Source organism: Hypanus sabinus, chromosome 2 (assembly GCF_030144855.1).
Source record: "Hypanus sabinus isolate sHypSab1 chromosome 2, sHypSab1.hap1, whole genome shotgun sequence".
Classification (NCBI taxonomy): domain Eukaryota; kingdom Metazoa; phylum Chordata; class Chondrichthyes; order Myliobatiformes; family Dasyatidae; genus Hypanus; species Hypanus sabinus.
Window position 1 is genome coordinate 51705348 of NC_082707.1, and position 243793 is coordinate 51949140.

Sequence of the window (243793 nt, forward strand, 5' to 3'; positions counted from 1 at the left end):
GACACATTCATTTACATTATAACAGATTTTTGACATTTAATGGTTGACTTACCATTCTCAATCAGTAAACCTGAAACACTGCAAGGGGTGCTTTTCACTTCAAAGTTTTCACGTGGTCACATTTTCAAACAGAAATTGCCCCCTTCCTCCTCCCTAAGCACCTGGCTCTCATTATTCCTCCATGGTTCCTCCATATCACTTCCAAATCTTCATTACCCTTGAAACATGGTGGCATGGAAACTCCAATGCCCTTGAACAAAAAATCCCACGTTGTTGCAAGAAAGCAGCAGCCATCACCCAGGACTCCCACCACCCTGGTCATGCTGCAGCCATCAGGAAGAAGGTATAGGAGCCTCAGGACTCACTCAGTTACTACCCTTCAACCATCAGGTTCATCCCATCACTATTCTCACTACCTATGGACTCACTTTCAAGAACTTTTCATCTCATGTTCTTGAGATTTATTTATTTATTTATTTGTTTGTTTGTTTATTATTTTTCTTTTGTACTTGCACTGTTCGTTCTTTTTTGCATACTGGTTGTCTGCCATGTTGGGTACAGTCTTTAATTGACTCTGTTAAAGTAATTGGATTTATTGATTATGCCAGCAAGAAAGCAAATCTCAGGGTTGTATGTGGTATCATATATGTACTTTGATAATAAATTTATTTTGAACTTAGAACATACAGTAGGCTCACCACTACTGTGGCGTACATGTTTGTGTGTGCCTAAGGAATGAAGATGTCGTATGGAATTAAAAAGTGTTGTACCAAAAACTGCTTCCAGTTGCAAGTTCAATAACATAAGTTCTTTTGATAGCTCTTCATTTGTTCTTTGCCTTTAGGATCTGATATAGGAAGATCAAGGTGAGCCACACCACTGTGGAAGATGTTCTAAGCCTAGGACTGATAAAATACTATAGTTATGAATAACCAGCGTGAAAAACATCATTTTGACCTTGTCTCAGCCTTATTAAAATCGTAGAACTACACACAAACTTCAATAGCATTTGCCAGGTCTTCTACCTGTTTGAGAGAACCAGATCACAGATGTTTCAGGATGGTAGCTTAGTCATAAAGAATCCATGAGCAAGAAGCAAGTAATACTAGGTCCTGTGTCACGGTGTTATCAACTGAGTTTGGTACAGTTGGAACTAAAATAGATCTCTACAATTTACCCCAAACTGCTTACACGTCGGTTATATTGCCACTCATCCTCCAGAGAAAACAATGTTAGCTTATCCAGTCGTATCTCGGGAGTTTGCTCATCTGCAGAAGAGGAGAAAAATGCCAAGGTCAGCTTGCAAAAGAAATGTATTTTCTCTGCGTCTTCAATTGACAAGAGACAATGGGAGACCATTTCAAAGCTGCCACACAGAGTATGAGTGTCCACTAGTCACTTCCAGTTTCTGTGAGGTTCTGTCATGAGTCTACTATTGATCGTAAAATATACAGTACACTATTCACACTATACAACCAGGTTTTAGAGCTTTGATCAAACTTCATTTTCATGCCACTCAAGCTCTTGACTGTACTATCTTCTGAAGGAGTTGGAAGTACTACTTTTATTTAAAACACATTAGACGTATTGTAGACAACAACACACACAAAATGCTGGTGGAACACAACAGGCCAGGCAGCATCTATAGGGCGAAGCGCTGTCGACGTTTTGGGCCGAGACACTTCGTCAGGACTAACCGAAAGGAAAGAACGTAGTGTAGAATTGACTTTCTTACACATCAGCAATTGTGAAAACCCAATACGATTGATGCTGGTGCAATGACATGATGTTATAATTCCTTCTTTAAGCAGTTACAACACTGTTCAATATGTCCCTTTCCCAGTGGTCAAACAGTTAAGATAGCCCTGCAAATTGTTTCTAATGCTTAAACAGTGGTCACATATTTAAGCTACGCCATTCAGCTTATTACAACAAATTAAAAATCTGAAAATATATTTAGTTAAAAACATGATTGAAATATCTATTTACTTAGAATTATCACATTAATGGACAAGTTGATCAAACTATACTTTTTTTTCAATAATGTCAGTTCAAGACATTCACCCTTAAGTAAGTGTTACAAAAACAGCTTATTATGAATTTCTTCAGTACAATATAATGGTGTTAAAACAGCATTGTTCATCACCTTGACACTTAACAAAATTTGTGAATTTCAATGCTCACAGAACGAGTCTGTGAAACGCCTCCCTTTTAAGTTTCAGCTTGTGATTTCTCTTAATTTATTGCAAATTGTCATAGCTGCTGGCAGTTAACTTTGCACTGTGAACTCCAAAGCCAGTTCTTAACTATATTACCACATTGCAAGCATCTGCATCACATCTGGTGTGGAGGGGCCACTGCACGGGCTCAGATAAAGCTGCAGAGAGTAACAAACTCAGCCGGCTTCGTCATGGGCACTGGCCTCCCAAGCATCAAGGACATTTTCAAAAGGTGCTGCCTTAAAAAGGCATCACCTTTCATTAAGGGCTCCCATCACCCAGAACGTGCCCTCTTCTCATTGCTACCATCAAGGAGGAGGGTACAGGAGCCCGGAGACACACAGTCAACATTTCAGGAACTACTTCTTTCCCTCCATCTTCAGATTTCTGAACGGACAGTGAACACTACCTCAAATTTTTTTTCTTTCTTTTGCTTTATTTTTGCACTACTTAATTTAATTTTTAAAATATACTTATTGTAATGTATAGTTTTTAAATGATTATGTATTTCAATGTGCTGCAGCTGCAAAACAACAAATTTCACATTTGCCAGTGACCTGATTCTGATTTTGATTCCCTGCAAGCTAGAGAGATAATTGAGAAGGGATCTAGTGCTTATCAAGTGATCTAGAGAGATATTGTTGCTGATGCATGTATGCTGACTATGGTGGGCAGGGTTTGCGAGAATGCTCCTGAATGCCAGGATAACTTAAACAGACAGGTAAAGGATAGTATTCAGAGGAGACATTCTCCTTGTTTAAGGTTTGGGTGCTCAGTGAAGGAGCTAGTGTACTAAAGACATAAATGGCAGCTAGGTGACCCAGCAGTGTTATAAAGGCTTTTCTAAAGAGTAATGCAATATGAATAGATCTCTGGGAAACCTTTAATGCAGGCATATGCCAATCTCTGCTGTGTACATAAGATCTTTGCTTCTTCAGTATGGAGTTCAGCTGATTTTTCTCATGCAGCAGTTAACATTCAAGATACATAACAGAGTTCAATCAAAGCAGCCTGGAATAACTCTGGCATTAACAAGTTGATACTGACTGTGTTCTTGACCTCCTTTGCCAAAGCTGTCACAGTACTGTAGGTTGTATTTGGAGTTGCAAGAAGTCACAGATTTCGCTTGGGATCTCAAATATAGTTTAATTTTGTCCCATTAAATAAACTGTTTCTTTGGAACTCAGTTGCTGAAAGCTGATTGCTCTGTAAATGAATAAGAACAGTCATTTTCCAAATCACTGAGGCTAAAAATCATGCTGGAGATAAATATGAGTTTTGTATTACTGTTGATGTCATAAGGTGGAATTTTATATTGCCAGAAAAAAAGGGACAATGGCAAACTAAAGTCATGCTTAAAAGGTCAGATGTTGAATCCTGAGACTTCAAAGATGGACACTAAATTATTCTTAGTCTGGATCAAACTGATTTTCAACTGCATAGCCTTTTGTTTTGCTTGGAGTTATATAAAAAAAAACAATTTCTAGTCCTATCGTACTTGGAGTAATCTTTTTTTTCCAAACCTTATCTCATGTTTAAGTAGCAAGTGATACGTGCACCTGATGCTGCTTTTCCAATTGTCTTCAATGATTCATTGTCATGCATTGAAAATAATAATGGGTTACATATTGATCAAAGTTGATAGCATTGTTCTTGGGACTCCCTAAAGGAAACTGTTAGTTTGTGTTTCTGCTAATGGTACCCAGACCAAAATATCTGTTCCTTTGTCTGAAGGAGAAAATTGATTTCTGTCGAGATTCTTTTCCTTGATCTCCACAAGCCATTCTATAAATTGCCCTTTTCTCATCCATAATTATGAGTATATTAACATAAACATTAATACATGCTTAAAGCCTATTTCTTATACAGGTCAAATCTGATTGTACAAATTACAGTTTTATTATTTGTATTTGTTGCATTATTTATTTATGGAATGTAACTGTTAAGACAGTATAAATGAATGATTTGTTTGTTTCTCTGTTATGTATCTGTTTTTGAAAGATTCAATAAAAAGATTGAAAAAGAAAGATTTGTTAATTTCTACTAATGGATAGAGGCCAGGACATAGGCCTTCAAGCAATGTATTCTATTCGTGGCTCTGTATGCAAACTAGTTAAGTTAACTTTGTTTAAACCTACCTATTGTAAGTATTGCCAAAGAAAGTGAATGAATGATTAACATTTTTAAAGCAATTGTTCTCACCCCACATTGATATGCTTGTATAGGTCCTCCCCAGGTTACAACAGGGAGTTTGCAAGTTGGTTAATGCAGCTGCCCAGCAATATACTCAAATAAAAACATAGGGCAATTAACCCAACCAATAAGACTTATCTGCACTATGCAGCTAAGCTGTCACACAGCAGAATAAACATGCAACCCTGCAGAAACCAGTAAATTCACCCCACTGTTCTCCCAAACAAACAACGTACATATGTATGGGCTGTCTCTAAATTGGGAAGACCTGTATCATTTCTTTTTTTTCGCAATATAAATTAATCAATGGTAAAAAATGCAACTCAAATATATGTATTTTCTACAGTTAAACTAATGAGTTTTTAATTGTTTTTTCTCTTGTAGCAGGTCTATTTTATGCAAAATAAGCTAGATTTTGTTGGCATAGGCTCATAGGCTCATTCCATGTATGTAATAGCTTCCGTCAGTGATCTAGCCTTGCCTGGTCTGAATGTGAAAGCCTGTCTGGTTGACCCAAAGGATAAACAGGGCAGTGGCAACGTTTCAAATGGAGCACCTTAGAAGATAATAAAAACTGGAATTCTGCATTCAGCCAGCAAGTGTAACTATATAAAAAAAAGAAATAGAGTTAAAGCTTTAAAAATTAGGCAAAATCAGCTAAAATCGCAAAAGAATTATAAAAATAAACTGATCATTAAACAATACAAAAAATGAAGACAAGTTGACCTTTATCATCCTACTCCCATGTTTTTAGAATTCCCATAAAATCGATGGGGTTGTCTGACAGGATTCTAGGCAGAGTGCATTGAAGAATGTGACACCAGCAATCACAGAGTGAGTTGGGACCTCTGCTTTTGACTGTGCACATGCCAAAGTCCTGAACCTGCTACATTTTAAAAGGGTTCCATTCCAATTTAACAAAAACATGCAAAACAAAATTGCAGAAGCATTTTTCACTTAAGGAATATTGCACAAAATGTATTATCCTTCAATATACTTAGTTTATGCCGAACCAAGTTAACCCAATTAACTCAGCCCTACACTTAGCAAGGGGAATGATATCAAGTATTTCATCATAATGAACTAATTTGCTTTTATTTGGTTCAGTGATTTAAAGCTACAGATGAAATAAAACATCTGTTTCTTTGTGACATTGTACATAAGGCAAACCAAACAGATAATTGTGTAACTCAATTTCCATCTTTTAGTTCATCATTTTTTTTTGGATTGATAAGAGATGAGCTCTTTGTCTAAATACAGATAACCAGGTTAAGTAATTTAACCACCATCTCTTTTTATACCAAGGAAATGAAAAGATGCAAGTTTTTTTTTTATTTTAAACCCAGACAGAGTTGTTTACTGGAGGGCTAGTCACTGGGTATATTTAAAGCAGAGGTTGATAAGTTCTCGATTAGTAAGGATGTCAAAAGTTATGGGATAAGGCAGGAGAATAGGGAGGGATAATAAATCAGCCATGATGGATTGCTGGAGCAGATACAATGGACTGAGTGGTCTAATTTGCTCCTGTGTCTTATGGTCTTGTGTTTATGGTCTCTTCCAGCAATTTATGGTTATGAATAACTGTTTACCTGAAAGAACTTGTCTTAATATTCTATTTAGTTCTCTCATAACTGGATAAAAATCTTCATTCGCTGGCTATCTAGAGTGTAGCTAAACTCATCACTGTACATAATGCCCCAACAAAATTGTTGGAAACATTCACTTGAGTACATTTCTTCCTTGCATTCACTCTTGCCACTTACTCTCCTTTTCCTCATTCAAATAACTCCAAAGATACCGTCAGCAACAGTCAGTGGCAAATGATTTCAAATGGGTATTGGGGTGCTGCTGGAACTAAAATGAAGTGTGCCAATGAAGCTCTCCAGAGCTAGAATCATACTGATTTAGATTCTGACTTGTAAGGTTGAATTTGTGGATTACTTAACATCTATTTTTATCATTTTCAATGTATTGTTGTAATTGTGACTTTGGATAATATTTGTAAAAAGAGTGATAATAGATTTGAAATTCAAGATTTTCCCCAGTATGATTAACAGCATATTGATAGGTCATCCTCAAGTATTAGTCTACTTTGCTTTCGAAAAATTTCTGTTTTTATTTCAGATACCTACCAGGTGTAGTAAGTTACTTATAAACTATTGGTCACCTGAGAATGAAATATAATCATCAGTGAGTGTTCTTGTTGCACTTAATTTAAAACATACTATTGTGTAATACATTATCAATACTTGTTTTGAAAATACAAACAAATATTACAAAATATTGTTGATGTGCCTTCATCTTCAGAGGTAAGTTACAGGATTACCATGATGCTGAACAAGCTTCCTACAGAAATCATTTATTACAAAATGTGTCTGACTCCGAATTACCTAATATAGCTGATGCAAGCTGGACCTAAATACAGAAAGAATCTTTAGAGGATGATTGTGATCAAACAGATGAGGTTTAATCATTAATCTTTATAAAGTAAGAGGGATCAGCACATACTGCTTATGCTATAAAAAGATCTCCAGCATGATATAAAAATTTGCAACTACTTGCAGGTTTTTGTATTTTCTATTATATTGTAATAGATTTACAGTATGATAAAATATTTTAAGTAGTATCGTGTCCCATTTTGCAACAAAAGGAATTTTAAACAAAATCGCAGAATGCGTGATCTGAAGGATGGTGATCTGTGGGCTGTGGGCTTGGCTACCATGGTGTTAGTAGTCAGGGTAGAAATACAAATCATTTAGAAAAATATCTTCTTTTTTCTCACTTCCCTTAAAATAGCATGCCGTGCTCATTTTGTACATCTAAGACATGCTACCTTGTCAGATCCCAACAATAGATCTAAAAGGCAATAACACAGCAAACACCAATCTAGGTTCTGGTATTTTGCAAACTGTAATGGCTGGTTTAAAGGTTCAACCCAGGAAATAGGTTACTCCTCACAACAAGAGGCATTCACTGTCCTTTGAAAGCATGCACCTATCTTGAGAGCTGTGGCACAAGTGTGCATGTGAACAATTGTAACATCATAGTCATAGTTGTACAGCACAGAAACAGGTCCATATGCCCATCTAGAACTTGCCAAACTATTATTCTGTCATATCCTAACAACCTGCACCTGGATCATAGCCCTCCCATCGATGCACTTATTCAACCTTCTTCAAGTGTTGAGATCAAACCCGCATCCACTTCTTCCACTGGCAGCTTGCTCCACACTGTCACCACTCTCTGAAGCACCCCTTCATGTTCCCTTTAAACATTTCACCTTTCACCCTTAACCCATGACCTCTAATTGTAGTCTTACCCAACTCCAGTGGAAAAAGCCTGCTTGCATTTATCTTATCAATATCTCTATCAAATCAAAAGGAGGAGAAAGCTAGAGGTCCTTGAGCCAGTCCCCATTAGGGAGAGTCAGTAAATTTAAATTCCTTGGCATTATTATTTCAGAGGATCTGTCCTGTGTCCAGCACACAAGTGCCATTACAAAGAAGGCACAGCAGCAACTCCACTTCCTTAGAATTTCATACAGATTCAGCATGCCATCAACAGTGCCTATAAAAAGTATTCACCACCCCACCCCCTTGGAAATTTTCATGCTTTATTGGTTTACAACATTGAATCGCTGTAGATTTAATTTGGCTTTTTTTGACACTGATCAACAGAAAAGAGACTTGTGTCAAAATGAAAACAGATCTCTAGAAAGTAATCTAAATTGATTACAAGCATACAGCACAAAATAATTGATTGCATAAGTATTCACCCCCTTCAAGTCAGTATTTAGTAGATGCACCTTCAGTTGCAATTACAGCCTTGAGTCTGTTTGGATAGTCTCTATAAGATTTTGCACATTTGGGCACTGCAATCTTTCCCCATCCTTCTTTACAAAACCGCTCAAGCTCTGTCAGATTGCCTAGGAATCGCAAGTGAGCAGCCCATTTCAAGTCCAGCCACAAATTCTCTATTAGATTGAGGTCTGGACTCTGACTTGTCCACTCTAGGACATTAACTTTTTTGTTTTTAAGTCATTCCTCTGTAGCTATGGCTTTATGCTTGGGGTCATTGTCTTGCTGGAAAACAAATTTTCTCCAAAGTTGCAGTTCTCTTGCAGGCTGCATCAGCTTTTCTTCCAGGGTTTCCCTGTATTTTGCTGCATTCATTTTACCCTCTACCTTCACAAGCCTTCTGTGGCCTGCTGGAGTGAAGCATCCCCATGCATGATGCAACCACCACCATTCTTCACAATAGGGATAATGTGTTTTTGATGATGTGTGGTGTTTGGTTTATGACAAACATAGCATTTAGTCTGATGGCCAAAATGCTCAATTTTTCTTTCATCTGACCATAGAACCTTCTTCTAGCTGATGTCAGAATCTCCCACTTGCCTTCATGCGAACTCTAGCTGGGGTTTCATGTGAGTTTATTTCAGTTTGTTACATATTTTTTTCTAATTCTTGATGATTGACTTAACTGTACTCCAAGGGCTATTCGGTGAATTGGAAATTTTCTTATATCCATCTCCTGAGTTATGCTTTTCAATAAACTTTTCACAGAGTTGCTTGGAGTGTTCTTTTGTTTTCAGGGTCAAGTTTTTGCAAGGATACTGACTCACCAGCAGTTGGATCTTCCAGATACAAGTGTATTTTAACTACAATCAATCGAAACATCATGACTGCACACAGTTCTCCAAAAACAGATCTCCATTTAACTAATTATTTGACTTCTAAAAGCAATTGGCTGCACCAGTGATGATTTGGTGTGTCATTTTAAAGGGGTTGAATACTTACGCAATCAATTGTTTTTATATTTGTAATTAATTTAGATAGTTTTGTACTAATCTGTTTTCACTTTGACATGAAAGAGTTTTTTTTCTGTTGATCAGTATCAAAAAAAGTCAAATTAAATCCATTGTGATTTAATGTTGTAAAACAATAAAACATAAAACTTCCATGGGGGGGGTTATGAATACTTTTTATAGGCACTGTGAAACTTCAAAAAATGGCTCTAGATGCACTGTGGAGAGTATCCTGACCATTACGCCCAGGTATGGAAATACCAATGCCCGGGTATGGAAAAAAAGTATTGGTTACAATCCAGTTCATCACAGGAAAAGCCTTCCCCATCACTGAGCACATCAACAAGGAATGCTATCACAAGAACATGGCATACATCACAATGACTTCCACCACCCAGACCGTGCTCTCTTCTCACTGTGCCAGAGGAAGGAGCTACAGGAGCCTTAGGTCCCACACCACCAGGATCCGGAACAGTTGTTACCCTTCAACCATCAGACCCCTGACCAGCATGGATCACTTCACTCAGCACAACACTGAACACAACCTATGGACTCACCTTCAAGAACTCTACAACTCATGTTCTCAATATTATTTATTTACTTTTTTGTATTTGCAGAATTTGTCTTCTTTTGCACTTAGGCTGTTTGTCAGTCTTTCTGTACAGTTTTACAATGATTCTATTGTATTTCTTTGTTCTATAGTTAATGCCTGCAAGAAAATCAATCTTGGTAGTATATGGTGACATATACACACTTTGGTAATAAACTTACTTTGAACTTTCAATCTCTCCTCATTCTCCTATGCTGCGGGAAATAAAGTCCAAGCTTATTCACAAACAAGAGAAAATCTCTGCAGATGCTGGAAATCTGAGCAACACACACACAATGCTGGTAGGAACAGCAGTCTTGCCAAAGAGTTTCAACCCAAAATGCCGTCTGTACACTTTTCCATAGATACTACCTGGCCTGCTGAGTTCCTCCAACATTTTGTGTGTGTTGCTGCAAACTTATTCAACCTTCCCCTATAACTCAGGTCTTGTTTTATATTTTGTTGGATCTTGCATACGGCCAATTCTCTGATGTCACACACCATTTCTTCTCCGAGAGACGTAGATAATGCCTATATTCAAGCAGCCTGGAGAAGGACATTAATGAGCAGATATCAAAATGTGTAGGGCACAGTCCTATCTGAACGTCTACTGGGGAAGTACAAGAACAAAGGAAGTTTGACTTTAGGTTTACTTAAGCTTTCCAGCATGGAATTGATCGGTAGTTCCATGTTAACATGCATGAACCCCATCAAAGTAAAAACACCTGAAGTTAAATTTTGACATTATGATTCCAGATTCACTATTGAAGTAGGTTTTGAAGTCCTTCAGAATATTGTTAGGCTCTGTGATCCATATCCAGGTAATCAATAAGGGCATAAGGAATGCATGCTGGAGTAGAATCTTATGACCTCTTGTACCTGATCTGCTAATCAGTAAGATTATTGGCCAAGATAGAATGGAATTGCAAAGGATGTTTCCTGTAGTGGGGAGACTAGGAACATAGCCTCAGAATAGAGGGATATCCATCTAGAACAGAGATGAAGAGGAATTTCTTTAGCCAGGGGTGGTGAATCTGTGGAATTTATTGCCACAGATGGCTGTAGAGGCCATGGCATTGGGTATATTTGAAGCAGAAGTTGATCGGTTCTTGATTTGTCAAGGTGACAGAGGTTATGTGGACAAGGCAGGAGAATGTGATGAGTGGGATAATAAATCAACATGATAGAATGGCGGAATAAAGTAGATGGGCTGAATGGCCTATTTCTGCTCTGATGTCTTATGATCTTATTATGGTTGCTCTGAATTTCAGCTCCACCCTCTTGCCTGAATACCATTTCAGCCCAGAAACCTCTCCAGCTTTGGGTTGAATGTGTTGCGATTCATTATCCCTGATGTTGTGAATTTGGTTCTAGATTCAGAATCCAGCATATCAACCTATGCCTCCATAAGATGGCCTCTCATCCTTCTAAATTCCATGTCTGTTATATTTTTTGTTCAGTCACAACTTTTCCATATGTCTTTGCAGGTTCTTGATAATGTTTCGCAATAAATTGTTGTTGTCTTTCTATCATCAGCAAACAATGCAATAAATTGAGTCTAATAGAATTAGCAAATAGTCTAATTCAAAGTTCAAAGTAAAATTTATTATCAGAGTATATGCATGTCACCACATACAACCCTGAGATTCTTTATTCTGTGGGCATAATTAGCAAATCTATAGAATAGTAACTGTAAACAGGATTAAAGGACAACAAACTGCAAATGCAAATATAAATAAATAGCAATAAATAATAAGAGCCCAAAATGACAAGATAAAGGGTCCCTAAATTGAGACTGTCGATTGTGAGAACACCGGAAATAGATTGAGTATAGTTATCCTCTTGTTATGTACTGTAAGCAGCTGATGCACCATACTGATTCCTGATGCACCCCACTATCTGCAGCTTGCCAATCCAAATCTATTGTCTCTCAGTTAACATTTATGATAAAGCTATTACATCACCTCAGTACAGGAGATCCTGTGTTGCACAATATGCCGTGTGGCACCATACGAACTGAGAGAAAAGCTGCGTCCTGAGGAAATTGCTGCAGCTTCCTGAAGCGTGGATCGACTGTTCTCTGTCTAGGTAACAGCATTGGGTCCCCAGCACTGCCACTCTGAATGTGCCCAGTAGCCAGCTGTCTGCAATCAATTTGCGGCATCTTGCCCATTTTTGCTGCAGACTTGTCTCCTATAAGCTCAGCTAAAAACTGACTGTCCTTTAATTAATATAGGATTTGTGTAAGCAGGTGGTTGAAGGTTACACAGAACTAGTGAGCCAAGGTGCATGGCCTACCCTTGGTATTCTGTTGTGATTCGTGTGTGTACCCACATTGTGTGTTAATTACCAATACAACAATCATTTTCATAGAGCAGGCAGTAGTGGTGCTTTGCATGACTATTGCTGTCAGCCCTGTGTGCTTCACGTAGTAGATGGAACGTTGCTTTATGTGTATTGAGTACAATGGCATACTAATTCCACTTCATGATTGATTTTGTGCCAGGATTCCATCCTGCAATACACAAACAAAAAGTTTGCATCCTTTACATTTAATCTAACAGCTGGAAAAGTATAGCTCCATCCTTGAAATTTGTTTTGGACTTGGAGAAGTTCTCACAGAAATATCAAACGTTTCTACATTACCAAGGAAAGGGTAATCTAGAAACATTTCCCGAGAATATTATAGCCTTCACTTTATTCCATTACTGTTACAGTAAGCTTCTCAACTTACCTGCTCATCGAAACCCATTCCCCCAGGAGAGCTGGGGATTGCCCTTGTAAGGAGCACTGTGGCCCCTCCAACTAGCTGCTGTTTAGCTGATGATGTCATGGCGCCGGTAGAGTGTAAATCTAGCAGATGGTTACCATGTGGTCCCTTTCCCTCTTAGGTTATCATGGCCCAGGCAGACAGTGGGGGTGTGCTGCAGTGCAGAGGGCCTGGGTGCACACTTCAGATAAGATATTGTAATCGAGTTTAGCTTGAAGAATTTACTCAATGTTTAGTGTCTCTTGTCTTGTAAATAAGCAGCTAACCAACTTACTGTTTTTGTGTATCTTCTGTCCCCACTAGCTGAACCCACAAACCTGATTTCCCACAGCAATTGGCACTGTAAGCAGGGTTCAGTGTTTAAACAGAAGGTGAGTATCTTTAGAAAATAAGAGAAGGAACCCCCTGCATGAGGGGTGCCCAGTCCTGGGGTGGACCAACAGCTGTGCTGGATTTGGAAGCCTTGCCTCCTGGCGGATTACGGGACGCCTGTGGACGGGTCAGACAAGTTGGACTCCCACGGAGTGAAATATCAAACAGCACATCGTGCCTGTATTTAATAAGGTAGGGTTCCCCAAGATGAAGGGGAGTAGGAAGGGTGTTTTCCGGCCGTTGGCAGCCTCAGTAAGACAGCAGCATGAGATAATCTCACAAAAGAGGAAAGAGGTGGAAAGTTTGAGGGATGAAATCGAATCAGTAAACCGATGATGTGTTACCATGGGAGAGGTTCCCCAGGCAACACAGATCCAGGCCAGAGATTTACAGCATAAGGGCACAGAGATGGCCAGTCGGCTAGTGCAGGCGCAACAGTTAGAGGCTACCGGCTGAGCTGATTGACAACCGGACCCCATAAAGATCTGAGCCTTGATGTTACAGGGAGGTGACCCCAACACGTGAATGTGGGATGAAGACTTTTGGTTAGATAGTGAGGATGGGGAAGAAAGACTGGATCAGAGCCTCGGGGTTACCTCTCTACATGAGCACCCTTTCCTCTCCGCAGCCAAGCAGTACAGGCCAGGCCAGTAGCTACTTGGTCCCAGACCCAGTAAGGGAGCAACAGGCCCATAGCCTCCCTGGAACATGAGGAAGAACAGCAAGCTGGAGTGAGAGAGACCTGGGGGTGGTAGCACAGTAGACCTCACTGAGATGACCACCTTCAAGGGTGTTCTCCACTAAGGAACTGATGGAGCTGAGAGACAGGTATAGGCAGAAGCCAGGGGAATCGCTGTCAATGTGGTTGCTGAAGATTTGGAATGGAGTGAGTCTATCTAACTGGAAGGTGGGTGTCCTAGGGGCCTGTCATCACGCAATGCAAACAACAGCACCCTGAAAGTGCCACCGCTTCCCACGGGGCTGAGGAATTGAGGCAGAGTGGTGGTGCTAGTGAAAGTCAGGCATCCCTCACTCTTTGAGTAGGACATGTAGCCCAGGGAAGAGTGGAGCACAGTGGAGGAAGGGACCAGAGCTTTGGTCATAGTGATCTGTCACGACTGTGACAACCTGTCAGAGGGTCATAGGAGAACCTCCACCGTGGTGGATGAAAACAGTGGCTCACGATCTAAAGGGAGTGGTGCTGCCCTTATTGGGATCAGCGATAGGGAGGTACATGCCACAATCAAATTATTGAAGGGATTAGAATACACGGGGAAAGGTTTCCTTAGTTGGATGTGCAAATTAAAGAACTGGCCTGGAGGTGGAGTGCCCCAAGTGACCCATAAGGAGATGTCAGGCAGTGGGTGGTCCCACATAAGGAGGGGATCACCATGATGAAGTGTGAATGGGTTGAGTTTGAAAAATGTTGTGAGAGGTGTGGCCACGCCTGAGTTCACTTGAGTGTGAGTGTGAGTACAGAGTCCATCGTGTGTTGGCTAAATCTGTATGGGAAAGGTCTTTGAATTAATCCTGTGCTTCAGTGGAAAAGGTGACTGATTGAAATATTCCACTACTCAGTGAAACAAATTTGCAGGAGCTCTTCCCTTTTAAGAGAGCTGTGCCTTTAAGTGTCTGTATAAATGTGTTAATGTGTCAGGGACCTCACCCAGTCATCTTTACTTTCACTTTGAATATTGGAAAATGTGCTAAAGTTTTCCTCTTTGGAAAAACTGCCTCAGTCCTGCCGAAGGGTCTTGGCCCAACTGTACTTTTCTTCCATAGATGCTGCCTGGTGTGCTGAGTTCCTCCAGCATTTTGTGTGTGTTGCTTGGATTTCCAGATTCTGCATTCTTCTCTTGTTTGCCTTTGTAGAAATTGTTTGTTCTGTTATTTGCAGTTACTTGCGGAAGCTCTGAAGGAAGAGAAGCACAGGCATGGATCAGATGAGTTTTTGGAGGAAGACGAGCCTGGCCCACTGTGGGAGCTGCACATCCCATAAGATACAGGAGCAGAATTAGGCCGTTTGGACGATTGAGTCTGCTCTGCCATTTCATCCTGGCTGATCTAATTTTCCTCACAGCCCCGATGTCCTGCCTTCACCCCATATCCCTTCATGCCCTGGCCAATCAAGAATCTATCAACCTCTGCCTTAAATATACATAAACACTTGGCCTCTACAGCTGCCCATGGCAAAGAATTCCACAGCTTCATCACTCCCTGGCTCTCTCCTCATCTCCATGCTGGAAGGATGCCCTTCTATTCTGAGACTCTGTCCTCTGGTCTAGACTCTCCCACCATAAAAAACAGCGTCTCCACATCCATTCCATCAGGCCTTTCACCATTCGATAGGTTTCAATCAGGTCACTCCTCATTCTTCTGAATTCTGGCGAATACAAGGCCAGAGCCAAAAAACACTCTTCGTGTGGCAAGCCGTTTAATTCTGGAATCATTTTCATGAACTTCCTTTGAACCCTCTCTAGTTTCAACACATCCTTTCTAAGATAAGGGACCCAAACCTGCTCACAATACTCCGTGAGAATCACCAGTGCTTTATAAAGTCTTAACGTTTCATCCTTGCTTTTATGTTCTGGTCATCGTGAAATGAATGCGAACGTTTCTCACCGCAGATTCAACCTGAAAATTAGCCTTCAGGGAATCCTGCACCAGGACTCCCAAGTCTCTTCCCACCTTTTTTTTTGTATTTTTTCTCCATTTAGAAAATAGTCATCCCTTTCATTCCTTCTTCCAAAGTGCAAGACCGTACACTTCCCGAAACTGTGTTCTATCTGCCATTTCTTTGCCTATTCTCCTAATCTAGGTAAGTTTCCTGCTACCCACAGGTGACAGGACTGATCAAGTGCATGAACAGGCTTTTGAAACAGCAGATTAAATGCACCTTTCAGGTGGCTGACTGTGCTGCTGCTGGCAGTAGACAACCTGAGCTCCAAGCCAGTGAACCCAGGACGTCCTCCGATGTACAGTACTGTCCCTTGTCAGATCCCCCCAAGGTGGAGTTAGAGGAAGAATCAGGAAATGTTTGGGTGCAGCGCCCACAGAGGCCACCAGAGGGAGAAAGTGGCACAGACTGGGGAATATGTGATGGGTGGCATTAGCTGGGGATAGTCTATCGAAATACCCCGTGACTAACCAGGAGGGAAGAAGTTTGTATCTCCCTACATTACAGAGTGGCAAAGTGGAGGATGACGGTGGTCAGTGTGAGATTCCGACGGACGGTGTACGAGTATGCGGACCACACCGAGAATTTGGACTGCTAGGTCTGCATGAGGGTGCCAGGACACGCTGCAGGAGGGGTGCCGATGATACCAATCCCCTTTAGAGATGAAAAACAGGACTGTTGGAGGAACTTGTCCATCTTCTTGGGCTTTGGCATTCTGTTTAGGGGAAAGCTGGGTGGGAGTAGGCCATCCCAGCCAATCTCACCCCATAGTATGGGAATGGACTTAAGGAACTTGAGTCTCAGTAGCCCCCAGGGAAGGGGAAGGAGCGTAGGAGCAGGCGGTACATTAAGCACAGCGATTGCGAGCGTCAGCAGTGTCCTGGGACAACTGTGTCGACACTGAATGGAGCTGTGGGGGTGGACACTCCCTGGACAGTAAATGGTACGTATTGGAAAAGTGGCTCCTGGGCCTACCTGTGGCTTCCTGCGGGGTGGTAGGGCAGCTGCTACCCGGGGTACGTGGTATGGTACGTACACCGTCTCAGTAGTCTGAATGAGGGTCAGCGTGGTGAGAGGCAGAAAGGTTTTGGACGAATACCCCTGTGTGGTACAGCCAGATACACAGGATGGAAGCGCCGGCCAGTGAGACAGCCACAGGGCTGAGGCACGGCGAGGATGCACTGACCAGCGTGTCAGCTGAAACGACGGATGTTCAGATGGTGCCCTTGCAAAATCGGGTTGTCTTGGACTGTCCACTCGCGGAGAAAGGTAGCACCTGGGAACGTTACTCACCTGGCTCATCACAGCCAGCGGTCAGCACATAAGATCAGTAAAGTAGGGGCCTGCTCCGTAACTACTACATCCCAGGGGGAAATTGGTGGGCTTTTGGGGCGTTCGGAGGGCAGTAGTCTGCTGTAATACACAGCATAGTAACTGATAGACTAGTAACTCTGTCACAAACAAGAGAAAATCTGCAGATGCTGGAAATGGTGATACGCTTTGTGTAGTTTAGTCAGTGATCCATAGGGTTATGCAAGCCTGCAGACTAAGTGTCATGGTGTTGTGACTTTTGAGGAGTGGAATGGTGCAGTAGGTCCTCTGAGAAACTTGTATAGATGTGTAGTGGGGAGTGTATTGGCTGGCTGCTTCATGACCTGGTATGGAAACAGCAATGCCTTTGAAGGGTAGTGAAGTCAGCATAGTATATCATGGGTAAAGCTCTTCCATTGAGCACATCTACATGAAACACTGTCATAGGAAAGCGGCATCCATCATCAGAGATCCCCATCACCCAGGCCATGATCTTCGCTTGCTGCTGCCATCAGGTAGAAGGTTCAAGAGCTTCAGGACTCACACCACCAGGTTCAAGAACAGTTTCTACTCCTCAGCCATCCGGCTCTTGAACAAAGGAGATCACTACACTCATTTGCCCCATCATTGAAACCTTTCCCACAACCAATGATCTCACTTTAATGACTCCTTATCTTTATCTCATACTCATTATTTACTACTATTTATTTACATCTGCATTTGCACAGTTTGTTGTCTTCTGCAATCTAGTTGATCTTTTTATAGTTACTATTCTATAGATTTGTTGAGTATGCCCACAGGAAAATGAACCTCAGGGTTGTATATGGTGACATATATGTGCTATGATAATAAATCTTACTTTGAACTTTGAAGGACGTTAAACGTAGATGAAATAGGTGTGAACATTGAGAATTGTGGATAGAGCTGCCATTTGGTGGTGGGGATGGTCTTGTGCAATGTTGGACCTGGATGCATACAGAGGATGCCATAAACACAAAAGATTCTGTAAGTGCTGAAGATCCTGAGCAACACACACAAAATGCTGGAGGAACTCAGTAGGTCAGGCAAGCATCAATGGAAATAAATTCAACATTTCAGGCCGAATCCCTTCATCAGGGTTGGAAATGAAGAAGGAAGAAGCCAGAGTAAGAAAGTTGAGGAGGGAAAGGAGTACAAACTAGAAGGTGATTGGTGAAGCCATGTGAGTGGGGGAGTGGGGATGAAGTAAGACACTGGGAGGTGATAGGTGGAAAAGGTAAAGGGCAAGAGAAGAAGGAATCTGATAAGAGAGGAAAGAGGAGCATGAGAGATAGAGAAGGAGGAGGAGCACTGGGAGAGGCAATAGGCAAGTGAGGAGAAGAGTTAATTGGAGAGTTAGAGTGAGAAATTGAAGAAGAGGGAAAGGAGAAGGGAAAAATTACCTGAAGTTGGAGAAATCAATGTTCATGTCATTGGGTTGGAGGCTACCCAGAGAGAATATGAAGTGTTGCTTCTCCGACCTGACTGTGGCCTCATCCTGGCAGTAGAGGAGGCCATAGACTGACATGTCTGATTGGGAAGTGGAATTAAAATGGCTGGCTACCAGGAGATCCTGCTTTTTACAGATGGAGCAACATCTGCTTGCAGTGCAACATTTGCTGCAGTGTTCAACAAAGCAGTCTCCCAACTTATGTCAGGTCCTAACAATGTAGAGGAGGCCACATAGAGAACACAGATAGAGTAGACATGTTGCCTCACCTGTAAGGATAATATAGGTCCCTGAATGGAGCTGAGAGAGGAGGTGAATGGGCAGGCACTTCTTCCACTTGAAGTGGGTGGAGCATTGGCTGGTCAGCAGAAAACAGAGTGGAAATAAAGGAATCATATTCTGGCTGGCTGCTGGTTACCAGTGGAGTTCCACAGGGGTCGGTGTTGGGACCGCTGCTTTTTACAATATATGACAATGATTTGGACTATGGTATTAATGGATCTGTGGCTAAATTTGCTGATTATACGAAGAAAGGTGGAGGAGCGGGTAGTGTTGAGGAAACAGAACCTGCAGAGAGACTTAAATAGTTTAGGGGAATGGGCAAAGAAGTGGCAAATGAAATACAATGTTGGAAAGTGTATGGTCATGCACATTGGTAGAAGAAATAACCGGGCAGACTATTATTTAGATAGGAAGAGAATTCAAAATGCAGACATGCAAAGGGACTTGGGAGTCCTTGTGCAAGATACCCTAAAGTTTGACCTCCAGGCTGAGTCAGTTGTGAAGAAGACAAATGCAATGTTGGCTTTCATTTCTAGAGGTCTAGAATATAAGAGCAGGGATGTGATGTTAAGGCTCTATAAGGCACTTGTGAGTCCACACTTGGAGTATTATGTGCAGTTTTGGGCTCCTTATCTTAGAAAGGATATAATGACAATGGAGAGGGTTCAGACAAGATTCACAAGAATGATTCCAGGAATGAAAGGGTTACCATATGAGAAATGTCTGGCAGCTCTTGGGCTATATTCTCTGGAGTTCAGCAGAATGAAGGAGGGATCTCAGAGAAACATTCTGAATGTTAAAAGGCCTGAACATTAGATATGGAAAAGCTATTTCCCATGGTAGGGGACTCTAGGACAAGATTTCAGGATTGAAGGATGTCCATTTAGAATTGAGGTGCGAAGAAATTACTTTAGTCAGCGGGTGGTAAATCTGTGGAATTTATAGCCACGTGCAGTTGTGGAGGCCAAGTCATTGGGGGTATTTAAGGCAGAGATAGATAGGTTCTTGATTAGCCAGGGCATTAAAGGGTATGGGGTGAAGGCAGGGGAGTGGGGATGACTGGAAGAATTGGATCAGCCCATGATTGAATGGCAGAGCAGACTTGATGGGCCAAATGGCCTACTTCTGCTACTATATCTTATCTTATGGTCTTATGAAGCGACAATGAGTTAGTGGGGAGGGACAAATGAACAAGGGAATTAGGGAAGGTGGGGAGGTAAAGATATCTGTAGTGGTACGGTCCTGTTGAAGATGGCTGAAATTGCAGAGAATAATATGTTTAATGCAGAGGTTCATGGGATGGTAGCCAAGAGCAAGAGGAACTCTATCGCTGTTAAGACAGCAGGAAGATGGGGTGAGGGCGCATATCCGGGAAATGGAAGAGATGTAGGTTGGGGCAGCATCAACGGTGAAGGTGGATATCTCTGTTGTCCTGGAAAGGAATGCATCATCCTAGGAAGAGATGCTGCGGAGACAAAGGAACCGAGAAACCAGAATGGCATTTTTACATGAGACAGGGTAGGAAGAAGTATAGTCAAGGTAGCTGTGTGAGTCAGTAGGTTTATAAAAGGTGTCAGTAGAAAGAGGAAGCAGAAGAGGACTTCAAAGCTTAGGTGTTCTTTGAGACAGTAATGATGGTGGAGTAGTCTTGCCTGGTTAACATAATATCCTGACAACTTGGAGGTACATGATAAAATAGACCAAATTCACCATGGTTTCTTTAAGATAAAATTTTGCTTGAAAAATATATTGGAATTCTTTGAGGAAATAACAGACAAGATTGACAAAGGAAAGTCAGTGGACGTTGTTTACATAGATTTTCTAAAGACCTTTGACAAGATGCTGCACGTGAGGCTGCTAAACAAGGTAAGAGCCCATAGTATTCCAGGAAAGATACTAGCGTGGACAAATGTTTGGCTGACTGACAGGATGCAAAGAGTGAGAATAAAGGGTGCCTTTTCTGGTTGGCTGTTGATGAAGAGTTGTGTTATGCAGGGGTCAATGTTGAGTTTGCTTCTTTTTCCATAATGCCAATGATTTGGATGATGGAATTGATAGTTTTATGACCAAGTTTGTGGATGATACAAAGATATACGGTGGGGTAGGGCATGTAATGTTGAGGAAGCAGGGAGTTTACCAAATGACTTAGACTCCCTAAAGGTCAACTTGTTGGTGGAGTTGGTGGTAGGAAAGCAAATGCATTAATTAAGAGAGATCTGGAATATAAGAGCAAGGATATAATGTAGAGGCTTTATAAAGCATTGGTCAGGCCACACTGGGAGTATTGTGAGCAGCTTGGAGCCTTTATCTAAGAAAATATGTGCCAACATTGGGGAAGGTCGAAGGGAGATTCACAAAAGGGCCAATGTATGGGGAGAATTTGATGCGTCTGGCCCTGTACTCACTGGAGTTTAGAAGAATAAGAGGGATTTCATTGACACCTATCAAATATTGAAAGGCATAGATGGAGTGGATGTGGAGAAGATTTTTTTTATAGTGGAGATGACTAGAACCGGCATCTAAACAGAAGGGCATCACTTTAGAACAGAGATGAACAGGAATTTTAGCCAGAGGTTGGTGAATCTGTGAAATTCATTGCCACAGATGACTGAGGCAGCTAATTCAATGGGTATATTTAAAGTGGAGTTTGATAGGTTCTTGGTTGATACAGGAGAAGGCAGGACAATGGGGCTGAAAGGGATAATAAATCAGTTATGATGGAATGGCAGAGCAAACTCAGTGGGCTGAACTGCCTTTAAACAGTGTATTCTGTTTGTGGCTATGTACGCAATCCAGTTAGTTTGCAATTCCCAGTCATTTACTGGGAAGGATAAGGTACCGAGTTTGATTCTTCCCTTTAATTATATTGATATTAATTAAAGTAATCTATATCAGTTCAATGTGTGAAATAAATAGGTGTTCAATATTTACCTATTTTTTAAATTGGTTATATCGATTTTAACCTTTTGTCTCTGAGGAAACAGTTGAAAAGGCTATTGACATTGCAAGCTGTCAGACACCATTTGAGTGATTCAGAGGGTGGAGCCCTCGGAGCCTCTGCTAGAGACCTTGTCATCACTTGCTTTGGAGGTCAACCATGAACGAGATGCCTCCACTTCAATTGTCTACGTGCATCCTTGAAGGGGTTTTGCTGCCACCGTGATGGCACTGGGTGTGCAAGTATAAGGCTGGAGTGGCTCATACATACTGCAGTACAGCATAGCTAGCAGACCCACTGCCTATATACCGGAGAGCCAGGTTCAAGCCTAACCTTGAGTGGCGTCTATATAGACTATGCACGTTCTCCCTGTAATTCAGTGATTTTAATCCAGGTACCTCTGTTTCTTCCACAACCTGTGGTATGTTAATTGGCCACTCAATGTAGGTGATAGCGAAGTTTGTGAGAAGTTGATGAGAATGTGGGGAACACAACAATGAGAGTAATGTAGAAGTAGCATAACTGGGACTGGATGGCTAGTGTGGGCCAAAGAGTCTGCTTCCAGACTGTGTATTTAACCAAACACAGGGAGCAATCACAAGCTGCTTTGCTCTCCCCCCACACTCCCATTTCTGTATCATGTTTTAAAAAGTGTTCACATGGAATTCAGACTTAGGAACATTCAAACAAAGGTATTCTTTCAAGCTTTGTTTTAATTCTTGTTTAATATACAACAAAAATCAAAACATTGCAGATGCTAGAAATCTTAAATGAACACAGAGAATGCTGCGAATACTCAGCAAGTCAGACAGCATTCGTCCAGAGAAAATACAAAAAAAACCTTCAGGATGTACTGAGTGCATTTCCAGGATTTTTAATTTTTGTTTAACCTGCAAATGTGGTATTTTAAATACGTTAATATAAATGTTGATTCCAACAGTGGAATAATGGTTTGGTATATTTTAATTTTGCCCATTTAACTATGGACATGAAATATTTTTAGGGATATTAGATTTTGAGTTTTTTCTTACAGTAGCTAATTTTAAAGTAAAACTTTCCAAGGCTCATTAATATATACAAGTTAGAACTTTTCCATTATTCCAAAGATTCTTTATAAAAGATTAAATATTAAATCAAATGTAATAATTCTAACAATTATAAATCTATGATAACATATATAGCATCTTAATTACATCATTATACAATAAAACATTTTTATGCAACAGAATTGTTCTGTTTCAAATGATAAAATATGGATAAAACTTCTGATCATTGAATTCACATTTAAATATTCATTCTGCGTTACTGTTCCAGCTTCTTGGACTTGCATTAAATCAATGGAAGTACATGTACAGAAGAGATTTCCGATCAGTTGCATTGATATACCACTAAAATATAATCAATTTAACCTGAGATGTACAGGGGTTTTAGTTCATATTTTGGTAGGAAGGGTGGTAGGGAGAGAATTTAAAGTGGATAATCACATGCCCAAATGCTTTGACTTTCATTTGAGCACTCTTGGGGCAAAGGGAGATGAGTTCTCAACTCATTTAATCTGTAAACCTTAAGTGGCACTTGAATTTTAATAGTTCAAGCATGAATGGAAAGACTGAAAGGCAGTTCATGAAGTTTGTTAAATAAGGACGTTATAACTGAGGTCAGTTTAATTGTTTTCAGTTGTGTTTCTCATTATGGTGCTTAGTCTCCCTGTAATCACAAATGTTTCCTCTGGATTCTCTGGTTTCCTCACACATCCCAAAACCATGCAAATGGTAGATCAATTGGCCATAGTAGAATTGTCACCAGTGTGTTGGTCAGCAGTAGAACTGGGATGAGTTGAGGAAAATGTGGGGAACGATCAATGAAATTAAAGAAAAAGGATCCTTGATAGTGCAGATGCAATGGGTTCAGGTGCCTGTTGCTGTGATGTTTGACTCTGTAAACTCAATAAAGGGTAGTTGCAAAACAAAGGGCACCTATATCACATTGGACTGATGACACCCAATGAAGTCTAAGAGTAGATAAATCAAAGCCATAACAACCAGCTATGTCATAGGACTAAAAGCTAGAACGTTCCAAAGGTGGTACTGGTGCCAGAACAGATTTGAGGTTTTCATTGATTCTTGCCAATTGGAATGTCCAAGTAGTTATGGTGTGTTGTACCTCAGCATCATTGTCCAGAAACAAGGACTGAGAGTGTAAGAGGAACAAATCAATTAGCTTCTATCAGCAATAGATCAATCCAACAAAGTGGGAAAAAAGTGGTGCAGGATGAGAAAGGGAGAAACCCAACTGCAGTGTCAACCATTTATATAATCCTTAGAAAGCCATGGATTCCCAAGGCAGATTAAATTATCAGCAACGGATTGATGAAGTAATCAAATACAATAACTGCTAGGCCACTCATTTGCACAACTCCTATTCTACCAATACAACACGGGTTTTGCACCAAACACTCCTTTGTCCCTGCCCATTTAGCATGAATGAGTAAAATGATAGGTTAGCAGCTTGCATCCAAGACACTACAACAAAAGTAAGAGATAAAATTACAACCGTTATGTAATTCTACCAGAAGAGGATGCGACATTAACAAACATGAGTACACTGGCCAATGTGTGTTAAGTAAGTATTATCTGCATGGAGAGCAGCAACAGATGATACAGGGAGTATTTTGAATGGTGCTGCTTCACCAGCCCTTTTCAATAAGATTGGTCATCTGCTGTATACTCCTTTCACTGCTGAAGAGTAGATGGATGCAGATTAATGTGTTAAAAAGTTAAGGTGCAGAGTCTGCTGTCCTACTAATGGAGCAACATGTCAATCAGCATTCCATAGTCAAGTTCGAAGCTTGCATGGGTCGATTTGATTCCTGCAGTTGTAGATGTGTTGCCCACTTCATTCACAGAAGTCCACTTCCATTCATAATTGAGTTGGTCAACCCAATTTACTCTTCAGTTATGGGAAATATGTGTGGCAGAGTTTCTAATCGTTGATGGTCCAACATAAAACTTTGATATCTAGCTAAGCTTGGAGTTAGGTTCAATCCTGCTATGCAAATATAGATAACTTGCTGTCAGTGTTTGCTCTTGTTTCCTTGTGAGCTGTGATTTACTGAGTAAATATTCAGTATGATATACTGAGTGTCTACATGATAATTCTCAGTTCATTGGACACACAGAAGTGAAGGTAATTGTGTTGATGTATCCTACAACAGAATCTGGTCTATTGAGGAGTTGATGGCTGAGAGGTCCAAAACTACACGTAAGCATCTTGATGGAAAGAAAATGTAATAATTTTTACCTCAAACAAAGGAATGTTGCTGCATAACATTAGAAAGTTGATTAAATTTCACTTGCAGCATTTCATGTGGAACACTGAAATAACAAATCAAAATTATAGATCAAAAGCCAAAATCCATTTGATGGTGTCAAGTGTTCCAGCATAGAAGTCAGTAACATCACCTAAAAGATGGTTGAAGTACACATTGGTCAATTGATTCAACTGAACATCCACAATGGCTCTTGGGATTGTCCTTAATCATCTATGTGTGTAGCAGGTAATCCGGTTTCATTTCGATTGTCCAAACCTTACTCTGGGACATCCTTCCGTTGGATCATTGAGACGGTTTGTATTGCAGAGGAGGCAGGAGGATGCTGTGAGTCCTTCCAGCAAGTTATAAAGGACTGATTATGTAAGATGAAGGTTCCTGCAGTGGTCCTGTGAGATTTTAGGCTGGATAGCAGGAAGATTCTGCAAGAATTAAGGTCACAAGGTTACCTATCAATGGGTTATAACTTACTCCTCAAAACAAGCTGGTGGCAATGTGTGCAAAGATTAAGAGATATTCAAGCTCATTTGATTTTAATGTTTCCGTCACCACACACACTGTTTGCCTTAAATGTAAACATATAAAAACTTTTGGTAATCCAATCACAAGCAAGAGAAAATCTGCAGATACTGGAAATCCAAGCAACACACACAGAATGATGGAGGAACTGAGCAGGTCATCCTTTGGTATCTATTTTCCCATACAGATTAGCACTATGCAGTTCTTAAATTTACTATTAAGTGCATAGTGGTTCACAGAATGGTTAATATTGCATACAATCTACAAAGTTCAAAGTAAGTTTATTATCAAAGTACATATCTGTCACCATACACAACCCTGAGATAATTTTTTGGAGGCATTCATAGCAAATACAGGAAACACAGTAGAATCAATGAAAACTGCACCCAACAAGATGGACAAACAACCCACGTGCAAAAGACAACAAAATGAACAAATACAAAAAGAACAATAATAATAAATAAGCAATAAATACTGAGAACATGAGATGAAGAGCCCTTAAAAGTGAGTCCATAGTTTGTCGGAACAGTTCAGTGATTGGGTGAGTGAAGTTAAACTCTCTGGTTCAAAAGTATGATGGTTAATGCATAACAACTGCTTCTGATCCTGGTGGTGTGAGTCCTGAGACTCCTGTACCTTCCTCCTGATGGCAGCAACAAGAAGAGAGCATGGCCGGGAGGATGGGGATCCTTGGTGATGGATGCTGCTCTGCTACATCCATCCTCTTGAAGAAAAAGATTACTTCTATCCTGTCAAGAACCATTTTTTCTGACTATTCATTTCCACAGCTCTACATCAAGTAAGATGTGTAAGCAAAATTTCCAGTGAGCCAAGAAAACTTCCGTGGTCCCTTCAAACCTGTTCAACTTCTCAATTTCCTCTTTGGACGGGCAACTTACATGTTTCAGTAATGAATGCATCATCTGAGGCTATGGCCATACATTGATAACACACCCAAAGAGGGTTTTTTTAAAACTATTAGGTGGCAGCATTAAGATTTCATTGGCTGATACTGACAGTTTTTACCAGTATCAGAACCATGTACAACTTCACATGTTCAACATTTATAAACTAAGAAGCCACCACATTCAGATATGGCCCAAGTGGGGGGGGGGGGGGAGAGAGAGAGAGAGAGAGAGAGAGAGAGACTCACAGACTTTTATGCAAACCGGATTTTAAGGGGGTAAAACAATAAAATGCTAGGCCAAACAGGGCCATTAACTGGAAAACTAGATGCCCCACTGCAGATGAAAGGAATATCTAAATAGAAGATGAATACCACTAGTCTTCAGAGTCAGTCGACTCGACAATCCACTTTCTCAGACAAGGCTGAATGCAAGCAGGCAGCATAATGCTGCTGTGCTTGGCTTTGCTCAAGTCTTGACAAGCACTACAACAAAAAGAAGTTGGGTTAAATGCTGCCATAATTAAATGATAATTAACTGACATGTGCACAACTGCTGAGTTTACTGCGCAGCCGAGTCCATGGTTGTGACAGGGGCCCTCTCCCTAGGCACAGCTCCTGAGGCACCACAGACCTGCGCCAACTGGTAGTCCCGGATGAGTGACTTGTCCAAGATGTCCTTTTCGCTGGGATTCATGATGCTGTTTCTAGGCGCACAGCAGAGAAGCCCTGGTTTGTTTATAGTGTTGGATCAGCTGTTCAGTAGCAGGAACTCCTACATCAATATCCTGATCAGGGAAGAGCGGGGGCTGGAATCCTTCCTGGCATTCAAAGGGGGACATACCCATGGAGGATGACTGGAAGCTATTGTGGGCGATCTCTGCCAAAACCAATTGGGAACTCCAGGCTGTGGGGTTGGAAGAGGCAAGTTAGCACATGGTTGTCTCCAACTCCTGATTCACTCTCTCAGTCTGGCCATTGGATTGAGGGTGGAGTCCAGACGAGAGGCTGTTTGTGGCTCCTACAAGAGAGCAGAAAGCCTTCCAAAAGCAGGAAGTGAACTATGGTCCATGATCAGCCACTATGTCTTGAGGGAAGCCGTGAAGTGTGAACACGTTGAATCATGAGTGTGGCAGTCTCACAAGCCGATGGGAGCTTGGCGAGGGCAATGAAGTGGGCAGCTTTGGAAAATTGATCCACAATGACCAAAATGGTGGTGTTTAAGGGGCAGTCCAGTGATGAAATCCACCGAAAGGTGGGACCACAGATGGTGGGGCACAGGCAGCGGACATAACAGACCCACAGGGTACTGGCTTTATGTCTTGTCCCGAGCACAGGTGGGACAGGCAGATATAAAGTCGTGGACATCCTGGGACATAGATGGCTATCAAAATTGTCTCTTAATAATCTTCTGGGTCTGTTGAATTCCCAGATGGCCAGCCAGCTGGGAGGAGTGATTCCATTCCAACACTTCAGAATGCAGGGCCAGCCAGCTGGGAGGAGTGATTCCATTCCAACACTTCAGAATGCAGGGACAAACAGCTGGTTGGGAGGAGTGATTCTATTCCAACACTTTAGAATGCAGGGACAAACAGCTGGTTGGGAGGAGTGATTCCATTCCAACACTTCAGAATGCAGGGACAAACAGCTGGTTGGGAGGTCCTCCACTTGGGTTCTGGTTCTGACTGTTGGTCGGCCCTCACCTCTGCCTCTATTCCCCAGATCACCAGAGAAGCAACGCGCAAGCAAGGAAGAATGTGCTCCAAATAGGCAATGTCCTCAGATCTGTCGAACTGCCAGGAGAGAGCGGCAGCCTGGGTATTCTTGCTGCCGGGAAGATAGGTGAGGATGAAATTTAAATGGGTGAAGAGGAGAGCCCAATGGGCTTGACGGGAGTTGAGTCTCTCAGCATCCTGAACATAGGAGAGGTTCTTGTGACTTGTCCAGACCAAGAAAGGATGCTCTTCCCCCTCCAGCCAGTATCACCATTCCTCCAGGGCCTCTTTGACAGCCAGAAGCTCCCATTCCCAACATCATAATTACTCCTGGCCGGAGTCAAGCGATGTGAAAGAAAGACACAAGGGTACAGCCAGCTATCCGTAGAAGAGCACTGAGAGAGGACAGCTCCAATGCTGACATCGGATTCATCCACCTTGACAATGAATGGCTGTGATGTGTCTGGGTGTTGCAGCAGTGGTGAAGTATAACTCCGAAAATGCTGGGTCAGTGCTGTCAGTCCACTGGAATCCTGCAGAAGTGAGTGCCTTTATGGGAGCCGCCATAGAGTCAAAATTACGGATGAAGCGGTGATAAAGGTTTGCAAGCTCCATGGAGAGCTGTACCTGTTTGACTGTAGCTGTTTGACTGCACCTGTTTGACAGTACCTGTTTGACTGTAGCTGTTTGACTGTACCTGTTTGACAGTACCTGTTTGACTGTAGCTGGTTGGACTGTAACTGGCCTCTCTGTAAATGCCTGAACTTTAATGGGATCCATTTAAACAGTGGACAGGATGAGTAAATAGCCCTGGTCTTTATGGAGCTCACATGACTTGGGCTTGGCGTACAGGTTATTATTGAGGAGCCATCTGAGAGCCTCTGGACATGCTGGACATGTTCCTGATGGGAGCGGGAATAGATAGGATGTTGTCTAAATACACAAAAACAAACTGGATAAACATGTCCCTGAGCACATCAGTAACTAAGGCCTGGAAAGCAGAGGGGGTGTTGGCCAGACCAAAGGACATCTCAAGGCACCAGTTTTAGAGGTGTTGAAAGCTTTCTCCCACTCATCCCTTTCTCTCATACGAACCAGACTGTGAGCATTGTGCAGATCAATTTTGGAACACATGTTTGTTCCCTGGAGATGTTAGAACGCCAGCAGGGGAAGAGGGTAGCGGTTCTTCACGATGCTGTTGTTCAGAGGCCAATAACCAATGCAGGGACGGAGCTTGTCATCTTTCTTGCTCACAAAAAAAGAAGCCTGTTCCTGCCAGTGAGGTTGTTGGACAGATAAACCCCATTCCAGTGTCTCTTTGATGTATTCCTCCATGGCCATTGTTTCAGGACGAGAGAGGGAAAAGAGCCGGCCCCGGGGAGGACTAGTGCCAAGTAGGAGGTCTATGGCAATGTTGTGTGGCTGGTGTGGGAGCAGGGAGATAGCCTTCCTTTTACTGAAAACCTGAAGAAAATATTCAGTTAGAATCCCAGACAGGTCCATATCCTTCACTGCCACAGGAGGAGATTCATGGAATGGAGCTTGACTGGACCCAGACATGTAGGCAGAACTCTTGGAGGGCTTTAAGAGACCAATTGATTCATGGGTTATGTTGGAATAACTAGGAGGGACCAAGCACCAGCGGTGAATCAACCAGATAGGAGAGTTCTTCACTATTGTTGCCTTCAAGCAGAAGTTGGAGGGGTTTGATGGAAAGGTGCATTTGGCCAGTTCCCAGAGGTCATCCATCCAGGGCCTTGACATTGATCTTCTTCCTCAATTCCTGAGTTGGAAATCAACATCTTTGAGCTAAAGAGATGTCCACGAGATTCTTGGCTGCACGGGAATCGATAAACACCCTAAGTTCATGGGTCTGAGACCCCCACAACAAGGAAGCTGAGAGCATTACACAATTAGGGGAAGCTGACTGAAGAGAGATCCGACCCTTCAGGACTCTCCTCCCTGCTGACAAGTATCCTCTTTTACTGAATGTTTGGGATATGCTGCCCAGAATTGTCCTGGATCACCACAATAGAGGCAGGATCCTGCTCTCATTCCTCTTGAGACAGGCACATGCGCCCCACTTGCATAGGCTCCTTCGTGGGCTGGGTGCTGGGTGGTGAGGGAGGGGGAGAGGGCGAGGAATGACGGTGATCAGGCAGCATGTAGAAACCTTGAAACATTCTTTCCCTGTGCCGGCTGTCAACTCAAATAGCCAGATTATTCAGGTCCCAGACAGCGATTTCCTATCAGACCCTTGTGTTCAGTCCTTGCTGGAAGGCAGTAATGAGGAATCTCTCATTCCATCCTGTCTCTACTACAAGCATGTGGAACTTGACTGCATATGCCCTCACTGTCCCTCTGCCTTGGTGCAGGTTCAGGAGTTGGTGGGCAGCCTTCAACCCATACTGGAAGGTCAAAAGCCCTCCTTAACTCTGCAACAAAATGTTGGAATGACTGGGATGTGGGGTATCCTTGCTCCCGTAAAGTGTTGAACAGGCAGAGTGGAGGTCCATCTAGAAGATTGACCATGTACACCAGTTTTCGCGCATCATTACCAAAGTGACCAGGCTGGGCGTGGAATGTCAGCTCACAATGGGTAATAAAATTTCTGCAGCCATCGGGATCACCAGAGTATCTGCCTGGCAGTGGAATACTCGGATCTTATACAGATGCAGGAGTCTGTGGTGGTGCAAAAGCAGGAGTCAATTCTGGACCGGGCACGGGAGTGGAGATTAGTGGCAGAAGCTGTCAGGGCAGCAGAAAAGGAGGACCTGAAAGATGCTGGGAGTGGGACCGACACAGCCTGAATCTGCTGACTTGCATTGGCAAGAATGCTAATGGTTGTCCACTGATGCTGGCTGTCCACAGTGAGTTTGTGGATGGCAGCCGTGAAAGCAGAAATCGCAGACACTTGTCTCTGCTTGTCCACGGTGAATTGCTGAACAACTGCTGTGAGGAATGATATCTGTTCTTCCCAATGAGACTTGGCTTGTCTGCATGAAATTACCTGTCTCATTGCTTCAGTAACTTCACCCAGAATAGATTCAATTGCCTGTAGCTTGTCCCATACCTGACCAATGAATCTCAGGATCAGGTGCTCTCTCTCTGCTGGGTCCATCTTAGTGTGGTCAAGACTTGCTGTCAGTACATTTGGATATGCCCCAAGTTCGGAGAAAGAGACACTGAAGCGGGTCAATAGTTCACGGACATTAATGCCAACAGGGTTTTAAGAGAAAAGAAAACAATAAATGCTAGGCCAAATGGTATTTAACTAAAACTCTCAAATGGAAAACTAGATGCCAGCACTGTGGCTGAAAGGAATATCAAAACATTAAAATGAATACCGCTAGTCTTCAGCATCAGTCGACTCAACAATCCACTTTCTCAGGCAGCATAACTTTGCTGTGCTTCGCTCAAGTCTCCCCAAGCACTACAACAAAAAGAAGAGACTATATCAAGGTTTGTTGATAATCCTCCGCTGGGAACCAATGTGTGTTGTGAAGTGGATGCAGAAAGTTTTTGTTTATGCTAATATTCTTCACAGTGTGCTTGAAACACGTTTCCAGATCCCAATGGCTGTAATTAAATAATAATTAGCTGACACATGCATATTCATGAGTGCAATTGCCGAATTTACTGTGCAGCTGAGTCTGCGGTTGTGACACAAGAAGTCCAAACTTTCTTCATTTCTGGGAAAGACATATTAATGCATTCCCTGTAGCAGCCCAACGCTCTTTCTGTGTAGGGTTCAACCCTTCACACAGCACCACAGCAACCTGTAGTTGTAGTGAGGGCTGAAGAACAGACCTAGCACACTGAGTGTCTTTCTAGTCACTCCACCATTGCGAATGAGTGGAGGAAAAGAAGTAGATCACTTTTTTCATTCACAGAGGTATTGTGGTGAGTGGGGTAGGGTAGAATATTGAAGTATAATTCAGAGGTGAGATTGATATGTTGAGAAGCAAATTAAGGCATCAGAAATAGTCTGATGATCTGCAAAATGATAGTCAATGGTCACAATCAAATTGGGGCATTGGGTCAGTGTTGCATTTGGGCGAAGAAGTAGAATGGTAGGGGTATGTGGGGAATGGGCTTGGAGGAGAGTCACAGACTGGGGTGAGGTTTAACTAAAGACATTAAACTGTCTCAACATCAGATCCTCTTACCTGCTCCTTGGTGCTTTAAGCCTTGCTGAAGTGGACTTAAGAATTCCTTCTCCTCTTTTTGTTCAGATCTGTAGGAAGAAGGTATTATGGACAACTAGGAGGGTATCTCCCTGGAATTTGGCCTGATTTGTAAGCTGAGAGGTGGAACACTGTGTGAGAGTCTCAGCATCGCAGTGGGGCCTGGAAGATCTTCCACTTTTATCTGCGAATCTGCAAAAAATTATTACATAGGGATGATTACAAATCAATAGAAGTAAGAACTTTGAATTAAAAGAAAATGAAGCCATATCTCTGAGTTTTCCTGATATTCTCATGACTACTGCTGGTTACTTTTGCCAGCAGGCAGAAATTCTGATGTTGTTAATGTTTATGCCACTATTCTGCACAGAGTGCTTGAAGCAAGTTTCCAGATCCCAGTGGCAACCACACAGTGCCCACATTCTAGCAAATTAGATTTCAAGTTCTGTGGATGAAAGTCATAAGCAGAATTGAAGTTCACTTTTTTAATTGCAGCTAAAATATTGTCTTTTATTTAATGGACATCCATATGCACTGATGAATTAGTGAAGCTATCTCAGTTTTCTGAATGGTTTTATTTAGAGTGAATATTTTTGGGTGTAATAAACTGAAGCAGTTTGAGAATTGATGGATAACACAGCAAATATTAAGTGGAATGACTGCTGTTTCACAACTGTTCGAATAAGGAAACTGGTACTGTAATATTTCAAGATAATATGCTGGGAGCCAATGTGTGTTGTGAAGAGGATGCAGAGAGGTTTTAAGGGGATATAGACAGGCTAAATAAATGGGAAAAGAATTACCGATAAAAAATGTCGAAGAGATGTTATTTTTAAATGGTGAGAAATAAATAAAGCTTGCCTATATCCCCTTGCAGTGTCAAACACGTCAGTGTGCAATTTTAACTATGTGTCCTTTTAAATGAATCAGTCAAAATACAGGTTTAGCAGGACATTAGAAGCAAATAGTACATTCACTTTAATAGCAAAATGATTTCAATATAAGAGATTTGCTCCAATATTGAATCCTAATGAGACTCTGATAGAAAGAGTTCAGCAAAGGTTCACCAAATTGACTTTTAGGAGAGAGGCATTGTTGTATGATAAAAAATTAAGCAGACCAGACATGTCCTTTCTTGTGTTTAGAAGAATGAGAGGAGAACTCATTGAAGTGCTCAAAATTCTTATGAGTCTTGACGAAGTATATAAAGGGTTTGTTTCCCCTGGCTGAAATGTCTAGAATCGCTTTCAAATTAAATTGCTTAAATATTCTGTTGAAGAATAGACAATTTATTTCCGTATAACTTTTTAATACTGCGGAAGAGATTCACTTTAAACATTACAGTGATATCAGAAATTTTCATGTGGTAGTACTGTGGCAGGCAGGAGGGTAGTGAAAACTGCTCAACCAGCATCAGGCTATCCACCATCAAGGACTTATATACAGAAAGGTGCCGGAAAAAAGCCGATAATATCATGAAGGATCCCACCCACGCTACTGATGGACTGTTTGTCCCACTCCCAAGAGGGAAGAAGCTAAACTACGCAACACCCATGCCAGAACCACTAGACTCAAAAGCATTTACTTCCCCCAATTCATCAAGCTGATCAATACCATCACCATTGTATAAACATCACACAGCATCACTTTATGAACATTGAAGTCTATATATACAGCAGTTACTTGTACATTGTGTATTATAGGATTGCTTTTATATTTATTGTGTTCCTTATGCTTATTGTGGGTTTTTTTGTGCTGCATCAGAGCTGAAGTAACACTCATTTCATTATCTTTTACTACAAGGTGTACTAAAGAGCGACAATAAACAATCTTGAATCTCAGGTCTTCTCTGTTATAAAACCCTTCAGTTTAAGGAAAAGTAGGATATGTTCTCAGTAAAATGTTTCTCAACTCTTTCACCAAATCTATAACTGGCACGTAAAAGCCTATTAGCAGATAATTCTGCATAATAATCTGTTCATTATTACAAAATAATAAATCACAAAAAATCTGAAATGAATGTATATATTATTCATTCAACTTGCATCACAGTGGAGTATTCTAATGATAGCCAGTTTCTCAAATTGCTTCAAATAATTAAAATGTGATATATAGCCACAATTTCCTCCCAAGGTAGCTATGTAAATTAATTCACACCAAAAGAATTGGCCAAGTAACTGCTCCCCATCCTGGATGAATTCTGTTTAAGGGCCAAATGCCTGCAGTCACTTAAGGAGTCTCCTTGATTTTCCCTTCCTAACATAGCCATGACAAAAATATTTCCACACATTGATAATTAAGCTGGGATCTATAATTACACAACATGTGTATCAGTTCTTTTAGACATAAACTATATATTTTTTGCAATCAATTCTTTTTATCCATTGAATTTTAAAATAGAAAGCCCAGAACAGTACAACAAAGGAATAAGCCCAACGGCTTATGATGTCTGATGTCAAACTAAACTAATGCCATCTAAACTTACCTGATTGTATTTCCATTTCTATCAATTCAGGCCCCATATTTTGCTCATTTTCAATTAAATGTTATTTTCTTTCTGATTTTCATAATTTTTAATGTAATGTTGTGTAATATTGTCAATAGTAATGTTAAATCCAATTTTGTCAAAGATTTTAATGTTAAATTTATCCAACTCTGCCACAATATACACTCATTGGTTCTTTAGCATGGTAATCAGCAATACAGAACCCAAAGCAGAGTTCTTATAATGTTATCTTTCCAACTTAGAAGAATCATGAGGCATTTTAAACAGCTTTTGGTCCTCAAAATAATCATTAGAAGGGTGATTAAGAGTCTCCTATACAAATCATTGCCAAAACCATCAAAGAATACAATCAATTGGTTCACAGTGGTAAGACCTCATAAAGCCATTAATATAACTTGTTATGTTCATTTTATAAACTGCTGCCTGACTTCAAGAGTTTGATTATAACTTTGAGGTGGTTTGAAGCTGGGGGCAAGGTGATGTATTGGATACCATACCCAAAGAAATTTCAACATGTCTACTTGTGATATTTTAACAAAATCATTTCATTGCAATGGCGCTTCTGAGGATATTACAAGGCTTGCTGCATTTCAGAGCAGGGCAAACTGTATGCTGCAGACCAGCATATCACAAACACAGCCAAGCTATTTAAATAGGTAACCAAACTGCTAATTGAAAGAGTCATGAGTTTAACAAATAAATTGAGTGGTCCTGTGAATTCAGGATACTTAAGATCTTTGTTTCAACCTCCAGTGCGTCGGATGATTGCATTTCTTACATTAATGGCTAAAAGGTCTATTTTGCTAATTGGAAACAGATTAATCCTCCCACCACATTTCACTGGTTCTCTCAAACTATGCTATGTTTAAACTTAGAAAAAAATCAGAAGTGTAATATATGATCCATCTATTAAATTTGAAAAGACGTGGAGGCCTTTTATGTAACACTTTCATATGATGTGATCTGACCTTTTTCCAAACCTATTCTCTTGTTTTAATATATGCAGAGAGGTTCGGAGTTGATGACACTGATGTTTCTTTTTGGATGTTACGAACAGCCCATGTTCTTTTCTTTTGTTTAGCTTTTGGTTAGTATTGCTTAGATTAGTTTTTTGGGGTGGTGGGTATTTTTTTTTCTTTTTCCTTTTTTTTCTTTCTCGACACGTTAATCCTTTTTTATGTACATTATATTTGTATTTGAACAATTCTGGGAGGTTTATTACCATTTTATTAACTAATTATATCTTTATATATGTAACCATTAACAATGTAATCCCAATAATTGCAATACTATGTTATATTTACTATTTTGATATTAATAAAAAGATTGGAAAAGAAAGAAAGATCTTTGTTTCAATGTGTTGCTTACTATCCTACTGGGTGCAGTGAGTGTAGGAGAGATTTTAGCTCATAAAAATGTCAGTCTAACCCTTCTTAATTTGGGATTATCCAAGCAGCAATCGTGACGTTAATTTTCTGAACTACATTCAAGATTCAAGATTGTTTATTCTTGTTTATTATTGTTGTTCTTCAGCACACGAGTGTTAAGGAGAACAAAATGATTGTTACACCAGATCCAATGCAGTATATAAAATACAATAAGCATAAAGAACACAATAAAAAAGCCACAATAAATAAATAAAGGCAATCCTATAAAGCTCAATCTAGAAATGACTATTTGAGTTTGGCAGTACTGTATATACATAAGATTAGCTTATATGCATAGACTTATTGTACAGTATGTGCAGTACATAGAATGACACTAGTTAGGTCTACTTAGCAGCAGAGCTTATTAAAACATAATAGGACAGTGACTGTGTCAGTGTAAGTGTGAGATGTGTGTAAGTATAAAGTGGAAATGCATAGGGGGTTGAAAGGTGCTGAGAGGCTGTGGAGCGGAATGACTGATTTGTATGTAGTGGTGGTGCTGAGTGCTGGGGTGGGTTAATGGGTGGAGGTGTTGATCAGTTTATAACTATGTTACAGAGGATTAACAAAAAAACTCAGAAGTTTTATTAATGATACATGTTTACTATAACTTTGGAAAAATATTTGCACTTTGATAAATTAATGTCCTATTTAAATATTAGCATTCTGTTTTCATTGCACAAAAGAAAAAAATTCTGTGGTTTATTTTCAAACGTGAAATTAGTGAATGATTAAATTAACTCATAATTTGGACCTAGTAGTCAAATAATGAACCCACAACAATCAAAATGAATCAAACATATAAAGAAATATGTATTATCTTTATGAAGAAGGTCTATTATACGAACGCTTAGGGGAAGACAATTATATTATGCTAACGTGACATGTTTACAGTCAATGTCAATGTCTTGTGTTAATATTTTGTAAATGTGACTCTAAAATACAACAAATTAACATCTACAATAAGAATGATAGTTATAGGTGCTGTGATAGGTGTCAGGTGAAATGAAGGCATAATTAGTAAGCTTAAAACAAAACAGTTGCACATCTTCTAGTCCCTTTCTTTCAAACACTTTACATGAATTTCCATCATGTAAAATGATCAAATATATGTTTTTTTTGACTAACCATTTCTATTTTTCTCAAAGAGCCTTTGAAATATATATTGATAAGTATGATCAACTCTCTCCTTAAGGTAGATTGTAGGGTAGCTGCTCTTTATCTACTCAGCAATCAATTTTCTCAGAAGATTTTAGTCAATTATAATAACTACCTTGTGATTGCTCTTATTTAAAGTTAGTACACTACTTCAGACCCAAGTTTCTAAACGTCAAACTGAATATGAAATTCTGCAGTGTTACTTTTTAGCATTAGTAGATTACTCCAGTATCTCTACATGTTACCAGATTTAAAAGAACTTACTCTAAAAAGCTTTGCTCAGTGCATTTACAAACTGGTCCTCAAAGATACCTTTGCCAGCTTGATTTATCAAATTTGCAAGAAGCTGAAATGATCCATAATCTTTTTTTACAAGCTTCCTTTATTTCTTGATTTGTCCTTTGTCCTACATTATACCCTCAATTAGGGGATCTGTAGGCTATTACCTTTTGCAATTTCTATCTTGTAGGAGGGAAGGTTTAGGTTGATCTTTGTGTAAGTTAAAAGGTCGGCACAACATTGTGGGCCGAAGAGCCTGTACTGTGCAGTACTGTTCTATGTATATTCTGCTGTTCTGAGCCAAGGATATCTCTCACTACATACAGTACTAATCTCATACTTCCTTACTTGACCAATTGCATCTAAGTTCTTTCTATTTCCCTTTGTCACACTGCAACCACATTTCAGTTAGGGCCATCAGATCCCACCCATTCATTTCCACTGTGCCATCATTTTATGTAATTTGCTGAGGGTACTGTGGAGGAGGAACAAATAAGTTACTTGTTTAGTAATCTAAAGAGCTGAGTTTAAATACTAGCAGCACACATACAGAACTTAAAATACAATCAATAATCAGGATTTGGAAAAAACACCACCTAGTCTTAATAACAATGACTACAAAATTGGCTAGGTTCTCTTAAAAATCTACATATTTCACTAATGTCTTGAGGGAAGGAAATATATCATCTACAGTATATCTGAACAGGCCTACTACATACAGTTAACCCTAAACCACTTGGACGTAGGCAGTTCACCAGTGCTTCTCAACAGTAATTGCGGATTGACAGTAAATGTCATCCTTGCCAATGACAGTGTGATCCTGAGGAATCAATAAAATAGCAAGAATGGGATATGCATTTGGATAAGAAGCTTTTATGTCTGTCCTGCTACCATCTTCGGTGCTCTGAATTTACATACATTCTGTTCCTATTGTATCTCTCCGGCAATCATTCTCAATTCACTTGACTTTTCTCTTTAAGTTTCTAAATGCTACCACATTTGAGCTTAAAGCCAGTACAAACAAGAGAAAATCTGCAGATGCTGGAAATCAAAGCAACACACACAAAATGCTGGAGGAACTCAGGAGGTCAGGCAGCATCTATGGGAAAGTGTACAGTCGATGTTTCAGGCCGAGACCCTTCATCAGGACAGAAACGTTGACTGTATACTCTTTTCTATAGATGCTGCCTGAACTGCTGAGCTCCTCCAGCATTTTGTGCGCGTTGCTTGGATTCCCAGCATCTGCAGATTTTCTCCTGTTTGTGTCTCAGCATTACATCTTTGCTTTAGTATTTCAATCCTCTCAGAATAAATGCTAACATTGCATTTGTCTTTCTTACCACCAACACAATCTGCAAGTTAACTTTTAGAGAATCCTGCATGAGAACTCCCATGTCTCATTTTTGAAATTTCTCCCCATTTAGAAAATAGTCCATATCTATATTCCTACTGCCAAAGTGCATGATCATACACTTCCCTACACTATATTCCATCTGCCACTTCTCTACCCATTCTCCCTTCTGTCTAAGCCCTTCTGCAGACACCCTACTTCCTCAATTCTTATTTGCCCCTCCACCTATCTTCGTATCATCTACAAACGTGGTCACAAAGCGACCAATTCCTTCATCCGAATCATTGACGTATAACATGACAAGAATTTATCCCCGATACTGACCCCTGTGGCACACCTTCCCCATTTATTCCCACTCTTTGCCTCCTATCAGTCAGCCAATCTTCTATCCATGCTGTTATCTTGGGCTCCTGTAATACCATGGGCTCTTATTTTGTTAAGCAGCCTCATGTGTGGCATCTTGTCAAATAACTAATGAAAATCCAAATAAACAACATTCACTGACTCTCCTTTGTCTACCCTGTCTGTTATTTCCTCGAAGAATTTCAACTGATTAGTCAGGCTATCCCTTTAGAAAACCCATGCTGACCTTGCCCTATTTTATTATGTGTCTCCAAGTACCCTGAAACCTCATCCTTAACAATGGACTTTAATGCCTTCCCATCCACTGAAATCAGGCTATCTGGCCTATAATTTCCTTTCTTCTGCCTCCCTCCCTTCTTAGAGAAAAGTGACATTTGCAATTTTCCAGTCCTGAGGAACCATTCCAGAATCTAGTGACTCTTGAAAGATCATTGCTAATCATTTCCCAATCTACCCGCATTTTGAAATCCCCCATGATTATCACAACATTGCCCTTTTTACACGTTTTCTATCTCCCGTTGTGATTTGTAGCCCACATCATGACTCCTGTTCAGAAGCCTGTATTTAACTTCCATCAGGGTCTTTTTACCCTTGCAGCTTCCTAACTTTACCCACAAGGATTCTACATCTACCAATCCTATGTCACCTTTACAAGGATTGATTTAATTGTTTAACCAACAAAGCCAACCCCCACCCCCCCAACCCCCCGCCTACCTGCCTGTTCTTTTACTACACTGTGCATCCTTGGATGGTAAGCTCCTAACTATGATCTTCTTTCAGCCATGACTTAGAGATGCCCACAGCATCATATCTGTCAATCTCAAACTGCGCTACTGTCACAGTATGCACTGACAGATGACTGAACCCAGGTGTGGAGGAACGACAGACTGCGTTGAGACAGAAGCAAGAGTTTATTCATAAGCATTCCAAGAAAGCCTCAGTGGCTTGACCCAATGACACTGAAAGACGGATCCTTCTCGAAACACACGAGGACCCTGTGATCTGAACTAATAGGAGTCCACTTTAAATAAGTGCGGTATGCTGAAAGCCCATGCCAGTTAAAGTAAGCTTGACAAGATTAAACAGAAAGCACAAGGGCTCAGTGACTCCAGATAAGACAACAATTAATGATACAGATGCACAGCCCTACAGGCACATGATCATCTATCTTTATTCTGTATACCTGCATTCAAATACAATACCTTCAGTCCTGTGTTCATCAGCTTTTGAGATTTTGGCCCCCAGTAAAACTTTAACTCATCCCTATCTGAATGCAATGTTTCCCTAATCATCTCGCAGACTCACTGCACACAGCGTCTAGTTACATACATGAGGAGAATGGGAAATGTGCGGGGGGGGGGAGCATGCAGAGAGGAGGAAATGTATGGAAAGGAGAAACATGTGCAGAAGAGAAAACATGCAGTGAGTGGGAAACATTTGGAGAGGGCAGATCTGCATAGAGGGGAGCTGGACATGCACAAAGAAGATGGGAAAGGGGGAATCGTGCTGAGTAAGGGGGGGAATCTGCAGTGGTAGCAGAGGACACGAATCTGAGCTAGAATCAACTTTTCCCTCCTTTTATTTGCATTACAAACTGCAGCAATTTAAATGAAACACATATATATTGTGGGACACATCATAATAGAAAAGAGAGAAATGCAGTATAGATGAGAAATTTACACTTCCAGCAGCACTAGATAACAGGTTGCCAGCAAATCCAGGGCAAGCCACATAGTATGACTTGTATGGCGGACGATGCTGAGGATGTTCTACGAGTCTGTGGTGGTCAGTGCTATCATGTTTGCTGTTGTGTGCTGGGGCAGCAGGCTGAGGGTAGCAGACACCAACAGAATCAACAAACTCATTCGTAAGGCCAGTGATGTTGTGGGGGTGGAACTAGACTCTCTGACGCTGGTGTCTGAAAAGAGGATGCTGTCCAAGTTGCATGCCATCTTGGACAATGTCTCCCATCCAGTCCATAATGTACTGGTTAGGCACAGGAGGACATTCAGCCAGAGACTCATTCCAATGAGATGCAACACTGAGCGTCATAGGAAGTCATTCCTGCCTGTGGCCATCAAACTTTACAACTCCTCCCTCAGAGTGTCAGACACCCTGAGCCAATAAGCTGGACCTGGACTTATTTCCACTTGGCATAATTTACTTATTATCATTTAATTATTTCTGGTTTTATTTTGCTATATTTCTACTCTATTCTTGGTTGGTGCAACTGTAACAAAATACAATTTCCCTCAGGATCAATAAAGTATGTCTGTCTGTCTGGTAGTGGGAAGAGGTACAAATACAGCAAAAGAAATGCTTGATCGGTGATTCGTTGGTGAAAGGATTCATTCATGTTTACATTTCATCCTTGACTCTGGAAAGTTTCATATTTAAATTCCTGTCTCAAAACTCAGACTAATTGTGTTGAAATTAACCAAAATTAATGCAGCACTTGCTGAAAACATTTGATTTGGACAGATTCATTAGTGAACGAGTGCAGATTTCATCCTGTACAATTTGTAACCCTTCTCCCCTCAGCCTGTTGGAGTTAATTTTTCTTTCCCAGCCTTAGAGAATGACTTCCCTTGACATCACCTTCAGTGGTCAAAGTCTGCCTTGAAGTCAAGGACGGTCACTCTCAACTCAGTGCTAAATGCTGACCCTCGACAAAGTAATCTAAAGCTACAGTGTTAGTTTCCTAATGTATGCTGGAACCTCTACTTTATCATTTACCCCTCTTGATTCTGTTCACTTATTGTAAATTGTCAGACTCTTGTCCAATATGTAGCATTATATGAGAAGAGAGTACTTCCAACTAAATATGATTCTACAATCACACAAAAGCAGCAGATTTCCTTTTCTAAGGGTCCAGATGAGATTTATATCAATCTGGCAGTTTCATTTCTTGATTTATTTCATTAGCCGTATGGAAATTTTCTGTCTTCAGTGCAATTTGAACGTTATCATCTTATTATTCCAGACCTCTAGATAAATACGGCAAACACTGTCCTGACGAAGGGTCTCGGCCCGAAACGTCAACATTGCTTCTCCCTACAGATGCTGCCTGGCCTGCTGTGTTCCACCAGCATTTTGTGTGTGTTGCTCTAGATAACTAGTTCAATAACTACTTCACCACCATGCCCTCGTGTGCAGGCTTCAATCTTTCAGAAGATGTATTCATTATACTTTTAATTGATGTGCTGGGTATGTGTCATTAAGCTACTTCATTCTACAACAAATGAGCACATGAATTAACGTGCTATCAGTTCTCACATTAGTCCATCCAAATATAGAACTCTCCTCAAGAACAGGAAAATTTATTGAAAAAAGGCACATCATTTTTATTAACAAAGTCACTTATACTTTAAAATTCCTTGGATCAGTCTTCCTAAATTCTTTCTCCTCCTTACCTTCTTAATTCTTTTTGCTAATTAAGTATTTAGTGTAGTGTTTAGAGCAACCTGTTGCAATGTGCTCTTTGATAATGTTTCTTTAATATTGTCGAAGATGCTGCATAAGTATAAGGTGATTGGCCTTTTAATGCTGACTGGCTGCGGGTGTAAGGCGAGCAAAAGTTCTTCCAAATTCTGATTTCTTCTCCAGTGGGTTGACGAGCTATTTGTCCTGCACTTTATGTATTCCTAAACCTTGGATGCTCAGTCTTTCTGACAGTTTCAGACAATATAGGCATGAGATAGAATAAATTGCATTCATTGTTAGCATTGGAGTAGATAATCAGCAACAACGTTACATAATCTAGTGAGATAGCTTCAATGATTAAATCATTGAAAAAATGATTAAATTTTTTATCATTAAGATCACACAGTGATTAAAGATTAAATCACACAGTGTTGAACAATGTGCAGGAAGATGGGACAGGTATACATGTGCATAAATCCTTGAGAGTGACAGGGCATAGCGAGAACGTGGTTAATAAAGTATGTGTGCCCTGGGAGTCATAAATCGAGGCACAGAGTATAGAAGCTGGGAAATGAAATTAAGTCTGTAAAAAGCACTGATGAGTGTAGTGTTGTGAACAATTGTACAGAGACGATGCTGAAAAGGTTTGTAGAACTTTGTTCCAGAACTCCAAAGTTTTACTGGAGATCACACAGTTGTTCTCTTTTCAAAGAAGATTGAAAAGAAACTTGATAAAGGTGAGTGAGATTTCCAATTATTTAGATCACTCAGATCGAGGGAAACTATACATATAAACAGATGGCACTGATATTAAAATCTGGGATAGAAGGTTCCCAGGGAAATGAGTAACACCTTTAGCCAGAGAAGGTGTAGAAGAATGATCCAAGGAATGAATGAGGAAAGTTTGATGGCTCTGGGTCAGTACGTGCTGGAGTTTGGAAGATGAAGAGGGATCTTATCGAATACTGAAAGGCCTAGATCAGGGGTTCCCAATAATTTTTCTGCCATGGGCCCTGACCATTAACTGAGGAGTCTGTGGACCCCAGATTGGGAACCATTGGCCTAGATCAGGGGTCAGCAACCTTTACCACTGAAAGAGCCATTTGGAACCGTTTCCCACAGAAAAGAAAACACTGGGAGCCACAAAACCCGTTTGACATTTAAAATGAAATAACACTGCATACAATGTTTTTTTGCCTTTATGCTATGTATAAACAAACTATAATGTGTTGCATTTATGGAATCGATGAACTCCTGCAGAGAAAACGAAATTACATTTCTGCATGCAACAAAAACATTTTGAACTCCGAAAAAAAGACGTTGGGTTGAAGGTTACTTTTAAGTAAAATACTCAATGTCTATTTGAGTCCTTCTTGTATTTATGAAAAACGCCGAACTTAAATTTTCCGCCAGCAGCAAACCAAAAATAACGTCAGCCAGCTGTCAACCTGAAAAATAAAAGGACTATTTCACTGAACAATGAAAAATATGAATATACGTAAAATAATAGGCAATTAAAATATTTATCATACTTGGTTAATGGGATTTCTGCTCCTGGACCTCAGCGCACAGCATCTGCACATCAGGGCTGTATGACGTCACCTTCATCTTTACACAGGATCGCAAGCTGTCATCTGTGAGGCGTGCACGATGTTTGTTTTTAATAAAGTTCATGTTGGAGAACACCTGCTCACATACATATGTGGGTCCAAAGATCGACAGGACTCCAAGCGCATACTTCTTAATGTTTACATAAATGTCGGGGATAGCATTCCATGTTTCGAACACAAGTTTGTCCGGTTTTAGGAGGTTTTCAATATCACTCCATTTGTGATTCTGAGCAAGAACGGCCTTCTGACGGGCAACATCTTCAAGGGCTGCTGTCAAGCATCTAAACTTGGACACCCATATGTTTTTGTCGGCTATGTCGGCCAGTTCCATCTCAAGATCAGGTTGACTCACACCTGACAATGCAGTCGTATTCAGTAGGGATGGAGTCATGCTTAGGGGAGTGACCGGGAAGGATAATGTGTTTTTTTCCTCTCTGAACACAGAAGCATTTCCCAAACGATGTTTGCATTGCGATGATTGCAGAATGTAAATACTCCGAATTTATCATGTCGTGAGCTTGTTTGAACTCTCTCAAATTGGGGAAGTGAGACAATGTGCCTTTCTGTAAATCTCTGGCAAGCACTGTCAACTTGCGCTCGAATGCCAAAACATCCTCCAACATGTGTAGGTCCTTTCCCCTGAAGAGCTGTGTTCAGCGTGTTCAGGTGCGCTGTCATGTCTACCATGAAGTGTAGCTTTTCCAGCCACTCTGGCTGTTCCAGCTCAGGAAAGGTGAGCCCTTTGCTGCCCAGGAAAGTTTTCACTTCTTCCAGACACGCGACAAAGCGTTTCAGCACCTCCCCTCTGGACAGCCAGCAATAAAAACACGTTGTAGCAGTGTGCTACACGCAATCAGTAAACTGCAGTCAAAGATAGCTTTATTCGAACTAAACAGCCTTGCTTTTAAGCCTCCCTCAACCTGCCCCCCATGGGCGCAGATGCTCCAAAAGACACGTACTCACAAACCCCCGTAGGCTATCTCCCTTAGCCTGAACGCTGGCTAATTGTGAGCCGGTTCCAATGTGCCAGGAAATGGGTCGCCACAACATCTTATTTAGATTGTACAAGATCACCATAATCTTCAAATTTAGAATTACATTTCAAAAATGAACAAACTAACATAAAATACATTTTAATTAAATACTCATCATTTATTTTCAAAAGCCACAGGGAACCGCAGCACAGAGATGAAAGAGTCGCATGCGGCTCCGGAGCCGCGGGTTGCCGACCCCCGGCCTAGATAGAATGAACGTGAGGGGATATTTCCCATAGTGGGAGAGTCTAGGTCCAGAGGGCACGGCCTCAGAATATAGGGATGTCCTTTCAGAAAGACATGAGGAGGAATTTCTTCTGCCAAAGTGTAGCAATTCTGTGAAACAACAGTAGTTGTAGGTTCTTGCTTAGTAAGGGTGTCAAAGATTACAGGGAGAAGGCAGGAGAATAGGGTCGCGAGGGATAATAAATTAGCCATGATGGATTGGCAGAGCAGACTGAAGGGGCTGAATGGCCTAATTCTGCTCCTATGGTCTTAAGGTCTTTTGAACTTGTTCTTAGGGTCATAGAGTCAGAAAAGTACAGCACAGAAGCAGGCCATTTGGCCCATATAGTCTGTGCCAAGCCATTTAAACTGTCTACTCCCATCAATCTGTACCAAGAGCATAGCCTTCCATACCCATACCATTGATGTACCTATTCAAAATTCTCTTAAACGTTGAAATCGATGTTGCATACACCACTTGTGCTGGCAGCTCGTTCCACACAATCACAACCCTCTGTTCCTCTTAGCTTTTCACCTTTCATCCTTACCCCATTACTTCTGTTATAGTCCTACCCAACCTCAGTGGAAAAGAGCCTGCTTACATTTACCCTATCTATGCCCCTTATAATTTTATATATCTCTATGGAATCTTCTCTCAATCTTTTATGCTCCAAGGAATAAATTCCAGTCTTTTCAACCTTTCCTTATTACTCAAGTCCTCCAGACCTGACAAAATCCTTGTAAAGTTCCTCTGTTCTCTTTGAACCTTATTTACATCTTTCCTGTAGGCAGGTGACCAAAACTGCACACAATGCTCTAAATTAGGCCTCACCAAAGTCCTATACAAATTCAACATAACAGCACATCTCCTGCACTCATTGCTTTGAATTATGAAGGCCAATGTGCCAAAGGCCTTCTTTACAATCCTATCCACCTGTGACACCACCTTCAATGAATAATGGACCTGTATACCCAGGTCTCTTTGTTCTACTGCATTTTTCAGTGCCCTACCATTCACTGTGTAAGACTTACCCTGGTTGGTCCTACCAAAGTGCAATGCCGCACAATTGTCTGCATTAAATTGCATCTGCCATTTACTAGCCCATAATTCCAGCTGATGCAGCTCCCACTGCAAGTCAACGTAATCTTCCTTGCAGTCCACTACACCCCCAGTCTTGGTATCGTCTGCAAATTTGCTGATCCAGTTTACCACATGGTCATCCAGCCTTGTTTTTGTTAAATGAAATGTGTCTCACTAAACCAGTGTTGCAGTTAAGGTAAATAAAATATATTATGTTTGCAAATTCTGATTTAGAGTTAAAGCTAAGACTCCCAGCTCAGTCTGGAATGGTCTGTTCAAGCAGTCACCTTTCTTTTTCTAGAGGCACGGAAGTCAACTCAGACTTTAGATTGGTGTGCAGCTGTTGCCTGGTCACAATAATGCTGATTCTTGCTACCTGACTGCTGATTCAAAACAAAACATTGCTTATGTTGGCAAAACAAGAAATGTATATAAGCTGGAAATAGTCAGCAAATCAGGCAGACTTTACAGAAAGAAAGATTGAGTCAGCACCTCTCTTTCTGACGTCTGGTCATTGAATTAAAATATTTAACTCTACCTCTTTCTGTACAGTCAATGTATGAATCGCTAAATGGATTTTATATTATATCAAGCAACAATTAGTTAATTGAGAGAAGATTGACTGGAGGGGCTAAATATAGCTAGATTAGAATTATTACCTTCCTCATAAATTGATGGACCCCATTGTCATATATAGACTGGGACATTATGCTTTAATGGATTGTTTTCCGCACTTTACATTGGATATGTTTTGTATGTGCTAGAAGAACTATTGCAACATTGCTAAGTCATTTTTCAAAAGTCCATATTTGTGTGCTGTCCTTGAAAATGCAGGATTGGAGTCTCTATATTTTAACATTTCTGTTCGGCAAACCTGCCAATGCATCAGACATTCCATATTGCTTGGCCAACAGCCTTGTTCTGCTGCCTGCCACATCAAAGACCTTATCTAAGTCCACTGGAGCAGAAGTTGTGTGTAATCCCACGCTCTAGGAAACTGGCAGCCTTAGCTACTCTTTCCTCAAGTCATTCTCTTCACAAAATGTCAGCTGGTGGGTGTAAATCAACTAGAGTAATAGAGTGCCTTCTTCTTTGCTTTCTTGCTGACCCCTCCCTTCGACCCTGCGTGCAAGAACTCGTACTACCTGAAAGACGATGGGTACACAGGTGGAGTTCTGGTCAAGAAATGATAAGAAGCACATGTTTAAACCATCTGCAGTAAGTAAATCAGAAGAAATTGTGGGTTGAGCGGGAACTAGGATGCTCATGGGGATGAATAAATCGGACCCTATGCATTGGCCATGCATCTTTCCACCTTGCCAATGAGTGTTGAGTTGGAAGTCAGGCTTGTATCTCTTCTGTGCTTTCAAGCAGTCTCTAATGCCCTGTAGGTTGACATCTGGCACTGCATGAAGTCTTAATGCACCTCCAATTTAAGGGACTAAAGCATGGCTTTAACTTGTACCAGATAGCTGCAAATGGTTTGAGATCTTGATTATGGGTTAAACTTAGCAAAAATCCCTCAGGTCCAAATCAAAAACAGGAAATGGTAGAAGCGCTCAGCAGGTCACTGATGTTGTTTATCTGCTGAGTGCTTCCAGCATTTTCTAAATTTGTAACAATACGATTGCCATTGAGATCATGTTAATGAGGTCACAGCAAGAAATTTGTATGTCCTCACCAAGTTGTACAGGCATTCCATGCATATCGATCTCTAACATCTTCTAGCTATGGTGAAAGATTATTAACCTAATATCTTAATTGTGATTTCTCTCTGAAAATGTTGCCTGCCCTGCAGAATATTTCTAGGTTTTTTCTTTTTATTTCAGGTTTTCAGTGAAAGCTTTTTGCTGTTTTCACATATCTGAGTGGGAATTCCTGATTTTTAGTAAAAATGATTCCTAAAATAACAAGGAAAGTAAAGTCGGCCCTTCTTTTGACATGGTATTCAGTGATACTCAAGGGAATTTAAGACTGCATTACAAAACATAGTATATTGGTTTGATTTCTTCTGGATCAATAAAAGCTTTAAACTTGCAATAACATTCTTTGCAATGGTTACTCTGATTAGCTCATTGTGTTTGGCATTCGATTGAACAGTATTCCAAGAAAATTGACATAGTTTTTCAAACTCCATTAATATAATTGAGATTACAGTAATTTTAAAATTTATCATTAACACTTCATCTTAGTCGCTCTGCACCTTGGGATATTAACACTTCGATCAATGAAAACAGGGCATTATCTCTGATTCCTATAAAAAAAACTGATTTTAGTTGACTGTTTGGTGTGTCATGGTTCCTTCTGGCACCTGGCTGTCTTACTCAGGATTGGGCCTTTAATACCTCATTAGTTCTCAATCTATTCCCATGTTCCAATAATTATGAACACCTGCATTCCATCAAACAGAAGTATAAGAATCCTGTGACCACTACTAGAAGATGCCAGTTTGTTGGTTGACTTGTGTATGAGTAGCCTCACTCCATGGTGTTTAAGACTATCAGTTCTAAGTCAAGCCTTGTTCCTGAATTATCTACCAAGACTGGGTAAAAACCCCCCTGGGAACCCTTCCCACGCTTGCTATGACAGCAGCGTCTCCCTCCTTGGCCTCTGTGCCTGTGTTCAGCACTTGGGTTTGTTCCACTGCCACGTCCTTGCAACAGGGTGAGACTCTTTATGTGATAGGTTGAGCTGAGTTTTGTTATTTTGCAGTGTTTCATGTCAAAAAGAAAGAATCTATTGATTCAGAGTAAAGCCTAGTATCATTTGGAAATAACATATAAATGATTGTAGCATCTGACTTCTAGAAAACTTCCAGAATGGCTACAATTTCTGTGATAAATACCTTGCATTTGCTACAGTATGAAGCAAGATAGCTGCAGAAACTAACATGTCTACCTTTGTGCTTAAACTCCCATATAATGTTAGCAAATAACAAGTAGCAGTGACCTGGTTAAAAGAGACTCAAATCACAAATAAGGCTGCTACTTTTAAGTGTGTTCTTCCAAGATTCTGAACTCAGTATCATTTAAGGTTCAAAACGATGCCTTCAGAACTGAGCAGCACAACATCTGTTTACAACTTTCCAGAAAGAATTTCCTACATCAGCATCTTCTTGCCTAATATGATCACCCTATTGTTCCTCGGCACTGAGAATTTCTTCTCGGGCCGTTGCTGCTCTCCTGTGACTGCTCAATTTTTTTTTATCACCAAATTAGTATGCTGTGCAAAATTATGGTTGTTGCATGGGTTTCCTCACATGATTTGATGTTCATGATCTGTTTTACCAAAGGAGCAGATTCCATTGTTTTCATTTTAAGGAACAGATTCTACAAATGGCTTGCTAGGCTTTAAGGAATTGGGAAATACAATAACATTGTTTTTGTTATTCTGCTATTGTAGTTCTGTAGTAATTCAGTAGGTCAGAGTCTCAGCTTGAAACATTGACTGTCTATTCATTTCTATACATGCTGCCTGACCTGTTGTGTTCCTCCAACACTTTAATGTGTATTGCGCAGGATTTCCAGCTTTGGCAGAATCTCTTGTGTTTATAATGTAGCTTGACATCTAATTATCAATATACTGTGTTGGTCCAAAAGGCATGGGCTTGATTTGAAATTGATTTTCAAAATAATTTTTATCAATTGCTTTGGTTCCTCTCATTATCTATTTTGGACAAGTTATTAACCTGCTTATTGCATAGAATTTAACAATAACCTTTGCTGAAATAGCAATGGAAACCAATAAAATATGTTGACATGCTTATTACTAACAACGCACAGCACAAATTTACATCCCTTAGAAACTTGGGAGATCTAATCATCAGAGTGAAGAACATAAATTATAAATGGAAGATGAATGAGCTGATTCCTGCAACCTGAAAGAGAATCAGAAAAAACATGTAGATCATCTCACCAAATTACATTTTGTGATCTAACATCGACTCTGATGTGCCTGAAAAAGTGTGTTTTATAACACATTTGAGCAGGTAATCTGGATTTTTTTTTTGCGAAATAGCTTTGAAAATTTTACAGCTGTCTGAATATATTCTTCAATAACCCAGCGATTTGTAGTGACACATTAGAGGAAAAGGTGAAACTCATTAAAAAGGCACTTAATGAGGGAGTAAATAATCTCTGTAACAACGGGCAACACCATTGTCACCAACTTTTTATAAGTTGATCTCTTTATTTAAAAAAAAATATCCACTTCTAAGGTGTTTGAGATGACATCACATTCTCAGGATTGCTCATGTATTCTCCTTTGTTGCACGTCATTGAAAAGCAATTCTGTGATAAGTCCTTCAATGGCATTTGCTAACTTAGCAGATCCAACACTTAACCCCTGTAACTGCCTTCCTACTGGTCTACAAGCTGTCAGAAAGAACAGGGACAATTTAAAACTTCAATCCAAAATGCCCATCATGCTGCTGCCTCTTCACAATATTAACTGCGGGGAACCAAAAGTTGCCAACAAACACTACTTTTGTTAGTTTTGTTTTAAATGGTGCTGCTGACTGAGAATTAAAAGCCATCTGTTACATTATGCATGGCATTAATGCTTATAACATTTTTCTGGAGACTAGCAATTTGCCAATATACCACCTCCTGTCAACTTTTCTCATGCAATGTGAATTTTGTTGCTGTCAGTCACATTTTCAGAATGATCTCATTATTTTCCTGCTCACCTTCCAAAAGTAATTGACTTCAGTTGTACAAGTGCCAGGCATCCATAGCATCTGCCAGGGAGATGTCGTTATTTATGTGTAAGCCCATTAATGAGTGCTAACGTGATATTTAAGCCCATATTGGCTTTGATGGGGTGCCACGGTGGCGTAGCGGTTCAGGGCGTCAGAGTTGTGAAGTTCAAACCCAGCATCCTCCACAAGGAGTCTCTGGATGTCCTCGCCATGGAAAGTGTGGGTTTGCTCCGGGTGCTCCAGTTTCCTTCCATGTTTCACAGGGTAGTGGCGCGTGGCCAAGTGGTTAAGGCATTGGACTAGCAATCTGAAGGTCGTGAGTTTGAGCCCTAGTCGAGGCAGCATGTTGTGTCCTTGAGCAAGCCACTTAACCACACTGTTCCCGTCCACCCAACTGAAAATGGGTACCGGCAAAATGCTGGGGGTTAACCTCACAATAGACTGGTGTCCTATCCGGTGGGGGGGGGGTGGAAATACTTCATACGCTCAGTCGCTTCACGCCATGGAAACAGGCATGATGAGCCTATAAGGCTCGGGACAGACTTTAACTTTTAACTTTTTCCACAGGGTAGGTTAATCAGTCATTGTCAATTTTCCCGTCATTAGGTTAGGGTTAAATCAGAGTTGTCGGGGTTGTTTGGCAGTGTAGCTCAGAGGGCCAGAAGGGCTTATTCTGCACTGTATCTCTAAATAAATAAACAAATAAAATATTTGTATCAAAACAAAGTTTGATATTATCTACTGATTAAAATTATATATTGTATATTAGCACACTTCCAGTACCAACAGCAATCAAAAGCAGTCTACTAGCTGAGTTCTCCCAATTTAAACATTTGTGCAATTTCTACTGACAAGCTAGTGGGGATAAACTCAGTAACTACAGGTGAAGGATTGAATGGAGAGCCTTTCTGGGTGGGGTTGCCAGGTAGATAGCATTACTGATCACACAGTTCTTTCCTTATATTTATGTGTTACAATTACAGTACATGCAACAGAGGTCTGTCAAAAATATGACCCACCCTATCTTTTTGGGATCCTTACCATGAGTTCATCATTCTGGTCAGATATTCATTCAATTGACCCCAAATGATGTCGGCAACAATTGATCAAGAAATGTACAAAAAGTAAATGAGTTCGTCTCTATTGAAATTGTATGGCCACAAAAACAAACTGCACATATGGAAGGGCCAACTATGTGCCCAACATATCTTGGGTTAATTATACACCTTACACATGAAGATAAGAAAATGGCAGCAGAAGTAGGCCATATGACTTTCAAGACTGCCCAGCCATTCCATATCATCATGGCTGATCCATACTGGCCTTAACTCATGCGCAAGTTCCATTCAATTCCTTAATTTTTTCAAATATTATATTCCTCCTCAAATATATGTAATGATTTGGCCACTAACCTCCAGAGCAAAGAGTTCCCTACACTTACTACCCTCTGGGCAATGAGAAGTTTTAAATGACCAACTCTTTACTTTGTAGCCACACCCCCTTGTGAATTGCATAATGTCAACACTTCCGCTATTAAGCTCCATTTGCCAAGTTCTAAACCAACCATTAACTATTTATGCACTGTTGCAAAAGCACAATGTCCTCATCACAACGACCTTTTTTACCTATTTTGTCTCATCAGCAAACTTGAGACTTTACATACATACCCCACTTCTCTATTCCCCTTCCCTTTTCCCTCTCTCACCTTATCTCCTAGCCTTCCCATCACTCTCCTCTGCTGCTCCTCCCCCTTTTTCTTTCTTCCATAGCATTCTGTCCTCTCCTATTAGATTCTCTGGTCTCCAGCCCTGTATCTCTTTCACTAATCAACTTCCCCACTCTTTCCTTCACCCCTCCCTCCCTCCTCCCGGTTTCACCTCTGCCCTCATCTCTGCCCTCTGACTCCTCATTTTTTCTTCTCCAGTCCTACTGAAGGGCCTCACAAACAAGAGAAAATCTGCAGATGCTAGAAATCCAAGCGAAACACAAAATGGCGGGGGAACTCAGCAGGCCAGGCAGCATCTATGGAAAAGAGTACAGTCGACATTTTGGGCTGAGACCTTTCAGCAGGACACGTCTGTACTCTTTTTTTGCAGATCTTCTCTTGTTTATACATTGAATACGTACCCTCCTCTAGGTCACTAATGTAAACAGTAAACAACTAAAACAGGCCGAGAAACAATTGGAAGGAACGGTCAATATTTCGGGCCAAGACCCTTCATCAGGACCTGTCAGAGTTTATTCCTTTCCATAGATTCTGCCAGACCTGCTGAGTTCCTCCAACACTTCATATGTGTTACTCATGCTTCAAATGCTGTCACCGAATTCCACCTTTCTCCATCCCCAGGATTGCTTCCACCATTCAACAAATTTTCATTTTCACCACTGCTCTGTTGTATATACACTGCTCTGTCTCCCTGAGTTTCCATTCCTTATGACATAGCAGGTCATTTGGCATATAATGTCTGTTCTGACTCTGCTTTCTTATTGTCCTGCTTGTTTTCCTGCAGAGTGCTTTCTCACACATGCCTGTTAACTACAATTCATGGATCAAGGCAGGAAGAGGCAGCTGGTGCAACAGAAGTGATTCTTCCACTGACCAGCAACACTGTAGAGCAGCCAATCATTCCTCTGCTCAGAAAGACTTCTGAATGCAAAAGAAAACTGGAGCATGAGGGGAAACCTTCATGGTCACAGGGTGAACATTAGAGCTCCACACAGTCATCACCGGCGGCTTGAGAAAGCTGGACAAACGACCGCACTATTGCACAGTCTTTTATGATGCCTCTGGTAAAATAGAAACTCAGTTGGTTTTTGGTGTTCTGTCCCATCCTGTCCTTCCCACCCAACCAGTAGCTAGCTCCATGGTGCTTTGAAGCTCTTTAGAGAGACCTGACTCATTTTGGCTTGGACCCCTAATGATCTAGCAAGACTGTCTCTGCCTCACTCTTGCCTACTTGAGCAATGCTCTATTCCACATGAAATTCTCTCCTCATCATCCTCCACTTCGATATATTTTTTTTCCCGTGAGTCCCTTTGCCATATAACAAAACTGAGAAGTGTTTAATTATGCATCCTGTAACACTCATCCCTTAACCTTTTGAAATCTGCATCACTTTTCCCACCACCACCTCATTATTTCATCCCTTGTAGCCACTGTCCTTCAACTACACTTCTCCTTTTGTGCCCCATTCAATTGTCTAAGAACCTCTAATTTTTCTGTTCTTTCCCCTAAAATCCCTCCTGTCTCTATTATTCACCCATCTGTTTTCACCTTCTATTTCCTTATCTCATCGACCCCCCCACCCTGTATTCCTGCAATTGGTTCTGTTCCTTCTGTCATCTTGCTTGACCTGAAACCTACGTTTTACCTCAGCTCCACTTCAGCAGAACTGAAGGAGATCATTTCAGAAGCAAACAATGGGGTAAATATTGAGGTGCAGAACTGAAATTGAAAAAAGAAAATATTGCTAATTGTTGATATCCCCCAGTATCAGAGAGAATCAGGAGTTATTCTATCAAGTAATCTCGGGTATAATGCTGAGCTTTCATTAATTCTTCCATCAATCCGGTATGGGAATTGATATGCTGGTTTCTCTAAGATGCACATTGTCAAATAGTTATGCATTTGATTAATTACACTGCTGCATTTAGTGTGACTCTGATGCCCACTGTGCACTCTTTAACTTTTCAAGCTTTTATTGTGATAACCTTTTCAATAAATTATGTCAGTTTAATTATATAAATGATCCTTTTCAGCTGTGTAATGTACTTCTTGTTTTAAAATGCCTTCATTGATAAACTAGAGAGAATGAATTAAATAGATTTTTGGAGTTGATTTGTGATGTTTCCAAATGATTTGGATCATAATTGATGAGGTACGGCTGGTTTCATTATGATTAATGGTTGCAAAGGGACCAAAGTAAAATGAGGTTAAAAACACAGTTTCAATCTAGTTTGTAGTACGGTATAACCTAACTACCTGTAATTCAGGTTAAGCAGCTCCAAATGAGCAGTTTTAATGTTTTTATTCCTTGTTGATTCTAGAAGAAGAATGATGCAAAATGACAGTGTTCTGTTTTTTTGGGTTTTTTTTGGAGCATTTATTTCTATGACTCTGAATTGAAGTTTAACCTGCAAATATTGGATGCCACAATAGGTACTAAAATAAATAGTTCCTGTCTTCCCTAGGTCTGATTTAGAGTCTCTGACCTGAACCAATAACTTTCTCTTTGCAAATATGCTTCCTAACTTGCTGCCTGCTTTCAGCCGTTTTTAATCTAAAATTAATCGTCTTCATTCCTGAGGGATTGATATTTTTCACTGAAGCAGGTACATTTTTAAATGAAACCTTCAAGCCTTTATACAATTTGCCTTTCCTGATTTCTTTAAAATTAACTTGAAAGCAATTTCATGGTTCATTATTAAATTAAATCTATTTTGTATATACATCATGAATGTAAAGCACTTCTGATTAACCTGATGTGAACCTGCATCCGCTGAATTGTTCAGATTATTTACATGGTGTGCGCACGTGAACTACAAGTTCCGCATAACAATACTACAGATACAAATTTGATTGAGTTTTTTGAACAGGCAACAAAGGCAATTAATGAGATCAGCATGGTAGAGAGTGTACTTGAACTTTAGCAAGGCCTTTGCCAACGTCTGGCATGGTAGGCTGGCTGGAAGGTTAGATCACGTGAGATCCAGGGTGTAGGAGCCAACTGGATGCAACATTGGCATGATGGAGGGAGACAGAAAGTGGTGGTGAAGGGTTGTTAATCAGATTGCTGGCCCATGACTAGTTATGTGCAACATGGATGGCTGCAGGGTTCATTGTTGTTCATCTATATTAATGACTTGGATGACAATGTTACTATATGGTTAGTAAGCTGGAGGATGACACCAAAATCAGTGGCATTGTAGATGGTAAAGGTTATCTAAGAGTACAAGAGAATCTAAGTGAACTGCTGAAATGGGCCAAGCAATAGCAGATGGAAATTAACTCATAAGTGTAAGGTGTTGCATTTTAGTAAATGAAAGCAGAGCAGGATTTGCACTGTGAGTGGCTAGGTTCCTGAAGAGAGTTGTAAAACAGAGATCAATGGGTACATAGTTCCCTGAAGGTAGTCAGGTTGGTGAAGAAAGCATTTGCTATGCTTGCCTTCATTAGTCAGGGCAGTGAGTGCAGAAGATAGGATGACATGTTGAAGCTGTACGTGTAGTTCATGTGGCCTAAAGAGCCACGTTTTCAGCCATAGGCTGGTCGATGTGTGGAACAAATTGCCAGAAGTTGTGGAGGCAGGCACAACTGCAGTGTTTAAAAGACATTTGGATAGAAGAGTTTTAGAGGATATAGCTGAAAGACAGGCAAATGGGACAAGCTCAGATAGACAATATGTTGGGCATGGAGGTGTCGGGCTGAAGAGGCTGTTTCTATGCTGCAAAACACCATGACACCATCCCATCCTGTATATCCATAATTGATAAGCAAAATCATTCTGCCTTCTGTAGAGTACCCTGGCTATTATACTTAAAGTGGATGTTATCTTGTCCCCATTTTAGAAGTAGATAAACATGGGAACGATACCAGGTCAATATTCCCCAAACCTTGTATTGACTGAACTTTTTAAAAAGTAGCAACACATAAAAAGTGGAAATAAAATTCATATCAAGCACTGGCATAAATCTATGAACTTCATAATCTTCTTTGCAAATTCACAAAATTTAAACCTCTTCTATAAAATACAATATAATCTCTTCAAGACATTTCAGTATTACAGCACATTTATTCTCTAATCTCTTGGGCAAATTACTTTTATGAAATATTCATGGAAGTCCATTTGAGTCCATAAGAAAATGAATCAGAAACAGGTTTATTATCACTGGCATATGTTGTGAAACTTGTTAACTTAGCGGCAGCAGTACAATGCAATACATGATAGTATAGACAAAATAAATAAGTAAATCAATTACAGCAAGTATGTATATATGTGTGTGTGTGTATTAAATAGTTAAATTAACAATAGTGCAAAAACAGAAATAATATAAATAAAAGTGAGTGTGAGAGTGTTCATGAGTTAATGCCCACTTAGAAATTGGGTGGCAGAGAGGAAGAAGTTGTTCCTGAATCGCTGAATGTGCCTTCAGACTTCTGTACTTCCTCTCCTTTTGGTGGGGATCCTTAACGATGGACACTGTCTTCCTAAGACACCGCTCCTTGAAGATGTCTTGGATACTACAGAGTTAGGTACCCAAGATGGAGCTGTCTAATTTTACAACTTCCTGTAGCTTCTTTCAATCCTGTGCAGTAGCTTACTCCACCCCCCCCCCCCACCCCACCCCAGACAGTGATGCAGCCTGTCAGAATGCTCTCCCTGGTACATCTATCGAAGCTTTCTGGTGTTTTAAGTGGCAAACCAAATCTCCTCAAACTCCTAATGAAGTATAGTCACTGTCTTGCCTTCTTTATAACTGCATTGGTATGTTGGGACCAGGTTAGATCCTCAGATCTTGACACCCTTGGAACGTAATTGCTAACTCTCTCTCCACTTCTGATCCCTCTACATTGATTAGTTTGTGTTCCCTTGTCTTACCCTTTCTGAAACCAACAATCAGCTCTTTTGACTTGATGTTGAGTGCAAGCTTGTTGCTGCGATACCACACAACTAGCTGGTATATCTCACACCTGTATGCCCTCTTAGGTGGTTGTATCATCAGCAAATGTATAGATGACATTTAAGCTATACCTAGCCACACAGTCATGGATGTAGAGAGAGTAGAGCAGTGAGCATCCCTGAAGTGCACCAGTGTTGATTGTCAGCAAGGAGGAGGTTTTATTAACAATCTACACAGATTGAGGTCTTCCGGTTAGGAAGTCGAGGATCCAATTGCAGAGGGAGGTAGAGAGGCCTAGGTTCTGTAGCTTATTGATCAGGACTGTGGGAATGATGATGATAAATATTGAGCTATCATCAATGAACAGCATCCTGACATAGGTGTTTGTATTGTCCAGGTGATCTAGGGCCGTTGGAAGAGCCATTGAGATTGTGTCTGCCATAGACTGCCGAAGGCAATAGGCAAATAGCAGTGGGTCCAGGTCCTTGCTGAAGCAGGAGTTGATTCTAGCCGTGACCAATTTCTGAATGCATTTCATCACCATAGATGTGAGTGCTACTGGGTGATAGTCATTAAGGCAGCATATACTACTCTTAGGCACCGGCATAATTGTTGCCCTTCTGAAGTAGGTGGGGACTTCCGACCATAGCAGTGAGAGGTTGAAAATCGCCCTGAATACTCCTGACAGTTGTTTGTTATAGGTTAGGTATGAGCAAGTTAGAATTAAAGGACATGGTGCCAGAAATGTCATTCAGCTCATTAGAACAAAACCTTTGAGGGACTTGCTGAAGTTCATTTTAGACATCACTCAAATAATAAAGAACCTATAGCATTGTAAATGATTGTCATTTATTAAACCCTTAACTTACAGTATTTCACATCAAAGAAACTAAAGATAATATGTTGATGCGCAAAACAGGTTTGGGAATAATGACTTCTGAGAGTCTGACATTTTGAAGAGCCATGGAGAGATGAAGCAGTAGAGTAATCCCTTCAATCCAATTTCCATGCTATAACTTGTACTCGGGTATATGCTCATTACCACAACCTGATTCTCCACCAGCCACCTGCAAGGGGTCATTTCCCTGTCCAATTAATCTATCAACCAGCAAGTCTTTGGGATGAGAGAGGAAAATGGAACAGCAAAGTGTAAGACGTATTGTGACAAGTAAAACGTGTAAATACTATGCATGCAGTTCCAGAGATCAGGGCAGAGCCTGAGCTGTAGGACAACTCCATTACCTGCAGTTCTATGTTAAATGCTTAATGCAGAACATTTCTTTCATTCTTCAGCAGGATTTTGCCTGAATTAATGGATTAATCATTAATATCAAATGCTATTGAGTGCACTGCTTGGATTAAGAGTTCATGATTTGGCTAAGGTCAGTGTACTGCAAAGAATTTTATAAATGCCTAGCTGTGCACAGCTGGGTTTCAGCTGCTGTCAAGATAATCTGGTCCATTTGTTAAATTGGTTCCATATTGCACAATCATCCTGGACAGGTACTATACAAGGACTCCTATTACATGAATGCGTTTTCTTGCTGCTGGCAGGTTCCATTGAAAGTAGGCTGTAGAAAATGCATGAATGAGACATTGAATATTTCACCTGTTCAGTACTCCAATTTTGTCCAAAGAGAACCTATTTCACCAGAGTGTCCTATTGTAAAAGTGGACTGCAGCATCCCTAGAGGTTGCCGAAATCAGAATAGATCCTCTCTGTCTTGCTCAGGGGAGCTTGGAGACGAACTTGCCCTCCAACAAACTGTGCCTCAGACTGCCCCTGCCGTCAGCACCTTCTGTCAGTGCAGGCTGGGTGTTTCATCATGTGCCAATCATTTTGGCTCACCAACACAGATGAAATGCCAATATTTGAGAGATGGTTTAGAAGGTGAGGTGAAACCCTCAGCATGATTGTTTCCAAGTTCCAATTTCATTATTTTGCTAAGCTCTTATCAATTTTGTGTAAAGTCTGATGTTAGATCCTTTTGAGAAGTTATTTGGCAGCATCTTATTTCTGTGAACACTGGGCCATTCATTAGCTATTATTTCTACTGAGTTGTTGTTAATGTAATAGCATGATCAGATGAGACTGTCAAACACACATAGAGTTTTGGTTTAATTTCATAGATTTGTACTCTTTTTATAAATGATAATGAAATTACTTTAAGAGCTTGTTATTATATTTCCATGTATAAAGATATAAGTATTAGACAAGCAGACGACTAGATTTTCTTAAACTATTCCTATGACTATCCTTTTTAAAACAGTGTCACATTGTGCCATAGCATATTAGACTTAAAAGAGATATTTTTCATTGGAATAAGAAGCTTCCAATTTATTTTTTTATATATTTTTTAATAAATTTTTTAATTGAATTTTCAAATAGGTTACAGAAAGAAAAAAAATTATCAACCCTTCCCCCCTCCCCTTAACCCTTACCCCCTAACATATCCCTATAGAAAAAAAACAGAAGGAAAAAGAAAGAAAGAAAGAAAGAAAGATCCCCACATGCGCCATGGAGTTCATAATAGCTTTAATATGTATATTTATTTATTTCCCCAGATAAACAATAATTTTATCTTTGGAGCACCTATATATTTAATGCTATCTTTTGTAAATAAGGGCACCAATTTTTCAGAAATATTTCATATTTATCACTTAAATTATAAGTAATTTTTTCAAGTGGAATGCAGCTAAAAATTTCTTTCTTCCAATGATCTATACTTAAGTATGAATCCGATTTCCAAGTAACTGCAATAGCCTTTTTGGCTACTGCCAATGCAATTTTTATTAATTCTTTCTGATATTTATTCAATTTGGATTTTGATTTTATCCCTTCAATATCACCTAGTAAAAATAATGTTGGATTATGTGGAAGTTGTATTCCAATAATTTGTTCCTTTAAAACTTTTAAATTTGTCCAAAAAGGTTGAATTTTAAAAGAAGACCAAGTAGAGTGTAAAAAAGTACCGATTTCTTGATTACATCAAAAACATTGATCAGATAAATTTGAGTTTAATCTATTTATTTTTTGTGGTGAAATATATAATTGATGTAAAAGTTGATGTAAAAAGTACTAATCTTAGTCGAACATTTATTGTATTTGTCATACTGTCAAGACGTAATCTTGAACAACTTGTTTCATCAATTTTAATATTCAAATCAGTTTCCCATTTTTTGTCTTGACTTATGAATTCCTTGTTTAATTGCCTGTTTTTGAATCAAATTATACATGCCAGAAATAAATTTTTAATTTTTCCTTTATGAATTAAAGTTTCTATTTCATTAGGTTTCAGCAATAACATTGTTTGAGCCAGTTTATCTCTTAAATAAGCCCTTAATTGGAAATAACAGAAAAGAGTGTTATTTGATATTTTGTGTTTATTCTTTAATTGGTCAAATGACATTAATATACCTCCTTCAAAATAGTCTCCTATATATCTAATCCCTTTGTGAAACCAGTTATATAAAAGTTGATTATCCATTGTAAAAGGAATAAGTTTATTTTGAATTAAAGATCTCTTTGCTAATAAAGATTTCTTTATCTCATCATCAACATTTATCTTATTCTATAAATCAATCAAATATTTTAGTATAGGAGATTCTTTCTTTTCCTGTATCCATTTAGATTCCCATTTATATATAAAATCTTCTGGTATATTTTCTCCTATTTTGTCTAGTTCTATTCTAATCCATGCCAGTTTATCTTCATCAAAAAAAGATGCAATAAATCTAAGTTGATTTGCTTTGTAATAATTCTTAAAATTTGGAAGTTGTAACCCTCCTAGGTCAAATTTCCATGTCAATTTTTCCAACGATATTCTTGACATCTTACCTTTCCAAAGGAACTTCCTCACACATTTATTTAACTCTTGAAAAAACTTCTGCGGTAATCGTATTGGTAGTGTTTGGAATAAATATTGTAATCTAGGGAATATATTCATTTTTACAACATTTACTCTACCTACTAATGTTATTGGTAACATCATCCATTTGTCAAGATCCTCTTGAATTTTTTTCAATGATGGCAAATAATTTAGTTTATATAAATTCTTTATATCATTATCAACTCTTATACCTAAATACTTTATACCATTTATCGGCCATCTAAATAGAGTTATTAATCGACATTGACTATAATCTCCTTTAATAAGGGGTAGAATTTCACTTTTATCCCAAATTATTTTGTAGCCTGATATTTTCCCATATTCTTCCAATCTAGAAGATAATTTACGCAACGAATGCAATGGGTTAGTTAGATAAATCAGAACATCATCAGCAAATAAGTTAATCTTATATTCCTCCTGATTAACTCTGAAACCCTTAATATCTGAGTCAGTTCTAATTAATTCAGCTAATGGTTCTATCACCAACACAAATAAAGCAGGTGATAATGGATAACCTTATCTAGTTGACCTTGTTAACTGAAATGATGTTGAAATTTGGCCATTTGTCACCACTTTAGCTTTGGGGTTAGTATTTAAGGTTTTAATCCATTTTATAAAAGATACTCCTGATCCATATTTTTCCAACAACTTAAGTAAAAAATCCCATTCCAATCTATCGAATGCTTTTTCTGCATCCAAAGCAACTGCCACACTCATTTCTTCCCTCTTTTGTGCCCAATGAGTTATGCTAAGTAACCGAGTTACATTATCTACCGATTGTCTATTTTTAATAAATCCTGTTTGGTCCATGTGTATTAATTTTGGTAAGTATTTAGATAATCTATTAGATCAAATCTTTGCTATTATTTTATAGTCTGTGGTCAACAAAGAAATAGGTCTATATGATGTTGGCTTTAAAAGATCTCTGTCTTTTTTTGGCAATACTATTAAAACAGCCATCGAAAAAGATTCTGGAAGTTTATGCGTTCTTTCTGCTTGGTGTATTAGCTCCATAAAAGGAGGAATTAATAAATCTTTAAACTTTTTGTAAAATTCAGGCGGAAAACCATCTTCTCCTGGAGATTTATTACTCTGAAGTGATCCTAGAGCTTCTTCGATCTCTTTTAATGTAAAAGGCACATCTAATCCCTTCTGTTCTTCCGAATTCAATTTTGGGAGAGTTATTTGTGATAAAAACCTTTCTATCTCAACAATATCATTTTGTGATTCTATTTGATACAGTTCAGAATAAAAAAATTTTAAAGTTTCATTGATTTCTAAAGTTTTGTAAGTAATTTTATTTACACTTGTTCTATTTGCATTTATCATTTTGGAAGCCTGGTCTGTTTTTAACTGCCAAGCAAATATCTTGTGTGCTCTTTCACCTAGTTCGTAATATCTCTGTTTAGTTCTCATAATTGCTTTTTCTGTTTGGTATGTCTGAAGTGTATAGCTTGTAGCTTCTTATTAACAAGTTGTCTTTGTTTTTCTTCTGTCATATATCTTTGAGATTCTTTTTCTAATTTCATAATCTCTTTTTCCAATTGATCTATTTCTACCATTTTAATTTTAGAAGTATAACTTATTATCTGGCCTCTCAAATATGCCTTCATCACTTCCCATAATATAAATTTATTACCAACTGAATGTGAGTTTGTATCTAAAAAAATTGAATCTGTTTTTTCATAAAATTACAAAAATCTTTACGTTTTAATAGTATTGAATTAAATCTCCATCTGAAAATCGATTCTTCCTTATCCATCATTATCATTGTCATTGTCAAGGGGGAATGATCTGACAATATTCTTGCTTTATATTCCATATTTTTCACTCTGTCTTGAATATTCGCTGATAGTAGGAAAAAATCTATCCTTGAATAAGTTTTATGTCTATTTGAATAAAATGAATAATCTCTTTCTCTTGGGTTAATTCTTCTCCATATAGCAATCAAATTTAAATATTTCATCAATGATAAAGTTAATTTTGCTACTTTTGGTTTTGTAACGACCTTTGTTGACCTATCTAAAACTGGGTCTAGACAAAAGTTAAAATCTCCACCTATTAATATTTTATCGTGTGAGTCAGCCAAATTCAAAAAAGCCTCTTGTATAAATTTTACATCGTTTTCATTTGATGCATAAATATTCATAAGAGTCCATAGTTCTGAAAAGATTTGACAATGTATAATTACATATCTTCCCACAGAATCAATTAATACATTTTGTATTTTAATTGGTAGTTCTGTTAACCAAAATTGCAACTCCCCTCGCTTTTGAATTAAATGAAGCTGCAATAACATTTCCGATCCAATCTCTCTTTAATTTCTGATGTTCTATCTCTGTTAAATGTGTTTCTTATATAAAACCTATATCTATTTTCATTTTTCTTAATGTATCTTACAATTCTTCTTCTTTTCACGTCTATTAAGCCCATTAACATTAAAACTTTAAAAATTCATTAAATTAGTCATTATTTTTAATGGGGTTACTCCAATCTATAATAATACATAATATTTCAACTCTCATAGTATCTTGGGGAATTACTTTAAAATTCTCTATGTTGCTATGTGTCTCCCCTCCAATCATCCAGACAAAGAACGAAAGATAAAAGAAAAATAGATTATAAAGAAAAAAACAACAAAACCCCCCTGCTAATGTTGTGAATGAAAAAAAACAACATTACCCCCCTCCGTTGTGCGGGTCATGGCAAACACCATGATTACACATGTGAATCCCGTAGTGATTGATCCAAAGTTCCCCCAGCTCCCCCGTAGCATGAAAAAAATATATGTAAGAGAAGAAAAAATAATATCACTACTCTCAATTAATATTTCTCAAATTTTTACCTTTCTCCCCCTGTATCATATAATTAAAAGTATATTTAAATATTCTTCTGTCCTTAATGTCCATCAATTCACTTCACTGTCCCCGTCTTCATCTTTAATCTGTTTCATTTTTAAATCTTTACTGTGTCTAGCGAATATTTGGGAGTTCTTGTGCAAACTCCTCTGCATCCCGATGATCAGTAAAAAATCTTCTTTTTCCATCATTCAAGAAAATGATCAGTGTTGCCGGGTGGCACAATATAAATTTATAACCCTTTTCCCATAAAACTTTTCTCGCTGGATTAAATTCCTTCTTTCTCTTCAAAAGGTCATAACTTATACCAGGATAGAAAAGAATTACTTTTCTCTGCTATCATCAATGGCTCATTTCTCTTTCTGGCATGTTGGGCAGCTGCCTTCAGGATCTTTTCTTTATCTTGATATCTTAAGCATTTTATCAAGATTGGTCGTGGGCTTTGATCAGGTTGAGGTTTTGGTCTTAAGGCGCTGTGAACCCTTTCGATTTCAATCAACTGGGTTCCCTCTTCCATTTCCAAATTTTCTGGGATCCATTTTTGAAATATTTTATTGGATCCTCTCCCTCTATCCCTTCTTTAAGACCAACAATTTTAATATTATTTCGTCTAGTAAAATTTTCAAGCACATCTATTTTTTCCGACAGTTGTTTTCTTTCTGATGTCCAGGCAAGAATATTATCTTCCAGTTTATTCACTCTATCAATAGTGTCTCCCGTTATTTCTTCCAACTTTTTAACTTTCTTGTCCATTTTCTCCTGTTTTTTCACCATTTTATCAAACATACTCTTCATATTTTTAATACCTTCTTTTATTATTTTTAATGTTTTTAATTCTTTTAATTCATGTTTTATTTGCACCAAAACTTTTCCACATCGTCCAGTGACGCTTATCCATGATGCCTTGCCTTATGGTATAGGTGCAGTCGTCATATGTTATGAATGGTGGAAATGAATGCCCCCTAGTCTTTGCATCATGTTCCTTTACCACTGCAGAGAAAAATTACGCACCGATTGACAGAGAGGTCTTGAGTCTGATTTGGGGTGTAAAGCATTTCCACCATTACCTGTATGGGAGAGAGTTTACCCTCATTGCTGATCATCAACCACTGGTATCCACTTTCAATCCACATGAGGGTTTTCCACTAACAGCAGCAGCACAAATACAGAGAAACACTCTTTTTCTTGAAGATTCAATTACAAGATCAAATTCAAGAGGACAACTAATCACGGAAATGCTAATGGATTGTCCTGTTTACCCTTGGAAAAGGAAACAGCTGAATAATTTACAAAAAAGGATGCTCCTCTCAACATATTCTCTTTAATACAAATCAGAAGTCTCTCTAAAATGATCAAAAAGGAAACCAGAAAAAAACCTCACGTATGTCTTAGGTCTGCATGGTAACTCAAAATGGCTGGAATTTGACACAGAAATGCCCTTTTCCCCATTTTTACCAGCACCAGGATGAACTTGCCCTTGACAGAGGCTGCCTTATTTGGAGATTGAGAGTTGTTGTACCATCCAAGTTGGTATAAAGTGGTGGAGGAACAACAGTACATGTCAGTCATTTAGACATGTTCAAAATGAAAGCATTGGCTTGAAGCCTTGTCTGGTGGCCTGGTATAGATCAATAGCACAAGCAGCTTGCCATGCACTGCTCAGGATGCTAAAACATCCAGAAAAAAAGATGTTCAGAGCTGTCAGAACCACTTCCTGCAGTCCAAGGGTCAACCACCAGAGAACAGGCCCCAAAACCTGGGATTGTTTCACAGCCACAAGTCTCACATGCCAAGTAGACCTGACCACTCTGGTTAGGAAATATGTTATCCCACAAGAGTAAGAAATCCTCCAAGTGATTTATTCTTTAGGCCTGGATGGGACACTACATATTTGAGTTAAGATGCATTGTATATTAAGTAGGAGTTTATAGCTAAGCAGGAAGAAGTGTTGTGTATTTAATATTTCAGTAATATTTGAGTAACGTTGTAAATATGTTGTTTGATAAGCATTCTTTGTTATTTACAAAATTTATTACAGGTTATATATAAAAGTATGTGATTGGCATAGGGTATGTCATTACCCCACCACGTCATAAGTGTGTGCCTCACTAAAGTAAAAACTATAATGCACATGGGGTAACCCTGGCTCCGTGCTTTTCTTTCAATATGTTTTATGTTTTGGACTTACAAAACATAAAGCATACCATCATATTGTGGCATTAGCAGAAAGTACAGATTTAACCCTCTATGAATCGTAAACCTAACTGGATTCATTATGGAATAACATATATTTTGTATTACATGCTCTTGGTGGGTTTTTTATCTTTAAATATAAAATAAAATTTTATGTAAAGTTGGGTTTCATGAATTCATAATCCTATATAGGAGCTTCTGCCAGATGACTGATGCTTCAGTCTTCTACAGAATGATTAAGCCATAAATTTTGATTTATGGCTTGTGTCATCTGGTTTTCAAGCAACAACAAAGAAAGCTTAAGTAAACAATATATTTACAATATTCCTCAAATATTATGTAAATATTAAATACACAACAGTTACAGCTACTATTTTTGATGTACGATGAGATTCTTCTATTTTGCCTTTTTAAACATCATCAGTCATGTTATTTGTTAATGGCTTTGTTGATCTTTGCTTCGTAGTGCATCCCTTTTCAATGAAGAGAAACCATTTGCTATTGGGATTTTAAAGCTCACTGACTTCATGGTGGAATTCATGTTAAAATATTCCATTTTGCTAAGATCTCAGTGTAGTTTGAAGCTGCTTTTATTCTGTATTTTAATAGAGCAACCCTGTCAGCTACAATAAGCTGTGATTATACATAAGTAACCCACTAAAGGTATGAATATTACACTTTTGTTGAAAATTAATGTCACAAAGATAAATTAAATTATAATTGTTTTTATTGGAAACTATGATACTGTCAAATAGTATTAATGTTTATTAACAATTACACAATTGAGTACTTAAAGTCACAGGGTTTGGTAAAATTAACAAGCAATAAAGAAACAATTATAAATATAATTAAAACATTATGACATCATTGATATCAAATAAATTAACATAAAATTTGTCTAATATTCAAAAGATTTTGAATTACTCAATGCTAGTGGCCAGACATGGAGTAAATCAGCATACCCTTTCAGGTTCAATCTGTTTTCTTCATTTTTTCTCTTTTCTTCACGAAACTTAGTTGGAAAGACCTTGTTGCTGAAACCTACTCTCCTTTTTCTAGAGGCTATGAGCACAAAGAAAGTTAATACATGCAATTCTGGTTTATCTGTTACACTATTTTGTGTACACAGGAAGTACTGGCCATTCATAGTGCTGCTTCTCATTCAACCTTATGCCCATTCCATCTGATACCAACTACAAATCCAGCGAATTTCAGACCAGCATGCATATAGTAAAATCAATGACACACTGTACACTGCCAAATTCACACTTGCAGCAATTCTAAGCCCTTGCTCCGGTAAAACATTTCCATCTTTATATTGTAATGGATCATTAATAAAAATTCTAATAACTTGGTTGCAAAACCATAATTCTACAGCAAAGATAAGGATGACTGCAATTACAAAAATATGTAGAAAATATGTTTTCTTTAGATGTGATAAAATGTGAAAAAGGATGTCTGCAAAACATTTTTATTGCTACCAATTTGCATTTTAGTATTTCATTTAATTAAGTAATTTCTCATGGTACAGTCTGTCCTTGTGTTTGTTTATCTGTTTCTTTGAACCTATGTAGAGGCTATCAATAAGTTTTATGTTATTGTAATTGTTTTTAGGTGACAGAGGTATCAACTAAGTACTCAGAGTGCAAGGTAATTTCCTCAGGTATTGAAAATGCTGCATGACTTGCAAACTTATTGTACACAATGTACTGCATGAACTCAAATCAATTTTCAGCAATCCAAGATGGAATGTTGGAGGTCTGAAGTACATAGTGAAAGATTGCCTACATACTGGCTCATGTTAATAGCTAGAAACTCATTGGTATTATTGTTCATGCATTGGTATTACTGTTCACTGGTATTGGTAATTACTGTTCATGTAATTTCCCTATCTACAATTATGTCCTCTTTTTGGCAGGACATTATATTCAGCACATTTAGAAGATACCTAAAGAGCTTAGTGGTCTATAATTCTCCTGAAAACCTGCCACGTTTGCAACGATGCCATCCTCAAAGTAGCATCAGTTTTCTAATATTCAGCCAAGAAAGGGGTTATGATCCATAGTTATTACCCTGCCATGATGGCATTGAGTCATTTCATTCATGGTGGTACTTCCAGGCACAATAGGCGCACTTAATGCAGACAAGAGAGTACTGTACTTCTAAATAAACAATCCATATTCTTGTCAAGGGGACAATATGATCATGCAGGATTGCCAGAACAAAAGCCTTCTCCAAATGAGAACTGCAGAAACCATTTGCTTTAGGTTAGCACCTCTTCCCCTTAAGGTTAAGAAAGGAAAAGATATAAAACGGCCAGAAAGGGGAAAAAAATTGCTCATTACAAACTTCACAACTACTGCACTTGGACAGTTATGGTTAAAATTAACCCCCAAGTTTAAAGTTCATTAAAATGATAATACGGTGTGACATGCCAAACAATTATCCAAAAATAAATGTTGATCAAGAGTGAAATTTTAGAAACCAAAAATCTTCTTGGACTAGACGTTCTCTGCAGTGCACACACACAGTTGTATAAACTGTGCCAAATGCCATAGTGGTGAGGGTATTAGCTCATATGCAACCTTGTCTCCAGACAAACCCCGCCTCTAAATTACAGTGTCTGCATTTTAGCTGGCAGCTATGTGTGTTACATTGAGCAACTGTTTCTCTTTATTTTTGAACTTTTTCTGATTTTTCTACCAGAACATAACCAGGATAGAATTCTTGTCTATCTGAAAGGAGAAAACCTGATTGTCAGATTCAGAATCAGGTTTTATTATCACTGACATATATCATTAAATATGTTGCTTTGTGGCCACAATTCAGCATAAAACAAAAAACATAAGTTATAATAAGAAATATAGAAAGAAAAAATAAATAAATAGTGGAAAAAGAGAGGAACATGGTAAGGTAGTGTTCATGGCTTCACGGACCATTCAGAAATCTGATACTAGAGTGGAAGATCCTGTTCTGAAATTGCTGAGTGTTCATCCTTAGACTCCTGCCCTGTTTTCTTTTTGTAACTTTGATCTATTTTCAAGCTTCTTGATAATATATGGTATGATCAACTCCACGTGTATTGCTTTGTGGACAGCTTATGCCAACTTTGTCCCCACTATCTACATTTGATCAACTGCTCCTCCTCTGTTGAAGGCACGCCCAATGCAGTTTGCAACCAGTTCACAAGTACAAGAATTCTCTGAAAGGCACACTCCAGAGGCTGCACCACAACGGTTTTATTGATCTACCGTTAAGCAGGCTGCCAAAGATGAGTACCTAGATTCACCAATCCCCAGACAAAGATGAACTTCTCACAAAGGAGCTTCAAGCCGAGATGACAGCCTCGAGTTCTATCACTATCTGTGCTCCATCAATTTTCTGCTCATTTTATCCCTGGTGTTTGACACTCTCCAAATTACACTGTGGCTGGCAATTCTATAGAAGATGACCCACAGGCTGAAAATGGACCTCCTCACAACATTTGGCATGATACCACCCTCCTGACATCTTGTTTAATTCCTTGTGTGAGACAACAATTCTTCTACACCTTGTTGGGGCTTTTCACTGACCCAGACAGGGGCTTAGGAGAGGACAAAGCACATTATCTTTCTCCTGGTGAGGGAGAGGACAAGCAACATTTAACCTCTCCCACTGAGGAGAGATGAAGTACAGTCTGCTTGTTACATAAATGCTGAGATTCAGAAGCATCAAGGTATTACCAGAATGGGCAGGTGACAAGAATCTGGAATATAAAGTGAAGAAGGTATCATGAAAGAGTTGTTGATGATTGGCAATGTTGAAACTACCATACAAGAGAAAGCAATGCTACTGCTGGGAGTTGTGAAAGGAACAGGAGAGAAACGAGGGAGTAATCAGAATGAGAAATAGTACAGTTTGTTCTTTTGCTTGGAATTGATTCAATGGTCTTAGAGGAAAAGAGCAGTCAGACACTGACATTACTTTCCACGTGCTTATCAAAAGCATCTGACAACAGTACAGTCCACGTTGCAGCATTCCAAACAATTACCTATTCTTCGTCATATTCTTCGACCCCAGTTGTAATTTCTTCCTCTAAAACACCAACAGTAGAATCGGTCAGAAGTGACTCGCAATTTGAAGAAACCTTTGTTCCCATGGGAGTCAGCAGATTTCATTTTGTGTCAATGAACCAGATATGACTCCTCCAGTGAAATATAAATGATAACCAGAAATTCAAATATGCTAGGTCTCAAATTTTCTACAGCAGATAATTTCACCTGGGATCAAAATAATGATAGATACATGTTCTTCTCAGTGTTAGAATACTAACAGTTTTTTTTGTTGTTCGGGAAACTTGTGGTGTTTGGGAAGCCTGTGCCAGTGTGGATTGAGGTTCAGCGAGCCATATTCTAATTCAAACATGCAATGAGTCCTGTGTTTTAAATTCATGAGCTTCAGACCCTATGTACTGAACCAGCAGAAAAGCCAGTCATACCAGAAGCAAGGTCTTGTACCCACAATCTCCTGTTGTGGCAGAAACTTTTAAAACACCAGGGATCATGGGTCAAAAAGATTTAACCTTGAGAAAGGGTAGCCTTTCAATTATCTAGACTAGATGAATGAAGTGTTGGAGTAATGGACAAAGATTGTTCTTTATTTGAAGACCTACACTATACATAGAGTCGCGGATTCATACAAAAGTACAGCTCATAAACAGGACCTTCAGCCCATCTAGTCTGTGCTGAACCTTTTAAACTGCCTATTCCTATCCACTTGCACCAGGACCATAGTCCTCCATACTCCTGCCATCCGTGCACCTATTCAAACCTCTCTTAAACTTTGAAATTGAGCTTGCATGCACCATATGTGCTGGCAGCTTATTAAACCCTCCCATGACCCTCTGAGTGAAGAAGTTTCCCCTCATGTTCCCCTTAAACTTTTCACCTTTCACCCTTAACTCATGACCTCTAGTTGTAGTCCCACCCAATCTCAGTGGAAAAAAGCCTGTATTCGTAAACCGTGTATTCATCATGTGAAATTCAAATGTTCCCAGACAAAATCCATTACACTGTTATGACACCCATTAAAGCTCAACTTTAAAGATGTCATATGCATACTGAACACATGTTATGTGTGCACAATATGAAAGCATGGGCATATGACTGAATTTTAAATAAAATAATATCATTAATGCATAATACATTGCACCATGCTGCATAATAAATTGTACATTCCAATAGAATTTGTAAGGCATTATCTTCCACTGTAGTTGAACTAGTTCCAAGCAAATAAAACAATCATATTGCAGCTGGGCATGGGGATCCTCCATGGTAATTCTGGAAGTGAAACACAAAGAACCAGCTTTTGCCTCAGAAGTAACTATGAAGCGATAAGGGCTCATTGCTTTAGTGAAGCAGACTGGCACATACACAATTAAATGTGGAATCTATCCAAATTACCGAATTTCACTGTGCATCCACAAACTTCTCCACACTAAAGATTAGGGAATGAAATTTTATGATATTTGAGCAACTTTATGTGGCCCTGTGTGATGTTTTTTTTCAGAAAAAGGAGCAAAGCGGTGTATTTTCTGTGTTCATGATCACAATTTGAAGGAGAGGATTTAGATTATTCAGGAGGCAATATTAATAATAAAGGTGAGATACGCAGGAAGAACAGTTCATCAACAGGGAGTTGTTAACACTTTTATACCAATTAAAATAGTTCCCTAAATTCTTGAGGACTTTAATATATGGATATCACTGTGCTTTGAAATGGTTTTGAAGAGCATAAACAATGTCTTTGTTCGTCTTTTGGGAGACACTGAAATAAAACAGAGAATGATTAGAATACCTAGGAGCTCAGGCAGAATCTGTGGAGAGAGAAAAAGTTATAGTTTTGTTTAAGTTGATCTGGATTTCTCACATCTGTCTTCCGTGTACACTCTGGAGATGTAATTATAAGGAGACATAACCTGCCATCGTGCATGAAAATTAAACTTCTGTCTTTGTTTCTGGCCAAAGGCTTCACACCAGTCAGGGGAATAGAAAGTAAACAACAGTTCTAGGCTGAATCCGTTAAGTGCTATCAATTGCATATCTCATTATTATTTTCTTCACTTACCTTGCAAGAATGTCAAATCAGAGTGACCTAATATACAGTGATAAATAAGGGACAGAGAGGTTGTTAAATAGATGCCCCAATCAAAATTTTTTTCCTTTCATTTGCACTTTGAAATTCATAAATGCAGGAATCCAGGCAAGATGAAAACAGTTAGGATTTAATTGCTGGGATTTGCAGCCTCTGCATTTTTTCTCTTGTTTAGGATTTAATTAACTCCTCTCAGGCTGCCCTCAGACACTCCATCGCTACAGGGTTTCTGTGCTCCAGAGCTGAACAACTATGGTAATCTGCAATGACACCATCTCCATCTAAGTTCACCCCTCGAGTGGACATTAGACTTCTCCATGATCTCTGATTTTATTCAAAGGATTCTTTGCAGACATGCAGTCTATTGCACCAATAGTCTCCTCAAACTCAATATTAAGTCTTCTCTTCTAGTTTGGGAACTAGTCCCCATTTAACAAATTGATTAACCTCTTCTACAGAAAGATGGCTTTTGGGCTATTTGATCCCTTGTCCTTTCGCAGTTGTGCTAGCTGAATCATCAGATCCAGATCCCTCTATGCTAAATAGTGCATGTGTTTCTTAACTAATATATAGTTTATGTGTGTAAAACTCTTTAATACTCAAGGTGGTACTCCTCTCCTTATCATTATATGGTCCAACATCTTCTACTGAACATAGGAAATAAGAGCAAGAGCAGATCATATCGCCCTCTCAAGCTCACTTCACCATTCAATAAGTTTATGGCTGATCTGATATAATCTTCTGTTTCTATCCCTTGCTGTACCCCACTATCCTTGTCTTCCCTATAGACCAAAAATGTCTATACAGCCCTGAATATAGTCAATGATTCATCCTCCACAGCTCTCTGGAGTGGAAAATTCCAAAGAATCACTGCCAATTAGGAGCAAAAAAGTATTCTTCTCCTCTTTGTATTAAATTAACAACAACATATTCTGAAAATCTGCCCTAGAATTATGGATACCAACAAGAGGGAAATATTCCCTCAATCTCCAGCAAACCTTGCATCTTTAATAAGATAATTTTTTACAATTCTACATATCACTTATTATAGTCCAGCCTACTCAATCTCTTGTTTCAGGCAGCATCTATAGGGAGAAGCGTTGTCGACGAAGGGTCTCAGCCCGTAACGTCAACAGCGCTTCTCCCTATAGATGCTGCCTGGCCTGCTGCGTTCCACCAGCATTTTGTGTGTGTTGTTTGAATTTCCAGCATCTGCAGATTTCCTCGTGCAATCCCTTCAGTTTTTTTGGACGTGAACATTGCTGACAAGTCCAGGAATGCCCAGATCCATATTTGCCTATGAGAAGGTAATGGTGAGTTGGCTTCTTGAACCTTGCAGCACTGCTGGCGAAGATACTCCTACTGTGATTTAGTTCCAGCAACTATGAAGGAATGGGGATGCATCTCCAAATCAGGATGGTAGCTATTTGAAAGGGAGACAGTTAATGCAGGGGGGGGGGTTCCCATGCAGTTACTGCTCTTGTCCTTTTCAGTGGTAGCCATTATGCATTTGCTGTCAGAGTAGCCTCGGCAAGTAGTTGCAGTGCATTAAGTAGATGGTGCACAACCCACAGCCACTGAGCACCCAGAGTAGAGAAACAAATGTTTAGGATAAATTGATATGGTACTCTACATATCATGTAGGTGCTTCGTTCCAAGTGAGTTAAGCTCCAACATTTCCTGAAAATTGTTGAAGCTTTACTTATCCATCAAGTGGAGTGTATTCCATCCTGCTTGTATCTGTAGATGGCAGAAATACTCTGGAATGTCAGAAGATGAGTCAATAGCTTCAGAACAGCCAGCCTTTGAACTGTTCTTGTATCCACAGTGCTTTCATTCTAGTCCAGCTTCTTTTCTGGTCAATGGTAACTTCCATCCCCCACCCCAGGCTGTTGATGGTGGGGTCTCAGCAAAAGTCATAGCATTATAAGTTTAGAGTAAGTCTTGCTCCAGTTGAAGATTGTCATTATCTGATATTTATGTGATATGAACGTTATTTTCTGCTTATCAGTCCATGCTGCAATGTTGTCCTGGTCTTGCTCCACTCAGGAATGGGGACTGTTTAATTTACTAAGGAACTGCAGCTGAAGATATTTGGGCCCCAGACAATGCACCTAACAATATCCACGGCAGCATCCTGTTACTGAGAAAGCTTGGCAGTGATGTTCTGACACTGGGATGATTGACCTCTGACAACAGCACACTATACCTATGAATCCTCTTGACTTGTTTTATCAAGGCTCCATGATGCCACACAATCATATCAAAGGCAGATACTTGCACATCTCAATAGGTTTGGAGGAAGGTGGTCCTGGTGGAGCCTAAAATGGACAACATTGGTCCGTGCCATTGAACGCAATGTTAAAAATACAAGTCCCATGACTGCTGATGTTTGAGGCTAAATAGGTTGGATTCAGTCTTCTTTTTCTTAATAGCTAGGCAACTATAGGTATTGTTGGCTAGATGCCAGTGTTATATCTGTACTGGAACAGCCTGGCTGGAAGCACAGTTAGTTATGGAACAGAGGCTGGAAAATGGGTTCTGTGGTGATGAGGTAACTGCTGGAAGCCAAGATGAATCGTAGCGTATATGATGGCTTCTTCTGCTGTTCAGGATAGGTTTGTCCTTGGAGTCTCCTCCTGGTAGCTGTTTATTGTACACCCCCATTCCCAATGAAATGAATTACAGTGTTTTGATCTTTAAGTTGTGAAGTATTTGCCTATTGTTTTTGTTACTTTGCCCTACTGTAATTTTGACTGGGACCTAATTTTTTTTTACTTTTTTCTTGATTGCTGCTCATTAGCAGTGATGAGCAGGGATACAATAAGCAGGAGGTTACACATAGTGCTGGTGTTGAGTTTTGCTCTGATGGTCCAAAGCACTTCATAAATGCTTAGTTTTGAACTGCCAGATCTGTCCTGGGTTTATCCCACTTAGTACAACGGTGGTGCCATGCAACATGATTCAGTCTTCATTTTTGTTTGTCTCTGCAAGGCCAGCACAGTGGTTACTCTGCCAATAATGTCAGGGATAGACTGGTGGGGATGAGGTCAAGTAGGATGATGTGTACCAAAGGAAAGACACATTGGTGCACCCACCATCTGTCATTCCTTTAGGGTAATTCTCTGAGAATGACAATGTTATGCTGTCGCTTGACTAGTCCAGGGACAGCTTTCCTAATTTAAGTGCCAATCCCCAAATGCTTGTGGGGAGGACTCTGCAAGGTCAGCTGGGTTGAGATTAATTTTGTCATGTCCAGTCAGTGCCAAGGTCAAAGTTTCATTTATGCTTTCTCTGTTTTACTGTTGCAGATATGCTCGACCTGTTGGGTTGGTGGGCTTTGGGCTGTCAATCACATTGGCGGGCCTGAAGTCAAATATAAGCCACATCAAGTCAGGATGAATAAGGATGGCAGACTTCCTAAAAGATATTAGTGAACTACATGTGTTTTCACAACTATCTTGAAATTTTCTGGTCATCATTATTAATGTCTAGTTTCATTTTACAGTATTTAAATTTCACAGTTATTTTGGTGGAAATTGAACAAAGATCTACAAATCATTAGTCCAGGTCTCATTTGATGACTTAAATATTATCATACCTAGAAGATGATCCTTTCAGTCTTGGAGTCAACCTGTTATGCTTCCCTAGTTAACCTGCAAAACAAACATATCTTGCTTTAAATAAGGAGACCAATATTAAACACCAAAACCTTGTGCAGTTTGTGCAAGGTCATCCTATCTTTATACTCCATCCCCTTTGCAATAAAGGTCAATGTTCCTTTGACCTTCCTAAATGCACTAGCATAGTAACAATCTCTATTCAATGTACAAAGACTTGCAGATGTACATGCAGAGCAGAATCCATTAAAGGAAGAAGAATGAAATGGTTAGAAGATAAAGGCAAAACAAGGCAGAGGCATCAGTGCAACAAATCAAGACATCACTTTATCATGGAGGTATTGCAGAGAACATCCTCTAGTCTTCCTAACTTGCTCCATCCTCATAATCCATATGACTGCTCAAAGTTTCTTCTGCATCTCTCAGCTTCTCCAACGAGAATAAAGTCAATGTACTATTGGGTAGATTGGTGAAATGTTGTAAAGCCTCAGACTTCATTAGAAGCACAGTGGAGTTCAAAGTAACTTTATTATCAGAGTACATATATGTCACCATGTACAACCCTGAGATTCCTTTTCTTGTAAATACAATGAACACAACACAAACAATGAAAGACCATACCCAATAGAGTGGACAACAAAAAATGTGCAAAAAAAAAGCCGCTGTGCAAATGCAAAAAGATAGAGAAAAAAATGATCATAATGATAGCTGATTGCATCATGGTATCATGGTTGGTATGGAAGTGCCAATGCCCAGGAATGGTGGATATACCCAGGACCATTGCAGGCAAAATCCTCCCCATCAATGAACCCATCTACAAAGAGTGCTGCCATTGTGGACCCTACCATCCAGGCCATGACCTCTTCTTGCTACTAAAACTGGGTATGAAGCACAGAAGCCTTGGGTCCCACACCATCGAGTTCAACAACCATTATTACTTACAGCCATCAGGCTTGTGAACCAATACAGATAATTTCATTCATATTACTCTGAACTGATTTGACGACCTGCAGACTTGCTTTCAAGAACTCCGTACAACTCATGTTCTCGGCATTATTTTTGTTTACAAGTTTTGTTTTCTTTTGCACATTGGTCTTTGTTAGTCTTTTTTATGCACAGTTTTGAGTAAAATTACGTTGTGTTTCTTCTTTTTCTGTAAGTGCTTGCTACCAAATGAATCTCAGGGTAGTATCTGGTAACAATTGGATAATAATTTTAAACTTTGGGTGGGGCGGGGCTGCTGGAATAAGTATGAAAGGAGCAGCAGAAGCCAGTTCAGTTTAATGTGCTGTCATGCTGAAGAGAGTAATGGAAAGTGATAGAAAGGTTTGTGAAAACCTTGGCTGTAGATCACTTTATCAGTGCAACGGATTTCTAGTGAAAATCCCTCTGCTGTTCAAAATAAAGTAAAAACTGTAATATCAGCTGGCATGGAGACATAAATGGAGTTGGAAGACATAAAATACAACCATTATAAAAACCTGAAACACAGTTATTGTCTGCTTCTGGTTCTAGTCATTGCATCCCACCTGGTTGTCATGGCTGAGGAAAAGGAAGGGAAGAGCACCAGAGAGCCCAACATACTGAAGCAAATACGAAGAAGGGATGCAGTGGCTATATTTCAGTAGGAGTCTGAGGAGATTTGGTACATTACCAAATTCTCTAGCAAATTTCTACAGATGTGCCTTGGGGAATATTCTGACTGACTGCATCACCATCTGGTACAGAGGGGCCACTGCGTAAGATTGGAAAAAGTTGCAGAGTGTTGTAAACTCAGCCAGCTGCTTCATGGCACTAACCTCCCCACCATCGAGCACCACACAACTAGAACACAAGCAGGGCTCTGCAGCCTACAAGAAACTGAACTGAGCAGATCTCATTGTGGATTCATTGTGGTGCCTCAGCAACAACCTTGTACTTACTGTCAGTAAGATCAGCGATTTGATTGTGGACTTCCAGAATGGGACATTGAGGGAACACACACCAGGTCCTCATCGAGGCATCAACAGTGGAAAGGGTGAGCAGCTTCAAGTACCTGTGTGTCAACATCTCTGAAGATCAATCCTGGCCCAATATATTAATGCAATTATGAAGAAGGCACCTGGGCAGCTATATTTCATTAGGAATTTGAGGAGATTTGGAACGTCACCAAACAGTCAAGCAAATTTCTACAGACGTACCGAGAAGAGCATCCTGACTGGTTTCATCTCTGAAGGTGCCAATGCAAAGGATTAGTAAAAAGCTGCAGAGGGTTCATCATGGGCACTGGCCTCCCCAGCTTCAAAAGAGGGTTCCTCATTGAGGACCCTCACCATCCAAGACATGCCCTGTTCTCATTACTACCGTCAAGGAAGAGGTACTGGAGCCTGAATACCCACACTTATTGTTTTAGAAACAGCTTCCCCTCCACCATCTGATTTCTGAACAGTCCATAAACCCAGGAACAATAAATACCTTTTTTGCACGACTTACTTATTTTTATATATTTCTTATTGTAACTTGTATATTTTTATTATTATGCATTACACTGCACTGCTGCAGCTGCTAAACAACAAATTGTATGGCATCTACCAGTGATAATACACGCGAATTCTGAGAGGGTCGGGAATACAGAGCACAAAGAAGGTGAACTCTGGGCATTTGAATGAGGGTGAGTAATGTGAGAAGGGTGGACAGTCTGGGGAAGAGTTCAGGGTGTACAAGACGGATGGGCGGGAAGGTGCCGACGCACGCTCACTGACCGGGGCAGGTGAGGAGGGGCCGATGTAACCGCCTGTAGACGGGGTTGCGGACACTGCGAGATGGGCGGGGGAGCCGGACTCGCAGGGAGGCGGTTTCGGCAACAGCGCCAGCAGCAGGTTCAGCGCCGTCACTCTTCAAGTCACCTCCGAACAGAGAGCCGGCGGAAAGCCCGAAGAAGCACCTCAGCTCAGCCCGAGAGTTGCTCGCAGACGGCAGGAAGCGCCGCGCTCCTGCAGCAAGGAGCCGGCCAAAATGTATCAGGGCCACTTGCAGGTCAGTCTTTCTGTAATTCGATAAAAAACTAATTAGAGGTAACCTCAGCATGAACGTTAGTCTTACATGGTTAAAATGCATTCAGAGTGAAACGAGTCAATGGCATGCAAAATGAAAAGGAAATAAGTGGCAAGGTTATGAGATGATCGGGCTTTTGTCTGCGATAGTTACAGAATTGTATCTAAATAAAGACTGAAGTTTTCGGTTGTGTTTTCAGGGTAGAAGCAGTCTCATTATTGGTATTTAAATTGATGAGGCGTGCATTCATCAACGGCGATGGCTTATCTTCAGAAATATATGGAATTCCTATCTCACATGAAGGAGGTTAATAGGAATTGGAGTGTAGTTTTACATTGACTGTACGTTTTAATACGTTTAAGTATTTTACAGAAATCTGATGCCTAACACGCGTCGATTCAAGGGCAAGGATGATAGATTGGAACCAGGAAGAATCCTGCCGCTGATTGCATATATTTAGTGCAACGCTTAGTTTGCTGAAGAAAGCGCAAAATTTACGTTATGGGTAGCGTCTTGCAATTGCAGTAATTTATCGCCACGTGAATAACATGGAAGTATCGCATTATCTGAAACAATAAATAACTATTGCAAGCGCCACATGTTAAAGATGCATGAGCGCTGAGAGGGCATTGTGTGCAAACAACCTAAGTAATCAATTCGAAGCCTTTTAGTCTTTCATTTTTAGAGGTGTGCGTTTGCCGAAAACCAGTTTTCTTTCTTTCCGCACACACATGCTGAGCCTAATTAGTTTGTAACCTTGAGATACACCCCGCTTACACTTGGGAATGATTTTGCGTGAATATTACAATGCTCGGTAATCGTTTATTCGTGCGCTTCATAGTGCTCCTTACTGCATGCATTGATTTTATAATTCGGTGATAAATGTGCCCATGTTCCGCTCCGGTGGTTACAGGAGAATCCGTAGATAGGACCCGATTCGCATAACGTCACGCAGCACAATACACCGCGCCACAGTGAAAGCAACTGCCTCGCGTACTTCCAGTGATTAATTCTCAGTAAACCCTCTTTAATGGCATAGTTTGACAACAGGAAGAATGGTGTCATTCCTGAGCTGTTATTTATGTTGTGGAAGATAGGTAAATTGATTCTTTTAAATTGCTGATCACTTTCTAATTGAATCGGACGACTTCTGAACAGTGTATACGATAAGACATGCCTTTCAAATAGGCAATACTACAGTCAACTTTTCCATTTCTTTTCAACTGGCATTACACAAATTCTCACGGTTGCATTTTGTTCATGTACAAACGTTTCCAACGGTAGATCTTCAACGATGACCAGAACAGCAATCATTTCTAGCAGACACGGGTCAGGAGCTATACAGAAAGCCCTAAGATTAATATCTGACGACTTGGGCCAATCTCATCTTCTAAGTCAATTATTTATTTATTTATTTCTATTATTATTATGCTTTATTTCTTTTCTAAGTACCTTGTAAAACTGAAACATTTTGATAAACATATACAACAGGAACAGTACAGTTCCCTTAATTCTTTCTCAAACATTTCTACATGTACTTAAAAAGATGACAATTTAATTGCAAATTTCTGTTAAACAAAAGGCAGTTTGAGAATTGTACAACATTTTAATTTGGTTTTTTTTCCACCAGTTTTAACCAGTTAGCTTAAAAAGCAGGTAGAATACGGACTTGTGTATAAAATGGGCAATACTGGTGAGCTACACACTGTACGTTTCTAATGTTAATTTTGAAAAGCAAAAACATTGTATAATGCATATCCAATTAAAGATAACCTGTTTATATTGTCAAGGCAGGCAAAAGTAATGCTCCAAAAATATTGATTTCTTTTCCCATTGTCTGCCATTCAGTTTTCACTAAATACAATAAATGCTTGTGTATCTCCAGTATTTTTGATTTATTTCAAATTTGTGACCTCTGCAGTTTGTGTGTCATTCATAGAATTTTAATAGATTTCAAACTTATTATGTGGGTAGTGAATAGAAAAAAATAACAGCATGTAAGTTTCCACTTTAAAGAACCTATTTTGTCTTTTGTGTGCAATTTTCACACAGACAGACCTAGAGGTTGCAAGCACAATATAAAAATTAATCTTGTACTCTATGAGCTACTTGAGCAACTTTAAATCAGACATTTTTACGTTTAAAGTGTTTTGGGTTTTATCATTTATTCTAATATTTTTAAAAAACTACTGAGTGTCTGATTTTAGGGACAGCAATTGTATGTGAAGAACCAGGATAATAGAGGATAAAGTGATATAAAAATGTAAGCTGTTTCTCCTCATCTCCATATTATGTAGAGGCAACGGCAGATAATTGATGTTAGAGTAAGCAGAGTAAATTGGAAACTCTATTGAACAATAAGAAAGGAACTAATCTTAAAAGCATTGTTTCTTCCATATTCTATCAACATTCCTCTAATTTATTTTTACAGCATTTGGACCAACAGCAGGAAATTTTTACAAGGTCTGAAAACTGTGCAGTACATTAATAAAACAACAATACATAAAAGAAAACTTCTAGCTGTGCTACGACAAAAGTCTATGTGCACGGGAGCACTTTTGTTACCGTGCAGCCACACAACGGCACTGCTCAGAGGGAACAGTGTTAGACGTGTATACTATGTGCTATGAGAGGGCCTCTGGTCCATCCAGTATCCCTACTGTATTTTGGATAACCTGAGGGCATTATGAAGTTAGAATCATCAGCATATGAAGTAGGAGAAGGCAGATGGATCATACTGCCTTCCAGGTATCTTTTCTCTGGTTACTTTCTGGGTGCATAATGTATGTGTGTATGTATGGCATCTGTTAGTCTCGCAAGACCACGGACCTGTGCCTGGAAAGTCCATACAACCTTGTATGGCAGACCGGCTGTTGCCCATGCTGCAAATCTCCCCTTTCCACGCCACCGATGTTGTGCAAGGGAAGGGCAAGGGCCGATACAACTTTGGCACTGGTGTCGTCGCAGGAGTTGTCAGAACGAGGTTGAAGCCAACGTCGGACTGCCTTAGGGACTCCAGCTCCGGATTTGTCCTCAGGGTTTACTCCCGAAGCCTTTCCCATGAGTGGGTATGGCCGCAAGGCAACAAATGTTTGAAATCAGAGTTTTCCCTCTCTTAGATGGACTGCCTTCCCAGGCTGATGAGCTCTATCTACCTGAAATAATGTATATAGATGTGCTGAAATTTAACCTCAGCGAGAGGTTAAGTTTAAAAACAGCTTTGGGTTTAAAGCATGTCAGAATTCTAGCGGTAATTGAATGACTTTCTGGACTTGGTTTACTGAATAAAGCTGCAGTTGAAATTCCACAACTACCTCCTGCAAAGGGAAGGTTTGCAGTTTAAATAGTTATTTGTTCATTTAGGTCTGGTATTGACTTTGTAGAGGTTTTCTGGAACTCACCGGTCCCAAGAACTCAACTAGTGTAAGAGCACGGAGGGAATAGATGGAGACAGAGCAGTTGCTGGGCTAATCAGACAATAAGTATGTCAGCCACTTGGCCTCAAGGGTGAAGGAAGAGCCTACAGAAATTTGAATTGTGAATGTAAGAATAATTACATTCCTGCAAAATAATTTCTGTTGCTACTGTCAAGTTCATCTCAGTGAGGTTTTTTTTAGTGTAATGAGAGAGGTAGCAATCTGTCTTCCTTCTCTCTTGCCCAAGCACATGATCATATCAATCATATCGATGTCAGCTGTCTTTCACCATGCAACTTAATTGGCCGATCCCCTGGTTCTCACACGTTTCATAGTGATAAGTATTTTCTCTGCAGTAATGGGATTAAAGGGATGCACAAGTGGAATCCGTAGTGTGTATTGCAAGTATGGATCCACTTTGTCAGTTAGCTTGGTTGAGTAGCCACATTCAGGTTATGCTACATGGCAGTTTGTGAAGTATATGTAGATTGAAATTGAAACATCAATCACATCATAACACACAATGAAAATCAAAATTTCAGATACTGGAAATGCAAAATAAAACAGAAAACAGTGGAAGCACTCAGCTGGGCAGGCAGCATCTATGGGAAGATAAAGAAGGTTACTATTTTGGGTTGAAATCTTTTGTCAGAACCGTTCTGTTGAAAGATCAATGATTTTTTTGTTTTTGTACTTCCACAGATACTGCCTGACTTAGTGTTACAGCACTTTCTGCTTCTGTAAAACACTCAGGCTAATTTTGTACTATAACTCAGAAATAATAATGAATAAAGGTGAACTGAAGCCGTGGTTCAGTAGGAGATTTACTTCTGAAGTCTTTGCAATGCAAAGTACAAGAAGATACACACAACTACCAGTAATACTGGGTGAAGAATGGGATTTTGTCTCTGACTTTTGGGCTATAACCAATTTGTAGAATTTTTGCTTTTTTTCCATTGTAATTTATTCTAATCCAAATTCACTAGGCATATTTCATTAAATTATTTGAACTGAAAGGTGGAGAGAATTGGACAGGTTTTATAATAATTAATTTGCTTGAAATGCATTGAGCTTCATTTGCTGATACAAAGTTATTTATCTTGAGTATGAAAAAGCAGCAGAAAATGCTTTTGTAAGGGTATAAGGGAGAAGGTTGTTTTGGCCAATTATCAAAATAATCCAGTGGAAGCCAGTAGTACATTTGTTTGTTGGACATGAATACCAATAGGCGATGTGAGTACTCATTTCAATTTCCAAGAATGAAATCTAGAATTAGTAAAGTAAAGTGGTTTCCAAGCAAACAAATATCAAAATATTAGATATAAATTGATAGAAACAAGCTTTGCGAGCATCAGCCATTAGGATGAAATTTTAATATTTATTGCTGATGTTAATTTCAAAATGCAAACTATTTCTTGAACTACAACCAGTAGAAAATAATATTTAACATCTTAGATTCAGGAAAAATTATCTGAAGAATAAGAAATCTTTTGTTCTGAACCACTAAAACCTAGAAATACAAGAAGAAATTTGAGGTACAGACCATCTGAACGACAAATCATTGTTATTTATGCAGTTTATTAGATTATTTTCATGGAGCATTTTTCAACACTAAGTTAATTATTAGATTTCTTAATGTTTTGGTGATAGTGGCTCTAGTTATTTAGCAGCCGAAGAAGAAAAATGTGAAAATTATACAGAGGAGAACTCATGCCATTTTGCTTTAAGTACAATGCTTCTTGTAGAACCCGGGGTTTGCTTTGTTTTGTAACTGTGTCTTCGTGGATCTATTAGTAACACAGACTGCTGCTTTCTCTTGCTGAAAATTGGTCCCAGAAGTATACATACACTGTATCTGTGGAGTCAGCATAACACACCACTAACGCAGTAAGCAGATCAAGACCATGAGGGCTACATTTCCGTTATCATTGAACCAGACTTTCATTTTTAAAAATGAAGTGTTCTTAAATCTATAAGGAACACAGCTTTTACTAACTCAGAATACTCTATCACTGAAAATCAGTGAGAACAGTTTTTTATGAAGTTTACTTGCAGCCTTAAAGAAAGCACAGAAAAGTGTGTCCTCTATGTTGAATGAGTATCATTTTCATACTTTATGTTAACAGTTGATATTTATAGTCCACTGTAATAGCTTCTACAACACAACGATTATGCACAGTAGATTGAAGTTCCTCAGCAAGACAGGTATGCACATTCACTGTCCACCCTTCATTAGGCAGTTTAAAATGTTTTGATAAACTGAGTTATTGCACGCACCGTGTTCAAACCTGTGTAGCTGAAATGAAATTTCCTTTGGAACCACTGCACTATAATTTGCTCTGTGACACATCAAGGAACAATGCTGACAGAGTATATCCATAATCTTCTCCGTGCAAGGTTCTGTAAAGTCATTTGTTTCAGTCGGAAGTACCTAAATTTGTTTTGTGTATGTTCTATTCTGTTTGGGTGGAGAGCTCCAAGGCTTAGACACAGTGATGGTAAAGCACAGAAATAGGTCCTTCAGTCATGATTGGTTGTCCATCATATCTGACACTGACAGGAAACAAGTGGATAACCATGACATCTTCTGTGTCCTTTGCTCTCCACAGAGGGTTGCAGAAATTCCTTCCTAGCTGTTGGATCTCACTGTAGGTCTCATCCGCCCGGTCCGCCAGAGCTAATTTTGCACGCCAGGACAGGCATAACCCTATCTCACTGGTGTATGAGGCCGCAGGCTACCCTCACCTGGTTTAGCCCGCCTGTCGAAGTGGTGTACCGGGCTGTGGCCACTGTTGCATCCAAACAGCTACTTGGAGCCACAGGTGAGGTTTGGGTGTCTGGTGAGTGAGCTGCCCCGGAATGGACATGAGAAGCCCCTTCGCCACCGGCACTACCCTTCCCTGGATACCACATTCATGCCAATACAGCATGGAAATCGGCTCTGTGACTCAATTGGCTCATGCCAACCAAGATTGCTATGGGAGCTGATCCCAATTCCCCACATACAGTCCATGTGTCTCTCAACCTTTCATATCCAGCCCTTGTCCAAATAACTACCATAATTTACCTGCCTCAACCACTTCCTCTGGTAGCCCATCCCATACAGTCCTTTAGTTGGTAAAAAAAGATATAACTTGGGTTCCTGTTAAATCTCTTCCTTCTCACCTTTAACTTATGTCTTCTAATTATTGATTCATCAAACCCCAAGGAAAAGACTCTGTGTTCACTCCATTTATACCCATCATGATTTTATACAGCTCTAAAAGATCAACCCTCATTCTCCTACATTTTAGTGAAGGAAAAATCCCAATCTGCTCAAACTTGCTCCTTGATGCAGTCAGTCCCAGCAAATCCCCTCGGCAAGCTTTCAAATTATTGACCTCTTCCCTGAAGCAGGGTGACCAAAACTGAACACGGTATTCCAAATGCAGCCTCACCAATGTTGTGTACAGCCTATCTCTCACTGACGAAGGCTGACGTTTCCTCATTTTGTCTACCAGTGTTTCCACTTACAGGGAACTGTATGTTCTTGTCTTTCTAGGTCTGTCTGTTCTACAATGCTCTCCAAGGCCTTACTGTTCACTGTGAAAGTTCTACCCTCATTTGTTTTTCCAAACTGCAACACCCTCACACTTACCTGAGTTAAGCCCTATTTACTATTCCCCAGCTGACTAAGATACTACTGTAATCCCTGTTAACCACCTTCACTGTCTAGTGATTTCAGTGTAATCTGCACTCTTACCAACTATGTCTTGTACATTCCCATCCAAATCATTGATGACATGACACGAAATCAATAGTCTGTGGAACTAAGTCTATCTGCCTTACCCGTAACACTCCTTGCATTGAAATAAGCCTGACCTTGCTTGTTTGACAAAGGTGCGCACAAGTACACGTGCAATGAAAAAGTCACCTGTAGCAAAACCATAGGAACATAGTAGCACAAAAACACACAAATTAAACATGAATTATACACTTTCTGCAAAAAAGAACACCATCAGATTTTTTTTTAAAAAAGCTCCATTCCAGTGCAAAGTGAGTGTTGCCATGCCACAGTATACACAGTATGTCAGGCATGATATAGCAGTGATGGACAGAATGAGCGTATTGTTCGGTGCATAGGATACGCCAAGTGTTTGAGCTGCCTGAGTACCCCACTGTTTATAGCCCAGTCAGATTGAATCTCTGCTCACTGGTGTCTTTTGGGATGTTGATGTTGGAGAGTCTTGGTAAATGTAGTGTGGGTCATAGATACATGTTGGACTTGCTGTCTTGTTGGAGATGTTTATTGTGCAGAATGTCCGATGCCATTCATCAGGCCATGGCTGATTGCTGTCTGGACCTTGCTGTAAATTGGTGTGGAGTGCTTGTTAATGAAAGTTAACATTGTGCAAATATCCTGACTTCTGACCCTATTATAGATGGAAAATCATTACTGAATGTTTGAGCCGCAGTAATCACCCAGTGGCTGGCATGATTGACTTCCAACAACTATAGCCATCTTCGTGAGCATGAGGAATAACTCCAACTGTTCGTCTGTTATCTGCTGTTTTATCTAGGCTCCTTGATGCTACACTTGGTCAAATGTTGCCCTGATGTCAAGGGCAATCATCTCACCCCACCGTGTTTGGACTGCAAAGGCAAATAATTGTCGTAAATCCAAACACAGCCTTAGCTAATTATTGATAAATGTGTGCTGGCTGGTTGCATTATTAATAACTCCTTCCAGCCCCCTGCTGTGTGTTGATCAGGCGGGAATTTGTTGGAATTGGTTTGCCCTGCTTTTTGTAAACAAACACATCAGGATTATTAATTATATTGTCTGGTAGATATCAATGTTGTAACTTCACTGGAACAACGGTAGCGGATAGGATATACACCTCTGATATTGGATAAAGCTTGATGGGCAACAGGTGGAACCCGATTTGGGGAGTGATGAACAGTGGTAAAAGAAAACCACGGTAGCACAGCAGTCAGCACAATTCTGTTACAGCTTGGGGCATTCCGGAGCTCCAAGTTCACTTTCAGCGCCGTTCTATAAGGAGTCTCTGTATGACCTTCCCGTGGAATGTGTGGGTTTTCTCTGAGTACTCTGGTTTTCTCCCACCGTCCAAAGATGTACCGGGTAGGTTAATTGGTCATTATAAATTGTCCTGTGATTAGGTTAGGTTTAATCAGGTTTGTCGGGGGGTTCCTGGACGGCCTGGTTGGAAGGGCCTACGCCACACTGTAAATAACTAAAACTGTGTGGGTGTGTGATTCTGTGTTGGAGAGAACTGGAAAATTCTAGTGAATGAAATAGAATATAAAATATTTTTCGCGTCTGCCTTTAGCTTCTCTATAGCAATGGGTAGACAAAGGGCGAAAGGGTCAGCATGGGAGTGGGAAGGAGTGTGAAATTGCTTCACAAAACGTAGCCCAATCTACACTTTGTCTCACATGGAAGTATTTAAAAGGATGTAAACATGCAACTGTGGGGAAAGTTTGAATAAGCTGAAATTGTCACCTTTGGAGCAAAGGAGCCCGGGAGGACATCTCATTACAATACTTAAGGCTACTAAGACTGAAAATAAAGTAACTCAAATGAACCGATGTCCCTTATCTCAAGGGGTTAAAAAAGACACAGGACATATTTTTAAAATAATTGATGGAAGGATTAAAGAGGAAATGAGAGAAATAAAATATAGTGTTAGGGGTCTGGAACTTGATACCAGAAAAGGTGGAGGTGAGAAATTTTATCACATCTGTGCTGCTCTTGTATGTGTACATAAAGAGCTATATTAAATATTAGAAGGTGGAATTGGAATGGAGAGCTCTTTTCATTTTCCAATTGGCTTTGTGTCATAAATTTTGATAACATATGCATAATTTATGACAATAGTTTGGAGGTGGAATAAACAAGATGTATATGTTTGTGCAGTTTTCCATATTTCTTACTATTAAAATAAGGACCTATACATACAGTCATCGTTAAACACTCACCTACATGATGACTAATTATGCATCACCTCCATTGCACCCACCACAGCCATGTGAAGCTGAAGCACAATGACATTAATGCGACCAAACAAAAGAAAAACCAGTTAAGTAATTTCACAAAACTATCAGATCAAACTTCTGGGCTGTTAGCTACAGATAGTTGTGAATGATGCTGGACAATGTAGAGCTAATAAAAAGAGAGGGCTTCAAGAATATCACTACCTTCGTTGATTATAGGTCTGTAGCCTGTTGAGTTCACTGTATGGGGTATGAAGTAATGGATGAGAGTGCTGGATTAAGCAGAGGCGTGAGACCAGACAACATCAGCTGTCATACTGAAGACTTGTGCTCCAGAACGAGCTATATCTCCAGGCAGGCAGGTTACAATAGGACCCTTGCTATCAGGCATATCTTCATTAAAGCAGGATAAATCCAGTATGGTTGATTGTCTAATCAGTTGACTATCAATCATCATCAGAGATTTCTAGTGGCATTTATTTACCATAACCAACCTATTGATACCTCCCCTTCTCATTTTACCAAGGACCACACAATGTACCCTTGGACCAAAACAAAACGGAAAACATTTATGTTCTCAGAATGGCAGGCGGTGACTAGTGGGGTACAGCAAGGCTTGGTGCTGGGTCTGCAGCTATTTACAATATACATTAATGATTTAGATGAAGGGATTAGAAGTAACATTAGCAAATTTGCAGATGACACAAAGCTGGGTGGCAGTGTGAAATGTGAGGAGGATGTTATGAGAATGCAGGGTGACTTGGACAGGTTGGGTGAGTGGGCAAATGTATGGCAGATGCAGTTTAATGTGGATAAATGTGAGGTTATCCATTTTGGCAGCAAGAACAGGAAGGCAGATTACTATCTGAATGGAGTCAAGTTAGGACAAGGGGAAGTACAATGAGATCTAGGTGTCCTTGTTCATCAGTCACTGAAAGTAAGCATGCAGGTACGGCAGGCAGTGAAGAAAGCTAATGGCATGTTGGCCTTCATAATAAGGGGAGTTGAGTATAGGAGCAAAGAGGTCCTTCTGCAGCTGTACAGGGTCCTGGTGAGACCCCAACTGGAGTATTGTGTTCAGTCTTGGTCTCCAAATTTGAGGAAGGACATTCTTGCTATTGAGGGAGTGCAGCGTAGGTTCACGAGGTTAATTCCTGGGATGGCGGGACTGTCATATGTTGAAAGATTGGAGCAACTTGGCTTGTATACACTGGAATTTAGAGGGATGAGAGGGGACCTGATTGAAACATATAAGATTATTAAGGGATTGGACACACTAGAGGCAAGAAACATGCTCCCAATGTTGGGGGAGTCCAGAACCAGAGGCCACAGTTTAAGAATAAGGGGTAGGCCATTTAGATCGGAGTTGAGGAAAAACTTTTTCACCCAGAGAGTTGTGGAATGCTCTGCCTCAGAAGGCAGTGGAGGCCAATTCTCTGGATGCTTTCAAGAAAGAGTTAGATAGAGCTTTTAAAGATAGCGGAGTCAAGGGGTACTGATTGTGGATGATCAGCCATGATCACAGTGAGTAGCGGTGCTGGCTAGAAGGGCTGAATGGCCTACTCCTGCACCTATTGTCTGTTTATTTGTTCTGGTACCTCTGATAGCAGCCCCCAAACCTGTTGCCACTACTATCAATTAGCACATGGGAACTACATCAGCTGAAGTCTCCCTTTCAAGTTGCCTATAATCCAGATTTGGAAATATCATCATTCCTTTCTCATTGCTGGATCTAAGTTCTGAAACTCCCTATCCAATTGTACTGTGGGTGTAGTTTTACCAGAAGGAATACTGGGTTCAGGAAGGCAGTTCACTATACCTAGTGATGGGCAGTAAACCTGGTCTTGTCAGCGATGCCAGGTCTGAAAGAAATTAATAGATTAAAACAAAATAAATAAAGTTCTACTCAGGTTGAAAGTGACTTAGTGAGCATTTGCAGATTTAACTTATTTGCATTGATTGTATTAACTACTTCCCTACAGGTACATTTATTCAGCCCAATCAACTTGCTTACACTCCTGGTTACTCTAATACAGCCAAAATAATGCATGCTTCATGCAGATGCTTTTGCTAACCTTCAAATCTCATGAAATTTGAATGGTGATGTGATTCTACTGCTAAGCTCTGTGCGATTGGGACCTGTGGTTTACATTTTGATGGTGTGTTTTTGGGTGGATTGAGTGATCTGGTGCTTTGCTGTCTCTGAGGAAGTTCAGTGAGGTTGGAAGGAGAGTGTGCAGCCTTGTTCTGGGCCTTACCAACTCCATTGCTTCTCCCTGAGGTGGTGAGCAAGGCTGAAGTCAAAGAAGATGAGAGTGGAGTGCGGGCTGGTGTTCGGTGCCGTCCGCCTGCATTTGACAGGCCTTCCTCTCCTTGCTAGCTGCCGTCAGAGTAAAGCACAGGAGTTTTGTGTTGTACGTTGCTAGGATTGAATGACAAGGCTAGTGGCTGTGGACTCATTGTGGGGGACTTATGAAGTTCATGTTTCAAGTATTTCTGGATTCTGGTTACTTGCTGTTTTTTAGTGGTTTGATCTGGGTGGTCGGTGAGGACTAGGGCACCTTGGTGAAGACTGAATTGATCTAACTGAATTATGTCCAGCACATAATTCTCTGAAACTTCCACCATCTCCAACAGGATCCCACACCAGGGACATCTTTCCAAGCTCTTAACTTCATCCCTCCCCCTTCAGGTTTCACCTATCACCTTGCGTTTCTGTCTCCCTTCTCCCTACCTTTTAAACTACTCTTCAGATTTTTTCTCTCCAGTCCTGCCGATGGGTTTCGGCCCAAAGCATCAACAATATTTTTTTTCATAGATGCTGTCTGACCTGTTGAGTTCCTCCAGCATTTTGTGTTTGTTGCTTGGATTTCCAGCATCTGCAGATTTTCTCTTGTGTGTTAACTAAATACTCCTGGGTTGATGTTCTGCGCTGTTCACTGACTATTTGCTGTTTGTGCAATTTGTTTATTCTTTGCACATTAGGTGTTCAGTATTTTTTTTGAACAAGTTCCATGTTGTTTCCTTGTTGACTGCCTACAGGAGGACAGATCTCAGAGTTGTATTCTGTATACATACTTTGATAATAAATGTACTTTGAATCTTTGAAATTTCCCTTCTAAGATTAGCAATGTCTCTGTGGTCCATGCCTTCAATTGTAGTGTTACAGCAAACATCCATTTCCCTCTGGGAGAGTCAAATTCTCGAATCTCTGTCATCAAAGTCCAGAGCTTCACTAATTGCATTGGCGTCACACTGTAACGTGTCAATTCTCAAATGATTTCATTAATGGATTCAAGAGAAAATTTGTCTTAAGTGTTTGTCAGCTTCCTACCCGAGACCAACAGCTGGAGTGAATGCCACGCACTCAGCCGTCAGTAGTACTGCCAAACTCTGGACAGATTTCGATATTCTGCTCTCTGGTCTCGTTAGCATGCAGGGCTGGTCATATGACCTCCCCCCTGTGAATGCAGATGCTATTTTGACAGGCCTACACAGTAAAGCTCACTTTTCAACTAATTCATAGGCAATGCCTGACACCTGTAACCTGACAGGCTGCTCTGTACAGAGAAGGGAAATGCAAAGGAGAGTGAAGTATCTTGAATCAAGCACGATGAACAGTGGCTGACATTTGTGGAAACTAGCTCAGCATAAATTACCAGCCTTCACTCGCTGGCAAATGGGACAAAAAGCACAATTTGAGGAAGGTGTTAAAAGGAAAATCATTTCCAATCCTTCCGTTTAATTTCAAAGTCAAGAACCAGTTGTAGTGGTAAACAATGTCAGATTATTACTTGCAATGTATGCATTAACCTCTCAAAAGTAAAAGATAAAAGACATTTTATTTCTAATGAATACAGCGTTATGCAATGTAGAACCAGGCTCTTTGACCGACCACATTCGAGTAACATCTCTGGTATATTTATCAATTCCTGTCCCGTGGGTTTTGCCCACTCATCTACAAATAATTTTTTTTTGCTGTGGCCAATTAACTTGCCAGTTAATTGGCACATGAGAGGAACACAGGATGTCATATCACAGGAAGAATGTGAAAACTCTGCATTGGGCATCTGGAGTTGTGAGACAGCACATTAACCATGGGTCCATTGTGCCACCCTTCTACAGGAAACCCTTTAGAGTTGCATTAAAGAACATAAACTGCAACATTCCCCCCCCCCCAGCCTTTTCAGGTGAGATTATGAGTGCCTATCTTGATGTGCTGTCTTATCTATCCATATGTGATTGCCCCAATGTCAGTCCTGAGAGAAATGAGAGCATGCTGCAGTCCCTTCAGAGATTAATAAGTTGCTTAGACTTTGCATTGTTGAAGTTTAGATTTGAGCAGATCTATACTATCCGCAGCTTACAAATATTTGGCATCTGTCAAAAAAAAAAATTAGCCCAGCTGGCTTTTTGACTCCAGCAAGCATATTAGTTCATCCAGCTGTAAGGGGAGAAATTGTTGTCATCGTGGGGGATTGCATTGGAAATGGAGCATGATGCACAGCTGCCCCTGTTATTAGGATGTACCTCAGTGCAGTGATGTATATCTAGAAGAGTGGATTTTGGGAAACTGGTGAAATCCTCGTTTTTTTTTCCAATCTTTCCAAGGAAGAATAAACAGTTAAACCAAGAGCTTGCTTACTTTTGGTATGAAGGTTTAAGAAACGAATTAATAGTGGAATGCATTTCTGAAAAGGATCTTTATTGCCTCATTTACTATCGAACATGGGTTTTCTACAAGTTGCAACATTCATCAGGACCCATTATAAGCTGATACAGGTTAAGCACTCTTTATCCAAAATTTCAAAATGCAAAAGCATCTGAAATTTTTTTTGGGTGCTGATACACCACTACAAATAAGAAAATTCCACAAGATCCTGGGAAGGTTCCTTGGCAATGTGCAGGTTTCTGTGCACCACACATAGTTCTAATAAGTCACCTCACATATGTAAAGATCGTAAGTTTTTTTTAAAAAAGGAAAACACTGCATAAAGTGAAAAATGAAGATCCTGATTGTGTATTGAAAGAGTGGATTCGTCAGAGTAAACATATGCCGTTTAACAGTATGTTGATCATGAAACAAGCAAAGATTTATCGTGACGAATTGAAGGTAATTGTGAATATTCACCAGGTTAGTTGCAGAAATTTAAGAAAATTAAATGCACAGCATTAAATTTTCAAAGATTTGTGGTGATAAAATGTCTACTGATCACAAAGCAGCAGAGAAATTCATTGAGTTTACCAAGAATGTTGCTGATGAAAATCTAGCACACTGAATGGCTGCTTTAGTACAAATGTGTCTTAAGCAAGTGTAAGATACAGACCGCTTACCGATAGCACATAAATTTGAAGTTCTGGTGATGCCAATCAGCCATTGACTGTCCACTTGAGTGGCTGAGGTAGTGATGGATTACATTTCTGATGGTTCAATGTTTCATGCACAAAATTATTAAAAATATTATATAAAACTACCTTCAGTGTATATATACGAGCTGCCTGTGTATAATGTAAGTGAATTTTCTCTTCAGACTCTGGTCCCATCCCCAAGGTATCTCGTACAGATGCAAATATTAGGAAATCCGAAATACTGAATTCTTCCGGCCCCGAGCATTTTGGAAAAGGGGAGCTCAACTTGTAGTGGATTTGATCAGACTACCAGGTAATTCTCTGGCAGATAATCCAGTGCATTTAGCAAATGCCCATGCTGGCAGATCATCTTATTGTAGATAGTGTTTGCATCTGTATTCTCTTCAGCTAAATTAGATGGAAACTGACACTGTAGCCAGCCTTCCCCTTGTATTTCCTTACTGCCTTTGCTTGTTTCTGCTCACATCATCTGATACAGCATCTATAAATAAAATGGTGCAAGTGCCAGAGCTGTGTAGTTCCTTTGCCAATCTGCACATTTCCAGTGATGAAAGAGGCTCAAGTAAAGGTGCTTGCATCAACTGATGCAGCAGTGACCACCGGGATGAATAGGGAGTCCTGCACAGGCTTGAAACTTGATTATGCTTTCCTCTTACTCTTGCAGGTGTTCCTCTTTCATCCCTTTGGTTCCTGATGCCATTCATTTGCAGAGAGTGACTGCTGGTTTGCAGCATCTTTCTAGCTAAAATTCCAATTTCAGAAGTTTTTCTGGTTCAAAGTCAGCAGACAATTTTAAATTTTATTTAATAAGATTTTGGGTATGATCCCCTTGGTAGGAAAACTTAATGTTTTAGATAGCTAAAGAAAATCGGTAATAATAATAATACCAGTCCGTGACCTGATTTCCAACCCAACAAACTGCTCTCTACCTGAGTAATTGTCCTTGCAGCCACAGGAAATGGATCGCCTGCCCTTTTAGCACACACCTTTCCACCAGCTATCCATGGGCCCAAAAATCCTTCCGAGTGAAGCAGTGAGCCATTTGCATTTCCAACGTGGTGAACTGCATTCAGTGCTTACTAATGTGGTCTCCTCCACACTGGAGTATCCAAATGACGATTGGGTAACCATTTTGCAGAATACGGTATCAGTGTTTGGCCTGTATGGTTAAGCCCAAGCTTCCTGTTACTTGCAACTTTAATTCTCCATTACACTCTCACTCTGTCCTGTCTGTGGCCCCCTTTGCTACAGTGAGATCTAAGGCAACCTTGAGGAATAACATTTTGTCTTCCATCCGAGCATCTTTTGCACTCTATATATCAAATTATAATATTGAGAAATTCAATTTATCTGTACTGAAATTGGCAATTTGCACTGCTAGTCATGCACCTGTGACATTAGATCAGCTTTTCACTTCCCTTTAGCACAGCCTAGCCTATATTTCATAAGATTTTGCACTCTTTGTATGTTTTATTATTCTATAACTGCTGCCATTAACTATTTAATCACTATTCCCACTGCGACCCATAGCTCAATCCATCACTGATGTTTCTCTGCCTTCTCCACAACTTACTTATTTTCTCTCCGTTCTGAAAAACTGTCTTCAACCTAAAATGTCAGTTCTGCTTCCCCAAACACAGCCTTACTGAGTGTTTACAGTATTATATATTTCAGGTTTCCAGTATCTGCAGTACTTTTTGATTTGTGTTTACTGACAGTAATATCTTCTTACTTCGAGTATATTCTATTCAATGTTTTGTCTTTGGGTTTGTACAGTTAAATTCTGGAAATGTATTCGAAGGGTAATCAAGATAGTTTCGTTCATAGAAATACAAGATTGCAGATGTTGATTCAGGTCTGGGCCGGAAACATGGAGTGTCCCATTGCCTATATTTTTTTATTATTTTATAGGCAATGGGATATATATATATATATATATAAAAAAAACATGAAAACTTCTAGAAGAGGCAAATACCTTTTAGAGGCACTATATATATAGATTTAATTTGGCTTTTTTTGACACGGATCAACAGAAGGACTCTTTCATGTCAAATTAAAAACAGATCTCTACAAAGTGATCTAAATTGATTACAAATATAAAACACAAAATAATTGATATACATAGACTGAAGGCAAAATCTGATAGAAATTATTTGATTACATCGTGAGTGAAGGGTAAGATTTCAAAGGCTAACATCATCAGATGAGGTAAATTTTGATTCTGACAGTGTGGATGCCATCATGGAGAAGTGTTCCTCGATGCAGGAGCTTGAGCATAGGCAGCTGGGGAATACATAGGTCCGAGAATTCTTCTTCTCACTGCACAATCTGACTGCCTCAATACCATCATCCTCAAAACAAGCTTTAAGTTATTTGTGCTACTATCGATTTTTGTGCACCATGAAGCAAGGTGCTTGATTGTTCCCGCTTAATGTCCAACAACGAACATCCAATGCTGGGATGAAATGAGATCATTTCGGCAGGTGTTACGAATGATTAATTTGAGATTAAAATAACTTACTTAGATTGCAGGAAACAAGAGAGTCAAAATGCAATCACTGTTCATTCATTACTATAAGCAAAATAAGAACAAATGCCCTTTCATTCTTGAAAGTAATTACTACAGAGTGGATTCAAATGTTAAACTGGGTGATAACCATTCAGCTTACTTTACTCATTATTATACTTGTGACTGGCTACAATACGTTGGTCAGAGATGAACAGCCTCTTAAAATTTTATACCAAATGTCCTGATATTCTTTTGTATTTTTTCCTTGTTGATATTTTAATCCAAGCCATTTTTATCATATCCCATTTATTTTAAAGTTGTTATTTTAATTAAGGCAGGGAATTTAATTTTAACCTAAATTTTGTGTATATACGGTACTTCAGCCATTAAATAATTTGTGCCTAATATGTTGCAGAAAACCTCTTAAGTGGACATAAGTTACAACATCACTTAAAGTAATGTAAAACTTTAAATAAATATTGGGTAAAGAAAAAATGGAAGATATTTTAGATATTCTGAATTCCTGGAAATTATTTTTAGGCAAGGAAATAGATGCAATTTTGTAAATGTGTAATAATATGCATTTACCAGCAACTTGGGTTCAGTTCTACACCATCTCTGTTTAATTAGCAGCAAATGACTGCTAAGGTTTTCTCTCAGTGCTTCAATTTCTTCCTACATCCCAAAGACGTACAGATTGGCAGATTAAGGGTGTGTGGGTGAGTGTCACTGAGTCATAGCTATACCATATGGAGATAGGCCATTTGGCCCGACTAGTCTATGCTGACCAAGCTAGTTCCGTTTTTCAGTGTTTGGCCCCTAACATAATAAACCTTTCTAATCCATGCATCTATCCAAGTGTCACCACAAGTTGCACCTGCCTCATCCACTTCATCTGGCAGCTGATCTCACATTGACGTCACTCTGTGCTTTTTAAAAATAAAACATGCCCCTCCAGTCCATTTCCTCTTAAATCTTTCCCCTCTCACCCTCTTGTTCTTGATTCCTCAACTCCTGGGGGTGGGAGGGGAGATTTGAATGTATTTCTTCCATCATGATTTTATACTCCCCTAGAAGATCACCTGTCCATCTCCTATGCTTTAAGGAATAACTTTATTTATTTAGAGATGCAGGCCCATCCAGCCCAATGAGCCTGTTACACCCAATTACACTCGTGACCAGTTAATCTACTAACCTGTACAACTTAAAGAACTTGCACGTCCCCTGTGGCTCCACACAAAGGTGTCCCCATTGGTCTTTGACCCTTAATATATTTATAAAATCTCTGGATTTTCCTTGATCCTCTGCCAAAGTTGTCTCATGACCACTTTTGAATTCCCAGTTCCCTTCTTGATTACATTCCTGCATCCCTGTACTCTAGAAGTTTGCTTGAACCCAGCTGCCTGTACCTGACCCATACAGTCTCCTTTCTCGTGGCCAGTACCTCAATATCCCTCGGTCATCCTAGGGTCCCTATTCACTAGCACGGCCATTGACTTCTGCATTGCTTTCCAGCCTCTCTTTTACTACACCAATGCCTGTCACCTGCTCCTGCCAGTACCACCAATCTGGTTTAAATCCACCCTAGTAGTTGCAATAAATCTGTCTGCCAAGGTATTGATATCCCTACAGTTCAGATGTAACCCATCACAGTTGTGCAGGTCACCTGTACCCTAGAAGAGATCCTAATGGTCCAGAAACCTGACTCCCTTCTCCCATAATAATTTTGCAGCCAGACTGCCATTTGCATGGCCTCCTATTCTTGCTCTCTGTAGCATGTGACACTAGAGATGATCCTGTAACTAACCCTTATAATTTTGTTCGTGACTATATTATTTATCAGAGTAATATATTATTTCCTTTAAATAATATGTAAAGATTGCACCTGCAATTTTTTTTCCTAAACTTGTCTGTTTCTGGTAATAGCTGGCAACTTTTGGGAATGAGTGAAAACATGGAGCAGTGTGAGAATATGCATAATTCAACAATGTAATAGCTTGCAGTGGATTCCAGTTCAGTGAGTCTTTCTTTGCTGCCTACAGTAAATGCAGTTGATATTCATCAAAACCTCAAATGTTTAAAGTTCTGTCCTGATACTTCAAATACACTTGCTTCTCAGTAGATCATCCATTTAGTTTTCGAGCAGGTGTTCCCAACCATTTGGTCCACGGACCCCTTGCTTAGTGGTAAAGCTCCATGGCATAGGAAAGGTTGGGAACCCTTGTTTCAGACCAGACGAGCTTTCCATGACATTAAATCAATGATACTGCATTATCTTATAATTGGTGGCAGGAAAAACGGAGCAAAGCTGGGGCCTCTGATTCATGACGTGGTACTTCTTTGTGGGATCCTGAAGTCTGAATCTGGATTTACCATTTCTGAAGAAGCATACTTATTCCTTATGGAATCTAGTGGTACAGAATTCCCACGGACACTCTCAAAGGAATGTTTTAGAAGCTGACCTGAATTGGCCACCCTTAACAGACTTTGGGAAAGCTACAATCACTTCCTCACTTAGGCAACTGATTAAAAATCATCGCATTGTTTAAGAAGGATAGCTGTGGTTTATGTTGAGAATCCTTTTCAGCTGTTTCGTAAATTGAAGTTAACAAGTTGAGAGTAGGAATCTGGGGAGTTTAATTACATATCTATCACATTGTTGCAAGAGTTACAATTGTTACTCAGCATAATAAATGATGAGAGAGACTCTCCTCTTCATCCTGCTAGACAGTGCCTCAGGAAAGAGGATACATTTAATCTGGACTTCTGGATTCTGAGGAGACTGGCAAAGCTAATATCAGGTCTTTCACTATGAAGCAAGAAGTACCTTTCAGGGAAAGTGGGTATTTTCTGAGGTAATGCATTCCTTCCACAATTTATACTTTGTTTCTGATTCACAGACTTGATTCTCAAATGGCATTTCTCCACCTTGAGCGTTGTGTAAAGAATTCACAAGTCAGTATTGACATTGCAAGTTTTCAAGGATGATCTGATTACATCCTTGAATTTCCTCAGAATTCCTGTGACGAGTCTGTATTAGGTACTGCTGGAATGTGACCCGAACCTCTTTGTTGTGGAAGAAGAAACTGGCATTGATCTGATTACCTATCCAGTAAAATTGGATGATTTTGACGGTGATGATATTCTTGTGGGGTCTTGTTGTGCTTGTGGTAGGCAGTCCAAATCTAGGAGGCAGATGGAGGGGGGGGGGGGGAATGGTAAGCCACAGGCTTTGAGGTTTGATGCTCAAATATCCTTTTCCACAGTCACAAAGGTTGTGCTGGCTAATTGAAACCAATGGAGATTGATATAATATTGATTAACTCTATATTTCAAGAATTTTATCTTCTCTATCACATCTAACAAAATCTGAATATATCAAGCAAGAGGATAGTAGAGAATATGTGTTGCTATCAGCAGGTTTGGTACTACACAGAGCCTCTATCTGCCTGCTGAAGGGATATAGGAGAAAATTTGCAACCAGCACTGAAAAGGGATGAAGAGTAAGTAGGGTGTTTCCTACAATGCCTTATTTTGAAGTTTATTACTTGGTTCCATTGGGGGTGGGGATAGCAAGCTATCCGTGTTATTTATTCTAGTACAGGACCTCTCCAGGTTATGAATGCCCAACTTGTGTTCAGCTCATGCATATAATTGAGAGCTTGAGCTCACTCCCTCATGATTTTCTTCTGCTCTGTAAGATCACTTGTCAATCTCCTATTCGCTAAAGGATAAATTATTTTATTTATTTTGAGAATAAATAAAATCTGGTGGGATGTATTTTACAGCTGCTATGGATCTGCAGGCATCTTCTGCCATGTGAGAACTCATTTGCATCTTGTAGAGAGAACTGGTTGAATTAAACAATCTGCTTTAATTACATGTTGCCTTTGGTGTACCTGTTTTAAAATTTAGGCAGCCCCATATCCAACTTGTTCAGGTTGTGAATTGTTCATGGGAATGAAACCCTGTCCGAACCTGAGGAAGGCCTGTAAATGTAAACATCAGCATGAAGGAAGGAAATCTAGGTGGTCTCCTATCTCTTAAAGGAGAGAAGCATTGTCAAGTTTAACCCCTGCAGAGGTTCAAAACTCTTATCAGTGTTAAATTTAACATGACAGTAATTCACCTAGTTGGATTAGAAATCTAAATATTTCAAGTTTCTTGTGATTTATTTCTAGACTTCAGTTCATCTTTCTATGCCTTTGTTCTTATTGTCAATGTGGATATGAAGCATCAAAGATCTCTGAAGGACCTTGTTCCTATTTTATTTTCTGCTTCTCTCCCTATTGATTTAACACTCTGGGGGTCCTCTGCCCTTCTGTTACAACCTTTCTCTGACTCAAGTCATCCCAGTAAGACTGCGGACCTTGAAGTGAACTTGTCAACACATTTGTCATGCTGATTTTTCTTAGAGACATTGAAAAGTTTGATAACAAGATGGGAGCCCATTTTTTCCAAAAGATTATAAAACAAGTAAGGTTACTTATAACTGCTTATTTTTTTAAATTTCAGCATTCATTATGAATAAAGGTATTCATTATGAACAGAAATGTTTGAAATGGATTTGTGCCAATGCGTGAGTAAATTAATAATACATTATAATTACTCAGTTAGTTATTAATGAACAGAGTACATTTATTGAGAAGTAAGTAGGACTGAAATTTAATATCTGTTGTTGTTCTTGGTATAAATTACTGGCCAATTGCCTCATCTCATCCACCTATCCATTCTGTAGATCAAAATATTAACCAAAGTGTAAACTTATTGTTAAGTTAGTTTCCCGTGAAGTACTGCAGTCTATTTTTTTTAAAATTTCAAGTAGCTTAAATAGGAAGAAAGATTAGACATGGTGCCACATAATTAAATTTCCTAGCTTTCTTTTTTCTCTTCAAGCATACTTGGGAAGAGTTCACAGTGCAGGCACTCTTTTAAAAACTTGCAATACAATATGTAGGCTCCAAACTGCCTACATTAATGAGCATATTGCCAGTAAAAATATATACATATTTCTAAAATAATGCACTTTTCCATGAAAAAGTCTACATCTGGAAGAAACATAGTAAATAAGTTATCCAACAAGTTGATGTAGTCTATTGAATTGTTAAATTTTTACAGTGATCCATCAGCCATTCTGTTTCTCCCGACTGAAGGAATATCTAATTATGTAAGCTTTATAAATGCTGACATCGTATCTTGCCCAGTACCATCGAGGCAAAAACCTAAATGTGCTGACAGTAAGAAGGGTTTTGGTTTGGGCTCAGCTTCCTTATTAAATGCATTCTGAAAACAGGTATATGCCTCAGTTTCTTTCCACACAGTCTCAGCTGCTGCAATTAAACATGCGATACCTGCAGGGATTCAGAATTTCCACTGGGATTAGCAGCTTCATCTGTGCTGTAGCATAAGCCTTTGTTGATTAATTTAATGTCATTTTATTTGGGATAGCCAAAGATAAATATACTTTTATAATGTGCATCTGCTATTTGAAAATGTCATTTATTTTAATTTCTTGAACGCCCAGCTATTTTGTACATTTTTAATTTTTCATTTTGATTTGACCTTTACAATGTACAATGCAAACTAATCTGTTTCAAAACAAATGAAATCAAACCCTGAGAAAGAGGTGACACAACATCTGAAGATGTAGGATCCTTGTGGGGAGAGTTAAGGAAATGCAAGGGCATAAGGAGTTCCCTGATGGGAGTTTATATACAGGCCTCCAAATAGTAGTAGCCAGAATGTAAGCTACAAATTGCAATAGGAGATAGAAAAGGCATGTAAAAAGGGCATTATTGTGATAGTCATGGGGCATTTCAATATGCAGATAAATGAGCAAAATCAAGTTGGTTTAGGATCCCCCGAGAGGGAATTTTTAGAATGGCTATGAGACTGCTCTTTAGAGCAGCTTGTTGTTAAGCCCAATAGATGAACAACAGTTCTGGATTGGGTATTGTGTGATGACCCAGACTTGATTAGAGAGCTTAAGGTAAAGGAACCCTTGGGAGCAGTTTGAGAAGGAGAAGCTAAATTTGATTGTATCAGTGTTACAGTGGAGTAAAGTCATGAGAGAGGAGCTGGCCAAAGTACAACAGCAGGGATAATGGCAGAACAGCAGTGACTGGTGCTTTTGGGGGAAATTTGGAAGGTGCAGGAAAGATTCTTCCCAAAGAATGCAGTATTCCAAATGGAGGATGAGGTAACCGTGGTTGACAAGGGAAGTCAAAGACAGCATAAAAGCAAAATAAAGGGTATATATTATAAGCAAAACTAATTGGGAAGGTGGAGGATTAGGAAGCTTTTAAAAACCAACAAAAGTAACTTTTTAAAAAAAACATCAAGAGAGAAGAGATGAAATATAAAGGCAATAATATGAGGTTACAAAATGTTTTTGTTGGATATATAAATAGTAAAAGAGACGAGAGTGAATATTGAGTGCTGGAAAATGAGGCTGGACTGGTAGTAATGGGGGACAAAGAAATAACTTCATCTTCACTGTGGAAGGCATTACCAGAATGCCATAAATATGAGATCATCAGAGGGCAGAATGAGTGTCATTGCTATTATTAAGGAGAAGGTGCTTAGAAAGCTGAAAGGTTTGAAGGTAGAGAAGTCACATGGACCAAGTGGACTCACCCCAGGTTTCTGAAAGTGGTAGTCGATGAGCTTGTGGAGGCATCAGTAATGATCTTTCAAAAAAACACCAGGTTTTGGAATAGTCCCTGAGGACTGGAAAATTGAAAATGTTAGTCCACTTTTTAAGAAGGGATAGAGGAAATGAGGTGAAACCATCAGCCAGTTAGCCTGACTTCAGTGGTTGGGAAAATGTGGAGTCCATTATTGAGGATGAGGTTTCAGGGTACTTAGAGACACATATTAAAATAAAAGTCAGCATGGTTTTCTAAAGAGGAAATCTTGTCTGACGAATCTGTTGGAATTCTTTGAGGAAATAATGGGCATGGTTAACAAAGGAGAGTCTGGATCATGTTCATTTGGGTTTTCAAAAGGCCTTTGACAAGGTGCTGTACATGAGGCTGCTTAATAAGAACCCATTATATTACAGGAAAGACACTGGCATGGATAGAAGATTGGCTAACTAGCAAGAGGCAAAGAGTGGGAATAAAGGGGGCCTTTTCTGGTTGGATGCCAGTGACTAGCAGTGTTCTGCACGGTTAGGTGTTGGAACTTATTACATTAAATGTCAATAATTTGGATAAAGGAATTGATGGCTTTGTGGCCAGCTTTGCGGATGATATGAAGAGGGTTGGAGGGGAAGGTAGTGTTGAGGAAGCAGGGTATCTGCAGAAGGGCCTAGACAGATTGGGGGGAAAAGGCAAAGAAGTGGCAGATGGAATATAGTACGTATAGGGAAGTGCATGGTCATGGACTTCGGCAGAAGGAATAAAGGCATTTTCTAAATGAGGAAAGAATTAATAAATCAAAGGTGCAAATGGACCTGGGAGTCCTGGTGCAGGATTCTCTGAAGGTTATCTTACGGGTTGAGTAAGTGATAGGAAGGCAACTGCAATGTTAGCATTCATTTCGAGAGTGCAGTGCTGGGCCCCTTATCTAAGAAAAGCTGTTGCTGGCCTTGGGGAGAAGTCCAGAGGAGGTTCATGCAAATGATCCCAGGAATGAACGGGTTAACTTTGAGCAGAGCTTGGCTCTGGGCCTGTACTCATTAGAATTTAGAAGAATGAGGTGGGATCTAGTTGAAATCAATCTAATGTTGAAAGGCCTAGATAGAGTGGATATAGAGAGAATGTTTCCTATGTTAAGTCTAGGATTAGAATTCAGAAACATTATCACTGGCATGTGTCATGAAATCCATTAACTTAGCAGCAGTTCAATGCAATACATGATATAGAAGAAGGAAAATGATAGGAAATCAATTACAGTACACGTACAGTAGATTAAGAATTGTGCAAAAAAAAAACAGGAATAATATATATTAAAAAAGTGAGGTAGTGTTCATGGCATCGATGTCCATTTAGGAATCGGATGGCAGAGGGGGAGAAGCTGTTTCTGAATTGCTGAGTGTGTGCCTTCAGGCTTCTGTACCTCCTACCTGATGGTAACAGTGAGAAAAGGGCATGCCCTGGGTGCTGGAAGTCCTCAATAATGACCACTGCCTCTATGAGACATCGCTCCATGAAGATGTCCTGGGTACTTTGTAGGCTAGTAACCAAGATAGACCCAACTTAAATTTACAACCTTCTGCAGCTGCTTTCGGTCCTGTGCAGTTACCCCCCCCCCCACCCCCCGGCCATACCAGACAGTGATGCAGCCTGTCAGAATGCTCTCCATGGTACATCTATAGAAGTTTTTGAGTGCTTTTGTTGACCTACCAAATCTGACATGACAAAGCTTTAGAATTGAGTTATGTCCCTTTAAAACAAAGATGAGGAGGAATTTCTGTAACCAAAGGGTAATGAATCTGTGGAATTCATTACCACATATAACTGTGCAGGCCAAGACATTGGGTATATTTAAGGCAGTGGGTTGTGTTACGTACCCCTCAAAGATAGAGAGGTCCGTTGAAGTCTGATGGCACTATTTTCAAATGTTTTTATTTATAAAGGGGCACAAAAGTAAGGTTAATACAAACATTCAGATAATGCACGTCATCAATACTTAATCTAAAGCGCGGGTACAGTAATAAGCATCCTTAAGAAATAATCTCGACTGTTGCCTAGGGGATAATATATTGTCCGTTGGAGATATAAAAGTCACTGAGAAGTCTGCAGGCTTCAGCCTTTTGGGGAATCGCTGGGTTTCACATGTTTTAGAGAGATTGATGAGGAAAGGAAAAAAACTTGCCCGGGTCTTTATGAAGCAACTCCATTGAATCAGGGGAGCATTGGTTCCCCGTTGTTAGTTCGAAGTCCTTTTCGGTGTTATCAGCCACCCGCTCCCCAGGCAAAGGAGAGGCGGAACGCACGTGGCTTTGTATGGCTTCCCGCTAGCCCAGGAGCGCTGAGCGATGGTGTCCTTCTGGTGCGTCGCTGGGGTACCGCCTCCTGCAGTCCCCTTTTATCTTGACTTGCAGAGTTGTAGATGTCCATCAAAGTAGGGTGATGCAATCCCCACCCCCACATTGCCCGAGGTCCATATCCATGGTGGCTGTCACGTAGCAGGGACATGCACTTCACACAGGTGTCTCTAAGAACAATGGCCAAAACTGTTGCATTGTCTCTCATTTCCTGAGTCCGAGACCCGAATTAATAGTGATCTTGCGATTCTCCGGAAGGAGGTGTCTGCTCCCGCCCCTTCGGCCCCTCAGAGCTGTGGTACATTCATAACAGTTAATTAGGACATCAAAGGTTAGGCAGGCATAAGGAAGGCAGGAGAATGGGGTTGAGATGGATATTCAATGATGGAATGGCAGAGTAGACTCTGGGCTGAATTACCTAATTCTGCTCCTACGTCTTGTGGTCTTATGATATATATGCTGCTAACATTAAATCCACTGTCCAAGGAAATACTTCCTGCAAGATAATGCATTGCAGAACAGCAACACAAAATCAGGGAAGACTATTATTAATGTTATCAATTTATGTACTACCTCATGCAAAGCATATTCTTGTTTTTCTTTCCAACTCACGTAACATCTGCTTCACAGTACATAGTTGTAATGATCACATCTGAAGGCTTCCTGCACCTAACCCAGGAAAGATTTCTACAAGACAATGGATGGATATCACTTCTATGAACCAGGTGGAGCAGAATTACATAAACACGGGAAAAATCAGCTTTCATTTTATGAAAGCCAAGCTAATGGTTCAAAACTATTTGCCATCTAATGCATTTGAGAGTCTTCACGTTATTCAGTCACGTTGCAAATCATTTGTTAAAAGTGATTCAAATCGATGAAGGATATTAGTACTATCGAATGCAGATGAAATTATCCGTTAATAGCTCTGCATCTTGCAGCAAGTGTTGTGAATTGTTGTGCTGAAGCAGCTGGAATATGAAACAACTTCCAAGTGTGTGCAAGCTTTGTTTCACAGTTTTCTGCCCCTCGTTCAAAGGTAGTGGCCTACACCATAGCCGTAATTCCCAGATGCCAGCTCTCATCCACTATCACCCCTAAGGTATTGTTTTTCATGATGTCTTTACAGGCTTCAAGTACTCATTTTCATTCAAAGCATCAAGCTAATCCTATCTTGTCCCGATAAACATACAATTTCCAGTAGGACTTGGAGATTGCAAATTTATTTTCCCTCCTGAACCGTGGGGTAGCGTGGCTAAACATCGTGGTATGTAACAGTGTAGTGACTAGGTTTCTGAGTATTTAGAGATCTGGTCAAAATGTAATTCTAGTGCCACCACAACATATTTGATATTTATCTGCCCTCATGAAGTGATACAGAGAGGAGCTCAGGGCCAGAACTTGCCTACCAGCATACACAGCTATAAATATGGAAAAAGTATGCAAGAAGATTAACTAATATTTTGATCTTAATTAAACACCTATTACTGTACCACAAGATCATTTTAGTCAAAGTACTGACCAAGATAGTTAAGTAATTTTGAGCAAATAAATCTATATACAATCAAAGCTGTGCTACAGATGAATTTTGAATCTTCTCATAATGAAGTGATATTAACCACAGTTTTAGTGTTTGCGGTAACCATCCCAAAAGCCTATCCCTCTGGTTTTCCTGCTCAGCAGTGGAAGAACTCCACTGTAAGTCTAGATAATTTAACTGCAAATTTGCAGAAGTTTCATAGTTTCCCAACAGTGCATTCTCTTAGCAGTCAGCAACTGAGCCTCTGTGCTAATCGCTCTTTATTTTCTAATATGTCTAAATACTTAAAAATCCACTTTACAGCGCTATGTGAATCTCCACATCTGCACTATATTGTAATACTTGCCTGGAATAGGAGAGTTCAGAATATTTTAAAGTTACAGCATTAAAAGCTCAGAAATTGCTTCTGGTGCAAGCAGAAAATCTGAAAATTACTATCTGAATTGTCCTTCTCTCACAAACTGAATCAATTTGATGCCTCAGTAACAAATTGACATTACAAGTTGAAGAGGTGTGTGGTTGTGATGTTTCTTACTCGTCACTAGTTAAAGGAGAGATGCATATGAATTCATAACAGTATTACTGTAATTTCCAATAAAGAATTCATTTTGCCCTGAGAACTCAGTTAAACTTTGCAATTATTTTGTATCATGTTTGTCCTTTTTTCACAGCTCTTGCTCTCACGCTCTCTCTTTCTATATGTGTACAATACAGTGGATTCCCAGTTAACTGGGACACATTGGGATTCGTACATTTTGGCCCAATTAATTGGCTGTCCCAATTAGCCGAAGTTTCATAGAAATAGTTAAAAAGGTATTTTAAAAACAACAAATTACTGTTTAATTGAATAACAAGATATGCATTTAATTAAAATTCAGAACAAATTAGAACACAACCAGTGCCTCTGCTGTACTATAAAACTATGTATTAGTTTCTAATAGATATCGACAGGATTTCATCTGCCATATTCTTTTGATTGATTTAATTAACAAAATTAGCATAGACACCTAGCAGGTAATGGATTGCCTATAATGCTATCGATGATTGTGTCTCCCAAATCTTCATTTTCATTTTAACATTCAAGATTATTGTAGATACCACCAAATTTCACTGTAATTCCTAACTTGTTGAAGTAGTGAAATTGTTTTATTTTCACTCCCAGCCATTTCTGGCATTTCCAAGCATGAAAGCTTAAAAATGCAGTGATCAAAGCAGTTTCAAATGATCTTACTGATTTTTGTCTAATCAAATATCAGTGACAAAAATTACTGTTTTCTTTTTTGAACTCAAGCACACACAACTGACACTATTTAAAAACTGATCACTCCAAGCATGGTGTAGTTTCTGACAGTCATGCAAGTGCACACAACTGACCACACCAACACGGTGGACAACCAGTGTGCCAAAGAGAACAAGTTGTATAGGCACAAAAAGAAAGAAAAATAATAAATAAGCAATAATTATCAAGAACTTGAGATGAAGAGTCCTTGAAAATGAATCCATATCTTGTGGGAACAGTTCAGTGATGGGTAAATGAAGTTGAGGGAGTTATCCCCTCTGGTTCAAGAGCCCGATAGTTGAGGGGTAATAAACTTTGCTAAACCTGATGGTGTGAGGGCTGAGGCATCAGCAAGAAGTGAGAATTACCTGGGTGTTGTGGGGACTTCTCTTGATGATGGATGCTGCTTTCCTGCAACTGTGCTTCATGTAGATGTGCTCAATGCTGGACCCAATATGGGAAGGGCTGTATCCACTACTTTTTGTAGAATTTTCTGTTCCAGGACACTGGTCTTTTTATATCAGGCAGTGATACAGTCAGTCAATATATTCTCCACCACATATTTATGGAACCCCCAAGGAAATTAAAGTTACTGACTCTCCCCATCTCTGATCCTTTGAAGACTGGCTCATGGACCTCTGTTTTTTCTCCCCCTGAGATCAACAATCAGCTCCTTGGTCTTGCTGGCATTGAGTACGAGGTGGTTGTGGCAGCACTCAGCCAAATTTCCATTCTCTCTCCTATATGCTGATTCTCCAGATTTGTAGAATTTTAACTTCCATCCTTGTTTTGTAACCTGCTCAGAACTTGGATTTGGATCTTAATCAGGTAGAGAACATTGCAGAATTTCCACTGGGATTGATGACCTCAACTGTGCTGCAATATAAGCTCTTGCTGATTAATTTGATGCCATTTTATTGAGGATGGCCAAACAAATAAGTAGTTTACTAATATGCTCCAGTATCTGAAAATGCAGAGAGCATTAGCAGGGCTCCTAAGTGTAACTTCAAGGTGCAAGGACGATCTGTCTAAACATTTTATAGTAAAATAGAACACTGTATCTGTGAGAGTACTGCATTCAGGCTAAAAATAGGCTATTGATATAAGGGGAAATTAATTGCTGCAGTTGTGTGTAGATGGGGGTTAGCACCTTTAATGGCATTGGCAGTGGTGTGAGAAAATGGAATTCAGTTTTTAAAATTACAAGGAAACAGTAACAATTCCAAAATACATCAGCAAAACAAAAGGTGTAGGTTAATTGCACTGTGGGAAGGAATGCGAGAGAAATTAATAAGATAATCATCAGATAAACAAATTCAAAAGTAAGAAAATTCATATGAACAATTAATAGTTCGAACAATTCTTCATAAAGAATAATAATCTTGGATCTTGACAGTTGGACTGCATCATCAGAGACGTCTCCTTTCTTCAAGGAATGGGGTTTCCCTTCCTCCACCATTGATGCTGCCCTCACTTGTGTCTCCTCCATTTCCCAGACATCCGTGTTCACCCCATCTTCCTGTCCCCTTGAGTTTACAGTTCCACTTTTCCTCATCTACTACCCCATCGGCCTCTTCATCCAAAACATCATTCTCCACAACTTCCTCTATCTTCAACAGGATCCTACTAGCAAACAGATTCTTACCTTCCCTGCCACGCTCAGCTTTTTGCAGAGATTGCTCCCTCTATGATTCACTTGTTCATTTGTCCCTCACCACTAAGCTCCCTCCTGTCACAGACCCCTGCAAGTGACAGAGATCTACATCTGACCATTTACCTCCTCCATTCAGGGGCCCCAAACAGTCCTTCCAGGCAAGGCAACACTTCACCTGTGAGTTGGTTGGGTCGTCTTCTCCATCCATACATTGGTGAGACCCGACATAAACTGTGGGACCACTTTGTCAAGCACCACTGTTCCATCTGCAAAGATCGGAATTTCCTGGAGGCCAATCATTTAAATTCCTATCCCCATTCCTATCCGACATTCCCGTGGCGTCCTCTTTTGCCACAATGAAGCCACTCTCAGTGTGAAGGAGCAATACCTCATTCTGTCTGGGTAGCTTCCGATTTGATGGCATAGATACTGATTTCTCCTTCCAGTAAAATCTTCTCTCCCTTGCCCTCTTCTATTTCCCACACTGGCCTCTTACCTCCTCCCTTCACCTGTCTATCACATCCCACTGATGACCTTCCCTTCCTTTCTCCAATGGTCCACTCTCCTATCCTGTCAAATTCCTTCTTCTCCAGCCTTTACCTTTCCCACCCACTTGGCTTCACCTATCTCCTTCCCCACACCCCACCTTTTTATTCGGGCATCTTTCCCCTTCCTTCCCTGTCCCGAAGTGAGATCTTGTCCTGGAACATTTACTGCTTTTTCATTTCCATAGATGCCTGCTCACCTGCTGAGTTTGAGTTGCGATGGGAATAGTAACTATTCACTGCACAAAGTAAACTTGTTGGGATGAATGGAGTTTTTTCAATTCCTATGAGTATTCACTGTAGTAATATTCTTCAATCATTCTGAGAAGTGAGAAAGCATTTGTTACTTTAGCCAGAGAATACTGTATAGACTGTACAGCACAGGTACAATGTTCATACGAAGGAAATCAAGTATACAGTCTACACAGAGACTAGCTCAAATAGACAAATTGCTTAGCATGGATGATTTGGATTGTTTCCATGCTGTGTAATTCTACATTAAAACAACTTTGGAATATTTATCTGTTCAAATTAGTTAAGGCAAATGTAATTTAACTTCATTAATCTATGAACAGTGTTATCAGAATTCATGTAATTTAACTGGAATTTCCTTACTATAACCTCTGACTGTAATTAAAAGGATAATCAATATTTTGTTTAAATGCAGCGCTAAATAATATTTGGACATGACTAATATTGATTCTTTGTTTCTGACCATCACACATTTTTCTGGCTATCGTTAGTAATATTTTTTCATTCTTTATTATTTTTACTAATATATACTGTATATATGCCATTTCATTTTAAACAGTTCCTAATTCTGTGCTGCAGTAGCATAGAGGTTGGTGTAATGCCTTACAGCAGCTTGCTGTAAGATCAGGGTTTGATTTCCCATGCTCGTGTGTAAGGTGTTTGTACCACGTGGGTTTCCTCCAGGTGCTCTGGTTTCCTCCCACATTCCAAAGATGTACAGATTAGGGTAAGTGAGTTGTGGGCACGCTGTGTTGGTACCTTAAATGTGGCAACACACTTCACTGATTTGATTTGACACAAAGTGACAGTTCACTGTATATCTTGATTTACAAGATAGTCTCTCTTTAAAATTGTTTATCTTTATAGCCCTACAGTTTTTAGTGTTAACTTATTAATTTATCCAGTTTTTGCCATTTGACCCTAATTTGTTTATTTTCTGATTTATTCTCCTGATCTAATTATCTGTTTTCTTTGGATATGGCCTAAAACATCCATCTGTTTGCTACGGTATCCTCCATTTTTTTTCTTGTCATAGGTCACACTTTTATTTCATTCTTGAGCATTTTAAAACTAAATGTGGGAAGTGGTGTCCCAGTTTACCCCTAATACAACTGTAGTTCTCTGTATGTGAAAATTTAAATGGGAAACTCAAAATATTAATTCAGTTGTCACAATCTGACAGTCATGGTGCAACCATTTGGCTAATAATTGACACATGTTTTTCATTACATAACAGTTTTAAATGCTCAACTGGATTAAATTGTATCATTACTTTAATCTAGTTATATTATGTCTTGGGTAAATGCAAACTTACTTTCATATCATTCTTCTTTCTTTATCAAACTCGCCCTCACAGACTTATCCTCTGTGGTCAATTTAATTGCCTTATAATGATATCTTAGCATCTCATCCAAATTCATCGTTTGTGATGCTATTACTATATTGAAGTCTCATTATCTTTTCATTGTCCAAGCTCTGTTTGGTCCACAATTAATGATACAGCAATCCTAATATCCCATTTAGCTTTGTCACATCACCCTGAAAATTACTTTATTGTTTCCTCCCCGTTACCAGTGCGACTTTGACTTGACACACGTCCATTCTGAAATCCTGTGGCAGTTTTCAGTTACGCCAGAAGATGTTGGATGGACTGTGCTTGACTTTTTTCCGCCATTATTCTCATCAAGTGGCGACAAAAAAAAAATGAATGAGATGCTGAACGCTCGGAACACATGCATTCCTGGAAACTTGTAGAACCTCGGTTGCAGCAGATTTATCATCGAGTTGTACATTATGCACCAGGAATTAGCAATTTCTCACAGTTACAATTAATCTGGAAGTTACTATCGCTCTGAAAGTTTCTATTCATTTACTGGTTACTAACTGCTCAAAGTTATGGCAGCAAATCACTTTTATCTACTTGATTTTTCACTGAATTGGGTATGATCACTCCCAAGATCATCTGTAGGTCAACACTGAACACTGTACCAGGTGCTTTTGTGTGCCATTTTCATTTATGCCCCTGATATTAGACATGCATCTCATAACATCACCATTGGTATGACACCCATTTCATCTATGCCAGCACAAAATGGAGTCTTGGTTACAAAATATTCTCCTAACATCGGTTTCACTATAAACAGAAGTATCTCAAGGCTGCCATCAGAACTCTGGACTGGGCAGTTTCAGATTGGACTACAGCATCTTCCAAAGGCCACAGTTTCCAAAGTGCTTTTGGCAGTGGTAAACCAAAAAAGAACTCCTCCAGTGACTGCTGGGCAATGACATCAGTGGTACTCAGGATGGCAATGGCTGGTTTCACAGTGTGGCTCAGACTCCTTGAAGTTCAATGCAAGGAGACACCCATCTGCAAAGAGTCCAATTCGTAGAGTATTCAGAGACGCTATATCCTACCTGGGCTTCTGATGAAAAATGCATTTTCAGGCTCAGATTTTCCAAGACTGCCACTTTAAGAAATGCTTCAGGAAGACCAAACAGCAGACAGGTTCTATGTCCAGCCTTGTCTGGTGAGGATGGATCCTTGTGGACAAGGGCCACCTTGCACTTCTCTGGCTACTCACATCAGTGAGTTCTCCAATCACAGCTGCTGTATGAGGACATCAAGGTAGAGGGCTCCTTAAAATGGTTGCATTAGTCCAGGGGCATCCTGCAGCATATACCAATCAGAATGCAGTGATGTGACTTTGGTGTCTGGTGTGATGCAAAACACCATAAAAGATAGCAGCTGGTGCTGTAGGAAGACCAGCTTGGTTTCAGAGGGATATGAGGCACAGACAACAAGGTAAGCAGCAGGGAAACACCAAAACAACAACATGTCCCAGAAGAATGATGATGGGAGGCATAACTACAGAGGCAATAAAGGACTCCCTTGAAGAGAAGCTTGCTAAATTGTAAACTCTCTCCTATTCCTTTTCACCATACGTTTCAGCAATAGTTAGCCAAGGGAGAAGAACTGATGAATGATTCCTCTCTTCTTTCCCTGCATAGCTCTACCAGCAGTGATGTAATTTGTGAGTGTACCTGATCCAATTGCGAATGATCCGTAGCAGATGCCCTTAGTGGCGTGAGCTCACCTGAATGGTTCTCATGCAGAGGTGAAATTTCTCTCTGCTCTGCTTGAATATGCAGGGGGCTTTTCACACCTGGAGATGATAAGTGGAGCCACTTTATTGCCCGCCTGTTCCTGTGCTGAGCCTAGTTAGTCTTCCCATCCCCTCAATACACAGGGCCTCCCTTCTGGTGTGCATCTATCTCACTGACTGAACTTGTGTACCTCTCACTGAATTTGTGGACAGCCGCCATTGCTCATGACTGGCAGTCGCTGGTGGTGCGCCAGAAAGGGCTGCTGCTCTCCTCAGCTCCACTCAGATAACTTACCATGCATTATATTTAATTTCACCAAGTTCTTTCAGAAATTGCATGTGTCTGGATGCATGCTATTCTGACACTTTATTTGGCTAACTTCATGATTTTGTAGCCGATCTGATTGAGGATTAGTGCTTCAAGAAGGCCTGAAATTCACTTTCTGGGCAAACTGATTTCTTTTAACATGGGTGGCATGTCATAGGAAGAAACCTTCCAAATTTTAGTCACCAGATTAAATCTTATCAAATGCAGTACAAGACTTTTTAAATGCATTGGTCCAATTTCACTAGTAAATCTGACTGTTAATCTTTTAAAACCTTCCCTGTCCCAGTAAACTCCTTGCTTTACTGAAAGCGGGTCAGATTTAAAATGCTCTTGTTAATCCATTGTTGCTGTAGCATTGGACAGATAACCTTACAAGCAATTTATGTTCAATATTCATCTGTTACCCAAACCATTCTGGTTTAGCTGGGGAGAATTGAGCTTGCAGTTACTGAATAATCCACACCGATTTACATCTTTGAACATTTTGGACATAATTTCAACTTTAGTTTGCAATATCATATTTTTGTTTAATGAGTTTCAGTTTGGCTTTATTCAGTTTTTTTTAAACCAAGAGATTGGTTGAGCCTGTGGTGGCTCAGAATTTTAGTAATCATTCAATCTTGGTATGACTTGCATGGACTGAAACACCAAAGGCCACTACCAGTGCAGAGCTTGTTGGTAGTTGAAATTTATATTGTACTCTGATGGAAAGATACCTCAGCCCAACCCCTGCCTCAGATTGAAACAGCCGCAAGATGGAAATATATCAGATATAAAACATTAAATGATCAATACCAAAAAGTGAAGGCATTAAATGTCATTTATACAGTCTAATTAGAATATGTCTGCCTAGAAATTAATTATAATGAGTATACCACAAACTGCATCAGTATGTTGCATTCCACTCCGTAATTCAATGAATTCCATATAAGGAACTTCATTTAACATTGTCTAATAGCATCCCAAGCAAAATGGATATACACTGCCTTGAGAAAGTATTCAGTCCCACAACTATTCCCTCATTTTACTCTAATTTTCTAAATTTAAAATATATTGAAGCATGAATATTTAATTAATCTGCATATATCATGTCAAATCAAAAGAGATATTCCAAAACCTGTCAACAATTTACTAAACATTAAAAACCAAATTTGTGAGACTGAAAAAATATTCATCCCCTTTGTAACTAATATGCTAACTTTCCTCTGGTTCAATACTGTATATAACTTCAGCCACTTGCCCAATTCGTTTATGAAGAAAATGTTTTGATTGTCTGAATAAATACCCCTTCTGTCTGTAGGATCCAACAGTAGAGTAGATTTCCAACAGACCAAACCAAAATGAAGATAAAAGAGCATTCAATGTATGTCAGGGAAATGATAATAAAGAAGTACAAATCTGGGGAAGGATATAAAACCATCTCAAAGGCCCTGAACATACCTTGTAGCTCAGTGCAGTCCACCGAGAAAAAGTGGAAAACACTTGAAACCACAGCCACACTGCCTAGGTCAAGCTGCCCTTCTAAACATACTTGCTGGAGAAGAATAGCCTTTGTCAGAGAGACGATAGTGACGCCAACAGTCACTGATTGAGCTGCAGAAGTCAGTGGCTGCAACTGGAGCTGAAGTTCATGGCTGTACAATCTGTAAGGCCTTGCACAAAAAGGGTGGCAAGAATGAAGCACCGACTTAAAAATAAAGCATATCCTTGCCCTCAGAGACTACAAAGCATTACTTAAAAGATGCTGTAAAGATATGTGAAAAAAAAAGTCTTGTGCATGGATGAGACTGAAGTGAAATGGAACTTTTGGCCTCAACGCTAAGTGGCATAAATCTCATTACTGCACATCAACCAGGTAACACCATCCCTGCTGTGAAGTATGGTGGAGGTAGCATCATGCAATGGGAATGCTTTTCAGCAGCCGGGACTGGAAATCTGGTCAGGGTTAATGGGAAGATAAACACTACTAAATACTGAGAGATCCTGGAGTAAAAACCTGCTAACCTCTGCCAGAAAGCTTAAAATGAACTTCTTTCAGCTAGGCAACAGCCCAAAGCAACAGTGAAGTGGTTTCAAATGAAGAAAATTGATGGCTTGAGTGGCCCCGTCAGCCTTGACCTTAACCCAATTGAATGTCTCTGGCAAGACCTCAAAGCAAAGCTAATAGATACTTACCCAGAGAGATGACTAACTAATAGCTGAGAGGGGTGGTTCAACTTAGTACTGAACAAAGGGAGTTGCATACTTTTGAACTGCTGATATTTCAGTCTTTTGAATGTTTAGCTTATCATGCTTTACAATTTTTCCTGTTTTTTTGTGGGGGCTCTACTGTGAATAAAAGGAATGTATGATTCACAAATAAAAATTCTCAGTTAAGTTGATCAAAATCCCTGGTTATAGTACTAATTTATGTCAATAAAGGGTTGGGGGTTGAATACTTTTACAAGACATTGTAGTGCCTAGATTTAAAATCGTTCATGTTGTCCTGATTACATTGGAGAACTTTAGGAGTTTTATTTAGTTTTAAGCTAAAAATGAATGGACAGAAAATTTTGGTAGTGGTCCACTCCCCGTCTAAATGTGTTGGTCGCTGAATTGAAGGCGAGCCAAGTGTGCAAGGTGCATTTCTGAAACTACCATTGGGAAATGTAGCTAGGTAACTCTAAATTCTAAAGCTATTGCAAGATCCTGATCAAAATTTGTCCAATCATAGAGTTAAATGGATGCTACGCAAGCTTCTCCTTTCTGTTAGAAGGACCATTGGGAATTGGTGTATTATTGTCACATGTACGGAGATAGAAATATTGTTTTGCCTGTCATCTGCACAGATCATTTTGAAACCTTCATCGAGGCAGAGTCCAAAGGGAAAAGCAGTAACAATGCAGAGAGTAAATGCAGTGGAGGTATACCTAAGGTGCAAGGGCTACGGCAAGGTAGACTGTGGTGTCAAGAGTTACATCTTTATTGTACAATGAGCTAGTTGGTAGGAGAACACTGAATATTGTATGTGTTAAATGTAAAAAAACAGTAATGGTCAGGGACATAACCAAATTTTTGTTTTGGGGAGTGTCTTTGAATACATACCGTTTCCTTTCGATAGATTGCATGCTTGCATTTAGATTTATTAGAGCTTCATGAGTGGATGAAGGATTGAAGTTAATTTGGAATACTTAGATCAGAATTTCTTTTACTCCAATGAATCATTTGCTGACTTTCATGATGTATGCTGGTGATATTAAACCTGATTTCTGATTCTGGATATGTATGTCCTGATCATCCTTGGTATTAGCTGGATCTCGGTGGTCTGCCTTTCCGAATTTCTCTCTAACGTCACATTACGACAGAGTTGTAGAGCATGCAGCCAACAATGTAAGCAGTTTGTCAGGGAGCTATTTTGCAGCATACCTGCAGATCTATTCTTCAAAATGTTGATGTTTTATTATGGCTTATGCCTACAGTTACAGTTGTTTATAATTCTAACCATTGCCCAGAGCCCTATCTTCCCACTTGACTTCGCTCATGATTAGAAATGGAAGTCATTGGCTTTGGCCTATCCAATGACATGTGAAAGCTGACCTTCATACCCAAGTGACTAACGTTGCCATTCTCTTAAGCAATTTGAAGTTCATCTTTAAAGGGCCAACATTTTATTTTTCCACCTTGATTTGATGAACTTTTGAACAACGTGAAAACACATTGGTATCCTCCAGTAGAAGGATTTAAGCGTAGATGCCTATACTTAGTAGACTAATTGGCATGTTGCTCTAGATTCGGAGTGTGAATTTGTTGTGTTGGAGACAAATGCAGAGCTGTTATGTCTATTGTTTTTTCCCAGCCCTGCAACACACATTTGCCAGTGCAATCCCTCTGTGACCAAGCCTGCTGAAAAAGTAATGGGATGAAATTTCATGAGATTACTGTACTCTTAAGTCTTGAGACCTCCTGGTAAAACTCAGGTGTCAGGAAAAACCCATGGAGAATTTCAGGGCTTTTTAAATTTACGGTAATTTTGGAGGTCTGTAGGAGGAAGTTAATTTTCTAAATTAAATGCATAGAATACAAAGTTTTCCGATCTTTATTCCAAGTTTTGAATCAACATTGTTGTTATTCTATTCTAAAAATACCCTGCCCTTCCGTGCATTGGATGAAAATAATTGAATGCTATTGGATGCTGGTTGTATGAGGTTATAAACCTTTGACAATGCTCTGCAGACAAACTAGTCCAAAAATAGATTATTAATGATGCTGTGGTAAGCACCCCGTAGTTGGTGATGTTACACTTTTTCCTAAGGTGTTTTGACGTTCTGTGCCTCCTATCTCCCTTGTTATCTAATTACTCTAGGATTTATTAATGTTTTGAGCCACACAGGTGTGTCATATAGGACAACCATACAAACCATGCTATACCAACATATTAATAATCATGGGATTATAGTTAAGACTGTAGTATTTGATTTATCCAGAGAGTCATTTTGCAATAATTTAACTCTATATCTAAATCCACAAATTGTATATATTTGAAAATCAGCAAAGATTGCAGAAATGCTTCTAGGCAATGGGAATGCTGAATGTGCTCTGTGGGAGCAATTGCATTTTCTACTTTGTTTCTAAAATTTTGTTCCGTTGTCCGTGTAGAATCCGTTTCAGAAGAAAAGCAGAATGCTCACCTGCTGTCCCATTACACGTCCAGTACAAACGACTGCTGTTGAATTTTTCAGTAAATTAATTTCCTCAGAAATGTTAGCATTGGATGGCTGGCAAGTGGCACAACACTTGCAGAAAAGTGCATCAGGAAAGTTCATAGATTAATATAGCATGGAAACAGGCCATTCAGCCCTACTCATACAGTGGGCATGCCTCTGTATTAACCCCATCGCTCAAGTCATAAACTATTCAAGAGTTCATCATCTCAAATGCTATCACTTATATATAAGTGAATAGGAATCGTTCCTATTCAGGAGTTCTCTTTCATTTCTGTCAGTCTCCCAAGCGGTGTATGCTACTCTGAGTGAAGAAGGACTGCTTCATTTTCCCTCTGAATCTCTTCCTCATTGCCATAAAGCTACGTCCTTTACCTCTATCCACCTCTCACATAGGGCAAAGCTTTTTGCAGTCTACCTTGTGTATGCGTCCCAGAATTTTATGCACCTCAATCATGTCCGTTCTTTAACCTCTGCTTCAGGGAGATGAGACCCAGTTGTGAGTGCTTGGAAGAATATCTGAGAAAAAAGTAAAGCCTTGTCAGAGAAGAAAGGTGTTAAAAGCTATAGAAAAGTATTAGGATTATAATACCTGTATTAGAATGTAAATGAGTGTACCTGTTTAGGAGCCTGTACCCATTGTATTTAACTAATCAACTTGGCATCATTCTTAATAGTCTATCTGAGTGAGAAAGTTGAGCACATAATCTGAGGTGACCCTTTGTAGGAGATGATGTTATATTTATCTTTTTGTGCAGATGTCAAACTGAAGACTGTCTATGTATCCCCATTGGTTGATACTACTTCAATAATATACTAAAAATAGTTTCATTAGTTGTCCATGCCCCTGTCACGTGTGGGACTTCTCTGCGTGGGAGATGGGCATTAATTTCACAGACCTATTAGTTATGATTGCTCTTTAGTACAATGAGTTGTATGTGAAATTACTTGTGCGTACTATTGCTGGCTGCTGCATTACTTTAACACTAGTAACAGGTTCTGATCCACTGCTCACATGTATTATGTGGAATTTCTCATGACATATCTATGGGAGTCCTGAATGGAGTTTACTTTGAAATGCATAAGTGAAGCAATATGCTAGAGCAACAAAATAGCAATTTTCAATAAAACATTTTCAACTTGAAATTGCTAACTCCTTGCTGTCTCCACGGATGCGGTGTATATGTGTATATCTCCAGAGTACGTCCAGCTTGTTCTTTTGATGATCATTGTATTACATACCCAAAGAACAATTGATTCTGTCTGTTAGCAGATGCATCTATTTTACAAACAGTTGTTTAAAAGGACCCATGTGTGAAGCAACGACAAGATGTATTATCATAAAGAATACAGAAGTGATCACCACTATTTGGTTCCTATCTCTTCTATGTGGAATTTGTGGCCGTATAGCACCGACTCTATCTCATCAATCAGCTGCTTCACTGTGGTTTAGTAATTAATTGTTTATTGGGATGATCCCTGTGCTTGTCAGAGCACTCAGACAATTCCCTAACATCTCCGTCACTTCCTCTTCTGTGCCCTTTCATTTTAAAGCTGCTGACAGTGCTTTTCAAACAGAGCCCTGAAGTTCTGTGAACAAACTATTTACTGCTTCCCCACTGTAATTTTGTCCAACGATGCTCAGGATATGAACAAAACTGGCACAAAGCACAAACGCCATCATGGATTGCAAGCTCTCTGTCTGAAGATGTTTGTGATGAACAGCCACTTTAAGTTCATGCACATTCCAGACAGACATCAGCAGGTGCTTCCCTTACTGATGTGCATCTGATGCCAGTACACTGCTTTCCCTCATGTGCTGTTGGACAGAACAAGCTTGAAAGCAAATTCACACAGATTACGCCTTGGTTTCAACTTGGTTGACCTCTGCCATGTGAATGTTTCATCAGTCCCCTCCCACAGGCTAGCTTCCCTGGCTTAAATGACTAGGTGCCCTTAGTTCCACTGATTTGCAGGAATCTCTAACCAAAGTACAAGATGGAGAAGGGATATTTGGGGGTGTAGGAAGGAGTAAGAGGAACAATATTGCACCTCTTATTTTAAGACTGAAGGAGTCATTATAAAATGGGAAAGACTTGAACAAATCTCATTGCATGGATTTCAATATAATTACATTCTTCACTTAAATGTTAGTAGAAAAGTAATAAACTCCATCTGACGATCCCTTATATGTTTTGCTGCCTCATTCAATCTTGCACATCACAACAAAACAAAATGCAGCTTTCCCTCCTGTGCAGAGGGGAGTTGTAATGCCCAGGGGCTACCACACAACGTCTGGAGAGAGTGACCTTGCTCCTGCTAATGGTTGCCAAATTTACCATGCAGGCTGAATTTGGGTCCTGACTTTTTCAAATTGTATATTAGTGGTCCTGGAGAGGACAGGGAGCAATTCTTTCATGGAGCGGGAAAAGAAAATCTAATCTGTATTGACTACATGAAGATAATGAGCTACTTAACCTTTGAGCAAAACCCTTTGTATCAGTTTACCTCCACTTGCTCATCCCATTGGGGAAAAAAATGGCAGGTTATACAAAACCACCTGTTGAGCATTCATAAACAAATGTTAGTTTCTACTCTTGGGCATTCAATTCTAATCTCCAGCAAAGTGTTAATTAGTACTGTTGGTCTCAAATTTGGCATCTTACTAGATGTCAACAAAGAGTTGATGCCTGGTGAAGACTCCTGTGAAAATGCAGTGCTGTTGCATGTTTCATTCATTACACAATAAGTTACAATTTCATGACTGAGAATTCAAGTTAATATGTTATAATATAATACAACAGAACAGAGTCTGTCGGGATGTACAAGTGTTTAAATCCAAATACTTAACTAGCTCCCTGAAGCACTCAATAAATTATTGAAATAGTCTGTTTAGAATTTAAGATTAAATATCATTATGCCTAAGCTGTTCTCACAGTGGTTACTGGCTCATTTCACAAGAAAGCAACACTCATCCAACATCGATGGTTCTGTATCCATTTCTTATGCCTCACTCAAATTATTGACGTTAACTTCTAAATTTTGGAATAAGTGCCACTATCTGGTTCTTTGCTTAAGAAGAAACCGCATTGGTGGCGTACTGTGAATAGGCCAACACCAAGCTTCTAGTTGGAATGGCAAAGTTGTGCTCATTTAGTTTTGGTCCCATTTGTGTGCAAGTTTGCAAGCTCTTACTGTGACTGCCCGATTTCCCTCCGGCACTCCTGTTTACCCACACAATCCAAAGACCTGCTGGGCGGCAGGCTCATTGATTGTTGTAGATTACTCCAGAAGCGTGGAGTGGGGTGGAGTTGATGGATATACGAGAGAGAACAGGTTGCAGGAAAGTAGATGGGGAAATGGAACTGAGGGGATGCTCTGAGAGCCGGCTTTGATTTAATGAGCTACATTTGTACATGAACTCCTTCTACATCAGTAGAACGAGACCTTACTGGATGTCTCAGACTGAAGAAATTGTGCCTAAACTTGAGCAATCAAGGATATGACACCTTTTAAAATGGATTATAAGTAATGCAGTTGTACTTCAGTTAATTGATTTTGAAGTTGATTCACTGTCATTTTGAACAAATAGGCATGGATCTCTCCTGCCAGAATTCATAAATCATATTTAAAGCAAGTTTGATATTATCAAATTTACATTGTAAGTGATTGATTTTACATCCTTCAGCAAGATCATTTAAATTTATGACATACTTCAAAGATGCATATTTATATTTGCATTCTTTAGCTGTGACTTCCTGTTACTTCTAGAACCTTTTAAAGAGCTGGTTTAAGTAATCTACATACAATAAATAAAAATTAATGTACTGGGTGACCTGGAGCCCTAAATTTAGTTTGTGTTGGTTGTAGCTCTTCATGTCCAACTGAAGAATAATGACATAGCAAGTCAGTGACTACATTGATACATGAATTAATCATAAACTCACAAAAGTCTGCAGATGCTGGAAATCCAAAGTAACACACTCAAAATGCTGGAGGAACTCAGCAGGGTGAGGCAGTATCTATAGAAATGAACATATAGATACTTTATTGGTCCCAAAGGAAATTACAGGGTCACAATAGCATTCCAAGTGCACAGATGGACAAATATTAGAAGAGAAGTAAGAAAGAATAAAAAAAAAGTTGCCTTATTTGCCTAAGTTGCCAAATAGTCTACCAGGAGGTGGTCGTCACTTCTCTGGCTATATGTTATAGAGCCCGATGGCCAAGGGTAAGAATGATTCTCATGTAGCGCTCTTTTGAACAGAGCAGTTGTCTTAGTGTATTACTAAAAGTGCTGCTCTGTTCAGCCAAGGTGGCATGCAAAGTGTGAGAAACATTGTCCAGAATTACCAGGATTTTTCTACCACAGGTTCCAGTGTGTCCAGTTTGACTCCTATAACAGAGCCAGCCTTTATTGAGTCTGTTTCAGAGGAGGTAGTCGACATTTCGGGCTGAGACCCTCCTCCAGGACTCAAATTGTTATTACAAATACATGCCTGTAATTAAACCAATTTCACATGTTTTCTTAGCCATGGCAGATGGAGTATGTTTCAAACACATAAATGTGTTTTGTTAAGTGTTTAATTATTTAATGAAAAAATAATTTAAAATATAATCCTATTTTGTGCTTGAGTATCTGGAGGAAGTGAAGATGGGAGTCGATGTTCAGGTTGGTTTGTGTGATGGACAGGACTGAGTTCAGTCTCTGTAATTTCGGGTGGTCTTGAGCAGAACAGCTATCATACAGTGCTGTGCATCTGGAAAAGACGCTTTCTATGGTGTATCTTTAAAAATTGGTGAAGATCATTGGAGACCATGCCAAGTTTCCTCTTACTTTTGAGATCTGGCTTACTAGGGTGGTATCGCCCTCAGAATGGTAAATGCTGTTGGGGTGTAATTTGACACACAGTCGTGACTGCATAGCAGGGATTCCTGACCTTGTTCATGCCGTGGACCACTACCATTAAGCAAGGTGTCTGTGACCCTTAGTGTGTAGGGATTGTAGTAATGGGCAAGAGGCACAAAATGCTGGAGGAACTTACCAGGTTAGGCAGCATCTATAGACATAACTAAACAGCTGGCCAAGACCCTTCTTCTGGACAATGACGGGAAAGGGAAGATGCCAGAATATAAAAGGTTGGGGAGGAGAAGGAGAATAGCTAGACAGTGATAGGTGAAGCCAGGTGGGTAGAAGAGGTAAGGGGCTGGAGAGAAAGGAACTGGATAGGAGAGGAGAGTGGACCATAGGAGATGAGGAAGGAGGAGCGGTCGCAGGAGGAGGTAAGGGGCCAGAGTGGGGAATAAAAGAAGAGGGAGGGAAAATTATTTTTTTACTGGAAGGAGAAGACATGTCATCCAGTTGGACATGTTACTCCTACCCAGGTGTTGCCCCTCCACCCTGAGGGTAGCTTCGTTGTGGCACGAGGAGGCAATGGGCCAACAAGTCCGAATGGAAATTGAAATTAAAATATTTGGCCACTGGAATATTCCACTTTTGGTGGATGGAGCAGAGGTGCTGGACGAGTGGTCTGCCAATTTATGACAGGTTTCACCAGTGCAGAGGAGGCCGCATCAGCATTGGATATGATAGCCCACCTCAGCAGATTTGCAGGTGAAGTGTTGCCTCATCTAGAAGGACTTTTTGTGGGCCTGAATGGAGGTGTATGGGTAGGTGTAGGTGTGTTGGTGCGTGGCCAAGTGGTTAAGGCTTTGGACTAGTGATCTGAAGGTCACTAGTTCGAGCCTCAGCCAAGGCAGCGTGTGTGTGCTTGAGCAAGGCACTTAACCACACTGCTCTGCATGTTTATAACCCAGCGGCAGTTGTTGCAGTATGGACAAGAGAAAATAAGCCTTCAGCTGCTTACGAGGTTAAGTGCCGGGAGGAACATTAGTGGGGAGGGAAGACTGGATAAGGGAATCACAGAGGGAGTGATCCCTGTGGGAAGTGGGCCGAGGGGGGGGGGGTTGTGGAGGTGAACATGTGTTTAGTGGTAGGATCCCTTTGGAGATGGTGGAAGTTGTGGAGAATGTTGCATTGAATGCGGCGGCTCATGCGGTGGTAGAAAAGAACAAGAGGAACTCTATCATGGTTAAGGTGCAGGGAAGATAGGGTGAGTGCAGATGTTCAGAGAAATGGAGGAGATGCATGTGAGGGCAGCAATAATGATGTCCTAATGTCCTGGAAAGGAGAGCTTCACATATTCCTGTGGCAGAGCCGAAACAACTGAGAAAATGGAATAATATTTGGGAAGAGGTCTACTGAAAATAACCATGGGAATTCAAGTCAAGTCACTTTTTGTTGTCATTTTGACCATAACTGTTGGCACAGTACACAGTAAAAACGAGACAAGGTTTTTCAAGACCATAGTGCTACATGAAACAGTACAAAAACTACACTGAACTATGTAAAAACAAAACAGGAAAAAGAACTACACTAGACTACAGACCTACCCAGGACTGCATAAAGTGCACAGAACAGTGCAAGCATTACAATAAATAATAAACAAGACAATAGGCACAGTAGAGGGCAGTAAGTTGGTGTCAGTCCAGGCTCTGGATATTGAGGAGTCTGATGGCTTGGGGGAAGAAACTGTTACATAGTCTGGTCATGAGAGCCCAAATGCTTCTGTGCCTTTTCCCAGATGGCAGGAGGGAAAAGAGTTTGTATGAGGGGGGGGGGGGGGTCTTTTATAATGCTGTTTGCTTTGTGGATGCAGTGTGTAGTGTAAATGTCTGTAATGGCAGGAAGAGAGTCCCCGATGATCTTCTCAGCTGACCTCACTATCCGCTGCAGGGTCTTGCGATCTGAGATGGTGCAATTTCTGAACCAGGCAGTGATGCAGCTGCTCAGGATGCTCTCAATACAACCCCTATAGAATGTGATGAGGATGGGGGGGGGGGGGGGGGGGGTCGGAGATGGACTTTCTTCAGCCTTCACAGAAAGTAGAAACGCTGCTGGGCTTTCTTTGCTATGAAGCTGGTGTTGAGGGACCAGTTGAGATTCTCCGCCAGGTAAACCATCAAGAAATTTGGTGCTCTTAACGATCTCTGCCGAGGAGCCGTCGATGTTCAACGGAGAGTGGTTGCTCTGTGCCCTCCTGAAGTCAACAACCATCTCTTTTGTTCACATTCAGAGAGAGGTTGTTGGCTGTGCACCAGTCCATTAGCCGCTGCACCTCCTTTCTGTACACTGACTCGTCGTTCTTGCTGATGGTAAGTGTATAGAAGTTGTTAGTTGACATCTTGTCTTCAGAGGTGGGGACAAGGAGATTGAGAAAAGGAAGGGTGGTGTCAAAAATGGATCAAGGGAACTTAAGGGCAGGGTGGAAGTTGGAGGCAAAGGTGATGAAATTGACGAGCTCAGCATGGGTGCAGGAAGCAGCACTAATGAAGCCCCCAATGTAGAGGAGGAAAAGTTGGAACATAGGCAGTTTTGCAGAGCCAACAAAAAGGCAGGCATAGCTGGGGCCCATGCAGGTGCCCATGGCTACCCCTCAAGTCTGGAGAAAGTCGGAGGAGCCAAAATAAATTTTGTTGAGGGAGAGGACCAGTTTTGCCAGATGGAGGGTGTTGGTGGAGGAGAATGGTCTAATGTAGGTGGCTTTGTTGTCCATCTGTTCCAGAGATGAGTTTTGGGCCAGGGAGATGGAACCTACCATGGGCCTGTTTCTGCAATAGGGGAACTGCAGTGAGTCAGAGCTGCCCTGACCAACCTGTCAAAGCACTTCATCATGGTGGACGTCAGAGCCACTGGGTGATCATCACTGAGGCATGTTATGTTATTTTTTCCCCACCGGGATGATAGTGGTCTTAAAATAGAAAGGAACCTCAAAATGGAGTAGCAAGAGGTTAAATATATCAAAGAATATTCCTGTCAGCTGGTCTTTGCAGGATCTGAGGACTTCAACAGGGCCAGTCCCTTCACACAGAATTACCCTTTGGAAGGGCCACCATCAACGATTATAAGACAGTCATGGGTACAGGTGCATCAACGTTTGTCAGGACAATTGGCATCACTCCATTTACCTTCTGTTCAAGCATTAGGATGCATTGTTCTCATCAGGGAGGGATGCTGTCTGTCTCCACTTTGTAGCCTGTTACAGCATGCAAGACTTGGCACAGATGGTGGCTGGGCTAGGACTCCAGCTTGGACTGCTGTTGTCTCTTGGCATTCCTGATGGTTCTGCGAAGGTCATACTTAGATTTCCTGTACATGTTAGGGTCGCCTGACTTGAACACCTCAGATTTCAGTAAGGACTGGATCTTTCAGTTCGTCCGTGGTTTCTATTTGGAAACACGCAAATTGAATTCCGTGGCATGTAGTCCTCTAAACACCTACTGATGAAGCTGTGACAGCACTGGCATATTCATTTAGGTAGACGGCTGAGTCTGCACATCAATTGCAGTCTTTCCATGTCATTACCACTGAAGTTCATTGACGTTGTCTTGGTACTCCAAGTTGGCCTGGTCTAACTTTCTTCAGTTTCCCATTGCACAGGCAACAAGATCACAGAATGACACAGAAATAGTTGTGGCAGGAAGAGCCTGGTCAAATTTTCCAAGTGATGCAAAATGACCTTGAAGTAATTATTATGATGTTCAGAAAAAAATATCCAGCAAAATAATTTTTCAACTGCATAACGCTGGAAAAAAATACCGCACTTGGACTTGCAGGCAAAATTCATCAAACCTAAACAGTAGGCATTCAGCTTTGCTGCAAAAGAGCAGGGTGGTCATGCTGCAACTATACAGGGTACTGGAGAGGCCGCTCCTGGAGTACTGTGTGCAGTTCCGGTCTCCATACTTGAGGAAGGATATACTGGCTTTGGAGGCAGTGCAGAGGAGGTTCACCAGGTTGTTTCCAGGGATGGGTTAACCTATGAGGAGAGATTGAGTCGCCTGGGACTATACTCTCTGGAGTTCAGAAGAATGAGAGGGGATCTTATAGAAACATACAAAATTTTGAAAGGGTTTGATATGATAAAAGTAGGAAAGTTGTTTCCATTGATAGGTGAGACGAGAACTAGGGGATGTTGCCTCAAGATTCAGGGGAGAAGATTTAGGATGGAGATGAGGAGAAACTGTTTTTCCCAGAGAGTGGTGAATCTGTGGATATCTCTGCCCAGGGAAACAGTTGAGGCTCCTTCACTAAATATATTTAAGATACAGTTCGATAGATTTTTACATAGTAGGAGAATTAAGGGTTATGGGGAAAAGACCGGTAGATGGAGCTGAGTTTACAGACAGATCAGCCATGATCTTATTGAATGGCAGGGCAGGCTCGATGGGCTGGATGGCCTACTCCTGCTCCTATTTCTTATGTTCTCATGTAAAATTAGAATTTTTACGCTATTCCATAGCTGAATAATTTGTCTGATCCATTGGTTTTATCTAAAATAGTTCATCCATTGTACTGATTATGTTATAGAACTAAGACATTTGCAAGTCCCAATATTCTTTTACTTTAAACAATGTATATAATATTCAAAAAAATTAAAGGTGTATTATAAACTACAACACTTTCAAAATTCAGTGATGTTAAATGATTTTTACATTCGTGAATGAGGAAATTACTTGATCTACAGAAATTATTTAACACATAATGCTTAGTATGACATGGCCAGACTCTCAAAATCCTTAAGTTAGTTCAGTGATTCTTTTGGTTATTTTGCTCTTCTGGTATCTTCAATTATTCAATTAAAAAATTGAAACGTTGCGTTATGTTGAAATGAAGGTTTGTGCAATTTTGACACATTGTATTTATTTGTTTTAATAAGGATATGATACTTGCTAAAATTCCAAGTATATGTTCACAAGATTTTGTTTTTCCAGTGGATGAGATAAATTGAAAATCGTGTATACCAGATCTTTAACTGAGTCAATCATGGTATATAATCAAATTCTTGTGCACCTTTAGCAAGATGGATAATGAAAATCTGAGGTAGAATTTGATTCACATCTGTATCTGATAGATGTGATTTTTAAAAAGTAATTTCATTTCAAATAGGTAAAATCCAGAGAATAAAATATCTAATCATCAGATTTGATATATTCCGTAATATTTCTTTGCAGTTTGTGTGCCATGAAGTTCCACCCACTGTACAATGCTTTTTTTTTCTGGCCTCAGGCCAAAATGGATGCTCTTTGTCTCTTGATCATCTTTGGCGAACAGTTATATGGTTAATATTAGTGGTGTGGAAACAAAATTTTGTACGTTTCCATTGTTCACTTCATGCTTTGGTTACAAAAAGTGCTGCTTTTACAAATTTTTTTCAGATTGTTATAAAGATGATAGTGTGACAAAAATGTTGAAAAGAAAATTATAAATTTAACAGTAAAACCTTAAAGTCTCCTGACACAAGTCATTGTTGATTTCACTGTTGTAGGGGAAAGGCGCTAGGGCTGCAGATAAGGGTGTTACCATGGTGATGAAGGAGATACCGAGGGAGGAGTCTGGAGAAGGAAAACCCCTCCTTACTGTGACATCACAGGTGGGAAGCATCATGCCAACATCAAGTTGGCATGTGGTCATTCAGTCACGAGCTGAATGTATGAGAGAAAAAATTACAATAAAACAGTAAGATTAAAAACCTGTCCTTAAAAATTATTAATTGGGTAAATACTGATGTAATGTCCAACTAATGTTTGCCTAACTGCCATTATTAACATCCATCCCCATCCTCTGTTACTTGCTTTCAAATCATGTTACCAGTGGCAGCCATTCTTTGGAATGTTTGAGGGATATGGCTGTCCATAACCTTCTCAAATGTTCTGCTTGGTTTTGCAAAGATATTGAGAGAAATATCCTGGATTAAAGTGAAGTCTGAACCTAGTTGTGATGCTGAAATTTTAATTTCAGAGATGTTACTTGAAGTTGAACTTCAATACAATAACATCAATTTAACCTTTAATAGTACATAATTGGGTTTATTAAAAAGGAACTCTACAAAATGTAATCTGATTTAAAGCACAAAAAGCAATTCATTTTACCCAGCAACATCAAAGTCTTTAATTTTAATTTCCGGATTTTAAATGTTTTGTTTTCATTCACATTCGTGATGGCTCATTTTAGCAATACTTCTTGATATTTATATGCAGTGTGGTCTTTATTTTACGTATTACTGACATTGTTTTATCTGGCACAAAATAAATGTACTTTTTAATGTACCAAAATTCTTGTTGTACATCTATATATCCCTACATGTATCTGAAGAGGCGTAAAATACAAACTGATCTCTGTTAAATGCCTGTTTTGTTTTTTAAGCTTTTCAATTAATTTCATTTGAGAAGAATGCAACTAATTACTTGGCTTTTTCTTACATAACAAGAGTGTAGTTATAACAGCAAGAAGATTGCTGCTGAAAGTCTGTCTAATTGCAGCAAACACTGCAACTTCTTCATCAGGAATCAGGCATGACAGAGTTAAAGCTACTGCCACATGCCGTTTGTTTCCAGCATAGCTTGAGCTATAGTGTCCGTGCCCCCTACAGGGTCACCAGACTAAGTAGTGTCTGTAAGTCAGCAATTACTCTGCAGCTGCAAGTCATTCTGGATCCAGACTGGTTTCCATACGGTGCTAACCATGAGAGGCTCGACTGAGGGCTTAGGCTAAGATTAAGTCTTGAATCTTTCAAGTCAAGTGAGGCTGTCATTTTTGCTGTTATGGCATGTGACACAAGGATTATTTTGAGGATCCAAGAGCTCTGCATTCCTCATTGATTGTCCCTACCTCACATTTGTCTTGGAAATCAAATAAATAAAAATGCCTAAAACAAAACCAAGCTATTGAGTGCTACCATTCCTATTTAAAGCTATATTGACACAATTGAATTGATTAAAAACTATGCTGAAATGTATTAGAACTCCACTCAAACTTTATGCATTAAGCAGGATTACTTTTTTAAACAAAACTTTAGGCCAAAAAAAGATGTTTGTGAATTGACAACTAACCCAGAATCTTAGATGCACCTTCTGTTCTCAGCATGTCCTTTCAAAAATCAAGAAGATAATGAAGTAGAAACTGGACCCCACTGAATTTTGTTTTGCGTAGATTGGAGGCAAAAAAGAGCCTCCAATGTCTCTCTACTCCAAAGACACCTGAAAGATTTGATTATCTAAAGCAGCTGTTTGTTACCAATTGGTCTAATGTGTATCCCAAGACCTCTTTCCAAAACTTATTAGAAGAGAATAGAGTACCATATCTTTTTGACTTGATTTATTAGTTTCTACTACAGTTTAACTAATGGTCAGTTAGTAGGGTTAACAGACCCATCACAAAGTTGCTTAGACCTTTTTCCAGACATGCCATGACACTCGAGGTCCAATTCTAGTTGCAATCCGACCCATTTTCTGACCCATTTAAGCTAACTTCTCAGCCAATAACATTTACAACACAAAAGGGAGTCAATTTTGCAAGGGCTGTTTATGTTTCTGCCCATAAGACAGGAGCAGAATTAGGGCGTACATCCTATCCTGCTCCAGCATTCCATCATGGCAGATTTATTGTCTCTCTCAGCCCCATTCTCCTGCCTTCTCCCCAAAACCTTTGATGCTCTTACCCAATATACCCAATGATTTGGTCTCCACAGGCAAATGTGGCAATGAGTTCCACAGAATCACCACCTTCTGGCTAAAAATTCTTCCACATCTCTGTTATAAAGGGACATCATAGGAACATAAGAAATAGGAGCAGGAGTAGGCCATCTGGCCCATCAAGCCTGCCTCACCATTCCGTAAGATCTGGCCATCCTTTTACTCTGAGGCTATGCCCTCTGATCCTAGACTCGCTCACATACACTTACTTGGGCCTTTCAAAATTCAGTAGGTTTCATTCTTCTAAACTTGAGCATGCTGGCCCAGAGCTATCAAATGCTCCTCATACATTAACCCTTTCATTCCTGAGATTATTCCTGTAAACCTTCTCTGGACCCTCTCCGATGCCAGTACAACCTTCCTTGGATATGGAGTCCCAAACCGCTCTCAGTATCTGAAATATATTCTGATCAATGCCTTGTAAAGTCTCACCATTACATCCTTGCTTTAAAATTCTAATCCTCTCGAAAGGAATGCTAACATTGCATTTGCCTTTCTTGCCATTAACTCAAAATGCAAGTTAACTTTTGGGGAATACTGCAAGTTCCTCTGAATTCGCTCCCCATTTATAAAATAGTCTATGTCATTATTCCTTCTATCAAAGTGCATGACCATACACTTCTCTAAACACCTGCCACTTTTTTAACCTATCCAAATCCTTCTGCAAATTCCCTGCTTCCTCAATACCACCAGCCCCTCCACTTAGCTGTATATATGTGTTAAATTTTATTTGCAAAATGTGTTAAAATGTTATTCATTCTCTGATATTCTTTATGTAAACTTTTATTAATTTAAAATGTTTGACTCTCATATATACTTGGGAACTAGGTAGTGTAATGAGTTCATCATTCTTTCTCTCAGCGTTCAGAAGTAACTCAGACAAAACAGTTGTAAATACCATAAAATTAACCAAATTGTGGTAGTTTCATTGCTTTTCAGAGTGAATTTGAGTCTAAAGTATATCTTGTCACGAATTTAATTAAGCTAATTTGGCAGTCTTGCTAACTGAGGTAACAAATGATTGCTATGAAGTGATTAAAATCATGTTGGAGTAGTCTGGAGCTAAGTCATGTGGTTACACAAAAGGTTATGAGGAATTTTAACTGAACATGAAGTATTTTAAAATTCTGAAACCAGGTTACAAGATCTTGTTATTAACCCTGACAATTGTTCCCATGGAGTGTTTTTTTTTATCCATGATGGAAAAATTGTTTCTCATTCTCTGTAATCTCAAAAGATACTAATGAGATCTCGGCAAAGATTGATATTTTGCTGGGAAATTATCAATAAAGTTAATTGCCATGAAAATAGTGGAATTATTCAAGTTATAAGCAAATTTTACAGGTGTTTTCCCTATATTTGCAAAACATATCTCTGCTGTGCTCTAACAGTAGTTTAAGGTTAAACAACTCCACTTGCATCTTAACTAAATTCTGTAGCTTGTGATGGTTTTGATTTTTCTGTCTATAAAGTTCTGAACTCGAATTAAGATTTTAAGACCTATCTGATGTAGATAGTTATGGGTGCCCTCACTAAAGAGAGGTTATACTGTAGCCACCTGCACTTCAAAGGCTAGATCACTTCCCTGTTTATCCTCCATGGCAAGTTTAGCTGCCAACACCTGTTATTTGAGCATTGGGTCCTCCCTCCCTACCTAGAAGGAGACACTTCCAGCTAGCAAAGTAGTTTAAACACAATTCATTTATTTTTAGTGATATGTTTAAACTTAGGTAAAATTCTTAAACACATTTAAAACTCGGAGGATATCTATCTTAAAAGATTTTCAAATTACAAACTATTTTGAAAACAAAGAACTTCCAAAACACACATACAATTTGTGTAGGCTAAAAAGACATACCAACTGGCTGCAGCCAAATGAGTCATCTGTCACAGAAATTGAAGGTAGAGGAATGGATTCTAGTCATCTAGCTGTTGTCATGATTCTTGTTGTTTCTTGACCATTTCTAACAAGCCTAACTGCTCACTAATTTTTATACTGTTTTTTTTTATATGCTGGGTGACTTCACGCAGATGTTTAGAAGCTTCTGGGACAGAGATCCCAGGCACCCAAAATTAATGCTGTGAGGGCTGACTCTCTGAACACACTAATATCCCAACTACTGATAGATCAGCTATTTCATGTGCTAAGTGCTGGTATCAATCTGGTCTGCTACCTTCCTTGAACTAAATAACTTAGCCAGTGTTGTCTAGTTTGATGCAATTAACATAACCCCATTGTTTTACACTGCAGTCAGCCCTGTGCCGTGTGCTTGTTGCCTGTGCTCGATGCACAGAGCTGTTTGCTTTCAAAGTTCTTCTTTTTACTTCAGACTGAATATTGCTTGCAATTTACATTGAGAACAGAAGACTGGTTCTTGTTTATGACAAGAAGCTGAACAATGAATATTGATTGGAAGCTTAACTTACTCAGAAACAACTTTGATCCCTGGAAGTGTCAGCTGATGTGCTTAAAAAGCTGAGCTTGGCAAAAAGAGTGTTTCCCCCCCCCCCCACCTTCCCGGGACTATGGATATCCATCACAAGTCCTACCCAATTAAAAATAAATGTGAAGCTAATGAAATCTTCATGTATTAATCTCTGTATTAAATTTCATTTTAACATTTGGAGTCCTGTGGTCTGATGTCACTGCTGAGTGAGATTCTGAGATTTGGCAGATCTGAGAGTAGGAACTGTGGTTAGGTTTACTGGTTAGCCATTGTTAAGAAGGGGATTGGCAGTGCTTATTTCAAAGTGTGTGTCTGTGTGTGTTTGTGCTTGTCTGTCTGTTATTTTGTTTCTCTCTCATATTTTCTAAATGCCAGTAAGATTCAGGTGACGGTAATCAAAGCCATTGAGTTTGCCTAAAAACTGGTTTCAAGAGCCATTAATTTGATTTCTTTCGTCTTTAGAAGTAAAATCAATTTAAGCTTGGGTGAGGAAAGACACTTAATTTTTGGCAAAATATAAATAACAAGTTTAATGATTGTACTTGGGCACTCACAACATTTTTCTCAATTAATGTTTACAATTAATAAATTTAAATAATGATGATTAAATGTATACCATTAATGCCTTCTGTTATGTTTGAAATTGATTTGTACAATGTACAGATATAGTTATTTTATCAAGTCAAAATAACCAAAGAGTAGTGAAGTCTGAAGTATTTAAAGTGAGTGGATGAGAGTGATGCCCTGGAAATGCTGTGCACTGCACAAGCCCAGACTACACCTTCTGAATTCACCCCCACTCCACCCCTCTCCCCCCCCCCCCCCCCGGCGTTCGCTCCACATTTGTTCCTGCCCCATTTCAGCATTCTAAAAGCACTTTTTTTAAAAACTTGGATATTACTGTTCTGCTGAGTATGATTGTTCTTTAGTTTTCAATGTTACAAGTAGAAGCTAAGATTATTTTTTATTTTCTAACAGTTCCAGAGATTGAAGTGACTGGTTACCATCATAACATCCATGTGATGCTTGAAGGACATTTGACTGATTATCTGCCTCATCATTAAGTTAGCTGCAGCCTGAAGCGTAGATACAATTTCCCTTTCTTTTAGCTCATCATTGTTCATTTACCTTAATGTGCTAATGAATTAATGTGCATTTTGAGCATTTTGAAACAGTTTTCTAAATTGTTAGTATCCCTGTTCGTGTTTCTCTTTGTTAACTTGTGAGTTTTATTAATGCACATTCAATTGATGAGAGCAAATAATTCTTTTTACAAGTAGTTCATTCAAAGCTTTAATAACACACACAAGTAAGTTGTACGCAAATTTAGAATGGCTAGATGAGGAAACCATATAGTTCCTGACTTCTGCTTTCATGGATCAAATTTCAAACTTGTTTTACTGAAACGTGTACTTGTTTACCTGCTGTTTTAATTTAAAAACTCTGTATATAATAGGTCCAGCTTAACATAACCATGTTCCATTTATATTTAAATTTTACCTAATATAATTATAAAATTCACAAATAATAGGAAATTTAATACTTTCCCTGACTTTGTATTTCAAAAAAGCTTGCCTTCCCTTTTATCGGATTACTTGTTTTCCTTTCTGTAAATAGTCGTCTATTTTTAATTAAGCAATTTTATTTTGCTTCATTGGTACACCTAAACAACAATGTACAAGTGTCATTTCAGATGTTTCTTTCTTTTTCCAGAGAATTGGTTCATATACTAAAATGAAAATGTTTAAGCCTGCAGCTATGGACCAGATTACTTGTGTTACACAGGGACAGTGTTGATTCTGTTATTGGGTAAAATGAACAAATCGGATTATTCACCTATATATACATTACTTTAGAGAATTGGAAATAATGTAAAATGTGCAGTTGATCTAATTTCCTTTCCAGGTTATCTAAAATCAAAATTATCCCTGTGGTATGCTGGTTAGTATTCTGGTTGTTAATCCTTTCTCAGTTATACTCACTTTATCCTTTCAAGAACTTTTTTGCAGAAATGTTGAAGTACTCTTTATATTTGATATGGTCCAGGTAAACTTGTGATTGAGAATGCAGTGAAATATCCCAAGAAATACAAATATGAATTAAGACTTAAGACAAGTTTAAGATCAGAGTTAAAGAAATTACATTTAATAAGTTGATACCATTGTATATAGTCGAATAACTTGGGTAATTGTGTTTGATTGAAACTACAAAAAGCGTAACCTAAAATGGGTTAGGGCCTAGGTTTTAAAAATGGGGTTAAACAGGTTGATCCAGGAAAGAGCGAATTAAAATTAAAGTTCTGTAGCCTAGGAAATATGGCAGTTTGAAAATTATATTAAACAGTGCATGCTGGTTTTTTGAGGGCCAGACAATGCATGATCTATAATGCGTAAGGCCGTGATGTTGTATGCAACAAAGTGGGCCTTCAACACCTGAAGGTGTTTGGTAAAGTAAATGCAAAAATGGAATGTCAGGGAGAAAGCTTTCAATTGGAGACCTGTTGTGTATTTAATATTTCAGTAATATTGTAAAAATATTGCTTGATTAAGCATTTTTTGCTTACATGCATTGCGTATTCAATGTAAAAGTACATAAAATACGTTATTAAGCTGCTGCGTCATACGTACACACCTCTTTTAAAGCAAATACAAAGTTATACTCGCAATCCCAGCTCCATTGTTTTCCTTTCAATTAGTTTTTATGTTGGAAACATAACAATGAGGAAGTTTTAAATGAACCTGAGACGACTACTGACCTGTTGAAACACAGCGAAAAATAGTTTAAAAAAAAGAGCAGCATGTTTTTTTTTCCCTTCGGATCAGCATGTTTCCTTTGCAAAAAGAAAGGCAATCGAGTTAAGGGCAGAAAATCGAAGAATTTATGGGTTGATATACAGTAAGTACTAGGTAATAATAATCACAAATAAAATAAAAAGCAGAAATGGCAGGCTATATCAGTAAGATAAATTTGTTCATTTGCACAAAAGGCAACTACCTGCTGAATGTGAAACAAATTGGACAGTATTTTAATCCAAAAGGACTAGCTGCTGAGAAGCGGGTGCCCATTTTGCATTGGGTTTACAGGCATACAGTTTGTTTAGGAGATTGACAACTCCAACCAAACCAGCCAAAGTGAGATTTGCTGTATCATGAAAGTAATGCAGGAATACTTAAAAGTGAAGCTATTTTTGATTGCAGAAAGCTTTAGATTTCATAAGCAGAATCAAAAGGAAGGGAAATCAATTTCAGTGTATGTGGTTAAATTGAAGAGATTGTCTGAGCGTTAAGTTTGTTAATGACCTTAATGATGAACTGAGATTTTTTTTTTAACAAGAAAGCATTCCTATACAGCTCCTATTGGAAGCACAAGTTACATTTAAAAGAGCATTTGAAGTAACAATCAATGGAAAAAGCAGACAGAGGTGCAATTGAGTTGCAGTCAGGAATGAAACTGAGTGTGAACAAAATTGCAGTTGTCTCACCAGAAACTGACCTGGTGGAACAGATTGTGTTACCGTTGTGGCAGAGGTTCACGTGCACCAAACCAATGCAGGTTTAAAAGCAAACTTGCAAAATGTGCAACAAAGTAGGACACAAACAAAGAACATGTTGGGCAGACAAAAATAAGTGGTCTGCATAGAGAAGAGAAAAAGATGAATTAAAAAGTCGAGTTGCATTTTCAAAAAGAGCACTAATCTACGTGCTGTTGTTGAAAAATCTGATAATGAGAGTGACACGGAACTGGGTACTGGCTTGGCTGTTTCAGTCATTCCACAGAATGACTTTGAATGGCATTTCAAAGATACTGAACTGAAGCCTCCATATATTCAAGAAAAAAAATACTGGAGAAAAGCTCACACCTGTGGGAATGACATTCGTAACAGTGAAATACAGCAACCAGAAAGCCTGACTGGACTCGTCTGTGGTAAAACAGGAGGGCCAGCATTGTGGGTTCATCAGTGGCTGAGACAACTCCAACTTGATTAGAGATCCACCCACATTTGCATGCCCCATACTCTGCAACAGAATCAACTGAAATAAACTTAAGAAAAGTACTGGATGATGCCACACCCAGGATAGCAGTGGAAAACACAAATAGTGTTAAATAAAAATGCCATACCCAAGTTTTACAAAGCCTGTCTTGTTCCTTATACCTGTCTTGTTCCTTATACCTGTCTTGTTCCTTATACCTGTCTTGTTCCTTATACCTGTCTTGTTCCTTATACCTGTCTTGTTCCTTATACCTGTCTTGTTCCTTATACCTGTCTTGTTCCTTTTACCTGTCTTGTTCCTTTTACCTGTCTTGTTCCTTTTACCTGTCTTGTTCCTTTTACCTGTCTTGTTCCTTATACCTGTCTTGTTCCTTATACCTGTCTTGTTCCTTATACCTGTCTTGTTCCTTTTACCTGTCTTGTTCCTTTTACCTGTCTTGTTCCTTTTACCTGTCTTGTTCCTTTTACCTGTCTTGTTCCTTTTACCTGTCTTGTTCCTTTTACCTGTCTTGTTCCTCCTTTTACCTGTCTTGTTCCTTCTTTTACCTGTCTTGTTCCTTCTTTTACCTGTCTTGTTCCTTCTTTTACCTGTCTTGTTCCTTTTACCTGTCTTGTTCCTTTTACCTGTCTTGTTCCTTTTACCTGTCTTGTTCCTTATACCTGTCTTGTTCCTTATACCTGTCTTGTTCCTTATACCTGTCTTGTTCCTTATACCTGTCTTGTTCCTTATACCTGTCTTGTTCCTTATACCTGTCTTGTTCCTTATACCTGTCTTGTTCCTTATACCTGTCTTGTTCCTTTTACCTGTCTTGTTCCTTTTACCTGTCTTGTTCCTTTTACCTGTCTTGTTCCTTTTACCTGTCTTGTTCCTTTTACCTGTCTTGTTCCTTTTACCTGTCTTGTTCCTTTTACCTGTCTTGTTCCTTTTACCTGTCTTGTTCCTTTTACCTGTCTTGTTCCTTTTACCTGTCTTGTTCCTTTTACCTGTCTTGTTCCTTATACCTGTCTTGTTCCTTATACCTGTCTTGTTCCTTATACCTGTCTTGTTCCTTATACCTGTCTTGTTCCTTATACCTGTCTTGTTCCTTATACCTGTCTTGTTCCTTATACCTGTCTTGTTCCTTATACCTGTCTTGTTCCTTATACCTGTCTTGTTCCTTATACCTGTCTTGTTCCTTATACCTGTCTTGTTCCTTATACCTGTCTTGTTCCTTTTACCTGTCTTGTTCCTTATACCTGTCCTGATAAAGTAGCCAGTGAGCTAGATTGCATGGAGGCTGAAGGAATTCTTTCCAAGGTTGAGTGGAGCCCATGGGCAACACCGTTGGTACCGGTAGACAAGAAGAGCGGGTTTGTCAGGATCTGGTGATTTTTAAGGTCACCATCATCCCGGTCCAGGATAGAGGACATTTTTGCAAACCATTCTGGAGGGAAACACTTAAGCAAAATGGACTTGGCTGAAGCCTACTACAGATGAAGATGGAAGAAGACTCCAAAGTGTTTCTCACCATAAAGACTCAGAAGTGGCTTTATTGCTATAGTAGGCTTGATTTTTTTTTTGGAGTAGCATCTGCACCTGCATTCTGGCAGAAAGCTACGGACCACAGTTTGTTGCGGGACAGTTTCAGTCATTCCTGAAAATGAATGGAATGACACATATTACTTCTGCACTGTACCACCCAGCTACAAATGGCTTGGCGGAAAGGTTTGTCTAGAGTCTGTAGAATGTACTATGGGCAATGACATCAAAGCGCACTCCACTGACACTGAATCAGAAGCCTTCCAATTTCCTCCTTGCATATCGCAGTGCAGGACACTCCACAACCAACAACTCATCAGCTGTGTGGTTCCTGGGTTGTCCCTTGTACTCATGCTTGGATATCCTTAAACCCAATCTCAGTAGGAGGATGCAGGACAAACAGCTGAGACAAATAGAAGGTTCCTTAAACAAGGAGTCCTGGACATGCACTTTCAAAAAGAGCACTACAGAGGTAATCAAAAGTGTGTTACTCAGATCAAGAATAGAAATGGACCACTCTCCTACACAGTGGAGATTGCGTCTGACATCATCTGGAGACGTCACTCTGACTCATTAATCAGTTGAGGAGAGCAGAGTCAATTGTTAGGGAAGAATTGTAGCCCGAGGCTGTTGAAACAACTTCCTGCAGTCTCAGAGCCAACTCCTACAACCACCCAGAGAGGGCCTTGGAATCTGAGATTGATTCACAGCCACAAGTCTCACCTGCCAAGCAGAGTGATCCCCCTTGTTAGCAAAGATGTTATCCAACAAGAGTAAGAAATCCTCCACAATGTTTAAATCTTTAGGCCTGAATGGGACAACTTAAAGTTTACTATGCTGTGGATGTTTATGTAGTAGTTGCTATCTGAGTGATTCCAATGACAGGCATTAGCCATGGCTGCATGGACATAAACCTTGGAAGTAGCAAACAGATGTGTGTTGGACACCAGTGTGTCTAATCAAGTTTCTACATATGTACTTTAACACAAGTCCTTGCAGCTGTCCTGTTGTTAAAATTGTTTCATACTCTTCAAGGTTAAAGTACAATGTAGTACATATTTTAGGCCTATCTTATGTTGATTTGATGCTATTAATATGTTCAAAGTAGTTAACTCCAGAGTCAAGTTAACATTGAGAAAGGATGAGCTTAGGAACTAATAGTATACCAATTATCACATACCATTTTTGAAAAAGTGTCCACTTTGCCCAATTTAATACATTGAAGGATACATTGAAAAATTTAACTATCAATATCGATCAATTATTAGATTGATCGTTCATTACACATGCCATCCTTTATTCCATTCCACTGAAGCCTCAAGTAAATTTGTTGCAACGAGAGTTAATTGGATTGTAATGGTTTCAACATATAGTTGGTGGCTTTAGATCCCATAAAACCCAAAATAAAATGAGTGCCATTGTAAAAGGAGGCCTTCACTGAGTACATGAGATTCTGAGAGGCAGGAAGCATATTTTAATATTCAAATTGAGGCCCAAGGATGTTTGTTTATGGGTCCAATATTAACCTTAGTGCTAGAAGTTAGGATTAACACGGATTGTGCCCTGTAGTCAGTGTTGATGTGGTCTGTTTCCCTGCTGTGTGACGTCCGTGACTTCCATGATATCACTCAAGTAATCACTGCCTCCTATGTACCTTGTCCACAATCTTTCTACATTTAACACTGTCTGCTGGGTTGTTCACTTTGATTTCACGTTTAATTTTCGCTTAATAAAGTTGTTGGCAAAACTGCCCTTTTTTTTTGTCCAACACTCATCAGCGTGGAGACGTTATAATTGGACTTTCTGCCTGAATTGCTCCAGTCTTGTGAATGAGCTCTCAGAATCTTCACAGGTAAAGGATTCTAGAAGGTGCAAGAAACTGCAGATGCTGCATTTTGGAGCAACAAACGATGTGCTGGAAGTTAAGCAGCTTTGGTAGGATGAAAGACCTGCATTAGGATGAAACACTGCCTTGGGACTGAATGCAGAGCTGAGATATTAAACCTTGATGAAATGTTCTGCCTCCTCTATTCTCCTCAATGTTCTGGCCACTTTTCTTTCCACTCTCTACCCTGATGAATGGTTTCAACTTTGACAAAGAATTCCAAAAGCTTCACCCAGTACCTGTGAAGGAATGGTAATGTACTTCTCATGAAGCTGTTATCTGACCTGTAAAGGAAGTTAAAGGTCCTGTTATTTCCATCCTTCTTTCCCTTATTTTTCCGGGTTTTGGAGGTGCAACAGCCTGCTTTCCTTTATTACTTCTGTACATTCTGTAGATAGTCACTGGACTTCAAAAGAACAAAAATGGATAAAAGATCACACTTGCAATTGTACAACCACTCTTCTGAAAGATAATAGTACAAAATGAAAATACTCTGGGAAGGAAGTGAGCAAAGGTTTAACCTAGTGGACTGGGTGCTGATTAGTGGACAGTCTATTCTGAAGTTGATTCTGCATTTGTCCAGGCAAGAATCTGGTGCCTTTGAGGGTTTATGAAGTAAGTGCCTCTTGCTGTAGAGTACCAAGCCTCTAACTTTGATATTGTTGGCTGATAGTATTATTCAGTTGATCAGTACTGACCACAAGGATTTTAGCATTTGGCAATTTGACAACAGCATTGCCATTGAATTTTGAGGGGTCTCTCTTGTTGGACTTGGCTTTGTCTGATATGTATGCATGCCATTAATTATGTCTGACCTACTTGCCCACCCTGAAGTGTTGACTGACTTATTGCTTGCGGGCATGATCGGCAGAATTATAAATGCAGTTGAATATTGTGCAGTTATCAGCAAACAACTCCACTTTTGATTTTCTGCTGTTGAAATAGCTACAATCCTTGGATTGCCCCGACAAGCTGCTTCACTCGTGATACAAGTTGGGATGACGTGCCTTCCATATTGACAGTCATTTTTTTTCCTTACTCTTGAAGAAGGGCCTCAGCCTGAAACATTGATTGTTTTATTTCATTTCCGTGGATGCTGCCTGACCTGCTGAATCGCTTTGGATTTCCAGCAGCTGCAGAATTTCTTGTGTTAACCTTTTTCTGTAATGTCATGGAAACACAGGTAGTAATTGATCCCTATTATCCAGTGTCTTGTTGATATGAAGGATGGTGTCTTGCATTACTGCTGGAACATGGCTTTGTCTTTTTATTGGGTTGGGTTTGTAATGAGTATTGGAGGCAAGTGCTCCTGCCAGAGCTCAAATTATTTTACCGAGGGGACGTGAATAAGTGGCACCAGGTGGCACTATTGATTCCATCAATTGCTTTGCTGATTACTAAAAGATTGAAACATTAATTATTTGGGTTGGCTTTGCCCTGTTTTTTGAACTGTGGAGAAGTTCAGTTTTCCATTTTGGCAGGAAGATGCTGTTAACTGTTGTAGAACCGCTTTTTTAGAGGTGTGGCATATTCGAAGTCAGATCTTCAGCACAAACAGCTGGCATTTACAAAGGGTCCCTAGCCTTTGCTGTGTCCAGTATTATTTATCACGTAGAGCAAATCAGACTTACTTAAGACAAGTGTATACGATTGTGGAGACCTCAGGAGAAGATTATCCACTTGTTAAGATGATTGCAGATACTCTGCCATTGATGAAGTCAAATTTTTCACTGCCTTTTACTGTTTGGTGGTGTAATGTTGCTCGTTACCATGTGCAACAGATGTCTCTTAAAGTGGTACGATCTGAATGGCATGCTGTTTGCTCAGTTTAACACCTAATGTTTGAAGCTATTGATTATGTTGCAATGACTTCTGGGCTCCTTGCATATTGCAGACCTAATTCGATCAAAACAAGGCTCAAAATTAACAGTCCCCTTTTTACTCTGAGTGAAGATGGTTGGTTGGATGCCTATAAGCCAAAACCTCTCCAGTTCATGGCCACCTGTATTTATAAGACATGGTAACCTGCCTCAATGACTGTAGTCCAGTAGCACTTGTGTCTGATGTGAAGTACTTTGAGAGGTCAGTGAAGAAACTCCCGCATGGATCTACTCCAATTTGCTTACCATTACAATAGGGCAATAGCATATGCCATTTTATTGGCTCTTCCCTCAACCATGGAACGTCTGGAATGCAAAGATGCATACATCGGGATGCTTTTTATTGATGACAGCTTGGTATTCAAGATAATCATCTCCTCAAAACTAATCAATAACCTTCAAAACCTTGGCCTTAATACCTCCTTAGGCAACTGGATCCTCAATATTTTTACCCCCTCTCTCTCATTTGTCAGTTTGGATTGGCAGCAACTTCTCCTCAATCTCCATCAGCAGAGTTGTTCCACAGGCTGTGTGCTTAGTCCCTGCTGTACTCTCTTTATACTTATGACTGTGAAGCTAAGCACAGCTCCAATATTTAAGTTTGCTGATGACACTGCTGACAAGGGCCAAATCAAAGGTGGTGACGAATCAGCGTGTAGGGGGGAGATGAAAACCTGGCTGCGTGATGCCACAACCATTTGTTGTCCTGTTGTGATGGTACGCAAATTGAAGCGAATCCAAGTCACTTCTCGGGCAGGAGTTGATATGTGTCCAAATGGCCTTTTGCATTCGACAGTGGACACTCTTTCACTGCTTCGAGAGGAGGATAGCTGGCAGCCTCGTACCCCAGTGAGATTGTGACATGCCTATCCTAGCATGAGAAGCCAGCTCCTACGGACTAAGTGGATGAGATCTACAGTGAGATCCAACAGCCTGGAAGGCAGTACTGCAACATTTTGTGGAGAGTGAAAGGTGTGACGCACCACAGAACACATCATGGCCATCTACTGTAGCCAAAGAAGACCACAATTTCTGATGCTTGTTTGTACCATTGCACCCAGATTTCTAAGGTCTAGACAGTGGAGTTACAGTCCAATTGCTTTTTCACTTTTTTAAAATTCGCCCAGACAGATTTCTTGACGTCATTGTACACAATGGACAACCATCAGTGACCTCTTTCTTATTCAATGTCATTAAGACCAAGGAGCTGATTATTGATCTCGGGAGGAAACTGGACGTCCATGAGCCAGTTCTCAGAGGTAGAGAGGGTCAGAAACTTTAAATTCCTCGGTGTTATCAATTCAGAGGACCTGTCCTGGCCCAGCTCGCAAGGGCAATTATGAAGGAAGCACACCAGTGCCTCCTCCTTGGGAGTTTGCACACTTCATTGTCTGCAAGAAAATGGATCTCAGGGTTATACAGGGTGACATTTTTGTACTTTGATAAATTTTACATTGAACTTTAATTAAAACTACATTTTATGCCACAGATACTGTGCCAACCCTGAGGCTGCAGTGGTATAAGTTCAAAGTTCAGAGTAAATTTATTACCAAACTATTAGGCTTTGAAGAGTCACAAATGGTTAAAAGAAATTCTGCCTTGTTCTGCTGCTAAATGGCCAGTTTGTAACTTGCAATGAGTCACATGGAGAATGGATCTTATCAACCTCAAGGGATGGAATCTCTTTAGATTCAATGTTCTGAGTTTTTAATACTCTAAATACAAAGATAATAGCAGGTGATCCAATACAATTTCAATAGTTATAGTTTACTTCAATATTTTGGATGTAGACAAATTCTATTGAATTACCTAACTACAATTGAACACATTTTAATTGGCAAGACCAACTCTGAATGGTCAAGCATCTTTTTTGAAAGAAAGAAGTCCATAGGAATGGACTAAAAGCTTTCAAGTATAGAACCCCAGATTTCCTCCTCATGTCAATATTGAGAGGGCTGGCTCTCTGGGTATTGATTGAGAAATATAACCACACTCTTATGTTAAGTGGCAATAGTGCCAGTCTGGAACCTTGATCTCTGTCACAATGCTGCAAATATCTCAAATCAAGACATCTGGTTTGATGTAGTGTTGGCTTTACCTTTGGACAGTGTATATGGGAATACCTTGTGATTATGTCAGTTTCCAAAACAATCTCTAAGTAGCCTCCTGCTGTGAACCAGTAACCTGATGTCTTCACACATTCCGCTTTTTTTATTATGCAACTGTGCATGCAAATTCCAAACCAATTACTATTGGTAGGTTAAATTTGAAAACTGTTAGAAAGCTGGTTGGATTAATAACTACTACACTGTAGTCTCTGATGATAGATGCTTCTTCCTATCAACCTTTCCCAGGATATGCACACTAGTGGCAGCCACTCCAGCTAGGGTTGAGACAGTGTATTTCAGTGAGGTATTCTCTTATTAATTATGTAAATAACATGAATCTCTCCAGAGATTCAAAGACCATGCTTATAGTTTCCCCATGCCAGGAATTAATGTTGGGAGTTTTTTCTGGTTCCCTTTTCGAAGCATATCCTTGGAGACCAAATTTCCAGAGTGTTTCAAATGCGATCCAGTCAAGGCCCTGGAGAGTTGTTGCAAATCTTAATTTCTTTTGCCATAAACACAGATGTACAATTTGCATTCCTACTTATTCCCTCTATCAACACGTTGGCTGCATTTTCTGAAACAGGGCATTTAAATCAGTTTGAATACCAACAATGACCATCAAAAATAATTGTCTAAAAATTCAGTTGTACAGTACAACTTTTCAATTATCAGCAGCTCTTATTTCTCCCAGACACAAGCATGATACTGAGGTTATTTTGTGTCATTCTGGAGATTGGTGGGTCTGTTACCACTGCCAATCAGTCTTGCATCTTGATGTGACCTCTGTGCCAGAGGCATAAAGGATGATGTCATTTCCTGTGCAGCACTAGAGGTGAACTTCAACCAGAGTCCTGAAAATCTGATGTCTCTGTGGGCTTTTCACCTGGATCACCATCTTTAGTACCATAATCTGTAAACTTTTTTTAGATTAGATTAGATTCAACTTTATTGTCATTGTGCCGAGTACAGATAGAAAGCCAATGAAATGCAATTAGCATCTAACCAGAAGTCCAAAAGAATAGTGTTATTTACAAAATAACTGCAAATAAAAAGTAACTGCTACAGCACACAAATATAAAAGTACTAACACAGTACAACATGGGTGCAATACCGTTTAGCGCAGTGAGGTGAGGTTCAGCAGGGTCACAGCCTTGGAAGAAGCTCTTCCTGAGCCTGCTGGTGCGGGAGCAGAGGTTCCTGTAGCTCCTACCAGACGGGAGGAGGGTAAAATATTAAATTGAATGCACTGCAAGTAGTGCTTTCCCCCAATTATGAGTTTATTGTATTCATAACTGGAATTAAAATTAGTGAGTTGGGTTCTAGAAATACAAGTGCAATCTTGGCTTGTTTTCTGCTTTTCAGTAGACAATAATGAAAGGAAAAAGATCCAAGCCAGCTCTATAAATTCTAACAAAATTTCTTAACTGTCAGCATAATTATATTCTAAAAAATTAGACATCAGCTAATTTGAGCTGTGAATATTAACCATCTGTTTTTGCCCGTTATCACCATTTTTAGAATTGGCATTATTTCCCTTCAGAGTATGCATTCAGCAATGTTTAGCAACCAAAAAGGTCCCATGATATATACGTATACTTAACTGTTTGCATCAAGCTGGCGTTGAGCCAGTGAGCTATCATCATATCAACAAGGAATTGGTTCATTATTGAGCCACACCGGTGGGTGAATCATGTCACTAAAAGTCACTCCAGTCAGTTTGTTGAAGTAAGAATTGATCTTGGCATAACCAACAGTTCATGTAAAATTAGAATCTATTTGAGTTGAGCTAAGAAATAGCAAGGGCAGAAAACATTAGGAGGACTTATTTGCAGGGCACTAAATAGTAGTTGTAAAATTGGCCATAACACAAGTCAGAAAGTTGAAGTACGTGCAGCAGGAATAATGCAGAATAGAAGACTTTAACCTGCACAGAGATGGATGAAGCAACATTGCTGTAATAAGGAGGAAGGTAAATCCAGGGAATGTGTATGAGATGTGCTCCGAGATCAATGTGTTGAGAAGCCATCTCATGAAGAGGCTGTCGTAGATTTTATGTAATGAGTTGATTAATATTGTAATCATACTGCTTTGGAGTAAGAGTGATCATAATATGTTAGAATTTACATTGAGCTTGCAAATGTTGTGGTTCAAATCATATCTTTTCTTTTTTAAAAGAAAAGGAAATTAAGAATTGACTAAGGATGATTTGCTGAAAACACTAAGATATGTTAATATGCAAGCAATTGTTTAAAGAAGAAACAGTATGACTTGCAAAAAAAAATGTATTCCTTGAAGGTACAAGAACCTAAAGAAAGGTTGCTTATCCATGGTTGTCAGGATAGTAACCGATACCATCACCATTTATCGATAGTATTAAAGGGAGATGCTTGATAAAGTTGTAAGAGAGAACAGCTTGAGGATCAGAGCATTTCAAGGAGGATGAAGAACTTGATGAACAAAGACAAATATCAGAACACACTGGTGAGAAGTATAAAACTGGGGTGTAAGAAATGTTACAGATTTGTAGGTTTTTGCAAGTAAAGCGAGGTGAGGCATTTAATGCTTAATGAAATTTGTAACCCATTTTACTGAACTCCCAGAACCTACACACAAAAGCACACTAAAAATCTTGACGTAATAACATCACCATATCAGGCAAGCCCCTCAAGGTGAACCCCCAACCCAATGTCGCCGGTTGTGAATTATGTGCATTTCTCCAATTTGCATTGCCCTACAGGTTCATAAGAAGGAAAGCTGGTGAGGGTAAATTTGCGTTTATTGGAGATTAACATCAATTTATAATGAGAAATTAGCAAATAGAAAAGGAATTAAACAAGCACATTGCACCATCTTCACAGAAGCAGATGTACAAACTCTGCTAGATATATTAGGGACTTGGGGGGTCTGGTCAGAATGGGAACCTAGCTATTAATCAAAATATAGTACAGGCTGAGAACCCCTTATCAGAAATGCTGGGGGCGGAAGTGTTTGGGATTTTTGAATATATAATGAGAACTTGGGATTGTTAACGAATTTATGTGCTACCAATAAGTCTTTGTCTTGCACTTGTTCACCACACATATGTACTTACAGTTGAAAATTATGACATAGCATTAAAATGACAATATAATGTGTGCAGGCCAACAAAAGCAGCACCGTAGCAACTGGAGAATATCTGACTCAGCTGTTGAAAACAATAAACAACGGCAGGCTTTTGGTCTCCACCAATGATCCCGTGTTTTGATTAAAAGGTTATAGTACAATGTATTTGGTTTTTTTAGGTCTTATGTAAGGTATAAAAACAATCAGTATTGGTGCCACATTTTTGTGGTCAGCAGATGCTTTAAAATGTTGTGCCTTAAGTTTTTGCAACCAGCCTGCTGAATATTCACAATTACCTTCAATTTTCAGTTCTTCGGTGATAGATCTTTGCTTGTTTCATGAATAGCATACCATTAAGTGGCATTTGTTCACTCCACCGACAATACATGATTGAGATCTTAGTTTTTCACTTCTCAGAACTGTCTGGAGTGCACATCACCTGGGAACCTTTTCAGCGTCTTGTGGAATTTTCTATCTCCACATTGCCTGGGAACCTTCCCTGTGCCTTGTGGAGTTTTCCATTTGTAATGGCACGTTAGCGCTTAAAAATACATTTCAGTGATTTTCAGGTTTTGGAATTTCAGATAAGAGGTAGTCAACGTGCTAGAAAATTTGGTGAGATTGAAAACTGCTGACCACAAGAGTCTTGAAGGAGATCTTGGAGAAAATAGATGCTGTGGTTGTTATCTACTAGGGCTCTATTGATTCTCTGGATTGGAGGCAACAAATGTACCCCTGCATTTTGAGAAAAAAGGGAGAGAGAGAATGGGGTCTAACATCAGTGCAGGAAAATGTTTGATTCTATCTTGACAGATCTAATAACAATGCCTTGGACAGAATAAAAGCGTAGTCAACATGGATTTATGAAAGTAATGATTTTCATTATGTTCATGAGGATGTGACTAATAGAATAGGTAAAAGTAAACTAGTGCATGTTTACAGTAAGACTTCATTAATTTGTGTGCTTGGCCCACCGCTCTACTGTCTCTACATCCATGATTGTGTGATGAGGCACAGCTCAAGCACTATCTATAAATTTGCCAATGACACAACTGTTGGCAAAGTCTCAGGTGGTGAGGATGGTGAGATCGATCAGCTGTTTGGTGTTGCAGCAACAACTTTGCACTCGCCGTCCATAAGACCAAAGAATCGATTGTGGACTTCAGAATGGAGAAGTTAAGGGGACACACATCGGTCCTCACGGAGGGGTCAGCTGTGGAAAGGGTAAGCAGTTTCAAGTTCCTGGGTGTCAACTTCTCTAAAGATTTATCCTGGGCCCAACACATTGGTGCAATTGCAAAGAAAGCACAACAGCGACTATATTTCACTGAGTTTGAGGAGACTTGATATGACACCAAAGACGGTTACAAGTTTTTACAGATGTAGTGTGGAGAGCATTCTGACTGGTTGCTTCATTGTCTGGTATGGAGGAGGTCACTGCACAGGACTGGAAAAAGCTGTGAAAGTTGTAAACTCATCCAGCTCCATGATGGACACTAGCCTCCCCATCACTGAGGATATCTTCAAAAGACAATGCCTCAAAAAGGCAGCATCCATCATTAAGGACCCCCATCACCCAGTGCATTCCCACTTCTCACTTCTACCATCAAGGAGGAGGTATGGGAGCCTGAAAACACAATGTTTTAGGGATAGCTTCTTCCCCACTGGCAACAGATTTCTGAATGGATATTGAGCCTCACTTATGTATGCCCTCTTTTTGCACTGCTTATTTAATTTATTTTTTAAAAATTTCTTATTGTTATTATGTATCACAAGGACAATGTGATACATTGGCAATGTACTCAGGACTTTGGCAGATTTTCTGAACTGTTGGATGTTTTTCAACTAAAACTCCAATGTAGTTTAACTTTATTTGAACATCTTACCCAAAAACAGTAAATATTGAGGTGAACCCAGTAAGTTTAAAGTGAGTGTGAGCAATGGCCCTCGTGAGTTTAAAGAGAGCATGGGAAATAAGTCCAGTGAGTTTCTGGGTGACACTACAATTATTTGCTTAGTGAACAGTAAAGAATGCTATTTAAGATCATATTTGGATCTGTGAGCAACTGAGCCAGCAGACCAAGAAATAGTAGATGGAAGTTAACTTGGACAGATTTTGGTAAGACCAACCACAAGGACTTGCACAGTAGTTGATGGGACCCAAGATGTATTGTAGAACAGAGAGACTGAGGGTTCCTTGAAATTGGGACACAGACAAAGGGTGGTGAAAAAGGCATTTGATATGCCCGCCTCATCAGTCAGAATATTGAGTACAGGAGTTGGGTTGTCGTGTTACTGGTGTGCAAGACATTGCTAAGGCCAAAGTTGCAATACTGCATGAGGTCTGGCTACTTCACTGTAGGCAAGATGTCATTAAACTGGAGAGGGTACAAAAAAAAGATTGCAAGGATGTTACCAGGATTGATTGTATAGGGAGGCTGGTTAGGCTTGTTTTTTTTCCCTAAGTGTAAGCATAGAACACAGAAAACATAGAAATCTGCAGCACATTACAGGCCCTTCGGCCCACAATGTTGTGCTGAACATGTAACCTTCACTAGAGGCTGCTTAGAATTTCCCTCTGCATAACTCTTTATTTTTCTAGGCTCCATGTACCTATCTAAGAGTCTCTCTTAGATAGAGGCATCCACCTCCACCACCTTCGCTGGCAGTGCATTCCATGCACCCACCACTCTCTGAGTAAAGAATTTGCCTTTGACATTCCCCTTGTAGCTACCTCCAAGCACCTTAAAATTATGCCCCCTTATGTTAGCCATTTGGGCCCTGGGTAAAAGCCTCTGGCTATCCACGCGATCAATGCCTCTCATCATCTTAGTCACCTCTATCAGGTCACCTCTCATCCTCCATCACTCCAAGGAGAAAAGGCCACATTCACTCAAACTATTCTCACCAGGCATGTTGCATTTTGCTAAGACAAACCACAAAATGACTTGCACAGTGATATTATAGAGGTTCATAGAATCATGTTGGGCATAGATATAGCCATATTCTTTCCATGGTAGAGGAGTCCAAAACAAGAGGGCTTAGCTTTAAAGTGAGAGGGGAAAAGTTTAAAAGGGAATTGAGGTGCAAATTTTATTTCAAATAGAGTGGTGAGTAAATGGAATGAGTTGCAGAGGCCAGTTACATGGATAAGAGTTTCAGAAGAATATGGACTAAACAAAGGGAAATGGGACTAGCTCAGATAGGCAACTTGGTTAGCATGGAAGAGTTGGGCCAAAGAGCCTATTTCCAGGCTGCATAGCTCTGTGACTGTATGATGCATCAGTGTTGCAATTTTAAAAGAAACACTTTCAGAAACTGTAGTTGTATTAGGTCACACTGTTGATCTGGTAGAAGATTCTTCCCAAAAAAAAATGCATTGATCTTCTAATTTGTTGTTTAAGATCAGTCATGATTCTGATGAATGACAGAGCATGCTCAAAGGAGACAGCTTTTTCCTGTTCACAATTCTTAGATTCTTATTTCCTCTTTTTTTTTGTAGAAATGGGGCATTTTCCCCCAAAACTTGGCTATTACATAGAGTATTTCTCATAAATTCCATGGGTTCTTGCTTTCTATAGGTCTAGTATAACACATGGCTTTTAATTAAATTACAAGATCTTATAAAACTGCAGATAGCATGAAGTGGAATTAATATGATACCCTGCTATCAGGTAGCTCCAGGCATCATCAGAATAACTTATTCTGAGCGTGTAACTGTGCCATGGAATAGTCTATTATCTGCCTGGTTGCTTTTGGGTTTGCAATTTTAGCTTCATTTCTGAGAGAAAGTTCAGGCCTTGTCCAGATATAATCCAAATGAAAAATAATTCAGATTTTATATCCAGGTCTCTTTCATACAAGACAAGCAACTGCAGGCCTAACAAAGAATACTGCAGAGTGTAACTCTCACTAGAATTAATTCATCTTGACATTTCTTTTCCCATTTCAGTATTAAAATCAATAGATTTGTGACAGGGAAGATGGAATAATTGGAGAAGAAAATAGGAGAATTTCAAACAAAAGCAAAAAATGTGAGGTGCCCTAAATGTAAAGGAAATAACTCCCTTTATTATATTAAATTATTTTCATTCTGTGTAGACTGAAAAACATTCACTAAATACATTAATATTGTAATAAAATCCAATTGTGTTCTAAAACAGAACATTATCTTTCTCACAGACATTGCGTAACATTTATTTAAAAATATATGCATTTTTTTTTATAATTGGCTGGATTTTAAATTACTATTGTAACTAAACAAATTCTGTTGCTTCAGCAAGCAAGACATTTTTCTCTGGCTTCAAGCTGGGTACAGATATCAATTATAACGAATGTTTCAATGACAAACTCTGCCATCTTCTTCAGAGATGATGCATGAGCAAGTCTGGTCCAGTGGTATTTATACTCCTGTAGACCGTCCCTCCTGATTGGTTAGTCCTCATCCAATCAGGCTTCCGCTTTCCCACTCTGTTTACAATCAAATTCCAGTTCTTATTTGGAGCAGGACCTTCATCCTTGTTAAAATTCTTTCCCTCTAGTTTTACTTCAATGGTTTCCTTTACCAGGCGGTTCCAAAAGCCGTAGGCGCAGCAGCACAGTAGTTTTGCGCTGTCAAAGTCGAATCTGTGGCCATTGCCAATGAAGCATTCTGCTACCACTGATTACTCAAGTCACAGGTTGTGTGGGTCAAAGATGACCTGAGACTTGTGTCAGCTGGCGTTTACAAGATTCCCTGTGAATGCAGAGCAGCATATTTCGATCAGACAGGACTCACAGCAGAAACCCATATCAAGGAGCACAGGAGGTGTATCCGTTTGGGTTACTCGGAGAAATTGGCGGTAGCAGAACATTTTGCTACTGCATTGTCAAGCAGTAGATATTTTTGAATAATAGCCAGTTCATGAATTGTAAAGACCTTGTAAGCATTGTCAGTGCTTTAATTTTGATTTATTAACAGAATTTATTTTTAACATTAATCCCCGGGAGAATTTTGACACCGATAGTTTACAATAATGAAGCAAAGAATTTGTATTCATGAATTTAAAACTTTAGCACTCAAGTTCATTTGTAATGAACATAGTTAATAACTATCACGTAGACTTTACTTCAATTTTGTTCTTTTTTGTTTAGTCTTGTAGGACTATAGCAGGGGCTCCCAACCTGGGGTCTACGGACCACTGAGCAATGGTACGGCTCATTGGCATAAAGGTTGGGAACCCCTGGACTATAGGATCAGGAATAGGCCATTCAGCCCTTCAGACTTCAGATTCTGGTTGATTTGTATGCTACTACTGAATATTGATTTGCATCCCTTTGCACCCTTGCTATTTATAGCACTTGAATGGAGTATGTCATGGAATCAATTTGACAGACATTAAAGAGCTAATATTACTCTATTGCTTATAGTGCAAGATCATGAGAAGGGTAGAAAAGAATAGATTTTTGTGACAGATTTGCAGTTTAATACAGGATTAGTGGTAATGAGGAACCTATTATGCTAATGATTGGCATATTATAATTGAAAATTGTAAAGTGGTGTAAAATATCCTGATTTCATCAATGTCTATAAAGCACAAAGGTCAGGGTTTTGTCTGCTGAGAATGAAATAATACCATTGGAGCAGGTTCCGTAGGAGTGAATTTAAGAATCAATATTCATAATAACATGTTTAAAATAACTGGGAAAAGATGAGAAACAATCCATCAGTAACAGACAAAATTTAACAGTGAAATTCTGTATATAATAAAGTAAATAAACTGGGAAAAGGGTTAATATGATTGAATCTAAAAGGAATGTGGCAGTGGTTGAGTAAAAGTGGATGTTGATCGAGAAAACAAACTGAATGGGAAGCCTTTCACTATTCCCTTAAGGGGGAAGGAAAGGAGCTTAAAGTGAAATTCTTAGGATAAGAATTGATTTAAGGTAAAATTGGAGAGAAATTGGAAGCCTATAACAGGTGAAAAGTTTTAAAGACTGTTTAAAAATAAGAGAACGAGAATGCAACCTGGCTCCTCTATCATAAGAACATTATTAAATATTAATGTCTGTTTTAATTTCATTGTCTACAACCCCATAAACTGTGACTCGGTGACTAAAAATATTTCTGTCTCCAGCCTAAATGTATGCTCATCAAAGCACCCGTCAAGCTTGAAATTTACTGTCATAGGCATATAAATGCCATGAAAGCTATCTTCCTGCAGCAGTAGCACAGTTGGGTCTCAGCCCGAAACACTGACTGTTTATTCCCTCTATAGCTGCTGTCTGACTTGTTAGGTTTCTCCAACATTTTGTGTGTAGTTACAAACACCCTTGGCTGTCTGGAATAAATAATTTTAAAGATTCATAGTGGTTTGAGTGAATAAATGTATATACATCTCATTAATAAATTCTGATACTTTATCCTTCTAATCTCTCCAGCTGGTGGAAAAACAAATACACCATTAACACACTTAATTCAGTAAGTCTTTCATTCCCAGAATTATTCTCCTCCTCCTCTGAACCCTCTCCAGTGTCAGCACATCCTTTCTTAAATGAGGGGCCCAAAACTGCTCTGAATACTCCAAGTGAGTGCCTTATAAAGCCTCCTTGCTTAATTCTAGTCCTCTCAAAATGAATACTAACTTTGCATGTGCCTTCCTCACCACTGACTCAATCTGCAAATTAACTTTTAGGGAATCCTGCATGAGAACTTCGAAGTTCCTTTTCACATTGGATTTTTGAATTTTCTCCCCGTTTAGAAAATAGTGTATGCTTTTATTTCTTCTACCAAAGTGCATGACCATACCCTTCCTTACACCATTTTTCACTTGCCACTTTGTTGCCCCTTCTCCTAATCTGTCCAAATGCTCTACAACCTCTCTTGCTTACTCAAATCAATCTGTCCCTCCACCTATCTTCGTAACATTCACAAATTTGGTCACAAAGCCATCAATTCTGTCACCCAAATCATTGATATACAACATAAAAATAAGTGGTCCCAACGCAGACGCCTCTGGAACACCACTAGTCACCAGCAGCCAATCAGAAAAGGCTCCCTTTATTCCCACTCTTTGCCTCCTGCCAAATAGCCAATGTTCTATTTGTGCAAGTAATTTTCCAGCAATACCATGTGTTCTTAACTTGTTAGGCAGCCTCATGTGAGGCATCATGTCTAAGGCCTTCTGAAAATCCAAGTACACAACATCCACCTATTCTCCTCTACTTCTTCAAAGAATTCGGACAGATTTCTCAGGCAAAAAATTCCAGCAGATTTGTCTTCCCTTAAGGAAACCATGCTGACTTTGGCCTACTTTATCATTTGCCTGAAATCACATCCTTGACAATTGACTCCAATATCTTCCTGGCTACTGAGGTCAGGCTAATTGGCATGTACTTTCCTTTCTTCTGAACCCAACCCTTCTTGATGTGTGGAGTGACATTTGCAATTTTCCAGTCCTCCAGAATCAATTGAAAGTCCAGTGATTCTTGAAAGATCATTACTAACACCTCCACAATTTCTTCAGATACCTCTTTCAGAATACTGGGGTGTACATCATCTGGTCCAGGTGACTTGTAAACCTGCAAACACCACCTCCCTTGTAATAGCAACTGAACTCCTTTCTGCCCTTGGACACTCTCGAACTTCCAGCATACTGCAGTGTCGTCCACAGTGAAGCTTGATGCAAAATTGTTGTTCATTTCATCCACCATTTTCTTGTCTCCCATTGCTACCTCTCCAGCATCATTTTCCAGCAGTCCAATTATTACTCTTGCTTCTATTTTACTCTTTATATATCTGATAAAACTTTTGTTCTCCTCTTTGATATTGTTGGCCAGTTTACCTTCATATTTCATCTTCCCCCTCCCCCTACCTTTTTAGTTGCCTTTTATTGCTTTTAATTTTCCCAGTCCTCTAACTTCCCACTAATTCCTGCTCTGTTATACACGCTCTCCTTTGCTTTTATGTTGGCTTTGTCAACTATGTTTGCATATTACTGTCTTTAGAATACTTCTACTTTGCACCTTCCAAATTGCTATGAGAAACTCCAGGCATTGCAGTTCTACCATCATCCCTGCTAGTGTCCCCTTCCAATCAACTTTGGCCAACTCTTCTCATGCCTCTGTAATTCCCTGTACACCACTGTAATACTGAAACATCAGATTTTAGCTTCTTGCTCTGAAAATGCGGGTTAAATTGTATCATATTGTGATCACTGCTTCCTTGGGGTTCCTTTACCTCAAATTCCCTAATCAAATTCAGTTTGTTACATAATAGTCAATCCAGAATTGCCATTTTCCTGGTGGGTTCAACCACAAGGTCTTTAAAGAATCATTTTGGAAGCATTCTACAAATTCCCTCTCTTAGGATCCAGCACTGTCCTGATTTTCCCAATCTACCTGCATGTTGAAGTTCTCCATGACTATCCTAACATTGTCCTTTTGACATGCCTTTTCTTTCTATCGCTCATTGTAATTTGTAGCTCACACCCTGGCTACTATTTGGAGGCCTGTACGTAACTTCCATCTGGGCCCTGTGCAGGGCTTTCCCAGTGCAGTGGTTGATGGAGACCACCCTCTGCTTCTCGTACTTCTTCTCTCATAGATTCTTTATTGATTGCAAAGGAAATTAGTGTCACAGTAGCATTACCAATTACTGTACAGTAGCAAGAGGACATGAGCTGAGAGTTAGGAGGCAAAAGTTTAAGGGTTACATGAGGGAGAATTTCTTTACTCGGAGAGTGGTAGCTGTGTGGAATGAGCTTCCAGTAGAAGTGGTAGAGGCAGGTTCGGTATTGTCATTTAAAGTAAAATTGGATAGGTGTATGGACAGGAAAGGAATGGAGGGTTATGGGCTGAGTGTGGGTTAGTGGGACTAGGTGAGAGTAAGCGTTCTGCACAGACTAGAAGGGCGGAAATGGTTATATGATAAAGTGGTTATTCCAGCACATTGATATACAAATATTAGAAGAGAAGTGGAAAGAATAATAAAAAATAAGTTACCTCAAACAGTCTAACAGGAAGGGGTCATCACTTCCCTGGCTAAAGATTGGCTCATTATAGAGCCTAATGGCCAAGGACAAGAATGACCTCAAATAGCGCTCTTTGGGTCAGCACAGTTGTTTTTAACCATTACTGAAAATGCTTCTCTGTTCAAGGTGGCATGCAGAGGGTGAGAAAAATTTTCCAGAATTGCCAGGATTTTCCATAGAGTCCTTTGTTCTATCACAGGCCCCAGTGTATCCAGTTTGACTCCTATTCCAGAGCCAGCCAGCCTTAATCAGTTTATTGAGCCTGTTGGCATCACTCGTGCACTCTGCACACCAAAGCAGCATAGAGATTGTACTGGTGACAACAGACTGGTACAACGTGTGAAGGAGAGGCCTGCATACTCCAAAGAACCTCAGACTTCCCAGGAAGTAGAGGCAACTCTGCCCCTTCTTGTACACAGCCTCTGTGTTGGTGCCCCACTCGTCTGTTGTCCAGGTGCAACCCCAGGTCCTCACCACATCGACGTCCTCACCATCAGTGGTAACGGAGCAGTGCAGGCTTAGTCTTCCTAAATCCATCACCATCTCCTTTGTCTGATTGAGGTTGAGCTGAAGATGATTCAGCTTGCACCATTTGACAAAGTCTCCACCAGGACTTCATCCTCCATCCTCTCTTTGTACACCCAACTGTTGCTGGGTCATCAGCGAATTTCTGCAGATGACATGACTCAGTGCTTTCTCTAAAGGCTAAGGTTTGCAGTGTAAACAGGACGGGAGCCAATACAGTCCCCTGTGGGGCCCCAGTGCTGCTTATAGCCATGTCTGACACACAGCTCTGTGGTCTGTCAGTCAGGTAGTCAGTTGCCCAGGATACAATGGAAGTGCCAACCTGCATTGAACGGAGCCCCAGGAAAGAGGTCTGCATGATATGGAAGGCATCTGAGAAATCAAAAATACATGATCCTCATAGTGTTGCCCTGCTTATCCAATTGGGAGTAGGCTCTGTTCAGCAGAAAGATGACAGCATCATCGACTCTATAGGCACAACACAGGTGTTCGAGAGCTGATCTGACCAGGGCTTGAAGCTGAGCACACCAGGATCACACTCTCTAGGGCCTTCATGATGTGTGAGGTCGGGGTCACTGGACTGTACTCATTAAAGTCTTTTGATTGGCCCTTTGTGGGTACTGGGACCACACATGATGTTTTCCACACACTCGGGACCCTCTCCAGGCTGAGAATCTGATTGAGAATATGCTGGAGAACTCGACACAGACACTCAGGACCTTGGGATTCACATCATCTGGTCCCAATGTTTTGCTGTGTCTGAGTTTCCCCACATCCCTTCTCACCTGCTCAGCAGTGAGGGTGATGACTGGGGAGTTGGTGGAAGCTGAGGGAGGTGAAGATCAGGACGATGGCGGTATGTGGAGGTGTGGATGGTAGGTGTAGGGTAAGGAGGGGGATGTAGACAGGGGTAGTCTGTGTTGTTTATCCCCGTGTTTAACCGGAGGAGCAGGGGAGGCGTTGGTGTTGAGGGGGAATTGGTGCTTCAGCACCTGGGCTAGTGTGCTGAGGGGGTGTGAACGGGAGGGCAGTTGTCAAACCTATTCTTCAAATGGTTTAACTCATTTACCCATTCACAGCTGCATTTCAAGGCTCTGCAGCTAGACTGATTGAAGCCAGTGATGTTCTTCATGCCTCTCCACATTCTGCCCAAGCCAGTTCTCCAGCTGTCTCCTATATTCCTCTTCAGCCCCCTTGATCTTCTCCTTTAGCTCCCTCTGCACGTTTCAATTTCTCCCTGTCTCCCCATCTGAAGGCTCTTTTTGTGATTGAGAAGAGCCTTTAGGTCACTGGTGACCCATGGTTTGTTGTTAAGGAATCTTCGAAGACTCCTGGATGGTATTACAGTGTCCGCATAGCAGTTGATGTAGCCAGTGATGCAGTCAGTAAGTCTGTTAATGTCCTCCCCGTCTGGCTTACAAAGCACATTCCAGTCAATAATCCCAAGGCCTTGATGGCCTCGAGAGACCATTTCTTTGCTATCTTGGTGGTAGCCAGTTGTTGCAGTACTTTGGGCTTGTAGAAGGGCGTGAGCTGAACCGGGTTATGATCTGATCTTCCAAGCTGGAGGTAGAGCTGTGGAGCTGTATGCATCTTTAATATTTGCATACAATAGATCCAGTGTTTTATTTTCTCTGGTATGACACTTGGGTAGGGTTGTTGAGAGAGAAATCTGTTAAAGATGGAACAGAGAGTGTTTCCCACATCCACAAATGCTACTTTTAACCATTTCAACCAGCTACAACAAGATACCACTAGTAGCCACATCCTCTTCCCACCCCTCCCCTTCTGCAGGGACCACTCCTGGTCTTCTCATCTTACCCCATCTATCCCTTTTTTCTTCTGGTCCCATATATAAAACTGATAACCCTGGCATTTCGTCATGCCCTTGCACGGGGTGTAACACTTCTTACACTGTCCTAGGACCAAAACAGCCTTCAGGTGAAGCAAAATTTCACCTCCTCTGAGCCTGTCAACTGCATTTGGTCTCCTCTCCATGGGCAAGATCCAGTGCAGATTGGACTACAATTTCACAGAGAACTTGGGCTCAGTCCTGAGCTCCCATCGAATGCCATTTCAATTCCCCTTCCCATTCCTATACTGACCTGTCAACCCTTCGCTTTCTCCACTGCCAGGATGAGGCCCACCTCATCACACCACGTATTCCACCCGAGTAGTCCAGAATCTAAGGGCATGAATTTTGAGCTCTCCAGTTTTAGGTAACGTCGCCCTCCCACCGCCCTGTGGGATTGTTCCTACCACCCCACCCACTCCATCTGTCATTCCTCTTCCCACTCCTAGTTCCATTCACCCACTACACACAGAGTTCACCCCACCCACCCTCCCTCCCCTGTCTGGTTCTAGTACCAGATGCCATTAACCTCTTCCCTTTTTCACCTCCTTTACTCATCAGAGTATGGCATTTACGTTCCTTCTTATTGCCTTCCTGCAGCTGTCTACCGTTGTCACACTGCCCAAGGGCAGCATAGTAGTGTAGTGGTTAGCACAGTGCTTTACAGGCAACTTTTCAATTCCTGCCCGGCCCGTAAGGAGGTTTTCCCTATGACTGCGTAGGTTTCCTCTGGGTGATCTGGTTTCCTCTCACAGTCCAAAGATGTACTGGTTGGTTGGTTAAAGATCGTTATAAATTGTCCTGTGATTAGGCTCAATTTAAATTGGGGTGGTGTGGCTTGACGGGCCAGAAAGACCTATTCCACACTGTATCTCAATTGATATTCCTCTCCCCATCTCTTTATTTGTCTCATTTATCTTTCACTTGCTGCCACATCCCAACTCTAGCTTTACTCCCCTACCTCGCAACACCTATCTGTTGTCTTAAAACTCCCCTCAGTTCACCAATCACCTCAGACTTGTTTCTCACCACTTCTCTTTTCTTGATACCAGCCATCTCAGCTCTCCACCCTGTTTCCTGCAGCATGGTTTCAAGCTGAAATGTTGACAATTCCTCTCCTCCCGCAGATGCTGCTGAACCCTCCAAGTGTCTCCAGCAGATCATTTGCTCTGAATTCCAGCATCTGCAGTCACTTATGTGTCTCTTCTCTGGATTGATGATGTGTTTAAAATTGCAGCTGTATTCATTTTGTTAAAAGCAAATTTAATCTTAATTGCTGAGAGGGTTCAGTTCATGTCACAAAGTCACCACAGCAGGAATCCATTGACTTTCCCAAAAAGGATCCAGGAATTTTTTTTTTGTTTGCCTTGTATTTGTATCATTTCTTTGTGGTTCCAATGACTTATTGAAATTAGCCTAGCTTCATTTTAACTCGGGCACATTACACCTGTTATAATTGATGTCTGATTGATCCACTCTTAGCAAACAAGTCCTGTCAGTAAACATCATGATACATTTCTATCAATGGTGGAACTTGTAGAGTCTTGGAGTAATCTGGCATTGCAGCAAAGATTAATTTCAGCAGCAGTGAGGCATCCGATAAGACGTGCAGCAATTTTATTGACATGTCTAGAAGTTGTGCTTTGCTAAACACAATGAGAAAACGCTGAACTTGTTACTTTGAAATTACTAACTGCCAGTATCTGTGTAGATTCAATTAATTCCAGAAGCAAGGTCCGAAACTTATTTAAGGACTGATCTTCCCTTTTGAAATTGCAATTTGCCTACTTGCCAGCACAGATGTATTGTGCTTTAATACAGACAAGGGAGATGAAAGCACATCTTGTGCTAAGCTAGGCAGCTTGTAAAGGTGATCTGTCAATCAAGTAGCAGGTGCGAGGACAAGAGCTTCACCTTTCACAACTCTTACCGGTGTTTGATTTCCTGGCCATTCTGTTGGAGCTGTCACATCTTTGAAAGTGAAGCAGTGACTCGCAGGCAAGATTTCTACTTGTTCCAGTGATAAGCGGCTCTGCCAGTGGGAGGAGCAGTCATGACTTGGATTTTCCTGCCACCACTGGTCCTTTTACGCAGTCCCTCAGGAACGAGAACAATATCCTTCCACTCCAAGGAACCTGTGCAAAGATTCTTTTAACATGCATAACAGCTTCAAGGTGGCACTGATGCAGCAGTTGGTTTGATCCAGATCTTGGGTGCTGTCATTGTGGAGTCTGCATGCCTGCACGGGTATTTGCTGGGTGCTTCATCTTCCTGTCTCATCGCAAAGGCGTGCTTATTGGTTGTTGTAAATCAATGTTAGTAAGTGACACAAAAACCCAAGATGAGTGAATGGACATCGAGTCCAGTACTACACGAGGTAAAAGGAATGACACTAATGGGATGCATTTGTCAGGATCTGGCCATAATAAGCAGCAAGTCACACAGTCTTGATACCGAGGTCCTGGTCAGGTGGCAAGGAGGTTGAAGATGACTGGAGTTCAGGCTCCGCTGCAAAGGGTTAACACCAAGCTACGTGGACAAACAGACACAACACTTTTCAAACAAGTAGAGAGATTAGTGAAGATTGGTCAAACACAGTTGACTGGAGGGGAGTAAAGGGAAATTAAAATGGGGAGGGGGAAGAAAAAGAACATGCTGCAGATGGCGGAAGTAACATGAGGAGTTTGCTCATTCTCTCCATGACCATGTTTCCCTTGAATTCTCTTTATTACCACATCCTAAACGCTGCTAGTTGATTAACTGGTGACTGTAAATTATTCTTCTGTGTAGATTGTTTGCAAAAAGAAAGGGGAGTTGATTGACATGTGAATGAGAGTTCCAGGGGTATAGAGAACTAAAGAAAGGAGAATGCAACAATTAGAACTGGTTCCCTGGGAACTTGATGGACAGGCTTCCTTTTGCTTCATTACAAACATGAGGTCAGTCGGCAGTTGTGGAGAAGAACTGAGTTAATGTTGTGGTTGAACTGGCCAAAATCTGACACAAACTGGAAAGGCTGGTGATCGCAAATTATTAAATTAAGTGGTGATTTCGGAGGATTGTAACGCACCTAGATGGAAGATGAGATGCTGTCCTTTAGCTATGTTAAACTTTATTGGAGCAGTGTAAGTTGGTAAAGACGGACATTAAAATGGAAATAGAATGGAGAGTTAAAATGACAAGAAATTGCTCAGGATCACCCATGTGAACAAAACAGAGGCATCGAGTAAAGCAATATGTGCTTCGTTTCTCCAACATAGCAGAGCACTTAATGGAGGATGTTTAATTACAAGTAGAGATTTCATAACAAAGAAATGCAGGGGTCCGAGGGAGTTGGGAGGGGAAAAGGTATAAGTGCAACATCTTCAGTGGCTATATGGGACTGCTGTGAGAACAGTACAGAAGGAATAGTGAACAATGACCACAGAGAGCATTAGTCCCTTTGAAAGGGGACTTTCAAAGACATTGTGACCACCAGAACGAGAACCAAGTTTTATCACATTGGGCTGCCTTCAGAATTGGATCCATTGCCCCACACTGCATTGTTGCCTTGTAACCTCCACCCAACTGTCAGCAGGCAGCCTCCTTTTCATTGTGGGTGAAGGAAATCTCCTTGCTGGTCCAGGAGTACTTGCCCTGGAAGCACTGGCTTTTACTTGTGAATTCCACCAGGGTTTGAATTTCTTCATCTCCCTCAAACCTTTCATCAAAGTATATATTTATCAACATATACTTCCATTTCCTTGTGGACTTTCACAGTAAATCCAAAAAAAAACACAATGTAATCATTGAAAACTGTACACAACAAAGATGGACGAAGAACCGATGTGCAGAAGACAAACTGCAAATATAAAACAAGAAAAAATTAATACATGAGCAATAAATACTGTGATCATGAGTTGGAGTCCTTGAAAGCAAGGCCATAGGATGTGGAATCAGTTCAGTTTTGGGTGAGGGAAGTTATCCCCTCTGGTTCAAGAGCCTGATGGTTGAGGGGAAATAATTGTTCCTGAATCTGCTGATGTGGGACCTAAGGCTCTTGTACTTCCTCCCTGATGGCAGTAATGAAAAGAGAGCATAGCCTGTTTGGTGAGGTGGGGGGGGGGGGGGTGAGATTCAGGTTTCCTGATGATGGATGCTCCTTTGCTGCAACAGCACTCCTTGAAGATCTGCTCAATGATGGGAAGGGTTTTACCCCTGATGGACCGGGCAGTATACACTACTTTTGGTAGGCTTTCCTGTTCAAAGGCATTAGTGCTTTCATACCAGGCCGTGATGCAACAAGTCAGCGTCTTCAGTACTGCGCATCTATAGAAGCTTGTCAAAGCTTTAGATATCTTGCCAAATCTTTGCAAACTTTTAACAAAGTAGAGGTGCTGCCAAGCCTTCCTTGTAATGGCCCGTCTGTGCTGAGCCCAGGATAGACTCTCTGAAATGATAAAGGCAAGGAATTTAAAGTTACTGAACTTCTCCACCTCTGATCCCCAGATGAGGACTGGCTTATAAACCTCAGTTTTGCTGATACTGAGTGAGAGGTTGTTGTAATACCACTCAGCCAGATTTTCAGTCTCCCTCCTATGTGCTGATTTATCACCTTTGATTCGGCCAACAACAGTGGTGTCATCAGCAAACTTAAATAAGGCAGAGGAACTAAACTCCCATTCTATTTTTGATATTTCTACCAAAGAAAATTGGTTTCTCTTACAATTTTTAATTACTTTCAGGTACATTTTCTCTCATTTGTTTCAAAGAAAACAACAGTAGCTTATGTTTGTTTAGAGATACTGTAAGGTAACAGCCTAATAAGCCATGCTGCCCAATTGCAAATAATGTGACCACTGAACTATAATTTTCCAGATACGCAAACGTCCACATAAAATTCTCTGCACTTTGTCCTGTGCAGTTATTTATTTACCAGAACTATTCTCTGTATTTAAGCTGTGGCCTGATGCTGTGTTCACATACCCTCCCTTCTCTTATATCTGTGGTATGATTTTTAAGAAAAATCCTGAATATCTTTTCAACCACCTTCACAGGTGGTTATTTTGCTGCCTATTGTACGTTCCCCTGCTTTGCTCTGCCTGACGGTTCTGTGGATTAAACTTAATTTGGTGGATTTTCTGCCCAACTGACTAGGTGATCTTAATCTCCACTTTTCACTGTCTTGTGTGTCAAACCCAGGCTTCCTTGTTAGTCTCTGCATTTAGGTTCATATCATTCATTAATTTGTATATAATTTCCTACTCAGGTGAGTTTTACTTTTTTGGTCTTGGCTGTGTTCTGGGATAGTTGACTGGAATGTAGACAAGAGCATTGCCTGAGCCAATGTGGAGAGGAAATCTTGGCACCATGAAGATTTGTATCATTATATCTGATTATTCCTTTGATATTAAAATACTTTTCTCAATGTCTGAAATATAGAAAACAGCACGAATGATTTCTCAGTGAATCAGGCAGAGTAATGAAACAGATGGACAGTAGTTTGGTCACCAGTCTCACTATGGATCTCTAACCAAGAATTCTGAGCTATTACAGCCTTTTAAAATTTATTTATTTCTGGGTTCTTGGGGGAAAATTCCAAATATTAACTGCCTGCTCCTTATAATAGAGGGTTTATTGTGAGATCTCATCTCAGCGTTCTAACACTTTCTTTACTACCAGGAATTAATACTAGAATTTCAGAGAGACTATTTAACAATAACACATTTCCGGTTTATGGCAGATGATGCCAAAAAACATTTTGTTGGTCTTTTATTCATAAATTCAGCTGATAAAACCAAATTAAAGCCTTTGTGGAGCTGATATGATGATTTTCTTGATATATGCATAATTTATGTGACTTGTATTTGAATGAATCATTGATTCATTTGGAATTAAATTATTCTTGTTAACTTTACTATAAGTATGCATAAATTGGAATAGCTTTACAAAGGTTAATTGAACCTAAGCTCATAAGTGAATACAGTGGATTCCAGTTAGTAGGTCTGTCATTTAATCAGGGAGGCTGCTTATTTGGGACAACTCTTAATAAGAAAAATTGAGAAAATTGCTGGGATTCCTTTTGTTTATTTGGGACAGGAGGTTGCTGCCAAACAGATTCTGGCTTGCATCAGTCTCGTGAACATGCATGGCCATTCAACACCACACTGTGCTTAGAGCGAACACTTTTTAAATGGCATCAGTTGCAGTGTGTGTTCAAAAAGCAATGATATTTGTCACTGATCGTTGGTGAGAAATAAGCAGTAAGACAAATCTGAACTCTATCACTCACTGCAATTTCAAGCACTCATGCTTGGATAGATGCCAGAAACTGCCAGGGTTGAAGATGAAATGATTTCACTACTTCAGGTTAGGAACTCTGAAAGATTTTAAGGTATTGAAAATCATCTTGAATGTTGCAGTGAAATGAAGATTTGCAGGATGAAATTGTTGAAAGCATTGCATGAAAGCAGTCCCTTATCTGACTAGGTGTCCGCGCAGATTATGTTCAATGTGAAACCTCTACAGAAGTTTTAAAAGTGGGAACTTAGTTGCAATGGGACAGTTACATTCTGTCGACCTCAAGTCCGGGTCCAGTGGTATGAAGAGTTGTCACAAACTGGGGTCTTCCTTGGTTGCAGTAGGTAACCGTGACTACTTTGTGTCTTATCATGCCCTTAGCCCTCCACAAAGCATTGCAGAACTGCCTTCTTGGCTGCTGGATCTCACTGATCTCATCCTCCCAGTCCGATGGAGATGACTCCACATGCTTGGACGGGTATGTTCTTATTTCACCAGGTGTGAGGCCTGCTGGCTCTCCTCGCCTGGATTAACCTGCCTGTGGTAGCGGTGTACCGGGGTGTGGCTGCGGTCACGTGCAAACAGCCATTTGGAGCCGCGGGTGAGAGCTGAATGTCTTGCGGAGACCAAAGTTGAATGAGCTGCCACAGAATGTACATGGTAAGCCCCTTCACCAGAGGTGTTACCCATCCCTGGACACCCCATACACAGCAGCATATATTAGATGAATTCTTCCGTCAATAACTACTAGGAACTAATACACAGTTTTATTGTAGATATGTTGATAGTGCACTAATCTGTTATGTATTTAATTTAAATACATAAATTATTTCTCAGTTAAATGGTAGTTTGTCTTTTTTATACCTTTTTAACTATTTCCATGTATTTTTTATTAATTGGGCCAGCCACTTAATTGGGCCAAAATGTACTCACTCTGATGTGCCCCAGTTATTTGTTTGACTGTATGATTTAGCCAAAATCACCTCAGAAAAGCCATTCCACTAAACAATGACCAAAATAAATGTTTTTTTGGTTTCAGCAGTTTTAAAACAAAATTGTCAGTGCCTCAAATTCAATTGCCTTCACTTCTATTATAGACGGATCTGTGGGCAAATCTGTTACTGATTTTTAATGGAAAAGACTGAAGTGCTTGGGAAAATCATTGTTGTCAAGTAAAAGTGCATTAAATAATTGAGAACAATTGTCTCTTTTTGAATAAAACTCATTGACTTAAAAATGGGTGCATGCATTGCAACCATGAAAATGCTTGGTAAGGTGAATACTGTGAGTGGGCACAGCATAAATGTGCTGAACAGATCTAATTGAGCATTTGAACTAAAGAAAATTATGAAAGCTAATTCGGCACAAATGAACCAGAATTTTGTTGAACAGCACACCAAATTATATTAAGAATACGTATCTATCTGGGATTGAGGAGAATGCAGACTAGGTCCTGTTGTAAATAATGAAAGCAGGATAATTGGCCTGACCACAGGAAACATTTAGGAATAAAGTGGACCAGCAATTTGTCTTCATTTGCTGGTGCCATATTCACAGCACGTGTATGTTTCCCAGTGATACTCTCCTCTCAAAATTAGGTTTCCTAATAAGCTTCAAGGGAACAAAATCAGATTACAGCAAGCAAGTGCTAATATATTGTATTTTTAGCAAATGTAACTGAAGTTAAATTACCTCTACAAGTCTCATGATAGTTCAGAACAAATTTAGGAGTTTAACAATTGTCTAACTGGCACAAAAACAGATATCTGTCGTTCTGAAATAAGTTTCTCATAAAGCTGATTGTCAGCACTACAGCTGTAGTGTGAAAACTTTACAACTGAAAAGTTTGAGAAAGCAAACAGTTTTCTAGTAGTGCAGTGTAGATTTATTAATATGATACTTCATGCAAATTTTTAATGTTTTCATTATATTGTACTTTATAAAGTAAATTCATCAATGTGAAATGCTTTGGTCACAAGGGATTTGACTGAATGATATATAAATGAAAATTCCTTATCTTTTTGGATGGTACACTGGTTCCACTACCTCATCTCATTTTCTCATTGTCTAAATGACATCATGTTTAAAAGCTTCTCCCACATCTTACACACTGTGTCTAGAGAGAGCCATTTTGTGGTAATTTTACGCATCAAAATATAGTCTGGTATGAAATATTCTTCTATTTTAAGTAATGAGCTTCACGTATCTGGTCAATACCAATGTCCTTTGTAGTAATCTACCAAGTGCATCGTAGCCAAAGCATTTTTTTTTTGTTATTACAGTGGTAATATACATTAATACAGTGCTATAATTCAGAGTTGTTCCTTGGCCAAAAAGCAGAGAATGGCTTGAAAGGACTTTATTTTGAATCCTGTAGGTTTTGTATAATGAGGAGCTACAAAATGCTTTGTATATTCTGCGGTCCAACAAAATGAAGTGGACTTTCCACATACAGTGGATTCCAGTTTGTTGGGAAACAGGAGGATCAGAAAACTTTGGCTCAACTACCAGCTGCCCGGGTTAGCTGAAATTTCATGGAAATAGTTAAAAATGTATAAAAAAGACAAACTACTATTTAATTGAATAACAAATTATGAATTTAAATGAAATACAGAACAATTTAAGGACATTAGCAATACTACGGTATTATAAAACTGTATCAGTTATTGATGGAAGAATTCAGCATGTACTGCTGTATCTTTTTGATGAGTGCAAAATCAGCACAGACACCTAGTGCAGATAATGGATGGCCTTCACACAATGTTATCAACAATTGCATCCTCCAAACCTTCATTTTCATTGCAACATTCAAGATGACTGTCGATACCTTCAAATACTTCATAGTTGAACTTGTTGATGTGGTGAAATTGTTTCATTGTTACTCCCAGCTGTTTCTTGCATCTCCAAGCCTGAATATTTGAAACCTCGGTGAGCAAAACAGCTTTTAATTGTCTTACTGCTTATTTCTCGTCAACTATCAGAGAGTAAAATCCCTGCTTTTTGAACTCAAGCACAGGCAACTGATGCTATTTATAAACTACTCTAAGCACAATGTGGTGCAGCAGCCACTCAAGTGAATGCATCTGACGCTGGTTAGAAACTATTTAGCAACATTCTCCTGCCCCAATTAAGCGGCATAGTGTCCCAAAAAAAAAGAAGGGAATCCCAGCTATTTTCTTGATTCGTTTTTATTCTTTAAGGGTTGGCCCAAATAAACGATGGGCAAATTAACTGGAATCCACTGTATTTCCCACTTGAAATAAGAGCAGAATAAGTGGTCAAGATAATACAATTTTAAGGATGAATTGCATCTATATCAACATACTTCATCAATATCTGCAACTTGAGTCTCATTACAGAGGAACGCTTCCTGAAATGAGAAATTCTCAAATTCCTTTCATCCATCCTGTAAATTCCCATGGTTTTTCTTTAACAAATGTGTATACTCTGGTGTTGAGGACATCAAAGGAAAATGACAGGACTCTAACAGAATATCTTCATGCTTCATAGACAATAATATTTATTTGGCCTGGTATAATCAAGTATGTTATTACAGCACTGAACAACATAGTTTTCTCATTTGTTAGCTGTTTTCTGTCTTTGGAGCATGATTTGTTTATGAAATCTTATATTCCCTTAATATTAGCCTGGACAATCATTTTGTTTACTTATTATTATTACAAAAACATATTTTCTCAGCTCAAGCTGGTAAAACCCGAGGTACAGGCATAGAGAAGCACGCTCATTTCTCAATTGCTAGGAACTGTCAGACTATTCTATCGGTGTTCAGTATTGTGACTTTCTGAAGATTTACATAGAAACTGCTGTGTAGCCCTAATTGTTTAGTACTATTATGTAGTGCCTTTGGGATGATACCAGTTGTAGATATTACCAGTGGGACAATGTATACCCTGTTCATGTTCCATAGTCTTTCACTTTCCTCTTTTAATTCAGCATACAGTATATCTGTTGTTTATTACTGAATTCTGTAAGTTATGTGTACCTGGAATGACTGTACCTATTAAGTAAGTTGTTGTTGTTTGTTTATCCTCTATTATTGTATCCGAAGGGTTATTATGGAGATCCTATCTGTAATAATGGATTGGTCATAATATAATTTGTGGGATTTCTGACTCTGAAACTGGATGAGGCTTGTATTTATAGTAGGGTGTGAGTTTGCATTTTTAAAGCAAAGTTTTGATGAGAGATATTTGCCATTTGATTGTGTTTGTGTGAGTTATCAGCTTGTTATACTATTGCAGGACCTAAGCTGTTAGATTGCTTCTGGTTTTTCTTGGCATTTTCTACATTTACCATCATGAATTTGTTGGTCTTTTATTATTTATTTTGATTTTATTATTACTACTACTACTATTAACCCCATATTTTTACTTTCTTATCCAAAATTTTGTTCTGTCTTTAAATACCAACATTTTTCTCGCATTGAATTTAGGATTGCAGGTGCATTTTGAATACTTAAAGTTTTTGCATAATAGATCAAAAGATTTACTGAATAATATTTAAAATAAAATATATTTACAGGGGTTTTTTGATGAATTTCATTGAATCATAGAAATTGCATAATACGGAAGACTGTTCAGACCATTGTACCCATTGCAGTTGAAAAGCCTCTGCTTGTGTCATTTTGCAGCACATGCTTCATGTCTCTTGGATATACTTCAGATAGTTTTAAATACAATGAGGTTTTCTATTTCTCCCTGCATTTCAGGTGGCGATTTCCAGATCTTTGCCACAGTCTGGTTTAAAAACAACTGTTTCTGTTGCAGTTCTTTTCACCAGTTGAAACATATCAACTCCTGCCTGAGAGGTGACTTGGATCCATTCCAATTTGCCTACTGAAGCAACAGATCTACAGCTGATGCCATCTCATTGGCTCTTCACTCAACCTTGGAACACCTAGACAGCAAAGAAGCATGCACCAGGGAGATGCATGAGCGAAGAGCTCCCTTTATCAACTAAAGCTCAGCATTCAATACCATCATACCCTCAAAACTAATCAGTAGTCTTCAAATCCTGGGCCTCAATATCTCCTTTTGCAGTTGGATCTTCGATTTCCCACTTGCAGACCCAGTCAGTTTGGGTTGGCAACATCATCTCCTCCACGATCTCCATCAGCATAGGTGCACCACAGGGCTGTGTGCTTTGTCCACTGCTGTACTTGATTTACACATGACTGTGTAGCTAAGCACAATTCCAATGCCACTTTCAAGTTTGCTGACAACACCACTGTCGTAGGCAGAATCAAAAAGTGTTGACAATACAGCATATAGGAGGGGGATAGATAATCTGTCTGATTGGTGCCATATCAACGACCTCTTACTCAATGTCCGCAAGACCAAGGAGGTGATTATTGACTTCAGAAGGAGGAATCCAGAGGTCCATGCGCCAGTCCTCATTGGGGGATCAGTGGTAGAGAGGGTCGGCAACTTTAAATTCCTCAGTGTTATTATTTCAGAGGACCTAGTGGAAAGAATATTGACTGACTGCATCACAGCCTGATAGAAACTCTAATGCCCTCGAATGGAAAATCCTACGGAAAGTAGTGGACATGAGGAAATCTGCAGAAGCTGGAAATTCAAGCAACACATGCTGTACAAGCCTGTACATGCTGGAATTAAGGAGATTGAGAGGGGATCTGATTGCAACATATAAGATTATTAAGGGATTGGACAAGATAGAGGCAGGAAATTTGGTCCAGATGCTGGGAGAGTCCAATACCAGAGGGCATGGTTTAAGAATAAGGGGTAGGTCATTTAGGACAGAGTTAAGGAAAAACTTCTCCCAGAGAGTTGTGGGGGTGTGGAATGCACTGCCTCAGAAGGCAGTGGAGGCTAATTCTCTGGATGCTTTCAAGAAGGAGCTAGATAGGTATCTTATGGATGGGGAATCACGGGATATGGGGACAAGGCAGGAACCGGGTATTGATAGTAGATGATCAGCCATGATCTCAGAATGGCGGTGCAGGCTCAAAGGGCCAAATGGTCTACTTCTGCACCTATTGTCTATTGTCTAAAATGCTGGTGGAATGCAGCAGGCCAGGCAGCATCTACAGGAAGAAGCAATGTCAACGTTTCGGGCCGAGACCCTTTATCAGGACTAACTGAAATAATAGATAGTAAGAGAATTGAAAGTAGGAGGGGGAGGGGGAAATCCAAAATGATAGGAGAAGACCGGAGGGGGTGGGATGAAGAAAGTAGTGGATCCGGCCCAGTCCACCATGGTAAAGTCCTACCCACATGAAATGTTGTCTCAGAAAAACAGCATTCATCATCAGGGACTGTCGCTGCCCAGGACATGCTGTCTTCTTGCCGCTGCCAGAAAGTACAGAAGCTTTATGACTCACACCACCGGGTTCAGACTCTTGGACCAAAGGGGATCTCTTCACTCAACATGACTTGCCCCATCATTCAAATGTTCCCATAACCTATGGACTCACTTTCAAGGACTGTTCATCTCATATTCTCCATATATTGTTTGTTTATTACTATTTTTCTTTGTCAATTTGCAGTTGTCTTTTGTTCACTGGTTGAACACCCAAGTTTACGTGGTCTATCGATGATTCTTTTATTGTTATTATTCTATTATGGATTTATTGAGAATGCCTGCAAGAAAGTGAGTATCAGGGTTGTATCTGGTGACATACAGTATACTGTATGTACTTTGATAATAAATTTACTTTGAATAGGTTTCATCTTGATGTACATAGTTTAGGACACATCCCAATCATACCAAAGGAAATAGGTCCTTTCTGTTTATTGTCCACGTCTCTCACAGTTTTACACATTTCATTTGCGTCTCCATTTGATCTCTTTTATTACAAAGTAAAATCAACCTCATTCTATGCTGTTTTCTTCATAACTAAAAATGTCCAGTCCTGGCAACATCCTGGTAAAAGCTCCCCATACAAAGATACCTTTGTAATCTCAAGTTTCGCAGTGTGTTGACTAGAACTGTATGCAATGATCAAACTGTGGCCTGCATTGTGTCAACAGTTATTGCAAAGCCTCTATGCTCTGTTAGTAAAATAAAGTATGCTTATTCCATTTTAACTATCTTATGGACTGTCCTTGCTACTTCTTAGCGATTGGTGGACTTGCATTCCAAGATCTTTGGTTAGCTGCACTTATTGTGTATTGCTTAGTGTTGATACACCTCTGCAAATGTATTGCCTCACACTTCTCTGGTATGAATTGCAATCACTATCTTTCTGTCCAAATAACAAGAGCATCAATATCCTCTTGCAGCCTGAAACATTCCCCCTCACTATCACTTACACGGCCCTTGTTTGCATTTGTCGTCTTGTCTTCATTGATGTCTAAATCATAAATATTTATTACTGCATAATTTTCATTGGCTTTGTTGTCTGTTCAAAGTTCAATTTGTAGTGTCAAAAGACTTTTCCTTAACGGATACTTCCTAGCTGCCAGTGATTACCATGCATTTCTTTCTAAATGAAGGTTGACATTTGTCCCTTAGAATTGATACCACTTAAAGCTGACTGATAAATAGGCAGTTTATCCCTTCCTGCCTTATTAAACAGCAATGCAATATCAGTGGCCCTCCAGCCCTTGTGTAGTGGAGGAGTGAATATTGAAAGCCCTTGGTCCTGGCAGCCTAGGATATATTTACTCCAGGCATACTGATATATCCAGCTTCAAGGCTCAACCAATTAGCCTACTCTCTCTCACTATGTTTAACCTATACAATATTTCACACTCATTATCTTCCACTACATTTTGCAAAGCAGAAGATGGTAGTGCAAGTATTCTTTATGAATCATAATTGGATCCTCCATCTCAACATGTATGACCATCTTGATCTCTATTAGACTCTGCTTTTTCATTAATTATGCTTTTTATATAAGAAGGTTTTTGGTTTTCATTCTGTTTTACTTGCAAATATATTTAGATGTCCTCTTTTTGATTTGATGATCTTTTGAACCCATCAACCCTCACAGCTGTAATTCTTTCTGTGAATTAGTATTGGTGACTCTCCTTCCCTCGCCTACTCCCTTGCATCTGAAAATCAAATAACCAGAAATATTAAGCTGATGTTCTTTAAACAATACTTCAATAGTAGTTTCAATATAATACAAATATGAGAAAATGTGCAGATGCTGGAAATCCAAAGCGACGGATACAAAATGCTGGAGGAGCTCAGCACTGAAGAAGGGCCTCTACCCGAAATGTTGACTGTTCACTCTTTTCCATAGATGCCTCCTGGCCTGCTGAGTGCCTCCAGAATATTACACACATGTCAAAGGAGAGATGTGTTGGCCTTGGAGAGGGTCCAGAGAATGATCCTGAGATTGAAAGGTTTAAAGTGTGAAAAGCATTTGATGGCTCTGGGCCCATACTTGATGGAGTTTAGAAGGATGAGGGAGGAACTAATTGAAAGCTACGTAATAGTGAATGGGTAAAATAGAGTGGATGTATAGAGGACGCTTCCACTAGTAGCAGAGCTCGGATCTGGGGGCACAGTTTCAAAATAAAGTGATATCCCTTTAGAACTGAGGTAAGAAGAAACTTCTTCAACCAGAGGAGGGTGTTGAATCTGGAGAATTTGTTGCCACATATTGCCCTGGACGACAGTTCATATGGTGTATTTAAGACATAAATTGATAGTTTATTGATTGATAAGGGGATAAGGGTTACGGGGGAAAGCAGAAGAATGGGGTTGAGAAAAGAGGAAAAAAATAATCAGTCGTGATTGAATGGCAGGGCATATGCAATGGATGAAATGGCCTAAGTCTGCTGCCGTACCTTAAGGTCTTATGATTTATTTATGCCTTCAGCTCAACTGTGTTTTATAATTGAAGATAATAAAAGAGAATTGTAATGTTGCAGCTACTCCCTACCCAGCTCAAAGCCCGCTAGCTCTTATTAAAGTTGTTTTCCTTCCCGAGTCCAAACCCATTTCCTTCAGATATTAATTTGCCCTCAGTTCAATCGACTAGAAATTCAGTTTTGCAATGCTGCTTTTTCAGCATTATGCAACTGAAAATTGATTTTTTTTTTCCAACCAAGAGTGATACACAATGACAATTATTTCCAGGTCATTTAATGTCGCTCCAGGAACATGACTAGTCACTTTCTGGCGTTAGTCACCCATATGCCTTGGCACACGTTGTTTGGAACTCACCGGAAAACATGGCCTTACTTACACAGTGTCAGATTGGGACATCTCCAGGTGAGTCCGTTTATATATCTCTATCCTGGGTGGGGGAGATGGCAGTGTTCGTTATGCCTACCCCCTCCAGTGCTGTACACCCCAGTCTCTAATCATTCTCCACAACCCTGCAATATGCTCAAATTGTTGCCTGACCTAACTTAATCCATCCCCTGCACCCCACAACCTCTGACAACCAATGCTTCCTGGCTCCCCTTCATCTGATGTGCTTCCATTTTCCAGTTCCCTTTGCAGTAAGTGCCAGTCGCCTCCCCTACCACTGGCAACAGCTCCTTCTCAACTCCGAGCAGCACCTTACCAAATACTGAGCTGTGAGGTCTCTGACTTTTCGAACTGGCTTTGAAAGAGCAAAATGCCCTTGGAATGCACTATGGCATGCTTCTAACACACTCATCATGATGCACTTGAATTTCTAGTTAACTGCCCCTCAATCATCTTTGGTATACTCTGGTTCAAACTTCAACACCAATTTCTTTCCCCTTTGTTAAAATGGTATCCATTAAAGTTACTTATTTAAATTAGAGAATTAAATAACAGAGGTTTGCTCATAATTTTTGCTTGTAATTATTGAGTGATTCAAGCAGAAAGCGTAAAATTCGCATTAATACTTTGCTTAAAATATTAAGTGCAAAGATCAGTTTGGTTTTGCAAATAGCAATGTTTTGAAGCAACAAAAGAAGTCACAAGAGACTAATAAATATATTCAAAGCTATTTTTATATTAGAAGTTAACAGAATAAAGATGATAATTTAAAAATAATGAAAGGAAGTGCAAACAAACTACAAATAAGTTAGGTGTTAACTTGTTAAGTGATTAATAATATGTTTGTTTAATTCACTTCAGTTATGTTTCGTTTTGTGAAATGCTGCAGATGGCAAATTGGTTTGCTGAAAACAAAATTAGTGTTGTTCTTAGATTTCTATTTTTAAACTGTATGATGCATTAGACAACACCTCTCTAATGTACTGTTTGAGTTTGTGTCTTTCAGTTGTGTCAGGTAATATAATGAATTACTCAGTGAAATTTTCATTGACTTTAAACCTGGAAAGCTTTCAGACAGACTCCAGACCGCCAAGAAGTGTATCTGCAGTAAGCAGACCTTTCTCTTCTTTGTTTCGGTCATTTATACTGGCTGATAGTTCATCATGTGCTGCTTCTGCTACAGCTGCATATTTTATTTATCCATTTTCAGGATGTGGGTGTTGCTCATAAGACCAGCTTATTGCCCTTGAGAAGGGGGTGATGGGTTGCTGCCTCTGCAGTATTTCTGGGTTAGATGGGGGTTTCAGAGGATTTACAGCCAATGACCATTAAGAAATAATGAAGGATGGTCCATCCATAATTAACTATGATGCTTAAGTCTGGTATTAAATTGAAAGAAAAGGGATGCACTGCTAAGAAGATTAGTTATAGGCCAGAAGATTTGAAAAACTATTGAAAGTAGCAAAAATGTCCAGAAAGAGATGAGAATCATCTGAGAAGAAGTGCAAAAACAAATAAAGATTGTGGGCACAGTAATGCTGAATAATAATTCCTTGGAGGATATTGGCAAAATTTTTGTGACTATTTTCGGGGTAGATCCTGAAACCATTTCAATAAGAATAGCAAATCCAGGTTAAAAGCAACATGAAATAATCACTGTTAAAAGAAAGATGCACAGCAATCTAATTAAATTAAAGGCTTACAGAACAACTCTCCTGGACCTGATGGTTACAATATACTGTGCTAAAAGAAATGATTGCAGGGACAATAGAAACATTGGCCAGATCTTTTCTCACTGCTGCCATCAGAAAGACGGTACAGGAGGCTTAGGGCCCACACCACCAGGTTCAGGAACAGTTATTGCAACTCAAACCATCAGGCTCTTGAACCAGAGAGGGTAATTTAACCTCACTTGCCACATCACTGAACTGCTTCCACAATCTATGGACTCACTTTCAAGGAATCTGCATCTCATGTTCTTGATATTTATTTATTGATTATTCTTCTTCTTATTTTTTTTATTTATTCTTTTGTATTTGCACTGTTTGTCTTTTGCATACTAATTGCCCGCCCTGTTGGTGCAGTATTTCAATGATTCTATTATAGTTATTGGATTTATTGAGTATGCCCACAAGAAAATGAATTTCAGGGTTGATAATGGTAACATATATGTTCTTTGATTATAAATTTACTTCGAACTTTGATCTTGCTTCTCTGCTTTCTGGAATGGTCCCAGAAGACCAAAAAACACATATCTTCTCAATTTAAAAAAAGAATTAGAGAGAATGAAGGGAGCTTGATTAAGTGTCATTGAGAAATGCTGGGATCCATTACCAAGAAAAAAAGAGGATATTTAGAAAATCATAAAAGAATCAAGTAGAATTAAGATGGTTTCTTTGAAAGGAAGATCGGGTTTGACGAATTGATTGAGTATGTAATAAGGGGAATGATTAATGGAAAACATGTAAACAGAGATTTAGATTTATAAAAGACATTCAGTAAGTTATCGCATTAAAATTTTACTGCATTGGGCAAATGCTAATGGTATTAAAGAGAAAAATAACAGGACTGAAGTATCATCTTGCAATCAAGATAAAAATGCTTTTTCTCAGATTGGCACACTGACTATTTGGTTGCTGTATCAGTACTGAAATCTCAAACAGCTACCATCTATTTCAGTAATAGGGTCGTGTATTCAAATTTGATAATATAAACATCTGTGGAAATTGAGTTAATCAAAATAAATACATCATCAAAATACATATATGCCACTTGAAATTAATTTTCCTGTAGACATCTATCAGAAAATGAAGAAATAGAGTAGAATTTATGAGAAAGTATACATAAAGACTGAAAATCAATGTGAAAAAGAAGACAAATTTGGGAAAAATATATGAAATAAAATCTGTGTGTGTATATTTATATATATATATGTGTGTGTGTGTGTGTGTGTGTATATAACATGTATGTATATATTTTTCACCAAATTTGCCTTTTGCATATAGAGACTTAGGCTCCTGTACCTCCTATTTGATGGTGGTAGCAGGAAGAGTGCATGGCTTGGATGATGGGTGTCATGGGTGATGCTTTCTTGTGACAGCGCTCCTTGTAACTGTGCTCACTGGTGAGGATGGCTTTGCCTATAATGGACTTGGCTGTATCCACCACTCTCTGTGGTTCTTTCTGTTCCAGGCACGGTAACTAGTAAGGATACTCTCCACTGTGCATCGAAAGATGTTTCTCAAAGTTTTAGGTGACATACTGAATCTGCACAAAGTTCTAAGAAAGTAGAGGTGCTGTCATGCTTTCTTGGTGATGGTCAGATGCTTTGACCCCAAGGAATTTGAAGCTGCTGATACTCCACCACCAATCCCCAATGAGAACTGGCTCTTGGACCTCCAGTTTCTTCTTGCTGCATTCAATAATCAGCTCTTTGTTTTTGCTGGCGTTGAGTGAGAGGTTGTTTTTGTGGCACCATTCAGCCAGATTTTCAGTGTTCTCCTTGTATGCCAAACTTTGATTCGGCCAACAACTATGGTATTGCCAGCAGACGTGAACACAGCATTGGAGCTGTATCCACACAATCTTGGGTGTAAAGCAAGTAGAGCATGGGGCTAAGCACACAGCAACGTGGTGTATCTTGCTGATGGTGATTGTGGAGGAGATGTTGTTGCCAAACCGTACTGACTAGGGTCTGCAGATGAGGAAATGAAGGATTCAGTTACACAGGGAGATATCGAAGCCCAGTCTTAAGACTATAAGACTAATAGACTCCATTATTCTAAAGAAAAGTTGCAAAGCTTCTACCCTGATGTTTCACCAGTTTGTAATAGATGTAAATCTGAGAACAGTAACTTCTCACATTCATTCTGGTCATGTTGTAAGCTTTATGCAAACTGGAAAAGTATTTTTCACTGTTTCTCTGAGGCTTACGGTGGGAACCAGACCCACTCATAACCACCATTGGAGCAACAAGCTCCCCATCTTCAGCCAATAAGTATGAAAAAATGGTTATTGTTTGGAATGGTGATTGCTAAGAAGTTAATCCTGCAAATGTGGAAAATGGACTCTGTGCCTACGTACGATCTGTGGCAGAGAGAACTGGCAAATACTTTACATTTGGAGAGACTGAGACTATGTAATGGGGACAGAGGGGACATCTTTGAAAGGATATGGGGCCTTGTATTGGACTTTCTTACGGGGTGAGGACTGAGGTTTTTTGATGCGGTGTACCTCTGCTGTGTATGTTTACTTTTGCTTTTATATTTTTCTCCCTTTTGCTGCTCAATATTTAATCTGATTTTCTTAAGGTCGTGGTTTTTGTGGATGTACTATATTTTTTTTTGTTTGTAATAAGAATAAAAAATATATTTTAAAAAAGACTATAAGACATGGGAGCAGAATTAGCTAATTCAGCCCATCCAGTCTACTCCGCCATTCCATCGTGGCTGATCTCGGTTCCCGTTCAATCCCATACACCTACCTTCTTGCCATAACCTTTGATGCCCTGACCAATCAGGAAATGATCAATTTTTGCTTTAAGTATTCCCATGGTCTAGGCATCCATGGCTGTCTGTGGCAGAACATTCCACTAATTCCCCACTCTCTGGCTAAAAAACAGTTCCTCCTTACCTCTATCCTCAAGGCTCTCCCCTCAATATTGAGGCTGTGCCCTCTATTTCCTCTCCACATCCACCTTATCTAATCCTTTCAACATTCAGTAGGTTTCAGTGAGATTTCTCCCTGCCCACACCATCCTTCTAAATTCAGTAAGCACAGGCCCAAAGCTGCCAGCCGCGCCTCATAAGTTAACTCCTTCATTCCCAGAATCATCCCCGTGAACTTCCTCTGGACTCTTTCCAATGATATCATATCCTTTCTGAGATATGGGGCCCAAAACTCCAAGTGTGACCTGACTAGTATCTTATAAAGCTTCATCATTATCTACTTGTTTTTATATTCCACGCTAAGTCTTGGAGTTTAGTGATGTGTTTCAAAGGGGTGATAGTGTTGAATGCCGAGCTGATTTCTATAAAGAGCATCCAGATGTCTGCATCTTTGTCCAGGTGTTCCAGAGCTGATTGAAGTTATGAGAAGGATGCCAAAGATTATACAGTAGACACAGATGGTTTAAGTAGGTGGCCAAAATATAATGCAGGGGACATGTTTGCTCAGGTCCCCATTGTACATGGGCACATTTCACGTGTAGTTGAATATTGGCCTTCTTCGTAAAGGGGGTGGGAGTGAAAAGTAGGAAAGTACTACCCCTAATCTGCTGCCTGTACACTCATAACTGCATGGCCAATGCCTGTTCTAACTCCACCTACAAGTTTCAGATGATTCTACTGATGTGGTCTGTGTCTCCAGTAACTATGGGTTGGAGTACAGGAAGGAGATAGAGTGCAGTGACATGGATTCATGACAACAACATTTCCCTCAATATCAGCAAAACAAAAAAGCTGTTTATTAACTTCAGGAAGAGGGGCGGTGTACATGTTCTTGTCTACATCAACAATGCTCAGGTAATGAGAGTTGAGAGCTCCAAGTTCCTCAGAGTGAACAACACATGTCCTGTTCCAACCACATTGGTGCCACAGCGAAGAAAACTCATCACCTCTGCAAAAGGAACGTGGCGTTTTTCCTTTGACCCTCACCAATTTTTATTGACCCATCATTTAAAAGCGTCCTGTCTAGATGCGTCATGGCCCATAACCGCGATAAGCTGCAGAGTTGTGGATACTGTTCAGCACATCGTGGAAACTAGCCACCCCTCCAGGGACTCTCTCAACACTTCTCACTACCTTCGTAAAGTAGCCAGTATCCCACCCACTGCAGGCATTCTCTCTTCTCTGTGCAGAAGATACAAAAGCCTGAAAGCACATACCATCAGGCTCGAGGACAACTTCTATCACACTGGTATGAGATTATAGAATGTACCTTAATGCAGTAAGATGGATGTGACCTTCCAATATACCTTGTTCTGAACTTGCACCTTTTTGTCTACCTGTACTGCACCTCCTCTAAACTCTTAACACTTTATTCTGCACTCTTGTTTTACTTTGTGTGCTACCTCAGTGCTGTATTGAATGTGAGTATGGATGGTAAGCAAGACAAGTCTTCATTGTGCCTTAGTACATGTGACAATAACAAACCGATTTACAAAGAGCTTTGTATTGGTGAAAGCCCATTCAAAATCACCACATATAATTTTTTTTCCCTTATTTAAAGAAAAGTACAATTGGATTGAAAGAGTTCAGAGAATGTCATTACATGAGGGGGTTTAGAATGAGGAAAGTTTAAGCAAGCAGGCACTGTAACCATTGAAGTTTAGAAGAATTAAAGTGATCCTGAATTCTAGGGGAATTGACAAGGTAGGTGCTGAGGTTGTTTCCCTTTTGGGGGCATCTAGAACTGGGAGCATATTTTAAGAATAAGGGATCATGTATTTAGAAAGGAGTTGAGGACATTTTTATTTGATTGTTCTTATTCTCTGGAATTCTCTACCTAGCTCAGGATGAATCTTTGGATATATTAATATCTGAACTCGATGTATTTTGGATTGCTAGGTGAGTAGAGAGTTGTAAATGAGCAGGAAAATGGAGTTAAGGAGAAGGTCAGATTAACCATGATCTGTTTAATAGAGAAGCAGGCTTGAGGGCAACACTACCCTTTCCTGATTTTGCTTCTTTCACTGCTGTGAATGTAAGAATATTTGGTATTGCTTACAGTCTTTTAAATCACATTGATTATGAAACAAAAACCTGGCCTGCTTATTACGAAAGATTTCAAGAGCATGTGCAAATAGCAGCCCAATTTGAAATGTTTAAATATTGATAAAGCAGTTGCACTGTAATCTAATTGTATAATTCCATCCTCCTTGCATCTTCCTTCATCTGACTGCTGCTTTTATTTCTATCCTTAGCTGGTGAATGAACAGCAGGAGAGTCGACCCCTCCTGAGCCCATCAATTGATGATTTTCTACTTGAAGCAAAAGCTGACAGAGTTTCTCGTACGACGACTTCAAATACAGCAGGTGACCATTAGCATAAGTATTACAAGACTAAAGGATCTCCCTAATAATAATTAAAATTATGTTTTCCCGGTGACAATCCAGTATATTGCTTTACTGGAGATCAATATGCTACAAACAACATAATTAGCCTCTGTTTATGGAAATTAGAGATAAATCATATGATTAGTATGTAATTAGTAGATAATAACCTTGTTTATTGATGTCATTAATACTCAATTATTGAAATTTTGTGTATAGAATGCAATCTGACCCTGGAAAATATGTCTTGTGTAGGCATTATAAATAGAAGCAAGCCATCCAGTCTTAAGTAATCTGTGTGGCTTTCATCCTCCACGTGAAAGGAACCTAATCTTTCATGAGCCCACTGTCTTCGTGTCTTCAGCTACAGATTTGCCCTGTCTTAACTGCCAGCCGGGTATCTGCTTCAGTCACTAAATTTCATATTACTCTGTTTATGAAAGGTGCCAGGAAATTGCTTCTTTCTGAGGAATTTATGGCATTAAAATATCAGTGTGGGTCACCCTAATGGTGATTGTAGAACTTGCATTAAAAGCGAGAGCTGCACATTAGGAGATTTACAGAACCGTGTTGCTGGGTTTCACTTTGCCAAAGTGAATCTGATATTTGAAGTTTCAGCTCTGCATTCTTGATTGATGTGTTGCAAGTTCCTGTAGCCTTAGTGGAACTTTTTGATGGGTATTAAGAGGCCCAAAAATGTGCAAAATTGCTTTAATTCAGATTAACCCCATCTTGCACAGTAGTCTTTTGCTGAACGGTTCCTCGGCCGAATGCTTTCCCCATAACACCTCTGTTTATCTTCAATCATTGAAGACTGTCAGAGGAGGTCAATTGAGTGGGATCTCAGGGGTCCAGAGTAGGCAGCAATCAATCAATTACTCATTGCAGACTCCATTTGTTCCTGTCCATCAGTTCTGAAAGAACCACTAGAAGTTGCCTGGGATGGAGCATTTTCAGATATGAGAGGAGCTGGAGGCCTGGGTTTGTTTTTCTAGATGTAGAAATAGCTTGGATTTGGAAGGCCTTATTATGACGGGGATGGTGGCGTTAGATCGCAAGAAACTTTTTCCCCAGAGTAAAGAGTCTAAAATCAGAGGGTGTACATTTAAGTGAGTATTAAGAGGTGTAGAGGGGATTTGAGGATATTTTTCTATTTAAGGATGGTTGGAATACTGTCTCTGAGGGTACATTTAAATATCTGCAAAAGCTCTTGAACTACCAAAGCATAGAAGGCTATGGGTTAAGCACTGGAAACTGTGGTTAATATATTTGGGTATTTGATAGTCGGCATGGAAATGAGCCTGAAAGATATTTTTGTGCATTTCATAACCGTATAATTAGAACATATAAAGATAGAATTGAAATGCTTCCTTTTATGCAATTAATGCAACAGGTGAAATTGGTAGAGATTTCTTTATTTTTTTTAGTTGTTGCAAATTAATGTAGCTGAAAGGGGTTTGTCATTTGTTTTTTACAAGGGACACAAGACACATTTAAAATGAGCATCGACATGTAGTTTTACTAGAGATTGCAGATGTTGGAACCTAGAGCAACACAATCTGCCAGAAGAACTCCGCCACCCACCACCACACTCCATTCCCCCAGGCCCTCTTCATCCATCTTTGGCCACTTCCTTCTCTTCCATCCACCAGCTTCACACACAGGTCCGCTCCACCCCAAATCCTACCTTGCATCTGGCTCCAACCTTCGTTCATATCTCCCTTCTTGAACAGTTCCCATTTTCACCTCCTTTACTGATCAGAGTCCAGCAGTGGATTAGCTTCTTATCTCCCTCCACTTCACACTCGCCTCGTCCCACCTTGCTCCATCTCGAAACACACAAACAGTGCTGGAGGAACTCAGCAGGTCAGGTACCATTCAAGGGGAAGAATAAATAGTCAACATTTTGGGCTCATGATGAAGGGTCTCGACCCAAAACATCAACTGTTTATTCCCCATAGACGCTGCCTTACCTGCTGAATTCGTCCAGCATTTTGTGTAGGTTCCTCAACATTTCCAGCATCTGTAGATTCTCTTGTGTTTATGATTTTCCTAGCTGTTTATCTTTTTGATCTTTTTCCACTCTCTCTTTGTCTCCATCTGTTATTCACCAATCTTTCACACCACCCCTACCTACACTCGTCCTCAGTTCACTGATGCCTCAGAGTGCACTCTTGTCACTCTCCTCCTCTCGATGCTGGCCAACCTGCCTTTCCACTCTCAGTCCTAATGCAGGGTTTTGACCCAAAGCGTCAATAATTTCTTTCTTTCTATAAATACTGCTTGACCCAATAAGTTCTTCCAGCAGATGGTGTGTGGCTGAACATTTGGTTTGTTATGTGAATAAATGACACTTTATCTTCTTGCAGTTTTTCCAATTTGGTTTGTTGCTCACTTTTTTGTTAATGTTCATGTAGAAACAGGAATGAGATGTCCCTTGTACCTGCTCCTCCATTCAATGAATGTGTGACAACTCTTTTACCTCAGACATCTTGATTCCCTTAATACCCAATCTCAGCCACTGAACCTCTTGGTAGAATTCTATAGCCCTGCAGGTGGAGAATTACCATCCTACTTTAAGGAAAATTATGCTTTTTAAAAAAAAACTAAATTAACCTCTGTTGTTTACTTAATCCATTGGGAAAAGTAAACAGTTCTTGAATTTAATAATTTTCAGGTGAAGTTTAACTTCGAATTCAAATACACCTGTTGTTTGCTGCAATGCAACCAGATTCTAAAATGCACTAAAAAAAAATACCTTCTACTTTAGTGTCTTTACGTCATGACATCGATTTTTTTAAGTTTGTCATTAACATGAAATTAGCAATCAAATGAGAATTGCTTCAGTGTGTTAACACTGGACAACATTTATATGGAAGTTCTTAGTAACTGTAACCTTAGGTATTAAGATGGATGTATAAATGTTTACACACAGGTTTATATGATTACATATAAATAGGGTGGCATAGAGATTAAATTTTTTGGACTAGTATACAGAGGTATGGTCTATTGCTCCAGAGACAGAAATTGACAGAACTTGTTGGGAAATTACTTAAGCAAGTCTGAATTTAAACTGTATGTTCAATGTAAAAACATACAGTATTTGCTTACTGATATTATTCAAGAAAATTAATAGAAACATCCTTAATCTCATCAACCAAGATGCTCAAACAGGGTTGACTCTCAATTGCCAAGTAAAATGGCCTAGCAAGTTATTTGGTTCAAGTACCATTCAGAGATGTAGTTCAATTACCTTGCCAATAACCAAATTTAACATAATGCCTTTTAGAAAACATTCAGGGTTCAGGCGTGGGCTCATACCAGACAAATAACATTTGTGAAACGAGTGCTCGGGCAATGGTCACTGAGAGTGTGACTGGCTGTCTTTGATATTCAGTGACATTATCCTCACTGAATCCTCCACTACCAACATCACTACTGACACCACTGACAGAAACTCAAATGGAGCAAGTCAGCTGTTGTGAATGATTCTTCTGACAACCTCGACCGTTACCACAAGACACAAATCATAAGCTGGAAAGCTGGATCAATTGTCTCCCTGAGCCATTCCAAAATAACTCAAAAAAAAGTTCAGCATGGTACAAGATTGTGGTGAACTACATATATCTGTCTGGACATGCCTCCCCCCACCCCCTGACTGCTCCTGTGGCTCCTCCCACAGACCCCGGTATAAAGGCGATTGGAGAGACAGCCCCGGTCTCAGTCTCCAGGATGTAGTGTGGTGGTCAATTTCTGCTTGTTCTTTCTTCCAGCCAATAAAAGCCTGTATCTCGCCTCACGTCTCTGAGAGTTGTTGAAGGTGCATCAAAGACAAAGCAACTTGATTGGGACACCATCCACCAGTCAGTCCCTCCAGCCAAGTGGACGCTGTGTATACCATGCACTAAATGTCACATGGTTACTCACTTCTGCTAGTCCAACAACACCTCCCAGATACACAACCTGTAACTCCAAGGATAGGGTCTTCAGGCACCATCATCTGCACATCCCCCTGCCAAGCACACCCACTTCTGATTTGGAAGTGATAATTTGTGTATTATCGCTTGATCTGAATCCTGGAACTCTCTGCCAAACAGCACGGTGGGGGCACTATCATCAGAAAGATAGCAAGGACCATTGTGGCTGGACAGTATACACTAGCATTGCCATGATGTACAGATACAGAAAAAAATTAATTGAAAGAATTAAGTATGAGCTGAAATCATTCAGCTCATGGCAACTCTGTGTAAGATGATTCAGTTCCCTTGCAGTGTCTCTTTATTGTTTTTCCCTGAGGTATTTGTCCACATTTCCAGCACTCTTTCAAGAATTGCATTCTAGATAATTAATTGCTGCATGTAAACACTTGTCCTTATGTTTTCTAAGTTTAGTTGATCTCTTTAATATATTGCTGTCCAGTGTTTGACCTTTCTAACAGTGGGTAAATTACTTTATTTGCTATTTAGGCAATGATATTGAACATATCAATCAAATTTTCTCTCAACCTTATCTGCACTAAATAGTGCTGAGTCATCTTCACCAGTCTGCTTGCTTTCCAGAAGTCCCACAATCCTGGAACTATTTGAGTGAACCTTTTCTGAACCTTACTTGAGGTCTTAACATCCATCCTATTGTGTCCAAAATTTGCACACAAGATGGTCAAGGTGGTGTTTTTCAGAACACTCATATAGTAGCAAGCAGCAAGCAACAATCCTATTGCTAGGAAGCAAAGAACAATCATGATAATGACCTCCCCAGGCAAGACGGTTAAGACGTGTGAGGTTGCATTAACAATCAGACTAGTGGCAAGTGTTCTGGTGATTTGTAGTGTCTGATCTTGCTTGTACCCTTGGACAGATAAGGTCTCGGGTGACCTTGTGTTTCCTATAGCTACCTGTGATGTTTCTGATGCCTGCTGTTCAGCAAGTGAAGTATTAGGTGTGGTCAGTTTGAAGTGCAGAAACGTAGGTGAACATACAGGAAGGCTCACTATTAAACATGAGCAGTGTGCAGAGGAGGCAACGCCTTTGGAACTGTCTGTCGAAGGATGCAGGTCAGGTGTTAAGCCTTTAACTGGAACAGTTAGGCTGAATAAAATGAAAAAGCATTCATTTCGAGAGGACTAGAATATAAAAGCAAAGAAGTAATGCTGGGCCTTTATGAGGTATTGGTCAGACCACACTTGGAGTATTATGAGCAATTTTGGGTCCCTTATCTAAGACAGGTTGTGCTGGCATTGGAGAGAATGAAGAGTATGTTCGAGAACAATCCTGGAAATGAAAGGGTTAATTTGATGGCTTTGAATCTGTACTCATTGGAGTTTGAAAGAATGGCGGGGGGGGGGGGGGATCTCATTGAAACCTAACGAATATTGAAAGGTCTTGATAGAGTGGATGTGTTTCTCTGAGTACAAATTCACACACGTCTTTATTGCTTTGCCAGTGGAGATTAGGGACGAGGCTACTCTTGCTCTTCAGCTGTGAGATCACTCCAGGCTACTGATCGCTGTCACACGTTGATACCTGCTGCTGCCTTGGCGGGGTTCACTCAAATGTTGTACTTGGAGAGAGAACAATATCTGCTTTTCCGTCAGGCCACTGGAGCAGTAGAGCCAGTTGCAGGCACGGAGAACATGCCAATGTCCATGCATCGCTACTAACAACACCTGGAGGGTCTTGCTGGTTCTCATGGCAGATCCGATGTCACCAGGCTGTTGGTGGTCTGCCTAACTCTGGCTCTTTCCTTTGCCCTCCCAGCACTGCAACATCCTCTCATTCATGGTATCCTCCCTGAAGTTTGGAAGGATGTTGCTTGTATGGAACTAAGTGAATTTAAAAGCTGGTTGCAGACATAATAACAACAGCAGAAATGTGCAGTTCTTCAATGGAGAATGGCTCACTTAAACCGACAAAGGCAGTTTCAATGTAAAAGCCTAATAGTGTTCTTCTGGGAAGCTAGCATTTAAAGTTCTTGCTCAATACAGATCTTATAAATGGTTCAGATTACCTGTGATAGTGGCTTTAAAAAACATGTGGGTTAATTTCTGGGTCCAGATTGATCTAACATTTATCAACATGAAAGACCCTCCCCCCCCACCCCTGACTGATATACATAATTTAAAGGATTTGGGTATCTTTTACTGTTTCCAATCCTCTTGGCAGTTTGAGATATGTATGAGGAGCAGTGACATAGGGGGAAGGTTTGTCACTGAGCAAAACCTAATGTTCAGAAAAATGAATATTTAGATTTTCATCCTTTTGCAGGCTGCTTTTGAGTGCACGTCTGAATTCAAAATAATTTTATTTTCAAAGTACATATATGTCAACATATATACTACCATTTTCTTGCAGGCATTCACAGTGGAACAGAGAAGTGTAATAGAATCAATGAAAAACTACACACAAAAACTGACAAACAGCCAATGTGCAAAAAAAAACTACACATTTAAAAAAAATGAATAAGGATCTAATACTGAGAACATGATTTATAGAGTCCTTGAAAGAGAGTTCATAGTTTGTGGAATCAATTCAGATTTGAGGTGAGTGAGGTTATCCACACTGGTTCAGGAGCCTGAAGGTTGAAGGGGTAATAACTGTTCAGAACTGGTACATTCACTCCCTGCGAGTGCTTCTTGTGTGTGATCTTGCCTAACACAAGGTGACAGGGATGTGGTGTCTAGGAACCAGACGTGACACGTTCATTATGTTGTGCTGTCTATATCTGAACCACCAGACTAAACCACAGCTGCTGGGAGATTCAGACTTCCCCAGATGATCTGACTCTCTTTGCACCACCAAAACGTGACTTTGAAAATTGTGCTGCAACACATTTGAAACAACACTTTCACTACCTGTGATGATACAGAGGAACCAAGCAATGTGTCGTAACACGTGGCTCCAAATTCATGATGGTCTGCATTTATGGAAGCTTGTCCCTTGCCAGAAATAATAGTCATAGAGACAGCCAGCATGGAAGCAGACCCTTTCACACAACCCATGCAGGCCAACCAAGATTTCTACTCAAGACAGTCCTCTTCGTCTGTATTTCAAAGCTCAAAGTACGCTTAATATCAAGGTACATAAATATCACCATATAGAATGTATATAGTATGTATATAGAATTAATGAAAAACTACACACAGACTTAGAAACAGCCAGTATGCAAAAGAAGACAAATGTGCAAAATTTTAAAAAGTAAATTGTGAATTGTGGAGTCCTTGAAAGTGAGTCCATAGGTTGTGGAATCATTTCAGAGTTGAGGCAGTTGAGGAAATCCATGTTGGTACAGGAGCCTGATGGTTGAAGGATGACAGCTGTTCTTGAACCTGGTGGTATGGGGTCTAAGGATCCCATACCTCTTTCCTGATAGTAGCAGAAAGAAGAGAGCATAGCCTGGATGGTGAGGGCTTTCATGATGGACGCTGTGGCAGTGCTTCTTGTAGATGTGCTCAATGACAGGGAGGGTTTTACCTCTGATGTACTGGGCTTCATCCACCACACCTTGTAGGCTTTTCCGTTCTTGGACATTGATGTTGCCACACCATGCTGTGATGCAACTTGTCAGGATACTCTCCTCTTGCACTTACAGAAGTTTGTCAAAGTTTTAGATGACATGCTGAATGTGCGCAAACTTCTAAGAAACTAGAGGTGCTGCCGTGCCTTCTTAGTAATGGCAAGGAATACATTTGGCCCATACCTCTAAACTGATTCCATCCATGTATCTGTACAAATGTCTTTCAAACATTGTACCTACTTCTACCACTTCCTCTGACAGCTTGCTCCATGTATCACCACTCTCCATGTTGTTCTGAAGGTTCTCTTTAAACCTTTCCTCCCTAATTTTAAATCTATGCCCTCTATCTCAGGAAAAGGACTGTGACTCTTCATTTTATCTACTATCCTCATGATTTTATATACCATCTAAAAGGTCACTCTCAGCCTTCTGTGCTCCAGGTAAAATCGTCCTAGCTCATCCAGCTTGTCCTTGTTACCCAAACCTCTCAGTCCCAGTAACATCCTTGTGTTTTCTGCACCCTTTCTAGCTCATGAAAGAGTGTGGAAAAGAGGAATGGGGAAGAGTGTGTTACAATACAAAAGAATCACTCCTGCTACGCAGGCATATAGAGAATTGTGCTATTTTATGCCACTGGGAGAGAAAGGTCCATTTATCAAGAGGATATAGTCCTTTTACTCTCTCCACGCACAAATCATGGCACTTTAATACCCATAACAGCACAAAGTAGATTGGGTATTGCATCTTTACCATGCAACTGCCACTGGTTAACCAACCCAAGATTAGAAAACATACAATCAGTGATCTTTGGCTCAGGTCTGATATGCTCAATGCTTATTTTAAATACAATATATTCTGCAGATGCTGGAAGCCTCAGCAACACTCATCAAAGTGCTGGAGGAACTCAGTAAGTCAGACCTGGTCCTAATGAAGGGTTTTGTCCGGAAACGCTGACTGTTTATTCTTCTCCATGCTGCCAGGCCTGCTGGGTTCCTCCAGCACTTTTTGTGTGTTGCTCTATGCTCATTTAAGGTCTTGGTAGTCATGGTGATGAGACCAGAAGCAGGCCTATCATTGCTAATTAGCACAGTTCTCCTGAGGCCTTTGGCATTTATCCAGTGCTTTGTTAATTAACTATCCACTGAGGCCTGTTGACTTGCAACTGAACTTCAGCTCAAGGCCCTATCTTTTCTCTAAAACCTTAAGGCAAAATGCTGATGTCTGAAATTAAAGCTTCAAATTTCAGTGTGTAGTTCAAGAAATCAACTGAGCAAAAGGCACCTACTCATGCAACTTAAACATCAGTCCATTTGATGGATTTGGAACTCAAATGTTTTATTCACAATAAACAACACTGCCCTTGACTGAGGTCTAATGGTCTCATCCCTAAAATTGTCCTTTGTTCAATTAAGGCCTCAGTTACCATGGTTGTGATACCAAGAGCAGCTCATCATTTCCTCTAGCCACATTACTTCAGAAGCTTTCTTCTCCCCTTATCTCACACTCGGTTAATTAACTATCCCCTTGGCCTGCATGTAAAACAACAGATTTACGTCATTGCCAGCTTGCTATTACATGCTTTGTGAACATCTGCATTGTCATCAGGGAGACAGCCGGTGGGGGGGGGGGGGGGGGTACTCTAGAGTTATCCCCTGCTGTCATGGTGACCATCCTGGAGCTAACTTCATTGTCTCTAAATATACTAACACAAATCCTTCTATGCACTTGTAGCTTCCTGTGATGATGGAATTAATCCTAAATAGATGTTCTGGTGACCCATTTGTTTCTTATCCTGGTACTACTGAGTGGAAACTAGATCAAACCACTTTGACAGGGCAGAAATATGCTTCTATCTTGCAATATTCTTGCTGTTATGCAAGTTAATGCTGCAAGCAGTTTCCTCATGTGTGTCATACACAGGAGAGATTCTTTCTGGCTTTCCTCTGTTGCTGATCATGAACCACTTGCAAATGCCAAGCTAATGTCAGGTCAACAACCTGGCTTCTGTGCTGATGAAAAACGAAAAGCATCCACCATTTTCATCCCCTGGCTTTTGTGTGACTTTACCTGCTCTAATACACCCGCAGAGGCTGCAGCATGGCATGGAAAGCCTCTTTCTTTCAGCAGGTCTTCTCCTGGAAGATTGCCATGAGCTGGGCTGAATGACCTGGTTTCTCAACTGGGGCACCTCACAGTTATTTCCTGGCTGGCAGAATGACAGCAACAAGAAGGTCGGTGGATTGGAGGTGGTAAGATACAAATGCCGTGATCCTGAGAGTTAGCTGCAGACTCGTGCACGTAGGAGTTGCTGCCTTATGCCCAGCAATCCCTTAAATTGGAGAATAGTTGTGCTGGCACCCTCAAACTCAGTTCTGAAGACTTGCACCTGGCTGAGCTTCTATTGCAAAGCCCAGATTTTGGATGGATTCAGCTTTGGCTGCAGTGTGATATCTGAAGAATTAGTCGGTGAGCATTGTGTGACGTTTGATTTAAAATATGCTGGCCATCACTTCTACGCTGGAAAAGATGAGCTATAGATTTTGCACAAAGCTTTGCCCTAGGTTGTTGATGGATTTCTTTATATTCTATTACAACATACATTTGTTTTAATCTTTTTCATGTCTCCATTCGCATTTAATTCCTCATGTGAGTCTGCTTAACTTGTGTGTGGCTGCTAGCTGCTACCATCTGGTCTGCTCTTTCACTTTGCCCAGGCTATAAACTCTCATACCTGGTGACTCCGAGCATGTAGTTCTCACCAAGACGTTAACCTCTTTGTGAACAACAGGGCTTTCTACACTGGTGTCTGTAAATGAACAAAAGACTACAAGTCACTAGGATCATTTATGGAAGGGGTGTGGAAGAAATTACAGGCATCTGAGCTTGACTTCAGTAGTGGGAAAGTTTTTGGAAGGTTTTCGAAGGATATATAAGTATATGCATAGACAGAGGCTGATTAGGATTAGTCAACATGGCTTTAAGAGTGGTAAGTTGTCTCTAGCCAATCATATAGAGTTTCTTTTCAAGGAAGTTGCAAGGAAAGGTGATGAAGGCAAGACAGTGAAACTCGGATTGGACATTGGCTTCCCCGAAGAAGCCAGAGAGTGGTTATAGATAGTTGCTTCTCCGATTGGAGAGTGCTGGGTCTGTTCTTTGCCATCCCTATGAATAATCTGTGGATGGTAAAGTGGTAAATTGGATCATCAAATTTGTAGATGACACCAAGATGTGGGGTATAGTGGACAGCAAGGAAGACTATCAAAGTTGCAGCATGATCAGGACCAGATGGTGAAATGTGCTGAAAAATGGCAGATGGAATTTAATGGAGAGAAATGAGAGATGTTGTTCTTTAGGAGGATCAAGCGGGGTAGGTCTTACACAGTGGGAAGTAGGGCACTGAGGAATGCAGTTGAACAGAGGAAACTGGTAATACAGATCCATACGTTCCTTGAAACTGTTGTCACGGGTAGATAGGGTCATAAATAAATCTTTTGACAAATAGGCCTTCATAAAGCAATGTGTTGAGTACAGGAGTTGGGATGTTATGTTGAGATTGCATAAGATGTTGTTGAGGCCTAATTTGGAGTATCGTGGCCAGTTTTGGTCACTTACCTACAGGAAAGATGGCAATAAGAATGAAAGAATGCAGAGGAAAATTTACAAGGATATTGCTGGATCTTGAGGACTTGAGTTATAGGGAAAGATTGAATAGGATAGGGCTTTATTTCCTAAAACATAGAATACTGAGGGGAAATTTGATAGAGGTATACAAAATTATTTGGGGCATAGATAGGGTAAAGACAAGCAGGTTTTTTTGTCCGCTAAGGTTGGGTGAGACTAGATCTAGAGGTCATGGGTTAAAGGTGAAATGCTTAAGGGAGAATTCCTTCACTAAGTGGGTGGTGAGAGTGTGGAACAAGCTGCCAGCGCAAGTGGTAGATGCAGGTTCGATTTAAGAGAAATTTAGATAGGTACTTGGATAGGAAGGGCTGTTGTCCAGGTGCAGGTTGATGGGACTAGACAGATTAATGGTTTGGCATAGACTAGATGGACCGAGAGGCCTGTTTCTGTGCTGTAGTGTTCTATGACTGTTTTAAATCCTGAACAGTTGAAGCAAAATATCCCTTCCTTATACTTCCTTCCTCTTATAATAAAGCCAAAGTTCTAATGTGTTTTGTAATTACTATCTAAATACAGACAATACTTTGTCTTCGGGGTGCCCTTTTGATGTGATGTATATTCCAGCAACAATATAGTCTGTAATTCACATCCAGGTGTGAAATAAGGCATCCATAGCTTTTATCTAAAAATGCGTGTTGTTCAGTATTGCCAGTGTTCTGCTTTATCTGCCAGTAAGATAAGAAGAATGATTTCTGTTCCTCTTCAAGCTGCGTCTCACCTTCAAATTTGGCTTTGATTAGGAGAGTTTTGATTGAATCTGTTGATACAAAAGAGATCCCATGGTGAAGTTCTGTGGCAACCAACAGTTTAGTAAGTGCTAGTAAAATGAGAAAGAAAATGGAATAACTAGAGGGGTTCCTCAAGGAGAGATTCTCACTGAAACTTTGGTAGAAGATGCAGGAGGGAAGAATTTGAATCTTTGGATACTCTGAGGTAAAGCAAACTGCTTGTAATTTATGAAGCCATAGCATTTAGGTTAGTGAGGGTATCTTAATCTATCAAAGTCTACATTCATATTGAGAGAGTGCAAGCCCCTAATTAAAAACCAATTGTTAAAAGCCTTGCAATTAATTTTACCCCACAATCTCTTAGACTTATTAATGGGTAAACAATAAATAATTCTGTTCATTTAGCATTAAATTATTTAATTCCTCAGGGTAATTTGATAAATAGACGTGAAACTCTGTAGTTGGGCAAGTGAACAGCAAGTAGCAAAAAGATGTATTTAAGTAAGCTTTATCTGGTATATATTAAATGGGTTTTATCTGAAGCTATATGGAGAACAATAATTGCATATTCATAAAATATTGATGTTATTGTAACTATATTGACAGTATAGTCATAAACAATAGAGATTATGCAGATTCCGGAAATCCAGAGTTAACGCACAAAATGTTGGAGGAACTCAGGAGGTGCTGCCTGACTAAAGTTACTCCAGCATTTTGTCTATTGTCAGCGCTTTACCCGTGTTTCTTTAGTTTTTGTATGATGAAATTAAGATGTGATAAGTGTTCACGTTGTTGTCATCAAAACCAAAATTTTTCTCGGCCTTTCACCATGTCAAATGTTATCGGGCAAGATTTGTCCTTGAGATAATGAAGTTCTTAAACAATTAATATATTTTCAGTTAATCCACTTAATAAGCAAGTGAAACTTCTTTGAGATGTTTTTAGTGGTAACTAACCGCCATTCATAAAATCAAGTCTGCTTTAGAACACAAAATGCTGGCAGAATCCAGCAGGCCAGACAACATCGATGGGAGGAGGTAATGACAATGTTTCGGGCTGAAACCCTTCATCAGGAGTGAAGTAACATGGGATGGTGGAGAGGGGATAAGAAGTGGGGGGGGGAGGGATGAAGTAGAGAGCTGGGAAGTGATAGGCTGGAGGGAAATGGGCTAGGGGGAAGGTGGAGAATTATGGGGAAAAAAAGAGAAAGAAAAGTAGGGCTGGGGGGAGATTATAGTGAGGGGGGAGAAAAGAGAGAGAAAGAGAACCAGACTGAAATAATAGATAGGGATAGAGGTAGGCAGGGGTATCAACGGAGGTCTGGGAGTTGAATGTTCATGCTGGCAGGTAGGAGGCTACCTAGGCGGGAGATAAGGTATTGCTCTATCGACCTGTGTGTGGCCTCATCTTGACGGTAGAGGAGGCCATGGACAGACATATTGGAGTGGGAGTGCTCTGTGGAATTGAAGTGTGTGGCCACAGGGAGATCCTGCCACTGCTGGAGGACTGAGCACCGGTGTTCGGCGAAATGGTATCCCAATCTGCGGCGTGTCTCCCCAATTATAAATGGCCACATCGGGAGCACTGGATCCAGTATATCACCCCAGTTGACTGGCAGGTGAAGTGGTGCCTCACCTGAAAGGACTGTCTGGGACCTGGGATGGTGGTGAGGGAAGAAGTGTGGGGGCAGGTGTAGCACTTCTTCCGTTTGCAGGGATGAGTGCCCGGATGGAGGTCGGTGGGGAGGGATGGAGGGGCTGAATGGACAAGGGAGTCATGTAGGGAGCGATCCCTGTGGAAAGCCGAGACTGCTTTAGAATCTTGTGTTGAATGTAGCTGTGAATTAGTTTGTGGGTTCAAAGGTAACTTATTAAACAATGTGATTGACAAGTGCATTAAGAGGATAATTTTAGCCTTCCGTATGTTTGATTTTACTTCAATAGAATATTAAATCAGACAGCTGTAAAACACTGGTCAGTTCAATTCTGCAGCTTTTCAATAGGCAGGTTAGTTTAAAATTACCCATGTTTAAATGTATTAACCAATCAAATGACAACATTTTGCTCACCTGATGTAAATATTTTGCCTTCCAACAGCTGACAATACTGAAGGACATAACAATGAATGAAGAAATAATTCATGACTGGAATTACATATCAGTTTCTCAAAGAACACGTAGAACAATTGCAGATGTGAAAACAGTATCTTTGTAGCAAAGACAACTATATATGATACAAGTAGTAAACATGATGTATTTTGCTGGTGCACTCCAGCAACAAATCAGCTGAACAATTACACCTATAAACTTATTTTACCTATGTCTTTGGTTTTCCTAAGAGGAGCAGTTCTTTCATCAGAAAGCCTACAGTTGCAGGAAACAGGCTGACAAATTAAGGCAGCAGTGTTGATGGCTGTTCTCTACCCATTAACTTGTCTGAGCATGACCTCCCCACTGGGAGAATGGTGTAAAAGTTTCATTGTGTGTTGTTGAATCTACTTGTAAAATGATTAGATACAGACTTTTATAAAGTCTGTAATATATATCCTAATTATATAACGATATAATTTGTATTATCCTGCTTAATAGTGTTGGATTGGAGTCTCGTCTATTTCATATCAGAAGCCTGATTCAAATGCATGTAATATTCCAACCATTTAAAAAAATGGATGTAAACCTGTGTGGAATATGTTCCTGAAATTACAACATATCTGACGAGCAGAGTCAGAAATTACTCATGAGAAGTAATTTTAAAGATAAAAAGGCTGAAATGCCATTATCAAAATATTTCCACATGAAAACTAATGTAAATCTATTTTACTAGTTGGGCTACTGTTCATTCACTTTTAATAATACCATTTAATATTGCAGTTCTGTCACCAGCTTTGGATCTCCTGGACCTTATGGAGCCAGCTATGACAAGCAGTAATAAGACAAAGAAATCTGATGTTGCCTCAAGAAGTGAAGCAGCTAAAACTGCCTCCTTTAGAAAAGAGCCAGATGACACCGATCTAATCAAAGTAGAAATTGAGCAGAGTACTCAGAGTGTCAAATCCCCACATAGACCATCCCTGGATGCTGGTATGGACCAAATCAATCCTGAATTATTTCATTATATTCTGTCGACATTAACATTATTTTAAGCTTCCCTGCCATGCTGCTTGATCATTTAAATTTTAGGTGACCTACATACAGTTTGCATAAATTGAGCAACCATTCAAGAAAACAAAACTCAGGGTTGTATATGGTGACATATATGTACTTTGATTAAAAATTTACTTTGAACTTTGAACCTAAATCTATGAAAGCTCTGAAATTTAATTCTTAAAAAGGGTCCATAAATTGTTTGTACTCTTGATAGATACTGACTGAAGTTTTCAGATTAATTTTCTGATTAATATTTGGAATTTTCTGAACATGACAATTTTTAATTTTGTATCGATCATTTTCACTTTTGTAATAAGATTGTTGAACTACTTGGTAAATAAAATGAGTAAGTTTTCTTGCAAAAAATTTACATGTATACATTTTCTGCTTTCATTTTATTAATATCCTTTCCTATGTCATAGGTCATACATTGGGCACTTTATAGTAGAAATATGTATATTTGTATATTTCTTGGGCAGTATTGGAGCTTTATATTGTAAGTCTTTTTTGTTACTAAACAAACAAAGTTAGTTTTACTAGACAGAGAAAATGCTGGAATAAGTAACTGAACATAAAGTACAACTAAAGGAAATTACTGCAGATACTTGAAATCAGAATTGGATACCAAGAAATTGTTCACCCTCTTTAGCATAATAAATATGTACTCTGTGTAGTGCCAAGATTTACTCCCATATTGTGAGGGGTTTCAGAATTGGTCACAGATGTATGAAAATTTCATGCTATAGTCAGGACCTTGAAGTAGTACTTGGAACTGCCACACTTGGACTGTCACTAATGTGTTAACTGCAGTTAATTTATCATGCTTAAAGAACTCTTACAGCCACAGTATAACACCAGAAAATCATTACAGCATCCATCATTAGGGACTCCCACCACCTAGGACATAACCTTTTCTCATTGCTACCATCAGATGGTATAGGAGCCTGAAGACACATGCATATTCTCTCTCTCTCACTCTCCCTCACTCTTTGTCTTCCTGGAGTGCTCTCCCTCTCCCGCGCTCTCTCATCCCCCTCTCTCCCCCTCCCCACGTGTGCGTGTGTATTCTTTGTTATAATTTATAGTATATTGTATGTATTGCATTTTATTGCTCCCGCAAAACAACAAATTTCATGGTATATGATTCTGATTCCAAAAAGGTGTAGAGGAGAGACTAATTTGGGGAGGTGAGGTACTCTGCAATCTGTATGCACCTGCTGAGGTGAACTGACTGTTTTGATTTTGAAATTGCAACAGGCTGTGTGCTGATGATCTGTCCTGTGATCACTATGTGCTTGTCATATATGATTTCTTTAAAAGCAGGGAGCTTCATTGAAGTATTAAATATCTTGCAATCAGTAAACAGCAAAGCATGTGGGACATTAGTGTGATGATACGGCCCCTCAACTTCATCTCAGTTCCTAATTCTGCCAGACGGGACAAAGGTTTTTAGGTTCCTTCCCCTCCCCTCCCCCAACCCAAAGTGCTGCAGAACCTGTGGTGTCAGTAATTGCATGACTGGCACCGGGCAGATAGTGGCCATGCTTGGATGGGATGTGCCAAGGTAGTTCTCCCAGCAGCTGTTAGTCAACCTGAAAGTTATCATCAGAGAGGTCCAGCATGTTTTTCATTGAAATATGTGCAAGAGTGACCAATTTCTAGGCTAGAAAATCCAGGACTAACTCAGCTCTGATTGAAATTAGCATTTTGGATTAACATTTATCTGAAGCACCAGACCTGATGGAAACAGGCCTGAAATGTTAAATTCACTAATTTAGCGTTTTAAGTATTATACAGCACAGAAACAAGTCCTTCGGTCTACCACATCAATGCCAATCATTTTGTCCATCTGCACTAATCCCATTTGCCTGCATTAGGTTTGTACCTTTCTATGGCTTGTCTATTTAAGTGTTTGTCTGAATGCCTCTTAAATGTAGTAACTGTATCTGATTCAACCATCTCTTCTGGCTCTGTGTTCTAGATATCTACCTCCTTTTGTGCGCTATGAAAAAATCCGCTCAGTTTCCTTCCTTGCACCTTAAATCTACCCCCTCTTGTTTTGATAGCCCTGCCATAGGAAAATTATTTTGACTATCTGCCTGATCTTGTGGCCCTCTACTGACCATGGATGATGTATCCTGGCTGTCTATATGATACGCAAGCCTGGGTAGCACGATACGGAGAGCGAGCTGTGGCCCACGTAACAGGCTCTCCTTTTCCATGCAGTTGATGCATCCAAAGGAACAGCAGAGGCCAATACAGTTTGTTACCAGCAATGTGTAGGACTGCCTTAGGGACTCCAACTCCAGATTTTTCCTCAGGGCTTACTCCCAAAGCCTTCCTTGTGAGTGGGTATAGCCACAAGGCAGTGGAGGTTTGAGGTGAGAGTTTTCCTTCTCGATAAGCTGCCAACCCACCTGACAAAGCCGATCTGCCCAAAGCAAGTCGTTTTAAGGTGCCAGTAAGCTGCCTCCTTCACTTTAGGGAAAATAGCAATCTTTGTGCTGCAGTAGTCCATCCACTTCAAGGTTTGACGTATTGTGCATTCAGAGATGCTTTTTGGCAAGCCACTGTTGTAATTTGTGGTTAATTGAGTTACTGTCACCTTCCTGTCAGCTTGAACCAGTCTGACCATTCTCCTCTGACCTCTCTCATTACCAAGGCTTCTTCACCCACAGCAACTAATGGGCACCTGTGAACTCACTTTTGTGAACTTCATTTCTGAATGCTATTTGCTTCCTTTTATTGTTTGTACAATTCATTTTTTCTCTGTCTGCACATGTGGTGTTGATGGTCTTCTTATGTTTTAATACGTTTTTTTTTGTTTTGTGGTTGCCTGTAAGGGGACAAACCTCAAGGGTGTATAAAGTTTACATACTTTATATTTACATACTTTGATAATAAATGTTCTTTGAACTTTGAGAACTGCCACTCATTGGATGTGTTTTGTTTCGGTACCGTGCCCTGTAAACTCTCGAGATTATTGTGTGTGGAATAACCCAGGAGATGAGCAGATTCTGAAATGCTCAAACCACCCCATCTGACACCAACAATCACACCATGGTTAAAGTCACTTCGATCACATTTCTTCCCCATTCTAATGTTTGGTCTGAACAACAACTGAACCTCTTGACCATGTCTGCATGCTTTTATGCATTGAGTTGCTGCCACGTAATTGGGTGCTACATATTTGCATTAATGAGCAGATGTACCTAACAAAGTGGCCACAGTGTGTAAGTCCATCCTATCCAATCTCTCTAGTACATTGACATCTTCCCTTGGCCTGATGACATGAGCTGCCCTCTGTGCTTCAGGTGCAGTCTAACCAGTGCTTTGTAAAGTTGCAACACTATGTTCCAACACTTGCATTCCATGCCCTGACCAATGGAGACAAACGTGCTGTAGGTCTCTTCACCACCTTGTCTACCCACTTCACTTTCAGGGGAACTATGGAGTTGGAGTTCTAGTAAGTCTCTGTTCATCAACATTTCTCAGTATAATACTATGCATGTCCCAGTTCTCCAGATACTTCAAACCTGACATAACTTGTCAGGATTAAATTCCATTTGCTAATATTCCACCCGATCTATACCCTCATTCATCATTTTTGTATCAGTACTAAATAAAGGTAATTTTGTATATCTGAAATGCAAGCTCTGATAATAGAACATAGAAAATCTACAGCACAACGTTGTGCTGACCATGTAACCTGCTCTAGAAACTGCCTAGAATTCCCCTACCACTTAGCCCTCTAAGCTCCATGTACCAAAGGATCTCTTAAAAGTCCTTTTTGTATCCGCCTCCACCACCTTCGGCAGCAGTGCATTCCATGCACCCACCACTCTCTGTGTGGAAAAATTTACCCCTGACGTCTCCCTTGTACCTACATGCAAGCACCTTAAAACTATGCTCCTTCGTGTTAGCCATTCAGCCCTGGGGAAAAGCCTCTGGCTCTCCACACGATCGATGCCTCTCATCATCTTATACACTTCTATCATGTCACCTCTCATCCTCCGTTCACTCAACCTATTTTTGTAAGGCTTGCTCTCCAATCCAAGCAACATCCTTGTAAATACCTACTGCACTCTTTCTATAGCATCCACATCCTTCCTGTAATGAGATGACCAGAATGAGCATTTCTAACATTTGTTTTATTGTTGAGAATAGATTAACTGATTAAATAATGCCATGAGCAAAAAAAAATGGTGCTAAAATCCCCAGAGCCTATCCATAGGCTTTAGGTCTACCATGTCTGTACTGATGATCTATTTAATCCCATTTACCTGCATGGAATCCATATCCTTCATTCACTACCTGTTCATGTGTCTGCCTAAATGTTCGTTAAATATCGCTCTCTCCTCTTAGTGTTCCAGGCACCTACCATTCTCTGAGTACATCTCCTCTAAACCTTCACCCTCTTGCTTAAGCCTGTGCTTGTTGATATTTGACATTTCCACCAACTTGCGCCAAACTTTTCACTTCCTTTCTAATTAGAAAGTAAAAGATCTTAATTGAATGTAAATAAAGATTTAACTGTTGCATAAAAATTTAAAAATAGTCCAGATGCAGGGTCTCAACTCAAAACATCGACCAAGCTTTTTCCTTCACGGATACACTTCAAGCCTCTGAATTTTCTTCCTGCAATTTGGTTTTGCTTCAATTGACAGAATCTACAGTTGCTTGTTTCTATAATTTTTAATGATTTTTATTCAAAATAGCTCATTCCGCTTACATGTTGAAGATTTATACTTTGTCAACCAAGAAAGGAAGTTTTTTTAATTCCCTTGTCTGGCAATAACAATGTTTTTTTTCAACTTTGTTTAGTTAGTATCCCACCACGTATAGAGAAGTGGGAAGAAGTGAATTTGCAGAGTGCAAAGACTCCTGAGGAACAATGGGTAACGGAAAGGAGATGTTCCAACAGGATTGCTTCACAGGAGTTCCTCTGGTAAATGTTCTTCTTATTAGTCCCTCATTGCTGCAACCTAATCCTGTGACTGGAAGGTACCACGTGCCTCTGAGATAAATAATCTGAGCTTTTCACTTGTTCTTAGCTCCATGAGAAAGCTCAGGTTCCCTAATCAGACAGAATCCATTCTGATATGAAACCTGCAATATTATTCTTTGCCACTTGCATAATAGAGAACTTAAAGTTAAGTAAATTTAATTCAAACAGCACCGGGTCTGAATGCATATCACATTCACCAGCACATTCAGAGGGGAAAACGATGTTACAAAATGTCTTTGCGGGTGAAATCTTTTACACAAGTAGAACATCTGAACAAGATCGTTAAACAAATACCTTAACCAAACTTGCATAGTATATGTGAATAATTTAAGTTTGCGGCAAACCTGAGATTTTGTTTCTCACTGTTATCTTCAGTAATTTTATTCTCCATCAACTGCATGTTAATCTCAAAAGAAATCACTCCTCTTTCATCAAAATAGAATATCACTCCAACTGAGATGATTGTCCTTGGCAACCTGAGGCATGAATATCTCAACTCAATGTTGCACGCTCCTTCCCATAGTTTTGACAGCAGTTGAACCACGTTTGTGATTAAGTGGAATCAATATGTGAAATAGCTTTGCTCTTGTCTGTTGCAAAAAGGAGGATCTCCGGGTAGCTATCCATTTTGTTTGATTTCCTATTACTATTCTGACGTGTCCTTCACTGCCATGCTGAGACAAACTCAGGTTGGAGGAGCAACACCTCATATTCCATCTGGGTAGCTTCCAACCTGATGGCAACAATATTGATTTCTCCAGCTTGCAGTAATTTCTCCCTTCTTTCTTTTTCCATTCCCTACTCTGGTTCCCCTCCTCCTTCCCTTTCTTCCATGGTCTACTATGCTCTCTTATCAGATTCTTTCTACTTCATCTCTTTACCTGTTCCACCTGACCCCTCCCAGCTTCTTCATCCCTCTCCCCTGCCCACCCACCTTCCCCCACACTTGGTTTCACCTAGCAAATGCCAGTTTGTCCTCCTATTCCTCGTACCACCTTCTAAACTGGCTTCTGCACCCTTCCTTTCTGGTCCTTATGAAGCATCTCAGTCTGAATCGTCGACTGTTTATCCCTCTCCATAGATACTGTCTAACTTGCTGAGTTCTTGCTGCCTTCAGTGTGCACTGCTCAAGGTTTCCAGTATTTTCAGAATCTCTTATGTTTATGAAATAGTCCTTATCCTGTGATTGGTTTAAGTTCGTACCAAAACCCGGCTGTATATAAGACAAGGCAGAGGAAATTAAGATTCTGTAATTTGAAAATCTCTAATTTGAAGGTCCCTGTAAAAATGTGATTTTGGGAGTGCAAATTTATTTGACAATTGGTCAAATGAAGCAAGAGATCCTGAGATAAACAGGTCCCAAAAACACTTAATACCTAGTTCATCCCAATCCTTAAAGACTTTATCAGTCATGGAAGGGATAAAAAAATAATTAAGGAGAATGGGAGATGATAATGAAAAATACACTAAACCAAAAAATTTTCTAAATTGAGACCAGATCCTTAAAGTTTGCTCAACAATTATGTTACCTGTTGTTTTATTTGCTGAAAAAGAGTATGATCCAAGAAGAGAGACAATAGAGGAATTTTTTACAGAATTAACTTCTAAGGAGACCCATGATGGGCAATCTTTATGATAAATATAATAGGACCAGAAAGTAATATTCCTTATATTGGCAGCCCAATAGTAAAACCTAAAATTGGGTAGGGCTAGTCCACCCATCTCTTTATTTCTTTGTAAGTAAACTTTACTTAAACGAGCTTGTTTATTATTCCAAATATAAGAGGTTGAAATTGAATCTAAAGAATCAAAGTACGTCTTAGGAATAAAAATAGGTAAGGCCTGAAAAAGATATAAAAATTTAAGAAGAATCTTCATTTTAATCGAATTAATTCGGCCAATTAGGGATAAAGAAAGAGGGGACCATTTAGAAAGCGTCTTTTTCACATAATTCAATAAGGGGTTTAAGTTTTCTTTAAATAAATTCTTGAAGTTTTTAGTAATTGTTACACCTAGATATGTAAATTGACCTGTAACAACTTTGAACGGAAATTTGGCATTTGATGACATTAAGTCATTTAAAGGAAGTAGCTCACTTTTATGTAGGTTCAGCTTATATCCTGAAAAAGAACTAAACTGGGAGATTAAAGAAAGAACCAAAGATAAAGAAGTTTCAGTGTTAGAGATAAAAAGTAAAATATCATCAGTGTATAATGAAATTTTATGAGACATACCTTCCCTTAGTATACCAGAAATGTCCTTAGATTCTCGAAGTGCTATTGCTAAGGGTTCTATAGCTAAAGCAAAAAGTAAAGGACTAAGAGGACATCCTTGTCTAGTTCCCCGCTGTAATTTAAAGGGCTTAGAAATTTGGGAGTTAGTAATAACCTGAGCGGTAGGAGACAAGTAGATTAATTTAACCCAACAAATAAAATTAGGCCGAAAATTAAACTCTTCTAAGGTCTTAAAAAGATAATTCCACGTAATCCTATCAAAGGCTTTTTCTGCATCTAAGGATAATATACACTCTGATTTTTTTTGGATGGTGAATATATCTCATTCAATAACTGATGTATTTTAAAATGTGAGTAATGATTTTTAATAAATCCTGTCTGGTCATGTGATATAATAGATGGTAGAATATTTTCAAGTCTTTGAGCTAAGATTTTGGATAAAATTTTTGCATCAACATTTAATAAAGAAATCGGTCTGTATGAAGAACATTCAGCTGGATTTTTAAGAATAAGAGAAATAAAAGCTTCATAAAAAGATTGAGGGAGTTTACCTGATTTAAAGGACTCTGATAAAACAGAGGATAAATAAGGTGTAAGTAATGTAGTGAAAGTTTTATAAAACTCCCCAGGAAAGCCATCAGGTCCTGGGGTCTTACCAGAATGCAAAGCACGTATAGCCTCAGCCACTTCTTCATTGGAAATAGGCTGATCTAACTGTGTTAGACTATCAGCAGACAATGTAGGAATATTGATATTACTGAAAAAAACATTCATATAGGTATCATCTGAAGAAGAGTCAGACTGATACAACTTAGGTAAAAGTCTTTAAATGCGTTGTTAATTTCAGAATGGTCGGATGTCTTAGTTCCATTATCTTTAAAATTTTCTGTGATTTGACGATTAATTGTAAAAGATTTTAAGCGATTGGCTAGTAAACTACCAGTTCTATCCCCGTGAATGTAAAATTGAGTTTTATCTCTCAACAGCTGTCGTTCAATTGGGTAAGTCAGCAGAAGATTATACTTGGATTGGATTTCAATACGCTTATTATATATACTTGGATCTGGAGATAGGGCATACTTTCAATCAAGATCTTTTAATATCGCTGCTAGGTCAGACCTTTCTTTGTCAGTTGCTGATTGTGAGTTGCTGAACAGTTTACAACTAGTATCAGTTGCATGTACTTGTGTAGCCATTAGATGTTACACTGTGTTTAGAACGAATAGTTGTTAAATAGCATCAGTTGTGTGTGTTTGTGTTCAAACAGCAGTGACTTTTGTCTCTGATAACTGGTGAGAAATAAGCAGTAAGTCTGTTCAGAATTATTCTGCTCACCTCGGTTTCAAGTGTTCACACCTGGAAATGCCAGAAACGGCTGGGAGTGAAAATGAAATGATTTCACTGCTTCAACAAGTTAGAAGAATCTGAGGGTATCAATGATATCTTGACTGTTACAATGAGAATGAAGATTTGGAGGATGCAATAATTGATAGCATTGTGTGAAGGCTGTCCTTTAACTCCACTTGCTGTCCGTGCTGGGTTTGTTCACTTACAGTGAATCTAAAATAATTGGCAACGTACACTAGATGAATTTCTCCATTGACTATTAGCAACAAATACAGTTTTTATAATGCAGTAGTACTATTGGTTCAGATGGTTCCATTTACTATCAGAGAATGTATACAGTATACAACCTGAAAGACTTGTCTTTGCAGACACCCACGAGAAACTGAACCTCAAAAGAATGAACGAAAGAAAAACGTTAGAACCCCAAAGCCCCCTCTCCCCCACCCAAGCAGCAGCAAGCATCAATCTTCCCCCTCCCCCTCCCGTTTCAGCAAAAAGCATTAGGACCCACCACCCACCAAGCAACAGCAAAGTTCCCAAAGAGAGACCATGATCTGCAGTCAACAGAAACTACTGTTTACCTGACAGTTTGACATTCCACAGTGTCTGTCTCTCTCCCCCTCCCGCACATAGAGAGGTATCACCCATTTCCAGGGTGAAATGGGAGAGTGACTATCTGCCGTATCACTTTTCCATATATCCGCCACAGCAAAATGCTGATGTTCCGTCTCCCGCAATGCCTCAATTCGCAACACTGGCCTGGAATCAGTCATCCACAGGGCTGGATAGTGTTCTAATTTGTTCTGCATTTTATTTAGATACATAATTTGTTACTCTGTTTGCCTTTTTTTAATATCTTTTTAGCTATTTCAGCTCCTTGGAGCAGTTCTGTTATTATGTCAAAAATGTACTGGTCCCGATGTGTCCCAATTGACAGTAAGACCATAATATATGGAAGCAGAAGTAGGCCGTTCGCCCCATCGAGTCTGCGTCACCATTCAATCATGGGCTGATCCAATTCTTCCAGTCATCCCCACTCCCCTGCCTTTGCCCCATACCCTTTGATGCCCTGGCTAATCAAGAACCTGTCTATCTCTGCCTAAAATACACCCAATGACTTGGCCTCCACAGCCGCTCGTGGCAACAAATTCCACAGATTTACCACCCTCTGGCTAAAGTAATTTCTCCGCATCTCAGTTCTAAATGGATGTCCTTCAATCCTGAAGTGATGCCTTCGTGACGTAGAATCCCCTACCATGGGAAATAACTTTGCCATATCTAATCTGTTTATACCTTTTTACATTCGGAATGATTCTATGAGAATCTCCCTGTTCTCCTGTACTCCAGGGAATACAGCCCAAGAGCTGCCAGACGTTCCACATATGATAACCCTTTCAATCCTGGAATCATTCTTGTGAATCTTCTCTGAACCCACTGCAAAGTCAGTATATCCTTTCTAAAATAAGGAGTCCAGAACTGCACACAATACTCCGTGTGGTCTCACGAGTGCCTTATAGAGCCTTGACATCACATCCGTGCTCTTATATTCTATACCTCCAGAAATGAATGCCAACATTGCATTCGCCTTCTTAATAACTGACTCAACCTGGAGGTTAACCTTTAGGGTATCTTGCACAAGGACTCACAAGTCCTTTTGCATCTCAGCATTTTGAATTTTCTCCCCATCTAAATAATAGTCTACCTGTTTATTTCTTCCACCAAAGTGCATGACCATACACTTTCCAACATTGTATTTCATTTGCCACTTCTTCACCCATTCCCCTGAACTATCTAAGTCTCATTGTTTCCTCAACATTGTTTCCTCAATCTCTCTGTTTCCTCAACACTACCTACTCCAACACCTATCACTGGCAAACTTAACCACAAATCCATTAATACTGTAGCCAAAATCATTGCCATACATCGTAAAAAGCAGCAGTCCCAAAACCGACCCCTGTGGAACTCCACTGGTAACCAGCAGCCAGCCAGAATAGGGTCCCTTTATTCCCACTCTCTTGTTTTCTGCCGACCAGCCAATGCTCCACCAACACTGGTAACCTCCCTGTAATTTCATGGGCTCTTATCTTGTTAAGTAGCCTCATGTGCAGTACCTTGTCAAAGGCCTTCTGAAAATCCAAGTACAACACGTCTACTGCATCTCCTTTGTCTACCCTGCTTGTAATTTCCTCAAAGAATCGCAGTAGGTTTGTTGGGCAGGATTTTCCTTTCAGGAAACCATGCTGGCTTTGGCCTATCTTGTCATGTGCTTCCAGGTACTCTGTAAGCTCATTCCTAACAATCGATTCCAACAACTTTGCAACCACTGATGTCAGGCTAACAGGTCTATAGATTCCTTTCTGCTGCCTCCCACCCTTCTTAAATAGCGAAGTAACATGCAATTTTCAGTCATCCGGTACAATGCTAGAATCTATTGATACTTGAAAAATCATCCTTAATGCCTCCACAATCTCTCCAGCTACTTCCTGTAGAACCCAAGTGTGCATTCCATCAGGTCCAGGAGATTTATCTGCCCTCAGACCATTAAGCTTCCTGAGCACCTTCTCAGTCACAATTTTCACTGCATCAACTTCACTTTCCTGACACTCTTGAATGTTTGGTATACTGCAGATGTCTTCCACTGTGAAGACTAATGCAAAATACGCATTCAATTCCTCTGCCATCTCTGCATCTCTCATTACAATATCTCTGGCGAAATTTTGTATTGGTCCTATATCTACCCTCAATTCTCTTTTACCTGTTATATACTTAAAAAAAAGCTTTTAATATCTTCTTTGATATTAGTCGCCAGCTTCCTTTCATAATTCATCTTTTCCTTCCTAATGACCTTCTTGGTTTCCTTCTGCAAGTTTTCAAAAGCTTCCCAATCCTCTATCTTCCCACTATCTCTGGCTTCCTTGATTGCCCTCTCTTTTGCTTTTACTTTGGCTCTGATTTCACTTGTCAGTCCTTCTTCCATTCTAAAATTTCTTCTTATTTGGAATATATCTGTCTAGCACTACCCTCATTTTTTGCAGAAACTCCAGCCATTGCCACTCGCCATCCTTCCTGCAAATGTCCCTTTCCAGTCAACTTCGGCCAATTCCCTCCTCATGCCATTGTAATTACCTTTATTCCACTGAAATACCGGCATACTGGATTTTACTTTTTCCCTCTCAAATTTCAATGTGAACTAGATCCTATTGTGATCACTGTTCCCTAAGGGTTCTTTTAAGCTCTTTTATCACCTCTGGATCATTGCACAACATCCAATCCAGCACAGCCTATCCCCTAGTGGGCTCAATTACAAGTTGTTCTAAAAAGCCATCCCTTAGACTGTACAAATTCTCTCTCTTGAGGTCCAGTACTGGCCTGGTTTTCCCAATCCACTTTCATGTTAAAATCCCCAATGATTATCATGACATTGCCTTTCTGACACGCCGTTTCTATCTCCTGCTGTAATTTGTAATCCACTCCCGGCTGCTGTTTGGAGGCCTGTATACAACTGCCATTGGCAATGTACCCTTGCCATTTATTAACTCAACCCATAGAGAATTGACTGGAATCCACTGTATTGTGGAAATGTTTCCTTTTTCTGCTTCTCCCTCAATATCCCTCAAATTCTCTCATTATAACTCTATTTCTTACATGTACTTCCTTGCTCACCGACTACACTTACAGATTTCCTAAATAAGACCAATTAAAGTTGTGGGTTCTATAAATTCTTCAGTGACAGGAAGACCCACCGAAAACAGTGTTTGGACCTCCCACATCTATTTTGTGCAATGGCCCCTGCTGCACCTTAAAGGCCCAGTGCAGAGTTTGGGGTTGGGGGTGTGGTGTGGCTTGCAGTGAGGGGAGACCATTGCAGGTGAGGAATAACCAGGACCATGAAAGTTGGGTCAGGATATTGGAGGAAGTGGGTGTACTAGGCTAGACGACTCAGAATGAACCACTGGGGTGGGCAGTTGGTCGTCAGAATCATGCTCATGTGGGGATCATGACAGCGATTAAAGAGAGTCATCTTGGAGAGCACTTCACTGCAAAAATATACCAGCAGTGTCTTCAAAATCCTGCCAAGCCCTGGTTTCCTCCCAAGGTCCAAAGTCACACTAGTTAGTAGGTTAATTGGTCATTGTAAATAGCCCCGTGATTAGTGTTAAATCAGGCGTTGTCGGGGGTTGTTGGGAGGTACGGCTCGAAGGGCTGGAAAGGCTGGTTCCACACTGTATCTCTAAATAAAAAATAAGTAAAACAGGCCCCCAAGTGTAAAGTTAAGGTAAAAATACAATGTATAATGTTTATTAAGACGTTCAGTAAAATTCATATTAAATTCAAATTTTATTACTAATGTGTAAAAACATTAATTCAATGCATGTTAAAAGCATTTTACAGGTTAACTATTATGCAGATGCAAAATAAATGAAATGTGAAAGAAGTTCAGCATCCAGGAAGCACATTTTAGAACCATGATGTTGCAGAATTTCCAATGTTAACTCTGTCAGTATTGGAAGGAAAGTGAGGTGACAAAATATATTTTCAATAATATTTTAAAATATTTCTGGAAAAACTAAAGTTGCACATAAAGATTGTGTTAAAGTCTTGGCTTGAGGGATATTAGCAGATGTAATGATGGACAACTATTACAAAAGACTACAGATGCTGGAATCCGGAGTGAAAATAACCAAATTGCTGGAGGAATAGAGCAGGTCAAGCAACATCTGTAGAGGCAAAAGAAGGGAGATCTGATGCAGGATCATGTCCCAAAACTTTGACCTAGCCTTTGCCTCATTGGTGCTGCTTGACCCACTAAGTTCCTCCAGCAGCTTGTTAGTTGCCATTTTAACGCTGGATAACATTCACTCTAAGAGTGCTAACTGATCTGCATTGTACTTTCAACATGTAATGTATTTGTTTCTTTAATGAAATTAATTCATTATCAAGAAAGGGGGTGAGGGCAGCAACTTTATTTATTTTATTGATATTTCAAGTTTGTTTAATGTCCTTTCCTGTACACAAGTGTAAATGAGAATGAAATAATTGTTACTCCGGATCTGATGCAGCACACAAGAAACACAATAATTGGGGAGAGTTTGAACTAGAATTGCTGGCGGGTTGGGAACCGAACTGAAGTGACGGAGGAAAGAGAGGTTGGTTCACAAATGGAGAAGGCTTGGAGACAGTGTGAAAGGGAGGATAGGCAGGAGAGAAGGGACACACTCAGACTGATGTTTTGAGATGTGTCTAATGCGAGGGGTATTATGAATAAAATGGATGAGCTTAGAGCATGAATCAGTACTTGGAACTATGATGTTGTGGCCATTACTGAGACTTGGATGGTGCAGGGGCAGGAATGGCTACTTGAAGTGCCAGGCTTTAGATGTTTCAGAAAGGACAGGGAGGAGGGCAAGAGAGGTGGGGGTGTGACACTGTTGGTCAGAGATAGTGTCACGGCTGCAGAAAAGGAGGAAGTCATGGAGGGGTTGTCTACGGTGTCTCTGTGGGTGGAAGTTAGGAATAGGAAGGGGTCATTAACTCTACTATGTGTTTTTTATAGACCACCCAATAGTAACAGGGACTTTGAGGAGCAGATAGGGAGACAGATTCTGGAAAGGAGTAATAATAACAGGGTTGTTGTAGTGGGAGATTTTAATTTCCCAAATATTGATTGGCATCTCCCTAGAGTGAGGGGTTTAGATGGGGTAGAGTTTGTTAGGTGTGTTCAGGAAGGTTTCTTGACACAATATGTAGATAAGCCTACAAGAGGAGAGGCTGTACTTGATCTTGTATTGGGAAATGAACCTGGTCAGGTGTCAGATCTCTCAGTGGGAGAGCATTTTGGAGATAGTGATCACAATTCTATCTCCTTTACCATAGCATTGGAGAGGGATAGGAACAGACAAGTTAGGGAAACGTTTAATTGGAGTAAGGGGAAATATGAGACTATCAGGCAGGAACTTGGAAGCATAAATTGGAAACGATGTTCTCAGGGAAATGTATGGAAGAAATGTGGCTAATGTTAAGGAGATATTTGCGTGGGGTTCTGAGTAGGTACAGTACGTTCCAATGAGACATGGAAAGGATGGTAGGATACAAGATCCATGGTGTACAAAGGCTGTTGTAAATCTAGTCAAGAAGAAAAGAAGAGCTTACAAAAGGTTCAAATATCTAGATAATGATAGGAATTTAGTAGATTATAAGGCTAGCAGGAAGGAGCTTAAGAATGAAATTAGGAGAGCCAGAAGGGGCCATGATAAGGCCTTGGCAGACAGGATTAAGGAAAATCCCAAGGCATTCTACAAGTATGTGAAGAGTGAGAGAATAGGACCAATCCAATGTGACAGTGGAAAAGTGTGTATGGAACTGGAGGAAATAGCTGAGGTAGTTAATGAATACTTTGCTTCAGTATTCACTATGGAAATGTATCTTGGCAATTGTAGGGATGACGTGCAGTGGACTGAAAAGCTTGAGCATGTAGATATTGAGGAAGAGGATGTGATGGAGCTTTTGGAAAGCATCAAGTTGTATAAGTCACCGGGATCGGATGGGATGTACCCCAGGCTACTGTGGGAAGTGAGGGAGGGGATTGCTGAGCTTCTGGCAAAGGTTCCGGAGGATTGGAGGGTTGCGGATGTTGTTCCCTTATTCAAGAAAGGAAGTAGAGATAGCCCAGGAAGTTGTAGGCCAGTGAGTCTTACTTCAGTGGTTGGTAAGTTGATGGAGAAGATCCTGAGAGGCAAGATTTATAAACATTTGGGAAGGCATAGTATGAGTAGGAATAGTCAGCAAGGCTTTGTCGTGCCTTACAAGCCTGATTGAATTTTTTGAGGATGTGACTAAATACATTGATGATGGAAGAGCAGTAGATGTAGTGTATATGGATTTCAGCAAGGCATTTGATGAGGTACCCTATGCAGGCTTATTGAGAAAGTAAGGAGGCATGGGATCCAAGGGGACATTGCTTTGTGGATCCAGAACTGGCTTGCCACAGAAGGCAAAGAGTGGTTGCAGACGGGTCATATTCTGCATGGAGGCCAGTGACCAGTGGTGTGCCTCAGGGATCTGTTCTGGGACCTGTACTCTTTGTGACTTCTATAAATAACCTGAATGACGACGTGGAGGGATGGGTTAGTAAACTTGCTGATGACACAAAGGTTGGGGGTGTGGAGGGCTGTCAGAGGTTACAACGGGACATTGATAGGATGCAAAACTGGGCTGAGAAGTGGCAGATGGAGTTCAACCCATATAAGTGTGGAGTGGTTCATTTTGGAAGGTCAAATATGATAGCAGAGTATAGCATTAATGGTAGGACTGTTGGCAGTGTGGAGGATCAGAGGGATCTTGGGGTCCAAGTCCATAGGACATTCAAAGCTGCTACGCAGGTTGACTCTGTGGTTAAGAAGGCCTACGGTGCATTGGCCTTCATCAATCATGGGACTGAGTTTAGGAGCGGAGAGGTAATGTTGCAGCTATATAGGACCCTGGTCAGACCCTACTTGGAGTACTGTGCTCAATTCTGTTCATCTCACTACAGGAAGGACGTATAACCCATAGAAAGAGTGCAGAGGAGATTTACAAGGATGTTGCCTGGATTGGGGAGCATGCCCTATGAGAACAGGTTGAATGAACTTGGCCTTTTCTCCTCAGAGCGACGGAGGATGAGAGGTGACCTGATAAAGGTGTACAAGATAATGAGAGGCATTGATTGTGTGTATAGTCAGAGGCTTTTCCCCAGGGCTGAAATGGCTGGCAGGAGAGGTGCTTGGAAGCAGGTACAGAGGAGATGTCAGGGTTAAGTTTTTTGCGCAGAGAGTGGTGAGTGTGTGGAATGGGCTGCCAGCGGCGGTGGTGGAGGTTGAAACGATAGGGTCTTTTAAGAGACTCCTGGATGGCTACATGGAGCTTAGAAAAATAGAGGGCTATGGGTAAAGCCTAGGTAGTTCCAAGGTCGTGGCATGTTCGGTACAGCTTTGTGGGCCGAAGGGCCTGTATTGTGCTGTGGGTTTTCTATGTTTCCAAACAAAAACACTATAAATATAAAGACATAAGACCTTTGTCCAAGTTAAATGGCAAAAGAAAGACTTGATATTTGTCATTGCCAGCATTAAATTTATTTGAGCTGTAATTACAATACCAAAGTCATTTCTTAAATGGTTATTTACCTCATCATGAGAAATCTACATGAACATATGGGTTCTGGATCACACCAAATTCCAGCTGGAACCATTACACTATTCCATTTAAGGAACAGTAGCTCTGCACTTGTATAGTAAGTTGTCACATCTGAAATTTGTGCCCTATAACCAATTTAGAGAGTAGAACCTGTCAGTTTATTTTCCCACTGTCCTATTCTAGCTAAAATTTCTCATTGTCAGCACTGGAGGTCAAGGACACCACACCATATTAGATCTGGCACAGGTTTTGAGTCCTCTTTATTATCAGCTCTGAACTGTCTGACTAACAATGAGAAAGTAAAGATTAAAGATTATATGGTCTTAGCTTAATGTTTTAAAATATTTGTGTATTTTAGTTAACATTTATTAAAAGCTTTAACAATATGTTAATTTATTTCAATTGTTTACTTCAATTTTGGTGTTGTGGACTGATTCCTCCAGCAGGGAATTGCTGCCCATGGTCCCTCATCATCATACTTAACATTGCCTGGAGGATTTAGCTAACTGGCACTGTGTATACCAGAGTAGGGAAGTACTCTTTTATAAGTAACAAGGCTTCAGGCAGTACTGTGAGATAGTCATTTCTAAATCCTCCTTAACAGATGACAAAGTTCAGGATGGGCTTTGCTGGCTGTAACTGATTTTTAACAGGTTCTAATCTTTGACCTGGGAACTATTAGCTAAACTTAACTAAAACTATTAAAAATAGGTAACTAATTAAAGCAGTATTATTTTGAAGATATATTCTGAAGATAATATATGAAGATAATTTATTTTATGTAAAGTACTCATTAATATTACTGCCATACACAGCAGGTCCCAAATAAATTTTCACTGGCTATCCTTCAATATGTCAAGAACTGAGACAATTCACTCAATCTTCATGACTGAAAAAATACTCCATTACTTTCAAAATTGTTTACAGCCTTCTTTTGATTATTCTTATAGTATCTGATGAAAATCTTAGCTAGCGTCTGGCTAAAGATAACTGGTAATTTTGTTATTTCATTGGAAAGTACATATTGTTACCTGCCTCAAATATTTAAGTATGGAAACCATAAAAATATTTATGATACCCTACAGGTCTACAGAAAATAAGGTCCAATCTGAGGCTGTAACAGGTAAAAATGCAACAGAATTACATTCATCATCAACAGAACTGGAACAGATACCAACAACACAGGTAACATAAATTTATATTGTATATCAAGAACAGATTTCAAGAAAATGTGTAACAAAAATTGTGCGGTATTTTGTGTTTTAAAAATATACAATGACATTCTCAGGGCATGTGGCCAAAACTAGATGATGGTTTTGACACCTGTCTGTCAATTTTAACTCCGCACTGGCTTTGGAGTGGGATGACTAATAACCCTCTGAAGTTTCAGATCAGGGAATTTTAACAACAGGCCTCATTTGCACTTGGCCTCCTTGGTGAACTCAGGAAAAACGAACTAGCTGCTTGCAAACAGAAGTGTATTTGGGCAGGAGATCTAATTTCAAACGGCCTGGTGCGAATGAGCTGCGTTTTTTTTTACAATAATCTGCTGGTTTCATAGTCTTTTTCCACTTCTTTAGCTAATTAAATATTCTAATTAGAAAATCAGAATACTTGTAATTTAGTTTTACTTAACAATCACCAACAGTCATGCAACTTTTAAGTACTACATTCATTCAAAAATAGGTTGCCTCCCAAACTTTTTTAATGTGGTTAAATACATAAAGTCATAAGGAAGTCGTACCGCATATTTGCCTTTATAGGTCGGGGCACTGAGTATAGAAATTGGAAGTCATGTTGCTGCTGTAAAAAAAAACTTTGGTTAGGTCACACTTAGAGTATTGTGCGCAATGCAGTGCGGTTCTGACTGTCACATTACGGAAAGGATGTATAAACTTTGGAGAGGGTGCAAAGGACATTCACCAAGATGTTACCTGGATTAGAGATCATTAGCTATCGGCAGAGCTTGGACAAATTTGGATTGTTTTCTCTGGAACATCAAAGGCTGAGAGGTGACCTGACTGAGAAGCATGGGTAAAGGGTGGAAATGTCAAATACTAGAGGGCATAGACTTGGAAGTTCGAAGTGAAATTTATTATCAGAGTACATACATGTAACCACATACAACCCCAAGCTTCTTTTTCTGCGCACATACTTGGCAAATCTATAGAACAGTTAACTGTAACCAGTAAACATCAGGAACTGTTAACTGCAAACAAATTGTGCAAATGCAGATACAAATAAATAGCAATAGATAATGAACATTCAATAACAATATAACAGAGTCCTTAAATGAGTGTAGCTATCCCCTTTTGTTCAAGAGCCTGATCGTTGAGAGGTAGCAACCGTTCTTGAACCTGGTGGTGCGAGTCCTGAGGCTCCAATACCTTCTACCTGATGGCAGCAGCAAGAAAAAAGAATGGCCCGGGTTCTGGGGTGCTTTGATGATGGATGCTGCTTTTCTATGGCAACGTTTTATGTAGATGTGCTCATTGGTTGGGTGGGTTTTACCCATGATGTACCAGGCCAGATCTACTACCTCTTGTAGGATGTTCCGCTGCAAGGTGTCGGTGTTCCCGTGCCAGGCTGTGATGTAGCCAGTCAGCACACTTTCCACCACACATCTGAAGAAATTTCCCAATGTTTTTGATGACATGCTGAATCTCTGCAGACTCCTGAGGAAGTGGAGTTGCTGTTGTGCATTCTTCACAGTTATATGATGGGTCCAGGAGGGTCCTCTGAGATAGTGACACCCAGGAATTTAAAGTTACTGACCCTCTCCACCTCTGACCCTTTGAGTACTGGCTCACGGAACATAGGTTTTCCTCTTCTGAAGTCAACAATCAGTTCCTTGGTTGTATTGACATTGCGGTGAAAGGGGCAAAGTTTAAAGGGGATTTGAATGCATTTTTTTCACACAGTGTGTAAGGTGCCTAGGATATGTTGCTGGGCAGGTGATGGAAGCAGATGTTATAGTGGTGCTTAAAAGGCATTTAGAAAGACAAGGGACAGAGTGATAAAAACATGCAAGTAAATAGGATTAAATTAAGTTGACACCACTCTCAGCACAGACATTGTGTGTTGAAGGATCTCTTGTATTGTACACTTCTAAAAATGCCCTTTAAATTAGAATTTAGTTTCTACTGTGCTTCCCTAAGTTAATATTTACATTGCTTATGACAGTCAATTTAAATATTATGTAAATCTTTTAAAAAGTGCATGTTTTTAAAGTTGTTATTTTTTTTATTTACAGCATATATGTAAGTTCTAATTTTGTGTCCCTGTAACACACTAGAATCGGATGGCCAAGGAACAACGTTGGGGAAGTGCACTACTAACTCGAAACCAGTCAACAGAGGAAGAGTTTGAAAGAGCAAAGGCAGCAGTTGAGGTTTCTGAATTTCTCCATCCTGTTTTCTCTGACATTAGAATATAGAAATTAACAGTAGGATTCTTCGTATCTTAGAAATATAAGAAGTACATTCGCTTGTAACCTAGGTTACAATGTGGCACTGTTTTTGGTGCTGGGCAATCCATTCGTAGTTTATTTTCCCAAATGAGTTGGAAGGTGGAGGCTTTCATCCTGGTTCAGCTGTATTTGCAATTTGAGTTCTGGTTCCTCTTTAACACCTAACACACACAGAACTCCAGATGTTATTCCCATGGCAAACAATATGTAATGTCTGCATAAACAGGCAATCTCATCTGCCTCTGAAATTTAAAGGTGGATGGTAAACTGGACCCTTGACGTCACAACCTGCCTTGTCATGGCCTAGCACCTTGTTACCTGCGTACCCTGCACTTCTGCAACTATAACACCTTATTCTGCTGTAATTGCTTTCCCTTGCACTACCTCAATGCAATGTTGTAATGAAGTGGTCTGTATAGATGGCATGCAAAGTAAATATTTGCACTGTACGTCAGTACATGTGATGATACTGGGTCCTAAACCGGCATCAGAAACTGACTTGGACTAGGTCCATGTTAATTCGTTGAATTATTTATTCCTCGGGCTTGCAATTCCAACCACTGGCACTCCTCCTTCAAACCTACCCATGTCCTACATGCATTGAAAATAATCCTTAATCTATATTGCATTTGTTACACTACCTTGTATGTCATGCACTTTGTTGATTTGTGGCAGCAGTACAGCAAACCCAGTTACCCTACGGAAGACTCTGCAATGACCACTTTGTGTACCCGTGCATGAAGGTCCTGGTCGTTTCAGTTGGGTTCTTCAGAAAGCTTCAGAAACTTGCAAATTACACATCCATTCAGCATGCAGGAGTCTTTTGGTTATTGTCCTTCTCGTTCTTTCTAAACTGTAATAATGCCACCTGTCTGTTTTCCGTCTTCCTGGATCATGTTTCATTTGGGCTTCTGCACTTACTCAGTCAGCAGTAGTATGTCATACATTTCCAGAATCACAGAATTGCAGATGCTGTTGTTGCTCGTGTTCCCTTTTACTTCATCTATTGCAACTTTGATTTTTTACAGTGGCCTTATGAATACAATGTGAAACTATATCAAATTTGATTTATTTAGTCCTCTTTAATTTTGTAATGTTGATGCTAACTAGCAACTCAGCCAGCCTTCGGCTTTCTTTCTGTATAATATTCTGATGATCAGACTTTAAACAGGTAGCACTCTTTCTTTTAATCTGTAAATGGTATTGACCGAATGAGGTTCTTAAGCAGCATTGTTGGAGCAGATGAGCATGTTTCGTGATGTGCCCATTAATACATAAAATTTGAGCTTCCATCTCATTGTGCAGAACTAATTTAATCCTCTACTGGCTTATTCATATTAATCAGCCCTAATATTGTGTGGCTTGTACCAGCGAAAGCTTGCTGGAGCTGACAGAAGCTATCACTGGACCATTTGAGGAGAAATGTTCATTGCCCAGAACTGGCAACTGGTCCCCAGATTTGAAATGCTTGACATGATAGATGACTGCACTGAAATGAGGGTTCACACAACTGGTATTACCAGAGGTGTGATGCACACGTATATTCATGAGCTCAAGGTCAGCATACAACCATTAAATTCCATCTCCCAACAGTGGCATCACTAGCCTCACAGACTACTATAAGTTGTCTCACTCCCATAATGAAAACTTATTTCTATCAAGACTTGTACTGTAACATTCATAAGATCTACCACATTCTTACAGTCCTACCATTGAGGCTGTAGGTTAACCATGGATGTTTTGCCCTTTCTCAAAGTGCAGGCCAGGGCAGCACAACATAGTGAACAAGCTGTTGCCCATGTATGAGTCTCCCTCACCTCTCCACACAGCTGATGAATCGAAAGGAACGGCAGAGACCGATACGGTTTGGCACAAGCTGCATTGCGGGAGTTTACAGTCAGCATTGAACTCAACATAGGACTCCATCTCCAGAACCTTCCTCATGGTTTATTCCCGAAGCTTTCCCCATGAGTGGGTGTAGCCACAAAGCAGTGGAGGTTTGAGATCTAGAGTTTTACTTCTCCTAGTTAAGCTTCCAACCATGGCTAATGAAGTCCATCTGCCCAAAGCAACTGGTTTTAAGGCACACATAAGCTGCCTTTGGCTTTTTTCCTGTCAGTAGAAATGGTTCTGCCAGATTAGCAGCAAGCCACACGTGAAGGCCAAGAGCTGGATTTGGTTGTCAGAGGCTATTTGAGAAAATTTAATAGATAGTGAGAGCTTATCACTACTAACAATCCCTTCCCCAGCTATAATAACCTTAAGAAAACAGTCCTACCATGACTGAAAGATTTAAACCCAGATTTGATAGCTTCCACATACTACCAAATATACAATTTGCTCACGGACAGTTTCCTTGTCTTTCTTGGGAGAAGGTAACACATAACTAGTGCCAGCGACAACAGACTGGAGGAGCAAATGTGTGCTGGGAGTTATTGTGAATGGCTCGTGACGGGTGGCATGCTGTCTTCTTGTTACTACCACCAGGGAGGAGGTAGAGGAGCCTGAAGACTCCCAGTCAATGATTCAGAAACTACTTCTGTCCCTAAACCATCAGAATGCTGAATGGGGCATGAATGCTACCATGTTATTTCTTTTATTTTTGCACGACTTATTTTGTAATTTATAATAAAGGAAAACTTTTTTTGCGTGACTCGTGTTTTACTGCTATCTTACATGTACTTCATGCAGTGTATGAGTGTTGATAATGTGGCCCTGGAGGAACACTGTTTCATTTGCCTGTATTCATGTATGGCTGAATGACAATTAAACTTGATAAGCTCAGTGGCTTCTTCCCCCTTCATTTTTAGTGCTGCTGAAGGGTCCCAGTCCAAAGTCGACTGTTTATTCCCCTCTGTTGATGTTGCCTGACCTACTGAGTTCCTCCAGCATTTTGCGTGTGCTATGTGCAAATAGTGGCTTGCAACCAGAGCTGTAGGAAAGGCCAGGCAAAGTGCCAGGAAAGCAAGGTCACACACAAGCCTTGTTCCAAATGACTCCGAGAAGAAAATAGACCAGCCTGAGAGAAAGACCAATAGGCTACATGACTAATTTTTGGTAATTGAGTGCTAACAGTTGTCCTGTCATTTTAACAGGTAATTCCAAGACATAATTCCTGCACTGATCAGAAACTAATAGCCTGGCATCCCAGTATACAAAACCATGGGAAAAAATCTGCAATCTAATACACTAATAGCTATCAATGCTCATGATTTAAATTATTTTCCCAAATACTTAATCAGTTCCTGTATATCTATAATGCTGCTTAGAGCTGTAGAAAAGGAGATTGTTAGGGCGTATCCTGGAGTTAGAGTATGTAGCAAATATTAATTTCACCAGCAACCAATATTCAGACATGAATGTGGATTGTAGATTGAATTTAAAATGCAGTCCTGAACAATAGTTTTCCTGATGTTAATTGTAAACTAGACAATGCTGATTAACATTCATTTGGGGTGTCTGGGGTGTGGGTGCGTAAAAGGAAGTGTGCGAGAGTTGTATGTAATTCAAAGGAAGCTTTGCGGATACATTGTAATGGTAGAATTGTCCTGCTATTACCTTTGACCTTTAGCATATGAAAATGTCGTGTAATATTGGGTCAGGAGGCCTCTTCTTACAAGAGTGTCTCAATATGATGCCTGTGGTTCTAATTCTGACTTCAGTGTCTGCCTGTTGACTTTGTTCACGTTACAACAGAGACTTCTGTCCTTCACCTTTGCTGGATAGAGGTGAAGTATTAACTGTAGATCAAGTATTCATCTCTTTTTGCGCTATAATACATTTTCCACTGTAGCTGCTGGTGTCCTTCAGGCTCCACAGTTACTCAAAGAAAATCTCTTTGAAGCCAATCCTGGAATGATGCTGTTGTTTTATGTAAGCAACAGAAGGTGGGTGTTTTCCATTTCCTTTTTTATTAGCATTCACCATCAATTTCAGTTTTAGCTGGCAAGTACTTCAGTGTACAGTGACACACCAGCTTAATTAAACATCTGATGTTTATGAATTGTTGTCAAGAGTTCTCAGGTGTTTTTCAATCTCAGTTTTCCTTTATCTTCCCCCCCCCCCCCCCAGTCTGACACAGAATTCTGGGATAAAATGCAAGATGAATGGGAAGAAATGGCACGGAGAAACTGGATTGCAGGAAGTGAGCAGCCACCAACAAATACAACTGTCTCCCCACATGAGAAGGTAATTTTCTGCTGAATAATCAAACGATAGCAAGTAAGTGAGCAGTTAAAGCAGCAAATGAATAAGAAATGGGGGTGGAAGGAGTTCAACAGATATTAATTGAATGGAGTTGAGTTTAGTAATTCATAATTGAATTGTTGCAATCTGGTAAATACTTAGTTAATATTGGATGAATTTACACTATTAAGATGTGTATCAGGTAGCGAACTAATTGAATTGACTATTTCATACATCCATTGTGTACATGAGTAAAAATCTTTACGTTACGTCTCCATCTAGATGTGCAATTTGTAGTAAATATGTACAACAGGGCAGTCAATATAGCATAGAAGTTGGTAGAAGGGTTTAGTTCTAAACAGCTGGCTATTAACAATACTTAACATTTTTAATAATACTAACTTTTTGCTGCAGGGCTATTATTTTCACACTGACAATCCCTATAAAGACTGGCCCAATGCATTTGAGGAAGCATTGAAGAAACAGAAGGAGGGAGATCTGCCCAATGCTGTCTTACTGTTAGAATCAGCTGTTTTGCAGGACCCCTACGATGCAGAGGTAGGCTGACAATGTGTACTATTTACATGTTTCAAAAGGTAAAGTTCACTCAACCCAGTGTGGCCGTCTGCTGCTGTAGCCCATTCATTCACTTGGTTCGATACATTGTGCATTCAGAGATGCTCTTCTGCACACCGCTGTTGTAATGTGTGGTTATTTAACTTACTGTCACTTTTCTGTGACCATTTTCCTCTGACCTCTCTCCTTATCATCCATAGAGCTGCTGTTTGATGGATACTTGTATTTTGCACCATTCTCTGTAAACTCTAGAGACTGTGGTGCATGAAAATCCCAGGAAGTCAGCAGTTTCTGAGATACTCCAACCAACCGTTCTGGCACAGTGAGATCAATGAATGAAACAATCATTTCATAATCAAAAAAAAGGAGAAAATCTGCAGGTGCTGGAGATCCAAAGCAGCACACACAAAATGCTGGAGGAACTCAGCAGCCCAGGCAGCATCTATGGAAAAGAATAAACAGTCAATTTTTCAGGCCGAGACCCTTCATCAAGACTAATGAAGGGTCTTTGCCTGAGATGTTGGCTGTTTACTCTTTTCCATAGATGTGGCCTGGCCTGCTGGGTTCCTCCAGCATTTTGTGTGTATTCCATGATCAAAATCACTTAGATCAGATTTTCCCCCATTCTGATGTTTGGTCTGAACAACTGAACCTCTTGACCATGTCTGCATGCTTTTATGCATTGAGTTGCTGCTACGTAATTGGGTGTTAGACATTTGCATTAATGAGCAGGTGTACCTAATAAAGTGACTACTGAGTGTAGACCAATGATCATTTGAGTTGAAATAAAATATAACTCTGTGATACTGATGTTTCACAAGCACAAGTTTGTTTCAATAACCAGTCAGCTTCAACAATACTGTCCATGGCCTGAAGCTCATTCTGTGTGTGACTAGGACCAATTCAGGCTGATTTTTAAGGTTTAGCACTGTACACAACAAATGTTTAACTATACAGTTGATCACTCTGGATAATCACTCTCTCTACCACCAGCTCAGAATGGCTGCAATATATAACCAAGAAAATACAATGCTAGATTTTGCCAAGAGTTTTTCAGCAGCTCACCCGGAACTCATCACCTCTACCAGCTGAGGGCCAGGGCAGCAGGTGCTTGAGAGGGAAACCACGTGAATAATTCATTTTCAATTTACACACTTCCCTGTCACTGTTCCTTTGTTGAAGTTTTTCAGAATCCTGGAATACCTTGCATATCCGCACTCCGGGACAAATTAATTCAAGGAAACTCCATCAGGTCTGCCTTTTGCAACCTTTTCCTCGCGACTGACAAACCTGGACTGGCTGGCAAGCACAGAGTAACAAAACCACAAGTGGTGTAGGAACACAAATGATGGAGCCAACGCCAGAGTCATGATCCAGAGCATCGGCTACCCTAGCACTCTGTTGGGGAACAGATTTTTTGGCATATCTATTCAAGTAGAAGTGCTTGGAGCCGTGATGGCTCCAGTCACATCTTGCACTGCAGCAGCTGAGCATTGCGTGTCCACTGCCTGCAATGTAGTGAGGCAATACCTACAAAAGAGAAGGGTTTAGGTTTTTTTTCATCCCAGTTCTCAGTCCATAACCATGTAGGTTACAACTCATTGAACAATCATCCAGGCATGACAAAGTTCTTGCTCCCACATTACCCTTTTGCCATTGTGTTCAGACTCTCTGTGCTTGTTATATCGTCTCACTAGGATAAGTTAAGGGTTTTGAGGATTGATTATTCAAGAAGTCACTTTTCACTGAGCTGGTGCACCATCGGCATGCTACTTTTAATCAGCTTGCCGTGTGAATGATTGCACCGTTTGTACTTTTGGAGGGCAAAGAATGTCAAGTAGAGGGCAAACAGCAGAATGTTAGCACACGTCCTTAAAGCAGAGGAAACCATTCAGCCCATAAATCCCATGTCAATTCAGAGCCACCAGTGCTGTTTCCCCCTCTCTCACCCATAACCCTGTAAATTATTCTCTGTCATGTCCATCATCTCCCTTCTTAGTCTTTTTGTGACGTTAACTAAGGGGTAATTTACCGTAGACAGTTGGGATGTGGGAGGTAACCAGTGTGTCTGGTGTCTTGCAGAGAAAGTGCAAATTCCATCCAAAGAATAGCATCAAAACCAGGACCTCAAGACTCGTGAGGCAGCAGCACTCTGCTTGCCTGTGCTGGTCTGCACGTGGAAGCTGTACTAGCCTTGAATATATGGCCATAACATGATGCAGCACAGCGAGATGTCCTATCATCCACATCTCTCTCTTTACCTCTTTCTCTTTCTACCTTTTCCAGCTAATTCATTTGGAGATCAGTCCAAATAAAAATGTCTTCCTTTGTTTTGCAGTGCTCAGATTTCCCTTAACAGACAAAATTTGTGACTTGAAATACCTGGGGGCTTTTAGAACAGATAGCATGAATTGATTTTAAAAATAAGGTCGATTTTCAGGTTTGTCATAGAAGGAGAAGGAAGAAAAAGTCAGGAAGTTCCAGGAGAATTCTGAGCAATTTAACACTGGGGATGTACTGAAGAACAGAACAGCAGGAACAGAGAATTCCTGGAACATGCTTGTTAGAACTGTTAACTCTTTATGTTCTTTCTAGCTTCTGCACCTTTAATTTTTCTAGCTGCTTATACCATATACTTCATCAAAAAGTTCATCTCTATGAAAATGGACATTTACTCAACTAATCTGAAGGCAGATGTAGCTTTTTATAAGTTTTTCTACTAATTTGCATATCGCAGGAGGACATTATTTCTGTATAACAAGGAATGTATGCTGGACATCTTCTGTTGCAAATAAACCTACTTGTAAAATTCCTTATAGATTTAGCTCTGTGCGCAATGTCGCAAATCCAGAGCAGCAAGATGGTTGAAATGTAAAATGTTATACTCCACTGGCATTTTGTTTTGTATTTTAACTACCTTCTATTTATATTTCCTGTAATTATTTGCTGTTTTAGCCTGAAATATCTGATCTGTTAATAAAGGATTATACAGGAGGTATTTGTCATTACTTTTGATGTATAGAAAGAGGGAACGGTTATCCAATATGTACAAAATGCCTACTTTCACTTCACAGCAGACAAAATTACCCCAGGAGCTTAAAAATCAAGCAACTATAGTTTTTAGAAATCCGGAATAAAAGCAGAAAATAATGCAAGTACTTGGGTAAGGGTTATTTGAGGAGAGAGAAACACAGGAGTTAATATTTCAGGTCACCAATCCTTTCACCCGTAATAGGAAAAATTAGTAATCAAACCTGTTTTAAGTTGCAGGACTTATGTAAGTCACTTGAACTGTGAATCAAGATCCCCCTTTTATCAGCAAAACTTTTAGGAGAGTTTTTTTTCTATTTTTAGTACGTGATTATAAAGATTTATTTTATTATGGATGCGTTAAACTTATTGCTTCTGTTCACACAGGCCTGGCAGTACCTGGGCACTACCCAAGCAGATAATGAAAATGAACAAGCTGCAATTGTTGCTCTCCAGAGGTAAATCCTAACAAACCATTAAAACTTCTTTTAATATCGTGTATGTGGCTTACGGATCAAAGTAATTTGTATTCAGTTAATAAAAATTCATTTAATAGCAGAAAAACACGGCTATAGGTTTGTAGAAGTATAGAAATATATAAGATCTTCCTCAAGAACTGGGAAAAATAACATGACTATCATTAAATTACTGCAATTATACATGCTTTGATTATCTACTTTATAAGGGATGTACTTAAAAAAAAAAGTCATATATTTAAAAAAGTCTGCAAGAATGATGATATTTCTAAATCTACAGTGAAATAAACTAAATTGAAAATGAATCAGAATCTGGTTTTATTATCACTGACATATTTATTGTTTTATGACAGCAGTATATTAAAAACTTGCTGTAACTTAAAAAAAGCGAAGTAACTAAATAAGCAATGAAAAAAGAGAGCAAAGCATGAGGCAGTTTTCATGTATTCATGGTCTATTCATAAATTTGATGTCCGAGGGGAGGAATCTATTCCTAAAACATTGAGTGCGTTTCTTCCGGCTCATGTACCTCCTCCTTAATGGTAGCAAAGAGGATATATCCTGGATGGTGAGGGTCCTTAATGATGTTTGTTGCCTTCTTGAGGCATTGCCTTTTGAAGATGTCCTTGATTGTGATGAGACTAGTGGCCATGATAGAGCTGTGTTTCCAGTCCTGTCCATTGGAGCCTCCTTACCAGGTGGTGAAGTAGACAATCAGAATGCTCTCAATGGTATATCTATAGAAATGTGTTAGTCTTTGATGACATACCAAATCTCTTCAGACTCCTAATGAAGTATACCCAGTGGCGCACCTTCTTTGTCATTGTGTCAATATTTTGGGTCCGGGATAGATTTCAGAGATGTTGACACCCAGGAACTTGAAATGCCCACCCTTTCTGTTGTTGACCATTGATGAGGACTTGTGTGCGATCTCCCAGTTTCTTGCTCTTCCTGATGTTGAGCGCAAGGTTGTTGCTGTGACACCACTCAACTCGCCGATCCATCTCACTCCTGTACACCTTCTCCTCAAAATAATTGTTAAAATAATTTGTTTCACTCGTTTATTGCTGGTTTTGTACGTAGTAGCTTTCGCTATCATTGAACTTTCCCGTACGGGCTTTCAAATTGACCCTTGAAATTGACAAAGTACAGCAACTAGAGAGAAACATCCATCATCAACACAAAATTCAGCAAGCTGCAGTTAGAGCTAAATTTCATCATAATTAATGGATGAGTTCAAATTTCTGTACATCAACCCCATCTAGTTAAGAAAAAGAATTGATGGACTGATAATTAGCACAAAGTAGAATATCGCGAAACATGCAAGAATGTTAAAGCAGGTGACCATGTTTCCAAGTGTCAGTGGCACAGCTTATAGAATTCCTGCCTCAGCAGTAGCACTAGGGGTTCCATCTTGACCTCTGGTGCTGTCTTATGAGGATTTTCTATTTTCTTCCTTTGACCGTGTGGATTTCTTGGGTGCTGTAGTTTCTTCTCAAAGATGTGCAGGGTTAGGATAATTGTCTGCTTTAGATTGTTCCTGGATAGAACCGTCAGAGGACTGATGGGAATGTGGGGAGAGTCGTTTACAGCAATAATTAGTGCAGGAATATGATTTCTCTGGGAGCAGACATAGACTTGTTGGGCCAACTAATGTTGTACCAAGATGAGTGGAAATTGGGAAGATTGCTTATTTGTTGATTTCACTTTGCCATCTCCAGGGACCATAATGGGCAAGATAGTGATAGTTCCCACAAGTTGTTAGAGTCGAACCAAAGTCTTCTATTAGAGACCGAATCATTCAACTGGCCTCTTCCATCATCTCTGCCTCCAACCTGACTCTGACTAACAGCATGCCTATAAGAAGAAACAGGAGCAGCAATAGGTGCAGCCCGTTACCTTATAAGTAAAATCCTGTCTAATCTTCTATACCTGCTGTGCTTTCCTGTCCGATCCTGTATCTCTTTAGTTCCTTAGCATTACAAATCAGTTGGTCTTGGACGTATAAAAAAAAGTCTGACTAAGAGAATTCCAAAGATTCATAGTCCTTTGAGTAGAAAGCTCCATATCACTTCAGTCCAAACCCTTTCCCTGAGGTTATGACACACTCCAATTTTACATTCTGAAATTAGGGACACAGCACCAACACTGTCAAGTCCTCTGAGGCCTTCAAATATTAAAAAAGATCAGTTTTCATTCATCTAATCTGAGAATATAGATTCAGATTTGGTTTGCACAAAGGAGGTGCTGGGGGCAGATTGCAAGTGTGACCACACATTCCAGCACTACCATGTTCAGAAGAACCACATCAGCAATAGTAATACCAACATCAAAACAAAACAACAGAATAAAACATGACCACAACCAGTACTTTCCTAAACCTCCCACCCACCCACACAGGCAGACTTCCAATCCCAGGACAGCCCCCCTCTGGGCCACTAGCCCTTCAGCCTGGACTTTCAGACACAGACATTGTGCCTCCAACTCCAGTCCCTGGCCTGACCTCGAAAACATGACCTTTGGGCTTCTCCTCCAGACTCACTGATTTTGGCCTTTGACCTCTCAGGCTTTCTACTCACTGTTTTACTTAATCACTCAATCAGTAAATATTGAGAGACTGAAGTGATAATGGGGTTAATGTAAGAAAGTGCAAAGAATATAATAAAGAAAAATATTAAGGACCTCTAATGTTACTATTGCTGTTTTCTATAGTTTAGCTAATCTGGTATTGTCTGATATAACAGTACTAATTCTAACTAATCTGGAATGCTGATTTGAATAAATATATTTTTGAATATTACATAAAAAATGAGTAATGCCTACCATTGTTGGAAATGTGAACTACAGACTCTTATTTGCTGTAACTATGCATTGTCATCTCAGTACAATTATTGATACTGAAGGTAGTGAAAGATTGTCATTATGCACGTTTCCTTGAATACACTAAACAATTACTTCCTGTTATTATCTATACCTAATGCTAAATAAACTTCATTTGGTACTAATAAATTGTTCCTTGAAGTACTATAAAATCTCCACCAAGCTATGTCTTTCTTTCTGTAATAGCTGTCCTCAGTCTCCTGATGTACATGGCTATTTCTGAGCATTCAGTTTGATGTAAAATTAAAACTGTAGGGCCACAACAGTCTTTGAAAGAACTGTGTTTTCATTTTGTTTTTCTAGATGTCTAGAGCTGCAGTCTTGTAACCTGGATGCCCTAATGGCATTAGCAGTAAGTCTCACCAACATTGGTCTGCAACAAGAAGCCAGTGATGCCCTAAAAAATTGGATTAGACACAACCCCAAGTACAAGTACCTCATAAGGGGGAAAACTGGCTCTCCAGCTCCTGGAAGAGGGGAATCCAAAGAAACAGCGGGAAGGTAAATACAAATCAATATTTTGGAAACTGGTGAAGTATTTGTTTTGAAAAACTTAAATTACTGCAAAGTCACAAAATGCACTGTTATACATAATTTACATCTGACTGCAGCTGTGAATCATGTATAAATGGAAAAACATTCTCATTTAATTGATACTCAATAACTTTAAATCTTTTTAGTTTGTTCCTTGCAGAAGTAAAAGACCTGTTTTTGAAAGCAGCTCATCAGAATTCAGATGGAATAGATCCAGACCTGCAGACTGGACTAGGTGTGCTTTTCAATCTCAGTGGAGAATATGACAAAGCTGTTGAAGCATTCAATGCTGCCCTCACAATTAGACCACAGGTAAAATCTTACTGTTTTAATTAACTGGACGCTAACATTACTTCAACCCATTCCAGCATGATTTCAGTTTTAGATCAGGATTGTTCATTTTTCATTAAATTTTAGAAGCTAATTCAGAAATGAACTCTAATAAAGTAAAATGCCTAAATTTAGTATCTAAAATGGTTCAATATTCATTCACTCTGTCATTTTGCCACATGGTCCAACATAACTTGGTAGATAAATCATCCATAGAATAAAACAAATTTATTGTGCAGATATTTTTGAAAAGTTATAGAGGACACAATTTACTATTCAACATTAATATTTTACTAAGCTTCAGTGAGAGCTGAGGGCAACCATAGAGGACAAGGTCATTCAGCCCTGCTGCATGATTCCTCATTCTCTTCCCTCCAGTTCCTTGTTCCCACCTTCTCTCTACTTCTATTTAATCCCCTGAAATCAAGAAATATATCTACCTCTTTGAATATATTTAAAGACTTGGTGTCTATCGCCTCTTAATAGAGAATTTCACAAGTTAGCCACTCTCTAGGTGAGCAAGTTTCTTCAGATCTTGGTTCTAAATCACATTTTTTATATCCAGTAATCCCTAATTCTGAACCCTCTAGCCAGCGGGAATGTCCTCCTTGCGGTTTGTCCGGCACTGTTGGAATTTCATAGGTTGCTGGGAGATCCTTCTCATTCTTCAGAATGTAGGCCTAACCTACTCAATCTTTCCTTGTCCATCAGTCCGGCCATCAAGGGAATCAAGTTTGCTGAACCTTTGTATATACACTCCATAGTACAGAACACATGAAACTCCAAATAGGTCCTATCGAAGGCCTTGCTGCTCCAGCAAGAAATCCTTGCTCCTATAGTCAAATCCTCATGTCACATTGCATACTAAAGTCCTGCTCTTTCCTGTTCAGTGTTGCCTTGCTTAATGCTTTGTTGCAAAAGGCACAGGATAGGGAAAGTTTGATGCCACTTTACAGGACACGGGTGAGACCACATGTGGAGTGATGCGTACTGTTCTTGTCTTCATTTTTAAGGAAGGATATGCTTACATTGGAGGTACTGCGGCGGGGGGGGGGGGGAGTGTATTAGGTTGCTTTTTAGATCAAGGGGCTGATGAATGAAGAAAGACTGAGGAGGTTGGGCCTATATTTTTATTGTTCAGAAGATGTGAGGGGATCTGATTCAAACATTGAATATTCTGAGTGGATGCTTCCTTCAGTGGGGTATGCAGGTCTATGCTTGCAGAATAAAGGGTCAGCTTCCTTAAGACAGGTAAGAAGGATTTTTCTCTCTCTCTCAGAAGATTGTGCATCTTCAGGTTTCTATGACTTAGAACTGCACAGCAGTCATGTCACTGCATTCAAAGTAGAGACTGATAAACAGTTACAAGGGAGATTACTGTCTTGTTTTTATCTACCGCTTTGTTTGATTGCCTGAGAGGAAGCCAAAGAGTTTTATCGTACCTATGTATAATGACAATAAAGATCATTCAATTCAATTCAGACAGAGAGAGTAGGGCAATGGAATGGTGTTGCAGTCAGGATCGGATGAGCTGTCATATTGAATGGCCAACTCCTTCTCCTCAAGTTAGTGAGTAATGTGGCGTCCTGACTAGGGTATGTCAGTTTAAGTAATTGATTCAGTATATGAGAAAGGAAAATAAGATTAGACTAAGAAATAGACAAAAAATATAGTAGAAGAATGTTGTGTGTGAATACTCCAGCAACAGTTATAAATCAGCAGAAATGATACTGCACATCTCAATCCAGGACATAAATAAGACTTGTTACGGAGTTTAAAAAGAATCATGACCTAATAATAGATTTGACCTAACCGTTCTGGCGTGATTAATTCCTGTGTATTCAGCATGAAGTATCTGCACACTGTTCTGGGTTATTTCATTACAAGTTCCTCAGTAAGAAACACTATTTTAATGGAATTTTGGGGAGAGTAAAATGTGACAGCAACTTCTCAATTTCTGTGCATAACTGTAATTGTACAGTTAGTGAAAGTTGGTGGTACAATTTTCATAGAATTAAGTATTCTAGTCTCATTAAGGCTAAAATCTCATACGTACAATGCAAATTTTTTCCAGCAATAATGGAAGTTTTCACCCAAATGTTCTTTCTGTACTCACAGTATCTTGAAAAAGGACATTCACATCTTCTACAGTGGCATACTCCTAGCCCATTTTCTTCTCCTATCCTTGCACTGATACTTTAAATTAAAATATATCATTGTCATTTTGAAGGTGCCATGAAATAAGTCACTTAAAAGTGAAAATTTACCTCCAATCACAATTACTGCATGGTAATCTTGGTAATAGACAATAGACAGTAAGTGCAGGATTAGGCCATTCAGCCCTTCTAGCCAGCACCGCCATTCACTGTGATCATGGCTGATTATACACAATCCATACCCCCGTTCCTGCCCTCTCCCCATATCCCTTGACCCCGCTATCTATAAGAGCTCTATCTAACTCTCTCTTGAATGCGTCCAGAGACTTGGCCTCCACTGCCTTCTGGGGCAGAGCATTCCACATATCCACCACTCTCTGGGTGAAAAAGTTTTTCTGCATCTCTGGTCTAAATGGCCTACCCCTTATTCTTAAACTGTGGCCTCTAGTTCTGGACTCACCCATCAGCGGGAACATGCTTCCTGCCTCTAGTGTGTCCAATCCCTTAATAATCTTATATGTTTCAATCAGATCCCCTCTCATCCTTCTAAATTCCAGTGTATACAAGCCCAGTCGCTCCAATCTTTCAACATATGACAGTCCCGCCATTCCGGGAATTAACCTTGTGAACCTAAGCTGCACTTCCTCAATAGCAAGAATGTCCTTCCTCAAATTTGGAGACCAAAACTGCACACAATACTCCAGGTGGGGTCTCACCAGGGCCCTGTACAGCTGCAAAAGGACCTCTTTACTCCTATACGCAATTCCTCTTGTTATAAAAGCCAACATGCCATTAGCTTTCTTCACTGCCTGCTATACCTGCATGCTTGCTTTCATTGACTGATGTACAAGAACACCTAGATCTCGTTGTACTTCCCCTTTTCCTAACTTGACTCCATTTAGATAGTAATCTGCCTTCCTGTTCTTGCCACCAAAGTGGATAACCTCACGTTTATCCACATTAAACTGCATCTGCCATACATTTGCCCACTCACCCAACCTGTCCAAGTCACCCTGCATTCTCATAACATCCTCCTGACATTTCACACTGCCACCCAGCTTTGTTTCATCAGCAAATTTGCTAATGTTATTTTTAATCCCTTCATCTAAATCATTAATGTATATTGTAAACAGCTGCGGTCCCAGCACCAAACCTTGCAGTACCCCACTGCTCACAGCCTGCCATTCCAAAAGGGACCCGTTAATCACTACTATTTGTTTCCTGTCAGCCAGCCAATTTTCAATTCATGTCAGTACTCTGCCCCCAATACCATCTGCCCTAATTTTGCCCACTAATCTCCTATGTGGGACTTTATCAAAAGCTTTCTGGAAGTCCAGGTACACCACATCCACTGGCTCTCCCTTGTCCATTTTCATAGTTACATCCTCAAAAAGCTCCAGAAGATTAGTCAAGCATGGTTTTCCCTTCATAAATCCATGTTGACTCGGACTGATCCTTCTACTGCTATCCAAATGTGTCGTAATTTCCTCTTTTATAATTGACTCCAGCATCTTTCCCACCACTGACGTCAGGCTAACCGGTCTATAATTCCCTGTTTTCTCTCTCCCCCCTTTCTTGAAAAGTGGGACAACATTAGCCACCCTCCAATCAACAGGAACTGTTCCTGAATCTATAGAACATTGGAAAATGATTACCAATGCATCCACAATTTCTAGAGCCACCTCTTTAAGTACCCTGGGATGCAGACCATCAGGTCCCGGAGACTTATCAGCCTTCAGACTCAACAGTCTATACAACACCATTTCTTGCCTAATATAAATTTCCTTCAGTTCATCCTTTATCCTAGTTCCTTTGGCCACTATTACATCTGGGAGATTGTTTGTGTCTTCCCTAGTGAAGACCGATCCAAAGTACCTGTTCAGCTCGTCTGCCATTTCCTTGTTCCCCATAATAAATTCATCCGTTTCTGTCTTCAGTGGCCCAATTTTGGTTTTAACTATTTTTTTGCTGTTCACATACCCAACGAAGCTTTTACTATCCTTTATATCTTGGCTAGTTTACCTTCGTATCTCATTTTTTCTTGGCGTATTGCCTTTTTTGTTATCTTCTGTTGCTCTTCAAAAGCTTCCCAGTCCTCCGGTTTCCCACTCATCTTTGCAATGTTATACTTCTTCTCTTTTATTTTTATATTGTCCTTTACTTCCCTCGTCAGCCACAGCCGCCCCTTACTCCCCTTAGGATCTTTCTTCCTCTTTGGAATGAATCGATCCTGCCATTATTGTTCCATTGAACTTTGGCCAGCTCCTCCCTCATAGCTCCATGGTTCCCTTTGTTCAACTGTAATACTGACATATCCGATTTTCCCTTCTCCTTCTCAAATTGTTCATTCATTTAGCTACCAAAGAAATTGCTCTGAAAATTGATTTTATTGATAGTGTAGTCAGCACTGCTAAGCAGACTCCGCTGCTCAGTGAGATTATGGGTGACTTGTGGCCTAATTCCATACACTTGATACCTATTATTCTCAATTATCTACCAAATTTTTAAAACAGTAATTAATTTAGCATTAATTGAAATTTGTGGAAGACTGCCAAATGACTCTGCTCGTAAGCACTTTAATTCTAATTTTTGCACAGTACTTGTACACAGTAATTGATAACTACCCAAGGTGCAAGGTTAAATCTCTAAGTGTTGCTGGAATATTTAAAAACAAGTGGAATTAAATTTAATAAGTAATTTCAAAGTCACTATCTTGAAGTACTATTCTTATGCAAAATTTTCTGCATTAAATGTTAGCTATTATGTTGTTATTTATTCTAATTAAATATAGATAAAAGGGATGCAGTGCGAAGATACTCTGCATTCCCTTTTATGTGAACGTTCCTAGTTGTATTTTTTTTTGGCTTAAAATGAAATGCAAACAGGTTGTAACATAGGATGAAGATGACTTTTTAAGATTTTTAAAAAATATTTCCAAGGATTATTTATTGTGGAATCGCCTGGGAGCCACTTTAGCAAATGGAGATCGGAGTGAAGAGGCTGTTGAGGCCTACCAAAGGGCTTTGGAAATTCAACCTGGCTTCATCCGGTCAAGGTATAATCTGGGAATCAGTTGCGTAAACCTGGGAGCTTACAAGTAAGGACAACATTGTTTTTCAATAATTTTGTTAACTGGAAAAGGGATTTCAGTATTTTTTTTTTATTTTTGCAACCAAGGGAAAGCATTTCTACAATTTATACTTTTCTTTTACAAAATTGCCAAGTAACTGAGGCATAGTTTATGATTGTTACTCATAATGAGACTGCCAGCTTGTTAGAAAATTTGTACGATTTCTAAAATATGTTCCTACCATGGTTACAATATTACTATTAGCAAGATAGCAGCAGGGAAATTTGAATATATTTCAGTACTATGAAGAAAAATTTGTAACGGTTGGAAGTAAGAGTTATTTTGCTGCAAATGCTGTTGAGGTGTATTTATACACATATTCATGAGCAACCATCAAATAAAATTGCATTTTTACAGTGCTTTTGACAACCTTAGGAAGTTCCAATGAAATGGAGTCACTGTTGTAGAACCATAGAACATTACAGCACAGAAACAGGCCTCTTGGCCCTTCTTGGCTGTGCCGAACCATTTTTCTGTCTAGTCCCACTGGCCTGCACCTGGACCATATCCCTCCAAGTCCCTCTTATCCATATACCTGTCCAAGTTTTCTTAAATGTTAAAAGTGAGCCTGCATTCAACACTTCAACTGGCAGCTCATTCCACACTCCCACTACTCTGTGAAGAAGCCCCCCCCTAATGTTTCCTTTAGACTTTTCCCCCTTCACCCTTAACCCGTGTCCTCTGGTTTTTTTTCTCCCCTAGCCTCAGTGGAAAAAGCCTGCTTGTGTTCTCTCTATCTATACCCATCATAATTTTATATACCTCTATCAAATCTCCCCTCATTCTTCTACGCTCCAGGGAATAAAGTCCTAATCTATTCAACCTTTCTCTGTAACTCAGTTTCTCAAGTCCCGGCAACATCTTTGTAAACCTTCTCTGCACTCTTTTAGCCTTATTAATATCCTTCCTGTAATTAGGTGATCAAAACTGCACACAATACTCCAAATTCAGTCTCACCAATGTCTTATACAACCTCACCATTACATTCCAACTCTTATACTCAGTACTTTGATTTATAAAGGCCAATGTACCAAAAGCTCTCTTTACAACCCTATCTACTTGTGACACCACTTTTAGGGAATTATGTATCTGTATTCCCAGATCCCTCTGTTCTACTGCACTCTTCAGTGCCCTACCATCTATCTTGTATGTTCTACCTTGGTTTATCCTTCCAAAATGCAATACCTCACACTTGTCTGCATTAAACTCCATCTGCCATTTGTCAGCCCATTTTTCCAGCTGGTCCAAATCTCTCTGCAAGCTTTGAATACTTTCCTCACTGTCCACTACACCTCCAATTTTTGTATCGTCGCAAATTTGCTGATCCAATTTACCACATTATCATCAATATAGATGACAGATAACAATGCACCCAGCTCTGATCCCTGTGGCACACCACTAGTCACAGGCCTCCACTCAGAGAAGCAATCCTCCACTACGACTCTCTGACTTCTCCCATTGAGCCAATGTCTAATCCAATTTACTACCTCACCATGTATACCTAGTGACTGAATCTTCCTAACTAACCTCCCATGCGGGACCTTGTCAAAGGCCTTACTGAAGTCCATGTTGACAACATCCACTGCCTTCCCTTCATCCACTTTCCTGGTAACCTCCTTGAAAAACTTTAATAGATTGGTTAAACATGACCTACCACACACAAAGCCATGTTGACTCTCCCTAATAAGTCCCTGTCTATCCAAATACTTGTAGATCCTATCTCTTAGTACTCCATCCAATAATTTACCTACTATTGACGTCAAACTTACTGGCCTATAATTTCCTAGATTACTTTTAGAGTCTTTTTTTAAACAACGGAACAACATGAGCTATCCTCCAATCCTCTGGCATCTCACCGACATTTTAAATATATCTGCCAGGGCCCCTGCAATTTCAACACTAGTCTCCTTCAAGGTCTGAGGGAATACCCTGTCAGGTCCTGGGGATTTATCTACTCTGATTTGCCTCAAGACAGCAAGCACCTCCTCCTCTTTAATCTATATAGGTTCCATGACCTCACTACCTGTTTGCTTCATTTCCACAGACTTCTTGCCAGTTTCCTTAATAAATACAGATGCAAAAAAAACATTTAAGATTTCCCCCATTTCTTTTGGTTCCATACATAGCCGACCACTCTGATCTTCTAATCCAATGTAATCCTAGATTTTATTGTAACAGTACACTGTGTCATATTAAGGTTGTGAAAAACTGGGGTGAAAAAAGCTAATGACCAGAAAACATTGGGAACAGTGGTTTAAGAATAAATATCAGTCAGGAAACCAGGGAGACCTTTGTAAAGATCACCTGAGAGGAGCCTTGGGGCTTTGGTTTCATGTATGAAAGTAGCATTGTGGACAGAGTAGCGTTCCCTCTCCTCTCCTTCAAGATCCAGGTCTGGTTCATGTGCTGAAATCCTTTGAGACAGGTTTGAGCTCCAAAACCTCACCGTGGGGAAAGGGATCTGAATGTGAAACACACATTAACCTTGATTCTGATCAATTTAAATGACTAAAACTGCAAACAGTATCTATGATCGACATTAAGACTAGACATGTACCTTAACCACGTAAAATACAAAATAACATTTTGGAACAAAGATGCCTTTAGAACATCTAAGGAAATTTTTTTCAGTTTATGGTAGACAAGCAACTCTGGCCTGAGTATTTAGTTTAGGTATTGATTTGTTTTGCCTGCCGTAAGAAAGATTGTAGGCCATAACAAGCTGCCAGCAGCCATGATCTTATTGAATGGTGGAGCGGGCTCAATGGGCCAGATGGCTTACTCCTGCTCCTGTTTCTTATGATCTTACCAGACTCAATCTTGATCGATGTGATGGCAAACTCAGTGTGAACTTGTGACTGAAGATTCCTCGTCAGAAGTAGGGAAACCTTGCACAACTTAATGCGTGTCACAAAATTAGGCCAAGTCAAACACTTCCTATATGAAACGGAAAAATACTGCCAGAGGCATACCACATCCTTGGGCAGCAACAGGCTTCTAAATAGCCAAGAATTTTCAGAGTACCCCGATTCAGAAACATATGAAATCAAACTGAATACTTGTTCTTGATTTTTTTAAAAAGTGTATTTAAATTCAATTCAGGAAACTGTAAGCAGTACCTTTTTACCTCATAGAAATAAACAGACTTACTGATTCCCCAACAGGATTAATCTGCTGCAAGTTTGCACTTTGACATTGGAATCCAATGTCAGATGCTAATTGGCAAAAACTCACTCACAATTTCCCAGCAACTTGCAGCCAACTAATTCAGTCTTTTTGCACATAGCCTTATTATTTTGCCTGAAATATCTGAAGAAGTCTCACTAGAAACCTCAAATAAAGGCAAAGAAATATTAGAAATCCTCAGTAGGTCAGACAGCATCTGTGGAAAGAGTAAACATTTTAGGTAGGTATTCTAAAGGATATTAATCAGCCTTCCCATTAAATACAGTGGCATGCAAAAGTTTGGGCACCCCTGATCAAAATTTCTGTTACTGTGAATGGTTAAGTGAGTAGAAGATGAACTGATCTCCAAAAGTCATAAAGTTAAAGATGAAACATTCTTTTCAACATTTTAAGCAAGAATAGTGTATTATGTTTCTTTTGTACAATTTTAGAGTGGGGAAAAAAGGAAAGGAGCACCATGCAAAAGTTTGGGCACCCCAAGAGATTTGAGCTCTCAGATAACCTTTACCAAGGTCTCAAACCTTAATTAGCTTGTTAGGGCTATGGCTTGTTCACAGTCAGATTGAGGAAAGGCTAGGTAATGCAAATTTCAAAGCTTTACAAATACCCTGACTCCTCAAACCTTGTCCCAACAAACAGCACCTGTGGGCTCCTCTAAGCAGCTGCCTAGCACTCTGGAAAAAAAAAATGATGCCCACAAAGCAGGAGGAGGCTATAAGAAGATAGCAAAGCGTTTTCGTGTAGCTGTTTCCTCAGTTCATAATGTAATTAAGAAATGGCAGTTAACAGGAACAGTGGAGGTCAAGTTGAGGTCTGAAAGACCAAGAAAACTTTCTGAGAGAACTGCTTGTAGGATTGTTAGAAAGGCAAATCAAAACCTGTTTGACTGCAAAAGACCTTCAGAAAGATTTAGCAGACTCTGGAGTGGTGGTGCACTGTTCTACTGTGCAGCGACATCTGCACAAATCTGACCTTCATGGAAGAGTCATCAGAAGAAAACGTTCCCTGCATCCTCACCACAAAATTCAGCATCCGAAGTTTGCAAAGGAACATCTAATCAAGTCTGATGCATTTTGGAAACAAGTCCTATGGACTGATGAAGTTAAAATAGAACTTTTTGGCTGCAATGAGCAAAGGTATGTTTGGAGAAAAAAGGGTGCAGAATTTCATGAAAAGAACACCTTTCCAACTGTTAAGCATGGGTTGCAGCCAGTGGCACGGGGAACATTTCATGGTAGAGGGAAGAATGAATTCAATTAAATACCAGCAAATTCTGGAAGCAAACATCACACCGTCTGTAAAAAAGCTGAAGATGAAAAGAAGATGGCATCTGCAATAGGATAATGATCCTAAACACACCTCAAAATTCACAATGGACTACCTCAAGAGGCGCAAGCTGAAGGTTTTGTCATGGCCCTCACAGTTCCCTGACTTAAACATCATCGAAAGTCTGTGGATAGACCTCAAAAGAGCAGTACATGCAAGATGGCCCAAGAATCTCACAGAACTAGAAGCCTTTTGCAAGGAAGAATGGGCGACAATCCCCCAAATAAGAATTGAAGGACTCTTAGCTGGGTACAGAAAGCACTTACAGGCTGTGATATTTGCCAAAGGGGGTGTTACTAAGTACTGACCATGCAGGGTGCCCAAACTTTTGCTTCGGGCCCTTTTCCTTTTTTGATATTTTGAAACTGTAAAAGATGGAAATGAAAAAGTAATCTTGCTTATAATATTAAAGAAATTTCTCATCTTTAATTTTATGCCTTTTGGAAATCAGATCATCTTTTACTCGCTTAGCTATTCACAGTAACAGAAATTTTGACCCGGGTGCCCAAACATCTGTATGCTTGTATCTTGTACATTGGGCTAAATCTTGATGGTATATGTTAACAGTCCATGACAAATGGGTCATATTTAGCTGTGCAGTTGCTGGCAAATTCCATCTGGTGAATCTGGCAGTACCCTCCTCTGCTAAAATACACAGAATCTGCTCACAGTTCTTGTGCAAAGTTTGATCGAACACAAGATCTACAACCCTATCCATGACAAAGGAGATCTCAGCTGTGAGGGAGAAAACTATTTAAAACAAAGATCAAACACAAGGAAATCTGCAGATGCTGGAAATTCAAACAACACACACAAAATGCTGGTGGAACACAGCAGGCCAGCCAGCATCTATAAGGAGAAGCACTGTGGACGGATTGGGCTGAGACCCTTCATCAGGACAGATGGCCAAAAAAACAAAGATGGCAATTTGCTTATTATGTATTCACAATGTTCTAGGGTGATTTTATTTTTGCAAGTGGTTTATACAGTTTAAATGCTTCTCAAAATCAGGGACATTTAAATTTTTAGCAAAAAAGATGAATATCTGAAATGTAATCGATACATTATTACCTACTTATGATTCAGTTTGGGGGTAAAAATAAACAAATATTCTCCAGTTAAGCATAGGGATGTTAAACAGCAGAGATTCCGTTGAATTGCTAAGCCAACAGGAATGAAGTATAAAGAGTTACCATGATAAAACATTGTAAATATTGCATCTCATTCTTAATATTTGTATTTTGAGCCTAGTTTCAAATAACTTAGCAGTAATTATTTTGATATATTTACCCTCATTAAGATAACTCATCCATTGGGAAATGCATAATGTTGTTGAGCCAAAGACAGTGTTACCATATATTTAGGAGAATTACACGCCTAACAATTCCAAATTAAAAACAGCATGTAAATAAATATACAAATTTATTGTATTAATTAGCTTCTGGAATAACAGTTTATTTAAAACTTTGTATTTCAAACAGAGAAGCTGTCAGCAATTTCCTTACAGCTTTGAACTTGCAGAGGAAGAGTCGAAGCACACAATTCTGCCACCAGTTTATTTCGGGCAGCATCTGGACAGCAGTCAGGATAGCGCTCTCCCTGATGGACCAGCCGGAGCTCTTTCATGCAGCCCACGTGGGAGACCTTGACACCTTATTGAAAGCCTTTAATTTGGACTGATCTGCATCCTGTCATAGATTAATGATTATACCAGATACATAAAGCATACTTTGCATTTACCTGAAAATCTCAAGCATATTGTCAAGATTTTACAGTTAATTAACAATAGGATTTTTCATGGTGAATAACCCATTTCCTAAACTCTATCCAGTGGTTTTGCCATGATTTTGGAACAAGAGTCTAAATTTGGATTTAAAAAATTTCAACCTAATGTTATTCAGCCTATCATTTTAACATAGTCTTCTGTGTGATGGTATAAAATTAATTTTGTGATAACATGATATATGCTACATTCTCATTTAGAATATTCAATATATGTTAAATTCTTCATGGACTTCACTAACAATTTATTGTCCAGCCCTAATTGACTGAACTAGGGAGACAGTTCAAAGATGTATTTGCATTTGCACACAGATACCTTTCCTTCAGTTAAGGATGTAAGTGAACCAGATTTTTTTTTATATATAACTAATAAATTAGTTATTTAAAATCTGGTTTTAAACTCCCCCAGTTGCCTTGGGAGATTTTAACTCAGGTCAGGATTACTTGTCTCTTGTTAAGATCCAGTAAATTAGCCTCCAAGGTACAGTAGAAGTTTTAGATTTTCCCACTGGGAACTTGTGTACTTTAGCAACAAATTGAATAATATTGGAAAGCTGTCTCAATAATAAAAGGCAAAGGTTAGAGAAAAACGTGCAGTAAGTGTCAGAGAAAGTATTTGAAGCAAGTACAATAGAAACGTGTAAAAGAGAAATACAGCCTAGAGGTGTACAAGTCAAATGTGATTAGTTTAGTTTGGCAGCTTACTGACAAGATGGGCCAAAGGGCCTGCTTCTATGCTGTATAACTCTTGATTCCAAACCATTTGCTGGAAAGTAGTCTTGTGCATCTTACTCTTCTATCTATCCACCCTTTGAGTAGCTACCAAGTATTGCTACTTTAATGGATGAAATAGAATCATAATGTTCAGTGGCCCAAAAATTAAATTCGGTTCTCTTTCAGGGTAAATGTAGGAAAGTTTAACTAACTGAAGTCAAAAATCAATAAATGTTTAGGCGTTAATGAACAAGGAGATGAGGGATTCTTGTCCTTGCGTTCTTTATTACTATCGTTTTTTTAAAACACTGTTTTTCTCTCCCGTCAAGTATGCTGACAGATGTGATGAGATTAATCCCCAGCTAAATCCTGTAATTTTGAAATGAGACATGATTCCTATGGTTGTAAGAAATAAAAATGCTAAAACATAAAAATAATTAGTCTATTCCTGAACAATATTATTCAAATAGGATACCCTTTCTATTAACAATTATCTAGATCCTTCCCTCAATGAGGAATATGGCACATATTTCTGTCCAAAAATTAATAATTGGTATTAATTCGTAGATGATATTTATTTTACCATTTCCTTTAACTACCCAAGAGATCCTGTATGTTACATTTACTTATTAGTGTAAAGTGTGTTCTTATACATCTTAGAATTGTTCATTTTTTTGAAATGTGAATATTTTATCAGCCTACATTTATAAAATAGCACATTGTTTCTTTTTTGATTTTTGTGGTACTTTAAATAAACCCACTGCAGGTTTTATTTACAGTTTTGTAACAGAACTATAATAGCCCAGTATCTAAAGTCAATGAGAACTAAAATCGCCAGAGCACACAAAATACGAAACTGCTTACCATAACCAGATAAAAATCTAGAATTTTTAAATGGAATACATAAAGATTTGGAATTTATTTTAAAACAAGCATGCAAAAAAGCATACTAATTTAGTACTGGCATTTATAAAGCATGATGCATTCTGTTAAAAAATACTTTTCTGATGAGTAAGAATTTCCTTTGGAATACTGTGTTCTGATAGCTTAAAAATGCTTCATTGTACTGAATGATTTGGGCCATTAGAAATAAGTGTATATGCCTCATCATTCAGAAAATACCTTTTATATAAATACAGGGAGAGAAAGATATTGCTGTGGTTTCAGATAGCTTGGCACCGTTTTCTCTGATATATTCAGTCCAAGTTACAGTCACAACACAAAACAAAATCACATTGCATGACTCTGAAACCCAAATGCCTGTCATTCTGCATCCACTTTAAAATA

General features: G+C 39.7%; 1 protein-coding gene across 5 annotated transcripts; it reads left to right on the top strand.

The window, feature by feature from the left end:
* Nucleotides 1-79543: 79543 nt before the first annotated feature.
* Nucleotides 79544-243234, top strand: pex5la (peroxisomal biogenesis factor 5-like a). 5 transcript variants are annotated; one of them, XM_059945808.1, is made up of 15 exons: nucleotides 79544-79764; nucleotides 129857-129961; nucleotides 182779-182890; nucleotides 197699-197908; nucleotides 202799-202922; nucleotides 206203-206217; nucleotides 215818-215917; nucleotides 218028-218123; nucleotides 222273-222389; nucleotides 222801-222944; nucleotides 226380-226450; nucleotides 229652-229849; nucleotides 230029-230194; nucleotides 235308-235465; nucleotides 241492-243234. In XM_059945808.1, exons 1-15 carry the CDS (start codon nucleotides 79744-79746, stop codon nucleotides 241688-241690), a joined length of 1836 nt encoding a protein of 611 aa, XP_059801791.1. In that variant the 5' UTR covers nucleotides 79544-79743; the 3' UTR covers nucleotides 241691-243234. The 5 variants fall into 5 exon arrangements, with proteins under 5 accessions (XP_059801791.1, XP_059801796.1, XP_059801803.1 ...); XM_059945813.1 differs by lacking the exon at nucleotides 206203-206217; XM_059945820.1 differs by lacking the exon at nucleotides 197699-197908.
* The last annotated feature ends 559 nt before the right edge of the window (nucleotides 243235-243793 follow it).

Excerpts from the sequence above, each read along its gene's own strand:
- pex5la (XM_059945808.1), top strand. The coding sequence starts at position 79,744 with ATGTATCAGGGCCACTTGCAG. Across the intron at positions 222,945-226,379 it reads AGGACCCCTACGATGCAGAG|GCCTGGCAGTACCTGGGCAC; the intron begins GTAGGCTGACAA and ends CTGTTCACACAG. Across the intron at positions 226,451-229,651 it reads GCAATTGTTGCTCTCCAGAG|ATGTCTAGAGCTGCAGTCTT; the intron begins GTAAATCCTAAC and ends TTGTTTTTCTAG.